The following is a 233,351-nucleotide window of genomic DNA, read 5'->3' as shown; positions in this document are numbered from 1 at the left end:
GACTCGATTTTGTTATTTTTCACCCCAAACACGCTGCCATGCTGGGAGCTGATGTCTCTCTCCGTCTCTCACACGGCGTAGTCCGAGCGGGGCTGAAAGCGTTTTCTAGTCTGAAACTTCGTAAAGGAGGAAGATGCGCACGAGCCCATCGCTGTCGTCAGTCCAATTCACATTTACGTCGCCTCTCCCTGCTGGGTTTTATTAGGGAGCAGGAAGCTTGTTCTTTGCCAAGCCCCAGCAGCCAGCAGTTTACCAAGTAACAGAGAGTTTCAAAGCGTTTGGAGCGTTTCTCTTTCGATTTGCTGAGAGCCTGTTATAACGCAGAAGATGAGTATAGATAAAGCAGAACTAAAGGTTAGACGAACACGACTCTGGCAGGGAGACACAAAGCAAAGGGACACGTGTGTGGGCGAGGTTTACGAGAAATGACACCTGGGGACACGCTTCCCGGAGCTTTGCAGGGCCGGCGCTGCCCGGCCCGAGACGATGGCAAAATCCGCTGCCGCCCGCAGACCCGCTGAGGCTTCGCCCCGAGGCACGACGTCTGGAAAGGCGGGTGAGAACCAAGCGTGATCGGCGCACCGCCAGCCCAGCAGCGAGCGAGCCCAGCCTGACCTACAGACCGGGATTTCTGCCCTCATCCCCTCTGACAGGCTCCGGGCACCCATGGGTGCTGCGCCTCTGGGCTGACACTCCCGGGAGCCGCCTGGCTCCAACAGCACCCTCCAGCAGCCACCGAGCATCCTGCCGGCCGGCCCTCCGCTCTGCTCAGCCCATCCCGTCCCGTCCCACCCCTGGCAGTCGCACAGGTCCTCGTTCCTCTTCTCCCCCCTTTCCCTCCGTGTAGCTCTTCGCCCACATCCTGCACCCTTTCTGCTCGCCAGCTGCACCCAGCAGAGACTTGGTTAATGCGTCTGATAGCAGGTCACTAAATGTTACGTTTTACTACAAGTGCCGTAACAGAACCACTATGAATTAAGCTGAGTGTTGTCGGTACTTTATGACGTTCCTGTAGTACCTTGCCCAACTTTTACTTAATATTTTTGTTTTCATCCTTCACTTGTATGTCTTTAAACTGCTGTTAGTCCGTGTAGCCATGTACGAACAGTCACGATTTCAACCAGAAACCAGGGTCCCCCTTCAGTCGTGTGTCTCACCAAATACACCGGCGAGCCCCCGGCCCTGGATGCCAACCCAAGGGCAGATTACAATCCCGTGGTTCTTTCAGAAATACGCCTTTCCCTGCCCAAACCCCCAGACTCCTCGTGGCCTTGGCATCCTCTACTTGGGTATTAAATAAAAAGAAACTATTTAGCTCTTACCTGCTGCCTTGCTGTGGGCAGGCAAAGCCCCCGGGGAAGGGCTCAGAAGCTTCTCCTCTCCTCCGCCGGGTCCAAGGAGAGGTGTCTCAGGGCAGAACTTGGGATGGGGCTCGGGGCTGTGGGTTTGCCCTCAACTGGGCTGGGCTGTTCATGCTGCATCCCCTCCTGCCGCTGCATCCTGTCCTGCCGCTGCATCCTGTCCTGCCGCTGCATCCCCTCCTGCCGCTGCATCCCGCCCTGCCGCTGCATCCCGCCCTGCCGCGGCGTGCTGGACCAGGGCACAGCAGACTGAGCAGCGCACGGGCCCGTGGTTCAGGTCAAGGTCTAGGAGGAGGCACGAGCCAGCAGACGAGTGTCGGGGAGAGACCCGCGGCCCCTCCAGGTCGGGAGGAGGCGATTGCGGGAGCAGCTGCAGGCACTCGCACTGGCCCGGAGGAATGGAGGGTGCAGCCCCCTTAACTTGTCAGATAAGGAGGAAAAAGGGGTCACACAGAACCCCCCGGGCTCGGGGCAGTGCCCAGGGGGAGCAGACCAAAACCTGCTGTACCCATGGGCCGGAAAGAATTACATGCTTGCTCTGCACGGCCACTGCCTGCACTGAAGTTCTCAAGCAGATTTAAGCAACTTGTTTTCTTTTAAACAAAAGTCTTTTAGGGAATCACAGAATCCCAGACTGGTTTGGGTTGGAAGGGACCTGACAGCCCACCCAGTGCCACCCCTGCCATGGGCAGGGACACCCTCCACCAGCCCAGGTTGCCCAAAGCCCCATCCAACCTGGCCTTGAACACTGCCAGGGATGGGGCTGTGAGTGATTAAGACAAAGCCACTTCTTCCTTTTTATTAATTTGTAGTAGTCGCAGTTAGAGACAGGCGCTGCTAAACCCAGCAAAACCCACCCTGAGCGTTCAGGTGGCCGTGGGGGTCTGTCCCTGCGGCTGCCCTTCACGCCGCTGTCGAGGCATTCACCCACGGGTGGGTCGGGTGTCTCGGGGATGGGGAACAGCAGTGGGACGCCGACGCTGGGAACCGTCCCACTCCAACCCGCTGCACGACCCCGCCAGCTCCCAGAGCAGAGCGGTACCCGCTGGGGACGGGCTGTCCCGGGAGAGGGGCGGGAGGTGCCGGTCATCTCGCCTCACCCCAGGGCTCCTGCCCAGCGGGACGGCCCGGCCCGGCGCTGGTTGTTTTATGGGCTTTCGGTGCAGTGAAAAGGATTATACAGACTTTCACTGAGGGAGCTGTAATCTGCCTCAGGTCTGGATAATTACGCTCTTAAGCACCGACTGCATTGAAACATGCACCCGCGGTCTCGCTTTTCATCTCTTCGCAGCACAGGAGCGATGGTCGTGCTATCCCGTTCCTTGTCCTCGCTGCGACTGGGCGCTGGGGCTCCATCCTGCGCTCCAGGACCCTGCTCCCGAGGGCTCATCGGAGCCTTTTACTGACGGGCACAGGAGCAGCCCCCCGGGCCATCGGTCGCTGCAGGACGCTCCTGGTCACGGGGCTCTCCACAAACCGACAAACTCGCCCCTTCAAGACTTTTTAACGAGGATCCGGAAGGCAGCGCGGCAGCTGCTGCTCTCAGGCAGGCTTACGCCCCCCTTGCCCGTGACGCAGCCATCCAGCGACGCAACCACCGCCTTAAACAGCACAACCACCGCGAGCGAGCGCAGGAAATAAAATGGTTGCGGCACTTCCTCGCCCCCGCTGCTCGCCATCGCCGGGGGGAGGGGGGCTGCGTGGCCGCTTAGCATCCAGCAGATCGCTGAAATCTCATTTTCCTCTGTCCGGAACAGAACGCTGCACTTAACGTGCGAGAGCTGAGAACGAAAAGCGCCCTGGGACGCCTGCGCTGGGCCCTGCTGCGCTGACCCCCCCCCCCCGGCTCCTAAATCTTCTCCGCTGTCAGTAATTACCCACCTGCCCGCCTTTATGGACTCGCTGAAGATTGGATGTAAAAAACGCACTAAAAGTGATTGACTGCGGCAGACATAGATCATCATTAGTCGTTAACGACACAGTTAAACAATTAGCGAGGCCAGGCCCGGTGAGGTTTGGGTTCTCTGCCCTCGGCTGACAGCGCAGCCCGCTGGCGTGGGACGGAGGGCAGCGTGGCCGCACGCCCCCGCCCGAACGGCCGATCCTCCCACTTTAACTCTTGTTCGTCTTGGAGATGGGTAACGAGGCATCGGTCGGATCTAAGCCGAGATGTCCGAAAGCCATCATCATCATTTGTACAGTTTTCACTTTGGAAATAACAAAAGCTTACTTCTCGTAGAGCCCTCTGGCCTTTACAGGTAATGAGCAGCCCCATCGCCCCCCGCACCGTCCGCAGCCGCTGGGCGGGGAGCGTCGGCCTCCCCGCTGGGCACCCCAGGCCCCGGTCTGGGTCACTCACAGGAACCCTCCAGGCAACACCTGGAAAGCCCAACGCCCCGTTCCTGGGTACGTTCCAGGCACGGTGGGCAGCTGCAGCCCCTGCCTCCCCATCCCATCCCCATCCCAATCCCAATGCCCATCCCATCCCCATCCCCATCCCGTCCTGGATGGCAGCAGGCGAGCGCAGAGGGAACTGGCAGCAAAATGCAGGTGGGCAGCAGCAACCCCTTTGCCCGGGGCCGAGCTGTGGTCCAACTGCAGCCCGCAGCGCTCTCACAGGAGGTGCAGGCAACCTGCCTACATGTGGGTAATAATGTTTTTTAATAACTAACTCTTTTAATTAGCGCATTAGAAAGGTCGGTGTAGCACAGTGCGTAACAGCACACTTGCTGGTGTGTAAACTCACTGCACAAGGTGTTCCTCAGGAGCAAGCGCAGGCGATGCCTGGTCATTCCGTAGGATCACCGATGCCAGAGTCAGTTTAGCTCTTCGGAAGAGGATGAAATTAATTTGAAACACATCTCATCTCCTGCAGAAGCTCCTCAGGCCAGGAGGAAGTCAGGCAGCCCCGTGCTTACCCCCGAGGGGTGCAGGTTCACGACAGGCGCTGGGTTCCCCTGTCCCCGCTCAGCCCAGAGCGCCCACCGCCCCAATCCTCCGATGCTGAACTGGGTTTCACCCTGATGGTCCCAGTCAGGGAACCAGGGAGCTCCGGTACCTGTAGGATGTCCCCCCCCCACTACCTCCACCAGCATCTACCACCAGCCCGAGGCTCGGCCTCCTCCCGCCCCAGCGCAGTCTCTGCCCGAGCAGCCGGGTCCCAGCCCCTCCGGGGCGATGGCAGGGCCTAAACGGGCCATGAAGAAAATCCGTGCTCCGGGCCAAGCACACACACGTCATGCGCGCCAAACCTTTTCGCCATAGTTTCTGGAAAAGGTAAATGCAGCACCTTACGTCTGGGGTGATGAGCTCGTTAATTTGCTGTACTTTCACATCCTAGTCACACTTTGGCTGCCCATGGAAAGTTTTGCTGGCAGTTACACTGAGGAAAGGAGCAAAGTCGTTACACTCGCAGAACCTGGCACATCGGTGAAACCTCTGCGCACGTTTATTTTCAGTGATACCGTTTATTCCGTGCCCAAGTTATGCCAGCAAAGCAGCTGCGGGGAAAAAGGGTGATGGACGCCTTGAACCTCCATCAGAACAAGAGGTCGGATAGTATTTCCAGAACCGACAGGCTCTAACACGGGGTGAGCAACATGGCATCAGCACAGGCTGCGAAGGGATCCGCCAGAGTTCAACAGCGGAGCCCCGGCCGGCTGACGGCACCGCCGTGACACCAGCACCGCCGTGACACCAGCACCGCCACTCCGCTCCAGCTGGCTGGGCGGGACACGGCCGTGCCACTGCGTAAACCGCACCGACACCGAGCACGTGGAGCTGGCGGCACAGCATGAGATCAAACCGCTCGGGCCCGTCCTCAGCAGCGCGCGTCAGGTGAACGCTCAGACACACAGCCAGCAGTCAGGGCCCGCCCAGACAAAAAAGCTGCCCCCAAACCAACCGAGGTGTAAATCTGTAACTCCTCACATTACGTGAGCATGACCCGTGATGTGGGGAAACCTCCCGCGTCACAGAATCGTTTGCCCTCAACTGCGACAGGCCGAGATCCAGGCATTGCCTGTCACTTCGTATTTCAACCCTGCAAGCACCCGGCGTTGTTGTTTTCTTCTTTAAACAACGGCCTGTTATTTCTGTCTTACTTGCGCCTTATCACCCACCTTGCATTTAACGTGGACAGCTGGAGAAGGTGCGTAAAATCGGAAGGATTTGATTGTTTGCGTTACTCGACCAGCGCGGTATCCCCGACAGCGGCCGCGGGTAAAGGCTGTGCTTTCCTTCTCCGTCTCCGGGAGGACATCATGCAGTCTGCTAACTCAACCACTTTATTTGGGCATAGGAAAAACTTTTATTTACAACATGTTAATTAAAAAAATATTTGACAAAAAAGGCATACAGTATTTTATACTAAAAGAATAAAGATTTTTATTAAGCACTGTAAGTTGCATTCAATAGCCTTCAAATACACCACACCACAATCCATCTACAACCAATCAAACCCAACAGTAGTTCATTCTTGCACAATCCATGAGTTGGGGCAGAACTCCCTTCAACTTACATTAAGATACCTACTTAGCTCTTGCGGGCAGGGAATGGGGAATTACACCTCATTTCTGATCACTAATGTGTGATGAAGAGCATCAGGAGAATTATATGAAAACGAATATAAAGAAATGATTCTGATTTTGAAGTACATTAAGTTTGGAAACACTAACAAAAACATCAAAATGATACAGGTATATTTGCTTATACTAAATTCTTGATGGGAAAGTTCTCAAGAACAAGCCATTTGTTTCCTGCTACAGAAGGGGGGTACTTTTTTTTTTTTGAAGATCAAAGCTTTTTTTTTTTTTGTTTTTCACAGAATTTCATATTTGCTAATATGAAGGCATAAAACAGCAACAGAGAACAATAATGCATACAGCAATGAGTACACCAGGGTAACGTTGATATTCAAAACGGCTAGATAATTTTTTTTTTTTAAGTTTTAGAATAAATGCAACAGAGGTCAATAATCACAAAATTTTAAGGTTAGAGCAAGATCAGTCAATGACTAAACATAGTTAACATCTTTTATAGGACTATTACTGATTATTAGCTTTTTGTTTTGCAAATGGGCACAGTACTTGTAAGAATGGAAGAAAGAGGACAATAACATGCATAATATTAACTACACACTTTAAAAATTATGAACCATGCAGAAGTTTAGCTCAAATAGTAGTACTAATGGTCTACGTCTGATTCAAAACCACATAGTTCATTGATCACGGATGCATGGTATTAGTCACAAAAAGTTTCAGAACACATTGTGTTTATTTTGAAAGGTCATTTGCATCTTCTATGATTTCAAGTTTATCTCCATTTAACTTGCTTGTAAAGTATGTATGATGTATATTTAAAATCAGCAGAACTGCAATATTACTCTATAATTTTTAGTTTCGATAGTTTGCACATTTTAACACAAAAGAACCACATCAACGGTGATGAAATTTAAGAAAGAAAAAACTGTGGTTGTGCCTTTTTCCCCCCATAATCATGAAATCAAAGCCTTAAAGAAAGCTTTATTGTGACACAGTAATGCAAAATCAAATATAATGGCATACATATGGTGCCAAGTACTAAAAATTATATTTTAAGCTATATATACTTAAAGACTGCCAAAATTTGTTTTCTTTATATTTCAAAAAACAAAACTACAAGCTTTTGTCATAACCAGTTTAAACTTTATGTATACTTCATTTTAAGTGCGGGAGTCAAATGCTCTTCATTCTCTTTCTTTTTTGTTTTATTGTAGCATTTTGACTACAACTGGTTAAAACTAAAAATGTGTTGTTTAAATCTCTGACATCAAAGAGGGATCCGAATTTCCAAAGTCCTCATTTTTCTCTTACGGAAAGGAAAAAATGTACGTAACTGTAGGCTCTCTTTCTTTCCAGATATTCCTAATCCTGACCCTTCCCAACATCCTTCACCCTCTATAAAAAATAAGTTTACTCTTCTTTTTTTAAGACAGTGGCCTCAAGAGCATCATCTTTATGGCAAACACTGTCTGCATTTAGTGCATTTAAGTGAGGATTTGTATTGCACATTTTAGAGTCATTACTCAAGGCACTTTCAGACTGATTGGAAGCCCTGATGTCTCCTGTATTCCCATTCATCTGGGAAGCTGGTTTTTCCTCATTCACAACTCCATTTTCAGCCAGGGATCCATCTGAAGACACAATTGAGGATTTAGATTCCTCTGATTTTGACTTAAGTTCTTTGGCTACTTCTTCTGCTGAAGCAGCATAAGGAGGTTTGCCCTATTTTTTAAAAAAAGAAGAAAATTACTGAAGAACCACTGCGATATATTTACAATCCGTTACAAAGACACTATTAATAGGCAGCATGCAGTGTGCAGAAGTATCACAAGCCAATATTAAGGGCTGCTGGAATAAGAAGCGGCATACAAAATAAACAGCACGGCAGAGAGGAGAAAGGATTTTCAGTATTTCGGAGCGCCTTCTAGCCATGCCTTCCGGTGCTCCTGCGGTAAAATGCCCTTCCTGGCTTTGACGCTTCAGAAAGAAGAGCTACATAAACGTCTGGAAACCCCAAAACTGAGAATCAATATACAGCTTAACTCTGCTTCTTGGTTCATAGACATTAGCATTTAATGATAGGATTACATGTTATTCAAATACAAACCAAAACTTTTTTCAGACAATTTTTAAAGAAGTGCAAGAGTACCATGCAGTATTATCTACGCTAGGCTATATGCTTCTGAGATTAGGAGAGTGACTTCGTACGAAAAGCATATAGTAGAATCTTACAAGACTGAGTATAGCAATAAAAAAAAACAGATTTATGCAGCATTAGAACGTATATTTAGTTTTTAAGTATCTGCAACAATGAATCTTAGTGTTCCAGAAACATAACAGGCTTTTAACAACAAAACAAAATAAGTAGGTTGGGTTGCTAAGAAGCAACGTACTCTGTCACGCTGTTAACAAAGTCAAGTACTAAGAAATGACTTAAGATACGGACATCTCATAAACCTTAAACGGCAGCAAACAGATTCATAGTGTGATAATCTTAATTTTGACATACTAGAAACAGCACGGTTAGTACTCTTCCGAATTGCTGAAAGACTTTGCAGGTGAGTAAGAACTGTTGTTCTCTAGCATCAGGATCACAAACCTCATTTTCCAGAAAATCACAAAAAATTCTGCAGCAACATTGCATAGGTATATGACTGGCGTATGAGGATGATGAATATTTATCACTTGTGTAAATGTACTTCCTCACAGGCTGTACTAAGTGTTAAGGTTTAGATACATGCTTTTGTTTCTTTCCAGATCAAGAGGGGAAAGTCTCATCTTGTGAAAAAAACCAGGCACGTCTCATGTTTGATAAATACAAATCGCTTATTGCAGTCACTCTCCAACCTGTGTTGAGATCCTCTCGTAACGAGTATGATTAAAGCCCCTGCGGGAGGATCTCGCCTGGTCTGAATCTGGCCCGCCATGGGCACTCCTTCCTTAACTGCCCAGGTTTGTAGGGCAGGGACGTACGCTGTGGCCAGTTAATCGTAACTGGGTGTCAAAATCTACTTGTCATGCATTACGTTTCCCAAGTTCTCCCTGCCATGTGCATTTTAATTCTTTTAGACCAAGATCCTTGTGATCACAAGTATCTACCATCCAAATGACATGTAATTAATTAAAATATGAATACCCAAACCTGCTGTCTATCAATGCTATCTACCATTCGCCTACAGGTACTATCTACAGGTAAATTTACTTACTACAGGTAAACCTGTAGTAAGCCCAGAATATTTGGGAGCTCCTTCTCAGGGCTTCCTTTATTTCATAGGTTAAAGTACTTGAAAATTAGATACTATTAATTAACATAGTGGTTTCTCTTCTACTTGAAGATGTAAAGCTTTAAATACATAGGTACATTTGTAGACATATATAATCTGTATAGAGAGAAATTTAATAAGAGAAGTAGTTGAATTTTTACACCTAGAACACAGCAAGATTTACTTGAAGTTAATAGTTGCTTCATTATCCACTGGAGAACATCCCTTCTCCTACTGTCTGCCACCTGCAAACACCCCCTACTCTTATATACTAATGTCTCCACGACAAATAGCAGATCCATATGATGTATTTGTTGTGAAAGTTTTCCACCTATTTACTACCCAGTCATCCACTGCCACCGGGACTTGCATCAACATTCAAAACTGCATAGCAGCAAGAACAATGGAAAAGGGAGGAAAACATAAGTCTGAAGCAATCGGCATCTAATACAAACCAGCGGTTTGCTTCAGCTGTATTTAAAGGATCTATGGAAAAGACAAACCCACGATCCACAGACGCTTCATACATTGTCACCGAAAATGAAACTGTGCTCAGGGGGGCAAAGACTGGGTGGTTACTTCCTAGAAGCTTAGAGTAAGTTCTTGTACTTGGAGCCATGGAACAGCAAAGATCCTTCTACTGCCGCTAATTTTTCTTCATGAGGTTGGACCGTGGTCCCAGAAAAGAAACTGGGAAAGAGTGGCGGTGGGAGCAGAAACGGCTAATTTGTTTCGGCTTTGTATTTCTCCCATGTTCCTAAATTTTCTTCTACTCCCACGGCTGGTTAGAGCTGTGTAGGCACAGCCTTCGTATCAAAACGCATTCTTCCACGTCTGTCTATAACCAAAGTTTGCCTATAACTGAGATGCACCGCTAGCCTGTCATCCATCACGGGCTGTGCAGCTTACAGCTTCAACACGTAGCCAAGCTCGCTGCAAGAGACACTTTTATCTTTTAAAGTTGTGCTTGTCAATATTAGCTGGTCTGGAAGTCCATACCATACTAGCCTGTAAACTAGAGTGGTTTGAAGTCAGGCACATGGCTTTATTACCTGAATTGCTCCCTGGCTTTTATAACCTCTCCCATAGTACCTTCCGCCTCTTCCAAAAGTTCTTATCACTGGAGTGGAAATAACTCCTCTAGGACGCCTGCAAGTTTTCAGGAAAAGGGAGAAAGAAAAATACGTATCAGCTTTGTTTGAAACTACTTTAAATTTTATTTTGCTGGAAGATTTTGTTTCCAGCTTTACTGTCTAGTGACTAACATTTACATTTCTTTAAAGAAGCAATATGAGTAACTAATTCAGAATTACAGGGTTCTACTGCTTGCAAGTGTACGAAACCTAACAAACCTTTTGTTTTTGTACCAATGAAATGACTATTTCTGTATTTCACTTCCAGGGAACAATAAATGAGTACTTTCAAGCTTTGCAGAAACATTTTCAAAGTGTCAAATTATCCTTACAGCGCTTTAAAAAAACAGAGCTCAAAATACTTTCACCTTAAAAAAATACGCAAGCAACTGAACCATTTATGAGGCCACCTCTCCCATTTAGTAACAGTTCCCACATATAAACATGCGAGACAGAAGGAATCCGATAAAAGAAAGGACGGCAAAATACAAAATTGCTTCAGTTTTGATGGGAGAGTAACAAAATTATCTAAGAACCTGAGGGTAAAAAAGAGGCTTCAGACGTATCTGACACGCAGCAATTTATCAAGTTGGGATGCTTTCCAATGGAGGCTTCCAACCAGCACACGGCAGGTTGGTGGCTTTTTGATTTGCTTCAATAAAGATTAGATCAGATCAAAACACACTTTCACTCAGCTAAAACTATTTTAATGCCATCAATTGCAGACGCTCAACTTCCTTATCATTATGTCAAGGACTACTTCTCACCTAAAAATTCTGTTTGTTTTCTGTACTGGAAACACGGGATTGCTCTACTTTTCCTCCCAATCCACTGCCCAGTGCCGGGGGGTCCCAGCACGAAGCCTGACCCCTCTAGAGCCGGCGCCTGCAGCCAGCCCGGTGCCAAGCCGCGGGGGCTGCAATCGCCCCTTTTGCCAGTCTGGCAACACGTTATCAGCTGCAATTCCACTCTATCTCGTCTTCCGCATACCTGACAATTCCCGTACACCAGCAAGGGCCCTGCGAGCTGGACAAACCCCGCCTGAGGAGGAGGTAAGCCCTTCTGTACTGCTCCTACTTCCTCTGCTGCAAAAACTACATTACACTGAACCGACTCGGCGGAGCAACACTGATCTGTGTGCGCCATGCAAGTCTTTCCACACGCACTGCAAATTCCCACACTGAGCAACAAGAAATTAAATACTGGGATTTGAAAACCACAACAAAGAATAAAAAGACAAAAGAGCTGTGTTTTATACTTAATTCTCACTGCATTCTTTCAAAGCTTTTAACAGGGCTTACCTACCCCATTTGCTAACTTTTTTACAAGGTGAAAGCATACCCTTCAGGGAACTGAGTAAGATTTTTCCTACTCAGAAAATCACACTAAATGTATCGATGGATCGAAGCCAATAAAAAGCAGCAGATATAGTTTTACACAATAAGAACATCCAAGTTCTGTGTTACACAGACACATGAGACAATGGCGTAAACAAGCCTCTGCTGAAACAGATAAAAAATGAAGTAGAAGCGTGCAGGACTAGGTGATAAATTGCAGATAATGTACTGTGTGAGTGTTCTTTAGGACAAAACAGCGCTTGCCAACAAGGACCTCAATCTTTAAAATACCTGTCTTTAGAGAGAATGCTAACATTAGAGTGTTTTCCTACTAGGTTTTATTTTTAGTACCAACACAACCAACAGATAAGCTGCCTGTGGTAGTTTTTCCCTCTTTGACTAATTTGAGTAACTCTACACGTAAAGAACTTAACATCAGTTCTGATTTGATGGAGACAGGAAGATCTGGCACTGACAGTCTTCCTGTCTTTTTGAGGTGACAACTTGCACCCAAACCTAACTGCTCAAAGACAGAAAGAAAATGCCAGATATTTTATCTCCTAACTCAAAAGCTACTATTGGAGAATAGCACTTCTCTGTTGTAAAGCAACTTGCAGGAGCACTACCACCCTTCCAGTGATTTGACCGCTTCCCAGGTAAGGAGGGCTCTCAATGCAGGACTTGCCAGTGTTAGTTCCTGGCTACCAAGGTTCTGCATAAATTCATGATTTGCTTCTTCAGAAGATGGAGGCACTGCTATTTGGTGAAGGAAGTCAATAGTACGTACAAAGGTAAGCTGGACCTGAGCCTGAAGGTGTCTCCAGGTCGTCACTCAGGGTGCCTTTGAATATGACACCATAAATTACCCGGAGCTTTTCTACAAATGGAACTGCAGGCAGCGCATTTAACTGAAGAAAAGTAACAAGCTCTGTAGCAAGCCAGATTCTGGTTTTCATGAGGATCCATGAACACAAGAATTTAAAACCACACACTAACCTCATTTAAATGCTGAAAAATGTTATTTTGTCCACTGAAGCTAAGGAGTAAGATTAAAATACCCAAAGGAGCCTAGTGCCTCATCACACACCTTGGCTTATTCCCCTGTCTCCAGCTGTCTCAAGGACCCTGCTGACAGTTGTCTGAAATGTCTAAACCAGCACTAGATGCTTATGTTTTGGCAACTGAGTCTCATTCTAGAGAATTAAAAGTCCTACCTGGATTTGCTCCCCTTAAAGCGTCAGCTCTGCTCTTACACCAATGCTGTTTGCTGCTGCTGAACTTTTCAATCTTTGTTTCTGCTGTTCTTACCCCTCCCTGTCCCCAGACCAGCAGCTCCCGCTTCTCCCCCTGCTCCCATTCTCCCAGGGCTTCCGATCCAACCATCTCCTCACTCGGTCCAACAAGACGGCCGTTCCAACAGCTCTTGCTGACTTTAGCACTGTGCTGTGTAGTGCACATCTGATTTAATTAATGGACAGAGAGGACTTCACACAGGTCAGACTTACTCTTTCAGCCTGCTTCCTGGCTCAAGATGGCATAAATATACCTACTGTACTCCATTCCTTTAATATAGTTAAAGGTGGACATAATAGAGAAATCACATTACTTTGGGATTGTCTCCTGTAACAGATACAATCTTAAACAAAGATCACAGACAGTTCTGTAATGCACAGAACAATTAAGCATATGGGAAAAAAAATATAATCTTAAAAGTGAAGGACTAGGTATTTCTGCAACAAACTGTTTCTTTTTCAGAAATGTTGTGCACCTGCAATTTCAGCTGTAGTGAAACGAAGTGGAAGAGCTGAAGAAATTAATATTCTTTTAAGCACATCTCCCATCATGACTGTAGCAGAGAACTACTAAACCCAGAAATGTCCTTCAGGTGTATTCTGCTTCACAGAAGAATTACATAATGAAGTTATTAAAAATGTTATCATACTTCTTAATAAATGTTCTACCATGACAAAGCAAGTAATTGAGTGCTGTGATAGTTTTGATCAGGTATAATGTATTTACCGATTTCACGTAAGAGAAAGCTCCCAAGTCATTTCCTCAGGCAAAACAATCCAGTGTGTGTCTATGTATGTATCTATCTGTCTACCAGAGTATGAGTTTTATTTGCACATAGAAATGCTTATACTCATCTGAATAACTGATTAAAACTATCTTACAATGAATAATGAATGTAAATGCTTTTCTTGAATAGTCAGTGGGTAAATAGTCATTTACCTAATGCGTCCTAAAATGTGTTGTATGTAATTTCTAATGCCTCCAACTTTTCCCTGCTGTACTTTTTTCCCCAATCACCACATCACATACGAACAGTACGTTCCACAAGATTGCACTTACCCTCTCGCTGGTCCTCCCACGGAAACGACCTGCAGAGGAAATGGCCCTCTACCCCCTCGTCCGCGTCTGCTTCCAGCCCAATGGCCGACTACAGTGCCGGCAATTTCAAGTTTCCCTCCCTGAGAAGGAATAGGTTGGACTCCTGCACATAAAAGCAAAACCAAACCTTGATCTTCACAATCATAACATTAAAGTTACAAATGAGTGGAAAACTGGTTTGCCCAGATTTCATCACATAGACAGTTTCCCCTTTTGATACTGGGAGATCATTTCTCATTTTGCTGTCTTTCAGAAGTATTGTAACTCCAGGAGTCTTTCTCCCCCCCCCCCCTTTTAAAAATAGATATGAATTCTGAAAAGAAAAATCATCTGACATGAGTACTTCAGTTTCAGGAATTCAAAATATACTTTAGATACGTATTAAGAAACTGAAGTGAAATTTTACAAGCTATCTGAAGATTATACGTAAGAGACACAGATTATAACTGCTATAAACAACTTGCTAGGCAGAATTATCTGTACTAAGTTGTTATAAAAATATAGCATTTAAACTGATCTGGGTGTAAAAGGTACATTTATCCTTCCCCTACCAAGAAAGCAGCTAAAATTGCAATTGTCCAAAATACGAATGTATCTCCTATTTGAGTTGCTGACATCTTTATACCTGTGTTTTGCCCTTAAAAATCAACTCTGGGGCTTAACACGTATTTTAAGAAATCTAGGTAAGTGCAACTGAGCCAGATGTTACTGGTAAGACCATCAGCACTGAAAGGGTTACAAAACACAGCATCTATGCAGCCGCGATTAGTCTTCAAACGTTAATACGCTAGGAACTGAATTACCAATTAAGTTCAAAAAGGTTCATACTTCCCTGTACAAGTCTTTCAGCTTCAAATGCACATTGTTTATGGGGGCAAAGTTACTCACAACAGGAAGCATTAGAGGGATGTTTGCTCTTAGGATAAAAGCTCAGAGGCCAGAAAGAAGAGCTAAATATAGGGAAAAATTGTGTCCTAAACGGGGGATTGGAATTAATGGGTTTCCATTGTCCCACCTCGTACAGGAGACGAGCAATGGGCACACAGGTGGGTAAGTAAATCTCACGCCTGTGTTCAGGCCGACATCGATGCCAGCAAAAAATGGGTTAGCAGTAACACTGAAGTCAGTCGTTTCTACGTTGGGTTGTTTTGGCGAAAACTTCGACTGCCCTCGAATTTTAGAAAATAACTGTTAATACATCCAAGCAAAGTTCAGCTGATTACAGATTGCACGCTTGCGTTTTGCAGCGCAGGGGACAGCCTGTCTCGTTAGGCTTTTCAGCTATCCTGTGTGGGGAGGAGGGTCTCTAGGTGTGAGAGGCTGGCGCCGAGGGGCTTGTGGCGGGGACCTGGGGAGAGCAGAGCAGACAGCAGCCTGGGCAGGCTCGAGGGAGGGAGAGCCGAGAGAGTTAGGGAGAAAGGGAGACTGGCAGTCAGTAGGAAAGCCTCAGACCAAACCATAAAGTGAAGGAAGCCGTTGCCAGAAGCTCTAAGAAAAGGGTTTTGGGTATAATTACCGCCCTGAAACTTGCTAGTCCTGTTGCTGTCATTGCCAGAGAAGGCTCCGGAGTGTCCTGCCGCTGCCGCCACCCGGAAGGCCCGGTAAGCGCCTGTGGCTACTGTTTCCCCATAAGGGCCTCCGAAGCCATAGACTCCTGTTAGACCCAGGTAAAGAGAGACAGGGGAAAAGCTGTGAGGGGGCCAGGCATCCGGGAAGGCCCCTAGCAGAGACGCTGCTGCCTCCTTCCACCCTTCCACAGTCAGCAGGAGATGCTGCGCGGGAGCAAGCCACCCCGCCAAGGCAGCCCTGGCCAAAGATGTCCTGCTGCCTCAGCGAGCACCGGGTCTCTCATCCAACCTGGGTTTGGAACGGGCACCCTGACTTCTACCACGTAACGGGCACCAAAAAGTTTGCGACAAACTTTTGGCAATGAGCTCCGGCGGCTACAGTTGTGGCACCCCAAGACCATCTTACTCCCAATGTCCAGGATCAATACGTCTATGGGCCTTGGTACTGGAGAGATTTTGAGAAAGGAAATAATTCTAGAATCAGCCTGGAATGGTTACGTCAGTACTTACACTCAAGGGTGCCAACAGTTAAATGACTGTAGCAAAATACAGAGGGGTGGGGAGGAGGAAAGGTTGTCTTCAACCCTGGCAGTTAAACAGTGTCCATCAATTTAGGCATTCTTAGTATTTATAAATACAAACTGTTTGAAGCAATGTACAGTGCAAATAAGAGCCTTTTCATGTCATCCAGTATTGATCCATTCCTCTTTTTTCTTTTTCATACAATAGCGGTAAAAATATTTTGATCTGGCAGAGTTACCAAAAATCCTGATGGAAATACACAGCAATACAACACATTCCATACTGCTATAGGCCACAGCTAATAAAAGTAACAACAAAATACAGTGATTGCACATGACAACACGTGCCAACCACTCGCTTTTATGCATTTTTTCCTATGGAATTGAACAAGCAAATCAGTTCATAGCTTTGGGAACCCGTATGACAAAGTAAAGCTTCAGGAGCAACATGTTTCACTCTGCTGTCCCATTACTTACCAGCAAAGCCTCTCCCCCTGCCCTGAGGTGGTGGGACTGGCCCAAAGTGTCGAGGATACATAGAAGCTGGATAGAAAGGCATGGCAGGTGGAGGTGGGAAAGGGAGAGGATGGTTCTGCCTGGAGAAATTTAATCCTTCTAGGATGCTCTGACGCATCTTTTCAACCTTGGCTGCCTGCTCAGCCTACGAATAAAGAGAAGGTCACAGAGAGATGTTAAAATTCTGATTTCAGCTGTATAAAGTTACATTTACACAACAAATTCAAAGAAGAAAGCGAAATAATGGAAGAGTAGATAACTATTGCAAACAACTTCCATAAAAAAAATACAATAATCTGCCTTGCATACCTACTACTAGTTCAATGATAATTCAGTTTTCACAAGATCTTTACATACTGGTAGAGAGATAGGAGTCTAAACACTGAGACAGTTTGGAAGTTGGTGACAGAGAAACAGTTTACAAGTTAAAAAAGGTTTTCCAGAAAGGAACAGAGAAACCTCCGTCTATAGTCTCCTGAACACTTACTGCAGCCCTTTACTTTAAACAGAATCATCATCCTAAATCCGGACCGCAAACCAAAGTCTATGCAAACAGGCTAAGGCTACCGAGCTCCAGCTACAGGCTGGAGGTCACCGAGCCTGAGAGGGACCAGAGCCATCATCAATATTTAATCGATGATCTATTCCCTTGAGTCAGAAGTAAGAAGAAGTTGTTTTGTTAAGATTTCATACCTCCCAATAAGTTAAATAATTAAAAAAAAAGTTTTAGTCCTTCAGTAAATGGTTGATTTTTATCAGTTTCCTGTTTTTATAGTTAGATAGTAACTTTGCACGATTTGGATACAACAAAAACCTAATTCTTTGTATTTTAAGATGGTTGTTAGAAACGTGAAAAGATGTTGAGCTCAAGGACCATAAGAACAACCTCACAGTCCCTAAAGTACGTTAGAAATCACACATTTTCTTTCACTGTAAAACCACTGCAGCTTAGTCCTTTGTGACAGCCTTGCTAGCTTGACCCAAACAGACAGTACTCAAACAAATGAGCAGAGATGGTTACATCACAGCTGCATTCAAGTTTCCAAAATGCCATCTCAGTCATCGACAAGAGGTAGGAGAGTAAACAGAGCTGAAAAATACCTATTTGCTATTGACCTCATATTTCCCTTTTAAAAGTAGAGGGATGATACATGAACTACATGATTCACAAAGCAACCACACCTAACGTCTCCAAAAATCTGGCACACTTGAGACTCTGTCATACTTGTGAAACTACACACCTGACCATCACAGAGGTCAATGAGCGGAACTTTCTCCCGGCTTGCTTTGATGAGCTTGGTCTGGAATAATTTTCCATCAAAATACATCCACGGACAGCAGTGCTCCCATGGAATTGGCTGTCCGCAAGCATCGTTTGCAAAAAGCGCCATATCGACACCACTCATAAATAAAGCAGACAGCTGAATTCCTCGGGGATCAAGATTCTCAATCTGTTTTAAAAAAAAAAAAAAAAAAGTAAATTTAGTTAGGTAATAATGAGATGTAATTTAAAGTTATTCCAATAGATACAGTGTTTTCAAAACTCTTGAAAAGAGTAATTTTAAAAGGTCATCCAGACTTTTCACACATAATTGCCAGTTTGAATAGAAGAATGCACCAGAATCTATTGCCTGTATACGCAACATTTGCAATACTCAGGAAGGCTATCTTTCCCATCCATCCACTCCAGAAGTGAGAGAGAAACCCAAAAAACTATTTTCCTCAACAACAAAGCACAGGAAATTACTTGTAATATTTTAACGTTTTAACTCAATTCATTATCAAGAAGTCAGTAAAAAGTTAAGTAAAATACTCGTCTTTAATTTGTGGCATGTAGTGTCATGTATGCACGTGTAAGATGCATACTTCAGCTGCATGAATATCATTGATAAATACGCAGTACAGAGTTTTTCAAAAAATGCTAAAGCATGTTGCAGCAAGGAAAAGCTTTTAAGACACTTATAGGAAATTAGCAGTAGAAAATGTCATTAAAAATTTACTTCAAATAATTTTGTGCTTCTGAGGTATTTTGTAGAAAGTTCCAGGAACGAGCTCAATGTTAGCATTCAATTTTTCTTCCCACGTACCACATCTCCCTTCCAACTCCTTTATAACGGATTTTCTATTAGCTTGATTCAGGTTTTGCTGTTAGAACGTGTCTCTTATTAATGAAGTAATGTTTATGCATACAACAGCTTTAATTTAGGATGCAGGACAGACACACAAAGGTAGAATTAAATAGTGAATACTAGCTGGTGGTGGAAGCAAAAAGGATTTGCTTGCAGCAAGTATATTTTTAGCTCTGGAATAAGAAAATATCACTACTGGTATTCTCTAAAATACTTCTGAAAATATCAGCCCTTTCCTGGGAACATTTTCAAGACCTTGGTATTAAATTTTAAAATTAAACTACATTACCTTCCTTATGCATAAGGAACCTTTAAGATCCAAAAGACTATCCGGATTGTTTTGCAGATATGCAGCTGGGTTCAAACTCAGCTGCTCTTTCTGTCTGACTTCAACAAAAAGAGAAGCAGCTGCTTCATATGAAGACAGTAACAACATCGCATCAAATATTGCATCTTTCAGTTAACCAACATATTTTATGGAAACGATCCATATTACTCCTCATGCACAATTTAAAAATAAAGCTTGGAGAACAATTTCTATTAAACAAATTATTGTGTGCTGTTTATCACTTGCCTTGTCTTGTCTCTGCCTTTGATTTTGTGTTGGAATGGAAAAAAATATTTTCTCTGGGAATTCCTTCCTTAGATCTCTAAGACCAGCAATTTTCACAGTGGGGTTTCCTCTTCTTTGCATCAAATCTTAAGGTAGAGGCAAGACTTTGATAACTGTTATAGATACCTTTGCCAAAATCTCTACCCAAGATGCTATTTGTTTATCGTGTCGTGTTTTGAAAATGGACACTGAAGACGAAGCAGCTGATAGACTGCTGTTCCTTGATGCATCCAGCCTTGCCTACAAAACTGCCACTTGAATTTCCACTGACACCCACAGGAACAGCTACTCAGCTTCAGGAGAGCTTGGGGTAACGTCTTGAACTACGCTCTCGTGGTTCTCACAAGACTTTAAGAGGCTCTTCACTGCTACTCTGCCGAGCCCAATGTCTGTGACCTCAGATGAGCTACGTACATTTGTTCTGAAGATACAGGATAACTCACTGGCAGAGTGAGTTGGCCACATGCTCCACTGAAGACAAAGTACTGCTCCTTGTACAATGCAGACAACTTTGGACCAGAATCTCTGGGCTTCTGAAAGGTGCAGTGAGCACACAGGGCTTCCAGTATGAACAGCTAGCAAACACCTTGAAAAGGAGTTCCAGGAAACACCTGAATGATTCTCCTGATGGACAGCATCTACATTTAGGGTGCTTTTAAGGAATTAGCCACATTAAGGAGCACTCAAAAATGCTGTTCTCAGGAGTCCATAATCCATGTCAGCAGCAATCCAGTCCTGAGCGCTCAAGCAAACAAGCAGCTTTGAATGAACTCATGAGGCATTCGTTATAGCTGTCTTCATCCTGTGCTTCTTTACGTCTTTTTCAGCAATAAGGGAAAGGCCAAATGTCTTCCTGTTGGATTTAATTTATTTATTTATTTGAGCTGTTGGCATTCATTCTTTGGTATATGGGAAGAGGATCTTGTTTTTCTGTTAACTCTGCCATCACAATTGCTAACATGCAAATTCTCTACTTGCTGTGTGACAAGTTCAAATACATGCCAAAGTGGATTTGGTTGTCGTCTTCTCCTTACATTTATTAGTACTTCTATGGCTAACTGCTGGGTTTCCACAAGCAGATTGATTTGGTTTATAGATTGAGGCTGAGAAGTCCTTGCCAGGGCGCTACATGCAGGAATGCAAGCCGGATTCTGCTTGGCACCCACAGAAGAGAAACAGTCACTTGCTGGCTTTGAGAACACTCTTCCAGACTTGATATTAGTGGCAAAATACTCCTTAGGAAAGCCTAATAACTGAAATATGCGTGAGCTTAATTACTGTTTCTTCTGAGAAGAGTGGTGCTAGGATTCCTGCTTTTGTCTGTGCCCCTCTGAATATGAACAAACTCGGGAAAGAAGGACCTTCTCCTTGCTGATTTAACTAAGGACAGCATGTATCCAGGCACTGCCTGGAGCAGAACTGGTCACTAGACTTTCCTGACTTAAGCTCTACAGTACCTGAAAGACTATCTGAAATGACTTCTTCCACATGAGGGTGCATGATGAAGAGGTGATCAGCATTCCACCTCTTTCACTACGTTGAACATCAATGCAGACAGGAGATACGATGGATCACTTCCAGCTGTGCATTCCCTGTACCTCCCAATATAGCTTCCAGTTATCAAATACGCTATTTGGCTTAAGATACATTATGTAGAAATACGCATCTAACATTATTTCCATTCAGAAAAATGTTTGATTTAAAAAAAAAAAAAAAAGACTAAATTCCTAAATTCTACTGTTTTATTCATAGAACTTCATAGGAGGTTCTGAACAAATTTTGAACAGCAAACAAGGTAAAAGCAAAAACCAAATCTTGTCTATTTTAGCTCAAAGTCTAGAAGAGGAAATTTCACTGTGAGCATATGAAGGTTGAACGGAGAAATCCCCAGAGTAAGACGATGTTCCACAGATTGATAGGCATTCTGTATTTACAATAAGGATACCACAACTAAACAACTCTATCAATTAGCTAGCAGTATTTACTTCATATACTACTACTGTATTAGAAAAAAACAGAAACTTTGTGATCCTAACTTTTGAAATCCTCACAATAATTATTTCTACAATTCTGTTAGGATTAATAAACTGGTTTCCCTTCTTGGCTGCTGCATTTTTCCATTCAAGACTATGTAAGTCTCTCTCTGTTTCTACACTTAGCTGCAAAAATCTTTTTGAATTCTGAATCATGAAAAAATACCCAGGTTAGTATTTAAAAACAGCTACACAAGGAAGAAGTCTTTTTTTTTTTTTTTTAAATCTTTTCAATGGAAGCACGTTTGTTTCAAACTTCAAGAGACAATTACTTGAGAAATTGTGAGAAAAGGTTCTGCAGTACAGAATATGTTTAAGATTTTAGTTTAAGATTTTAGTTATCTATCCACCCAGTGAAACAGAACTGATTATCAATCTTTGCAACACTTAGATTCATATTTTGGCGTATAGGTAATTATGCAAGGCTTTTAGTGAGACAGGCACACAAACATCACCCAATACAGTTAACAATATGGATGAAGTGGGAATAAATATCTTAAATTATGAAAGTTACAGTTAAGAATTACCTTGAGTTCCTGAAGCTGGTCAGGTTCATAGAGCTTTGGAGACAACGCTTGAGCAAGAAAAGCATCAAGTTCCTGGCGACGAAGTATACGAACGCCTGGCCACTGTACCATATACCTACAGAGGAAGCCCATAATTATTCAGAAGCTTCCTTTAACAGGTAAATCGAGTGATATTTCATTTGATCAGAAGTCACCAGAATGCAGCAACAAAAAAAATCTTTTTTGTTGTCTAGACTTGAGTAGCTGAAAAGGCCCAAACACTAAATAAGTTTGAAGTTTAAATTTGTTTAAATTCGTATAGAAGAGCTACTGACTGTAAATCACTTGTGCAAATCCTGCTTCCAGTGAAGAAGGGGAGGACAAGCCGCCAAAATAGAATTTAAAACATAAGTGGATTCTGATACATCTCAAAATAAAATAATAGAAAGATTAATGGTCTTTATAAAAAAAGACTAATGGTAAAAGGACTTTGTGAACATAGTTTCCAGATAAAATATTACTCAGAAATTATGTATGTTCATCATGTCTTAATGAACAATTTATATATGCTACATGTCACAGGAGAGAAACACACTGTCCAAATGAAATGAGGAGCTCTGCTCTAAGATAACATTTGGACTATGTTTTTGTATATTTACTACTTTATAAGGAGAAGAAGAAAGGGGGTTTAGTGGTCAAAAGGGAAGACAAAGTACAATAGAACTGAAGACATTTACATTTATCACTCTCAAAAATAGCTTAAAGTTTTTAATGAGTGACATGCTAACCTTGGATTCTGCCAGATTTGTAAGCTAGTTGCATTGAAATAATCACCCCTTTCCAAAAAGGTAAGCCATCTCTCAATTCTTCTGTCAATATTCAATCTGAAAATTGAGCAGGTAAGTATTTTGGACCCTGTGCCTTTCTCTTTGAAAAGCCAAAGTACAGAATTAATACTTCAGCCACTGCTTATCGTTGTCTCGACTAGATGAGCAATTCTAAGACGGAATCTAACATGTGACAGGCAGAGCACCATTCACGTGAACTTTGCATCCTGATAAGCCGCTATGCAGCTGTTCTCTGAAGAACTCTCTCTTTTGCTTTCTAACTTCACCAACACAGCCTCTGAGACCCCAAATGTTATGTTTTAGTAAGCTGAAGCCTAGAGCAGAGTAAGGGTAAACTAATTCCAGTGCTACAGTGGCGCCTCTGCAACACAAGATGTTTTTTCTCCTCCCTTCAGTCCTCTAGAGACTGAGGAGAGACTCACAGCAGCCATGTTCTAAAAACGAAACAAACCCCTTCTCTGAGTGACGTTGCAAATATGAATTAATACTTCTATATTCGGGGTTTAATACAAAGTCAAATGCGTCACAGTACACAGCAAAACCTTTCCTTCATTCTGTTTTGCCTCAAGGTAACACTGACCTTAGTACACAACAGAGCACCATAAGATGAGTGGGCACATTAGTTGGATTGAGCATTGCTGGTGTATCTGATCTCATACAGGCCAAAAATGCCCTCATTCTTCGGTTCTTGTCTTCTACTGCTTTTCCCAGCCACAGCTTCTTCAGATTGGGACAGGTCCACTCCCTGAATGCAAGTGCTTCCACCAGCTCAGGGGTTTGAGGAGATTTTCCTTTGTAAGCAGCCCATTCTTTAATTATCACTGGTGAAACTACAAAATGGCAACAGTTGAAAGAAAAAAAAAAAAAATCAGAGTTAAAAAGCAGCATATATTTAAAACTTTGTATGCAAGAAATTTTGATTCAAAAAGCAGCACTTTGAGACTGTGATAGATACCAACGGTCTGGATTACAATGGCAAATTGGTAATTCAAACTCTGTCTGGACCATCTTTCAATTGTGATCACTTAGAAATTAAGTGCATGCAACCAAGGGTACACTGGGAATGTTACATTAATATTTTCAAATTAATATGCAACATAAAGGAACTGTATGTATTTTCTAAAACAAAGAGCATCATTTGAAAATGTGATTTTCCCCTAAAAGATCTGTGTCATTGATCAAAAACCTACAGTGATAAATAAAAATATTACGTAAATACAAATGTATTCCATATGTGGTCTTTTAAGAACAACTGATCCTAGTGATTCTGTTCAAACCAGGTTTAAAACTTGATATACTTGTCTGTAGTTGTTCAACTACTGCAATGGAATAAGATATCAAATATGGGTGGGTTTGGGGTTCCGCCCCCCCCCTTAAAAATTTTAAAAAACATTACTTTACATATGCCTTTGAATTTACTGCACTGTGTTCTATTATGAGGTTAGTATTTTTGTGTCTGCTAAGCTCCCTTTCATCCACACCAAAACAAAGACCCTTCAACTCTATATTGCTGCTAAATCATCCCCCTTTTCAATGTTTGAAGGCAACCAAATGAGAACACAAGTTAAAAGGAAAAAAATAAAAAAAAGGGGGGGGGAAGACTGCGAAATGATACCATTTGCCTTGGAATGACCCCAGGTTTGACACAGCTCAAAATTTGTTTGCACCCTTCTTAACTCAGAGCCCAGTTATGCAGTGTGGAAAGATTCAAGGAGCTTGTTAGGGAAGCTTCAGGTTACAGCCCAGAGATTCACCGCAGGAGCACAGACCTGCTCTTTCTGCTCAAAATCCTTCTGTTACAGATGGAGAAGAGAGTACTCCTGGTGCCACGATAGCCCTTACAGCTACAAAGTCTCCTTCAGCAATCAGACAAGTAATTTTATAGCTAGGGGCAGGCAAAGGATGGCAGAGGTGATGATTTGGATTAAAAAAGAAGCTCCAGAACATCCCAAAGCACTCTCACGCTGGAATAAAACTACTCTAGCATTACAGCTACATTTCATAGAGCTCAGGGTAAGTTTTACAAAGATAACATGCAGCAATGAAAATAAATATTCTGATATATTTAGTTGGTAGCCTCACTACAAACTCATGTTCTATTTTGGTTGCTACCAGTTTTTATATGGCACCAAGCTTCAGAAGATGGGCTTTAACAGCCAGCAGAGCTACTCCGTTATTGGCGCACAGTTTATCACACCAGCTTTCACTTCTTCTTTCGGCCTGGGACAGTAAACACGAACAAATAAAAGGGTGTATTTTATGAAGGCTTTCAAAGACTTAATTGCTTTAGGTCTCAGTTTTTGGACCAAAACTTCTCAGCTCTCTCAGCAAACAGACAGGAAACACAATGAGGCTACTACGTTCAAAGCTTTTAATCTGGGGATGACAGCGACCGCAACCCTAGGAGATTAAGGCCACAGGAAAAGTACATCAGTTTGCTCTCAAAACACACAGTTTGCAGTACCATGCTACCTGCAGAGGCCACACTGGAGATCCACCACGGCTTCAGAATGTCACAGAAGAACGGTTGTTACGGAAAGGTAACCACTGCAGAACGGTTTAATATGAAGGTCACTGCGGCGGGCTGGCAAACAGTACCCTTGGAATGACGGGGATGAGGAATCACTCTTATCAGCGGACCGGAAACTATAGCACTGCTCACCCAAATGCAGCATTTAGCCTAACAGATGAATCCAGGACTTGTCCATATCCGCTTATTTCTCCAGGGCATTTCTTACACCTTTGCCAGGTCTGTACAAAAACATCTGCTGCCAAAAACACTGTCTTCCTCAAACGCTGAGGATCTCCATCCTCAGAAGAATTTTTGGGTTTCCCTCTCAGGAAAACTCTCCACTTGGAGACAAGCAATGTCTGCCCTGAAGACTGTATTAGCTACAATGAACACTCAGGATCAGAGCGTGTTCAGCCACAATATCACAGTGCTATTTACACTGATTTTCATACCAAACTTCCTCCTGCTGCTGATAAGCAGATCTGAATACTCAAAGTAGCCTAAGCAACTGCACAAAATACCGACCTCTGCTTTGAACGTTGCCCTCACGACACTTTAAGGTCAATCCAAGTAAAAAGGGTTGGCATCAGTCTGCATTAGGGTCACCTGCTTGATAACCACGCAAATGCTGTTACAGGCGTTAGAGCCAGCACCAGCATCCTGCACGCTCCGGCTGCCTGTCAGAGCCCTTGGTGCCAACTGCAGCCCAGGTGGGTTCGCTGCTCTCTTTCCATTTTTTTCCTGAACTGAACCGGAGGTGCGAGGTACCTAATACCCTGAGAAGATGAGCTAGCTAATGCAGATCAATCACGCCTCATTTTTAACCTTATCATCTTTAGTGACAGCACAGCTTGAGCTAAGCATGCTTGATTTTGCAAAAGGGCTACTGCCCAAGATGCAGCTTTCCTTTTGGCAGAAACAGCACCGGCTGAATACATCCTTGATGGAGAACAGCACATCACAGGGCGGCTAGGCTTAAAACAACAAACCTTCAGATCCAACCAGGAGTTAACGACAGCTTGTACAAGTGTGAGTGTGCATTTTTCCAGAGTGGAGAGGGCAGATGGTTTCATCTACGTATCTGTATTTATCAGAACAAGGGAAAGAAGAGCAGGCCAGGCACTCGGTTTCCACCCCCTCAGAAGGAAGGGCAGCGCAGCCTGTGCTGTGCCCCCTGGCAGCAAAAGCACAATCAAGAACCTTGTGATTCAGCTTTTCCTATCCGCTGGGAGCGGACTTGGGGACATGTACAGCAAGGGCATTACTTAGCAGACAAGTACCACTGAAGAACCTCACTCACTACCTCTTCCAACAGATTGGTTGGGTTTTATTGGCCTTTCAACTACATAAAAAGTAATAATGATTTAAAAGACAGGAAGTCATCCATTTTATGAAAGATCCATTACCTTGCTGTCTATATATTCAGTAACAATACTGACGTGTCAGGTTATTATGTATTCTTCATAGCCTCCTATAACCCGCGCATGCAATATACTTGCAAATTATTCACATGCAATTATTATGTTGGCAGTGTTAGGGTTTGTACAACAAAGATTACAGGATTTTAGATAGTGATACATTCATTAACTCTCCACATAAGTCTCAAGGACATGATACATTTCTTTAGAAATTAATTTCTTAATTCTCTTAATTCTTACATTTTCTCTTTAATTGTCTTAATTACTGTGTTTCATAACTTAATCATTTTTGAGAGCAGCAAAAAAAAAAAAATTAAGACACTGAAGGAGAATCAGCATCACTGGTTCATTACAGCCTGGGTCCTCAGAAAAGTTAGCAAGGGCTAACGAGTGTGACTAATTGATATGAGAAATCTGCTCTTCTCGCTTAAGACGCTATTTTCTCTTTCCATCTTGCACAGCCTGCCCAATTCTTGCTACTTTGTAAGGGAGAGGAACAAAATAAATGCGTTCCTGCAACACAGCCCTTTCAAACCGTGGGCCTGCATCTTAGCTCAAATCCATCTTTACTAGCATTGTGAGCTTTGCAGTGAAGCACCCAACTTCTGGGCAGACATTCGATTTTTTTTTTTTTTTTAAAGTGTGGTCAGTCCTAAGAGAGAAGTAGGTCAGTAGCTGCACATGTCCTGCAGCAAGATTTGCCAGAGCTCCTGTAACTAAACCAAGACAGCAGTAGCATTCTTAGCCTCCATTGAGAATAAACCTCTGAAAAGCAGTATAAATGAAGAGAAAATAGAGATTATATAGGTATCCCCAGTAGCCTACAGAGAACATTCTAGGTTTATGAGATAAAAACATTCTGAAAACTGAAGCAGACCTTCAGCACTCAGCTACTTCACCACTACAAATGTTGTAGTACACCTTTTAAGGACAGAAGGCTAATGAGGACAAATGAATACTGCCAATAACTTCACTATTTTAAACCTGAAATAACCTACACCAACTACTATATTGTGTGAGTTTAAAGAATTAAGAAGCTTGTGACTGTATGTGCTGAGATATTATTCAAGCAGGGTCAATATTAATTCCCATAAAATAACTGGCTAAGATAAACAGTTTTTCAAACATTGTTGGAAGATTATTGTCTTCACTATGAATGTACAAAAACATTTCACAACTAAAAATGGAAAGAGAAAAGGAATGAACATAAAGTTTACAACTGATTCGTATTTTTATCTTTTTACAAAGACAGACTGTGCGTGATACTTTCATACAAATATGTGATTCTTAAATTTAGTCTAGTGACAGCAGACTCCTATATATAAATACTTCTGCTGCTGCTACCATCCACGTAATGCTTTAGCATTCCTTTAACCTTTATAAGATGCTACTGTAAAGTTCAATCATTTCCTTGTATGCATTTCATTATAAGAAAAACACTTTAGAATGAGGAGGTTGAATTTTCTGGAATGACAGTAATTCCTGGAAGTAGAAAACTTAAAAGGACAACTTCCAGATTAATATGAACATTCATGCCTCTGAACTAGCAAAAGGATCTTTTGACAAGTCTGCAAAAGTTTAGTCTGTCTTTACCCAGCTCTACCTTTACTTACATCACACCCAACTTCCGCAGATTTTAAACCAAGTTTTTATGTGCCAATACCTGAAAGATATTAAAGACTTGCAAATTTCACTGAAGTACATTTAATTGTACATTTGGGAAGACAGAGTAAGGTAACGTATGCACCTCTCTTTTTTGAAAAAAGTATGCAAATTTGTAGGCATGTGCACAGAATAGAAGTTTTCTATAATTGGTTTCTGCCAAATGCTTTGAGAAATACATCACAAATTGACATTACTTGCTGCAAGCCTGATAGCAGCTTGAACATACATTTAAAACAAACAAATCCCAGAGCTTGCTTAGAAATGGTAACATTTATAGTTCTCAAACTACTACAGGAAACAACATTTCAAATTAACAACTTCTTTTTCTATTACCCATGGATCAAATAAGCCATAAATTCCTCTAACGTTAACTACACCGATGAAATCTTAGTAACTAGTCTCACTCAAATCATGGTACAAATGGATATGGAAACATTGCAAAGGGAAGAGAAATAAAGAATGGATTCTACAATACATACATTCTGGTGGAAGTCTGTTCTTTCTAAAAGCAAGTCTTTCGGTTTTCTTTCTGCTTTCTGCCAAACTAAACAGGACTCCGTAAACATACTGACGAACTGGCCTATAAAGGAGAGCAGCAGGAGGCAGGTCTTTGTTGGCTTCATCTTCTATAGAAACAGCAATTTTGATTTCACCCTTTTGTATGAAAGAAAGAAGAAAAATATGACGTGTTATAGCGAACAGAAAGTATTTAGATATGCACGGTAACTCAATCCAGCTCTACTATAAATCTCATCTAGTCAATAAAAACGTGGTTCAGCACTAATGTGGATCTTATGTACAGGAAGGTAACACCAGAGGAGGATTAGCCTACCTACTTTCTTTGTCTGAACTATCTGCAGGTGAAGATTATCTAAATATTCATCTTCAAATATGGATCCTTTAAACGGTGAACTAGTACACGAAGATATAGTAATGTGCTTATAGACAGTCAAGGCACATTTGAGGCTGATCTACATTTCAGACAGTTCTTTTAAAACATATTCATGCTGTCTAAAAACAGCTGTCTGACTTTTTGGTGCAAGGATTTAAAGCAGTATTGGGGACTCACTGTAAAAAACAACTTTATGAGAAGACCTGGTCAAAAAATCGTAACTGGGAATTACATAAGTAAGGTTGGTTTTGAATGTATATAAATAAAGCTTTAGCATTTTATACTTTGTCAGAAAAAAGCATGAAAGAACCTTCCAACATTCTCTCTCAAAACAGCAGCAATATTCTATCTTTTCTGTGTCTGCACATCTGACCACATTAAGACTTTCTTGGAAAACAACTGACTTCGCTGTATTAGAATACCAGCCTTTATTTCAATGCTGACAGGCAAGTGCTCTGTTCTGCTTTCACTTAAAAAAGGATTTAAACTGTCCCAGTAATGAATACTGTAGGTGACATCATGGAGTGATTACATTAGGATATTGTCAGGTTTAACTTGGACTACACTACTTCAGGTGTAAGGCATGTCTGAAAGGTCTCTATACGTAACAGCAACATAACCTGGAACACCTCTGTGCGCCAATTTCTGAAGAATCCCCTAATTATACAACAAGACATCTGTCAGTGTATCCATGGCATACTTTAGGTTCCCTGGGCGTACTTGTTTGAAAGCATTCCAGATAGCGGGGAAAGAAAAACAGTCTAAAGTAGTACTGATACAGTTTTGATGTAGCCATCTCTAGTTCGACTTTCTTACTCTGTCAGGAGTGGCTTTCTCAAATGCAGGCATCTAATTCGTTTCTTCCCATTGTGAGATATATTAAATATCAAGTCGTATTTAAATGTACTAAGAATATTTGGCTATGCCAAGTATGAAACAGAACTGGCATCAATGGTCTTCATACGCCTTTTGATTCTTCCCCACTTTTCTCTGATAAAGAAGGGAAGTGCAAGAACATGACAGCAATACCAGCTACAGTGCAAAACAAACACAGGGGAAATGGGAAATCCATAGCTCAGCCATGGTGCAGAAACTTCTCTTTTGATGGATTTCAGATCCCACCTATGGCCCTTATTGTCCTGAAGTGGACTTTGAAGATGAATACAAGTTAAGAGGAATGTGGAAGAGGAATTGCTAGATGCTGTACAAATACGTACACTGAACGGGCTTGATGTAGGAGAACCAGCACAAAGCATTTTGAACACTAAAGGGGAAGAAGACTAAAGTTGTCTTGTTCTGGGACTCATCTGTTTGCACTTAGAAGGAACAATGAACTTAAGTCTTCTGAGACTAGATCAAGTGGAATACAGAGTTCGGCAGGAACACCACTGCCTGGCTCCCTCCCGGTTCCACACGGAGCAGACTCCAGCAGCTTCCAGACACACGGAAGCATGGTATCACTGCCCCTATTTCTGTACAAAGCTCTCCCGTTGCTTTCCAAGGTGTCCTCATGTGGCCAGTCAGGCAGATTTTTTTACTGGACACACTGAGCAGACGAAGAGTCCTGGGCTGTGTGAAAATGCTCGCAGCTTACCTGGAATCTGAAGGCTAGCACATAAAATAGCCAAACCAAAAAACAAACAAAGAAAAAACAAACCCCATCAGAAATGTTCAACCAACCTAAACTAAACAAAAATTCAGAATATCATCCAGTTCATCTATAATTACATTTTAGGATTATACAAAAGGGTTTTCTTATAGCTGCTATGTTTCTACTGCAGCTAGCTATCAGGGATGGGAGGGATCAAATTGTGAGGGAAAACAATCTAAGTATTTTTGAACACTGAAAATAAAAAAGACTTGGCTGCAGACACCAAAGCACATACGCAGGAGTTTTTAGATGGAAATGCCCTCTTTTATGTAAAAATACCCACATGTATAGGTACACACATATACACAGACATATACACACATGTGTAGAGATAGAAAAATATCTACATATATTCAGGAAAAATGATTAATTTCGTAAGTAAATGCTTCTAATTGCAGTCATCTCATCTTTATTGGAACAATGTACCAGACCAGATCAGTGGTTAGAAAACAGGGGGGGGGGGATTGTTAGAAGCAGTAAAAATGGACCAAAACTCAAAGCATTAAAAAGGATGTAAACCTATGATATTCTTTAGCCAGAAATGTAAGTGCAATTATCTTTACAGAATCATTACTTCACAGTACGTAATTTTTAAACATCATACCTTGGTTAGGACATGAAAGATGTAGGGATACATTAACCCCTTCTTGTGCCTGTGTTCTGCCACTCTTAATACTTCAGGTGCTACGGGAGGTAATGGAGGGGTAGTAATATCCATGTGGTTTCTGGTGGGCATTGACAACAGGCATGGGATTTGTGGATTACTGGTTTGATTCCCTTTGACATCAGCTGCCTGACTTCCTGAAGAAGCACTAGAGGAACCTTCTGCCTGTAACAGAACACACAAAATAAAGTGCTTTTCAGTGTGTACGGATGCATACCAGGAGATCAGCCAAGAGAAACAGCACATTTTCCTTCTTCACCCACAATAAAAACAGTAAATCTTCACATTGTGTTGGATCAGTATGTGGAATACATTATCTAAAGCCAGCTGAAAGCTGTTCAGAAAATGTAAACTTTCAGCCATTGTTGAAGAAGCAAATTACTGAAAAAATAAATATCATGGTAAACTTTAACTTATTAACAGCACAGTAATTATTATTTTCTTTAATTTTTAATTGCACAATACAGAAGGGGGACTGATGACCTCTCAATAAAATGTGAATGACCTCTTCACTAAGTATTTCCAAGATATTACCAACTAAATGGGTTAATTGACAGTCACAAAGTCTGTAAATTTACCCAGACCTCCACTAACACATGCCTTCTCAGTTTCCGTTTCTAAACGAAGCAGGAAAAACTACATAGTTCAATGTAAAGACATTTAAAATATATACTGTCTGATCTCAAAAGCCTTGTAAATGTTTTGTCAGGTTGTCTTTAAACATAAAATTCTTTTCTCTGAGAAGATGATTGTAAGAGAAAATGGCAACATTTTATGACTGCAAGATTGAAGTGGCATTTTATTCCATTTCTAGAAATGTAGTTCACAAATTCATAGGAAAAACATGACACATAAAAATATACTGTAAACCTCTTGGTGAATAAGCCTTTTGTAAGCATTTATGTTGTATCTCTCATAGATACTACCAGAAAAATTAGAGTTCATTCCTAAAAACCCTTGTCTTCAAAACTGAAAGCTGGTTTTAGCTTAAGAATTCATGCTATATTCGTGCCTATAAACTATTATAGTAATATTAAAAACTTTTGAGACTGAAATTTAGTTTGTTCACTTGGTGATACATGACGCATGAGGATTTTCACAATTTGCGTAGAAAATTTCACATGCTTCGTAAGACCTTAAAAGCAAAGCTGAAACAGAAATGGCCAAAGTCATGAAATCTCACAGAACCAGTAACATAAAAAATAGGCCCAAACAAGCTGAGCTGGTTCACTTCAGGCTCTTATGAAAAATACAAACCCGCATGTAAAACCCAAAAAACTCCCCAACCTCCAAACCCCTTCTACAGGAAGGCATGTGTTAGTAAAAACATGCTCTAGCAAAATATCAAAGGGTCAACATTATTTTCAGACTACATTTTAAGCACACAAAGAGAATGTTACTGAAAGATTGTATTTTAGAGATGGTAATACAGACTTTATTTTATTTATAAAAATGAAAATATGCAGAAGAAATGGTTAAAACCTGTAAACCAGAACACTTCTAACACAATATACTAATACAGAATGGTTTTATAAACACGTGAGCTATCACAGGTCTATTAAATCTGTGTTACAGTATCCCATATATTTCTTTACTGGTTGAAAGATTTTTTGTCCCTGTCTTCTCCTACCCCAATGACTAACAGTCAGCGATACTGGACCCGAGAAGTTTACAGAACTGCCCGTTACTGGGGGCACAGAGGGAAGACAAAACCCCCAAATGATAGCAATGGTTTCCCTGTTTGCACTACCCAGGTTCTTCCTGGACCTGCTCAGCAGTAGTCAAACACCTAAGCTGAGGAACTACCACAGCTAAAATAATTTTTTTTTTTCTTTAGTAATATACATCCACCCAAATGAGATGAGTGTAACTTTGTCATGTATAATCATGCAGCGAGACAACTACATGCAAGGAATTTTGACATTTAAATCAAGTGAAAGAAGTGTCAAGATTGCTGCTACCTGTCTGATCAATGCTAGATTTTTAGCACTTTAAATTACCTCAGAAATTCACATAGCTCATTCAGTTGAGATCTTCAGGAAATATTTCTTTTTTTTAATCATTAATACATATACTTCTCCAGGAAACTGCTTAATCTACAAACAGTACTTATAATCCTCCCTGTCACGTTCAAAAGATGCAACTGTCTTCTGCTGCTACTGAAGGCTGAAGAAGTGGTTTGATATTAAAAAAAAAAAGGCAAGTAAAACTCACAAGCATTTACACACTAAAGTTGCACTGCATGCCTACATCTATTGCAAAGTTTAATGACTGCTTGTAGAGCTCTAATGCTGCGGGTACGAAGATGCAGGCAGACTTGCTGTGCTGCATGTCCCACCCGTCCATCGCCCAGCTCCGGCTGCTGCCCCTCGGCAGGACACGGGGCTGTGCCGCACACGCAGGGCTGTGGCTGGGACGCGCCAGGCTTCATACACTGCCCGTAATACAGAGAAGGAAGGAATGTAATAGGTCAAATTAGCATTTGCCTATGGTGACTAATCTGCAGGCAGATACAGTTATTGTACGGGGTGTAGTCTGCAAGAATAATAACCACTGATGGATGAAATCATCAACTTGATATTTTAAGCACAAAGCCCAAGTTTACTGGAATTTCCATGCCAAAGGTACTGGGAAAATGTTCTGTTTGTCTGCAGTGTAAGTAACTCGTGATTGGTTTTTTGACACAAAATGAACAGTTGGTGTACAGTTCCATCACAAAGACGCAGAGATGTAAGTGCAAATGCTTTGAATGTTCTTTCTAAACACGGTTCAAATCTGGAATACGGACCATCATACTCTTAATTTTACCGTGGTTTTAGATCTTGAAGAAATTTAACAGGATAATGTTAAGTCTTTATCAAGACCTTAGTTATTCCCATCCTTACTTAAGTAGCAACACATTCTAACTGGTCCCACAGAGCTACTTTTATATGTATTATGCAAAATTCATACCAGGTGTTTATAAAGGACTTCTACTCCTGAGCTGAGCTTTATTACACCTACAATGGTCTGTGGCTAACACTGAAATGCGTGTCAGAGCTGTTTGCACTACACTGCAGGTTATCAGACATGGACCCTGAGCCCACAGACACTTACACTGCTACACCGTAGTAAAAATCAAAATAACGCGCTACTGTAAACATGGGTAGCAACATCCAAGGATGAGACTGTTAGCTAAGGAGTAAGCAAGTTTATTGGTTTCTTTCTATTTTATATCCACTATTTTCTAACACTTCTTATTTAATTTTCATTTTTATGCACATGCTACAATATTCCTTGGAAAACGTCCCACCGTACTTTAAAGCTGCTCATGTGTAGAAGTTTACACTAAATGCTGCAGACCAACACTGAAAATTCTACTCAAAAGTTTGCTGTGAAGCTTCAATACAAAATAATAAATGGTGATGTTTGGAACTTCAGGAATTACCTTTGTTTGGTCTCCCAGCTCTCCACGCGTTTGACTTTCTGACTGGGTTCCTGTTTTTTCCCAGCCTATTTTGTTCCCACTGACATGGCTGAAGGACAACATAAAGAAACACATCGTATTAAAGCGCTGTTTGAGATACAACGGAATAAATCCTTGGTGACTGTTACTGGAACTGTGGGCCAGAGACTCTATTTTAAGGGATGCTATGTATTAGGAACGTCAATTTGTAGGAGCCCTGAAGAGACTTTAACACCGGTATTTATTAATTTACACTACATCAACACTTGGACTGTATTTAAAAGCCATATATTACAATGTTCATGCAGGAAAAATTCTTGATTGAACTTTAAATATTTGTCACTATGCCAAGTAATTTCCCTCAATTAGAAGACTGTTTCTACAAACTGTGGTATAAATGACACTGTCTAGATTTCAGTTTCTAAATTTATTCAAAATTTATTGCATAAAATGCATGAGGCAACACTATCAAAAATGTTGAAAAATATTGTTTTTTCTAAACCAGGTATATTTCCAGTCCTACACTGCATGGAAGCCATGCAAACTTACTTGATTTACTAAGCAAAACACATGATAATATTTAAAGTTGACAGACTGCATCAAAAAACCCAAGTCCAAGCCATCGTGTGTAACTGCAGACACATTCAGACTTTAATACCAAGTAGTAACATGCTTACGCTATTACCCACAACCCCAAACTTTTTGAGGCAATCAGAGCCCTGCGAAAACCCCGGGCTTTGATTCTCACACAGTAAGCCACTACACCTAACAAGATAAACACAAACTGCCTCTGTTCAAATTTCCTTTTTGTAGGTCAGCGAGCAGTAATTAAACGAAAGTCTGCACAACTTTACTGCCAAGGACAGACATATGATCTAGTGGAAGTCAGCAATACTTCTGCAGCAAACAAGGCACATGAGCAGAAGAGAGCGAAACCAATTTCACTGCTGCTTTGTTCCACACGGAGCCTGGCAATGAGGGCTCTTAAGTCACTGTCCTAACTGGTGCATTTTGGACACTCACACCAGGTTTCTTTGCAAAGCCACATCATTTCAAGATTTGAGAAGCGTAACCACTACAAATTCAGTGAAATTTCATAGTTTTTAGCTACTGAAATGTTAATGAATTATACTGTGAAGTAGGAATATTTCTTGTATACCAAGTAAGGAACTTGAAGGCTTTATGACATTTACCGAAATCTCACTTTGTCCTTCTTTCAATAAAACATAAGGGCAGAAGTGGAAAAACACCCAACATTATTTGGGTTTAGATTTCTGCTTGTTAAGGAACAGGGAAACTACAGTAAACAATGGCTGTGTTTGCAGTCACAGTGACCTAAAACTATTTTCTGAAGGCCTATCCTATCACTAATATGCAGATTCCTTACTTTCAGGGTACTGGTGAACGATTTGGAAAATAAATTTATTTTAACAGAAGCCAAGTAAGAACACATCCTCATGAAAAACTTACTTCACTGCACCTCCATTGCCTTCATCATTGTCAGAGGACGAAGATGTAGAAGAGGCAGGAAAATAGGTTGAATCCACATGATTAGGGCTCCCACTCTGAGCTGGATTTATTGGAGAAGATCGTTCATACAATGGTGTGTGTTTTCCTTCGTGAGGAATGTTACTGTAGTTGTTCTGCTCAGAAAGACTTTTTCCACCTGTTTCCAAGGTGATGGCTGGCTCAGAGAGACTGTATGGGTATGGACCCTGACCTTGGGCCCCACCCTGATTGGACATCTGCTGGGCCTGAAAGAAAGCGAAGTGAACAAAAAGGCTTTTCTTTTAAAATAGAAGACACTAGCTAATCAAGTGGCATTTTCCAAATGTACACATTAAATCTCAGCTATCTTGGACATCCACAAAAATTGTTCTACCGGAGTCTGTGGCATCACTGTAGTTCCAGCATTAAGCAGCGAACGCCCAAGCTCCAAGAGTTAGATATACCTTTCCCACCTATATTTGAATTTGATGAGGACAGCAGGTTCCTCCCAAGGAGGAGGGCAGAGGGCTATACTTACCACAGGTTTTGCTTGTAGTGAGGTCTGTGGAATGTTAAGCATCTGAGAAGGAACATATGGTGGCACTATCCCAGGCATACCAAACTGATTTGGTCTGGCTGCTGTATTGCAAACGGGGAGGGAGAAAAGACAAGAAAACAAACAAACAAACAAAAAACCAAGAAAAAAATACTCGTGAAAACGCTCACTATTTGACACAACCGTCACCCTTTTCATCCTTTTGCTTCTATGGTTTATCTATTCTTGTTCTGTTAGCATTACTGTTTTCTAGTATGCTTTTAAGTCAGTATTATTAATTTTTGCCTTTTAATAAAAATACTTTGTAGCTTGTGAAGTCTCTTTTACTTGTCCCACCTTCCCTCAGTTCTTTGTATCTCTCATTACGGCACATTTCTAGTCTACCTGGGAATGCAACGAAGCTTAAAAGGAAAAAAGCCCAAGAGATGTCACAATGAAGAAGCCAGCAAAACCAATGTCACACACACACATAACGCTGGCACTTACTATCATTTGAATATTTGACCTAGAGAAGCCTTAATGCCCTTTAACGCAGGTCTTTGGATGTAAATAAAGACACCTCACCCCCCAAAAAAAGAGAGAAGGAAAAAATCTGTGTTAATGTATCAGTATGGCAACTGAAAATCTTTGGAAAATTTCAGCTCAATTTATGTTTTTGTGTTAAGAATGACATGTATGTAGTAAACCCTGTGATTGTACAGTTAATTTGTAACCCTTGAGAATAACCTGCGATGCCACAACAATTTGTGGCTGCAATTTAAGAAGGTATGTTATGACATCTAAAACTCCAAGACTATAAAGAGATTTCTAGAACGTGTCAGGTAAGTCCAGTGAGAAAGAGGAAATGTATTTTACGGAATAGAAATAGAAACTGTCTTCATGATTGGAACTGGTCACCACATTTCAGTTGATTACAGCACCATACTCTCAAGTGCCCTAACGCTAGAACCAATGCAGCAACAGCTAAGAGAAAAATCAGTCCAGGTGGTAGTTCTCTTTTTGGGGAAAGAACACAACCTCTGCACGTATCCTATGAAAATATTCTTTTGCAACCTCGTGTTTAAGGGTCAATGAAAATCGCCAGCGAATGTGAACACTTTTATGAGATCCTGCTAATAACACTATTTCTGATTTAGGGTTATGCCAGGTTTTAGTTAAAAATGAAAAGCCTTATTTCCTTAATTACTTACCTAGGTAATGTGGTGGATGAAATGGCATAGGTTTATTAGTTGCTGAATAATAAGCAACTGCTCTCTTAAATCGAGTGACTTTGTCATCTGTTCTAGACTAAAATAAAAAAAAAGATCTGTCAGGAGCAAATCCAGGCATGTCATCTATAGGTCAGCACCGTACTGCAGAGCAGTTAACGTCTATCATATCCCATACACTAATAACGTCTATGGACTCTTGAGGACTATAGCACTACTCCAGCACAATAAATACGATGTCAACCCACATAAGGATAAAGCCTGAAAATACTATCTTCAGGTACCACTGATTCTCAGTGACACTGCCAGACTACAAAACCCCTCTGGTTATCAAGAATTTAACTTTAAAGCACAGAGAGTAAAGGCATTATTTTCACCTTCGCAAAGTGTGGAAAGTGGAATTAGGGTACCTAAGACACTGCAGATACCAACGAATTCCTATTATCAACTGATGCGAAACACTATTTTTACCGAATGCAATTCTTCGACACAAACATACAGCACAATTGGTTTAAAAAAAAACCCAACCCAAACCGATATTTTGCTTTATACTTTACCTGTGAATGTTGAAAAACATCTTTTGCTATGGCATCCAAATCAGTGGTGTCCTGAATATTACGGACGTAGTCAGCTACGGCTTTGATCACTACGTCACAAGGTGGTAAAACTAACTGGTGAGCACGTACCTAGGCAAACAAACACACATGCCAGTATGAAATAACAGGGCAGCCCAAGACACTTCAGTTACACAGCAGAGAATTAAACTCTCTATTTATTGATAACATACTCAGTAAATTCCATGTTGCCAGATTTAGTATCTAAATATTTTTGGGCCTTCCACCTTGTTTTTAAGACTTCACCTTAAACAATGATTCATATGTTTTCCATCTACAGTATATTTATATATATGTGAAACCTCACCTCTATGTAAATATTTGCTGGTTAAATATCAGCTCCGACAACAAACAAGGTCAACAATGCTAAACTTTTTACTGCTTTCTAGTTGGACATTTCCTCTAGTGCAAAATGCTTTCTCTAATAAGGATACATCCATATGTATGTGTGTGTATCAGAAAACATTTTATTTTGACATCAGTTTATATTCTAAATGTAAAGTGGTATTGGAACTGAAAAACAAATGGAGAAAAGGAGTATCTCAGGGAAACTAATTTTCAAAATTCTACAAAAATTGGTCTAAAAATCATTATTTGAAGATTACATAGTTTAATAATTAGTGTTTTCAAATTTTATGTATTTGATTATCTGCAGTAGAATCCACTCATACAGCTTCACGTTATATATAACATTTCAGGCAACAAATTACTTTTATATTATACATCAACAAAGAATGATGTATGGATTTCTCCTGTTGCTATTACATGAGCGTAGTGACTTTCTCTTTCAAGCATTTCAATATCAACATGGTTATAGTGCTGGTTACTCTTTTTGCAGCCACAGAAGAAATTCTTAAGATAATTCCATCGATAACAAAGTTTCAATATTCCAGCACTAAAATAATTGATGTTTCACCATGCAATGACAGATGTGTCTGACCTCCCATATTCACCAACTATTTTAAATGGATAAGAAACACACTTAAATGCATGCAAAAAATTTCCCTCGAGTTCATGACCTGAGCCCATACAGACCATAGATTTGTCTATAAATCCGAGACCACGGTACGGTCAACTCAAAATGTTAGGGAAATGATGAATTCCCATTGATTCGCTGGTCACTGACTCCGTGAGTTTGGAAAGGTAAGAACCACTTTGGACTCGGTAGCAAAAGTCCTCTCTGTACTAAGAAGAGAGGGCTGGCAGAACTGCGTAGGATGATGTCCAAAGCCCCTACAGACAAAGCTCCCGCAGCTCTGTGACTGGCTGCTGCAGATGGATGTGCTGTACCAGGAACTTCTAGACCCAGTTCTTTGGCCTGATCCCTTCTCACGTTCACATGGAGAAAGGGAGGGGAACTGGATAGTCCTGGAAACCCTGGACTTCCACCTCAACACTCTCAATAGGCTCCTCCTGAAAATAAACTGAGGATTATTCAGCATGTGATTATGGGAATTACTGCTGTTACATGTACTGCACGATCCTGTAGGAACTTCAGGTGAAGCAACTGTTATGGACCATAGTGAAATTCAAAGCAGTGAGCGGCGCTGCTAGCTGGGCCTGAAGAACTACTCAACCGTCGGCAGCTTCTGTTACTTTCCCTCTGTGCTGCACAACACGCGTGCTCGTAGGGGCAGAAAGAGGTCTCTAACTACGTGTCCTGAATTTTAGAGGATGCCTGAGGAATTTCTAAAAATTCTGGCTGGATCTCTGTACAATTCTGGAGCACTCTGTCCCTGCCTATGGGGGGCAGCTAGGTTTTTGCTTTTAACTTTGCAAAATTCAGCTATTCAAGACTTGGGAGATCATTATTAACAGTTCTATTTTTTAAGATAGAAGAAAACGTGAAAAATCTTTATGCTTGCATTCTACACAGAGGTATCACACTTTACTAGAAAATACTGCAATTCAGCCTTGTCAGACATGTTTATGCGAAATCCTGGTTAATACTTCATTAGTTTTATCTTTGCAGCTTTAACATCTGTACCACAACCCCTTTTTACTTCATATGGAGTCTACCATATGCATTTTCTTTCCTGCCCTTATCCGATCCATTTATTATACGATTTCTTAGATTGCCGCCCTTCATCATTAGATCACGGAATTTTTGCCAAAATTCCCATTTTTATTAATTTCCTTCTCTTAATGTCTACTTTTTACAAATGTCAGGATAATCTCTCTATACCTGGTCATTCTCCACCACAGATGAGCTCCGTATTTTATGAGCCTAAATTAAGAACAGTTCTGTTCAGTGTGGTCAGTGGCACGGTAATTATTTCCCTCTCAGACAGTAAATTCTAAATGTTCACTAGGGTGCATTCTGAACATACACAACAGTACTAACTATAGATCACATTCTCTTGTAAGCTTACAGTCACAAATACTGATGATAAAGTTTTGCACCCAATCTGCAAGCAGAAGCAATAGATTTTCTTCTCACTGGTAACCTAAGTCATTTTATGAACACCTACCATCTTATTTGTATGTGTAACAATTACACATCTCTGAAGCGGCTGAATCATAACATGGCTGTGTCATGTCAGATGTGCTCTCTGCAGTCCCTTGGAGAAGCCCTGCATTACTACCAAAGCGGTTCTGCAGTCTCTGCTTGAAAATTCAGTGGATGAAAAGAGTAAGCCATCTATCATTAGTTTTATGCGATGACCAAGATAGTAATATTTAATATACTGTAAGCAGGAAGACATTGCATCACTCTAGCACTAATACTCAGCTCAGACCCTAGAAGTAGGAAGCTCAAGTGAGACAATATATATTAAGGGCTTACTATGCGTATTGCCCCCAGTTTAGCTGCTTTTAAATAATTTAAAACAGCCTAAAGACCTCCCAGGAGCATATTCTTAATTCCTGAAGGGAGACCTTCTGATAGTATGTATTACAGATTTAGAGACATTTCAGATATTTGGATTTTATTTTCTTTTATTCTGTTTCAAAGACGTCCAGTCTAGATGTGAGAACACCCTCAAAACTAAAAATGTCATGACCTACACAGAAGTCAGAAATGAAAAGTGGAGAAATAAGATGTACCTTCCTGATATTATAGACAAAAAGATTTTTAGTCATTTTAAAACTTTTCAGAAATCCAAAATTGTAGATTTTGTACTGAATCATAAATAATGTTTCTAATACCCTGTCCATTAAAATACGGGCTAAACCTTACTACATGTTAGGTATGGGAGAAAATAAGACTTAACAACAAAAGTTATAGAAAACGTTCATAGTTCAAGCTTACTTTTAGTTGCACACAAAGGATTTCAGAGCAAAATCAGCACCTTAATTTACCAATTTCTCATTATAAGAGATTTCTTCCTACAAGCTATTTTTTTGTTATTGTCTACAGAAGAGTTTCAGACAAGCAACATGGAAAAACAACTTTGGGAAGGCAAACATGGAGGATGTGGTGGATCACACACTTGAAGGTGATCAGGTCAGAAAGCATGACATCTGAAACCAGCACCATGTCTTTGCTAGTTGTAAAAGAACTACTTCAATTTCATGACAGATCACTGACAAAAATCATTAATGCACTCTGAAAAGATTAAGTGGGGAAAGGAAATTAATTCTCCGTAGATATTTGTCAAAATGAGAGGCAGACAACAATATTACAAGCCCAGAAGCTACAAGATAAAAATGTCTTGGTTTTGACAAAATAAACTTGCAAAAATGCTCTACTGAAAGAGAACCAACTCACACGTGCATAACTCCACGGGAATATGAGGATACTGTAGAAGGTACCTAAGATACACTTGGGAACAGCTCCCCAATTCTGGGACAACTCCAGTTGCCCACTGTCGACAGGAAGCAAAGCCTTTAAAAGCTAATCAACCCAAGTACCAGCATTTACTGTTGTGCCTGCTGGAAACAGATAATCAGTTTAATTTTATTTTCAAACCATTAAAAAAAGAGACCTCGAATATTCAGTTACTGTGAGGTGACACATAGGGAACATGGTTTTTTTTCCCCACTGGTGAGAGAGAAGGCTGAAGATATGAAAAATACTACAACAAATTGCCTGGGTTTTGCTATTTTTGTCTAGTAATTTCTACTAGGGATTGCATCCAAACTGTTTGGATCTTGTATCAGCCTTTGAATGTTAAAAACATTTAATCTTACGAGCTCATAGTGCACCTGATCTAATGACAAGCTTTCAGAAGAGGCAAGAAGTTCCCTGGATGACTTAAAATCCTCTCAAACCAGCAAAGCTCAGCTTTTCCCTGAAGACTGTGTTACTCCATTAGAAATTCTTTCTCCTCCTCCCTCCACCCTGGTTGGAAACTGACCTCCTCCTACTTTTGCATGTCTTGATGGTAACAAGAATACACACAACACAGAGATCATTTGCTAACAATTTACACGCATAGGACTGAGAAAACCAAATCTATGCAGAGGAACAACAATGATGTCAGAAAGAACAGGGGAAAGCAGAAAGACAAGCCAAAGATGTGATACGGATAGACTTCATATGAGGCAACCTGTGTGACAACCCTGCACAGCACCACGAACTCGAGGGCTGGGCTGCCATCCCCAGATGTCTTTAGCCCTAGACAAGCTAAAGGAATGAGCCAAAAAGAACCTTAAGAAATTCAACAACTACAAAAGCAAAGTCTTGCACCTGGGCAGGAATATCCCCTGGCTACTCTGCAGGCTGGAGATGTGCCAAAAAGGACCTGGGGCTCTTAGAAAACCGCAAGCTGAACATGAGCGAGCTGCACCCTGCAACCGTGTAGCAGAGGCATAGGCAGCAGATTGAGGGATCCTGCTCCTCAGCGCTTGTTAGATCACCTCTAGAGCACTGCATTCGGTTTTGGGCTCTCCAGTACAAGCCAGATGTCAAAAAGTTGAGCTAGTTCTGCAGAAGGCCATCAAGATGATGAAGGAGTTGGAGCACTTGCTCTATGGGAAGAGGCTGAGGAACGGGGCTTATTCAGCCTGGCAAAGACAAGGCTTTGAGATACCCAACAGTAGCCTTCCAACACCTACAAAAAGGTAGGTATCAAGCACATGGAGCCAGGCTCTTCACAGTGGTGCACTGTGGAAGGATGAGAGACAACAGACATAGCCTGAAACAAGATGGGTTCAGTCTGTATGCAAGGCAAAAGATTTTTACCATTGGGACTGTCAAACCGTGGAGCAGGCTGCCCAGACAGGTTCTGCAGTCTCCAACCTTAGGGATTTTCAAGACTAGTCTAGACAAAGCCCTGAGCAACCTGTTCTGACCTCAAGCTGACCATGCCTTCAGCAGCAGGTTGTACTAGATGACTTCCTGAGGTCCCTTCTGACCTTGTATCATCCTACGATGACCCTTGCCATCAAAAAACCAAGAGACAGACACTTACTTTAAGCATATCTTAAGAGTACCACCTTTGTTAACTGAGCAGCAGCAAATTACCTAAGCATCTACTTCACCTATTAGTCTCCTTCTGGCAGACACCCTCTGAAGTCAACAAAGAAAGACAGGAATTTCCTAGAGCAATTCAGAGAAGCAGCCTAACCTGCATATTTTGGATTGCTGTCTGGAAGCATCTCCCTTTGTCTCTCTACCGAGATGAAACAACAAAGGAGATTAGCCAACTAATTTTGCCCAGTAAAAATAGATGTGGAACAATGGATGGTAGGCATATCAAGAGTTTGCCAAAGACAATCCAATGATTTCATCCTTTCAAAACCATCCTAACGGGAAGATGATCCATTGCAAATGAAGAAGGCAATCTCAAAGTTTCCCTGCGTACTCCTTTTTTTCAAAAAAGGAGATTGCATTAAGACTTGTTTCTAAGGTTGCCTTGTGAATAGTCAGCACTTCTTTGGTGGTATGTCCTCCCAAATAGATACTAATTCATTCCAGAGATAAGAAACTGCCTTCCTAGTATCATTCTGGTGGTATTACACATTGATCTTGAAGCTCCATCCTGTAACAAGCTTTCCCAGAATAAGAACCAAATTGTCTTTGTCTTAAAGATAAATCCCAAAGCACACAAATAAGTAGTAGTATAATGCTAGTTTCCAAACAAGGTCTAGGAGTCAAATCATTTCTCAGGAAGTCTACCACCTCCTCTCTTGTTTCGATTTCTGATCTAGGTGGTCATTTCAGTGAACTCTGCTCTCAGTTATGTAGCAGGATGCAAGCACAGGTTTACATATCTCTTGGATGCATTATCTGTTTACAGCGGGACATTTAGACAGACAAGACCCTGACTCAGAACAGTCTGCAGTGTCAGTTTTTGACCCTTTTTCCCTTTTGCAGCAAGACCAATTCAAACCTCTCTAATTTAAATTTGTCCATGGATCTTAAAGAGTTCTGCTGAGCTGATGGTCATTGCTGGTGTCTTCTGAAAGGCATGGCTTTTTATCCAGCATCTGAAGATGCTGTCCTGACTGTTAGGTTAATGTCCTTCTAGATGCGAAATACGGATTCTTCATTCAAGTTTCCATTTCCCTTCCTTTTTCCCATTTCTACTCAGCTGTTCCTAGATGAACACACCACCCTCATGTCCCTCTGTACCCCAGACAGAAGTACAGGTTCCTCAGGTTTGCTTTTTTTCACCTTACTATGTTGACACCTGAGCAGATACACCGATTTTCTCAGCGAAAACTGGTGGTTTCTTTTCCAAGTTACACTTTTTAATTGGTGAACTAGCAAAGCTTCTCTCATAGGAAGAGTTACCATTTTGCTAGATCATAATAAAAGACTGAGAAAGAATGCAGAAAATAAACTGTACATTATTAACTGTCATAGTTCTCACTGAAAAGCAACAAATCAGGCCGTCGGGAACTGAATCTGTTAGCTCTGATGCTCAAGACCATACTGTCTTAGATACAAAACATTAAAATCTTTACACGATGAGAAAAAGTTTTCCAAATCCTGACTTGAATGTGGTGTGGAATTAGAGCTGTTGTTCCTGAGTATGGAGAATACTCAATAGTAACTCTAAATAGACACAACAAAGTTTCTAAGTATGCCCAGGGATGACATCCTGGGCAACCACAGCAACTTCGCCCATTTCCAGTTTTCGTGACAGCTTCCACTTTCTGTAACTGTTCTGAAACTACTTCTTGCTATCAAGCTTGTGGCTAATATAATTGTGTCTTTTAGGTTTTTTTAAGCATTCATAAAATTTACAAGGAATATTGCTTTCTGCACATCTACAATTAACAGAAGAGGTCTCCACAGAGAGAGTTGTAATGACATCACTGATATACTAGTATGTCAAATGAAATTAAATTAATGAGCTACTGAAATAGGTTATAATTTCAAGCCATGAGCACTGTTGATACTGAAGCTAAAAAAACCCTAAGTTTTTCCATGACCAGCAACTAATGAAGGTTGGTTTCCTGTAGACTTGTGTCCTTGCTGCTTTAGCCCTTCTTCTTTCTCTCCCTTTGACATCATTATCAACCAGGAGACAGAAATGCTGTGGTTAGTTTGGGGCTACGTACTTAACAACTGGCCAGCAAGCCGCTGTGAAATTAAACAAATCATGTGTTGTGCTAAGTAAGGGCACTAATTTGGGTCTTTTTCACTGATAACTGTATCGGTTGTCACGGAGCCTGCAACAGCCAAATGGGAACCGCTTTCAAATCTGATTAACATTGGCCAATAGATTAAATAAATGCAGGGAGGACTGCCTAAGACAGCCCAGTTACGTGCTAAAGAAACAAGTTTCATTTCCTTAGGATGACAACTACAAAGCCCGATTGGTGTTTCCACTGAAAATGTAAATCTAGAAGCACAGATGACAAATATCTAATTTTCATTCCAGACAAGTAATTCAGTATATACTTAGAAGGCTTTTCAGAAGGTCGAGGTGTCTGAAGTCATATTCTGAACTGGGTGTAAAACAAGGCTACTCAGCTTATAACACAGGAAAGTATTCTGAACATCAGAAAGTTTACCAACCACTTTGAGAGAAGTCCTACATTTTATCCTTTTGAGTAAATAATGAAAATACAGGCACAATCTTTCATTTTTTTCATCTCAAGTTTTGTAAGGAAGTAGCGAACATGCATGCATATTTTGTTTTGCCACTACAGTGTGATGACACTTACCTTTCTAAACACAGGAGTGGCAGCAAAACAGGGGATGAGCGTAACATCAAATTGTCACAGCTGTTCACTAAGCATTGCATGTACGAGCCTTAAAAACTCTGCTGAAAATCTTGAATCTGTTTTTAAATTCTGCCTTCAGCAAAATAAGTTACAATTTTTCAATACTTAATAAACTTTTGGAACAGAAGGAGGAAAAAAACCACCTATTTTTGTGTAGATATAACAAAACAGTCTTACAGAATTTACAAAAAGCAAACTGATTTGCTGCATGGTACACCTTAGAAGAAAGGAAAAAAAAAGATGTGTCTATTATGGCAGAGAGAAAAAAAGGTCACCATTAGCCCCTTCTTCGATGTGTCCAGTTTCCCTTTTATAGCTGTCTACTTGGCAGATGGACAAAGCAAGTGTGATGAAGCAGCAGAACAGACATACTGTAAACTAAGAGCATCAGACACAAGTTACTTATCTCAAAAAAAAAAAAAAAAAAATCTACTGAAGGCCACATTAGCTTTCTTGTGCAAGGTATTCTCTAGCATATTTACACACTAAGAAGTATAGAAAACTGACAATTACACTCAAACTCAGATCAGTAGAAAATAAAACAATATGGTAGAAAGATATCCAGCTAATTATTTTTGACAGTTGAAGAACATGACTAAACAAAAAATTCTCCTCTTAAAAAAGGGAGAGTATGAAGCTACATTCTCCAAGCAAAACCACACTGAAGCTACTGAGTGCATGGCTCGTGTAGCTGAAGGGCAGTGAGGGGGATCAGAGAGGCTAAGTTTAGCCTTGTAAGGCTAATCGCCCCATGTATCCTCTGCAGTCAACAGAGGAGGGACTGGGACACCAGAGGGTGACTGAGAACAAGAGCCCTGCATAGCTGCTGGGAATTAACCTATGACACTGCTCTGATCAACCGTTATGATTGATCTGAGCTTAATTGCTAGTAGTTATATTAAATTTGTACCTTAAGTGAAGCTAGTGGATGTTCTGGACCAAGTAAACTCCAATGAAAAGAAGCCAAATCTTCATCAGGTAGAATATGATTACCTAGAACATAATGCAGAATTTTATTTAAGTACACCATAAAACATTACATACTGTTTCTACACGCAGCAAAACAAATTTGCAATCAGTCCTCAAATCCTGATCAAGAGGATTACCAAAGAGAGATTAAACTTGCAGGTATCTTTTTGTTACTCCAGAAAAAAACTAATTAGCATGCTGCCGCTGCAGCAAGGTACATTTCCCTCTGTTTGAGGAGCACTCTTCCATGAAACCCAGCTGACTTACAAAAGCAACGGAGCCAGTCACAACACATGGTGTCAACCTCAACCTGGCATGTCCTATTAGGGACAACAGGATCCAGTAATGCAGGTGCAACAGTGCGGGAACACACTACCGCTCTCCGACACAAACTGTAAGCCCTTCCTGCATCATCCACATCGGAGCTACCTCGGGAATCTGCACCCTGTGGGTCAAGCAGCAAGCCACCGGGCAGATTTATCTAACCCTCAGCAATGCTGGCAGCTCCGATGACACGTAGCAGGTTCCCAACTCCTGACCTGACCAGGTCAGACAGGAGCCTGGGCCGGCAGCATCAAAGTAATTGGGCAATTATGTAGTTGTTTCAATGAATAGAGATAGTGGCTATATTTACCAAGCCGTACATACCAAATGGAAGATCACTTAAATTATGTTGGCTTGTGTTTTGGGGTTTTTTTTCTCCAAAGCACATCACGCTCAGGGAAAAAAAATAAATAAAAATTCTTACTAGGAAATATTTCAAACATTTGAATTAAAGACCAGTTCAGCAACCACTGACAGAGTTCATTTTACAAAGAGCTAAACAGAATGTATTACTGCACTTCTGGTAGAAAACTTAAGGGTATTTTCAATATCTGTTTTTTATAGAGCAGCAGCTTAGCAGTGAATGCATAGTTCTCATTGCTGTTAATTTATTAACAGCTTTTGTTTTGGTTTTGAAATTTCACAGTTTGGACAAAATCTTGAACTCTCACCTACTCAAAGAATATGACAGGATTCTCTGAATATGAGAACAATTGTTTACTTTCTTCATATTTTGCTTGTAAAATTATTTAGTTTGCTTTTAATGCTCTTTAACATGTGAAAACCCAGAAAAACATTCATTGCCTGTGACTTGTAGATGCCCTCTTAGAGAGGGAAGTCTTTGTGTCCAATCAATACTTCACCTACTGCTGAGATCTCCAGCAAGGAGACATTATGATCTTTATTCATTAAGAGCTAAACTCTAAACTTACATCAGAAAGATTCAACAAGTTTGTATACAAACAGCCACATTCTTACAAATCTAATCAAGGGAGGATTAGCCAGCCTTTATAATGCAGGTCTGAAAAAAATCAATTACAGCCAGACCACTAGACAGTTTTGTGATAACAGTAACTCCTGCAGATGCTAAGATTACCTTTTCAAATAGTCAGAGCTTCCACCCAAACCTCAATCTTGTTTGCTCTCCATCTGTCATTTCAGTTAATTCCATCTCCTTGAACACACACAGGACAGTCTGACCATTTGATTGCCTCTCACCACATACCAAATCGGAGAATTTAGGGTGTTGAAGTGCAGGCAGTGTCTTCTGTAGTCCAAATAGGAAGTGATGCCTGTACTTACCTTACATAGTTCTAAAATTTTACTGAGAAACAGAAGGAGACTACATAACTAAACACATTACAAAGTACTGTCGCAGTGGGAAAGAGATCAACGTTACATAAGCAACCTCTATTTCTTGACCTGGCTGAACAACCTCAACATATATTGATTTTTCCCATTTTAATGGCTTATTATAGTGTATGCCTTAGGTTTTTTTAAAGCAATTAGATACTAATTGAAGCCACTGCCCTTTCTAAAGAGTTCACTGAATTACAGCCCTATACCTCACACTGTGTTTGTTTTTCTACTGCTGAAGCTTTTTTTTTTTAAAAAAAATCATTGTGAAGTATTTGAGTCAAAATTTACAAGAGAACCCAAATCAACTCCCTGTTTACATCAACAGCAACTAGGACAGAACTTTTTAAGAGCACACTCTCAGAGGACACAGTATCTTGGCCCCATTTTACCCATGACAAGAGGTAGTTATATTACACTCATATTATAAAGCTAGAACTACAAAACCCTTCTGCATGGAAAGCTGTAAGAAGGAAAAAGCTATAAACCAAGCCAACCAACCACAGTGTATACATAACCTTCTCAGAAAGTAATCTTTAAAAATTTGCCTAGTTGGTACAGTTAGAAAAATATTTTGCTGGAATACTTCAATACTTATCCCTGAACATAACTCAATCTCAAATAATTTGCCACTGAGAACGTTTTTTTAATCGACCGGTTTGGTGTCATTCCTCAGGCTCCTCCAACTGCTGAACGTTCGGCTGAATCGTTTGAGACTTTTTCCTCTTTTCAGCATCCCCAAATTAACCCTTGAAGTTAATGACAAGAAGGTATCTGAAAACAAGTTTGAGTTTTCCATACAGAAGGAAAAAGATGTGCAGACCTAAAGCTGCATACTGATACAGCTATTGTGATAGTTTTGGCCTTCTGTAATTGTGAACATTAAACCAGCAGCTTAACTGCAAATACTTCAGTATACATTACTTTATTCCTAAACAAAGTTCTAGCATGGGGAGTTGCACTGAGGTACCCAGAACCAAAGAGCAATGCAACAGATTCATATGCCTTCCCATGTAATCAAGCACTCACTTATCTTTTCCTACTGTGATTTTCTTTATTCTACTTATCAGGTTTGAGAGATACCCAAAGAGGCCACAGGAGCAAGGGCAGAACAACCTGTGATGCCAGACAAGCCCTCAGATATTAAATAAAAATATAAGAATTTAGATCTGAGTGAGCTACCCTGCTTTAAACATATGCCACACTACACACAATTATGTGCCTATATGCATTTAGTATTTCATTAAAAAAATAAGTTACTATATTCCTAAGGTTGCAAAAGCTAAAAAATGTTGCCAGTACTTTAAGTTAAACAGTATCTGTTTGTTGTAAGCTTATATAATCGTTGTTTATATCACCAAATACCTAAGTTTTATAATAGTCACTAATGTTAAAAAAAAAAAAAAAAAAAGCCAACAAAAACAACCACCTCATGACGGGAAGACCTCCAAATTATCTTCTGTTCTAACCCTGACTTCCATAAACTTCACTCTATTCTTCTTACTCATACTGAATACACACACAAAAGAAATGCAAAAGAAATCGCAAAACTAAACTTGTAGCTGAAGTGGGGTTTTTTTAACCTTTGTACCAATTTGGGAAAAAAAAAAGCTTCCAAGTATCTCTCTAGTAATCATGTGAAATGACATCAAGTTTCTTTCTCCTAAGAGCAAGCTGAAAAATATTTTGTTGTGTAAGATATCAAGGGAGAAAAATATTCCAGAGCATAAAATTGCAAAACCTTCAGAAAATTTACCAGAATATTTTTCAACTACAATTTAATATAACATTAAGCAATGCCTTGACCGGCCATGCAGCTGTAAGTCTGCGACAAGTTAAACCACGTTGTTCACATGTACTTCACATTAATTCCATAAAGCATATCTGCAACTGTGAAACTGCTTTTCAAGCAGTAATTCTTACTCACTGAATTGGCATGCAACGACTTATTTATAGACTCCAAAACAAAGCCCAGCAATAGTAGTCCGTCATGCGATTTACACAGAGTTTTGGTTTTAAATTGCAGCTTCGCCAATCGCCTGCCATTCCTCCACACAGCCATGCAGGCAGGTAACCATTCTGGATATGAAAAAACATACACTGACAAAAAGCAACTTCAACTAGGCAAATACTTGTGGCTTTCTGCTGTAAGATGCATTGGTTCTTTCCTTCTTACCATGGAAGGTACCTGCCCGGACTAGAAACAATTTTAATATTAAAGACGACTAAAATATTAGTATTCTAAAGCAACAGTACATAGATTCTCTCATTCACAGCTTTCAAATGAGAAGTTTTATTCTTCTGTTATGTACCCACACGAAAACACACAGTCAGTGAGAAAATAAAAAGAAAATCCAGTTTTCTTCATTTGTTTGCTCAGTATGACAAGATCAAGAACATGGCTGCTCCGTACTTCTTTACCCAAAAAGAAGTTAGAATGCTGTTCTAACTAGATCTTATTCACTGGAGTCAACTCTATTAGTAATTAATTCACTCTTCCACCTGAGAGTATGACAGCTATTTGTCTACCACTGCCGTGGAAATACGGCATGTTAAAATTGTCCCATTTAAGCAGAGACGTGAAACTGAAGACCTTCCCACCTATGCGCCTTAAAGATACTACACCATTTTAGCAGGAGTGCTAAGAAACTACCCAAACAAAACTAATGGAAGGGTAAGATGCTGGTCGCCCATGCTTTCAGAAACAGGGAGTTTCACTCAATCATATAATATAATATACTTCTGGTGCAGCTGACGTGCTCTCGCATTTGACCAATACTAATTTCTGAGGGGGAAAAAAGTCCCTGCAGTCCAAAAATATTCACTCCATATACGTTATTTTTAGGTAGAATACAAAACAGGACATAAGCATGTCTTCCCAGTCTGGAAAGCACGTTACTGAAAGCAGACCTCAGATACCATGAAAGACCAAAACTAGCAGAACCACAACTGTCCCGATCCCCCCCTCCCCCCACACTGAGAACATTTTGGCTAGGCAGAGCTCTCCAGACTTCTTACTTTCTACTCTTGTTTCTAGACAGCCACAATTTGCATCACTCGCAGGTCTCTACAAATTTGGCATGCCTGGCCTCATAAAAACGCATCCGGCCCACCTCAAGTACAGTAGGCATGTCTGAAACAAAGGGATATCTTTCCTGAGGTGCTTTGTCAAATTATATACATGTATTTTAAAACACTTAATAGAAAATTAAATCGTAAGTCTGACTAGTAGCATCAAGTTCTTTTATTACTTCACTTACCTAAAAGAGCAGCAAAAATAGGAAAGCGATTTGGGTTCAGGTCCAGTTGCTTGGCAACTTCATGCATTAGGTATTGGCTTGTTGTGAGACTTTTCCCGTTACGGCTCAGTTTTAGGGCATGGGCACTGAAATAGTAAGGGATGTTGCACAATGCATAATCGGAGTCATATGCAACCAAACCATGGAAACCTTTTTCTCTGCAGAAAGCAATTACTTCTTGATGATGATCCTCAATGCTCTGTGCAACCTATAGTGGAAGACAGAGTAATTAGCTACAGTGTTAAATTGCAGTACTGATTTATCACATGTATTACAATATATTGGGTCTTTCTGAAACTATATACGTGCATTTGAAACGCTTGCAGTATACTTAAAGTAATTAAAAAAAAATCCAATGACACAGCACATATGGACAGGATGGAAGGAGAGCTCAGAAACACAATACAAAGTTCTGGAAGCCTACCCACTGAAGTGGCATTATGTAGTACTGAACTCCTCTGAAGTAACTGTTTATTAACAGAAACGCTCAAACTCCAAACATATTACTATACCGATGTCTGTATTCACTCACGGGAAAAATCCTAAGGCTGTGGATACTTAAACAGTTCAGCAAGCCAAGATGCCCCCTCAAAAGGTAGTCACATGAGCACTTTGGAAGTTTTGCAGCCCTGTTTTAAAAGTAACAAACATAACCCTAGATGAACTGAAGTAACTTTCTTGACCTTTCAAATGTCTACCTTGCTGTGTTAAGCCAATTTTTTTCCTCTTTCCAACTTTCAAACCTCTACAGGCTATTCATTTGTGCACAGCTGTCTCCGACAGTGCAAACTGCTTCAAGTTTACAGCCCAAATTTCACCTCCCCACTGATAGTGACCAGCAAAGCATGTATTTTAGGCCATGGCAATCAGATGCCTAGAACAGACACGTTGTGCAGGGAAGACGTGGGCCAATTCGTAATGTTGGAAATATAAACCAACCCTTTCTTACCAAGAAGATTAAACAAAAACTAAAAAACTCCACGATGACAGGTTAGTACCTATAGTCCTGCATTTCTACACACCGTCGGGAACTGTTCCAACTGCAGTTTGCATACAAGTACACAAAAATAAAGAGAGTTGAGTGCTTTTGATGCCTAATGCTTTTACCACCTCCATACATAATAAACATTTAGCAATTTGGAAAACCTCACCGAAGTTGGCCGTTGGTATAACCTACCCTCACTCAATTTTAATAACGTAGAGAGCAAGCTATCCCAGAAGAGACTAGTATGAAACTATTAGCTTCGGTCTCCACAGTACGCATGAATAACTACAGCGTTAGTGCTGGTGATGCTATTTATTTCCTCCGCAGCTGAAGCTCTGCAGAACATGAGCGAGGGTCCTATACCTCTACAGCCCGCTCCAACAATCCCACAGCCATCTACCTCTCAGCAAAGAGTTTTTGTCCAACAGCAAGTTTACAGCGGCCCTTCCTCTTCTACTTATGCCTTACACCTTCTGAACCTGACATTGAGTTATGGTCTTCCAGTGAGGCACGTAAAATTTTGCTTTTCCCATGTAGCTTCACGAGACATTCCTTTTCACGCAAAATCCTGAGCAGCTGAACAGCCAGCGCCTCACCCTCTGAGCTATTCCTACAATGAATAACCAGCTCACTAAGCTCTCCCTACTCCTAATGCTACCACCTTATAGCCTTAAGAAAATGTTACTTCTTCAGAAACATTCCGGATGGATAGCATCAGAGTAGTTTTGAAATTTAGTTTTCTTTGTGAGGAGAATGAGTGTATTCCTTTTTTTAATAATTATCCTGCCTGCTGTAAACAGAATTGGAAAAGACTGTAAACATCTTTAAAAAAATTTAAAGGTATCAGATTTATAAAGTTACTAACTCAAGGAGGGCAATTTATGCTTCACACCTCACCCCCCCCCCAGTCTTTAAATTAGGAAAATCCCCCAGGTTTTTTTTTTATTAAGGGTAGATAGATATAAATTATGGACATGTATCTAAAAATCAACATCTTTGCATACCAACCACAGATCATCTATAAAAACCAAAGAAAGAACTTTTTCTGCAGCACTAGGTGTGCCGTGGGTGTGCAGACAATACATGAGGAAACTTGGTGTGCAGCCTGCTCTGATCTCCTACAAACTACTTCCTCTCCCTTCACAGCCTCCAGTTCCCTCCCTCCGGATTTTATGGAGCCATCTGACACAGCAAGCCATGAGCACGAAACTGCAGTACGTTTAGGCAATACTAGAATCCATGTTCAAATAATGGAAGTGTCAGAGGGAGAAGAGCTGTATTTACCCAGGTACAGTTAACCCGCAACATAAAACTCTAACGAGATGAGTCAGAGAAATAGCTTACAGCTCTCACAAAAGGAGAGAGTCCAAAGGTGCAACTATACCCAGGCAATGTGCACACTTCAAAATCAATCTGGGGTGGGGGCGCGGAGGAAATCACGCCCAGGAGTTTGGAATCATTTTCAAATCTAAATCTTGTGTAAAAATTAATGATGCTGGATCAGAGAGAATCCTGTCTGAGTAAACAGGCACATGCATGTTTAGATACTGAGAGCAAAACAAAGTCTCACCAAAGTATTATAGATGTTAAGAGCTCCACTGCTTTAATATGCAAATTTTAATAAATCTGCTTTGCATGAAAGTTTTTTTTAAGAATTATTCCCCCCCTCCCCCCAACAGAAAAATACCAGGTCACAATTAATCTAAGAACCCGTAGGATATTTGTTATAACTTGGAGGAACCTGTTATTTTTACATCCTGCTGAAGCCATCTGCAAGTGATTTATAATTGTTCTGGATGGAAGACATTACTCTCTTTCTCCCTTCTAATTACCAAAATAGATTAAATTCATAACCAGTTTCTAGCTCTGCACAGAGGCTGCCTTCTCAAGACTCAAATGCTTCCTGAAAATATGAAAATCAGTTACATATTTAGAGTTAATCCATATTCTCAAACTCAACTTCTCAAAACAAAGCGAGAAAACACTACAATTTGGCAACTGTCTTATGCATATGTAAATTTAAAAACATGCAAATAAAGAAAAATTAAAAAAAATAAAAATAATCACGCCTTCAAGATGCATTTGCTCTTTGCCCACCAGGAGGGTTGCTAGAAAGTGAGCATGAGGGAGAAGGTGAATAAAACTGGAGTAAGGTTTAAGGAAAGAAAGATATATGTAATAAGGCAGATTTAGAAACATAATAAATTGTGTAAGAGAAGAAGAAAACTAGAAAAGGAATGGGATTTAAGTTCAACAGTATCTTTGATGAGTATTACTGCATGTTACCACTATAGCCATGAAAATGAATCCATTAAAACCAGAGTTATCCACAGTTTCTCAGCAGCTGCACAGATGAAGCATCAAGGGGGAACGCTGATACCCCTCCCGTCCCCAGGACAGCTGGCCAGTGCAGAGGACCAGGGCAGTTGGGACATGCACAGCGGTGGCTCAGTGATACCAACGTTCCTACAGCAGCAAACTCCCCACCGCACGCACCAGTATTTGGTAACGAGCGCTTGCCAGCTCCCAGCACTAACCTGAAGCAGACAAATATCCACCCCCCCCAAATCTTCCCCATCAAAATTGGGGGTTGGGGGTGTTTGGTTTTTTTGAATGACAGAAAAGGGACTCAGTTTGATGTGTCCTCTCACTCCTAAAACTGCTTCCAGAGATTAAGAATAAGGCCTATTACTGAGAAACCGTAAAGGAGCTAATGCTGCAGCTAAGCTTGAAAGTAAACAAAGTGCTACAGGTGACACCGTTGTCAAATGTGGCAACCTTCTTTGGATGTACTGTACTTCACCAGAAAGGAACCAGGCCTGAGCCAGAACGCGTGTAAAAGGCTAACAGCTCGTTCGACATGCCACAAGGCTATTACAAACACCAAATTCCTATCAATACCAAACCAGCTGGCTTCCTGTTGTGTACTATTGCATTAAACAAAGTATCCAGTTTAACACACCGAAAGGAAAAATATTTCTTATTTTACCCCATTCATTGCTTTTACTAATGATCTCGAAGTCTCAGTAACAAATTAAGGGAGATTTACAGTGCACCTGCAACCAGATCAAGGTAAATACATTCACTGCATGGTCCCTAAAACTTTTTGCTTAAAGAATAAAAGTATTTCCTAACTACAAAAAAAGTTCAAATGAGAGGATGTTTTTCCTATCATTCAAATTCCCACCATCATTCACATCCAAAACACGTACACGATTTCGCTTCTGTGCCGACCAGGAAAACACATTACTACAGCAGACACGGCCGTAACCTCTTCGTTTTAACCAAGCGCCAAGCCCAAGGCATCACTTCCAGCTTGTTCCACACGCTTTTTGCCCAGGACAGTGTGGGACACATTCCTCCAAGGATGAGTCCAGCTGAGTGAGCAGGACGCTAGGAGGGAGCAACAACTCCTCTCACTCCACTGGCAAAACTAGCAGAAAACTTCACCCAAAGTCACCTTTTGATGAGCTCCTTCGAGAGAGTCATCTTTACCCCGGGACCGCAACCTGGCCAGAATTTTTTTTTATAATCCGTCGAAAGGGCTGTACAAAAGCCAGATAATGTTAAGCTGGTGCTAGCGATCAAGCGTGCAGCTCTAAAGGTTGCATAATATTTTTCTACACACAAAAGTAATTTACGATAATAAAGCTTACAAGTATGCACTTCACTCCCGCTGCTCTTCCCTCCCTAGCGGGAAGGCGAGCAAGCAACCCTTAAAATTGCAGCTTCATCCCGGGGCTTGTTTTTCTGGCGTCTTGTGTTTCAATATACACGACCGCTTGGCTTAACAGAAACCATCGTAAATCATGAACGCTGTACAGAGAGATGCGATGCGTTAATATTCTGTGAGCTTTGAAATCACGGTCTCAGTGTCGGCGCAATATCGCCACGGACCCCAGCTCCTGCCTGAAGCGCTGTGTTATCAGAAAACGGAGGTTCCCTCTTAAAATAAGAAGTTTAAATGAAGAACTGTCAGATCGGTGCTGATCGAACGCAAAGTGGAAGCGTTCACTGTTAAAGAGTAAGGAATGAATTATTCTTCACTTGATCAAAAGCCCATTTGGGCAATGCTGAGCAAAACCCTCACCTCCATAAACACGAAACTTGAACCTCTGTATTTCGCAGCAAGCCATTTCACCTTCAGCGCAAGTTTAAACACCCCGCCTCAGTAGGGAACTTGTTGCAGATCCACCGTGCGTGATAACTAAACAGATTTTTATTTTTTTTTTTCCTCCTTCGTCTTAATAATTAATTAGATTACAACGCTTTCAGCCAGCAACTCTCACCTGCGGTACCAAAGTCCCAACCTCACCGAACGAGGGAGGGAGGAAGGGGAAGGTGGGGGGGGGGGAAAGGCCCTGGGCAAGAAGGGACATTTTGAGTCAACGGAGCGGCGGCCCCGAAAGAACATGGAGGCAAAAACCTCTCTGCTGCTGGGCCTGGCTTCACAACCAGGGGAATCCGAGAGGCCCTGGGCGCTGTCGGTCGCCCCCGCCGCCCCGCGCAGGCCTCTGGCCTGCGCGGGGCGGCGGGGGCGACCGACAGCGCCGTATAAATAGCCAAAAAATTGAGGCCACAGAAACTTAGGCCACCCCCCGCGGGCCTCGACGACATTTTGAGGCGCTGAGGGGAGAGGCAGGGTGCTCCCTCCCCGTCTCCTCCCTCCCCTGCCGGGCTGGGCACTGGCAAGGCCCAGGGCAGCCCCCGCTGCCATCTTAGAGCGGCGGCGCCGTTCGAGGGGAGCGGCGGGGGCGCAAGAGAGCGGCGGGGAGGGGGCGCTGGTGTGTGTGTGTGTGTGTCCCCCTCAGAGGGGGACGTGAGCGGGGGAGGGGGGGGGGGGGGCTGAGGGGCCGCGGGCCGGGCGGGAGGCCCCGTCTCCTCCTCACCTTGATGTGGAAGCGGATGAGGGCCAGGCGGATGCAGTGCGCCATGCAGACGGGCGGTAGGAACCAGACCTTGGGCGGCGGGGTGCCCTTGTTCTGGACGTGGCTGACGATCTGCTGCGCCGTTTGGCGCTCGTTACCCTGGCGCTTCACCCACTCGTGGAGCCGGGCCTTCTCCAGGGCGCCGTTGAAGAAGACGAAGAGCTCGATGTTGCCGTTGAAGCAGGCCTTGGCCAGGGCCGCCAGGTAGCCCAGCATGTGGTTCCACTGCCCGCCGCTCACCCAGTCCGTGTAGAAGCCGCCGTAAAGCCGGTGCAGGCAGTTGTCGGCGTCGATGAGGAGGCGCAGCGGGGTCTGGGGGGGCCGCTGGCGGCCCCCACCCACGAGGCTGCCCCGCGCCAGCTTCTGCAGCTCGACGGGCACCACGGCGCTGGGGCAGTGCTTCTCGATGTAGTCCTGGAAACCCTGCACTCCCATGGTGAGGACCGGGCGGCGGCGGCGGGCGAGCGAGCGGGGGCCCGGCGGCGGCGGCGGCGGCAGCGGCGGCGGGATCGGGGCTCGGGCCGGGCGGCGCGGCGGCGGCTGTAGTTGCGGGTGGGCGGTGGGAGCGGTGGAGCCGGGTGGGAGCGCTGGCTGCTGTCGGTGGCCGTTCAGGGGGGAGTTGTATGGATTAGTGGGGGGCTCATGGCTGCTGCGGCCGCCATGTGCTGCTCTCACAGAGCCATGGCTCGGGGATCCGGGCTGCTGCCGCTGCGGCTCCGACTGCCGGGGGGAGGGGGAGCGGCACAGCGCGCAGGAAGCCAACCCGCCGCCGCCGCCGCCTGCGGCAGGGAGAGCGGAACAGGCGGGACTTGGCGGCGGCCGCCGCTGCCACTCACAGGCAGCGCGGGGCGCGCACACGGCCGCCGTAGGGGGGAGCGCGCCCCGAGCGCCGCCGCGCCGCCGGCCCGGTGCCCGCCGCCCTGACGGCCCCCCGCGCTGCCCGGCCCGGCCCTGCCCTGCGGCACTGGGGCGGCGGGGCCCGCGCAGCCCGCCCGCCGCGGCGGTTGCATAACGCAGGCATGCGCGGGAGCGCGGGCGGAAGCGGGTGGCGGGGAAGGGGAGGGGGCTCGGGGGGAGGCGGGGGAGTGGCGGGGAGGCGAGGACCCGCGCGGGGGGCGGCGGGAGCCCGCTCCGGACAGGGGGGCCCGGCCGTGGCCCTGCGCGGCTGTCGCTGCCCCTGGCCGCTCCTCGCCCTCCAGCCATCCCGGCCCAGCTCTTTCCCTCCGCGGTGGCGGCCCGGGCCGCATGTCCCCGGGCGGCGGCGTTCCCCTGGGCCCCGCTGCCGCCAGCGGGCCGGGCCGGGGCGGCCGCCGCCATGGCGAGCCCGAGCCGTGGAAGCGGCGCCCCGGGGCACCTGTGACCCCGCGGGCTCGGGGGGGGTGGGGAGAAGGGGGAGTCTCCGGCCGCGACGGGGCCCCGGCGAGCAGCCCCCGCGCTGCCGTTTGCGGCCTGGCCCACCGTGCTGCGGGGCACCCGGGCCTCCGGCCACACCGCCCTCGGGCCGTCCCAGCGGCTCCGCTCTCTCAGCGCTCCTTCCCTCGGGCCGGGAGCGGCGGCGGTGGCCGGCACTGAGAGCCGTAATTACGGGTTAGCCTCGCCCGGAGTGACTGTTCCCTGCTGCCGGTGAAACCTGCCGGCGATGGGGATGGCCCGTCCGCCTCGGAGAGATTCCAAACGGCTGCTTGCGCCTCGCGGCCTGCCGTGCCCAGGTTACCCCGCCCTTGCCGCGCCTGCTGAGTGGGCTGCAGTGCGAAGTGCTGGGGAAGAGCCCCGCTCTTTGCCGCACAGGGAGCGAGGGATTACCTTTCTTCCCTTTCAGCCAGGTGAAATTGTTTTTTAAAAGGCCAAGATTAGGACCGTGCCCAAGTGCCCAAGCTTCAGAAGTTGTCACTGAAACAGTAACGTCGCGTCTGAATAATTCTCTGCTGTGCAGGTGTCAAGAAAACGCCAAGCTGCGCATGCTGTATGTTCGCATTAATATTTTATTAATCACGAAAAAATGTGTTGTTAATGAGGTTTCAGTCAGGCTGGATTGGCACCTACAGTAAATATTCCCACCGGGGAATAGCTGTTTCTGAGGGAGTGGGCTGGTTGGCTCGCCGGCGGTGCAGCGCTAACGCAAGGCTGCTCGGTGGATGTGTGTGTATCCAAGACCGTCTGGTACGGCATAAGGATGGTGAAATAAAGAATACTGAAAAAGCTATGGAAATAGTCAATGAAAAATACATGTTTCTTCCAAGAAATCTGTTTTTACAATCATCTGAGAGTGTGGTTTCCGAAGTAAATAGTCTGATCTCCTTCCAAACTACTTTTCTCTTAGACTTCTTAGATTTTCCTTTAAGACTAGGCACATGGTACAGCAAAATAATAAAACACTGTAGAACACTTTGAAAAACACATGAAACATGGTAGTAGACCAACAGTGCTGTTAGAAGGGAGGAAGATAAAGGAGAAGGAACTTTAGAATTCCAAATGTCCCAAAACACACCAAAATTGGGTCAAAAGAAGAAGTACCACCATACATGAAGCGCATAAAAAGCAGGTGAGCAGACATGCCTGTGTGTATTCAGTGCTCTAACCAAACAGTACAAAGTTTGATCCAAACCAGGACAGGCCATTCTCTAGTCTTAAGAAGTTAGCAATAGCTGATTGAAGAAGAATTCAATACTTGAGTCATTAATTGTCTAACAGGATAGTTAGGTTCAGTAATCTTAGGAATGGCAAATCGTGTATAAATAAAATACCGCCTAAGTTTACTTGGGTTTTGTTGTTTGAGAAGGAAAACTAGTCAAAAGCATCTGCCGCCAGAAGCCTGGCTGTAACGTCCTGACGCTTCCGTGGAGTTAGGCACAGCAGAACTGAACGCTGCCGGGCTCACGTGCCCACCCACAAACATGGCCCTCCCTCCCCAAAAGAAAAGAGAAGCAAGAGGACAAACAGAAGGGGAAACAAGGTACTTCGAGACGTTATTTCACACAAATAGCTCTTTTGGCCAGAAAAGAAGGCAACAGAATGGCAATTTATGGAAAGCAAAATTACACTGGAAAACGGGTAGACTGAGGTAGACTTAAAAAGCAATTAACCAAAGGCATGAAGGCAAACAAGGTGTTTTTTCATCAACCAGCGGCAGAAAGCCTGCAGGAGTCATCGGGTTAGCTGCGTGTAAGGGAAAGGCACAACGGAGGAAAAGGCGTTGAAGAGCTGTCTTTCTCAGCCCTGAGACACAACACGTTTCACTGCTACCAGATGTGGTTGTGTAAGGGAAGGGTTAATACAGATTTAATATTAAAGTCAGTGACTCATTACCCAACCTGAACAGAAGAGAATTAGGAGTGGCTCCCTAGAAGGAAGGAACTGTACAGTCATTAGGAAGAATTCCTAACGAATAACCATGTCAGGGCAGGAACATAGAGATGGATGTTATCGTTTTAGTCTTGATTCCTCTGTTAACGAAACTTGGTCCCACTGTGGGATGAATAAGGACGCAGGCTGTGGAATAGGCTATTCACGGTAACGTGCATGGGTACATTTGCCTGCTGAATAATTGATACATATATTATCCATGGGAAACTTACTTTACATGATTTCCCTTAATATTTCTCCTTTCTCACCCTGGCGTATCTCACTGTGGAGCTGCTGCCCCAGAACTTCCCAGTTCTTGCTGCCATAGGAGGAGAGCTGCCAGCCCTCCTCCTTACTGCCGGGTCTGCGAGCGGCCGTGGGCTCATCCCGTGGGCGTGAAACTTTTCTGTGTTGTTACTTCAGTGCTCAAAGTGAATTATGTCTCATATTATTATTTCGGTACTATATTTAAATGCAGATATTTGCAAATAAACATCCAATAAATGCTAACGTTCTGCTGTTAGTTGTGACTGTTACCCGACCTCTTTCCCTTCTCTGTCGCCTGGCACATTTGACTGCAGTAGGGGTAAATGGCACGCAGCAATACAACTGACCCTTGTTTCTCTCATGGTGTATGGCTTGCATACCTACTTATTCAAAATTTTGCTTACAGAAGCTTTCAGAATCTGCTTGTGATTTATATAAAACCAGCGAAGTTATACTGGGACACTTCTGCAGGTTGACTTACTTTCATCCTCAGTCTGTATGTTACCTCAAGTGATTTCCTTCTGTTTGTTGGCTTTCTAAGTTATGCCTGCCACTTAGTCTAAACTAGTTGCAAAAATAGTAGAAATTCAAGAAAAATTACTTAGGTTTTGGGGGACAAAATTTGTTATTCGTTGTAGTCTTGCTCTAATTTTGTATCGTAGTGCTTGCTACCAGGTGAGGCATCCCTTTCTTGTATCTTAGGTTGGTTCAATTACACCGTACTCAACCACACAAAATTTATACTAAAAAACTAAAGAATTTGTGCATATGGGAGACACCTGAGTCATTTACATGCTTATCAGTCTCTCCATCAGCATCAGCTCTTAGAGGAGTTTCAGTCTATTTCTGGAACTTCTTCCTTTTTCAGCATTCTGCGAGACATAAGATTGCAGAAACCCACAGGCGATTGGTCAGCTTAAGTAGGTTTATTGCTAACAGTTAATTTTTTTTCTTAGTCTACAAGAAGGAATATTATTCTTCCAGCAACAATTGGGTAATATCAATTCTCACGGTTTCTTTTGTAAAACTTCTCTTTGCAAAGATGACTTTGCTGAAATCTTTAGTTTTGGCTGATCTGCTCTCACCCATCAAGCATTCCTCCATTTCAACTTACTAAAAACTCAACTTCCACCGTAACTTCAAGTTACGAGAAACTAGTTGCACTGATACCTGGTGAATACGATTTGCACCTTTTCGCTGGTCTCAAGCCTTTTCTCTTGGCTGCGTACGTATCCGCTCTGTCGCTACAGCGTGGGACTTCTGCAGCGGACCGGTGCTAGGCAGTAGCATATGCTTCTGCGCTTTCTCACTGGCCGCCATGAACTTTGGTGGCAGATCGCTTTGCAGCATCTTAATTTGCTTTTCAGTGCTGTTCTTGCGTCGGCCGTGTAGAATTTGTGCCTTTCTCAAGCTCGCTGTCTCTTTTAGCTTAAGCCACTGGTTTCGCTCTGAGGACCGTTAGCAAAGACTGTAAGAGATGCACAAGAAACTGCAGTCCAGTGATTTTTTTGTTCTTTCTTCTCTCTTACAAGCTGGCCTCATAGACCAGTGATGTTTTGTGAGAGTCAACCATAAATCCTACTTCTTCTTTGCCCATCTAAGATCGGGGTGCTGCTCTGGCAGTCAGGAAGTCGGCTCTCCTTGCGCTTGCCTCATGCAAATGTGTGCTGGTGGTGACCGTACAGGAAGGCGTCTAGTCTTTTTTTTTCCCCTCCTACTGGCATTTGCTTTTTTATTTACCTTAACAGAATGTACGTTTATCCAAAGTTTGTTCTTCCTCAAAACGTTTTTTCACTCTTAGTCAAAAGCCATTTTGTGGTAGGCTGCTTGATTTCATGCATCCGCGTGTACTGTCAAGACAAACTGCTGTTGATTCCTGATTGATTCTTCGGAGATTTTCTCACGTTTCTGGCCTTCATTAATTGCAGTAAATTATTTAAGAACTGTCAGTCTTTCCCAAAATTGTGAAATACTCCTGAGTTCTTGCATATTCGGAGTGTTTTCTTTGCCCAGCGAAGACACCAGTGGTGGAACAAACTCTCTTTTTTCTGTGTCTTCATGTTATTTGGGACTGTCACTTGATGATAGCTTACTTTTGCTGCGAGCTTCTTGTAATACTTTCTCCCGTTACGGTTGTTGGCCTGTGTTTTGGTATGTTGTCCGTTATCCAGCAGACAGACAATTACTTTTGTATCATTAACAATTACCTACGCAAACCACTACCAAACGGTTCCCCTGGAGTGCCTGTTCTAAGAATTGTGGCTACGACAAGCCCCGCATCATGTTTTCGAGTACCTGGTCTCTTGTTCCTCTGGGAGAAAATACATATTTCGTGTGTTTGAAAAAAGCAGATTTAGGAAGTGTATTGCATTTGAATGAACTGGGCAACAGTTTACGTTTCTTGTGTAGAATGGCGAATGCAGAGAGAGAGAGAACACTGCAAAACCAGGATCACGAGGAGCTGTGATATCTTCCTGGGCGAGTATTACAAGGCTGCTTGTTGGCAACCACTTTTGAGTTGCACTTTTTTGTATTTTCTTGGGCCAGTTGACCCTTTAATATCCTCTTCGAGTCTGTTATTTTCCTCTTTCCCTCTTTTCCAAAGGCATCTGCTGCTTTCCAAATAATTTCTTTAGGCCATTCAAATACTAGTAAAACACGCCAGGCCAACGCTGAAATCTTTTGTGGACGGGGCATATCTGAAAGCACGTCGTTTGCTACGTGAATGGCAGAGGAAGAGAAAAGAACTTCTCCAAAAGCCTGCTGTGAAGCCCACATTAAGATGAAGCACTACGTAGCCCAAGGACCAGTGCAGAGAAAAGATGATTTAAAAGCCATCCTACTTCAGCAGAGCCACTGCTACGCTCAAATGGGACATTTTTGATTGTATGTAGAGGTCAACCTGTTAGGATCCAGGCCCTGTACAAACATGGGGTAAATGACAATACTGCTCCAGCAAACTTTTCGGGCAGGAAAATGACTGGCAGCGAGTCCTCTGAGTGTATGGGAAAAGCGGCCTCGCAGAGGAGGGGGCAAGTGACGCCGTCTGAAAGAATTCCTCCTTTCAGAGAACAAGCAGCGCTTTCACAGCAGTGGATACTTAGCCATGGCACACAGTATACAGATTACATCAGGTCCATTCGCTGCCTTTAATTATTTTTTTAAAAAACAAAAGCATGAAAATTTTCAGTTGTAAATTTGAATTTTCAAGAGTAAAAGCATAAATAAGAAAGGCATTATGAAGCAGGCGGCAGGAGCTGGTGGAGAGCGATAGCAGTGGTTCTTCGAAAACCTGGAACAGTAGCAGGCTGTTCCCTTGGTATTAATGAATACTTGTGTGAGACGTACAAAAAGCCAGTATTTAAAGTATATTCTACGGTGCTTTTTGCAGGAGCATCAATAGTATTACAGATACTAATACATTGCTATAGCTAGATACTAGAACAAACGCGATGCATTTGCAAGTGGTATCATCGGAAGAGCACATAGGAGCTAAAAATATATACTGTGGCCATTTCAGCAGAGCAGCTATTTACACTTCTAACACTTTAAAAACATGTCACTTTTGTTGGCATTTATGCGATTAACATGAGTATGTAAAGCATGCGAGTGACAGATTTAGCCACCTAAATGTGGGAGATGGATGCCAGGTTTGGGAACACCATCCAAGCCAGACCTTCCCTTTCAGTCTGCTGCAGTAACTGAATTCTTCATCTTACCCAGACACATGCCAGCGTGGTCTACCAGCGCGACGGCCGTAGATGGAGACAGCTCAGGTTTTTTGTCTTGCCACGTACTGCCCTTATTTCATCCCTACGACTCTTGCTGCACAAAGTCAAGTAAAAAAAAAAAAAAAAAAAATTTGAATTGCAAATTGTAAAGTTGCGGGGCCGTGCCTGCTTGAATCTGCATGCAGGCTGAAATGAGCTCTACAAAACCCAGGCTTTTCAGCGCAGCAGGCTGGACACAAGGGATACTTTGTGCCGTTGCCTTTCCAGTGGCAGAATGGCTCTCCACGGCTGTCCTGTGGGCACGGCCGTCGCTCCTGGGATGAGGTGCTCCTCGAGCTGGTGCAGTTAGAGAGGAGGACAAGCAGCCACCATTCTCCTCTTGTCCAGGTCTGGCCCACGAGCCACCAACTGGATTGTTCCAAGCGACAGCACTCAGCGCGAAGGGCTGCTAATTGTATTTTAATGACGATGTAAATGATACTGCTGATCATTTTGGAAACATCCAGACCGCTAATTACCAGTAGCCTATGTGATGCTTTAAGCAGGCAAAGCACTGTAGAAACGTGAAGTAACGTTATTAATGTTCTCGGTGGCCTCCAGCACCTTCCCACGTACCAAAAAGCATGGTCTCTTGCTCCTAGGCCCAAACCTCTGCCCTGGCTGCTCACATGTGGGCTCCAGCTGCAGCAGATGGTTCTGCAGCATCCCGGAAGTAAGTAAAGAGGTGCAGCGATTCAAAATGACTTACCTTCCTCAACCAAAATTCTAAATAAAATACACTAGTAATAAATATTAACTAAAATTCCTACGACATCCCCACTTCAGAATATTTTACCTTAAATACTAGCTCGATCGAACTGACTCTCTGAACAAAGCGTGGTCGGGATGTTTAAAGAACCTCGCCAGAAATGCAAGCACTAACAAGCTGTGTGCCCGTTTGTAGCGGGCGTTACTGCTTTCCTCCTCGTTGCAGCGGTGCGGGAGGAGCGATGGCACGGCGGGGAAGCCGGCCGGTCTGCGGAGCACGCAGTGCCGGAGCTGTGCTCGTGCCGCCCGTCCCAGGGATTTCGGTTTGCAAGGCTGGCAAGTCGGTACCCGCCAGAAGCATTAAATTCCTTTCCGAATGTTTACTTGTATTTTGTACAAGATGCCCATAGTCTGTGAGGAATCCATTCTCCAGAAAAAATATTTAGAGTGCAAGTCACAGTTTTCCCCTTCAGAAATTCAGCCAAAACACACCGAATCTGCTAACTGCTGACAACATAGTGGCGGTCAAGATGTTTATACGTAAAACACTGTATCAGTGAGGGTAAAGCACACATCTTCCCCGTGTAATAGATATCTAGTAATGAAATGGAAAAGCTGGCTAAGCCCTTCGCTAAAATACATGCTTTTAGGAGAATATAGGTTAGCTGTAGTACAGTTGATTTTAAATGCCAAATCTAAGCAATTCGAATTTTGAGGAGACTTTCACTGGTGCAAAAAAAAAAAAAGGAGGCTTGTTTTCTCATTGGAAAATAAAATGCCTGTAAATAAATACTAGCGCTGTGTTTTTTTTGGTGAAGATTTATGTGAGGTTAATCCCTTTACAGTCCTAGAACGTATTAGGTTTCACTAATCTACCCTCAATTTTACGTGAGCTTGCGGGCGTAGGACAGGAGAGAGGAGCTAGCTCTGCTCTGCGACCAGGCGCGCGGCAGAGCGAGCCAGATCATCGATGCACCCTTTACACCTGGAGCCGGGGATTTGGTGCCTGTCGTTGCTCGAGCACCTGTTTGCGTGAGCGAGCCCCTGAAACTGCTTTAAAGGAGCCATTTGTTTATGCAGATAAGGCGGCTGGTCACAAAACAACAAGATTTGCACATGGGAGGAATTTTGCAGGCAATTTTTGAGATGGCTTTTTTGCAGCCTTTTGACCTGGGAGTTTTGCTTTCCACGTAAATGATCTGTCTCGCTCGCCTGGGTACTGCTTTACGCATGTTATTTGTGTTCCTCTCCTTTTCCTTAAGGCTGTGCAGCAACGGTGTCTTTGGAAATGAAGGTCTTGAAAAATCCTTGCACTTTGTTCCTAAGTGCTGGGTTGTTTTTTTTTCTTTTTACAACCTTGATGGTGTTTGAAACTGAGTGGATCCGAGGGCAAATCATTCCTCCCTTTTCTGTTTCAGGAAACGCTTGTCTGAACGGCCAGTGTGCTCTTACAAACCTCACAGCGTGTACAGAAGAGCAGCCCTGAGCTGATGCCAGCTAAAAGTGCTGGTCTGCTAAGAGGTAACCTTTAAACTTAGGTATTCCCAGATTTTTTAATTAAAGGTTATTCACATTTGGGTTTTCATTCTTTTTGCAAAGCTCTGAGATATTGATGTCGTAGGGGTTTTGCCTGATTCACACAGATTACTTTCTCATCTTCATTTATTCTTTTAAAGATGCATCACTTGAAATTTACCCTGTGATTTTCTCACCTTTAATGTAAGTCAGGAAAGCATTTAAACTTTGGAAAATGAAATACTTTTGAATTGTGACAACTCTGTTGCAAGAGATGAAGAGAGTTAAAAAAAAAAAGAGTTAAAAAAGCAGCAAGCTTGATGACAGAAAACCTTACTTTTGAAAGTCGTACAAACATGCAGCCTGGCCTGCGTTCAATGTCTTGACTGCCATAAAACTAGAAATGTTAATTAGCATAAATTCATAGTCTAGTTCTGAAAAAGCCAAAAGAAAAAAAAAAAGGTAAATATTACATAGTTCTCAGTAATGAGAGCATTTTTATTTTCCAGAAGACGTCAGTTTAATTCTCCAGATACTCTCAGTATATAGAGCAACTTTTGATCTCCCCCTACATAATACAGCACGGGCGAGTGTCTCTTTAAATTCATTTATAAAATAATTCAGGACTGTGGGTGTCTTTGATCTGTTCCTCTCTGCTAAAGTACAGAAGAGAAGAACATGTCGCTTAGCAACCCCGTGCCGGAATCGGGGGGGGGGGGGAGGCGGGGAGGGATGGATGGTCCAGAGTCACAAAAGGGGAAGATTAATCCCCGTCAGAAAACTAAACTTCTGACAACGCTTCTCTAAAATGGAGCAACAAATAAACAAACACGGGTGTTTGCAGAATTAGGTAATTTTGCTTTTTTCTTTTCTTTTTTTTTTTTTTTTACCCCACTTCTGGTCTATTAATAGTAATCTTAGAACCAAATCAGAAAATCAGGCACGGGATAGGCAACACAGGCTTAAATAGCTTCAGGACTGGGTTGCAGTCAAAGGGAATTTGAAGTTTTATTTTTAAACCAGTTAAGCATATTTTAAATCGAATTAGTGTTGTCAAGACTAAGCATAATTAATTTCATACCGCAGTGTTTGTGTGAACACTTCTTCAAATACATTTCGTGTGGCGTCTCATCCTGTTTTACAGTTGGACAGCTGAAGTGTCACCAGACCGATTTATTTAGGGTCACTTACCTTGCTGTAAATAAAAATCTAGATTTCTCTAAATGGTTACCAGGCTGTGATTAGCTAGTAACTAGGTAACATCTTAGTAACTCTGAAAAAAAAAAAAATCAATTAGGAAAGTAACTTTGCACTGAAGTAGATGAGCAGCGCTCAGACAACCTCTACCATTTCTGCAGCTGCAAGATGATAACGTCCCGCGGAGCAGCGGCAGGAGTGGGTACCGTCTCAAACCGCTCCTGCTCTTTCTGTTTCTGACCAGGGCCGCCCTAGAGCAGCCCCAGTTTACCGTTTGCTTTTGCACGAGAACTCAAACATCAAACCCCACAGCCCTGCATGGCTGAGTTATGGAAAACTGCCGCAAAACACTGTACAAGGGCAAGAATGACATATCTAGTTTAAACATAGCCCACTTCATCGTGTTTCATGCAGATGAAAAATCTCTCAGAATTAAAGGTAAATTGTTATGCCTCATCTTATATTAATGATCATAAAGATTATTTAAAAATCTTAATTTTTATGCCACTTCCATGTCCTCATCACCTATAACTTATTAATGAATATATCACTGTACAGTTAAGAGAATCCCTAAATACTAATGGTTCACGTTTCTCCCAGAGCTCAGTACAGGCAATTCTGCACTTAACTTTTGTCGTAAAATTGCAGATTATTAGAGCAAATGCCTACACCCGTGCACAGGCTAGGAGTGTCTCTAACCTGGCATCTGTTGCATATTCCAGCAATTACAAACATACTTGAAACTAGACATTATTGAACTCTGAAGTAACGCTTATTTTTATCTAGCAAGGGAAATGGTAAATGGACGTCATTAAGGTCTAAGTTTCTTAGAATAGTGTACCTGAGAACTTAATACAGAAGTAGCGAGATATAAGTTTTTATTACCCATATATAGCAAAGCCCTATGGAGTGGAATCCCATCTCCAATAAGATCAATGGGAATTTTACTAGTTACTGCAGGGCTGCCTGGATTTTGCCCAGGATCTCTGAGACCGTGCTTTTTGTATCGGCAAATGCTTATGTATGTCATGCGATTCTTTGGAGAAGTTTAGTTCAAGAGAAATGTGTAAAGCACTTGGCATTAAGTTTGTTAAGGTACAGTATTTAGAGTGAAGCCCAAACTAGAAGGAAATAATGCTAACTCAACTGTGAGCCTTTCAATAAAAACTACGTTATGAAGAGGCTTGTATAGACTCTCTGCGTTCTTGTTTGTAACAAATACTTTCATTTTTATGATGCAAACAAATTTAGAGGCTCTATCTGCAATGTCACAAGTTGAAGCAAACCCCATTGACTTGACTTTCTCTTTGCTCTCAATTACACCAGGGTCAACAATTCTTTACTGTAACTTAATACTGAATAAGTATTTTTGCTGACTGCTGAAGTCGAGTGGGAGGAGTCGTCCAGCAACAGTAGAACTCTTTTACTTGTGCTTGTGTTTACAGTACCAGTTCATATACTTAGTGGTTTTTATTTTAGGAAACAGAAATATGTAGTATCCATGAGGCTAAGATTATCTTGGTTGGATATTCTTGTTGTTACAAAAAAGCAATGTGATTCCTCTAAGGGAGATGGAACATCTCCGGCTCCTCAAACGAGCGAGCAGACTTTTGAGGCTGATAGTCTTGAGGAATATATTTTGGACTACGCTGACTTAAAAACACGTACAATTAACATAGCTTTCTGGTTATGGCATTCAAGTTACCAGCTCAGGATGATAACATGAAAAAAGCATGCAGATAAGGCATCGTTTGCCCAAACATGTCATCAGAAACTGACTTCCTAAAGGTATGTCTGAAGCTGGAGAATGAAAACACAGATGTGTGATATTTTTCCGTTGCAGAGCAATCATTATAATATCACTATGCTGCAGACTGCCTTCGCGACTCCTTAATCCCAGTACTGACAGAGGGAGAGTAATCTGAATTCCCAGAAGCATCATGTTGGAGAACTCTCAGTTTAGCGCAAAAAATTCTTGAAAATAGACTTGGTGGAGAACTGGGCCCAGCTGACAGTCTTGGGGAAAAGAGGATTTTCTTTGGCGTAGCAGCCTCTGTTCTTAGGGAGGAATCTCTAATCTAAAATGTATCAGACCATTTCTCTTGTAATCTCCTCCTAGATGAAAATAGAATTATTCAGCTTTTTTCACGATGCATTGAAAAGTTTCAAGTTAAAAATAAATCTCAGAGGACAATGGCTGCCTTTTCTCTTTAAGAAAAAAGCACACTGGTCCCGTTGCCCGCTGCAAAACAGTAGGTCATCAGAGAAAGGTTTTTTTGGTATTTGAGGATCGGTTTCCCCAGTGATCAGTCCTGACAGCAAGGAGAAGTGCCACAGTGTCAGAGAAGCTGGACATCTTTACTGCTTGCAGTACCACCACTGCACACAACATGTCTGACTCCAGCACCAGAGAACTGGTGGATAAATGGAATGAAAAAGTCACTGAAATGCTTTGATGTTGGATATATGTGGAATTTGAAAAGAACAGGAGAGTTTATTTTTAAAAGGAAATTAATAAAAGACATTAGAAGGCTATGGAAAATAATGGGTGGTATAAAGGAAGGTCAGGAAATTCTTGTTGTTTTTCTCACCATGTAAGGAACGTGGGCATTCACAGAAGGAGGTATATTATGCAAAAAAAAGCCCAAAAGGACCCATTCCCTGTTCGATTTCACAATGCACCCTTGCTGCCAAGTCTGTCCGCTGACCCAGCCCAGCTGAGCGGGATGGTTGGACAGCCTGCCCCAAGCCAACCCTGCTCGCTGCTGTCTCTCATCACGGTTACCACAAGTAGCATCCGCAAGATGTTGCGGCGCTGAAAATATGTGACTGGAAGTGAAAGGTTTGGCAGGAGTGGAAAAAAAATAATGCAGAGAGGTCCTTGTCCTGGGAAAGCCTGCAGAACGATACCTTTTTCCTTGGAAGAAGTCATATTTACATGGGGAAATTACATGTGTCAGTGACTGTGGCAGAATATTTCTGAGGAAGCCCCTTGTTAATATTTTGGCAGCAGGAGAGTGTTTTTTCCCAATTGCAAATGTTGCTCCATCTGCCACGAAGCCACTGGTTCCAACAGTCTGTCCTTCCCCGTTAAAGGGGCATCGCAGAAACATTATGTTTGCTGTTGGGATCTCAGGAGAGGAAAGTAATACGAACGCCTGCCCCGTTGGTGAAGAGTTTGCCGTGAGAAAACAAGCCAGCTGCGGAGGTATGTCTGCCTTCCTGTATACTGGCGAGTGAACTTTTAATTTAGTTCTAAGATTTTGATAATGCCTCTAGCTTGAATCTGAATTACATCATAGAGATACAGTGTGAAGGGACCCCTAGATCAACCCCCACCTTCCGCTCAAAGCAGGGCTGTCACCAACACTGACCAGGTCTGCTGTGATTTTGCCTTGGGTGTCCCCCCCTAGTAAGCTCTTCCAGTACTGCAGTATCCTCCCAGGGAAGCAGTTCTTCCTAACGTCCCGTCTGAACCTCCAGGCTACAATGTGTGGCATTGCCCTTTACTATACCAGCTGTCACGACCAAAAAGAGCTTGGTCCTGTCTTTCCAACTCCGGTTCAAGCGGTGAGATCACCCCTTAGCCTCCTCTGCACCAGATTGGACAGCCAACGCCTCCTCCATCACCTGAAGCATGTGCTCTATGTCCTTGACCATCCCGGTAGCCCTCTGCTCCCTTCCCTGCCCGTTTCTGCATGCCCCCTTGTCCTGGGGGGACAGGGATAATGAGTTTCTTTGATCTGCTGGCCACCCTTCAGAAGTAGGCCAACGTGCAGTTTGCCCCAGTTGCAGTGAGCATGCCGTTGGCTCACATTTGACCTGACAGCCGCTGTAACCTCCAGGTCCTCTCCAGGAGGGCTGCCACTCAGCCAGACAGTCCCCAGCCTGCCCTGGCACATGGCAGCATTCTGCCCAAGACGTGGGACTTTGCACATCTTGTTAAACTTGATGGGTTTTCTGCTGGCCAGATCCCAAGTTTCTGAAGATCCCTCCACAACAGTTAATATTTGGCACGTCAAGGACTCAACCCTAATTTAGTCTCGTCTTCAGATTTCTTGGTTTGCATTCTATATCATCATCCAGGTCGTCGGTGAAGATGCTAAACAACGTCAGCCCTGGTGTTGACCCTGGAGCACTCTGCTTCCCTCCGGCCACCGAACAGATGTTGAGACATTGATGGCTGTCTTTCAGTCGGGGGTCTCTCTGAGTGAGCTTTCTGACTGTCACACACCAACTGAAGGAAGAGCTGGTTTTGTGTTCGGTACCTAACTGCTAACCTATTCTTAAAGTGTTTTAGCAGATGGTAGTGGGCTACATAGTGTGCAATAGTAGCAAAGGCAAAACAATGTTTAAATTTAGTAGAGTTCTGTAAATAGGCTTCTAAAAATCACATTAAACAAGAAATGGTTCTTACCATGCAGACTTTCTACATTTTTCAATACCTACTCTAGCATTTTGGAGTATACAAAAGTTCTTTTGCAATTAGTAAAAACTCAACACATTTGTCTTTTGTTCTGCATTGGACTCAAACTGACCTCTCACCATTCCCAGGAGCAGGAGGGGGAGTCCTCCATGCCAGGACACCCAGGGGACCTCTGCAGCACACCGGTCACCCGCGTCCCATCCCTGCTTCAGCTCCAGGCCTGGGCTCCTAAACCTCAGGTGCATCACCCACCCGCTGCGTTATTGGCTTACCTGGGACAGGTGGATGGCACTACCTCTCTGCAGTCCCCAACGTCTTCAAAGTTTAATATCATAACAGATCTGTCGCTGCAAAACACTCTGTTTTTAGCAAAAGATCACATCTCCACAAAGATACCTTCCTGATTTGTTTTTTGAAATTTGAATTATAAGGAAAAAAGATATGTGATTCCTTAAATCCAAAAGAGACATCTGACAGAAAAACCCCAAAATTCTAAAATGACTATTTCAGTGATGACTTGTAATCTGTGCAGATAATACCCAGCTTAGTGTTAGATCTAAAAAAAGAATGAAATGAGAAAAATCATTCCTTTGATATGCATTAAATTATTCAGTTAGTAAATTAGTGAATCTTATTCTGAGTGTTATTAGCTATTAGCATGTTACACTTCTTGATGTTGCTCATGAAGAATGCATATGAAAATGAGGAAGAGATTTCCCTTTTGAAGTTGCTACCACTTGAGTTGTTGACATTTCTTTTAATTGGTGGCTGTCCTCTTGAATACAGTATTCTGCTCTCTGTTTTTATGAGAGATTCTTCATTTTTAATTTGTTCTCTCATTGATTAGACTTTTTTTTTTGAATGGGTGACTCTCAAAATAATTAGCCTTTCAAGGGAACCATGTTCTTTTAAATAGTTATTAATGAGTAGCTCCCCCATTCAGTATACTTAGACCTTTTTCATTAGAAGAATTACAAGCTTACATCTGGCTTGGTTGAACCGTACTTGGTACCACTGAAGATAGCAGGATCCCACTGCAGATTTCAGGAAGAACAAGATCAGACCCTAGGAGTGAAGAAAGATGTTTTGCATTGACTTTGTCTTAGGAAGATGTCTATTTTCTAGGAGAACCTACAAATGTTTCTCCAGGCTCCAGGGTAGGATTGAGGAGGGGGGTGAAATGAGTGAAGGAAACCAAGGCAATTCCATCTAAGCAAGGATACCGTCTTCAGAGACACTATCAATCAGCTTCAGCAGCTGGGCTAATGAGCCTCAATGAGACTGCCAGTTTTACAGTACTGGAAACGTACAGCTCCCTTTTATTTAAAGTCAATGTACGTTACATAAAAATAAACCCATTAAAACCAACAATCAGTCTGCATAGGAAGTTATTTTCCCACTAAAGAGCCGAGAATCTTCAATAAGAACGTACTTTGTTTTAGAAATTACTGCCTGTATTACACTCACAATTAAAGGGCCCAGTGGGTAATAAACTATTCCAACACATCATGCATTGCTGCAATGATCTAATCCCCTTCTGGTTCCTGTTTGGCCGCTCTGAGCTGGTTCTTGTCCCTTCCCTTAGTCTTGTCTTTAATCTTAAAATCTACCTTGCGCATTGCCCGCTATTTCCCTGCTGAAATGCAGTCTTACTTTCGCGTGGTACACTCTCTCCCTTCTATTTGCTCTTTCAAACCAGACTGGAACATCACCCTCATCCTCTCTCTGCCTCCCCGTAAGCGCTCCTGCTTCCTCCACACGTGGTCATTAAGGGGCCTCTACCATAAACGTGACTCCTCCTATCATTCCTGGACAGACTTCTCTATCCAAACCAGAACCTCAGCCCTGGCATTTCTTCAGGAAGGTCTAGTTTTCTGTTCACGGTCTGTAACTTAAAACGGGGGTTTAGAGTCTCTTCCAAGCTTGTCCTGTCAAATTATTTCCCAGTTTCCATGAAAAGTATGATCGCATTGGTTTTCTGTCATTCCCATCTGCTGTCTCATCTTCATCCTCTATGGGTCAGCCCGTACAGACTGTATCTAAACTCGATGGTTATTTCTCCATGACAGAAATGGCATTTAAGATACATCCTTTTTCTATCCCAACTGAAAACTAAAGCTTTGAACCAGGCTCTGATGATCTTACAGCTCAGGTACACATTCCTGTTTTCGGGGCTTGACCACCACCGTTAGAAAGATAAAACCATTTTATCTAATTTATGGCTTTGCATCCATACTAGTCTCTTTAGCCTCCCTTTGCGTTCTGCTTCTCTGTCACTTCAAATACGTTACTGTGTTGGGTTTGCGTGGCAAGGTTTTGCTAGCGGGGGGGCTACAGGGGTGGCTTCTGTGAGAAGCTGCTAGAAGCTTCCCCTGTGTCTGATAGAGCCAATGCCAGCCGGCTCCAAGATGGACCCACCGCTGGCCAAGGCCAAGCCAATCAGCGCCTCTGGGATAACATATTTAAGAAAGAAAACAAAACCGTTAGAGCTTTTGCAGCCGGAGAGAGGAGTGAGAAGATGTCATAAACTCTGCAGACCCCAAGGTCAGTGCAGAAGGAGGGGCAGGAGGTGCTCCAGGCGCCGGAGCAGAGATCCCCCTGCAGCCTGTGGTGAAGACCATGGTGAAGCAGGCTGTCCCCCTGCAGCCCATGGAGGGAGGGTGAGGGGGTGTAGACATTCCACCTGCAGCCCGTGGAGGACCCCATGCCAGAGCAGGTGGAGACACCTGAAGGAGGCTGTGACCCCGTGGGAAGCCCACGCTGGAGCAAGCTCCTGGCAGGACCTGTGGACCCGTGGAGAGAGGAGCCCACGCCAGAGCAGGTTTGCTGGCAGGACTTGTGACCCCGTGGGGGACCCACGCTGGAGCAGTTTGCTCCTGAAGGTCTGCACCCTGTGGGAAAGACTCACATTGGAGAAGTTTGTGAAGGACTGTCTCCTGTGAGAGGGACCCCACGCTGGAGCGGGGGAACAATGAGTCGAGTCCTCCCCCTGAGGATGAAGAAGCGGCAGAAACACCGCGTGATGAACTGACCGTAACCCCCACTCCCCGTCCCCCTGTGCCGCTGAGGGGGGCGGAGGTTGAAGCCGGGAGTGAAGTTGAGCCCGGGAAGATGGGAGGGGTGGGGGGAGGTGTTTGAAGACTTGATTTTATTTCTCATTCCTCTACTCTGTTTTGCTTAGTAATAAATTAGATGAATCTCCTCTCTAAGTTCAGTCTGGTTTGCTCGTGACGGTAATTAGTGAGTGATCTCTCCCTGTCCTTATCTCGACCCACAAGCTTTTCGTTGCACTTTTTCTCTCCTGTCTGGTGAAAGAGGGGAGTGATAGAGTGGCTCTGGTGGGCACCTGGCCCCAGCCAGGGTCAACCCACCACAGTTACTGCTTTTCGCTTTCCCAGTACCCGCCTTGACCCACCTCCCCTTTCACTAGGAAGTGACTGATGCATCCCTCCAGCTGGTAATAATGCCAAAATTTCCTCTGTGGCTGAGCACTCATTCCATCCACAAATCTACCTCCTCACCTTCCTGAAAACGCTGTCAGAAGATCCTTGTTCTCCTGTCTCGCGTGCGGACGCGGTGGCAGGGGCCGGGGGCGTTACCCATCAGCACAACCAACACCGCCGTCTCCTTGCTTCCATCTCTCGCTCGTCTGTGTTGGCCTGGCTCGTCCCCAGCGTGTCACCTCCCTGCCCTAGGGTTGCCATGTTCATCCGCATTTATACACGGCCAATTTCAGCCAGTTTTTAGTCCATACTTAAGATTTTGTAAGTAACAGATATTTTAATATTTTAACATTTGCACTTCCTTGCAATAAATGCTGGTCATTTCTTAGAAGAAATAGTTCAACAACTGCAATAGAAAAAAAAAAAGGCTCAGAAACATCAACATCACCTTTCAGATTGAAAATCAATATGAAAATAATGAAAAAAATTTAATATGAAACTCAAGGTGATCCAACATGGATTGTAAAAGTTGGTATAAACAGCTGCCTAAACCATTACGGACTCATAACTTAAAGGGAAGCTTCACTTTGGAGAAGAGCAATGTTTATAGAGAGGCTAATTTTATTTTATTGAATACTATTAAAATACCTATTAAAAGTTATAAGTTGTAGTCTAAAATACTGCAGTGCGGCTCATAGAAGAGCTAGCACGGACTATGAAATGGTCTTACACAGTAATATATTTCTGGCATAACACAAGGTATTTCAGCAATCCATTTACAAGTAAGCTGTCTGGGTAGAGCCCTGCCCTCACCGAAATCAATAGAAGTTTTGCTAGCGACATGCGGTGAAATGAGGTTTTCCTCTCATTTTTAGCCTGTGCAAGATTAAATATTGGGTCAGGAAAACAGTATTAGTTCTATCGCATGCAAGTAGCAGTGATTTTAAACACAGCATTTGCCTAGGCGGATTACTAAATGGAATTTGAAAAGTGATTTATTAATGGAAATGATTTTTTTGTTAATTCGTCCAGATTTCCTTCGTGGTAGAAGTGCCTTGTTATTTTGTGCGGCAGTGTACCTCTGCTGTACCAGTAAGAAATACGCACTTAAGTTATAGGCCTTTGGGCATGAGAATTGGGTTGTTTCGCTTCCCCATTCCAATGGAAAATCAACAAAAGCAAGCATTTAACAGTACAAATTCCATTATTACACAGCTTAGGAGCTTTGCAAGCATCTAAATGCTGCAAGTGCTATGATAATTTTTTCTTCGAACTTGTTAGTAGCAATGCATAATTAACAAGTAAGCTGTAGGAACATGCAATTGCTATGTATTTACATGGTATTTGCCGTGCGGTTGTGGTATAATTACAGCGATTATACCTGCTCTGTAGAATAAGAGTACATGGTGTACGGCGTACTTTATTTTGTGCTATTTCACATCACTTGGTCCAGTGAAGCGGAGCACAGCGCGATGGAGTTTAACAAAGTATTTCCTTCTGCTGTAGGTGGAAGCGAGCCACAGCACGGAGCTGCGCAGGAGGCCGCACAGAGCGCTCTTACTTCAACGATCGTCGTGGGTTTTGGCTATTCAGGGCGGCAGCCTTGCTTTTGGAGCTCAAGTTATTTATATTTTGGACTGCTGCCCTTTCAGTGATGTAAATGGACTTGAATATGCAGATTCAAAATAAGACAGGCTAGAGTTTGGGGGGTTTTTTTAGTATAGCAACTTTTTCCTCTCATGTGTAACATTGTAGGTCTTTATAATAATTACAGGTAAAAGAACGCATGGAAAAAAATCTGTCGTCTTACAAAGTTGTAAAAAACTGCATTCCAGCACCTTTTCTTTGCCCTAAACCCCCATTAGTATCAGAATACCAAATGTGAAGTCGCATAACGCAGGCACTGGGAGAAAAATACCAGCTAATGGTGAAAAGTGCAAAGAAATATGCTGCGTCTCCAAGTTATTCACATTTTACGTGATTCAGTAAAACTAAATTAAAAGATTCTATTACGTTTGAGATACGCGTCTAGCAGGAAGAAGAATACCGTACACATCACTCGATGCAGGAATTGTTCTGCCATTTCTCTAAAATGGTGCTATCAGCCTTTAAACTGATGCATGTAGTATTACCTGCTCCTAGGAGAAAACACAGACCTTTCTTGAGAGTGGATACAACACTGCACCGGTTAAGTAACTTAACAGAAACACGGATTTATTTGCTGTTGCTGAAGATGCAAAATTTAACTTTGGCGTACAAGAAAACAATCTCAGAACTGCCTGTTCTGCTCCGGGTGGAAGAAAAAGTAGGGAGCTCTTCTAAGTGTGAGTTGTTATTGTTCAGCTTCGTAATAATTTTCTTGTCTTGAGGCACTTGATTTACGAGGATAGCGTTAAAAACATTTCTTGCTCAGAAGGGCCAGCAGTGTGACATGACAGGGCACGAATCGTGCTGTATTAATTTCCAGTTACTACGTTGGCTGTGTACAACTACATCACAAAAATGAGATGAAATTAACACGATATAATTACCTCGTTTGACTGTCTCATGGTGATTTTACTCTCCGTTCTACAGCCAGCGCACTCAGGGTTCGTAGCGGCCGCCCTGGATCCACTCGGCTCTCCTGTCCCCGCGGCTGGGCTGGATTCGGCACCCAGGTTGGTAGGCAAGCCCGAACTGGCCGCTTGAAGGTTGGGTTCAGGGAACTTTGATGCTTAGCATCAGCAACTTATTTCTGTAGCAGCCTAAATTATCCCAAGAGTTATTTATGAGCACCAAGAGTTAAAATGTCAGTCCATCTCAAGTGATACAGCTTAAGAAGATTAGTAAGTCTTTTTTTTGCACTGACAGAATTAAAAATAAATTCAGAAGTTGGTTTGAGAGCAAAATATAACTTCCCTTTGCAAAATTCATATTTGAAAAAAAATTAGCTGGTTTATGACTTGCATTCTTCAGTATTTCTATGCAGATTTTTTTAAAAATTGTTTTTCAAGGTTTTCACATTTTCACAGAGTGGACCCTTTGTCAGGGACAAGGGAAGAGATGCTCATACGTGTCCCAGTTACAATCACAGACATCATCACCCATGAATTTCATGACTTTTTCATTTCCATTTCTCCTTCTTAACATCATAAAGTGCCCGGGTGACAGTTGCAGCAACTGTTTACATTATTTAAAATACCAGCAAAGTATTTCCGCTGCATACCAACCAGAGCCAAGGCCTGGATTTTATAAACGTCTTCAAAGCAAACACTTAAGGCCAACTGCAAGACTTGGATTTGAAATTCTCTCTCTGGTGTAAGATGGCACACGGTGTTTGAGTTGACTTGTACCTCCTTTTCAATAGGGCAGAGTCATTCTACCATTTTTTTTTTAAGAGGACACGTGATAAAGTACCCAAATCCCTCTGAACGGTGCAATCGCTTTTTTAAACTTTTATCTGAAAAGATGGTATTTTACAGTCTGAGAAGGGCAGTTTTCTGCATCTAGATAACTGAGAAAGGCAGGCTTTCCCCTGGCTCCAGCAGGGTCGGGATCAGACTCTTCTCCTAGGGTTTTGATACAGTCTTATCTTTCATTAAGACGCAACAACAACCAGGAGAATCCTGTAATTGTTTCTGGGAATTAAGTAATTTTTAAATGGTGAGATTGTGCATCATTTCAGTCGTAATTTGGAACCCAACCACTTTATATGCTGTTGAAAGCCTCATCTCTCACAAGGGATGTTTTGTGAGACAGAAATCTTAATGAATTGGGATGAGACAAAAGCTCTGGCGAGGAGCAGATTCGAGTTGTGAAGTGGGTAAAGTAACGTTCTCTTTAGGGTTGGAAAAGCTATCTTCTAGTTAGCCTGAAAATTACAGATGCATGTAAACTGCAAGCATCTCAGTGAATCCCTAAGTCTTAAGTAATTTTCAATAAAATGTGCTTTCTCTGTGAGTTTTCTAGGTTCAGAAGTGGGATTGTTCTCAGGGAGAATACTCAAAACCGGCTCTTTTGATGTCGCGTTCACAGAAGAAGACACAACGTGATGCAAGTTCGTATAGAACGAACGGAATTAGGACAGACATTTGAAGACTTCTCGCAACAAATTGCTCACAAATGATTTATGGCGAGAATTACTTGCAGAGTGATTATGGCACATGTTTTTGGGAAAAAAATAAATTCAAGAAAATCAATCTGCTTGTGGACAAATAATGAAAAGAGGAAGAGTAAAAATTCTTCCAACAAATATGAAACTGCAAATTATTCACTCAGCTCACTTGGCAACAACCAATTTTTATGGTAGTAGGAACTTGTGGAGTAGGAGGTAACTGTATGAAGAATGATTGATTCAGTATCTTATATTGCAATCCTGGAAGGGGTTCAACATCTTATTTAAAAGCCATTTTCTTCCTTTTACCCAGTAAAGGAAACAAAATGATAGTCAATGTCTGTGAGCTGGTTTGGGCAGATAGAATCTATTTTGTGTCTCTGCAGTCCTGCGGTCACTGACAACAGCTAGCTCATAGGAAAGAGCAGCTATTTATTAGGAAAGATCTTTCTTGCCAGAAAAAAACCCCAAAACCTGCCTGAGGAAGGATATTTCCATCATAATCCTCTTTGCATCTTCCTATTAGAGAGCAAAGGATTTGCCCTTCCAGAAAAGACACGTCATTGGTCTTAAACTCGGTGTATCTTTTCAACCTTGGAGTTGTGGAGTCTTGTGTAAACTGCATCTCCGCCGGCCCGTCTTTCAGTCCACAGTAATAAAATGGTCGATGATTTACTTTCCTCTTGGAAGAATACAAAGCACACGTTGGGCACCTCTCTCCTAAGACCACCTTTTGTCTCTTCTCCCCCATGCCCTGGGAGGAAGCCAGCCGCCTTCTGGGCGAGAGCCTCTGGGATGCCGCACCGGGACGCCGGCAGAGTTGTCTCCTGCTCAGGTCAGAGGGTGACTGTACCGTGTTCTGTTCATGCCTGGGGCCTGGTGGATGCAGGTTCAGCATTCAGATCTCATTAACTCCTTACACGTGTATTCTTGATTCAATCTTTAATTCCTAATTTAATTCCGGAGCAGGCACATGCTATCTTTCAAAGGCATAGCAGATGCGAGGGAGCCCACTTGATCCCTACTGCTTTGCTTCACAAAAAACTTAAAATGCTAATGCCGTAAATAAGCATTACAGCACAACCTTTGGGTGAATGATACCCAACATTGACTAAAATAGTGAGATTTTACAAGCTATTTTGAGCTAATGGAAGAAGAGGTTTCATTTAAAGCAGTGATGTGATTGCCATAATTCTATTGTATGTTCTTGGCTTAGTTATACTGAGCTAAGCGAGCTTGTTATAACTTAACCATTGATTATAAGTTATTTTTACTATTGCTATGTTTTTAGAGAAGAAGTTACCAGGACTAATACACCTCCACGTCCACTGAAGGGAACAATCTAAAAAAGGGGTATTTCTGCAAGAATGTTCTAGGCAACCTTTTCAACAAAGGAAGGACGTGCTGCAGAAGATGATGCTCAGGAACTGTTTCATCAGCCCACTAGGAACAGGGTGAGTATATCTGCATCCAGTTGAGCTGTGCTGAAACCACCTTTAATTCCTGCTCTTCATATCTCTCCTCCCATCCTGGAAACTCATGTCGGCTTCAAGACTGCTTGAAGTGGCTTTGGCCAGCAATGCCAGTCCACCACAGGTGAACGTCCTGCCCACCGTTCCGTGCTTTAGAGCCCTTGCTGTATCCCCCACCTGCACTTGGGACAGGGGCTCGGGGCACACATTGCTCATTGCATGCAAAGTACTTGTCAGAGGGCAGCTAATATGTTGGTGGACCAACTTCAACAATTTCCCTACGAAAGAACTTTAATTCTGACATTAATCTGAATATGGACACATTTCTCGCCTGCTTCAGTCTACTAACTGCAGATACATATGTAGGTTGTTTGATCCAGGTGAAAAAAAACCAAACCCAGAACCCACCACTGCCCTTTGCCTTTACCCACCCCCATATGCAATTTTGGAAAGTTTGCCTAGAAAGGGTAACAAAATGTTCAGCTGCTGCAGCCCCCCCCACCCCCAAGCCTACCAGCTTTCTTGCTTTTGTTTAATTTGCTACATGTGATTAACTCCACTGCATTTCTGCCTGGCAGATTCTGTGACTAAAAATATCCTGTGAGTATACGTAGTATGCTGCAACACTGGCGGAAAGTAAATAAGACCATAGTCTTCATAATCACTGTTTTTCCGAAGAACTACTGCTCCCAGCAGACATGCTATTTTAGGCTGTAAATGGAAATCAGAAAATGAGATTTTTCTTTCCCTGCTAGTTCTTCTCCTGGGAATTTCAGTGCTTTCCTCTGCGCACCTACTCTGGGTGTTGGTGGCAGCATATTGATAATACCGGTCTCTTGGAGGGTCGATCACTGGAGCGCATTCCAAAATACACCAGTGAACATGGGAAATAATTTCCACTAGTACCAGCATTATTTGTTGATATAAAATCAAGTGTTACATCAAAACCAGATCTGGATAGCCTGATTTACTCCATGAGTCAGGTGGTAGTTCACTCAAAATTCAGGCTTGCAAAGTAAGTAAAGGTATTTCCTAGCTACCTGCACTTTCTGTTCTAATACTGGTAACGTATTTGCAGCTCTCAGTTTTGCAGACCACCTTTTACCTCCTGTTTGATGAGCTAAGTCCAGCGCAAATGTAGATGCTCTGGATTTGTAGTCCTGTCAATACCAGCGATGGCTGGCCTTGCCTCCTGTTTATAGCACAGATGCTGTCATCTAAATCATACGTATCATATGGATCTAATGCAAGATCTTTGCACGGTCTTTAAATCTGAGAAGTTCTAATTATCATTCTTAATACTTCATGTATTAGGCATTTTTTTTTCTGGAAAAAGCTTTGTGTTATTAGGAATTCATAAGATTAGGTTTTGCTACAGCAATGTGCAAATCTGAGAACTTGAGAACAAATCATAATCTTTAGCATTAGCTCCACTTTTTAGATGTCCCAGATGGCATTGAGAAGGATTTTCTGTGCTAGGAAATACCCTAATTATTTCATAGCATGGGTATTGCTGTGATAGGACGTCTCTGTCCCCCCCGTTTGACTGAATACTGCTCACAAGCATCCTTCGACCTGCTGAGTAGTCAGTAATTTATTTTAGTCAATTGTAGCACTACTGAGACGCGCTCTCTTTCTGCCTATATTAAAAAAAAAAAATTAACCTTGGAAAAACATTAATCATGCTATTTTCTTCACTGAGGGAGAAGGACTGAGCTTTTTTAGGAGCAAACCTATTGAGTGAAAGATATCTTAGTCAACAAGGGTCAGCTCTGCCACTGAGAGCAAATGAAAGATTTTTCAGAGACTACGTGAAAAAAACAGATGGCTTTAAATAAATGAACAGAAAAACTGCTTTGTGTTGTACCCAGACATCACATGTTATAATCCAGACATTGCAAATTGTTGTCATAATCATGATCTGTTATTCTCACAGTCTTCCACTTTGCTTTGTCATTTACAGCATTCAATGCGCTTGACTTTAAGCAGCCTGATGCTGTTCACTGGTTGCTTGGTTTGATCTTAAAAATATCACTAAAATTTCAAAAACATTTAGAAAGTTGGAAAACCGTTATCCAAGAAAAATTCTTGGAGCGCAGTGAAAGATGTGAAGTGACTGAACTCTTTGACTCTGTCTGAAGGGGTCCTGTCCCCCTCCCTCTCCTGGCACACCACCGGCTGCAGTTGCCCTTGCTAACGCTGCTTCCTCCGTACTTTTTCATGGCGGGCTCTCTTCCCTTGACATGATTTATTCAGGGTCTTTATCCTCAGGCTTTTCTAGTCCTCTTTCTGAAACAGCACGAGACCAGCTACTACCTATTGCCCACCTTCCTGCCTTGTCACCAACTGCAGACCTTCTTTTTTGCCGTTAATCATGGTTGCTTACCTGGGAGTGTTTTACCTCTGCCCTTCACGCCTTTAATCCCAGTTTCCTGTGTAAAGCCCCTCATCCCAGATCTCCCTTCTTCTTGAGCCGCTACGGCTCCTCGAAATTGGAGGAGCAGCAGTGAGCAGATGATGCAGCTTGTTAGAAACACAGCGCACACCATAACGTGGTTAGCCATCACCAGAGCTACTGTTAATTTTGTAGCCTTTTCTCCAGAGACCCCTTCATCTTTTCACGTACTGAGCAGCTGGAAGCAGGGAGTGGTTTTCTTCCCTTTGCTTGACACCTCACACCGCAGAAGACATCACGGTTGTGGTCCCAGGGATTTTAAGGCCCTGTACTTTCGTTTTCCAAGCCCTTATCTCCTGTGCTGCAGACTTACCATCTTTGCCTTCCTCGTTCGTAGCCCTTGAGCTTCCAGTTCCTCGACTTGCCCTGTGCCGTTCCCCAGCAGGAGCCTGGCCGGGAGGGACGGGACTACTCCAACGTTTGCTACTCGATGGCTGTTTCTCGGCCGCATCCCACAGTCCAGTTGTTCTGTTCTCATCTCACCTTGCTGATGAGATACTAAGCAAACAGGCATACCTGCGGGCACCTCAAAGACAGTGCTTTACCTTAATACTCGGAAGGGCAGTAGTTATCCTGGAAATTTAACACATAATTTACATAGGTGGGGTTTTTCCCCCATAAAAGGGGTCATTTAAGTCCTGAAACAAAGAGCTGAAAGCCAAAGCACATGACTCCACAGGTAGATCAAGTTGCTTCTAAAGGAACACAATGTTTTTTCTCCAACTCTGAAAAATCCATCAGAGGAAGGAGGAGGAGTGGGAATAACATCCCTGCTCTTGTCAGTTCTGTTATAATTCCTACTGAAATAAAGGGGTAGCAGAAGAGAGCGACACAAAAGAAATAGGAGAGAATCCCTTTGCTAGAAAAAAATGAACGTTTAATTGATCCAAAAGGCTTATTCTTACTGGTGAAAATTATATGAGAAAAAGAAAAAGCAGAATTTGAGAAAAGCAGATCTATGGGAAGCTACCAAATTCAAGAATGAAGAGTTTCATTTTCATATAAACACCAAATATAAAAGAGCATCTCTGGTGGTAAAGTGCAATCAACAGGTTGCAGCTTTGCAAAATCAAGCAGTGGCATCTTTTATGGTCACTACTATAAGAATAAAAGATAAATATTTCATAAAGGGATTTCCAAGAGGTTTTTAGGTAGAAGAGGTACAGTTTTTACAGATTCACAGAACACATTTGCCTTCAAGTTTACTGTATTCTCAGTCAATATAAAAACACTCTTAAGTAGAGATGTTTTTCTCCAACTAAGCAGACAATGATTTGCAATGATGTGAAGAGGAAATTAAATAGCTTGACAGATTGCCATTCCTTCCTCTATCTGGTCAGTAAATTTAATTTTTAGTTACATGATATAGATGTGAGCAAGGAGTTAGTATTCCATGAAATAAGGGTATACCTTACATGAAAGTGAAGCTCAGCTGAGTACGTTTGAAAGGAGCATGACTTGTAGGAGAACATAGGCTGACACATCAGGCTGAGCACCCTAAAACTCTCTCATCCAAACCCCCGTAGCTGGTTGGGAGCAGTTAGGCTGATTTTTAGTACTTTGGTTGCACGTTCCTGTGGTGCTCCTGACTGCAACATGAGTACAAGCACACGAGCTTTGAGTACCATGCAGCTGTTAGCCAGCAGCACCCTGACATACAATGCGGTCTGCTATTCCCATAACCACTGAAACTTCTCAAAATTATGCCTAAAGAGAGGCAACTGCATGTCCATACCAGTATTTGCAGCATTCTTCAGGTGTTTTATTTCACTGAAGATCCTATGGGCTATTAAGGAGAATGTGTATCAGACTATGTATCAGAAAAACATCTTTTCTCAGAATAGAAATCAAGATCAGTAGGCAGAAAAACCTCACTACTTAAATAGGGCTCAGATACGAATGACAAGTGTGGGCTAATCCATCTGTCAGTCTTCTCCCATAGTTGTTCTGGTTGAACAAGGAATACTGTATTTTTGCTAATGATGCTTACTACATACTGCCCCGTCCAAGGGGGTCCCGTCACGCCGGGCACTGTGCAGGCACAAAGGAATAGGTAATCCTTGTCCCAAACATCCTCACCTCCAGCTTTCTTGGCCTTCAACTAGAGATTATTTTTCACCACTAACCTGTAGGGTAGTAAAAGGGCTCTGAAGAAAGCTGTCTCTTTGCTTTAAATAATTACCTACATTGACTTGGATATTCTGAGAGCCCCCACTAATCTCAGACTTCCCAGCAGTGTGTAAAATAAAAAAAAATAAAATATATATTTATAAGTCTAACTCACCATCATTTTTATGACCGAGCTCCTCTGCCACATTCACCGCTCACCACTGGGGACCAAACCTGCTGCTCTGTCCTGGTAGGTTTGCACTCAAGGCAACAGCAAAATAGCAGTTTATTCCAGCTGAGAGTTTGATGCCAGGCTATTTTGGGACTGAGTGAAACTTGTCCTCCATAATTACTTTATAATCAGTGAAGAGCGCTTTCTAGAGCAGCTTGGTATAATACAAACTCATGCTTTGAATATTCTGGGCTTGTACTGTGATATAACGGACAGAAATATTTTAACCAGGCCTGAAGTTGCTAGCAGGGGACCAAGGAGATCGATAAAGCAAATGGGAGATCTGGACAGTTTATGATGTCTTCTCTCCTCTATAATGCCACATGGACTTTTATTTATTAGGAAAATAAGTGTACTTTAATGAGTGAAATACCAAACTGTGATTTTGTCTTCTGTGTTGCAGAAAGAAGGTGACTACATTATTTGTTGGGATCTTCTAGGTATTTTCCATTTGCCCACGCACCGTGCCCAGTGTGTTCAGTCAGAAGCAGAGGGTGCAGTCCCCTGACAGAGGTGAAGCTGCCGTGCCATGCCAACGAGCGGGACCCAGACTGCACCCCGTGGTGTGCACTGAGGTATCCCACAGTTCAGAAAAACCAGAATTTTACACACCCATAAAGTGATCTGTGCAGACGCTGTGTGTTTGGGTAATGCAAGAACCCAGGGCTGGAAGGGCGACCGGGGTTACAGAGCTGAGGCCCCGCCGTCTGGACGCCACTGGGCGACAGATGTCTTGGGCAAAACAGTATGAAGGACATCTGCTTACATGCCGCAGGCGTGACGGTGCCGTAGCCTGCAGTAGAAGAGCAAGCTCGTGCCTGTGACGTGCACCAAGAAAAGTTCAAAGTCATCAGTAGCATCAATTCCTGATGCAAATTTGTTTAAAGAAAGTTGCTGGTGGTCTTTAGGAAGTGACCCACATCCCCTGCTGCGCAGGACAAGGGTGCCAGCTCTCGGTAGTCTCTGCTGCCTTGACCGAGGGAGGAGTTCCCATCCAAACCTGAACTTGTGAGCAGCCTTACTGTGAGAACACCAGCCAGACCCCCAAGATTTTAATGCTGCTTAGCAAATCTCACCTAGATCCTGTTTCTGGCTGAGACAAGTCTTCAGTGGTTGAGAGGATGGGGGGGGGGGGGGAACAAGCACCCATACCCCCACAAATTACATGATATACCAACAGGAATTCTTTTTATATCCCCACGGATAACCAGCAGAAACCCTAGGACTCGTACACAACAAATCTAGCTGGGGGGAAGCAGCAATCCCTTCTCTTTGCAACTACAGGAGCCCACCAAATCCCTGAGGACTCACAACAAAAAGCTATTGTCTGTCTGCAGGAATTTCTACTTAGTTGCACAATCCTTCCACGAGCTTCTCAGACCACCTCTGCAATCACAGGGCGCTCCAGAATTCTGCTCCTCGCGTTACTGTTAACTGTCTTCTGATTTCCAGTCTGCATTTCTTCATGACTAATTGATACCCATTTGATCCCAGGCTAACATTAACCTTTAACTCAGGGAGTTCTTCCTGCTTTACCCCAAGGGTATTTATAAATAGCTGTCTTCTGTCACGCTTAGTTTAATGGGGCTAAAAATGATAAACTGATGTTTATCAGTCATGGAAATCCTTCCTGCGCAAGAATGAATGTGTCTCTTCGTCTGGTAGATTAGCCCAAAACAGGTCCTAAGTTTGCAAACCCACAGTATTCTCAGTTTCATGTAGAAGTTGCTTATTTTTTGTTTGCAGTTAAAGTTACCAGGTATTGGGGGACAAGTCCTGGTCATTTATTGAGTCAAGATACCACTCTCTGCTGGCCTTTCCAGTTCTGGTCTTGCTTGGCCGTGCTGCTCTCATTGCTGACGGCTCTGCTGGCGATGCTGAGCAAGCCAGAAAGATCTGTGCAGGGACCGTCAGACACCTCTGCTGAGCAGCATGGGCAAAGCAACCCCGTCACCCGCTGCAGCGCTCTTCCTGGCTGGGCTCTCCTGGCCTGCTCAGCACCAGGACCACGGTGACCTTGTGCACCGGGAAGGGAAGATGTTGGGTTCAACAGTGCTGGTATTTGATAAGCCTGGTAACGCTTGGAGTCCAAGTTGTTTTCCTGCACTAAGATCTCTTGGGCTGGTCAGAGATCAACTGGCAGCCTCAAAAATACATAAACCAGCTTTGAAATGATGGGGGATCTCCAGCACAGGAGCAAAGCGTTGCTGACAGCAGCACATTTTTGGAAAGCATCTTGTTCGTGAGGTTGGCTCAGCCTTAGCTGAACGTTAGGCATGCGTTGTGTAAGTGTCCCCTCAGTGGCAAAGAATTATTAATTGTCCTAATTGTAATCTCCCTCTGCAAAACCATCTCTACCTCTTTGCTACAAGATTAGTACTTTTTTTAAAATAAAAAAGCTTATCCTGTCAGAATTCAACTTGCAAAGAGCAGAGCCTTTAGGAGAATTGCCGTCAGTTTTGGTTAATTTGTGGCGTTCGGTGACTGCTGTTTGCGCCCTGCCTTCCCCGCGCAGGCAGTTACCTTCACTCCCTGCCTCGCCGTCCTCCTCCCGGCTTCTTGCTATTCCTTCATTCAGGGACGCCCGGCCGTCTCACGGAGATGTCGCTACGGATCACTTCGTATTCCTGCATGTTTCGAGCTCTGCTGAGCGGGACACAGCCTCCTGTGCCAGGTGGTTCCCTCCTCCAGCCCTCCCTCTCCCCCCGGTCCCAAGTCTCAGGCATGTACCACACCGTACGATGACGGACCTGGGACATCTGGAAAGGCGAGAGCTCCAGCTGACGCGTTGAGCACCCTAACAGTCCCCAGGCAGGGGCTGGAGAACAACATCTCCCACCCATACGTGCTGGGGTTCTATCTGTGTCCTCCATTGTGTTGACACCCCACAAGTATTCTGGCAAGTTTAACAGTAAAAATATTTGCTAAGAAAACAACCAAAGCAATTATTCCTGCGTGTTTGCGGAGCGGCAAAGAGTGACTCCTGCTGTGGGCGCGAAGGCACGGCCCTGGGATCTGCAGCAACGGCCCTTCTGTTGGCCCCGTCCCCGCGACGTCCCCCTGGGAGCTGCCAGAGCAAAACAGTGCTGGGAACGCGCTCGGCAAATAACTTTAAATAATCGTGGACAGGCTGCCTCTGCACCAAAATGCATTTGCTTTGATGTGCAGAACTTCACCGTCCGTAGGAAATGTTTCTACAGAACCTGCCCGATCCGTAACGCCCGCGGCAGAGCGATGCTTTGCTTCCGAGTTCCCCTCCTCCCGTTCTGCGATGCAGTTCAGTGGGCTGGGCTCTGAGAAGTGCCCGGACCTGGTGGTTTGCACCGGTAACAAATTACAGGGTTACAAAAGGTCCTGAGAAGCTGAAGGTCACGTTTTTTAAGTTGATGCCCATCAAGTTACCTTTCTTCTAAACATGCAAAGTTGCAAAATTCAGTGTAAATAGATTCCTCCAGAAGTAGTAAGTACTCCAACTTAAGGAAAACCAAATATTGAACTCTTAAGGAATGGCAACAAAAATATTCAAAAACTCTTGATGCATCTTCAAAGGAAATTCCCTTTCTGTATTACAGAATTGCTTTTTAGATCACCGTGCTGAAACTAGTAGTACTGAAAAATGTTTCTAGCCGTTCCTTAAAGAAAGGAAAAGCAATCCCTTCGCTGTCTCTAAGATTTAGTAAATTTAAAAAGCTCAGTGCTAAACTTTGCAAAACTGACTTTGGGTAGCTGAAGTTAGACTGGATCACGCTGCCTTAATTAAGTTAATGTTCAAAGCAAAAGACAGCATGGAAAATTTCACTCCTTAGAAATAAAATATTTCCTGGTTTTGTTGCTACCAAGAACCGGGAGTCAGCTGGGAGGCTGGAGGTCGTGAACTGCCTTTAGGAGAGCATCTCCCAGCAAGGAGCGTCTGGACGCACGCGGAAGCAATCCCACGTACGCGGCTGATTCACTGTTACGCCTGTGGCCCGGCTCCTGCTGCAAGCGAGGAAATCGATCTCTCTGCTAATAAGAAGGGAAAAGGCGGCGTTTGCAGAATGAGATGGCGCTTTCCGGGTGCAAGGGGAGCTGCAGGCTCTGAAACGCGGCTTTGCTAAATTAAAAAAAAGTGGAAAACATGGTTATTTTTCTTAGCGCTCACCTAATTAAGCCTCTTTTGAACTGCACTTCGTTAAGAGCTGTCAAATGAAGAGCTGTCAGTGCAGCGATTGAGCCGGCCGGCGGTGGCTCGCGGCTCCCCGCCGGCACAGGCAACCACAGCCTGCTCTGGACCGTGCAGCACCGGGCCAGGCCTGACGACGTGTGCGCGGTTACGGGGGTCTGACACCTGCGAATCTGGTTGTGTTGCTCCAGCTGCTGCCCTTGGCCTTCAGGAAAGCTGCCCCGGCACCACGACGCGGACGGCACTACGACGTGGACGGCACCATGACGCGGATGCCCCCAGCTGCGCTGCAGCGCCAGGCATGGCGCTTCCCCGGGAATCCCGCTGCTCCGGCAGCCGATGTCAGCCTGACCAGTGTTCGGCAGCTCCCGGTGTTGGCCACGGCCGCGTCTCAGCCCTGCCGACAGCCACACGCCTCACGTCCCGCTGGCAGCAGGATGGGCCCCCGGTGCCCAGGAGCAGCCGCGTTGCTCACGTTAACAACCGCACCGCACTTCCAGCTGCGGTGTCGGTGACCTGCGGGGTGAGGCCACGTGCACCCGCCTCAGCTGGGGAGGGCACGGAGAAGGGGCAGGGAGCAGGGGATGCCATCGCACAGCCGGACACGGTGGTGGTGGCAGAGGGGCTCCTCCGTCACCCCCCGGTGATGTCCCTGCAGAAGAAACCTCTGCTTCCCAAAGCGATGTGCACGACGCAGGAGAAAGCTATTTTCCTTCTCTACGTCAGCAGACGGCACCGCTCCCTGCACTAACAGGGAAGGAGCCCTCCATTGTCACTGCAAATTATTTCCCTTCAAGTGCCAAGATTCCTTATTTATTTGGCAGACAACCAACCAAACACCCTCTGCGCAGCGCGCTGCTAATGCACGCGGCTCCCGGCCTTGGCACCCGCGGGCAGCCGGGCCCCTCTCCCCCTTCACCTCCCCGGGGTGCTGCAGGGACGGCGCGCTGGGCGCTGAGCTGGAGCTTTAGTGAAAAAAGTTGACTGTGAAGAATAAGAAGTGTCACTGTTGATCCACCACCCCTCCTGGGCTCGTTCTCCTTAGAGGGACCCTTTTTTTTTTCCTCTTCCATATGTGAAGAATAATGAGGGGGAAAAAAAAAAAAAAAGTCCTCCCAGAGTAATAGGTCGCGCAGGTACCGATGTGAAGTGCTGGAAGCCGTAAGCAGGAGCCACGGCACAGCAGGTCGCCTCTGAATCCCCCAGTCCTGGGCGTCCCAGCCGGGGTCCCGCTGCTCTCGCACCCCGGAGGTGGAGGAGAGGGATGAGGGATGGGCCACCCATAGCAGAGAAACTTCTCTGTGGGGCCAGTTTGTACGAGAACCAGGGAGCTTTCAGCTTGCGTTGAAAAAGGGCAGGAGTTAAAGGGTCCCCAGGAGGCCCCTCGGTCCCCCGGTGTCACTGAGGGGCAGCTCCTGAGGAGCCCCGTGCCCACCACCCTCCCGCAGCATCGGAGCCCCTTCAGCTGCCGCCCCTGTCCCCGCCACGCCAGCGAGGGCGAGCGGCCGGACAGCTGACGCAGCGGGGCAGGCAGGGACCCCCGCGCCCTCCCACCGCTCCCCTCTGCGGCGGCGGCACGGCGGAGGCCCGCTGCCGGCCGGGGGATGCTCGCGGCCAACTGCTCCGCGTGGGGCGAGGGGTGGAACTGGAGCTCCCCGTGTACCCTGAGAGGAGCTGATCAGCACCTGCGGCCTCAGCCCAGCTTAACCGGGAGGCAGGGAGCGTCGCCGCGGCCTCGCTCCCCTCGGCGGCAGGAAGGCGAAGAGCTGACCCCGCTCGGCACCGCGCTCCCTGGGACTGGATGCCGGAACAAGCGCATCCTCCTGGGGAGATACCAAGGGAACGCTAAGGCGCAGCTAATTTTAGGAGGAAATAGGTTTTTAATTTGCTTCAATTTCTCCTCAAATTCCCCCTCGTCCATAGCAGAGCAGGACGGCTGCCAAGGGCAGAGCAGCAGCTGATCAGTAAACAGGACACCAATTGGGGACACTAAATCTTCTAAACCCTTCCCCGACAAAGGCAAATGCCAGCGCGACCGCTCCCGTCTCATGCAAAAACAATGGGGTTCCTCTCGTCGCTCGCAAAAACTTAATATAAGCAGAGGATCTATTTAATAAAAAAATGAGCTCGCATGTCATTGTGCAACCGACCTTCTCGCGGCCGAGGAGAACATTTTGTCCACCGGCTGCAGCTGGTACCGCGCTGTTTATGGTTCTCCATCCCTCCTGCGCTCCCGGGCTTCTGCGGCGGGGGGGAGGCGTGCGGAGCTTTGCAGAAATCCTCCCCCATCTTTTTTGCCACCATTTTTTTTTTTTTTTTTTTTTTTTTTAGACAGCAAAGCATGAACTCAGAAACTAAACATTTTGATTGGGTTTCTGCCACGACTAAAGCAGCGATAAGGAATGCAGCTCGGCTGAATCACGCTGGCTCCCAGCTTTATTTTAGCGGCTGAAAAGAGATTTTCCAGAGACCTTTTCAATTTTGCAAGGACGTTTCTGGGCAATTAAACGATTCGTGAACTTTGCCCAGGCTTAAGATACAAAACTCATCCAAGGAGACGAAACAGATTCAGGTTTGATATTTAGGAGGACTGCAGAAATCGAGTCTATCTGATCCCGAGTATTATAAAAACAAGGCCCAGGGAATAGACTGCTGCTTTCAGTTTACTTAATTAGTTTATACACTGAAACTAAGAATAAAAGGGCTGTGCAGTTGCCTTGGCTTTAGTAGTAACCCTGCAACCATGACAACAGTAAAGCATTACGGAATCACCATGACAAAGAACGGGAGAGGAGGGCTGCTGCCACAGGAAAGCCGACTTGGGCCCATCAGAAATTCGGCGTACGCGGAAGAACGCTTCCTGCGGTCCTCACTTTAATGTGCGGGTTTTAGGGAAAATAAGCATTTCAGAATGGGTTTTGGGCCTCTCGCAAGTGTCCGTGTTGTTTCGTTAACTGTTGGTACCAGCAATATCTTGCAAAGCCAGGACGTGATGCGGTTAGTTCTTAAAAAACAGAGAGATCTGAATATTTGCAGGTCGGTGCTGCCCCTGCCTCCCTGCCTGCACCCTGCCTGCACCTGCCTGGCCCCCAGCCTCCTGCCTGGCCCAGCCTCGCCGCGGCTCTCCAGCGTGCGCGCTGAGGGTTTTGTCTTCGATCTGGTTAAAAAGGACACCGAAAAAATTACACGTTTGCTCCTAACCCTTCCCCGTGGCTCACGCCCTCGTAAGAAACAGGCCCTGAAATGAGTTTGCAACCGCGGGATTAAAGTTTGGCACAGCTCCCGGTGTGCTCCCCCCATCCCACGCCAGCCCGTTTTCTTCTCTCGTGCCCGCTCGAAGCAGCGCCCTGGCTCGCGGAGCCCCCGGATGCTCCTCCCGTGCAGAAGACTGCGCGGGGAGAAGGACAAGGGGTGCTTTGCTTTTCCGTCTGGCAACCGCCATCTCAGCCTGCCCCCGCCGCTCCTCACCCCTCGCTGGGTCCCTGCCCAGCGCTGCCCCCTTCACAGCGGCCCGTCGTTCCTGCCGATGCTCGTTTATTATCTTAGCCTGAACTCATCTGATAGTTAGCACAGCAAAAGGTTCACCCAGAAAGGGGAAAGAAAGAAAAAGCAGCGCTGCCTGAAAGATGCGTAATCGGTTCATCTTCCCAATAGAAACAGGGCTGCAAGCCTGCGAGCGCGGCCGCTTGGGTCAAAGGAGGTGACTAAAAAGTGCCCCAGAGCTTATTAAAAAAGTGATGGAGAGCGAAGCTTACCCCCGAGATGGTCCTGCTGCTCACGGGGAGGCGGTGGGACCTCCGAGTTCTCTCTAATTTAGCTGGAGCTGGGCATGGGAAACCTGTTAATAGTGTCAGTTCAAACCAGAACAGGGTGTTCGGGGTTTGCTTTTCCAGCAACCACATTTTCCCATTGAGGAACCACCCAGGCAGGTAATTTTTGAACAATTTTGTCTGCTTTTATAATAATAGACGTTAAAAACCAGCAAAGAATAACGTAAGGAAAGAACACGAATAAAAGTCTCCAAGTGCTTAACTCTACAAGATGTGTGTCTCTTTACTTATCTTTGCCGGTCAGTAAACAGAAATATTTTTCTTTGGGCACTGCTAATTGCCGTCTTTCTCACGCATCATCTCTCAGCGATGAACATTCATCAGAAAAAAATATATGGAAATACATTCCTGGAATCCTGCTGCAAGAGCAAACGCAACGCCGCCAGTAATTTTTAGGTTGGTCGTTACTTCGCACCGGCGAGAGCAAAACCACCGGGATTGTCTGAACGAGGCGGACGTGTCGGGAGAAGTGTGTCGTCCTCCCGGCCGCCTGCCGCCGCCTCCTGTCCCCGCTCCCCCCAGCGTTACGAGACAGTATTGGACACAAAAATCCGGGTTCATTCTGCCACCAATAGGCAGGCACAGCAACGCTGAGCTTCACTGACTCCTATTTGTGGTTGGTTTTTTTTAAACCAATACACACTTTGATTTAAAAAGGACAACAAAACCAGGTTACCTTCTACAGTAACCCCCCAAATGTAAGGTTTAGGGCTGCAAAGCCCCCGTGCACGCCTCTCCCCAAAAGCACTCACCACATCGGCCGCTGCCAGCAGCCGACCGGCAGATCCAGCAGCCTTGGCCGGCCGAGTGCTCACGTGCAATTAGCAAATATTTGAGAATTATTTTGCTCTGTTTGACGTTTTTAACTGACTCCCAATTTCCATGACCATGTTAACAGCCCCCGGCATCCTTGTTAAACATCTAACAGCCTCAAACATCTTCATAAACCTCACCAAATTTATTCCTCCTTTCCAGAAATTCTCCTGCTCAGAGCACTAAAGCACCGAGAAACTGAAGACAGAAAATAAACCATTTAAATACGCTCTTAAGTCTCACAGAAACTGTACAAATCCAGAGGGGATTTGAAACCTTTTCAATTCCCCCCCCCTCCCCAAATCAGTAGCTACTAAAATACTTTGCTGCTTCAAGTCCCTGTTGCAGGAAACTAAGCTCCACCTCTAACATTTGCAATTATTTCCTTTTATTGCCACAAAAATTTTTTTTTGTCAAATTAAAATGTCCGTCTTTCCGAAAAATGCACAGCTGTTCCACTACATCAAGCATTTTTACTCATTGCTTCAATAATAACGAGGAAAAAGCACAATTCTTCCATAAACTGAAATGCTGTTTGTAACAGTCGCTGCCGTGGTTCTTCCCCAGCTCTTACAGCCCCCCTTTCCTAAGCAATGCCCAAGCTCCCCCCCTTGCACGTGGCTTTGGGTTGTGCTGGCAGACCGGACACGGAGGGCTTGGGTGGACAAAAGTAGCCCAAGAGCACAGAAGTTTAAGAACCTTCAGCCTGTTTCCCAAACTCTAGTTTTCGGTCCATTGTAGAAAAGTGCACAAAACACGAGGGCACCACTCAGCACATCCGAGTGGAGACAAGCTACGGTCCAAGTCACTCTATCTCCCCTAAATACTGGGACCGGGGAACATTTTGGTACTCACTCTGCATTTTATGAGAAGATCTCAGCAGCATCTGACAGTTCAACCTCCTCATTCTTCGGGATTCTTCTGTCAGACCATAGAAGCTGGTGTCTGAACGTACCTGGCTTGGTTAGTTTAGGGGAAGCCTCGGTTCCCCAGCCATTCAGCCCCCAAAGCTGGGCTGTCGGGGGGGTTGGAGCCCCCAAAGCTGGCCTGTCAGGGGGGTTGGAGCCCCCAAAGCTGGGCTGTTGGGGGGGGGGGGGGTTGGAGCCATCATTTTGTCCCAGCTAAGAGCTAGGAAAGCATCGCATTCAGCGTCTTTGTAACTGAGGTTGTACAGCAGCGGGGCTGCCCGTTGCTACGCTCACAAAGGCTTTACTAACTAGCTATTCCTCTAGCAGCTGTGGAACCCTGAGGGGTAGCTGTTAACTCAAACTGCCTTTCCTGGAGCACTACACCAGATCACAGAAAATCCTGAAGCTGGGACCCTACCGAAGGATATCCCCAAGGATAGTTTGAATATCTACAGATACCCCATATCAATAACCCAGAAAATCTTCATTGACAATTATCCCAAGACTCCAGTTGCTTTGCACCCACATCTTGGGGATGGAAGAAATCGAGAGAACAACCTCTAGGAGTTGGTCTACAATTTAGCTAAAGACAAGTTGGTTTCTATCTTAGTCTTGTACAACTCTCTCTCAACCTTGTATCTACGCTGTCAATAGCGAGATTGCAATAAACTGGTTATTTTTTCCTTAAACGCTTGGTTTATATGCAAAGTAATTTCAGAATAACAAGCCAGCACCAAGGAGTCCCATTCTTATGGCCAAACCAACCATGCCGGATTGCTTTCACAGCACCTAGCACCCAAACTGGAAGGTTTATTTTTTTTAAAAGAGGTGTTTTTTCAGGAGGTGGCACAGGCCCGTAAGAACTGCAGAGACTCACAGGTAGCACGGGAGAATGTTTTTCAGGAGACATCCCGAGAGGCCGCGGCGTTGGCGGGGACCCTCCTGGGCTTCCTGTGAACTCCAGCCAAGCAGCAAAGGCAATGGCAGCACTACAAGGGGCGAGCTCCGAGGTGAGGTTTTAAGTGACACCATCCAGGAACGCCGCAATAGCTTCAGCACATAGTTAATCATTTTAGGATGGCAAATACATATGAGATGTTCAGAGGAGACGGTGAGGCTGCCGGCGGCTCCGAGCAGGCAAATGGAGCTGGAGACATTACGGATGCCTTGAAATATTCATGGGTGCAACGGAGAGAGGTGCTCCAGGTGCCCCCAGCTCAGCACTGCTGTTCCAGCCAGCTGCAGGCACAAGACGGACACAGCTAGCCCGTCTCACCGCCTCAGTAAAGAAGTCAATGTGCACGTCAAAAAAAGGAGCTGAAAGCAGTTCCTCCCCAACAGCCCAAGGAGCAAACCCAACGGGCTCCATCGCGGAAAGGCCAGGGGCTTGCTGGCGCAGGGCTGCCCACCTATGGGTCCCGTCCCTGGTCCCTGCCGGGCGCTGCCCAACAGCCACGGAGCTCAGGGCAGGTATAACCCGGAACAGGGATGTCCGGCCTCTGTGGGAGAAAATGTGTCAGCACCTCGATGGAAGCAGGGGCTGAGCATTGCCTTTCAGAGCAGTTAAAGCTCAAGTCTTCGTAATCTTCCTTTTCACTCCTACGTGCTGCGTTAAACCTTGTCACGGTCATACTCACCTGCCTGGGCTTTTGATTACGGCCAGCAGAAAATATTTCTGATTAAACTCTAAACCGTAACGTTAGCTCGGCATCGCGTCGAGAGGAGAACATTTGCTATTGCTCTGCAAGGAGAGCGAAACTGGAGACAGCAGGTAGGGAGGAAAAGCACCAAAGCCCAGCTCTTCCTCCACAGAGGATCCCAGTCAGCGGTTCCTACCGGAGGAGCCCAAGGACCCTTAGCACCTCTTCGGGCTTTCATTTCAAACTGCAATGCAAGGAGTAAATACGTGGGCTATACCCCAAAATGCAGCAGCCTTTTGCAGAAGAGGTTATCTACAGCTAGGCGGACTTGGGAGCAACCACCGGACAGGGTTTGCCACAATCTCCACTCCTGATCTTTAATCCTCATACTAATCCTTATATTTAATCTGAATATTAATAGATTATTTTTAAACTACTTATTTGGAGAGAGGCCCATTGGCTTCCTGGGGCCATGGAGGAGCCCAAGGGTCTGCAGGAGGAGAGAAGAGGGTCAGGCATCAGAACAGCTGATGAAGGCTGCCCGTGCTGAAGACGACCCGGACCCCAGGAGACCCAGCAAGGGATCTCCCTGGAGAAAGTAGCCTTTTAAACTTTTAGGGAATAAAAATCTCAGGTGGGGGCAGAGCGTTTTGCTGCCGTGATCACTGGAATAGCGACCTATCCCTGGAGAGGCACGTCAGGGACCCCGTACCCAGCGTGCCGGCAACGCTGGCGGTGTGCGGGACCAGCGGGCGAGGGAGGTGTGTTCGCAGCCAAGGGAAAGACGACAGCAACCAAAATGAAAATGAAAGGTGCAGCACTCGGTTGGACCCCACATCTCCCACCTGGTAAAAGGGAAATGGATCTGGGCCCTCCTCCAAGCAGAAAAGCCCAAGGCGAGCAACAATTTAGCAACAGCCTTTTCCACTTACCTAGCCCCTGCTCTCGCGCAGAGATCAGTCCCGTTTCCCGAGACGGGAATAGGACAGGGGACACGCCAGAGAAGCACAAATTTAACACAAATATACACGTTGGCCCGGGGGCCTCAAAACTCTGAACTGGCAAAGTGTTTGAATGGTTCTTGGCTTCAGGGCTCGAGCTTCAGCAATATCTCTAAATCCACCTGCGCTCTCATCACCCTCGCTGGTGGGCAAGAGAAGCCGAGGTGGAAAGGAAATAGGGAACAACGGCATCAAAATAAGATTTATTATTTAGAACCGAGGTTTGGAAGAGACAGACATGGCAGATAACAACGAAACAATACGCCAGGCTCCAGCTGCGAGAAAGGATGGTACCGAAAGGCTTACGGGCAAATAGAAAATCCTGTTTCTCTGGTGTCAAACGCAAGAGCGGAAGGTCGGAACGTCTGGTCTGGAACTAAGGGGGAGCAACTGAAGTCCCTGGTGCATAGCGCAGCAGCAGAGGGTCAGAAGAGTTCGGGGCCCAAACGTAACAGCGAGAGCAGCACCCTTTCCCACTCCTTAGGAACAGTGCTAAAACCCATCCTCCTAAAAAAAAAATTGAGTAGTCCTTTATAATAAATGATTACTCACGAGATTATTGCTGCAAACTACTTTGTACATCACCTCAACCCAGGAGACAGCTGAAACCCATCGGCAGTGAATCAAGAAAATCTCCCACTACATAATTTTAGCTTGTTGAAGGCACTTTAAAAGTCTTTTAAAAATTGCTCCAATTACTGACTCGTCTGTCGAAGGATTTTAGTCTTACATTTAAAATTAGAAGTGACTCGAGAACTGTATTTAACTCTGGCAAGAAAATGCGGCTGGTCTATAAGAAAGAGGTAAAAAGGGAAGTGACAAGTACAAACTTACTCTCCGGTGAAGTCTCTGTAGGTTTCTTTACTTGATTTAAGCGGATTTTAAAATAGAGTATTATCTTTACAAAAGAACTGTGAGAAATTTAAATGGAATTGGAACTTATCTTCCTTGTACTAGAATCTGAATACGCATGCCTAGCTTATCTTTTGGAAAATTACTTAAATTACAACTACTTGAGCGAAACAAAAAGTATTTGAAGGAGTGCCGCCGCCTCCTCCTTCTTCTCCAGCCGCTGCTCATGGGAACCTGGCTCACAACAGAAGGGAACAATTTGGAACCAAATCCTTTTCCCCCAAAATAATTCTCCTTTATTTTTTTGCATAACATTTTTGTATTTCCAACTATAAATAAAAAAATGATTAGAAAGAAGTTACAAAATTGCGTCGAATGGACCAGAACGGCACAGAATTTCTCACACATGATAAATCACTTCCCATCTTCCTCTTCCTCGTCCTTAGCTGCGGCGGGGCCTCGTGCTTGGCACCGTAGCTGAGGGGGCCACGTGTCAGTCGCTGACGATCTCATTTTCAGAATCTAAAAAAAAAAATATCCATATATGGATTTCACATAGAGGAAAACCCAAACAAAACCCAAAAGGGCCACGTGAGATCGTGGACCCGGAGCGCGCAGAAGATGCTTCTGCCAGAGCGTGCCAGCCGCTGCGCACATTGTGGGTACCGCAGGGAAACAGAAACCAAAATCCTCGGTTAACACGTCACCTGTGTCGTACTGAAAGCTCAGAAGCGTAAACGTGTTTATGTTGGTGGCAGAACCTAAGCTCCTCGCGGGGTCACTCAGCCCGGAGTCCCGATTCCCGTGGGGAAGGGCTAGTCTCCCAGGAGGCAGAACCGGAGAAAGCCAGCAAAGGCGCCCGGCGTTTGTCTCGGCCTGTGGGTCTCTGTCGCCACGTAAGGAGGGGAGAGGGACGCGGCACTGCGTGCCGGTCGGCGGCTGCTGCAGGGGTGGCGGGGCTGCTGCGGCAAGTCGTGGGCACCGGCTCCGCTGCGCCTGCAGGGTCGGCAGCACGGCCCCGGCTCGCCTCCCTCGGCCGACCGAAACGGGGCGAAGCCTAGGGCCCTCCTCCCACCCGGGACGCGGGGATGCCGTACTCTGCGAGGCAGGGCTGGGGCCCATCAGCCTCCACCACCCTGCGCAGACCGCGGGGTGAGATGGCCGGCCGGACACGAGGGCGTACGGAGATGCCGAGGGCTTGAAAGGGCCGCGCCAGAGCAACAGGCGATGCGGGCGCCGAGAGCACAGCACCAGGCTGAAGCCGCAGCAACACAGGGTGCCACCGCACGCCCCGCGGTACGTGCCCCACCGGTATGCATCGGCGGCGCTGGTGACACGCTCACACTGACGTGCACCAAAGCCCTTCACGCTACGGCACGGAAACATGCGCGCTGTTACTGGAAATGCAAGCGTACGCGGGGTTTACATAGCATACAGTTTGCTAGATGCTTTCAGAAAAAAATGCAGCGAGTCTTTTAGAACAGCAGGGAGGGCAAGGGACGTCGGGGAAAAGCGCGCTGCGCAAACAGACGTCAGCTGCGTTTGGCATAGCTCCTGGTGGGTCTCCACGTGTTAGGCTTGGCTTTTATTAAACGCGGTCCCAATTTTCTCACTCCCGTATTTCCTGCTCTGCCTGCTCGTAGGAAGAATTGCTATTAAAGGATGTAAAACCATGTCGTGATCGTAATTCCTCCCCGAGCTTCTGATCAGCATCAGTTCTGCTGATCTACCTGAATCCACCACCATTCTCTACATCCGCTCGCTATCGATACCCAGCATTTGGCACACAAGTTCATCCAGGAAAACAAACTACGACAAAATTAATTATCTCCAGTAACGGGGAAAAGCCTTAAGACAGCAGCGGCCTGCCCCCTGGTCACAGCACAGGTCAGCCATCGAGCCAAAAGCAGAGCACGCTCTCCAGGAGCCGGGCTCCTCATGCACACCCTCGCCCCAAGGACGACCTCCGCACTTCTCCATCTGAAGCCCATCTGAACTTGCCATCTAAGACTGAAAGGGCAACAGCGCCGAAGATGCCGATGGACTCGGTTATACTCAAAAGTTTCTCGGTGCTGGGGAGAACTGTGGGAAAGGGGCAGTGATGGCCCGTCTTCCAGCTGCTGCCTGACGGTGAGAACGGTGTTAGACAGTGTCTATCCAGCCTGATAAACAAAACCTGAGTGCTGAGGAAGTTTGTACCTTATTTGCAAAGTAATTAAAAAAACTACAACACGCAAGTAAATACTTTTTCAGGGTATTTTATGTCAGACCTAAAGAACACCTGCTTGAGAAGGATTGGCAGCTGGTTATTTCTTCTTAAATTTCCTAGGTTTTTACAACATGTCAAAGCCCTGACTATCTCAGAAAAACTATGACAGAGATGAAGAGGTCCCAGAAGAGCGGCTCAGGAGGCTCTCCCCACGCCCGTCCTGTCACGTGGAACTCCTCGAGAGCAACGGGGCTGTACCTGCACTCCGTGGCGCCTCGGTAACGAAAGGCGAAGCATGGGGAGCTGCTCCTCTCCAGGGGAAAGGAAACAAAACACCCTAACTTCTCCTTCTGCCTTGTTAACGTGCGAATACAATAACACACTAAACGTATGCCGTAAATCCATCCGGTGGCACTACATCAAAAGAAATTAATCCAAGCTTCCCTTGCTCACCAGACTTTGAAAAACCAAGAACTCGTCACCAGAATTGCACTGTTTTAACAGATACTTTATCAAAATAGCAGGTCGTCTTCCATGCATAGCTTCTCTACACTTACCAAGCAAAATCTAAAGCTTAATGAGGCTTTCCATGTCAGGCGGAAAGCTTTAATCACGCAGCCTCTAAACTTTTCATGTGGAATTTATGTCAAGGGAGAAGTTTTATAGTCAAATATAGATCCAAGCGTATATAGCGGCAATCTTGATAGTACACTGCAACTATCACTGAAAAAAAAAAAAAAGCAGAGAGCACCACATAGTTTACAAAAGTTGCTGCCTGCTGGTACAAGCTTGACTTTCAGATGAATCAGTTACAAGTAATCTATTTACTGACCCAGCTAACGTCAGCATCGCAGTACATCCAAATCCTTCCGAGCAACAAATTCTTTCATAATACAGAATTTGTAACCTGACAGCTCCTAAAATTTGTTTCATTATGTTGCACTTCTGGAGCTTATCTGCATCAATAAAAGAACCAGCCTGGTCAGGGCTGGACCATCACCTTCCTGCTGCATCTGCAGGGACGGCTCCACAAACAGACCTGCCTGAAAAAGCAAGCAGTCAAAAGTCACCGACGTGTGTACGGCACACCACAATTCCCATCTGATCAACGGCTCATTTCAGGAGCATACAGACAGGAAAACAATTGTATTTAGCAGGTTCCTTCAGAAGAAACACCACGAGGACCAGCACGCCAGCCAGCTTGCCCGAATACTCAACGGAAGCTCAGCCTGCCCAAGCACTGGCCAACCACAGCCCAACACCACAACTCAAAGAAATACACCTCAAGCATTCAAATCAATAAGTAACCATAGCAAGATATTCCACACGATTATGGGTTTGCTGTTTTATGAATTCAATCCCATAGCAAGATACTCATCCATCTGCAACAACGAAGAGCGCACAAACTCCCTGCTCGTGTACTCTGCAGAGACCTTGCCCATTCAGCAACCGCACGCCTCTCCGGCACCGCAATCCTTCTCCACAAACATCACCAGAAATTGGGGACTGAGAAGGGCAGACGAGGAACCGGAGAATGCAAGGGAACCTCACTGAGGTGTTAAACACAGTCATGAATTATTTCATTTGTGGCCTCTGTCTCCAGGCCAACACTTTCAACAGCATCTATTGAAAACTCAGGTGGGGGCTGGTTGGCAGCAAGGCAGAAAACTAGGTAGGTTTTTATAGAATCATAGAATCTTTAAGGGTGGAAAAGACCTCTAAGATCACCAAGTCCAACCGTTTGCCGTATTAGCTAATACCTGAGACATCAGGCTTACAAAAAAAGACTTGAACCCTTTGCTTAATTAGGGTGGGGGGACAGGGAAAGCAATGCTGAGGTCAAATAGTTTCAGAAGGGAGACTTCTGATTATCACTTGCCAAAGCCAACTTCCAAAGAATGTAGAAGGACGGATGTTCTTCCCACTCCAACACGCGCTAACTGAACAATACTGGCATGACCCACCGAGCACTAAGTGCACGGGGCTTGTTTGGAAAAATTCTGAATGTTCTCGGAATTGAAAATAGCGTGCAGTGGGACAAAAAAAAAAAAAAACGCTTGAAGGGAAAGAGCAACTATTGACAAAGCCAAGTTAAACTAACGACTGATTCAAAAGTATTAGGGATTTCCTACCACACATACCAAACGGCAAACCCCGCAATTTGATTAAGTTCATTTTGGAAATACCACCATTTAGCACGAGAGCGCCCTGTTCCCAAACACGAGTATCTCTGTGGGAGCAAAGAAACCGCCACATTCGGCCCATTCAATCCCTCGCCTTGTCTCCGATACCAGCCAATGGCAAATATTTCAGAGAAAAGTAAAATTGTTAAACAACAGACAGCAGAAAAGGAGCACTTTGGAGGTAGGTGTAAAGCAATAGTTAAGCAATATTTCCTCTTTAAAGTTGTGGAATGAAGACCAGAGTTAAACATGCAAAGAAACCGCGAGGGACAATTTTACATCATTCTTTTGAATGAAATCCGTGTCAGGGAGGTTGAATCGGGATTTGCAGAAGAGCCTCAAACCGCTCAGATGTTTCTCCCTGCCACCTCCGCTCCCCACTTTGCATCCCCACGGCAGACGAGCAGCACCGGCTCTCCTCCCCGCCTGGCCCCGCTCCAAGCAAGCCAGGGATGCGGTGGGAAAACAGGATGCCATTACGCTCTTAGATACTCCATCACCATGTACGGCAATCGGAGAGCCAAATTAGCGGCATATGCGCAAACTTAGTTTGGCAATTCCAAACTACTGGGTGGGTGGCTCGGCAGTTTAAAACATTCTTTCAATATTTGTATTAAGTTTCTACAAATTCTAAGAGATTGAAAATTGGGGGATCTGCAAACTCCCCCATCGAAACCTCATATTTAAAACTGAGGATCCGTACTGCCGGCACACGCGTCCTTGCAGAGCAGCGCCGGGAACGTCAGGAGATGGCAGAGCTACGGGACACGGCCGCAGGCCTGCAACTGGCGAGGCGGGGAATTCTGTGCAGCGGGTTTGACCCCCGTTTGCTGCACATCAAAGCAATAGTCAAAGTTGGGAATAAAGTCAGTTTGGTTCTGGGATCTGCAGGGGAATGTCTTTTTGGGTACAGACCCCCCCACCTCTGACAGCGCAGCACGGACCCCTCGGGTCCCTCTCGCTCCTTTGCTCACCTTTTGCTCCAGAAGTTGTCCCATTTTTTTCATCTCACATCATTTGCTTAACTGCCACCGAGGGTCAGGGAACCCTTTGATGCCATCGGTGCCATTGAGGGCAACAACGCAGAGCTTGAGGTTAATAGAAAATTGCAGCCAAGATAGCTATCGGAAAATTAAAATCCTGAATACTGAAATGCCAACATCAGCCTCAGAGCCGCTCTGAGGCCCCGTACCAGCTAAAGAGGCGATAGTTAAGAACACACCCAACTAGACGTTTGGAAGCTGCGTTCAAGCCTCGCTCACGCAGGCTGCCCGTCGCTGGCTCTGCCCGGGCACACAGCGCATGCAACGCAGCCGCCGGCCCAGGGGAGGAAGCCTCCCAGCGAGCTGCAGCACAGGCCACGGACCTTCGAATGCGCGCAGCACATACAGCAAAGCCGCGTGGGTCGAACGCGCAGGAAGACAGAAGCAGGCGCATCAAACCTCTTCCTGCACATCCTTTCCTAATTTCTCCTGCAGCCTACGCCAACGATGGCAACTGCCAAAAGGGCGCTTGCATCGAGGCTGAACATCGTATCTTCGCCTCCTCGCATTTAAATGATGCCAGGATCAAGTTAAAAGGGCTTCCCTAGTGCTTTTCAGTGCAGGAGAGACGCAGTCCACGCGCCTCTTGCACTGCCTACCAAACTCTGCCATCCTCACATGTACCATACTGAAGGCACCACCTGCTTAGAGGAACCCGTTTAATGTTCCACTCCGGTCTGCTTCGCAGCAACGCAACACCAGAAACGCTGCAGCGGGCAGGGGAGTTTCAAGCAACGTAACCTGTGAGGTGGCACTACGCGACTTCCGGGGCACCGTGCGGCTCCTACAGCTGCCAAGAGGTGGGACGCGTCAGTTAGGGGCAGAACCTGAGAGACAGCGGAGGCATCACGTCTGCTCCTTCTACGCAAGTCAAGGGATAAGAGTCTGGAAAACAAATGTAAAGTTACCCGGAACAGCTGGGAACGGACACAAGTCTACGTTTTAGAAAAACACTGGGTTTTTCACACAATTTTCAAGCACAAAATGTTTATTTTTCTTCTTTTTAATCTATACAATTTCTCGGGGTTTTTAGTGCCACTGACTTTGTCAGTATACAAGGGATGGACTATACAACAGGCAATAGCGACATAAACTGTAAGATTCAGTGCAAGCTGAAGGAAAACTGGTGTGAGAACATATTTTCCATGTTTGCTCATGAAGCATACAGACGTGACTCTAAAAAACCCAAACAAATTAAAGATACATGTTACAGAGAACAGAAATCTCTTACTACAGTAAGTATTTTGCCCAGGCAGAAGACTCTGCATATTTCTCTATAAAATTCAATTCTAACTGAATTGATGGAATAATATTTTCAAAGGGTACAAACAAAATAATTTAGACAGATATAATGCTCGAAGTACAATAGAACTATACAATTCACAGCTTGGCAGCACAAGACATCTCTGCCCTCCAGCAGACAGTATAAAACGTCATCGCGGTGGAGATCCCGAGCATCGTGCCTTCGGATGCGACCTGTGATACTCGCCCTTAGCGCTGCCGAGGGAAAGGAGACTTACCATCAGCAAATCAGTTTTAGTGGTTATCTTGTGCCTTTCGAACGAGAGATGCAGGCGGAGACTCTATGCACAGTAAAACGGGCAAAAAGCAACTTTCAAACAGGAGAGGGGTGTCCACGCCACCTAGAGCGCAAACTTAATTAACGCTAAAAAGAAAAAAAGATAAAAAAATAATAATAAAAAAATTTCAGACAAGAGTTGGTGAGGCTCCAAAACTGAAGTATCAGATATGAAAAAGAATAGCTTCACATTTTTATTCCGTTTTAGCGTGGATGCTGCTAGCGCGTCAGTGGTAAAACACCATTCTGAACCGCGGCGGCCGAACCGAAGCCAGACCGCACGCGAGTGCTGTACTTACACGGTTCGTACAGTAACGGAGACGGGTTCTCCTACAATCAAGATTTCGGTTAGATTTCTTCACTTGGGAAACATGCATGAATTTGCAATTTAACTGAATTAGAAAAGCCCAGTATGGGAAAGAAAATGTAATGCAATTTGGTGCTGATCCAGAAGAAAACAGGATTTGCCTGCCGGTTACAGAAATAAGTTGCCGTCTACAACAACTTTTCCCAAAGACTGAGGAAGAGAACAAATTGCACTGCCCAAAGCTATTACCTGTCCTTATATACAACTTCCTTGGATCACTCTGTAAATGCTCCTATTTTAAAATGTGCATTTCACTACTCCTTGTACGCACACAAACAATTTTTTGATCGGCATCTCAAACAAATCTCACCTCACAATTTTTCATTATTTTTTTTTTAAAAAAGCTTCAGAAATGAAAATTCAACCCGTGAATTAAAATAAAAGCATTTACAGCAGAATGAAACTGATGAAGAATGTCGACTGTAAACCTTCGATATCTTTGCAAATAAAAAGAACTTCAACTCGCAACCAGATTGTAAATAAAATACACCTTTCGAATAATTTTACATCTCTTTCCAGCTGGAACTGAAAAGCTGAGATTCAAGGCACTGTACTCCTGCAGGGGTTAGTACAATTTTCCAATCATCAATTCAAGTACATCGACTTTAAGGATCGCAAGTGTAAAACACCAGAACACAACAGAATAAAGTGTCGTCAGCAACGCAACGTAAGCAAATATTGCCATAACAGACGCACTATCTTTTGTGAGACCATTTCACAGTGATTGCTGGATGCGGTGTATGGCTGTGTACGCTAGCGGGCCCGACCCGGACCCCCGCCTCGTCCAACACGTATGGCATCTACAGATCAAACACTCCACGTGACAACGCCGAAATCATCGTTACCTACGGCGAGGCCACCGAGCTACGTCATCCGCAGGTGCGGGCCAGGCGGCTCGGCAGCGGGTCGCTGCAGCGGCACCGGGTACATCTGCAAGCAGGTTTTGCCGAGAGGCGAGAACCGCGCGACGCCGGGCTGCGCGGCCGGCCCCGACCACGGCACTCCGTAAACGGGTGTAGGGAAAACTCCTCCGTAGGGACAGAGAGGCATCACGTAAGGCGTCACCGTGCCAGAGAGGACAGGCCCTGGCACAGGCACTGGCAGGGACGGCGAAGCTCCAGGAGCTAACGCAGCGGGCACGGGGCAAGACGCTGGTACAACGCACTTTTTCCCCAATCCCGTTCTTACCGAATTAACCTACGAAAAGAGAAATACAAAAAGCGTCGCTATTAAGCTCCTCTTTGCACGCCTGCCGCGGGCAGTGCCGGTGTGCTGACACACGCGTGTCCGTGCCGGGACCGTGGCGGTGCTGGTCCCCCAGCGGCATGGCCCCCGGGGCACAGGGGTGCCACAGCGTCCTCGGAGCTCTTTATTTTCCCCTCTTTTTTGCTTTTATTGTTTTCTAAAGGCAAAAAATTTGGAAACTGATAGGAAAGGTTGATACGGGGAGGAGGGGAAAGCTTTGGAATATAAGGTTACTATTTCAGGAAGCATCACTGAATGCCACAAAAAGCCATGGAACTCCTCAAATGTCCAAGGGAACTCAAATATCTTTTATCCTCGGTTTTGTGCATAAAAGTAAATAAATTAAACTAAATGGACAATTAACCCAAATCTCGTATTCTTACAGCCATCCTCAGAAAAGGTTTTAAAAATTCGAGCATGCATTTCTGTAAAAAACTAGGTTTGCCAGGGCGGTTAAATCCCCAGCACTGGTGGCGGTGGAGACCAGGCGCGGTAACCAGCCAGGACACAGCGGGTGCTGCCCCTGCCTCGGGGGCGGCCGGAACCAGTTCTGGCTATTTTTCTAAAATTCTACTAACATCCACTTCGATTATTCAGATTTTGCATGCGAGGGGCAGAGATGGAGCTCTCCTTCCTAGACACGGGGGTGGCGGAGCTCCCCGAGTTTTCCGCTCCATCGTGCCAACGCCACAGAAACAACCGTTACCCACAACGCCGCCCGCTCTCGCTGTGTATGGGGTTTGCAGTGTTGCATTACGATTTTAATTTCACAGAATTTACAACTCCCTGCCGCGGCTCCCACCGAGTCAGCATCTATTCATGGCATAAGAAAAAAAAAAAAAAAAAAAGGGGTATTATGTGACTCCGGGAATCTCCTGTTAATCTGAGATTTCACGTTAAATTGATAAAACTGGTGTGAAGGTGAAATCTCAGCAGAAAAAATGAATATATGTATAAGACTGTATGGAATGCTTCCCATGTTTCTGATTTAGTATCTCTTCTCAGTTAAAAATAAAAATGACAATGTCACTCTGGGACTTACTGCTTTCGGGCATTGACCTGTGTTTCAAAGCAAATTTTAGAAAAATACAGAAATATTTGATATCCTTCTTCACTGTCTCCAGTTCTAATTGGAAACAAATCTGATGGTGAGCATTGAATTAAGAGAAATAGTTGCTTCACTATGAGTTTAACATCATTAACGTATAAAATCCACCCAAATTAACAGTAGAAACCAACGAACAATAAACAGAGGAACCGAGGATGCATTTTTAAGACCTAAACACTTCTTTAACCTATTATTAGTCCCATGTTTTAACATCCTCAAAATGATGATTTCCACCAAACTAGACAAGTGTGAGTGGATGACAACGGATGCCTGTAAATGCACCTAACCAAAGTATATAATTTCTTATACAAGCAATCGGTTCTACGGTAGCACTGAAAATGTCAGGTGACATTTTAGCAAGGTGGTATTTTTAGCAATTTTTTTTTCAGAATTTAAAAATTCTAACTTGAGAAAGCTTATTTTAAGTTATTTTAAAATGCCGAGAAATCTACTTCTACCCGATTTGTGCTTCTTGACTTTCATTCTCAGCTAAATTACTCAGTAAAGCAGCAGCTGTATTTAAGGCCACATATGCGCACCAGGAATAAAATTGCATCATGCTCCAAACCCAACCATTACACATACTCGTTAAAGTCTGTTAATGTGACAAATGCACGTTAATGATTTAAGGTTGCTTCCTCTACCTCCGTCACATGCTTCAAGGGAGCAAAACACACACTTTAAGAGGCAACAAGACATCTAAGGTCTTGCGTCTTCCCCTGGATAGAAGTCTCTTGGTCAAAGCCATTTTTTAACCATCTTTCAACCAGCTATGACTACTCAACACCAACGGAGGCCAAAACGACCCACTTCTTCCTTCACGTAGATGCCAACTGAAATGTCAAAACCAACATGCACCAGAATCGTCCTCAAAGCCCATGAAACTACAAATCACTTTGTTCATAAAATTCAAAGGGAAGCAGATGGACATTCACGCAGTGATGGACAAGGTGTGCACCTACACTGGGGTCAAAGTCACGGCTGCGCACAGAACCAGCTCGCCATTTCAGTCAATCAGGCTGGTATTTTAACGGAGGCACATCAAAGAAAGCCCCCGAGATGCATGGCACGGCCGAGTGCCTTGCCAACGGTAAGGGAATTTCACCCCTGAGTACAACCCTACGCTTTCGGGGGGCGGGCGGAGGGGATGAAGCTCACGAGCGAAGCTGTGAGCCCCTGAGTTCTCCCGTCACGCACGAGCTGGGCGGTTCTGTGCTGAAGGGACACGTTCGTTACCTGCAGCTCCCTCTTTGCCCAGGTGACCTCTCCCCTTAAGCTCTTCACTGCTGCAAGCGTGTTCGAAAGGTGCCAGTTCTGGCACAAGCTGTTGATGCCAACGTGGGCATGAACTCCAGCACGCTACATCCTAGTGGAGACAGCCTGCAGCTTCCAGAACATCTTCTGGGCTTCGGTATTCTACCCACGGCCTGAAGAGCTGGGTGCGAATTGTTTCTTTTATACTGAAGTTGTCTTGGGAATTGAAAACAAGCGGTACAATATCAGACTCCTGTATCCAGCTGGATGTTTAGAGATCACTGAAAACCAAAAGATCTCTGGCCACAGCCTGCAGTCGTATCGGAGGAGAGTTTGGGGTTTATTTACTCTAATCCTGCAGGAGTGTAAAGCAGAAGTGGTCTTCCCTTCCTAATTCAAGTTTAGACGATGTAACGCTAGCAATGAGCAATGCGACCGAGTGTCTGACTTAGCCAACTATATTACATCAATTTTAGTATTACAACATTCATTTTCTATTTATTAATTAGTAATTTTAGTTTGTTCTGCTGCCTGTCTAGAGCCTAGTAACGTCAGCTGGCCTGGCCTTAAGCAGGCTGATAAGGTGGAGAGACTCAAACTTAATGAATTTAACAAACGCACTGCAAAATTCACCTCTGTCATCACCACGTAGAAAAGTCTGTCTGCTGGAGATATTCGATAGGATTTTTTGTGTTTTGTTTTGGGGTGGTTTTGGTGGCTTTTTTTTTTTTTTTTTTTGGAAGGGAGACTGGGTTGACATCCTATATTACATGAGAAGGAAGTGAAATGCCCCCCCCTTCCCCTCTGCGCCTCCATTAGCCTCCTCCATAGAAGCAATACACTTCACAAACACCTATGGCGGCATCTCAGCCTGCTGCCTTCCTCCCTCCGCTCACGCGTCTCCTCTCCTGCGCTTGCCAACCTCCCCCCGCAGGAACACAAGGTGCTTGTACAAGTCCCTGCCGTGTAAGAGCCACCTCTTGCTCCTGCTTCCCTAAATACCTGCCTTTTCCTGCCAGTCTTCCCATTCATTCCTGTTTCCCCAAATAATCACACATACTCACGTAGAAAACAAGAATGATACATACACAAAGAAGAACATACACAAAAACATAGGTGGAAATGACACAAACCCCACTGGACAAAGTTCAGAAAAAAAAAGAATCTGTTCTATGGACTTCTTTTTCTAATTCTCTACCTTGCCAGCATGCTTTGCCAAGCTCTAAGGTGCCACTTCAGCAACATTCATAGCTACAGTACTGTGAAAGTATATAGCTAATAGTTGTGTTTGACTTAAACATCATAAACTTTTATGTTTTGACATTAGAACAGATGAAACCATTATTCTGCGATTCTGCTCTGAAAGCTGACCGTACCTACCGCAACTCATGCTAAAAATGCAGGATTTTGATAATTTTTCTTCCAGCTACATTTTGATGCTACGTTATTAGCATTACCGTTTTATTTCTGTATGGTCCAACTACCACTGAAACAAAATCCTCTGGATCCCAGGGCAGGGTGAGAGCTGGCTGCCAGCACAAGCAGGGCAAGGATGCCAATACATCTTTTTTATCACCCTTTTCCAGTTTGCTGAAAGCCCAAAGTTATTCGGTGCTGCCAAAGATTTGTGTTTGTGCTCTTCCAGGTTCCTGGAAAGCTGTTCTGACATTCAGACCAAGAAGTGAGCATCGAATAGCTTCAGACACAGATTCATCCTATTTTTTATTATTCTTCCGATCCGATGGAGACGGAAGACACAGTAAAAGGTGCTAATAGTCCTCCCGCTCCGTTTTCGCGTCTGTGGCTATCTCCAGAAAGCCTGCTTCCCAGGCAGCCAGCTCATTAAAGGCGAGTGCACTAAATGCACCCAGATGTGCAGCTATCACTGATGGTGGCCAAGCCCACACATCACCGGCTGACACGACCTGCGTGCTTCACAGAAACGACCTTATTACAGACTTGGAACATGGTGACTGCTTTTTTTTGGGTGATAGTTTTTCCATTAAAACCCATGGAGCTACGTAACAGTATGAAGAATAGAAAACATATTTTTGGTAAGCCCTTTATTCCCAGGCATCTTCAAATAACACCTTTAACTACACACTATTCAGTACTCTTTACACAAGGCAGCTCATATTCCTAGGCGTATTCCTTGACCGGTGGTAACCACAATTACCTGCAAAAAAGGATTATTTCATCATGGCTTCGACGTGGATGAGCATGGGAGGAAGAACTCTTATCAGGCAGTTTGACTTCCATTCTTCCTAGTATCTCCTGTTACATTTCAAATTACTGGTGATGAGAACCCATGTGTATTTTCAAATACAATATTTGAAAAGGAACATTTCAGTGCTCCTGTGACACAACTGGATGCCTGAAGGTTCCCCCACAGCCTTCTAATACGTGCCAACCAGGATTTGCAGCCACACCGACAGGTAACCTCCACAGAAACAAAGCAGAATTTAAACTCTTCCTTTGCATCCCAATTATTTTATTGCTTTCTACACTTCTGACGATAAAGAGAAAGAAAATAAAACCACTAACTCCTATTAAACACACCACCAATTTATCTTTTGAGTTGATTTCCACCCTTAAAAAGTAGCCTTCACTTAGTTAAACAAAAAGGTACCAATCATATATTGTATTCACACAGCAAACAATCTGCTGACAGTGGGAGAAGCAGCTCAAGAAAAAAGATAACTCAGGAGTTAGTCCTCTGTTTCCAGGGTGAAAGAGATTTGAAATCAGCCACACAACTACCCTGCACGTTAACAACAGTGGGTGGACAGTAAGAGAAAGTAATACATTAAAAAAACCCAAACCAAACCTCTACCCCTAACTGATAAGGATTTTCCTTTGGTCTAAGAGATTGGGGGGGAAAAAAAAAAAAAAAAAATTACAGAGTAGAAAGGGGCCATTTGGCTTGATGCCTTCTGCGTCGTACCTTGTGTAACAGAAGTCCTAGACTTTCACCCCAGGCCCTCCGTGGCCTCTGTGTCACATACAAGAGCTCTGTGTGGTGCCAACCCCAGGGGACCCATAGCCAACAGAGCACCACGGAGCAACTCACATCACTCCTACTCCTGTTTAAAAACTCTTCAAGGAGACGTCTTTCTGCCCAATAACTTCCAGAGAAAATTCAGAAGTGAAGGTATGAATACTGCCTGCCTCCTGGCCCATCATTTCCAATCGTCGCATGGGACCAACAATTGCATCTCCTAAACCAAAGCACTCAGTTTGAACAGTTTGAAGATAGGAAACAACCTGCCCTAACAGTTTCCTGCTAGTTTGTTCCACAAAAAAAAAAAAAAAAAAAAAAAGAGAGGGTAAGAATCACCACCACTTCCAATTTATCTAGCCTTTATTTCCAACATAAAACATTATTATAACTTTCTCTGATGGGCTGGAAATCTGTTTAGCGCTCCTTATTCTCTCCTTGCAAAGGCATTTCTGTATTTGATCAAAAAGACGATGAAAAGATGGTGTTAACAGATGGACTGAAGAAGTACAGCCTGAGCTTTATATGCTCCCTGTTAGCTATTTTTTCCATCCTTTATGTGATTTCCTGAGTTCTTTTTGTCTTTTCAATACCATTTTAAAAGGTGGACTCAACGGCGATTCAGCGCAGGTATAACATCTCCCCACGTAACTCATCACTCCAAGAACTGATCTTACGGGCCACTTGTCTGGCTGTCCAGACTACGGGTCCTTTCACACACCTTCCCTCCTCTTTTGGCTATTTTTCTCCCATCACCACGAAGCCCTCTCCTCCTCCCTTACCTTCACAATTTCCCCTTCAGGGTAAATTTCAAAAGGTACAATCAGCAGAACGATGCTCAACTCCCAAAACAGCCCTTGTGCTGTTGTAAAAGCCTTTTAAATCACATCCACTGCCCTGTTTGCTGTCATCTCCACGGCCAAAACACCCCAACGATAACCACGCTAGGAAGATTCGCCATCTACCTTCGCATCTCCTCTGCAGCCACACAGGGACTTTACGCACAGAACCACCCGGGACACGCTGGCGCGGGGCTCGCGAGGTCTCCAACTGACCGACACTCTTCCGAGCAACAAGGAATGACGTGAGACGAAGAGCAGGGAATCCCAACCCTTCCCAGCTCTTAGTAAATCATCTCTGAAAGACTTCAGTCAGCCTTGTTAATTCCCTGGAACAACTGCCGTGTTCTAGAAAGAAAGAAACCCTCTAACATCAGCGTATTAAGACAGGGACGTTCCTGTTCCTCCCACAGTGATACTCTGCTGTCCCCACACGCTTTGAAACAGAGACACCAGACTGCAGAAGGTAAAACGAACCCCAAATCGATGTTAGCGGGTGATTTAAATAAGCAAAAGGACCGGTCTCTTTTCCAGAGTTATAAACGGGCAGAACACCCCCATCGGATACTTCAAACTACTGCAGGAGTCTCGGGGAAAAGGCATCAAGCTGCAAAAATCACAGCAAAAGAGAGTAACAAAATCTGTGCCCTCACCATCATGTCCTAGAAATCTTCAATTCCCTTTGACTTATTTTGTGAGAACTAATAGGGTCTTAATTAGATGTCGCTGTTACTCCAGAATGGGTTTATACTGGTTAAGCCATCCCTACGCAGAAGGATTATTTACTCTGGTTTTTGTTCATTTACAGCAACGAAGAATTGACATACAATTGCTTAATGAATTTGCACAAATGCTTTTCCCAGTGAACTCAGCGACCCTACTAGCTCCAAAGCCAGCAGGTACCAAAGCAGAGGCGTTAGCGCGGTTCCTGCTGTGGCACGTCTTGCCTCACCAGTAACTACAGAGCTACCACTGCTGCATACAATCTTTTTTTCCACGCCGAAAAGGCAATGGTTTACTACCCAGAGCCGCTTATCTTGGTGTTAAGGGATTGCAAAGCTGGTTTTGTTTTTGCTATTTGTTTGCTTTTAAAATTAAATTATTTTCCTCTACTTTGGCTCAGTTGCCAGTCTTCCAAACAAACAAATCCAGCAAAAACTATCAGTCAAAGAATCGTCCAACCGTGAGGAGGAGGAAGAGGCCTGGAAACCCAGACCAGGGTGGGACAGAATAGTAAACTGGGATTCTGGCTACATCTGCTTTCGGTTTTGTGCCTGCCTCCATACCATCACTCAGCCGTGAAAACCCTCACTGAACGCAGACACAAACGCACGTCGCGATGGTTTTTTCCTGCCACTGAAAATAAGAAGGGATGAATGGGGGCACTCCCAATTTCCGTTTTGTTGCAGTTTACGTTCACAGCATTTCTGAAGATGGTATTTTCATGAGGCAGAGCACCTCAAAGACGCCCAGTACAAGTACACATCCAGCTGTCCCCTGTCCCAGCGCAGTACTCACTCCGCTTCCACTAAACCCAAGGCTCACTACCACCAAGCCACCAGCCCAGCCACTGTTCTGCCTAAGGAAGATTAATATTAAACGTCAAAAAGAAGAAATCTTTAGGAATAGTTAGAACTTAAGTTGAGCAACATATGGTTAACGGTATGAGTATTGCTGTATATTGCTATTAATAAGCAGTTTGCAAGTTAAAAATATATATATTCTATATATATATATATTGCAGCCCATATATCCCTCAAGATTATTCCAAAAGACAATTTAAAAAAAACCCCCACAATCTGGTTTAGTACTTAATGAAAAGAGATGGACATTTATAGGAAGCATCTATCTGAAGTATTTTTAGTCTATGTCCTCCTCCAAATCTGAGTTCTGCAAAGGCTTTCAGACACATAGCAAAAGGTACGTCCTTCAAGGAGCGCCACTTACTCCACAGGTCTCATTCTGTGTTTGCATGGGATTAGCCTTTGGCTCCATGTCTTGCCTTTTTTGGTTCTGCTTCAGTTGGTTTAAAGAAGGTTTTGTCTGTGCAGCTCCAACAGTTTTGCTTGTCCACTGGTCAACCAGCTTGTGAAGATCGTCTGTGAACGTCCCTTTCTTGTTGTTACTGTTGTTGGCCTGAACCTGTAGGGTCGATTGCGGGAGGGGCTCAGGACACGTTACGAGACTGTTTGTCGAGGATCCTGGAAAATCACACACAAAGAAAGCTGACGATGGCATCTCTGCTTCACCACTTTGCTGCTCAAACAGCTTCTCATCTACTGCAATTCAGATAGCGGCTTTTCAGACCTTTACCCTCCCCCTCCTTTCTACAGAACACCTTTGCTTAAAGAAATGGTCCAACTCCAATGCGTTCGTATTTTCTATCGCATCGCGTTACCTCAGCCACCAGCTGTTGCACCCACAACTTCTCTCTAGGTGAAGTTAATGACCGGGAGAGAAGAAACGAATGCAGTCCCAGCAGCGCCGACACCCTACGGCTTACAGCGTCTCTTCAGAGGAGACTACCACGAGAGAGCGGGAGGTGGGACGTGTGGCTGGCTAAAATGGCACGCATTTAAAAAATGAATTTACCATTTATTTTACTTGCATAAGTTTACTGTCCTCCTGGAAAAACGAAATTGCCACAGAGGTTACAAGTAGGGTTAGCTACTACGCCTCAAAGGCTCCAGGAACCCACAATCTCTCCCAGTGATGTCAGGACCATTTACTCTGCCATCTGCATATTTTTTGGGGGGGAAAAAACCCCCATGAATGTACAGAAGAAAGAGGAGAGAGGAGGACTTAGCGGGTGTGTGAGGTTTTGAGACAAAGATAAAGATACAGAACTTTTGGTATAGCTAAAAGCAGACAGGAGGAGTATCGACAGATTTAATTTTATACGTTTGCTTATTTCTAGAAGAACTAAGGAAAAAAAAAAATCTGTCCTTTTTATGTGTTGGTAACTACAAGTCTGACACAGCAAGATCAGCAGGGAACAGCAACTGGAGGTGCCTGAATTTGAATAATATAAAGTAACTTTTCAGCCACCATATTTGACATAGCAAAAGATTTGAAATAAAGACCATCTCTCCAAGCAAAAAGTTCATAGAACTGTAGTAAAATTACTATATAAGCAAACATGAACATTCAGTCTTCTTTTTGCTGTTAATCAGTTACCAGCCAAGGAAACCGAGAAAACTAATTAGTCCTACAGTAATACAAAATACGTTAATAACCTTTAAATGATCATGCATTCAACCTGCAACAGTAACTTCTAAGTGAATACTGCTCATTTCCTTTTCCTTTGCTTGAGGGAAAGGGACCAGTGAGAAAAATAAGTATTTTGCCAGGAAAGCTCTTCAATTAGCGTTTAATATTTCATGCAGCTCAACAGGAACGAGATGTTTTTTAGCTATCAATTCCTCCAGCAGAGAACTGCAGTCATCTAAAGGTGTGTATTTCAGAGAGACGGACACTGAACCCAGTTTTCTCGCCGCATGCGTGCACGGTCTCACACACACAGAATACCACAAGTGTCTTGCAGCATGCGTGGTTCCCAAGCCATCACAGCACATGCATTGTTATGAAAGAATCACAATTTATACAGTCTAATTTCATATCGGTATAAGTGCATCAGCTCTATTTATTAAACAACTAGCTTTTAGTAAAAAATAATAATTATTTAAAAAAAAAAAAAAAAAGCCAAAAACATCCCATGCCATGAAGGAAATACTGAGAAACAAAAATGGGATAGTTACTACTACTGTGATCTTTGCCTAGACATAGTCGTTTCAAGGTGGACCCTACAAGGTAAAACAATACAAGACACACAGAATTAGGTAAGACCGAACACAACAAATCTGACGGACAAGCTTCTGTACTTTTAAGCAATCAAAAAGTAGTTATTATGCAAGAAAGGACAGACAAAGTCAGCAGTTCAGGTGAGTAAGGGAAGTCTAAATAACTGGACAGCTCAAACCTTTCTTAATGTGCAGCCATTCAGAAGCTTTGAAAAGTACAATCGCATGCCAAAAGCAAGGTCTCGTGACTTAAAGATGCATTTGTTTGGGGTTTTTTGGTTTGGCTCGTTTCTTTTTTGTTTTTATTTTTTTCCGAATTGCCTTGGCTTCCTCCTAAGAGGTTTTGATTCCTACTCTGTTTCTGCAGGAAATGATGTCAATTCAGTTTGTGATAGGAGGCCAAAAATGCTTTCAGGAACAAGTCGAGCTAGTCTGGCTGCAAAGACAAACTGTAAACCAGCCCTAAAAGTCCTGTTTTACAAGTCCAAAAAGATACATTGTTCTGCAGGTCTGAGGCCAATTGTTTCCAAATACTTTATTAGTAGGGTTTGTGTCTACATGTGAGATTCTGAACTTCAATTGAGAGTAACCGTGAATGAGTTGCCCTTATGCCTTGTCCAAGTGCAGAAAAATCATCCAGCAGAGTAGCTGAGTTTTCATTTAACCAAACTACGTGGTTTTTTCATTATTATTATTATTATTGTTGTTGTTATCTTGTTACATCCTTCATCATGATTTTGCATATTCTGTTGGACAGGTCGAGTGCCAGAAGCGTAGCGAGAACCCTACTTGACTGTCAGATCTTGCCAGACATAAGCACCGTTTCTATTTGAGTGCCAAATTTCCTGAAAGGTATTTTGGACTTGGTAAGAAGAGTATCATTATGGTATGGCAGGAGATGAGTATCTGACATGGGGCATGGCAGGTTTATTGTGAAGCAGCACTTGAAAACATGAGCAAAATCAGAGTGTGGGGCAAAAAGCAAGATCCAGGATGGAGGTACTTCTTCTCTACAGCAAACCGGTGTCGATATTTTATGTTACTGTGCCAGAAATGCAGCTTTAAACTCAGAGATTGCGGGTCCGGGCTGAGACAGGCTCAGAATGAGTCTTCGAAGGAGAAAGGAGAGACATCAGTCAGAGACTGAGGAAGAGAAAGTAAAGAAAAGAGGGAGGAAAAAAGGGCAAAGAAATGTTTGTGTTTTGATATGGGTGGCATGAGGAGGAACAGGAGGATCGCTTTGAAAGATTTTCTTATTATTTCATATAGTTTAATGAGGTTTCTATTCCAGGAAAATCAGAAGGACATGACTATAGTAATGTCTTACGCAAGCATGACCAAGTTCGGTTTCTCCTCTCAAAGCCTGGGTAACAAATACAAGTCACATTCACAACTGAACAATCTGCGTTGTATTTTTAATTTTTTTCCCCCTCTTTTCCCTCAGACACACCTTACCTTGCCTATCTCTTAATGTCAGCTAACAACTCCCATTATGGAAGCATCAGTGGCAGTGATACTAAAATGCTGTTTTCTTACCTATCCTGCAGCATTCTGCAAGCAGCAATAGGTAGTATTTGGCACAACACGCATGCCAATGAAAAGCAACCGCCTGCGAAAAATAAAAGCAGGCAGCTGACTACAGTACGTGCTCAAATGCATGTAAAAAAGTTTAATCACCAACCCCTCCGCTTCCTGAAAACAGAGTCACAAGTTTATACGCACCTCGGGTGCCAAATCAAACCTGGGGCCCCCATACGTGTGGGGAAGCGACAGAGAACAGGGATACGGGCAGATCCACAAAATACCCGCCTGAGCGGAGCCAACGTTAAGGGAAATATTACAGGAGAGGCAGTCACCAGAACGAGAGCTATTTCTTCCCAACCGTATCACTCCGGCATGTTGCTTGGGAGATGAGAAACATTATCTAAGTGGTGATAGTGCCTGAGGCAGGGACCGACAAACATCGGCTACAATTGGCTTGAAATTCACATTCAATTAAAAATGCACTTGGTAAACCTAATTCAGCAGATTAATTGTATTACTTCGAAAATCAAGGTGTTTAATAGCTGTAATGTTAGGGTGATGAATCATCATTAAGATTTAATCTAAGACTGCAAAGGTTCAGCAGAGTGTTTTACCTCCAATTCCCGATTTCTTATCTGAGAAATTAAGTAGCTATTATATCATACAGGTCAGCAAAAATCCACTGCCCCATATCTGCACTCTAACGGCTGCCAAAAAACTTGAAAGCTAAAATAAAATTGAAATGGCAATAAATCGTTAGACCATTTCCATAATTGCATATGCACATACAATATATTAGTTACTACAGGCATGACAAAAATCGCTTTACACAAGATTACAAGCCTAAGCCAAATGGAGCTTTTGGAAATTCCCCTCAGAATCAGCGCAAACTTCCCTGAGACGCCCTTGCAATTTAACCCAGGGAAGGAACTCGGGCTAAAATTGCGCTGAAGCCCATCAAAAGGTGTTTTATTCCATGAGAAGTGCAAAGGAAAAGTCAATATTGGACACGGGGAACAGATCAAAAAGCTGTTCTGGGGGAACACTGTGAAAGTGTTTGAGTTGGATGGATCTTGTAACCAGGGCGAGATATTTGGTAAAAGCATCTCCAATGCATCTGAGCATTTCTGCGTAAAAGCGTGCCGTCTCTCTGTAACGCAGTACAGGCTGAACACCCAAGCTCCCCAAAGGGCTGCTTTTCCTTAATCCAAGACACAGAAACCCCAGGGAAAGCTCGGCTTGTGGAACAGGGGCAGGACGGAGCCGCCGGCCCTGCACAGCCACGTCCCGGCCCCGCTCTCCCTGCTCGAGCCAAGACACAAACGCGCTTCGCGCCTGGACCAAACGCCTGGCTCTGCCCATGCGCTGGGCCACCCCGTGTCCCTTCCGGAGGGGAAGGAGCAGGAGCCAGCTGGCGTTCCCATCGCCACCACCACCTAGCACTACTCTTCCCGAGGCCCGCGGTCACGGCTACCCTGGACACCGGCTCGATGGACCACCAGCCACACGTCCCGGCTGCCCTCGGGGAACGACGGGGCCGCACGCAGCCCCGTCCTCACCCCTTCCCTCACGCACCCTACCAACCTGCTGGGCTCGAGCGAAAACAACCTCCTAACCCCCCCAAAACCTACCAGTCCTTCAGCTGTGGAAAAGGGCCTAGAACTCAAGGGACAGGCAGTATTTGCGAGCGGATGGACGTGTCGGGTGAAGTGCCTGGAACTGCGTCCATCTCCTCGTGCGACTCGGAGATGGGGGAGTGCAAACCTCCTCTCCCAGCACCTCACCCAGAAGGAACCGAGAAGAGAGCATATGGGCTGAGAACAGAGAGCAATTAGTCATGCCGAGTTATTTAAGCATCGGGAAACTTCATGATTTGAAGGATTTACATATTCCCTTGGTTTCATTCACAATATCCATGCACCCAAACGTTTTTAATACACTGGGTTTTAATTGTCATCTCCCAGTCTTTTTGCATCCTACTGAATAAGTAATTCTGCAAAAGATTAATGAAACGACTTCTGGGAAATTACATGTGCAGAGGAAAAAACTACCATGTCCGTTAAAACACCAAATGGGAAAATTTGTGAACTCAGAATTCCCCTCCGATTCTCAGAAAAAAAAAATCCCTGAATGCAAAATTGTCTCATGACTTCAATAGTCATTAAAAACTTGCATGATAATAAATTCAGTATGCCCAGCAGTAAACATCAGTTCTCAAGAACCTGAGCGCTTGGACTTGTAGGGACCTCAAACAAAAAAAATCAAGATTATTTTTGAAAATATTTTTTATTTGTAAAATTAGGAGGAGTGTATTTGAGTGGTCTTGTGCCTTTGATCTGTACCACTTGGATAATGATGAGCAATGTAGAACCCCAATGGGAGATCTGATATTAATGCAAATGAACAGTTAGTTAACCAAACATTTTCTCAAGAACATTATTAGCCTTTCTAATGTTATATGTAAGTGGCCTATAGTACCTGTTCAGCACAACATATCTTTATTGTACAAGCAAAATCTGTTTGCCTAAAAAGCAGCATATATGATTGGGTAAAAAGGTCTTAATTTTTTAATTAAATAGCTTGATATCATTTGGTTGAATCGCCAATTACTTTAGAAATCATACAAATAGGGTACAAATAGCAGGTGCACAATTATTTGAAACAAAAAATACTGGATCCTAGCAATCCATTTCAAAGTATCATCTGAAAATCTGATATTGCTTTTTACTTATCTATGCTTTGATGAACTGCTAATTGACTTCATCTCTGAGGTCACATAAGGTCATAAGAAAATAAACTGAGGAAAGTGCTTCAGCCAGATCAGCTTACACAAAAAAAAGTTGATGGTACTCTCCCTCGGAGTAACCAGATCTTCCTGCTGCTTATGAGTATATAAAAAATTGCTCACTTAAAGTAATTAAAGTGAATGCACGGGGAAAAAGCCCACCTAGAAAACAGATTTTGAACGAACTAGCTGGAGCACTATTGTCTCAGCATTTCCACATGCAAAGAGCGGGGGAAAAAAACTTAAAGAAAATAGAGTGGATATAAACAGTACTGTATATCGTGTTAATACAGCCCTTGTATGGAAGTTATACCCTTCAGTGACCTTCTAGTATTGTATCAGCTTGCTACATGCATGTCTTCATAGTCCAAACATGTGTGAAAGAGACCATTCGTCTACAGAAGGATGGATTTCTTTTTGTTGTCGCTGGAACTGGGACAGCAGACATGTATATTTGCCACATTGCAAATAAAATTGCTTCAACATAAATCACATAAAGTACAAAAGCTTTGATAAGTCCAGGGTAAAATTTACCATAAGGCTATATAATAAATGATGAGATCTTCCACACATGCTTTTGGTGCCCAGGCACGAGCCAAAAGCAGTGCAAAAAAAGCTTTCATATGGAAAATTAATATAAATAAGGTGTGTTCATGATGATTACTTAAAAGAAAGATAAAAAGAAAGAAAAGATGGTTCAGAAAAAGGGGCATCCTGCCAAACATATTAGAGATATAAAACATGGAATTGGAAAAAGGGGGTAAAAGAAAGATGGACTGTGATAAAATACAAAAGAACAAATACAAACAGATGGACAAAGACACAGGTCCACTGAGGAATCTGGTACGAGGTTTGCTACTAGATTTATAGGTCACTCTCTCAGACGTTTGGTGGAAAACCGTCCAGCCTGCAAATGAATATAAAGGGAAGAAAACAAAGACACTTATAAAGTACAAGTAGCTGTGATCAGATGTCCTATACCATCAGTCAAATCAGCTTTGTTAGTTAAACATCCACATCTCCATTTTAACTTTGCCAAAGAGGAGTAAGTTAATTGACCATACACAAAGGATGCAATAACAGCAGAAGAGAACAGATAGATATTTTGTAGATTAGTTTGGCAGGATGTGCAATGAGAGGAAGGTATTTTAATCATCGTTATAACTTCCAATATGCATGGCAGCAAGATCAGTCAAAGCCTACGGAGGTGTGCAATACACGGGAGTATCAGAGGTCGGGACGGGGGAACACAGCCAATCTACACTCATTTAGCTGGGACTCCAAAATCATGCACAAAGTTAACCCCTTCGATAAAGGAAACATAACCTGTTCTCTGGTTTTGGTTTTCTTTTTTTTTTTTCTTTCTTTTTTTTCTTTCTTTTTTCTCCCCCCCCTCACACCCAAGAGAGTTTGGTCATTTATAATGAGGAACTCTGGGTCTACCAGTATCAAGGGGCTAAAAAAAAAAAAAAAGCCCAAAATGAACCAAAGGAAACAATCTCCTATCCTTCTATTTCCTGTTTTGTTTTCCTTTCTTTTTTCTCAGAAATCTGTAAGGCAGACTCCAGAAAAGCATAAAGCCACTGCTGGCAAAAATAAAAGATATTTCCTTCCTAGAAACGAGCGTGCCTTCTTGAGCACTGACTCTTAACACTCGGTAAGATACTTTACTTTTGTTCTTCTGACAATACTGCAACGATCTTTTTAAAGATAAGCCAGTAATTTGGATTGCCAAAGGTTCATGTGCCTATATCACTAGAAGTGAAATCCACTCCTAAAAAGTTCAAGCATAAGGGAAGCGAACTAATTTTAGCATGTGCTGGAAGACAAGCCGAACAGCTGGTATGAAAAAAATCACCTTGGCCAGAGCTCGCGTTCACGTCACCTCCTTCGGGGCCTAAGCCGGAGCAGATGTCAGAAGACAAAGAGGCTTTGACGGAGCAGGGCTGCTGTGTCTGAACAGCCTTCCCAAAGGCAGCCGGTGCCGGGGAAGTGACTGCTGCTGCTTCCGGAGAGCCAGGCTGAGTTTTAGTGGTTTCTTTGTGGGGTGAGTCTTTAGAGTCTGAAAGATTACCTGGAAGAGCAAACAAACAAAATACATGCAATGGCCAATACTAGGAAAGCACTGAATAAAAACCCCTGCCTAAAAATAACGCCTTGCCACCAGGAGGAACAGCAGTTTACCATTCTGAAGCACAGACTTTACGGATAGCCTGCACCGGAAAATAATCTACGCGTGCTATCACTGAGCCGCTTTCTCCAAGAAGCTTATGGAGCAGGTTTGATTTTTACAGGAGGGTTTTTTGCATTTTTCAGATAGGCCGGAGTTGGGACCTCGCAAGGAGCGCTGCTGAAACAAAGCGAGAGCTGCGCAAGTGCCTGAGTGGGAGGATGAACGTGCAGAACAACTGAGCAGAACGTGGAGGTTTGCTCTCAAACATGAAAGGTGAAAGCAAGCAAATGGAGAGAAATAAGAAGCTGCTGCAGAGACATGAGGAACTTTTTATTTATAGCTATCTATATGTAGATAGATACATGTCTGTATATATATAAATCTGTATCTATGTATCTGTCCTCATGGATATCTCAGGTAAAGAGGCTTCACCACCAGAACACCTTTGCAATCATTTCTTACATAGATTTATCAGCAAAAGCATCTGACAGTGTAAATGACAATTAAGTCAGTTACCATATTAGAAACCGCCTGCCCTTGATCCCTGAGAGAGGACCTAGGAAGGCCAAAAAATGAGGAATCTACACAGTCAGGGATGAGAAAACTCAGGAGTGAATACAGATTCTCAAAGATAATGGGAACTTTACGCAGTGCCTCAAAAAACTGGAAAAAACCACAGAAGAAATGCACGAAGGAAAGCACCAAAGTAGCAGTCTGAGCAGATTTCTGTTCCCTGAGGGTGACAAGGACAAAAAAAAAAAAAAAAAAGACTTGGGACATTCTATGCAGAAATAAGCTTACATTCTTTGGATTAGGGTAGCACACTGATACGAGCCAAGATGCACGAGTGGAGATGGATGGGGGTTTCGTGAATAGACAGAGGGCAAAATGGCTAGAGAGAACCCCAGAACAAACCGGAAAATGAATGGACCAAGGACGACAGACATGGAGTATCTCATCGCAAGGAAAGGAAGTAAAAACCCTGGGTGTCAGCCAAGGGGGTGTAAAGCATTGAACGTTGCTTCAGTTCCTGGAGGCAAGAATTCTGAGATTCAAGATGGATCGCAGAACATCTTGCCTCTGAATATCTTTACTTTTCCTATCTCAGTTGAAATCCTTAATTAAAAGCAAAAACCTCCAAAACACTCTGTCTATAATTAAGATCAATGCAATGAAATTCGAAGCAGACCTATGATGCAATGACTCTGAAAACAAGAGCTACCAGGCTTGAAACAAAGGGTTAATGCCGGAAGTGCTGCTGCTCCTCTAAATAACGGCATGAACTAATTTGAAGAAAAATTATCCATATTCTATTCTACGTTTTGCTGAAGAAATAGGTGCTGGAGTATATCAACCTTTCCCAGTTGAATTATATCTTCATACTTTTTCAAACAGATAATGACTCAAGACTTGTGGGTGTCAGTCTCTTCTCCCAAGTAACAAGCAATAGGACAAGAGGAAATGGCCTCAAGTTGTGCCAGGGGAGGTTTAGATTGGAGATTATGAAAAATTTCTTCACCAAAAGGGTTATCAACCACTGGAACAGGCTGCCCAGGGAAGTGGTGGAGTCACCACCCCTGGAAGGATTTAAAACACATGTAGACGTGGTGCTTGGGGACACAGTTTGGTGGTGGGCTTGGCAGAGCTAGGTTAATGGTTGGACTCGATGATCTTAAAGGTCTTTTCCAACCGAAACAATTCTATAATTTTATGATTCTAAGACTGCGCTACTGTTTGAAAACTCTCAAACTACTTCAGGAGCAAAGCATCCCTCAGTTTTATAACTGTTTTTACCTCCCATCCTTTGGGGGAGCAAATGCAATCCAATCTTATTTATATGGTGTCTTGTAGGAAAAAATAAACAACAGCAACAAGACACAGCACATAATCAATAGAGGGTAATAGCACCTAAGAAGTGAACACAAACATCAATAAATTGCATTTGGGGAAAGGATGAGAAATGTCACCAGGCTGTATTCCAAATTAAAGTGGAATATTGTTCCTCTGCCAAGCACTGTAACTGATGCAGAGAAGGTATGTACAGTTCAGCACTGGGCAGCTGTAATAACCCTGTCCCAAAGGAAGCTCACTTCAAAAACAGTTTGTAGCATGCAAACTTGACTCATAGCATTAAAAACAATAACAATTCAGTGCCTTTCCCGCAGTCCGAGCAATTACACCGCAGAACCACAACTGACACAAACAACAGGCGTATGGAAAGCAACCTAGTGTACCTACTTGTGCTTGATGTTCCACTCCTGAGCTGCTGGACCAGAGGGTTTAATAGTTTTCCACCTTTCAATTTATTTTTGCTGGTTCTTCGGCGACGGCCGCTTGGTGGGGCTGAGTGAAGGAACCCCAGGTTGGGAGGAAGGGGTTTTCCTAACCGAATATACAGTGCCTCTATCTCATTTTTCTGCTGAGTCTGAAGTTCAGCAATTTCTTTCATATGCCTAAACATAAAAAAATAAAGAACTCTGCTAGCAACGTATTTGATAAAGCACCACATCTTGACAGCATAATTAGTTATAAGAAAAGAAACAAAACAGTCCTCAACTATAAAACAACCAACTGCTCATCCAAAAGTATGTGAAGTTATAACAATCTACCTGGCAAATGTGGTGACTGACTTCTCAAATATCCTAGACAGCTAAAAAGATTTTCAAAATCCTCAGTAAAAAAAACTGATTTTGATATGAAATCTGACGGAAACCCCAAACTATTCCAGAATTTCTCTCTTCAAACCAGTGGCTTCAAAAAAATTGACTTTCAAGGCACGTACATCAGTTTGAAGGAGTTCGACATGAAGAAAACCAAAAGTGCTTCCCATAAAAATGCCATTAGCCCATGAATCATTACCTTATTTATAATGCAGATTTCAAAGTCAGTTTAAAGGGTTTATATTACTGTAGTTCTAAAAAAGTTCTACTCTAGTTTCAAAAAGATGCATCATCTGTATTCAGTAAAACCAGTATGCCTTAAGATAAAGCTTAACATTTTGGTTACACTAGCATCTAATGCTAGTTTTTACCCATCACCTGCCAGGAAAGGCGGCAAACGTTCACATTTAAAGACACGAGCTCTCAGGACCGGCAGCAGGACAGACTCTTGCGAGGCTCACCCAGCCTCCCGCCAAGACTGGACCGATGCCTTGACGGGAGATGCGATGGGAGGCGAAGCGAGGGTCTCACCTGCCTAACAGATACTGGGTTATCTGCTGTAGAAGGGAGTCTGGGAATAGCGAAGGGTCTGTAGACCTGATCATCTAAATCACCCTCGCAGAGAAGGGCACGAAGAGGCACCGCGGCAGCCGTCTACACAGGCATCCAGACTATTTTTATGCTGCCTTAAATAGCGTCCACATGGGAACCTACAATCATGTACATCGCAAGCACTATTGTTTGCTACCGTATCAACATAGCTTTTCAGTGAGGAAATGACATCGCAGCAGAAATGTTTTGGGGTTTAAAGAAATTATTATTGAATTATTCTTCTAAATGGCATTGACAAAGGAAGTGATGTGTAAAAGGGTGCAGTATGGCATTTAGGGGAAGGTCCTAGCTATGCCTAATTTGCCCAGAACCAGTTTACTCGTTACAGCCACGGAAACCACATATTTGCTCATACCTAGGTGCTGCCTAGGTACGTTAACACAAGCTTTCCTAGCATTGTTTGCAAACCTGACGTACTTTTCTCTCAGGTTCTGCAATTCTTTCTTCATATCTGCGTCTTCAAATTCCGAGTCGTTGTCGCTGCTCATGTAGGATGACTGCGAGTGGAAAGACGTTATGTTGATGGTAGGAATTTTAGCTCCTTGCCCGTTAGGTGACTCAAGGCCCAGCGAGCTAGTCTTGCCAGATCTTTGCAGGAAAGCAGCTGCTTTTTTAATTAAGTCAGTGGCTGCGCTACTGCTCGGGGGGGACAGTTGGGCAGCCGCAGCCGACTGCCGATGGAAAGGCTCATCAGCAGAATCGCTCGAACCCTGGTCGCAGAGGACATCGACAGAAGATGCCGTCTGCACCCGTCGGACAGCTGTCTTCAGATCAGGGCTGGAAGGCAGCTCATCCAAATAGACGTCTGGGGGTGCAGAGAACCTTAAGCAGTGTGGTGCTGTTAAAGTTAATTCGTCTTGCGTGCTGATTACTGAAAACCTGCCAATAGTTTTGGCTGGTGTGCCGCTATCATGAGCTTCAGCCTGTTTTCCATAGGAACCAGAGTCTAGAGAGTCATCCCTTTGAAGGTTATTTATCACCCCATCTGCTGTAGATATCTGTGTTACATTATCCGTGTGTGCAGACGAAGTCACAGTCTTTGCCTTCTCGCTCCTTTTAGAAGTTTCCATCTGTTTAGTTATGCTTGGTGATGTAGGTGCAACCTGGAGAAAATAACGGAGATTAATTTTAAAAGTCACTGTAACAATCAAGCCTAAAACTGCTCCTAGTTTCTGGTTACCTGAAGGAGGCCTTTTGTTGTAGCAGCAGGAGCTGAAGTGATGCTTGCAGCTGAACCTGTTTTACAAGTTGGAAAAAAAAAATATATTCATGTCTGGAATGCTGTAGTTAATGAAAGCCAACGTGTTTATTGCGATAAACTGAAGTGTGATAAAGTGTAGCACTGAAGAGTAATTTAAATACCCAATCTTTGTAATACAGGATCTATAATGCAGGAGGCAATATTGATGAGGATATAAAATATCCACAGGTAGGCACTCTCTTCAATCTGTTGATTTGGGGAATTTATTTGGGAAATAATAATAGGAGTGTGGAATTTCATTAGTCAGTTGAAAATTTTTAAGGAGAAAACAGGAAGAAGAATGAAATCTGCATGGTACATTGGGCCTGCATTCCTAAGGTGTTCTTGATGTCTTGAAAAAGTAACTGCCCTCGGCCATGCATGCGTACAAAACGCTGCAGTTGACCGCAGACGGAGTGGTATGTCACGCCTTTCATTTGACACGTACTGACACCAACAATGAAAAGTGCCTGAAATGAAGTTAAACGCACATTGGTGAAAGTGGGAATTCTCACAGGATGGCCACTCGGACCCCAGAAGCAGGCAAGGAGCAAAATACTAGCGGCAGTAATCAAGACGTGATTATTTTGCAACCTGGAGACCTGTTCTGAAGTTAAACCAAAAACTGCAAGCTTTTCAGAAAGCTGCTTTCTTATGGCACATCACAGAGAGCGAACAGAAGGCCAAAATCTGTCACTTCATAGTTCTGACATGGTGAAATACATCACTGCCTGATGGTATCCAAGATACATTAATTTTACTACGCAGTGCTACATTCCACTTGCATACTCTCTTCTTTGTCCGTCGCCAGACAGACGAACGCAGGCTACCCAGAGTTTTCCCCTCATGCTGACCTAAAACCAGCAGACGATCTGCGTCCACCACGACAAGAACGATCTACGTGGTTGCACAAACCTCGCAGCCAGCTTTGCCATGACGATCTCAAAAAAATATATATATTATAAGCCCTCCCAACCCTACCCATGACAGCAGGAGGAGTTTTGGGTTCCTCAGCCCTTAAAACTTCCCTTGACTTGTGTCCTGGTTCTGGCAAGGATAGAGTTAATTTCCCAAGGAGCCAGGACAAATTAACTCTATCCTTGCCAGAACCAGGACAACTTGCAAGACAGGTAAATGGAGCATGATAAACACCTGGTTTGTTACTATGGCTCCTACTACATTATTATAGAAAGTGCCGTTTTATCTACAAGTACCTAAAGAAGAGTATTCTTTATTAGCTCTCTGCGGGACTCCCTTGAAAATCTTACAGGCTTCCCCCCAGAGTGGCCACCCTCAACCATGTTATTTTTACTCACACGTTTTTTTATTTGCCCCAGGAAATCCAAGGGACTTTGTGTTTGGACTTTTTAAGGGCACTGGAAATTTATTATTGGGAACGTAGCCTTCCATGCGAATGCCCTATACCTACGCCACAGACATGTATTACATATTTATGGTTTAAAGTAAATCCGCCTGTGAGGCAGTTTCTTTCTAGGAAGCTTGACAGAAGCGAGATGTTTTCTATTAGTTACGTTACAAAAGCGATGAGAAATGGCCGGTGCTGGGCAGTGCTCTGCAGGTAACCAGAAGGGTGAGCAGCCAGGGGACACCGGAGAAGAGGACCACGTGCTACGGATGCATCACTGCCAGGAACATTACCTTTTCTGCCTGCTGACCCACCTCCTGCTTCCGAGGAATGAGCACTGACACCGGTAACCTCCAACTTCTCGAACTTTGGGGAAAAAGAAAAAGAATTTCAGTCTCATGCACAAAGCAGAAAGGCAATGCGTTCTCCTTCCCTCTCACTATTGCGGAACATTAAACTATTTTATAGCATCTGCGGAGGTGCCTTCTAGCTTTTCCTTCAACTCCTCCATTTTTTTTTTTTCCCTTGGAAGAAAAAATAAAAAAGCAGTGGCAGCGTCACAGAGGGAACTGCAGCCTCAGTTACTAAAAACCAGGCACTGAAAAAAAAAAAAAAATATATATATCAGTTTGGGGTTTTGTTCTGGTTTGCTTTTCCAGCCAGACTATACATTCTTCATCTGTATGTCTGTCTGCAGAGATTCTATGTCTCTCTTTTCTTATTGGTGCAGATTTTAATAGGACAAATTCAAATTACTGGAGAGACATAACATCTTTCATGGAGAGAGAATTTTATCTGCTGCAGAAAGTCATTTATCATTATAAACAATAAGCTCTAAAGAGTTACTCAAGTGCAGCCGTCTTTCCCATCTTTCCAGCAGTTGATACAGTTCATGCAGCTGACTCTACACAGGACAGCCTCATCCTTGCCTGTGCTGATGTAATTATCTCCAGAAATGCTACTTTTCATGTAAGATATACACTGATCTTCTAGCAGAAAGCGCTGCAAATCTGTTGAATTTCATAAACTCAGGATTTGATTGGAAAGAACGCAATGCAGGTGCACAGTCGAGACACTGTGTAAATAATGTCCCAGAGCACCTGCTCCAGCTTTCCTTAGACGCTTCCCAGGGAAGTCTCGCTCTGCCAAGTTCAGGGGAAGACAAAAGAAATCATTACTGGAATCAGAGCAAGCTTCTACCTATGGAGCTTAGCAAAGGCTCCAGAAGTGTTTATTTTATTCAGACTGACTTGGAAGGCGGGCATTATAATCACTGCCATTAATTAAAAAAAAATTCCTATGGAAGCATGACTGTCTTCATCAGAACTTGAATGACTATACCCCTCGTGTGTTTTACATTCTTAAACTACAAAACAATTATCACATTTCTGCCTCCTTTAGAAACAGGATACAAGTGGAGGAGAACAAGTTAAGATATTATACCACTTTTAAACCCAAAGGAAAAATCTGGCTTTGACTAACAAGCATGGATGTAAAATGAGTCAGAATGCACCTGACAAAGTAAGAATTTAAGAGAACTTTCACACTGGAAAGCAGGGAACAGAACCCGGGAGCAAAAATGTAAAACGTTTGAGAAGCAAGAGCTCTATACGTGTCCTGCCACAGGCTTGCTGGGTCTGAGCTCTGCTCTGGTGCCCTCCCTGACAGCTGGATTTGGGGCTATAAGGGGCAGAGCCATTGCTGGACTAACCGGTGCTGGGTAGGGGGACATCTCCGACGGTACGAGTGGCACCGACCGGGCCTCGGCAGCAGCTTTCACCTCCTGCCCGGTGTCTGCAACGTTACGGCCAGGTTCTCTCAAATCCAACGCGGGAACGTAATCTTCGGGAAAAGGCGGCAAGCTCAATTCGCTGTCGCCCTGTTCTAATGGGACAGAGGTGTCTGGAGTCCCTGCCGATGCAGAAGAAGTAGGAACGTATTCCTGGTAAAGCAAATTGCGCAATTTCTCGTCGAGGCTTTTTATTGTGTTGTCAACGAAGTCCACCCTGGGCGGCCCCTCTCCGTCGGACTCGGCAGTGCCAGACGGCTGCTGTTGCAGCAGGCCGATCCCCATGCCGGCACAGGCTAGGGGCTGCGCCTGGGACAGCACGGCGTGCTGCTGCGGTGCGGCCGCTGGCACCTGAGTAGGGCTTTGCAGCTGAGACCCTGCCAGACCAAGAGGATCAGAGGCAGCGGTTGCGGGGAACGCCTGGCTCACGAAGGAGTGCGGCACCACGCCGGGCTGGCTGGCCTCCGGCAGATGAGGGACCTGCGCCGCAGGCTGCCGCTCCAAAACGACAGCGTCCGGGAGCACGGGGAGCGGGCAGAGCTCTGCCGCCTTCGCAGGAGCTGCCGGGACTGACTTGTGCGGCCCGACGCTGCAGCACGCTATCTCCACGTCAGGGATGCACGTGCCCTCGTCGGCCTGCGGCTGCAGGTGCTGAGGAGCAAGGACAGCATCGGAAGGCTCCTCCAGCAAGGCGGCACGGGGGGCAGGAGTGCCCGGCTGAGTGGGTATCGCTGCCTTCAGCGGAGAATACTCCAGCTGACCTCCGTTAGCAGCCGCCTGCTCTAGGATATTTGGAGCGGATCCTGGGAGCGTCGGAGCTGAGAACTCTGCCTGGCTCAGCAAGCCGGCAGACGATGCTGTGGCAGGAACTTGCGCCAGGGACGGAGAGGCTCCCATGGGACTGTCACATACACCTGCTTGCAGGGGAAGCTGCTGACCAGGTAATACACCGGGCAGATCCGTCACCGCCGAGCTCACTTGCTGATCATCCGACTGCTCCAGGTCTAGAAAGCACGCAAACATCAGGTTAACTTCTGCATGAGCCGCACAGAACGAAAGTCACTGCAAAGCTTCCTGGTTAGCTGCAGCGATAACCACATCTAGCTGTAACCCATTAGTGCCTCCCGTCAGAAAATAACTGTTACACAACTCAAATTAGAACCTAAAATTACACATCATGCAAAAACATTTCACTGAAAAGACACTATTTATGAAAAGAGCAGTGACTAGAGCTTCAGCTACCTTACAGCTTAAGGCAAAGTTAAAATACTGAGACGGTCCTGACACTCAAATAAACATTCCCAATTTGGTTCAATATCAGCAACACACTTAAAATGCACGACTTAAGAAAATTCATCATTTTCATCCTCCAACTAAATGAAATGAAGCAACCACAACTAAGTCAGGTGAGAACAGAAGAGATACGACGCAGCAGCTTCAGAGAAGATGACGTGGTAAGTTTGTAAATACCTGGCCCTTCAGCCTGCTGTGTACTCTGAGGGACCGGCGGAGAAAACTCTGGTGCATCAGTAGCAGGGTTTTCCACAACGGGACATATAATAAACCACCTTTTTCCAGTATGCAAAACTAGAGATGAAAAGGAAATATAAAGTAAACACAGTAGTTTCCGTTCATTCCAGATCATCTGTCAAAACCTAGTCTTAATTTCCATATTTAGAAAGAAAATCAGATCCTCTGCAGTATTAGCCAAGATTAAATCAATGGCTCCTAATTTGATTTTCATCCCTCCTGGAAGGGAGACAATGATGCCTCCCGATTCTGCCACATATTTTAAAAATTTATTTCAAAATTTATTTTCAAGTGTTCATACTTTTAGAAGGGTAATAGTTACATACATGAAAATTCTATTAAACAGCACTGTGGACAGTTTTCCCACAATAAAAAAATTTGTTAGTTTTGTAGAGTTTATCCAGTTTAACTTCTCCATGTTGGAAGTTTTCTAGTTAGTATTTCCTTCCACATCTTATCTCAAAGCCTGGCATATATAAATGGCAAACCAGAACTATGCACACTTTGTAACATTTCTATTTCTACTAAAGAAAGTTATGTTAAAAAATGTGTCCTGAGAAAATTCTATGATATTTACAGGCAAAAAATAAACCAGATCTTTTGAGCAGAAAGTCCAGTTTGGAGCATTCCCAGTTTCTGCACTTTAACATCCAGGTCAGCCCTGCAATCTTCCCGGTTGCTAACAGCAGGGACCAGGCTTATATCCATATTTCTAGCTATATTTCCAGCCACCAGTTACTGGAGATTTCTGCCTGAATCTAGCAAACTTCTGCATAAACTCAGGACTGCCTTAAAGCTTGAGATTAAGTTTGTATTCAGAGGCACATTTACCATTCTGTTGATACACGGGTGTCTTCATTTGAGACTGCCGCTTCTCCTGTTAAAAAAAGAAAAAGAAAATAATAGAAGAACTAGCTGTCTCGCATCAATGAAGAGAAGCATTGCTCCAAGGAGGACTCATATTGTAAACCTTAATGGAGTAAAAGCATTATTTTTCCAGCTAAAAACCTACTTTTTTTCTTTTTTTAACACAGGATGTAAAACTAATTTACAGTAAGTGGCTGTTAAAAAAAAAGGAATCAAACTAGAAATCTTTATTTAACATTTCTTACCTCATTCATTTCCAGTCTATCGGTATCTTGTTGGGGACTCGTTCCCTGATCAGAACTTCGCTCTCCTTCTGTATCTTCACTGAGCATATCTTCTGCTTTATCAATAATATCTTTCATTTGTTCAATAAACGTCTCTTTTTCACTCTGCAGTATGAATTCATTCTCTACCTATAAGGCCACATCAAAATAAAGAGGAAAACAGTACCATTTTGGTTAATGCCCCGTTCCACAGCTACCAGACAGCTCGGTCAACAAGCACACAGGAGAATAAGTTGGCTGAAGCCACTTGGTGCATTAAGAGTCTGCAGGCAACCACATCACCACGTCTTACCATGTAAGTAGCGATTTCCTCTGGTGCGTCACCATCCAAATCAAACTTAAAAGTCACCATTTTGTGATTGTGTGTTTCCAGCTGGCACTCCACCATCTTATCGCCCGTGTTACAAACCTGCAGGCAAAGATTAACGCCTGTTATTTCTGGCAAAGCCAAAGGAATCCTGAAGTTACCCTCAAAGAGGTTGTACTTGCATTTAATATGGTCAGTTTGGGTCTGCTGGACTTCTCCTGGCGCGAACGAGCGCGTGTAGATTTCTTATGTTTCTTTGAAGACTTTCCTTCTTGTTTTCCACTTCCTATTGCTCCTTCAAAGCTGTCACTCATCTCTTTACCCGAAGCAACATCTGGACTCATGTAGCTTCATAAGAGGAAAAAAAGAAAAAACAAAGTAAAAACCAAAATAAAACCACTGCCACACACGATGGAGTTATGCATAGCTAAGATACACAACAACAGAGACTGCAAAAAAAAAAGAAAATAAAGTCCAGATCTGCACTCTGCCAATACCACAGGGAAATATATCACTTAATATACCACCACATCGCCCCAGCCCCTTCACTTGAGGGACCCTTACAGTTCATCTCTGCACTGCACAAGTTCCTGTCTTTCCAAGGGCCAGCTCTCCCCGCTCCTGCCCCTCTGCACTCACAGCAGAAGGTCTGAACGGGCAGATCACGCTTGTCGGAGATGAAGGAAGAGAGTGAGGAGTCGGTACAGCATCCCCGAACAGACTGCCTGCCTCTCCTCTCTCTGTAGTTCTCAAGGGTCAGAAAGAAGGTTTTATCCCACAATATCCCAGATGACCAGCTAGCAACAGTATATTATTTTTAGCAGCCAAAACAGTAGCTGCTAACAACCTTATTGTAATAGTGCATGTACGGAAAATGTCAACATGCAAGTAATTTGCAGGAAATTTTCAGAGGTTCATAAAAACCATGTCAGGAAGGAACCTTGTAAGGCCATCTGGCCTGTTTATTACCCCAAGGTATGATCAGCTCCATCTAAACCAGTCCTCACAGAGGTTTGTGTAAATTGGTCTTACAAACCTCCGTGAGATTTCATAACCTTCCTGGACAATTTATCCCTGTGTTCGTTTAGCCATACAGGCATTAAAAAAAAAAAAAATAAGTCTAACGTACGGATGCCTTTCTTAAATTTAAGGCTTTTACTTCTTGATCTGCACTAGTTGGACAGAACAGCTGATTTCAACTCCCTTTGCAGCTACCTTGTACGTGTGACTCATACCTTAGGAAAGCAAAGAGATTTTGCGCATAGGATAGACTGTAGATCGTATCCTTGTGGCAACTGCCAGCCATTTAATTCACGTGCCATTACCCTCCACTCTACAGAAACACAACCCAGCTCCAGCGCTAAGTTACCTATAGACCTGGAAAAGAGAGACCTCCCTCCACGACTGCGAGACGCGTGCTGACACAGCCCCCGTGCTGCTGCAGCCACAACACTCAGCTTGTCAAACAATTCTGGAACGGCAAATTAGAATTCAAAAGATGACTAAAAATTTGATGTGCCTTTTGACAATAAACCAACTTATTTATAGCCAGAACTAACCTATAGTCATGAAAAATTCGATTTCACTTTCCATGCAGTATTTAAAAGCAGCAAATTCTTGGGGAAAAAAGGTTCCATTTTAAGATTGCAGGGTTGCATTGACTTGTGTCAGGCTAGCTTTTTTGGTGGGGTAGAATAAAAAGGGTAAGAGAGAGGTGTCTTCAAAGTTCATAAACTTAACTCAACTTGTCTATTCAGGAAAATAGAAAAGGCTCACTAAAATCCTACCCCCAAAGCTTTATAGTCAATAAGGACAAAGTTGGTGCTGGCTCCTGCAGTCGGCAAGGTGCTCAGCTGGTCGCGAACTCACACTGCTCGTATCTACCTTATCCATATCCAAACACTGAAAAATCTGCCTTGCTGCTGGTGCCGAAGCAGGAGCTGTCGCAGGAGAGCAGCAGGTCCCTGGGGAGGGGGGTCCTGCCGCCCCCACAGCAGCCACTGCCTCCATTGGGGCCCTCTCCAGTCCAGCAGCGAGCCTTCCTCCCCCGGGCTCGTCCTCACTGCTTCCTCCAGACCTTCCCACTTCCCCTTCTGAGTACAGAGACGGGCAGATGAGGGCTGGCAGAAATCGAACCATGCTACGACTGTGATTCTACGAAGTTTGCTTTTGTTTCTGGGGAGTGCTGAGCTGGCTCTGGGGGTTATTTACCATTACTTCTATCATTAGCATTGCTAGGCTCGAGCGTGACCTCGCGTACTGCAAAACCACAGAACGGGCTTTGGCTGCCTGTTCTAACATTGCTCTAACGGTGCCTTTGAGTGGCTCAGCACACAACTCTCACCGATACACCGTTCCCCATAACGTACCTGGGGAAAGATCATTACAGAGGTGACACAGGCATACCCAGTTTGTTCCCAAAGAGGGAATAAACTGCATCCCAATTACACCAGCCCAGCACATTTTTATGCAGATTCAACAGCATCAAAACCAGGGGCTGTACCACTTCAGTTATCTTCACAAAAAGAGAAATGAAAGCTAGGATGCAGCACCCAAACTAAAGAATTAAAAGAGCTGGAGGAGCCCAAACGGGCCCACCGCACGCAGAACGTGGGCAGCTTTCTCCCTCCCATCTCCTCCTGGCCAGCTCCTGCTGCTCCTCTCGCGGCCGAGGCAAAGACCAGGCGTTCGGTCCGGCCGTGTAAAGGGAAAGAGGAAAACCAGCCTCCAGAAAGAAAACATTTCTTACGGCAAAGAGATGATAATGATACCTTTCACAGCTCTGTGACAGAGTTTGAAGTTTGTCCTGTATTGCCTGCTCCTAAAATGCAAGAAAAAGTCATTTAAGTAAATGCATTGTATTGGCAGATGAAAAACACCTTTAAGAAAGGTTTTGCTGTTGAGACACCAGCAATCCTAAACCATTCTGTTTAACCAATTCTAGGAACTTGGAAAAAAATAAACGTCCCACTTTACCCTCCCAACTTTACTTCTGTCCAAAGCATCAGCATCTGTGCATGACCACCTTTGAAGGCAGAGCTCTGATCTGCTGTTGCCCTTCTGCTGCCCCTAAAGCAGAAGAGGTGGTGATAGAAACAAAACAGTTCTCACCACAACAGAAAAACTCGATTGCAGATCAAATCCACATCAGCACCTAATTTTATTTTTGCATGGATATAAAGCATAAGCTCATTTGCTTCATTGCTTTGTACGGTTTCCTGAAATACGTGAAGTATTTTCATTGTATTTGGCTTATTGTGAATATTTCCGGGGAACTTACAAATGAAAGATGAGAACTCATAATTTACACCACATCACCTCGCTCTCTACACAACAGAAATTTTCCCTGAAGGCTTCCCTCAAGGCTGCAACGCTAGGACAGACATCGACAGCGTGACTTTCGCATCGGTAGACCTGTTTTCACCAAATTCGTGATGACGATGCTACTCGCCCTACTGCAACACACTTACCATGTACGTACAGAGACACACACACACCAGTGCACGTATATAACTGTATATGTATACACACGCACCCCAAATATATTTTCATAAATATATATAATTGTGTATATATATTTATACATATTTACAAACAGATGTCTATAAAATCCTTCTATAGACACGCAGCTAGAAACAAGCCCCTTGAGTGTCATCGCTACACCTTAATACCAAAGCAGCTGGTAGACTGGAGTTGAAAGCTTAGCGGTTAACCAGTCGACCCCAGGCGTTGCTGGTAACACCCCACGTATGCCATGCCAAGCTGGACCGCGGTTTCTGTAAAACCGCAAAATTAATGAACAGTGAGAACACAGACATAATGTATCTAAATTTTGGTGAAGTGCCTTAGAAAATCTCATTTGCCTGATCAGTCCAGATCGGTTTGGATGTGAGCGCTGCCACACGTTTAAAGAAAGGTAAGAGAAAAAAGTGCGACGGCAGAGTAGCAACAAAGCACAGCATTTCAAATATATACAGACATGAAACTCCTCTGACACCCACGAAAACCTTAGCAATATATGTCATAACATCAGCATGGGGAGCACGTTGATCAATTTGACCGTTCTATGATACGGGCTTGGTTTCTTACCGATGAGAAGTGAGAATGAAGTGAGCAAAACAGTGGTGAAATGTTCCTAGGGACATGATGCAGCGACAGGACAGACAAGTGCCTCAGGAGCACAGATTTCTCAGGTAACCTAGGACAACTTGTATCCCCCAAATCACACTGCACAACAACAACGTGGGGGGGTTCACATGTCCAGAGTCTCTAACGGGACGGACTCTGATGGAAGGCTGCAGCTTCAGCATCAAACCCGACGCGAGCTGCACGTACAGAGAAAAGGCAGCAGGAGGAGAAACGCCCTGAGCGAGGGGTACGCAGGACTCAGCCTGCCACGAGAAGGACAGGCAAAACGGGGAACTAGAATCTAGTTCAGCGTTAGCAGCATCCTTGCTGAACGTCTTCCGGGGCGAAGCTGTACCTCTCCGGAAATTCATAGGCTGCATTGTGTGGGCAAGGCATGTGACGAGTGCATGAAAGCATGGGTTAAAACAAGAGATTTAGTTTGAAAAAATGGAAACTGTTACTTTGGGACGAAAGGTAGCTCAGAACAGAGAGCCTCCAGAGGAAGAATTCTGAAAGCAGAATTGCTGAGGGACATTTCCATTCAGAAGCGGAGAACAAATTAGACCTACCGAATGCCAAAACCTTTGTTTTGCTTTGCTTATGGAGATCTATTGAAGAGTTGAAGGGAAGGAAATGTTCTGTGACATTCTGTCAAGACTGAAGGTTAAACAGTTACAGGAGTGGAAAGAAAAGTCAAAATAGCAGAGAGGAGGAGCTGACAGTTTTATAAAGAACAACAATACAATGTATCTTGCTTATATGACCACTGAGAATTAGGAACGCCTACGGATATCTGAAGAAACAAAAATCCCGGGGCTAGACTAGAATTCAGGCAATACAGGAGGATACAACGCCGAATGAAATGAGAATAAGGCTCAAGCTGAGGTGCATGAAGAGCTTTTACATCGTGAAGAGTCAGATTATGAAATAGTTTCTGAAGACAAATGATGGTTGGTTGCACAAGTGCTTGAGACATTTAAAACAAGACTGGACAAAACATGGATGAAACTCTACAGAACAGCTTCTTACTGACCCACAGCACTTAAAGTCAGTTCTAGCTCTGTGCGTGCCCAGCTATGGCCAGAGGTACTTAGTGCCGCTGCCTCGCTACTTCAGGGAGACATTTCGTAAGGTACAACATGCAGTTTCCAGCTTCATTTGAAACAGCCAATTTTTTGCTGACCCAGAGTTGCTAGCATCTCAGATGAGCGGCTCTGTACGGTGAGCGGGGATAATCTCCCTTGGGAAATAAGCCCATTATTTCACAGAGGAGTAAGAAAGAAGGTTAAGGGTGAAGCTGGTGAGTTACTTCAGAGGAAACGGCTCTACCTCTTGAGATGTCTCCGCGACTGCCTGGCGAGCTGAGCAGGGAGCTGGGAGCTGCTGACCCAGCGGCTGGGGGAGCTCGGGCTGAAGCTGCAGCAGACCAGAAGGCTGGAGAGGCAGACAGTGATCTATGGGGACAGGCGGACTCGCCGTAGCAAGGCTGCCATGAATCTGGGAAATGCCTTCTGGAGCGACGCGGGGAGGCAACAGTTCAGGCTGCAACTGCAAAGGCGGTGACATGACTATCGAAGGTTGCACCGGCAGCACGGGCACCTGGGCTCCAGCTTCCAAAGCGTACTGCATGTGTCCAGTCATCTGCTGTAATGCAACAGACAGCTATTAAAACAAAGCTCTGCTCAGAGCGCAGGGTACTAAAGCCACCGGAGTTCTCAGAGAAAGGATGGTAATTCTGCAGTGAGACTGTACTTGTGTGGTCTCTGCTTGGAAAGGTAACTCCTGAAGAGTTTAAACGTGCTTTGAAATGACCAAATAGAAATCTAAGGACCCTTCCTATGCAATGATGATAACATATTGCTCTATTTAATTTGTAGGCGCTATTTAATTTGTAGAAACAAAGTCATATTTTGCTAAGAAATCAAAATCTTAGATTATTAATTCATTGTCCTGAATAGTTTGCTCTGCTTTCCATGAGCCTACCACAATGTCCATGCAGAGAGAAAATATACTCTACCCATAATCTAAATAATAATCTAAAAATCTGCTACATAGATGTAGAACCAGCAGCTGGTACAGACCACACAATAACTCTTTTTTACTGAATATATACCAGGGTCTTACGGAATACATTGTTTTCCATTTGGGTTAAACATTTAAGACACAACGTAACTCTGGACAGGCTGAGCACCAAGGCCCCAGTCCTGCCAAGGCTTCCTTGTGCCACGCGTGCCAAAGGAGTTTCATTTATCTCAGTGGATTTCTTCAGCGCATTAAAATAACTCGCGTGTGTAAGCATGTTGTGGGAACTGGACGGATGCGATTAGCCGCCAACTACCTTAGAGACTATGCTGTTATTCTGTGTAACAGTTCTGTTGAGTTGTACATTTAGGAACAGAACATTCTCCTTTTAGGTACATCGTGTATTTTTCCAAGGGGACTGAGCTTGTGGGAAGAGGAAAAAGGAAAGAAAGGAAAATATGGAAGAAAAAAGGCTTTTTTGTACTAGGCGAAACTCTGCCTAATTTTTACTTTTTTGAAGTATCATCACATAGAGATTTAGACTATTTGGAGAATATATTTTTTTAAAAAATATCAAGACTCAGATGAGAACTAGGCCACATGATTTCATTACTGCATGCTCTCTGCAGATTCTGGATAGGAGCCAAAATTATTATTCTAGGTTTTAACATGGATGAAAATAAAGACGTGATCTGCTTCGCAACACACAACAGTTACGCGACTGCCTAAGTGGAGGTTGTTAGAATAGCAACTGTGGTGTACATTGCAGAAGAACAGTGACTTTTTTTTTTTTAAGTCTTGCATAACTAGAATAATTCACAAAATGTTTGAATGTATAATTTACCTGGGCAAAACTCAGAGGTGCTAAACATCAACTGCCAAAACAGCGCTGCATTGGAAAGCCTTTATTTACAGAAATACCTCCCCATTAAAAGTACTTTAAAACACAGAACAATGTATTTTTGAATATTCCTCTGGACTTGTCCATTTTGTTTCTAATAGTTATTTTTTATCCTAAAAAAACTACTGTGCAATTCTGCCATGCATATTCCATAGATAATGTCTGTGTCGGGGCGGTCTGGGAGTATCAGTTCCCAGTTTTGGTGCGTGCTACGCTTGCTGTGCGTAAGGGCCCTGATTCAATTCCCTCTAAAGCCATTGGAAACACTACGGCTAACGAGCTCAGCGGCAACTGTCTCAGGCTCTGTGTTGTTGTGTTGGTCACAAACAGTATTTCCGTACCAAATATACGGCTGAAGAGAGAAACTTAAAAATGATGTACTACTACTTTGAAGATGCCACGATATGGCAGGTTGAAATGGGATGTTATGAATTTTAATCAATATGTTATGGCAAAGCGATGTAGTAGAACACAGATTTTCAAGAATGCTATTATTAACAGATTTAGTGCTCCCTCCTGCTTGGGTCAGACTGCATTTCATGTTGTCATATCACAGATGTGGCAATAGAAATATTTACAGACTCTGTCAACAAGTCCTGATCCAGTTCCCTTGTAAACGGTGCCAACAGCGGAAGCTCCAATTTACACTTCGTTCCTTTTAAGGGGGAAAGGGGTCGTCACTCTTGCGTGACAGACCTCTTCCATGCGGTTTTCTGGAGTTGTTATCGAATGGCCGTTTTCCCCTTTACTGTTTTAAAGCAGTTCTACATCAAAACAACTCTCTCACTCCTGCCAGCTCGCCCGTGTTTTGCCAGGAGCATGCACCAGCCTATGCATCGTGCAAAGGTGGCCGTGGGGCTGCGCAGCTGCTGGCACGGCTCTGACTGTTCTCCTGCCACAGGGGAATGACAGCTCACACGTTTCGTGTTTGGGGCGGGAGAAGGAAGAGGCAATTCAAAGGTGTTCTTGTCTGCTCATTTTCCAAAGCCCGTTTGAGTATTTCTTACGCCTTCATAGTCCCCTCTCCCTGGACTGAGACCTCACCTGCTTCACCAGCAACCACCTCCAGGATTGAGGTCAAGAAGCTAACAAAACACCTTAAGAGCAAGGAAAAAGACCTCCCTGGCACGTGTTTGCACCGGAGCGAGCCCCCGGGATCGTCTGCATTCAGTAACCACCCTACGGTCCAGCATCGACACTGCCCACGCCCGGCGGATTACCTGGTGACCAGCCCCGGGCGCAGGCAAAGTCTGGTCTGAAGGATGGATTACGCTCGGCTGAAGCGCCTGAGGAGGTGGCGGTTGCTGCGGCTGGGACACTGCTGGCGTGCTCTGCGCGTGATGGGGAGAGGGCGCTTCGCTCTGAATGATCTGCTGGAAGGCGGTCTGGTACATCTGCTGCTGGGGCAGCTGGGGCACCCCGGGATGCGGTGGCAGCGCCGGCACTCCCGGCGGAGCCACAGCAAGCAACGGTATCGTCGCGGCTGACATATTTGGCACTATTGTTTGGCAGGGTAAGACCAAAGAAGCCACGGTCGTATGAGGAAGGTTGACTGCCTGCATGGGGAGGGCGGGGGAGTTCGGTGCCATAGGCAGAGCGGGGTTCATGGGGAGGCTGGGTAAAATCACGGCTGGAGCAAAATACTGAGAAGGAGCAGGTATGGGGGGCACGTTTGCAGCAGGTATATCAGAGAGGTTTGGAGGAAGGCTGTCAAGTCCTGCCAGAGGAGTAATTGCAGGAATGACAGGAAACTGAGGAATCTGAAAAAAATATAATATCACATAAATTGCAAGTGCTTTCACTGACGGTACAAAGCAGTTTCATTTGCCATACAAGTACGTAAAAATCACCCGTGCCATGATGATAATTATGTCTGTTTGTTAATCACTTCCATTCATTTCCTGAGGTTTATAAACAGTAATAAAAACTGATTTATGCTTAAATCATTAAAAAAAAATAATCCATTTCGGGGGACATGTTTTTATACCTTAGAAGCTTAAAACTCTTTCTAACACTAGCTTGAAGCCTTCAAGAAACATACTAATCAAAAGCTGCTTTCATTTTATCAGCAATGAAAAGGAATCAGACCAGGCAAAATGCAAAAACTCTTTCATGCAAAATTCAGTAAGACAATTTAAAACCCTTGTCTTTAAACAGGTTGGCTGCAACCCAGGCAGCACGGAAGATCCCGAAAAAGGGTTTTTACAATCAAAACTTCCCCGTGACGTAGCAGACCGTAACTACCCTGTCATCGTGGAAGCTGCTTGCTGCTTCTCTTTGGCGCAAGCCGCTTCACATCACGGTGGCGGTCACTAGCAAATGCACTAAGAGCACGAGCAAACCCTGCCAGGCCAAGGCAAGGGTCTGTCCCTGCTGCCAAAACCAGAGACAGGGCTGAGGGCTAGGGAGGGGGGCGGGCGATGGGGAACATGGTGATGTGGGGAGCTCAGAAAGAGAAAAAAAAAAAAGGGCAACTTCTCATGCTCTTAAGCCTGGGATGGGGAAGAGAGTGTGCCAGAGGGGAAGGTGCAAAAAAAACCAAACAACAAACAAACAAAAAAAGCAGTTATTGCAATTTTGTAACTGCCATTAATTGGATTCTCTAGGCATGACACAGGATTGTTCACAAAGATGATTTTTGCTTCATCAGACAAAAACAAATAGTAAAGAAAAATACAGGAATTAGGAAAAAGCTATATTCTTATTGACCAATTAAATTGTCATGCAGTCAAAATAGCCACATCAAAACTGAAAACCGTGTTAATTATTAGCTGGAAAGCTTTACTCAAAGGGATGTATTCAGGGGTAGTTTTCAAAGCTGTTACCTGGGAAGGGGCCACCGGGGGAAGCTGTGGCACGGTAGAAATCTGAAGGGGTTTCAGCGGTGTGCTGCTGGCTGCCACCGGGGAGCTCTGCGGCTGGTACGGGGGCAAGAGATGGGGCGCGGGCTGGATCGGGCAGACCGGCTGGCTGGCAAGCACCTGCTGCAGAGAAGCTTGCTGTGACATGGGTGGCTGCTAGGAAAGAAAAGAGTAACAATAAAAAAGGTTACGTAGCCTGTATATTACGAAAGAAGCGGTTCACTGGACACAGTCATCCGTGTCTCTCGCAAGTTCAAGCTGTGCAAGCGGAACAGAACTGCCGCTCGGAGCAGGGGTGGTTTATAGAAGAGAAGGGCGATCCTCATTTAAACACTGTACGGGAGCCTGTGTTTAAAGCACACTTAAATGCAAGATACATTACCTGAAAAGACAAGTTCTAACTGTCTTGGAAAGGTTATCTGTAATGACTCAGACTCTTTAAATCCCAGAGATTGTTCTAGTTGGCCCTATAAAATCCCCACCTACTAACTGCAAAGATTCCTACTATGCAGATTATACACAGCTAATCTTGGCATTCAAAAGCAGACTACATAATGTAGCAGGCATTGAAAAACATAGCGCTTATTATCTGAGACATGAATAAAGCACAATAATTACAGTAAAACCTGGATCCCAGTTATTTCTGAGGTGCCGTAGTAACAACGTGGCAGCCAAAAAAGCAGTTTTACCCTTCCAGGGAAAATGGTGCTCCACTGGCTTGCCAGATTTCATACAGAACAGAAATAAAAAGCTGCACTGAAGCTGAAAATAAGCAGTAAAACTTCCACATTTTCCACACTACCAGTATCTCCTTCTTCAGCTCCCCTAATTAATGTTGAAAGTACTTAGAAAAGTCTTCTGTGCAGGGCAGCGAGGCACCGAGTTGGCACTGGACTGACCTACTCTGGACCACAGGATGATCGCTTCACACGGGCTCTGCAGCGCACAGAGCCCAACACCATGTAACTGTAAAATGGGCAGCCAAGCGTTATAACCTTTCTCCTTTGCCGCTTCCACCATAAATCAGTATCGTCATGTTTTGCTCTGCACTTTTGTAGTAGCAGAATTCTTCAACCTGAGTTTTTAGGTATTAATACAATAAAACTGTAGAAGATGTATCAAGGAAGCAAGATGCCATCCACCCTTAAAGAGCTAAAACGCAACAACGACTGGTAAGCCTCCAATACAAGGATCAGTGAACGAAAGAGCATTTGGTGACTGGTATCGTGCGTGGGGCTGGACGCACCCAACGCTGCAGGCAGCGCGGGACGTGCTGGAGGCGGCACTGAACAACTCTGCACAGCACCGGCTCACCCCCTGCAGTGTTTATTAGTCCTGAGTATTCAGCTTGCCACATTAAAGAAAAAAAAACCCTATGAGGTGGCTCTGTATGGCAGTTTCTGCCATTCCAGGTTTTGGGAGAGCAGGGGTGTTTATGCACTCAAAATCCCAAACTCGAGGGAATGGCGGTGCTGACGGGAGGCTCGGCAGGAGCTGGCCCTGGTGAGGAGACAGAGCAAAGCAGCCGAGACAGAGCCCACGTCAGCGTCTGGGGACCCTGCTCACCCCACAGAACGAGCTCTGCAACACGGGAAACTCTGGCCAGACCCGACCCGAGGAGCAGAACAAGCACGTGCGCACGGTGCCAGGCTGGAGCGAAGTGCCTTGCCAGCACCCGGAGCCAGTGCAGGTACCGCAGCATCCCTGGCTGGGTTCATCTGCAGCTCAGGCAGGCTGCCCACAGGTAATGGGGGATTGAGCACGCTGACACATGCTGTCCAACCCACCTTCACCTCGAGACGGTGGGGTTTTCTGCATTAAAAGCAGAAAAATTGAGCTCATGGAACCATGTAGCTTCCTGAAGTCCCCATTTCAAATTCAACTTGTGTTTTACAAAATGCTTCTGAATTGGATGAGGGACAGGGAGGGGAAAATATCCAAATGAATTACGCTAACTTTGCCTCATTACAACCGTAACTTTATAAATGCACAGATACCCACATTGGGAAAAAAGAAAAAAAAACAGAAAGGAAAAAAAACAGAGAGAGGAGATGCAACATTGATCCCATGTGTCTGAGCCATCAGTGTATATTCATACAAGATCAATACATTTCATTCTGTTAGGCAGATGAATTTCCTCACCCTTCTGTTGACCTGCCCTACCGTTCATCTCCAAAAGACTGCAGATCTCCGTGCTCACAGCATCGGGCCTGGAGATGCTGGGAACACCAGACCTGCTTCTGCCTCTGAGGCACACAGGTGCTCTGGGAAGTTCTGCACAGAAAACTTCATCACTTTACCTATTTCTGTCATCATAATACTGTAAAAAGTCAGTCTTTTATTGGGCTTCCTGGCAAGATTAGGAAAAAAAAAAAAAGACACGCTAGTTATTAAATCCTTTTACTATCAGGGATCGAATTATTTCAAGAGACAGCAGTGCTGTGAGGAAAGGGCATGCAAAAGAATTGAGCAAATTGGGCAAATATCCTATTGCAAACCAGCGTTTACTCATGGGGGGAAAATAAACAACAGATTTTGAACTGTCAGCATAAAGCTCCAGAGGCCCCTGGAGAGATCTGCGTAACTGGTGAGGTCCTGAATTTGCAGAAGTGTAAAATTTTTGGCTGAGAAAACTGTGAGAATATCACTGCCCATTAGAAAAAATCCTGATATATGACGAAACTTCACATAAGCATGTTTTTTGAGGAGACCAAGTGACATTGTTCCTATGCTGATGCTTTCAGAAGAATAGGGCACGTTAAAAAAAAAAAGCAACCTGTGAGATAAATGTTGATAACTAAAAAGGTCTGGAGAGGTATGGCACATGCCAGTCAAAGTATAGAGACACTCCTCAGCCCCGTCAACAGTTTCTACTGAAGGAAGCCAAGCTTTTGGTGGACCACAAAAACGAGCCAGGAATTACCACGTATGACTGCATCCCTCAGCCTGCCGCCACCTCTGCACCAGGAGCTGCCCGAGAGGTGTTTTGTAAATACCTCGGAGTAATTGGGGGGGGAATTTGGTAATTCAAAATTCACAAAGAATTATTATGTGGAGACAATTTGGAGGACAGACTCTTCTCTTGGAAGATAAAGCTACTGGCTGGATGCCTATACTGAGCTATATTTAACACGCATGCACAACTCAAAAATCAGCATCACTGAGGAGTCAAAGACAATTGACACCAGGCAACGGAGTCTCTTTCTAACCTTTCAGAAAGGAGGTGCCAAATAATAACAATGCAAAATGAATCAAAAACTATTCAGTTTTTAAGGACCAAGACAGTACACTGAAATCAGTGCAAGGTTTCAAGGTGACGCTGCTCAGCCACAACAGAAGAGCAATCTTAACCTACATCGAGACGTTCCAAGGTATCATGCGATGACTGTCCCCAAGCACTGTCCCCAAGCCCGTTACTCTCCTCACCCTTAAAGCTGATGCCCTTTGCCCCATCCCTCAGCCTCTCCAGCAGGTACGGGCTGGAGCAGAGCACGGGTAAGGAACGGGAGGAGAAAAGCCAAGCTCTCACCTGCTGACCAGCCAGCCCCGGCTGCGGCTGCCCCAGCGGTAGCGAGGCGACGGTGGTGGGCTGGACGACGGGGAACGGCATCGCTGGCTCCTGGTAGTGCTGGGGCCGCTGGGACACCACCGCGGGCGCAGCCTGAACCGCGGGGAGGCCAGGCTGCAGGAGGGAGAGCACTGCTTTAGAGAAGAGCAACCCTCACGGGAAGAGTCACTACAACTGTTCATCAGGAACGCAACTGCAAGTGAACAGTCTGCTTGGTTCAAAACAGAGGGGGGAAAAAGCATGAAAAGTTATCTGCAAGGAATGGAAATTATTTCATCTAAAAACATCGGCAGATTCCAAATAAGACAACCAAACTGCATTGCATTGCTCTCTGGAAGCAAGCATGCAGACCAGTAAAACCAGCGAAAGCACACACACAGAGTGACTGAGGATCTACCAACAGCAAACCCTTAACTGGGTGAAACAGAAATTCATCTTCAGAAAGATTTTTGTGATTTCATAAACAAACTTTATCTTCCAAAAAAGCAGGTAATTTACTTGAAATGGATGACAAGAAAATGAATAGAGAAATGACAAACAAATCAAAACCACAGTGGAAGTGAAAACAACAAAAAAAAAGAAAATAAATTCAGATAAGGTTTGCAACAGCAGCAGTTCTCCAGAACTTCAGCTCAAAGCAGATAAATTAAAAACAAACAGTATGTCAGACAGGCTCATAAACCTAAAAAAACCATCTACTACAGCTCCAGTTATGTGCTTGTTATCTTGGTAAATAATCTCCCAGATAAATACAATGATTTTATATTTTTTTCCTGGAAAATGGAAGGTTTTGACTCAGACTTTTATTTCCTGTGTTTGCTGAGATTTTCAATGCTTGGAACTTTCCACATAAGTTGTTGCAGGCAGAAAAAAAATATGGAAACCCCATCCAAAAATAAAAAGCTATGAGAAATATTTTACTCATGAATAAAGGTTATTATCTTTTCAAGCCCTCAATCATGAAAAAAGTAATGCACTTAGGGTAAAATTACTGAAACCTATCAATGGAAAGAATGAGTCTGCTCTAAAAGACTATGCTGCACAGCTCAATTTAATAATAAAAAAAATCTGCGCCAAGATGTGCCTTTGGAGTGTTATATTTAGAGCCGGGAAGGCAGTGCTTCAGGTGAACCAAGAGGAAGGACGCATCCCAGCAGCCGTGCACACGTAGGAAAGGTGGTTTCCACAGCGGAGGGACCTGGCTACGGATGCCAAGGCTGAATTATTTTCCTTCACATAATCAGAGTCAGGTTTCAAAACATTCACAAAATACAGTTCATAACTTCTTGCAGGCATTCTGGAAAATGTAAGGTAAAACCAGGGAAAATGATGCACTTCCCATGTATGTAGGGTAAATCTGGATCAAGCAGGAAAACACCATTGGTCCTGGATTTTATTTTTCCTTCTCTTAAGTCAAATAGGACGAAACAAAAAAAATTAACCTACCACATCATTACTGTCATTTTTACTAGGCAGGTTGCTTCCACTGCTTGGGGCAGCTGCAGCCACTGATGTGCTCTGCGCCAGCGGTGTTTTGCCAGCACAAACCTTCCAACAGGGCTGGGGCTGTCCAGGCACACCGGCTTCTCCGCCGGAGGAGGATGCAGAAGGTTTCCTGCAACTCTTGCAGATCTCACAGGAGAAGAACCGGTCTTTTGGCTAATTTCATATTGTAAAGATTCACATAACAGGGGCAGGTCTAAACTTCTGCCACATGGCCCGCTGATCTGGGGACGTGGTTGAGACACCAAGTTCTCTGGGAGTTGGCTACCTGGAAAGCGAGCTCTTTCAACAGGCATCGAGACTTCTGACACGGTTTGATCTTGGCCAGACTGAAAAGAACAGGGTAGGCATGTCTGAGGAGGCTGCCGAGAAGCTATCAGCTCCATAGCGTGCACAGAGGTCCCTGGTGCCACCAGAGGCGATGCGCCTGCTTCCTCTTCGCTGGTCTGCAGATACAAGTTCTCCTCTCCCGGTCCTTGGGTTGCATCTAGAGTCAAAGCCACGATGGGGTCGCTGTGGCAGCGAAAAGTGGTGCGAGCACTGCCTGCCGTGTGTAACAGGCACAGGCTGGAACTGGAGCACGGTGCTGCCACAGCTTCTGAAGGACACGACGTGCTTGTGGTGTGCCTCGCCCTGGAAGCGCCTGAAGATTTATGTTCACTCGCATGTGTTTGTTCTTGCACCACTAGTTCCATTAATTGCTTTTGGTCAAGGTCATAACGGCATGAAAATGGGAGCAAGCGTGAACGTCTGACTGGGCTACCAGCACCTGGTTTTGGAGCCTCAGTAATGGCTGTACGTCACCGTCTCTGTGCAAGATCAAATCCGAACCCAGAAAGGCAGTGACTGGATGTTTGACCTTTGTCACAACTGGAAGAAACATCAGACCCAAGAGGCTCTTGAACAAATGAAGGAACAATAACGTGTGGCTATGCTGACAGTGAGCAAAACCCAACAAAGCAGTTCGCAAATATGTGCATGAGTTTAAAATTAATCATTGCAAAGCTACTAATGTAGTTCACAGCAACAATGGATTGGTGATAAGCTTTTTTATGGAAACTATGACAGCTGCCAGCGAAGCATTTCTTCAGAATGGCAAATCTAGCTAGACATACAGCATCTACTAGGCGCACATTTCAGATCAACTGGAAGGTATTACACTAAGCAAGTCACCATCAGCAGGGCTGAGTGAGGAATATATAAAGCAAGCCCTGGAATCTGCGCCTCCTGAAAACAAGAGTATAAACGAGCCATTAAGCATGATCTAGGATACAAAACTATTTCAAAAAGGTTTGGACTTACTCCGGAGGGCTGCTGGTAGTGCCCCAGCTGCTGAAGGCTATGGGGCACAGCCTGGCTCTCGCTCAGAGGGGGGCTGTACACCCGTTGGATAGCCGGAGGTGCCGGGTCTGGCAGAGACGAGTAGATGACGCTTTGCTGGCTGCTTTGGGAGTCTGAATAAACAGTGGACCCCTGGCCACTGTCAAATGTGCTGTCAGCTGAAAGAACAGTATTTTTTATTAAAAGCTCAACAATTCCAAACATTCAAGTAATGATTTTTAGAGCAAGGTCAACACTAGTTTACGTAATTAGCATTTTTACTACCCTAGCCCTTTCCGTTATATAAATAAATTATACAACACAAATGTTATTTTCTACTAAAGGCACATACTGCTTCTCTTAAGCCAAAAACCATCCCCGTGGATTTCTGTGCACGATGATATTTTAGGCACATTGATATTTCCTTTAAAGGGCATAAGGTTGACATTAAGAACTGCAGACGTTTATAGATTTTGCAGGATGAAAGGAAAGGAAACCCCAACTGTAATATTCGTAGCAGATCATGGGCTCTTTTGGAGTTAGATCTCCCTGGGATGCACTGGCTTTAACACCTTTTTTTATTAGTAGCACTGAAAATTACAAAATTCTTTCTACTGTACGCTTTACTAGTTCAGCAAATCATACCCTACTTGAGTATATAGCCATACCTCAAGACAAAGAACAGATAACAAAATAATTTGCAGGTTTGCAGTGATTTAGGAGTACAATTCAGAGCTCTGTCAGAGTTTCTCATGCAGAGTGTTTGCCCAGCTAACCTGCAGAACTACACGGTTATGGGTACTGGGCAAGCATCGTATCTTTTGTCCAACGGAAATAAATCTTTTAACCATACCATTGAGTATTACTGATTTTATAATGTCATTTCATCATTTTTGAAGCCTGTAAAGTACAGGTGCCCAGTTCCTCTTTAGCATAAGCTACTGTTTTCTTTGTTTGAGAAATGTAATGAAACAATCAAGACCACAGCTACAAGTATCCAAAAGACAAATAGCTTGTAACAGAGATTTAAAACTCAAAACTAAAAGAAAACTAACACAGTTACAAAAAATGGCTTGAATTACAGCTAAGTTTAAACGCTATTTCTTTTTCTGACACTTCCTATGTTCTCTGTTCTTCCATATTATAAATAAGGTTTTACTTATTTAGCTTTTAAATGAAAAAATATTTTTCAATAGCAGAGATGACATTTTTCCTCAGTATTCACAAACTATTCTCCCAACTGTTTGTTGGTGGGGTTTTTTGGTTTTTTTTTTTGTGGGTTCCCCCCCCAAAAAAATTAAACTCCCCTCTATTTATTCAACTCATTTCTAAAAAGATTCAACATGGCCCTACTCTAAGGCAGCAGGGATTTCTGCCGCATACACACTTCCATTTTATTACAAACAATTATTCAAGACCTCAAAGGAAAAAAAAAGTGTATGATGGTAGAGTGCTGAAGTAAAAGCTGTGAGTCAGTGTCAGATTTTTATAGAACAATTTGCATTTGCACACATGAAGTTATTAATTTACATTTTTACATTTGACCTCAGATTATTATATGAATTGGTAGAATATAGAGGTCTTAGGCCTCACATCATCAAGAAAACGTTCAAAGACATCTGACTGAATTGTTGAGGAGGAGTAGGAAATAAACTGGGGGGGTTTATATTTAGTACAAGATTCTGCCAACTCATGTCCAACAGAACCATGGGAGGCACAAGTAGCCTCATTGTACCATTGGAAACAAAAAGAGTCGTAATTATGGTGTTTCTCAAAGGAATTAGATAGCATGAAATAAGTGCATGATGCAAAAAAATGAAATGAGATCAATTTAGCTTCAGAAAAAAAGCTTTGTGAATCCTGCAATATTCTGAGAGTTATGCAAATATAGTCATTTCTCATATCTTGTTAAAGGTTTGTTTTCTTGTAGAGGGATGCTTGGTTATTTTCGTATTCAAAGCAGACCTCTGTATAGCAATTTATACAATACCTGAATTAAAGCAGCAGCTGTCTCTTTGCTAAAGATAATGCATCTTTAATTTAAATATGGTTACATAAAAGTCCAGAACAATAAAACAAACATTATGATAATAGTTTAGTAGCAAAATACGTACATCAGATTTTACCAGAAAAACTGGATAGAAAATAACTCTCATAAAATTTCAATTCTTCCAAGCTAAAAATATGTGGCAACGTTTCCTTCAAGATGTTTAAAAGTATATATAAATTAAGATTTCAATACCAGAGCTTGACTTGGTAGAAGAGGTTGATTTTAGGGGACAGAGACAGGAACAAGTTACTTTAGGTAAATAAAACCACTACTTCCTCATGCCGTGCTGTTTGCTGGAGCTACATCTGATGCTCAGAAATAAAAGAAAGAAACAAAAAGCTCCGCAAGCAAAGCCAGATAGTTCCTTATTCAGAGATAGACCAAAGACAGTGCTTGGAATTAAAACGGGAGCTGTAAATCCACCTGTCTTGAAATAGCCCAGTGATCACCCTTGAGCCAGCCCCCAGCTGAATGTGGAGAGTTGGCAGATCATCAGCTTGGATGAATGAGAGCAACTACCTACTCTGACCTGCCATAACAAGATCAAACCATCCCCTTGCTTCATGCCCACAAGCTCAGGACAAAACAGAGAGCCTTGAGGAACAGGGAGAGCCCTCGCATCATGATTAAGGACCTGGATAATAATTACAGCATCAACCCATCAGGTCTGGTGCTCCCAGCTTGCATGACCAAAACACAGCTGATACTTCCGACAAAACAGGGAAATCTTTAATTACATTGTGTAACCTTCAGAGATTATTTTTTTTTTCTGCTGTAGACCTTAGCACAAGTTCACAACAAACTTCACACAAGCCATCAAGAGTAACTCAGAAAACACAAGAAACTGCAGAGCTCTGGTTTGAGCAAGGTATGCTTGTGGATAAACATCTCCACATTGCCAACACCATTTGAAAAAGCCACCAAGTCACTCTGACCAGTTTGGTGCCAATTCAACTTCTGCAGGCTCTGAAATTGTGTTTCACACAAACTTGGTGTTGATCCCACCACTTGACCCAGAAAATATGTATTTCTTGTGTCTAGCAGCAGGTCTCCTTGCTTTCCTACTGACAAATATGTTTTCTGCATTTATGGCTACGGAACAAGGAGCCATCTCTACATAATAGAGTTTTTCTTGCAACTTTTTTTCTTTCAAAACTGTTACGCATCTGTCTGAGATGCTCGTGTTCTTTGAGCTACTGTGCAAAACCACGCAGAGCAGCTCATCTCCCCCCCGAGCTCAGATCATTGTTGATTTTTACCCGAGGACGTTCATTACCACATGCGTACAAAGCCAAGGCGAGACTTACACGCAACAGACGTGACGCTGGTGGGCAGGTTTTGCTGAAAGGGATGCTGGTCTGCCTCTGGCTCCTCCGACTCCGACAGGACATGGTGACCAGTGTGAGAAAGGTAGGTGACCTGGACCTGCTGTGCATGCGGCGTCTTCAACTTCTCCAGACATTCGGAGTCCCGCCGTTCCTCTGACTGCATCCTAGGCCAAATTCTCTCTCTTCTCCATAGTATTAATGCTACTCTGTCACGTATTGACTTCGCAACTATCTTGAGATCATTTTCATGAAAAAATCCAGAGTCAATCTACAGAGGAGGCACAAACTTAGCAAGATTATGTGTGTACGGATGTGTATGCACACACGCGTACTACTCGAATCTCTTCCTAACAGAGAAAACATCAGTTTGATGTAACATGAATTACATATTTATTCCTCACAAGAACAGGAACTCAAAATTTGGATGGGTTTGGGTTTTTTTTTGAATAAAACTTCTATCCCAAACACAATTTAAAACAACAATATGCAATTTCTAAGATCTGAATATATATTGGGTCACTTTATTCACCAGTTAACATCCATTGAGAAGAGAGCAAGTTTAACTGCAGATAGATTTTTTTTGTTGTTTGGTTGGGTCTTTTTCGTTGTTTGGTTGGGTCTTTTTCCCCTTTGGGAAGACTAACAAAATAGTCAAAAGATGCAAAACCCACCTTTGAAAAATGCTCTTTGAACAACGCAACTGGAATAAACTGTACTATCCCTAAATCAGAATTTATTGCCTTAACCTTTCCAGTATACCCAAATTGCTGTGCTTGATATCACAGCAATTCATGAAGGAAAAGATGTTAACAGAATTTTGTCTCAAATGAACTCCTCTGAAATGGTGAAGTCAGTTCGTGCTGATTGACTTTTATAAAGAAAAAGCCTATCATTGAGTCAAATGCAGGCTGTTCACATTTGACTGAAAAGGGGACCAGGCTTTCTCAGAATTCAACTGCTCAACAGAAAATGGAAATTCATTTTTGTGCCATTTGTTTGCATAATCTCCTACAGCATAGGATATGAAATTTAGTTTAATAATGACCTACCAGAGATTTCTCTGCTCTCCCTACATTCCTAACGTGCATATTCTACAGATTTGGAAGCACTTATATGCATGGAAGAAATCTAAAGCTTTTCCTTCTTCGCTCTTGCCCAAACACAAGAGAGGTTTTACAGCTTAGATTTTTGCTGTTTAAAATGAATAGGTGCAAAGCAGCTTAAAACACAGCTGCAGATGGGTATGGGTATTTTCCACTGCCTATGCCCTCGGACCTTACTGACGTTCCTGAACCGATGATCCAGCAAACGGCAACAACAGAAGGGAGAACCACCACACAGGTCCAGAGAACCTTGTATGGTACTAACACGCTCAGCAAATTCTTCGTGACGAAGCTTAATGGGAAGGCACTGAAAACCTGCCACATTAACAGTTTTTCTAAACAATTCTTATTCCTACGTCTCTATATGGAGACCGGTTAAAGTTTAATGAAGACATGCTATTTTACAGCACCCACTGGTTGTGCAAGGTAACTTCAGGCTGCAAACCCACCAGAACGTTTCAAGTTCCTTTGCCCACACCATTTGGACAGGCTGGGACGCCTGACTACTGAAACCCCATCCATAACCATCAATAACTCCCTGTACGCAAAAGGTCTCCTGCATTCTTCTCTTCCACAACACATAAAGCAACACAAATTGATGAAAGCACACGGCTTTGGTGTTCACAATTCACAATAAAGGCTAGAAAAAGACATTTAGGAATAAATGTCTCCCTTTGCCCCCAAAAGCCTCAAGTTCAAAAGCGTTTCATATGCAGTCACTCACATAACTGTTAACGTAATAGTAAAAGATAGGTTTTAAAATTATTCAGGAAAGAGTATAGTATCACAGTAGTTTGGGAGTGATCCTTTTAAATATACTTTTACGAGAATTATTTCCTCTTCAAAACAAAAAATCACAACTATGGGCCAAGTAACCTACAGAACTATCAAAATTCCAAATATTGCCATAAATATTCAAATGCAAAATATAACAAGAAGTAACTGTACCAGAGCAACTTTTAAATTAAATGAGTTCTGTAACAACACATTCCTCAAAAAAACATTGGATCTGCTGCAAACTAACGACAAGACGGAGAAGCCTGAATTTCTCCCACAAAATTTGGTGAAGAGTCCAAGCGTAGTAAGGCAATGTTATCAAAATGAGTGCCTCCTAAGTGGAACAGGAGTGGTGACGACAATGCCATTAAATGGGATCCCTTGGGATTTAGATTACAACAGGAACATTTCTGCAAGCACAAGAAAATTCAGACCCTTGACTCGGTGCTTGCTGATTCTATGTCTCCCTGACACAGAAAACCTAAACAACTGCAGTAAAGACATCATTAAATACGAGTTCAAGGACTGTACAGTGAAACTGGAACACAAACCAGTTCTTCTAACAAAACCCCGTAAGTTATGAAGAAACAGAGATTCACCAAGTTAAATCTAGCTGTTAAAAAATCCAAAGCTTATTCCTAACTCCGTGCAGTGGCCTTGAAACTAGTTTCCTATTTATGTTTGCTGACAGAGGGGATGACCACAGACTTTCCTCATCTAGGTTCCTCCTAAGTACCACTGACAGAAAAGATGGAAAGAAGTGTTTTGAAGAATTCAGTGCGGAATATTTTGTGATTGAACTTTGGAACTCTCCTAATTTATTTCAAGCGGCTGTCTGAAACTAAACAGATTCCAAACAAATTTAAGACATTCAACAGCTAACAGAAACTGGCAAAAGAGTTTTCAAAATATACAAGTAGAAGAGACCTCGATGGTCCCTAAGCTATTTGAAGTGCCATTTCATGCATCTGGTTTCACACTTGGTAAACAATATTTTTCAGTTATTAGTTCTTCCCTGTTTACCCCTGTCTTGCAGCATTCATTCTAAAATCCATGCAAATTGCTTAAACTAGACACCTGCAATGGGTTAAGTCAAAGTTACTTTACCAGACTCGTTCCTGCTGTCCTTTGAGATTTATGCACTACTTTATGTATATATACATTTTTGTCAGGAGAAGTTTATTTTACCATTTCTTGTGCAACATCATCAGGAGTTTCCTTCTCCAGATCAAAAGTAAACTCAATGGCTCCATTATCTTTGGGTTTTCCTTTCAGTTTCTTAGGATCTTCTACCCAGAGTCTTAAGGCAATAGAGGATTTCCTACCATGGTCTTCTTCTGCAAGTTCCACTCTTACCCCAGTATCTTCAGCAAAAAAGGCATGGCTTAATAAATCTTTAATTTCATATCTGCAATGGATATAAAGAATATTCAAATATTGCAAGTCTTAAGCAATTTCAAAGAGGTTTGTGACAAGAAACTGCTGTTAAAGGCAAAAACATTTACAGTATGTTTGGTGATCCTTCGTAACAAATTTGTGTTCTTAGCAAAAAGACATAGGACATCCCGTGTCACTAAGGACTGCTGAAAAAATGACGTTTCCTATTTCACAAAGCTTCAGCAACATTCACGCATGATAAGCACATACAGAAATGCAGCTTACAGCTTTTTTCAACTCTTCTTGAGTATCTGAGCTTAGAGAACTAAAAAAGAGGTTCCCTCTGGGTCATCAGTTGAGGTCACTAAAAACAATATTTGTGAAAGTTGGGAAATACTGAATGGCAGACACACTCATCTAGGAAAGGCTAGTGTAAGATTAGGTTTCAAAGCCAAAGCTGGAAAGAAGGCACAATTTGTCTCCATATCCAGAGGCTAACGTCAAGGGAATCTGCTATAACAGCTTGTGGTGGGTGAAGCTACCATGTCACATTCGTGGTCAACCTCCACCACACTCGCTGCTCCACGTAGAACCTCCTGAACGAGGTTTTACGTCAGCTCTGCCGGAACGTGCTAGAAAACTCCAGCTCACATGTCCACAACAATGCTTTCCGACCTTATTCTTTGAAGCTGAGAGGTTGAGAGACACAACAACAGCATTTATTCAATTATCTGGACGTTGTATGGCAGGAAAGCAGGCAATCATTTATATTTGTATTTCCATTCTGCATTTTCTTCTGCACAGGGGAGACCAAGAGGCCAGAACAAAAATCCCCAGACAGCTTTGAAATCCCTGCACACACATTATTTAATACAAAACTGGGTTACTTGAAACAAACCTTTCTTCTTTATTTTTGCAAATGCACTCCCCAATTATCTCCTTAATTTCAGGATCAGTAACTTTCTCAAAGCTTGCTGGCTTTATACCCTGAAAGGACAGAGAAAAACAATTCAGTTTGAAAGAGAATTACATTGTATCTCTCAATTAAGGACATTTTTCCTATATTTTACATTCAATTCAGCCCTTGGAGTAGCTCATACTTCAAAGTTGTCAGTCTTAACACAAAATTGAATTGCAGATTTAGGGCTACCGTACTTCTAAGTTCCATTGCACTTCAAAATAAGCACACTAGTTTGTACGTGAACTCAGCCGTACACAAGGCAAATGTCCCTTTTTCTTTACTAACCTTTGCAAACCATTTTATCCTGTGGACTCTGAAGTCAACAGTCAAGAAGGAGCCAAATTTAAATTTTCAAAATAACTCTTTTCTGAAATTATTCCTTTTATGTTTTTTGCCTTAACTCTCAAAACACTAAGTGAATAAAGACAAATTACCGTGGTTTTCTTCAGATAGCCAGTTTCAAGAATGAGTCAAAAATACCTTGGAATATTCCATATTCCTGTTTCCCAAAAATCTTTTGCTTTTCTGTGTCCCCATTCTCCAACACCTCCACCACTGCCAAAAAAAACCCCAATACCAAGCAAGGGAGCAGAGGAATATGCCCAACAGCTCAGTGATGTTCTTGCACATTGTTAGAATCTCATTGGGAATGAGTGACAGAGCAGGTGTAACCTATAAATCAACCAGTAAATCAAGTTGAATCTCTGTCAAACATTAACATTTTTGCTGGGAATAGTGTTCAGTCCTAGATTTGGAACAGCTAACCTTGAACACGGCCTTTCACGGAGAAAACCCAACTGTTCATTGCAGAAGAAAACTCAGAGAAGCGGAATCCACTTCTCCACGTAGGGAGCTCTGGCTCAGTGGAGGGGCGATGGGAAGAGATTGCATTTCTTTCAGGTTAGGTGGGGTTGGTTTAAGAAGATGGAGAGGATTTCAAAGAAACACACACACACTTCTAGGGCAGTCCTAGGTCATCTCTCCCTACTTTCTAATATTTCAGGGCCAAGATCTTAACTCAGCATGATCCTCCTTAAGATATATAGCCTCTTAATTAAAATAACATATATCTTACCGACATAAAGAGGGAGTGAGAAGTAGAATGAATTCTCAGGCTAAATAGCAGTTTATATATTATGTCACCTTTCTGCACACATAATTAAAATATCCAAGAAAAAAAATAAATCAGCAGGAACACCTGGGCAGTGAGCATGCACTGCCGCCGTGCATTTCCAAAGCCCAGGCTGATGATGCCTTCTGATGCCAGGCTGCAGGCGGGGAGGAAGGGATGTTCCGTTCGGAACAGCCGTCATTTCCAGTGAGGCCGCCCCACCGCTCTCCTTGTCAAACAACGATGGAGCAACTCACAGATCCCCAAGCCCTGTAACACTGGTAACTCGTTCCATTCAGTTCAACAGAAGATTTCCCGTGAAATGCTAGAAGTTATCCTTTTTATTTGTGATGTTCAGCTTAAATCACAAAAAACCTGATTCCGTTTAAAAAACACGTAACATCTCTACCTCCTAAAACAAGATGCATATGGATGAAAATTTGACAAAGTTAATCTGGGAACAGGTTCTGCAGTTAGACCCTATTACTTAAGGACACAAGCATTGCCAATGAAGTCAGTAAGCAGAATAAAAAGGAAACATGATTTTCTTTATCTAAAAAACCCAGAATCTGATTAAGCACATGACTGAATGGGAGTTGGACATTTAACTCCATTCAAATCCTTTTAAAGTTTCACCCTGAAAGAACAGTAAATAATGGATCATACAGTGGCAGATAAGGAGGCCTGAAGTCCTGAAGAGTGGAATTTTGGCTCACCTGATGCTGCCTTGGATAAAAAAAAGAAAATATGTATTTCAGAAAGTGTCTGCAAGTACTTCACTGAATTTAGTCTTGAATAAATTTTATGGGTGAATTTCAGCGAGGCCTGGCACCTCTGAGAACTTCTGAATGTTCCAGCATCAGATTATACTTTTATCTTTTTATTAACATTCTGTTGTCATTCAAGCCTCAGATTCAACTTTAAATGTGGATTTATTTATTTATTTCAGGTCAACCACTTCCTTTTTGGCTTAAAATTTGAGAGTGAAACATAATTCATAAATTTTGGGGAAAGAACCATAAAATGACAGACTAGTCATAGGAATACTCAGCTTCCCAGTTTTGCCTGGGCAGAGAGCTGCCGAGATCCAAAAAAACCATTCTTGTGGGAAACAAAACAAAATAATCCGTACGTGTGGCTGGCTGGCTGTGACCCACTAAAAAGAATTATTTGCTTAAGCAAACCTAAAACTTACTTATGAGATGCGGGTTCAATTTTGTATATTAGAAAAATGTGTCAAAATGATAGGGAGCGCCCAGCCTACTAAAGCCCAGGTTTGCTCAAAATAAGCAAAAGCACACCAGTGTGTCAAGAGTCTTTCTTAAGAGAGCTCTGATCCCTGAATTAGAAATGAAAGAAAGCAAAGAAGTACCAAAAGACATTTTTAGCCTGAATCCTCTCTACCCTAATACACCCTAAAGTTACAGGAGCCTGTCGTGTTCTCGGATGGGGAGAAGTTTGAAGAAATCTTTGGTAATGCACAGGAGAAAACAACGGGACAAATCTCTACGATTTCAAACACTCCAGTTTGCTAAAGGAAACCATTGATTTCCATCCTAGTGACACTTATCAGGAGGAATGGGTAACAAAGACCATCATCTGCTATAGCCTAATGTCTACTGAAAAATATTCCACAAATGTGCACTGGAGTCGATTTAACTGGAAAAAAAACCCCAACCCCCCAAAAAACCCCAACAAAGGAGCAGAGGCAACTTTCACCATACTACCTGAAGAGCTTTCAGCTACCTAGAGCAATATACTGCTCACGTACGTACACACTCAAGGGAACCTGCTGATAGCTTTTTATATTGCAGAGCAATGGATATCTTAACACAGACTGAACATACAAGAACACAAATAGCACAGGGCATACCACAGCATCTCTCGATTTAATTTCCTTTTCCAGAATTCGCAAACAATCTTCATTTACGTGGTTTGACTGGAACTCTGGCATGGTTGGGGTGGAGCAGGGCAGGGCTTATTGGGCATCTAAAAACTAGGTTTGTCCGAAAATGGTCCTTTTGACAGATCCCTAGTGACTGATCCCTATTTTTGACGTTATAAATTGCTTACACGCACACACACACACAAAAAAAGCAACTCCTCCAAACACCATTTTGCTTTCAACATCTTTTGAAGGAACAGTGACTCCTCTCCAAACATCTATTGTATTAATCTACTGAACAGCTAAGCTATGAAGAGATGACTAAAACAAACAAGGACAAAATATGTGCAGTGAAGTACTGAACAGAGCTGTTTGCCAAAGTGTTTTCTCAATGCCCATATGCCATAGTACGCTTTTGCTTCTTACTCCTCATTAGATCCTCCAAGGCCATCTCACCACAATGCTGCAAACCCTCCCTCCAGCACTGTGCCCCGGTGCTCATGGGCCTCCTGACAATGAAGGGGGTTTATGCGACACACAGGTTTCTGTTGGCAATCGAAGGACTCGTCTCATTCATTTATACAAAAGCCATCTGTCTTTCCTGAGCATTCCCAAGGAAACACGGCACCAAACCTCAACATATCTTAGCTAAGGAACCATCCATGGCAGTTTGAAAGCAGTACAGCCATCTTGTAAACAAAGGTAAATTCAACAGCACTGCATCTGAAATGCAGGGCTAACTGGTTGCCATAAGGTGCATAGGGATATTTATATTTATATAATCCAAGAGCAAAACGAGAGAAGATCAAATTATCTCCCTTTTGAAAATTTCTCTGTCTCAAACCTGATGAGATACTTTGAATCCCTCACCACCACTTAGTCTCCTCACCTTCTTACTGAAGTGATTAGATTTGAAATACAATGCACTCCAGTATACGATATTTGAGTCAACAGATAGACACATATAGAACATTAAAATTTTAACCTTTATGTTGGGGGCAAAAACATGAAGTTTGTTTTTCAGAGGTCTAAAAGTAGCTGCTTGTCATTCTTCCATCAGCAGAGTACACTTTTGAAAGAGTAAGCCACAATGCTTTGGAAGATGCACGGCGTACGCCAGACAATTCAACGTTAAGCCTGGCCCATGTCAGCCAGTCAATTTTCTAAAGGCTTTCCTTTCACCTCGGAGGTGCCCCCCTAGTCTAGACGCTACCTACTTTGGACTAAAACTCCACCTTCTGCCTGGAGGCGGTCTCTAGACTCATGTAGTTCCATGTAGAAAAGGAAACAATTTCTTATTCCAAAAAAAGCTGAAACCATGTTTCCAACTGAAATTCCACCCTACCCCACACTCTCTGAAGTCAATAAAGCGGAGGAGAAGTTCTCAATTTTGTCAGGATTTCGTTCCACGACACTCAGCAGCCAGATTGCTCTATGCAATTATAAACTCATCTCTATTTCACCCCAAAATGGCACTCAATCCTAATGCTAATCTAAGAAGCTTATCTGCAGCTATAAGAAGATATCTGAAACACACAAAATGTCAATGCAATGACATCCATAGCATTATTCGTCTGTTCTGGCTGCTACAGCTCTCAAACTTATTCTATCTGTATGAGCAATATCGAATACAGCCTGCGAATGCTGAGCAAACTGTCAATACAGTTATAAAAAAGAAACAATATGAAAACTTAAAATGCAAAACCAAACACTATAAACATGTGGGTGGTTTTAAAGCACAGGTTTGTGCTGCTAAACCTGACGGGGTCACCACGAAGCCCTGGCAGATGCAGCTGGTCTGCTGTGCATTCCGCAGCGCACCAGTGAGAAAACATTGGACTGGAGCTGCATGGGAAGGTCACGGACCCCGATGTTTCATCACTAAATATGCCTATTGTCTACATCAAAATCATTTGGCAGAATGATTAAACACAAAAAAATCTGACTAAGAAAAACCATCAAGTTATGCATGAAAAATGAGATTATGGCATCAGAATGAAGGTCACTGCAAATATGCTGACCAGGAAATCACTTCAAAGTTAACCGCAATAAATGTGGCTTGGACCTGTTGCTTGAAAAATATGTAATTTTTATTTATGTTACATGCCCACTTTTTCTATGTTTACACTCCATAATTCAGGCTGAAAGGGGGGAGAGAGAGAGAGAGAGGTGAGAAGTCATCACAAGATGCCTCGTCAGGCAGAGAAATGAGCCCCCCCGTACATCTGGGAAATGACTGCCCTGGACTATTATATACATACAGTTAACACATACGTAAAAACAAGAGTGGAAAACTACGGCAGCAATTAAGCCATGAGGATATGGTCAGGCACAATAAAAGGCCACAGAAATAAAGACATATAATAATCTTACACTTCAGACATGCATAATGTAATATCTTAAAACAAAAATAGTACTGTCTCAGAAAGGTAATGTTTTTATTTTCTATACCAGCAAGGACTACCAATGCACATGACTTGAACAGCGACAACTTCAAATGTATCTTATGTCCTATTAGCAAGCAAGAGTTTGATAGCTTGTTAGGACACAGAGCAGAAACAACTGGAAAAGGTATTAGGGGAACGTGCAGCCCCACGTAATCCAAAGCAGGGTTAGAGGCAGCCTAAAGAATAAGGTGGTTATCGTACCTTCACTGGCAAGCAATCGCTTGCTTGATGCAACCACCAGCAAGTCATTCCAAGCCCTTTAGATGCAACTCCACCGGTTGCCACCACGATGCTGAGCCCGAGGCAGGAAAAATTATTTTGTACTTTTAAAATGAAAGCATCAGGAAACCAGACACAGCAATCACATTTTTACATTCCGCTGACCCTCAATTTAAAACCCTAAAAATAGTGTTTACATTTCTGGTGCAAAAAACCCCAGTTTCATCAAAAATTAAGCAAATTTCTCACTGACAAGCTGAAATACGTGACAGCGTTCAGAAGCGCTGCACCAGTGATCCCCTCCACCTGAGGAGGTCAGGGCCACGTCCTGCTCCAGCGAGAGCCCCAGTCCTCACCTACCACTGGGACGAACACAGCGTAATTCAGCCTCTTACGTTTAGTCCACGCTCTGTTTCTATGTTACATTTCAGTCTAGTAAAACCCAATGGTAGCAACAGCGGCTGCATGACCAACCCTAGCTCTTTGTGAAAAGTGATTTTAAAACTTTTTCACCTGCAAGTGGTCACCACCCCAACTAACAGGGCAGGCCCCACCGTTGGGTGGCGGCTCGGGGCGCAGTGGAGGGACCCCAGCCCCTCAACACCCAAACCCCCACAGCACCAGCGCCTTCCCCAGCCCGCGCAGTGTGGCTGAGCGACTCACGGGGACGGGAGCGGGGTCCCTCGCTGCCGCCAGCGCTTCCGTGGGTGCAGCTCCTCCAGGGAAGCTGTGGGGCTGCCAGCCAGGCTCCTTCTGGGAGCGGGGATCCCCCTCAGGGCGGGCCCACTCCTCTGCACCCTCACCCAGAGGTCCTCCCCCTGCTCCTCCTCCGGCCTGACAGTTCACATGGCGCTGACCGGGCTCCTTCCCTCTCCACAGGGAGCTGGTTAACCCTTTCCTTGGAACGACAGCAACACCAATTTTTCCACCTAAGGAACCCCTGCTCCCACCGCCGTGGCCCGCCGTTGAGCTGAAAACAGCAGTAAGCACACGCTCCATGTCTGTACCTGCTGCTTTCTGCCTCAGCTTTCCCTGCTAGACAGCTCTGGTTCAAAAAAAAATACCCCTTACAACTAATAAAGCGACCTTTCAACAGCTTCTCCGCCATTACTTGTTCTTCACAATAAGCATTATTTTCCATCTCTCTAAAGCTGCTAGTATAAGACCAGTTTTACAAAGTTATAGTCATTTACTATATAATCCTCAGCTACGTAAAGGTTGTTGCCACAGAAAATTAGTTGGCTCAGGCTTTCATCCAGTGTTTAAAAAAATGTCTACTTAAGTCTGCAAATTGAAATATAACATCTAATTAGGAATCCTCTGATTAATCATTATTCTTTGCCATCTTGGATATTGCTTTGATAAATGAGGCTTAGGAGTCTTACGAAGTCTTAATTACCAATATTCCAGATGGCTAAGAGTTGTATACAGAGTGTCTCTGGGTGCGTGGAGCAACGGAAGACATATTATTTATTTGTGGCTCTAAATGCATACTCAGGTCACCTCAACCACGATGGCAGCTGTGCAAAGGAACGAGGTGGCATGTAACGCACCCCGCACTTCTCATGAAAGCCATTCGGTATCGAGGGTTACCAGACCGCTATTATGCTCAGGAGATGAGGTGCCAGAGCCTAAAATTAGAGGAGACTGCTGTTGTCACCACGGCAAGCTGTAGAGCCCGGTGAGACGCCCCCTGAGCTACGCTCAAAGGCGGCATTTTGAGCACACCCGAAGCACCACGTACCTAGAGGAAGCCCACAAGCCCTTGTGCCAAACAAAATAAACTTTCCCTTGCAGGGAGGAGTGAGCGGAATAACAATGTGATAAAGCACCGTGGAATATCAATGTGGAACAAGCGGCTGTCCTCACAAGGATTCAGGTGACCAAGCCTGCCTCACGTCTGTGAGCAGATGTGGCACACACCTCCCGCCAGCCGTGGTGCGGAGCACAGCAGCCTGCAGTCCCTAAACCAGCAGACCCATCTCCCTGCCCTGCAGCGCCATGGGGAGCTGCTCCTGCCACAGCGATGAAGCTAACTGTGCTGCCGAGCAGCTTCTGATGCTTTTTTAAAATTATTAATTAATTATTTCTGAGACATCCTCCCGTGTCTTTTGATACTGACTTCAACTTTTAAACACCAACTACCAAATCGTTTGCATCCCCCCTCTCCCGCCCAGGTTAGCATCCCCACAGCTGGTGAGCACAGCAATCCGCAACAAGGGCACCAACTGCCCGGCATCCCGGTCTTCAGCAGTGGGAAAAGACAGGTATCGAACAATACGAACTATACCCATAAAAATTAAACTGCACATAAACCCATCACCTGACAGATGCAAGTGTTTGGGTACCTGATGAAACCATCTCTGTATGCGGTGTGAGAGACAAGCATAGAGCAAATCAGAAAATGCGATTTTGACCTCGAGCAGCATTTGTCGACTGCAGGATTTCACAGAACCGTACTTCTACTAGTCTGACTCACCAAACCTCTTGGAGAAGGCAAATGGTCTCAAGTACCTTTCAAAATCAGCCAGTTATTACTAAGTTTCATTTGGGAAGACTTTTGCTCATAACAAGCAGTTGGATGAGAGGAATACAATCTAATTTGGGGACCATATTTTTGCAGACAGAGATGGATCTGCTCAATATATCTCCTGTGTAAGCCTAATTACTCTTTCTACCTTATAGGTCAAAGAAATAAAAGCAACCTTATCTGTAGCTAATCTGTGTAAATTTTAGTGCAGCTTTCTTCTGAGGATTGCCCTCTTCACACCCCGCGCGCACAGACTGCATCTTTCGGTGATGCACGAGAGCCAATCCACACAGCTCACTACTGTCTTTTGTAGCAACCAGATGGGAAGGAGCACCTGGGAAAATCTTTCCCAAATCAGTCTGTTTAACATAATCTATCCTGGAAAGAAAACCTCCTGTAACTCTGAATTTCACTTAACCAAGTAGAGCAGAATATAACCGCAGCTGCCAAAGCCTTTGGCAAGGCTCGTTTCTCTGCAGTCAGTGATTTGCAATCTGATAGCATCTTACAGACTCAGGAGTTTTTTCAGGCATTTGCAGTACAGCTCATGTAGACAAATACATTTATCATCTGGGGGTGAGAATGTTGGAGAGGGTATTTTACTCAATGTAGAGATTATTTCAGATTGACTTCTCCTAACCTCACCTGAAAATGCAGCAAACCCATTTCCATGGTTCCTGTCTGGGGATTACCAGACCTTACAGAGTTCCAAAATGCAGATAATAAAGCTCCTCCGGCTGACTCTAAACATTGCTATCTTTTCCCTTTTACGTCTTCAGATAACTTGTTACACGGACAGAGAGAATCTGTGCTGGAAATCCGAATCAAACATCCTTCACCACGTAAAATAAGTATTTAGGCTGTCACCTAAAAGTTACTCCTTTTAGCTTTGTGGGAAACTCAATCAAGTCTGACAAGTCTCCATGTAGGAGGCAAGACCAGAGTGAAGATTTTTCCCAAGTTTTATGTATTTTTGGCTGATGGAGACAAAAAATCAGCAACAAAGGTTACGAAAAATATTTTATGCAGCTGCAGTAGAGTCCAACACAATCCAGCCGTGGAATTGCAAGCTTACAAATAAACCTGCAACAGGTTTGCGTAACCCAGAGCTCAGATACCTTAAATTCAACAATGCATTACACATTCACCAGGGCTGACACCTCATCAAAATTCAGTTTTAAACCTTCAAATTACAAAATCCCAATGCAAATTAAGGAGGTTTACTCACACAGGTTACTTTCCGGTAAATTTGAGCAGCATTCTGGCATTCTGAGTAAGGGTATTCTGAGGTAGCCATTTCCAACATGCACATTCCAAAAGCATAGACATCCACAGATTCATCGTAGTGTTCCTCATACATTTCCGGGGCCATAAATTCTGGTGTACCTACACAGACATGCACAAAACCAATATAAATTTTCAGTGAAGTCTAAACGGCTTTAACCACAATCTTTTTCACCTATAAGTAGTGTGCCCATTACAGCTGTGTAAGGACGCACGCAAGATTATTTCAAAAGAGGGAAGTAACTAGAATAAGCTCAAGCATCCTCCGGAGAAGAAGCCCAAAGTCAGCACACACGCTTACATACCCATGGGTCACCGGTAATAACAACATGGGGGGGACAGCAAAAAAAGTATCAAAATTCCAAAAACAAAGAAGAGAATGAGATATGGCACATTGCCTGACCGTACTGGAAGTCACAAAATGGTTTCTTTTTTGGGGTGGATAGAGGGATGCGTACAGGCTTGTGGAGGTGAAAAGGAAAGAAGAAACGAGAACCTTCACTCTCGTTTTTATCAATGCAAATTTGCATTTCTTTTCCTCCAGAGATACATAGCAACCACCCGGCAGACAGACAGCACTTTGAAAGCAAGCAGTATCACAAATCACCTACAAAGTCACGCACAAAACATTAAACATAATTCTGTCACTGGTTTAGTGGGACAAATCATTGAGGCTACTCACAGAATAAGGTCCTACTCAATGGGGATTAGGGTGTCAGAAATCTGACGCAATCAGATAAATATTAAGTGAAGCACTGTACTTACTGCTTCACAACGAGAAGTTGCAGCTTTATGACAAGCAGCGACTTACAACGCCTGCAACGTTTGCACAGCAAGCTACTCTGAAACGTGTGGTCTTATAAAGCAAAAGGGAAAAAAATTAACACTTAGGTAATTTATTCCAGGAACTGTATCTCGTAATGTAATTTATGCTTAGGAGTCAAGATTAATTTATTTCCTTTTTACATTTAGAAAAGATGAAAAAAGAGAGATCGATGCAGTCATGCGTTGCGAGAGAGGACCAGCGAGCTGCGAGTACCGGGATGCCAAAAGGAGGGTGAGAGCTCTCAGACCACACGAAGGAGCCGGACAAACTCTGCCCGTCAGCCGGGCAGCAGCCGCCTTGGCGCCCAAACTGCGCCCAGAGCCGCGCAGCAACCTGGCAGGTCCCTGGGCTCTGTGTGATGGCATCTTGACATCAGCAGCAAAAGCACAAATGTAACTAAAGTAACAAATACTGGGAAAAAATAGTTCTCGCATATCTTTAGGGATTTGAGGTAAGCTTTTCTTTTTTTTTTTTTAAGGGCAACATAAACAGCATCTCTCAAAATTCAGTAAAAACTCTGCTTTATTCTCCGGTCAATAAAAACTCTGCTTTTGGGTTTTTTCCGAAGTAGACTTGGCCTAACTCACAAAACAAGCTTCAGCACAAGCATTTATTTTGCAAAATGAATTTTGCAAAATTCGGGATCGATCTCTCCCCTTGTGTCCCTTCTGCCTCAAAGACACTCAATTCCTTCAGGCTTTGCACATCAGCCAGACCCATGTCATGAAAGCTGAGCTTAACTTAGCGCCTGCTCTTAGCGTTTTGCTCCCAGCTGTCGCACAGGCCGCAATGGTTAACAACTGCCAGATAGGGAACGGTTTTTGGAGCTGCTACCTTGTCTTAGAAGGAACAAGACTCAGGCTGGAGCGAATCTCATAAATTATGGAGCATTTAAAGCAAATCTGAAAAAGTGATAGCTATAGTCTAAGAAGCAAATGAAATTCTTGACACCATTCCAAAATAGCATGAAAATGACATTTCCCCCCATCCCTTGGGGGTGGGAAGGAATACATGCAAGCATTCTTTAACAAAACAGACCACCTAGACGTAAAGCTGCTCAGCATCTATTCAACTCCTCTTGGCAGAAGGCGTTTTGCCCTGGCTCAACTCCCTGCAGAGATACACCGCAAGGTCAGATGAGCATCAGCGACGGCACGATCACAGCAAGGGAAAAACTGGACCTCAGCCATGCTGACTTCATTCCGTTCAGACCGATGTAAAATTGCAGCTCCTAATATTCCTTTAAAGCTAATACATCTGCGGAGGGGGCAGAATTACTCATCTCACCAGCGTTTCCAAGCCCTCCTAATTCCTTCCTTGGAGCAGCACTACTCATGAAAACGATAAGCTCGGTTATATCGCCAAAATGAATGCGGACACCTTGCCAGCAACCTGCAGCCCTTTTCAGTACTGAATTTCTTTTAGACACAAGCATGCTTTGACGGAGTTGTGGTAACAACTGATTTTACAAAAATTTGTATTGCTACTACTGATATTATTCCCAGTATTGGTATTACTGATATTATTCCATTATGTCCCACGGACAACTGTTATACTGCCAAAAAAAAAAAAAGGTGTAGAAATACTGACCCTCACTGGAAAAAGCCCCACTAATTACTAGAAGTTAAAAACTAAACTTAACAGATAGAAACCAACATGATTTCTCTAAAATCAACAAGGTTAAGCAGACCCACAGTAGCCAAGCACACGTCCAAAATTTCTGTCATTTAGACTTCAACAATACGGGGCTCCCTAAGCATTAAGGTTAATATTTTTCTACAAATAATTGTAAAGAATTACAGTCTCTGAAAATTTGAGATGCTAAAATAACTATTTAGGCAACTACTGTCTGGAAGATAGGATGCTATTTTCATATATAGTAAGGGAACAGTGGTTGTCACTATCAGCTTGCTAACTCTAATTACCGAAAATCTGATTTCTATTTATATTGTGAGCTGAAATACGACTACGTACATGGTAACTTCCCCCGATTTCAGCACAATTTCTCAGGAATTTGCAGCTTCCTAGACCCATCACCTACAGAGCTGAATGAGGGAGATTTGCTATGGAAGCTTGTGTAAAAAAAAACCACAAAACGTTGGAGAATTCAGAAAAACATTACATTTATGCAGAAAACATTACACACAACTTTTGCAAGGAAACGATGTCTTTCGACAGCTGTTCCGAAAACATCCTCCCAGTTCAAGCAAACCCAAGTTCTCGCACTCCTCCTGCAGGCACCCCCTAAGGGCATCAGCTATTGCGTTTCCTAGCGCAAATTTCTTTTATTTGGTACCTCCTGATTTTTAATTGCAGATGTCATTTCAGCAGGACTCTGCCAGGATGGCGTGGAGGCAGGGACGAGCTCTGCAGTCGTCTGCAGAAGCAGCCTGTTTTGCTGATGCCCCAGTAAACGGGGAGAAGCTGTTCCAGCCAGACCAGCTCCACTACGACCTCTCCGCAAAGGAGAAGCCCAGCTCCACGGGGCACTACTGCCTCTCCCTTTGGCAAAAGCAACCGTCCCTATCCCGGCATCTCTGGAAGCAGAAGACTTCCCAGGGGCTTTCCCAGGCTTCTGCAGCACTCCCTCGTTAGGGAGAGAGCAGGGCATCCTTTTTTGGCCCTCTTCCCCCTCTTCTCTGCCCGGCAGCAGCACCAAGCCTGTTCTTAGGAGGACGATGCACACAAGCTGCTGAGAACCCTTGCTGCTGTTTTTGAAGGAGAGAGGAGAAGGATTTGTGGATACCCAGTAACAGTTCAATTAAAAAACAAGCAAAAAAAAGTGTTTTACCATTGTGATACAGAAGGAAGGAGAAGAGGAAGTCATGATACCATTTCCCACTGATGGAGATTTTTATGATGATATAAAGGGAACAGTCACAAACCCACTTTAATCTCTACTACCAATCTAAAAGTGAAAAAACCACTACGGCAAAATGTGAAGGAAAGATACTAAAAAGACAAGCAGCATACCAACAGAAGGAAGGCAAGGAGAACAGGAGGATTACCTATTACACTTTTGGCAAACGAAGCTCTCTTGAGGGTTGCCAGACCCAAGTCTCCTATTTTCACAGATCCAGTTGGTCCAGTAATAAAAATATTGTCACATTTCAAGTCTCTGTGAATTATTGGCGGAGTTCTTGTGTGCAAGAAAAGAAGACCCTTCAGGATTTGCCGGCACCAACTACGCAGGACTTTTGGTTTCATCACTTTAAATCTCTTCAGATACCTACAGCACAAACACACACAGAAGTGCACATAAAGAAAACAAAGTGTTATTAGAGATTCTAGGGGCTTTAACAGCTGAAATTCCATTCTGGATAAAAGCCCCTTATTAGATGCCATAATAGTAGCTCAGAAATATCACAGAATTGAAAGAAATAGATCTTTTCAAAGGAGGAATTAGAACATTCATTTTTTAGGGACGAAGATAATAAGCATTTTTGGTGCAAATACAACCAAATATTTGCAAGTCTAATACTACAGCAATTCACTTCATGCAGAGAACAGCTTTACAATATGTTTCGTATATTCAAATCGGAAGAATACTGAAGTTTAATTTTAACCACAAGACTCTGACCACCTGCATTTTTTCCATTTACCTAAAACACTGACTGGGAGGGTACATTTTGGAAAAATGTAAAACCTGCATATGCACTGGCAGAGTAGCACACTGGATATATGCAGTGATGAGCACTGCTCCCATTGGGGCTGAAAAATCTGTTCCAGAATTCATGCCAACTGTTTTATATCAATCTTAACAAGATTGTCAGTACCAAAAGCTATTAATTAATATTGTTTAGCAGATAACCTAGAGCACCTTCTGCTTCAAAAAGAGATTCCACCATTCAAGTGCTATTCTATCCAAATTTTATACCAAAACATGCAAATACAAGCACAAAAGCAATCAAAAAAACCACGCCTTGACAAATTAAAACATCGCAGGCGGGAGATGAAGCACGCCAGAGCGCTGCTTCTAGTTGTGTAACTGAAACAGGAAAGCAGGGAAAGAGAGATGGAGGCCAAAATTCTTCCTGTCAAATCAATGCACTTCAGACGTGGGGACAGACACCAGAGAACAGCTCCATTTTTTTCTTTTATCTGGAGGTGCCTTTTTTCAGAATACGAAAGTAGGATTTTTCTAAAAATTTCCATCGCTATTCTTAGCCTCCTCACCAGGAGCGCAGTACTTACGTCTTCAGCGTTCCAGAGGTCATCAATTCAGTAACCAGCACGATGCATCTTTTGCCTTTTACACAGGATTCCCAGAAGTCGTAAAATCTCACAATGTTTGGATGCTGTAGACCTTTCAACATTTCTGCTTCCTCTTTAAATCTCTGCCTCTCTACTTTAGTGAGTTTTCTGTCCTATAATCCAAAAGGAGACATTATTAGTAGTGAACAGACAAAAATAAATAAAGGCACTGCATGGCTTGGGTATGCAGAATTTTAGATATATTTCATGCTTGTATCAAAAGCAATTATAAAATCTTTTATGTAAGAGATGAGCAGCGTGTACAAACTAGGGCACTCGCCTTAAATCCAGTGCCAAGACAACAAAGACTCGCGGCCGAACAGAGATGCCTGTGCTACGCTGGGCTACATGACAGCATTCATATTTCAGGGAACAAACACACCCGTGGCTTGATGGATCAACACGCAGCTATTTACTTCTTGCTTTGGTTTTGTGAGGCTCGTTATCAGAGAGATGAGCACACACAGGATTTCATTTCCAGGTAGCAATGTCCTCACAGCTAAGGCGCTGCCAGCTTCGCTCACCACCCTCGGTGACTTACGGCAGTGACCGCCAGGAACCAGGCTGGGCTGTTCAGCCCATCTCTAGGGACAAGTTAAAACCATACCCCCCTCCAAAAAAAAAAAAAAAAACCCAAAAAACCAAGCCACAAAAAACCAACAACCCAAACCTCCTTAAATCTCCCCCCCCCCGGCAAAACTCTCTAAATTTTTCTATTTGCTCTTCTGCCTAATTTTACAGACTTTTGTTAACAAAGGAAGGATTTGAAGCTGTCCTTCAGCCTCTTCTGTAGGCTGCATATTGACCGCATGGAAATACTTATTCTTTCAGATTAGAAATGTGAGGAATGTCATCTTCTACTGCTCTGTTTTTCCTAGAGAAATGTAGGAGCGTTTACGAGAAGCTCCAGGCTGTGCAGTGACCCTGCGCGGAGCCGTGCAGCCCATCTCCTCCGGCCCTGGGTCAGCGGAAAGCTGCTGGGTGTCTGCACCCGCTAACAACACGGAGATGGACCCTGACAACTCGCAGCTCAAATGCACGCTCTAGCCTCCCTAGACCATGTGAAAGAGCAAAACGGGAGTTTTGCCAAAGACCACAGCATCGCCATCGGGTTTGTGTCCCCTGGCCGGTTGGTCGGGCTGGGAGCACTTTGCTGCCCTAGAAACGAAGCTTTTTCATTCTTTAAAAGGCACAATTGTGTAACTGTTCTTACAGAAGCAAAGGCTCACAAATCGCTAAGATTAATTAGTTCATATTTTAACCTCAGACATTTTCCTTTTCTTGGCATGTTTATAAGACCATATACATAGTGAATTGAATCGGCACCCAGCGTATTTGTAACCGCGATGCAGAGGGATCAGGCGCTGCCATTTTGATAGCCTGCCCTTCTCTGCGATCGCAAAGACCTCGATACACGAACAAGAACTGCCGTGGCTACAAACAAGTCAGCTTTACACAGTGGCTTCACTGGAGGAAAACCCGGGTTGAAACAACGATGCTTTGGCTCTGCTTGGAAGACAGAAAACCTTCTTCCCCAGCAGCGTGTGTGCGTGCGTGGGGGGAGCATTTCCATTTTACACCGTGGCTGCCGAGGAGGTTCTCAGTTTTCTTTACGTTTTATGGCCGACATCAGAGCTAACGTTGCCGCGAGCAGCAGCAGCCATCGGCTGGCACAGTGGGGTGCCCGGCGGGACGGATGCCTGGGTCCCAGGGGAGCAGGGAGCACCCCATGCCCAGCGGTGCTGCGGGGACAGGAGGGCAGCAGCATGCTGAATGCCGGCAGCCGACAGCAAGGCAGGACTTCTGCTGCTCTGTAGCAACTGTGGTTTTGTAAGTTTAAAAAAAAAAAAAGGCAAGAAAAAAAAAAAAGCAGGCTGTCTAATGAGCCAGGACAGAAGAGCCTGAGAATTGCTTTCAAATCCATCACTTCTTCCCCTACTGCTGAGTTTCCTCTTAATTTAAACCCTGTAGAATAAATCAGACACACTGCTATTAAGGAGGAAAAGGAGCAAGTCCTTGTGTGAGACAGGAAGAGCAGAGTGTGGGCTAGCAGAGAAAGGAAAAGGCGGCAACGCAGATCCAGCAGTTTTTAAAAACCTTCTAATTAAAAGAAGTAATACCATAGCCCTTGACTCTCATTGCCAGACTTCTGAGCACCGTGAGAAATTTTCCACTGCTACTTTAAGGGTAATTTTTTTAAAATATCCATCAGACACTGCAGACAATCATATTCTGTATATCCCACATACTATGAGGGCCAGATCATTTGGACTGCTGTCTGAATTCTAAGTGCTACAATGGCAAGCTGGGCAGCAAACTGATTTTGGAAGACAAATACGTGTTTTATCTAACTACAGCGGAAAGAATCTGGATTTTTTTTTTTTTTTTCCATCAGAATGATAGCTGAGCATCTTTCTGAGGAGAAAGCCTGGTGCAGTACCAACACTTGCGAGGCGAGGGCAGGGAAGATGCTGTAAGGGCTCACACAACCTTCTCTAAATCCCCCCAGATAACCTAACACGTGAGTTGTTGGCCAAAGCATAAACTGTTTCTGAAAGGGCTTAACAGTTGAACTGTTTTCTACTCTGAAGCAGCAAAACCACTCACTTAACTGCGTGACTCACTCAGGGTTTATCCAAACCCACAAAACCTTTACTGGGGTCACTTATTCCCCATCATGGAATCCACACAAGGTGAAATGACCTTATGCTGAAGGGTGTAAGGCTGAAACAACCTTAGGACATCAACTTTTAAGATGGGGAACAGGATCCTTTGGAAAGGTCACGCCAAAGAAAGCTAAGCCACTTAACTGGATTTAAGGCATCACTTTGCATAACCCAAATTTATCAAAATTTGGGGGAACAAAGCGAGTTTCCAGATTCACCCAAGGAGTCATGAGCCACCACGCTATCTGCAGCAGCAGATGGTCACCACATCGTACGGCTGAACGAGGAAGCTCAGGGATGCCGAGTTATGCGCTGGCCCTGCTCCTCCATAGCTTCACAAGCGCAGCAGCAGCATCACGCTGAGTCAACAAACAAGCTCCTTGCTCAGTCTGCTCCACTGCATTTATGGCCCTATGGCTATTCTGAGCTGCCTCAAGATTTGAAACGTGGAAAACGTTCTTCTCAATGTGATCCGAGAGATATCAGAATTAGTCTGCAGTTATCTACACGCTTCATCTCCTTTTAAGGCATTCACACTTCTTGGCTCTTTCCTCGCTAGGACACAAAGTCTTGGCTCAGGAGGCGACATTGTAATTCCATTTCAAATAATTGAAAGGTTCTCAAGCCTACTACTTAGCACCGAGGTTTCTAAAATAAACTTCAACCTTCAAAAGTCCACAGCAATTGTGCTGAGCTGGTTCAACTTTTCCAGAGTAACTGAAGTTAAACAGAACCAAGCAAGAAGCGAGACAGCTGCTCAGATTGTGTTACTGCTAAGAAAGAATCTACAAATTTAACTTGTTTCATCGTCTTAATAAACCTCGAAGAATAGACAGCTCAAAAGGCTTCAGTACAGACTTTGTCAGCGGCACCGCCGGAATATGAGCACCCGAGGGAGCGGACACAACAGCAACGAGCTTTCTCAGAGCTTTAGATGTGGCAGCTTTGCAAATGCACACACAACGCAAACTCATCCATTGCCTGGTACTTTACTGCAATGCCACGACTAGAATCACGCCCAGCAGCATCGAAAGCACAAAGTCATACAAACACGAGGGCAGACAGGAGACTGCATCTCCTGCCACGCAGCCCGGTTTAAAAAGGCATTCCCCAGGGCAGCCACGCTGCTCTGTGGTCGGCTGCCTTAACTCTGTGACCAGAATTTGCTATTTTATTATTACAGCTACTCCAGGCCCCTGCGGTGAGGTGTTTACGGAGTGCTTCTGCAGGAATAAGCCCCACGAGCACGCGTTGGTGTGCACCTCAGGCACAAGTCTCACTCACACGGGCTCCACGGTCTCACCTTGCATATAGATAAATAAGCATTAACTGGGTTGGGGTTATACAACGTGTCCTTCACTATGAAAGGCAATCTGACAGATAGATAGTAAGCAAGTGGTAAGAAGAGGTTATAAATTGTAAGCTACCTTTTCTTCATTAATTTTCCTAGCTTTCCTGCTGGAAATCAGATAACTGCATGGTTGGTTTTAAGCATCAAACCACTGAAAGCTATTCGCATCTTTTTGGAAGGAAGAAAATAATTCCCAATTAGTACTTTATATCCTCGCTAGTGGTAAATTACACACCCATTCAGAGAGACTGGAGTAAAACAACATTTGCAGCAGGAAGCTACATTAAAGTGAATCCTCTATCGTTAATCGTATTTCTGCTAATCTAACATGCACGTATGCTCGCTGCTTCTCCTTACTCGTTGCAGGCAGGACATATACCCCTCTTTGTTAATATAAAATCTATCCCTTTGTTAAGTTCCTTAGCGGGGAATAACAGCAAAGATTGGAATCAGTAAGTAAATGTGTGAACAAAAAGCTTACGAGTTAAATTTCTGGAACGACACCCAAATTAGCAGCAGGAACATGTTCCGTTAGTCATCTCCAAGCATCATTTCCTCCAGGTTGTAACATATGGGCTCTGACTAAGTCTCTGAAATTTCTACAAGCAAAAGACTGGCTTTCACCTGAGTCTAAGAAAGATTAATAACTGAGGTCAAGTTTCTTGCCTACTTACTTACTCCTTGGCCTAAGGACTTCTACTGCTGTGTCCAGCTAGTCTATAAATATTGGGTGGGTTTTGGTGGGTTTCTTTAAACACTTTAAGTAACATAGCTGTATTTACTGATGGCTATTGAATTTTGCCTAACGGGACAAAGTCCTCATTGAGGAACAGAGTAAGATCTGTCTGGGTAAGATGGCAAGCAGGAGCAGCAGGTCAGCAAGCGAGGGAAGGGCTCACCTCTGTCATGCAGAAGCTGTGACATCTCTCACCCATATCAGTGGTGAAGAAAAGGAAACTGGAGAGGCACTTCTGACATGGGAACAGAAATCAAGTATCTAAATCAGCAGAATGAACATCTGTTCATACCATCGCTTCTTCACATCTGTGTGCCAAATCTGTACATTTGCTCACGCACCACAACTACTCTTCTAATCAGAGATCACCCTGAGATATGACGGGGATCCATTGGCAGCTTTCTCCTGTGTAGCTGTCTGTTGGTTTATTGTGGATTTACGAACAGACGTGCCATTCTGGTCTGCCCTACAGTCACGAGTTCGATAGTGAGATACCCAACTTGGTGGGAACAGGCAGCAGCCTTCCCGGACATCCTGGGGCGTAAGCCAGGAGCTTGCTTTGATCCGACACTGAACTCGGGACACATTAGCTGGTACCTGCATATGACAATTCATTAAATTCTGTATTGTCAGTACTGCCTCTTCAGGGAAACGTCACAATTTTGCAAAAGTTTTCAAATTTTAAAAATTCAAAGGCCTTTAGAGATAAAGGTGACAAATAATGTATTTTAGGGAAAAAAAAACCCAGAATTTTTGTATTTCAAATGAAAACTTTACTCATTTAGAATCAGGGAGTCATGAAATCCCAGACTGGTTTGGGTGGGAAGGGACCTTAAAGCCCACCCAGTGCCACCCCTGCCATGGGCAGGGACACCCTCCACCAGCCCAGGTTGCCCAAAGCCCCATCCAACCTGGCCTTGAACACTGCCAGGGAGCCAGGGGCAGCCACAGCTTCTCTGGGCACCCTGTGCCAGGGCCTCAGCACCCTCACAGGGAAGAATTTCTGCCTCACATCCCATCTCCATCTGCCCTCCTGCAGCTTCAGGCCAATCCCCTTGTCCTGTCACTCCCTGCCCTTGTCACCAGCCCCTCTCCAGCATTCAAGTGCCATTTAGTGCAATCACTTTTTGCATTTCACATTAAGACTTGTCTAATCCACTATCAGAGGCATCTAGGATTTCTCCCAGATGTAACTGGGAGCAAAACCAGGCTCAGACACACTGCAGTTTGGACTGTGAAGAGCTCGAGATATTACTGAAGTAGCAGCTCTCGTGTACATAGTACTGAAGTAGCAGCTCTATGCCTTTATTATTACATACATTTTTAATAGCATTCAGGACCTTTTATTCCCACAGTCTGTACATTCAATTATAAGCACGTATCATTTAAAACAATCCTAAAGCAGAAAATCCCCTTTCTGTGAACAAACAGCAGATGCCATTAGACAACTTGCAAATCAGGAAAAAAATTTCACAGCTTCATTACAGATCAGCATTCAGCCAACCTTTTTCTTCACTAAGTCACCCTCGGTGAAGTTACAGCCTGCTACTTGTTAGCTGCATTAGTGAAGCACAGGGCGGTTTCCCAGTGGTAACTCATTTTCCAAATGCCTACGAAGCAGCCCTTGCCCCAAGGATGCTCATGACTCAAACAGGAGCTACAAAGGGAGATTTACTTATTGGCCTGAGTCACTGCTAGAAATCCACAGAAAATCAGGAACCGAATTCGATCTTTATGGCTAAATCTGGCACTGCGGAAAGGCTGAGCTTGCTTTTTTGCTGGACACAAGTACAGCTTGCTACTGTTTAAATTGCTTAAGGGACACGTCAAAGTCTTATGGCAGAGCAACAATAAGAGTCACGTCTTCTACTGAACCAAGGGGAATCAACACCTCAAATCACAAATCTCAACGCAAAAGCCATGAAAACACCCAAGAAACCCAACATCGTGGGCAGAGACCGTGTTTTACAGATGAAAACCTCCCAACACAACTGCACTGTGATAGCTTATGGTTAAACAAAAAAGTTCTTGTCACAAGCAATTGAATTAATTGCAGGTAGCACCCCATTAACTCTGTTAATTACCAGTGCTTCACAGGTTCCACATAAGCTTGTAATCGTAGATGAAATACCAGAAACAGTTCAGGCTTTGCCTCACAAAATGACTTTTTCAAAGGTAACTGTGAAATCAGTGTGTGAAAAGCTGGACAAAACCCACGTCATCAAATCACCTCTGCTCACACAGAAAGGAAAAAAAAAACCCAACAAACAAAACAAACACCACCAAAATCCATGTTAGACATGTCATGAGAATTTGTTTTTTTGGTATTTTCTGGAATTCACTTCTGAACCCAGCGGTCATTGAAGTCTGTGCAACAGTGTGTGCTGTTTTTAAAAAGCATTTTGCTCCACATCCTTCATGCCATCCATAAACACAGCACCTGGGCGTGTAAAAGTCTAACACTACGAGACGTAATGCCTCAGACAGATGAAACCAAGTTCCGTTGTCCCAGATCCTGGCCCTGTGTCCCCCCCGCAGCGGGCTCCTTCCGACATCTGCCTTCATTTCTAAGGGGTTTGGAAGGACACGAGTTGCAGACCGGAAGGCTCAGAAAGAAGGTACAAACACCTCAAGGCACAGCGGCCGAGGCCTTTGTCGTTTTAGTAACTGCAGATATGAGTCACCCTTGTTTCGGTGAGAGACTCGTACAAACCTCGTGGCTCGGTCCTGCTGCCCGGGGTGGCCGCAGCAGGGGTGGGAAGAGGTGTCAGTGCTGCTGCCCCTCAAAGTCATCTTCAGAGAGATGGAAAGCAAGGAGACACCGCTGCCCTCGGAGGGCTGGTGTTTCCCACTGTACCGTGGGTGTAACGACAGGCAAAACCCGTCTCCAGACCGGTACAGCGGCAGGGCGCTTGCATGCAGAGAGAAGCCATCCCATTTTTTTTCTTCTTTCAGCTTCTCTCCTTACTCTAAGGCAATTTTCAAATTAACTTATTTTAACAGGTATTGAAATCCCCCTTGAGGTTCTCTTTGCTGTGTGCTTGCTAGGCAGAAGTGTTGCCTTTCCCAAAAAAGAGGGGCTGCCATTCCTCGCCTGCCAGAGGAGCACCACCACCTTCCTCAGCCTTCCAAAATGAACTGAAAACACTGCTATTTACCCTGCGCTATCGATCTGCCTGTAAACGTTAATGCTCATTTGGCCAGTAAGCTTTGCCAGCCAAAATTAACTCGGCACGAAGAATTAGCAGAACAAGGCAAGTTTTATTTAGCTTTGCCCTGGCAAATTTAATCTACATGTGGCTCGTGTAGCATTCAATCCTGCCTTTCTAGCAGGCCAATTTCATTTTCATCCCATTTTTGCTACCATTTCCCATCCTGCTATAATCAGTACTTTGGTTTGTAAAACACACTTAAAGTGAAATATTCTTATCAGTGAATTAATTATAATCCACCAGTAACCTTAATTAGAGGGGAGGATGCTCAGAGCCACAGACATTCAGACAGAATAAAAGAGTTTTGCTGTGACCTGAGTGCAGCTGTGTAACATGCACCTTCCAGTATCGCAGGTGTTCTGGATGCTAAAATCTGTCAAAATGGTAAATCTGCTAAAGCCCAACAGAAACATTTGCGTGGCTTTACAGTTTCAGTAAAATGCTCTGCAAATGACTAAAATTTTCTTCGCAGCAGTAACAAAGCTGAGCACTAGCTAAACCAGATTCATTTCTATCTGCTGACACCTTATAAATGGAAGAACATAAAAGTGACAGTTATATGATGACTTTTAAATGCTTCGTATTAGTTTTTATCATTTGTGAAATACACTCATTTAGAAAAGTCACTTAAAACAAACTGTTCCCTTTGGAACTTTTGTTTACCCAGAAATGCAGTAACAGAAAATATATTATCACGTTTGCAATGGAGATCATTCAAGTCAGAACATATATTTTCTCTTCCAAAATGAAGCCCTTGAACTGTCTTGGATTTGCTCATCAACCACAGGTTAGGCAGCCTTATCAACCCTAGCAGATACCCACCAAACAGGCCTCTAATTACAGACTAAGTACATTTAATTTAGGAAACTACCTGAAAAATTTTCAAATTAGTAAAAAAGCCAAACCCAAACCCACAGAACACCCCAAAACTGCCCCCCAAACCAGGCAGCTGCACCAACAAGCACTCAACAGCCCTGCCTGCCGCTGAGGAAAGACATCTGCAGAGCTCTTCAAACCGCGGTGCCCACACAGCACTGAGCACGCCTCTCCTGTGGGCGCTTTCCCACAAAAGCCACCTCGTGCCAGGCGACCGCAGAGGAAGAGACGTTTCTCCTGGCCGGCCGGCGCGGCGCCTGAAGGCCCTACAGGCCGTCAGCAGAGCTCAGCCCAGGACAGCACCAGCGGTCCCCACGGCCTCCGTGCCAGGGAACAACCGGCACCTTCTGTCTCCTTTGTCACCCCAACGGCTGCAGCCTTTATCTACCCAGGCACATCCTGTTTTCCTCCCGGAGAACAGCCGTCCCGGTGCACAGGCCCAGCGGGCCAGGAGAACTTACCCATGCAGCCTTCAAGGTGTTTGGCATCTTGAACTTTTCACGTCTTTGCTTTCACAAAACAAGTAAGACTGAAAAAGCACACGTGTGCCTATGTCCATACATGCTGAACTTTAATTATATTGAGGGAAAGGAATACGAAATAGCCAGACAACAGAAAAGTGACAGGTCTTTGCAATGGTGGCTTAATGGATCCTGGAGAGAAACCTTTTCAGTTCTTCACTCATGTTGTGGCCTGCTGAGCCACCTACACCTCGTCATTTCGTTCTGTGCCTCCATTTCACACCTCTACGACACACAAAACCACTAAGGAGTTCCTCGGTACAGCCTGGAGAAGTAGCACCGTAACCAGCAGTATCATGAACTCCTCCTCCTCCCAACTTGCTTCTGTTTTCTGCTAGGGACCTTTTGGGGGAGTTCATTGGAAATACAGGAAAACAGTCCTTTAATATGACTTGCAGTTTCTGTTTTGGGGGGAAAAAAAAGAAAGAAAAAAGCAGCCTTGCAGAGGGCCATATTATTGCAAATACCCAACTTTAACTCTTGCACCTGGACAGTCAGGGTCTGAGCAGCCTCGGAGCTGCCCCAGGAACATGCCATCCTCGATCCAGCCCTGCTCCACAGCACGCAACACCAGAGAAAGGACCAACTGCTGCTGGAAATAAGATTCAAAAGAAAAGATACGTGGGCAAGATACAGTGCAAAGACGAAGGGAAAAGCCAACAGGCCATCTTTTCCGCTGTAATAATTCAGAGACTGGAAACCAGCGTTCCCTGCGGCGTCCTTGCAAAACTCTTGCAAAGTAGGGACAGGGATCTTTCACCGCTACAAAGACACTGTGCAGACTGGGGTATCCCTGCTCCTGAACACTTATGTAGTATTTATCTGGAGTTTGGGAGTGCCTTACTTGGGACCCTTTTTAAATGCTGAGAAGTGTTGTCACTGTTGGTGCATTCCTGGCACCACCTGACAACCTGTTAGAAAACACTCCAAGGCGCTCCTGGCAAGGATACAGTAATCAACGGCTGCCATAAGGGTTAAGAATTAAGCTGAAAGCATCACATTTGTAACAAAATATTTCCTTTTTCTTTTTATTTCCTTTCCCTCCTGCAAAGCTTGACATTCTATAGCTCTGCCCAAAAGAATAACACTAGCATGTCAACTAAAACATACTAACAGCTAACAATTTAACTTCCTATCCCTTGAAGAGCAAAGCATGAAAGGGTAACATCAACACGGGTTTATGAGAAGCAGACCTTGGCCACTTTCCAACAAGATTATATGTTTGGATTGATAAAGATAATAGAATTGACATAATAAACTCAGATTTCTGCAATGCATTTGCTTCACATTAAGAAATAAGAATGAAACAGAAAATACCCATTTACATAAATTGATTAAAAATTGGGTAAGTGATCAGTCACAAAACAGAAGTTTCACATATAAAACACACATCCTTGATGATTTTCATAAAAATTTGTATTTTTATGAAGAACTGTAATAAAAGCCTATTGTTACTAGTAGACTTTACACTTTGAAAAGAATTAGGAGAGCATTGAAGCATAAAGACAACAGGTCACAAATGGAGACCGAGATGCTTGCGTAAGCAGTGCAAGCAGTCCGACACGCCTGGCCAGGAGGTCGGCAGCCTGGAGCAGGGGCAGATCAGGCGGCGGGGGCTGGAGAGCCAGCCTTGCTAAGTGGCAGTCCTGAGCTGGACCTAGGCAGGCCAGCGCAGCCGAGCACAGCCTGTCGGGCAGCAGCAACACCGGGCTGGACCGGGAAGCTGAAGCAAGAAGAGTTTCTGCTGTTTTCTCCTGCTGCAAAAAGCATCTCCCAGTGCAGAGCACACTGTTCAACGTGCCCCCCAGCAAGGCCCACGGTTTTAGGATGGGATCCCTGGCCGTGACTCAGGAGTTTGGTCTGCACAACTTAGCTGAGAGAGGGTAAGGGATTATCACAGCTTCACCCAAGAAACTCTTATGAACTGAGGTGCACAGAGATACTTTCTGACTTGAAGTCTGCGATGTAGTTATGTTATAGCCACACTTATGTTATAAACAACGTGCTCTTGCCAAAGGTCCTTGGACACTAATTCGAATGCTAGTTATCAAATGCAAACAAGATAGTTCCAATCTTGGCTAGACAGGACCTATGAAAACACCAAGTCAGCAGCACCAAATCTAAACAAATGGGAGCGATGCTCAGCGACAGAGTTCCTGCAGCCTGTTGTGACAAGAGCTTGAAAATTGGATGAGAAAACAAAAAAAAAAAAAACAAAAAAAACCCCCAGCCAAACCAAAAAGCATTCCTTTAACTGCATCTTGCGCTGGCAGATTCCCAACTGGTGGGCACAGATGGATTCTTTGCAGGTCAGCGTGTTCAGACCCCTTGGCAGCAGCCGTTTAATAAGCTAAAATCTCTGGCCTACAGAAGTATGGATTTTATAATGTGATGCAAGGAATGTTTCATATACCGTATTTAACAAACATCATCAGACATTCAGAGACTCTACAGAAAGCAATATTAATCAGAAAACTATGGGGACTATAGAGAATTTTATGAAAGATTTCAAGAACAGAATACTTAAAAAGACTTTCGAAGGGGAAAATTAGGTTATGGAAGAGAACAGCCTGGTAGTTTGGGCTTCAAACTCAGATTTCACTGAGTGGGGCAAAGAGAAGATACTGTCGACACAGAGACATTATTTGCCAGAAAAGACTTGCTGTGTGTTTAATCCCATTATTTCCTACATTCGTAAAACCCAACACTAGTTAGAAAAACACAAAGAAACCCACGCACTCTGTTCTCCGTCCCTCCCCCAAAACGCAGGTGTATAAAGACGACGCCATCCGTGGCTATCTTGCACGCTCGGTAACGGCGCGTACCTACGCAAAGCAAATAAAAGCTCTTTTCAAGTTGGCGAGTGTTTGGCTTCAAGTGCACTAACAAGTTTGCCCTCCTCTATTAATTTCAGTAAACAGACTAACATCTCTTTGAAACAACTAGAGAAAAAACCCAATATTGCACACAAATATCACACTGAGTCACACCACCTGATCCGAGTGCTTGGATGGTGGTGTTTTGCAAAAACAAACTGCGCTGCCTGCAAAACTTTGGGTTGCAGATCCATTTGGTTCAACGCACACTAAACAAAACGGTTCTGTATTCAACAGATGAGTAATATTACTGCTGAACACCTTCATTAAGGAGTTATAATGAATAAATAAAACTTTACTAGAAGTTAGGGAAAATGGCCTGGGAACTCTGCCTAGTTTTCATATGATTTGAAAACGCTTTATAATTATTCTTTAAACTTTACAAAATTCAGGTATTTCATCTCTCCTTAGAGATTTTGCTATTAATAAAGACCAATCAATATGCCCTTTTAAGACTGCAAATGCTGGTCTCTCTGAAGTCCCTGTGGCTCGCACAGCACGAAAGCTTTTTCCTGGTATGAAACAACAGCTTAATTACTCGTGATGGAGAACCAGCAATTCGAGTTAAGACTTTTTTTTTTTTTAATCGCCAGCAGTAACAGACGCTCCCTGTAAGGACCGTAAACCCTGTGTTTCCCACAGTCCCCAGGATAAGTGACAGGTGAGTACACAGAAGGGCTTCATCGGTCAACAAGTTATTGTTCAGTCGTGGGGAAAATGGTACTCATACCGTTTCAAATGAAAGCACAGATGTCTGCAGAGCAGACTGGTAAAAAAAAAAAAGGAATGCAGGACTTAACACGTATCACAGGACATTACTAGTAATTGCCCTACCCTGGGACAAAGACATGTTGCAGGATATATCCTTGCAGGAAAACGCCCAAGACCATTACGGAAATTAAAAGCAAAACAGACACCCCCAAATGATTCTATGTACCTCTCTCAATAAAACCACTGTTTGTGGGACACTCGCTCAGCTTTGCCTTTCCCCACCGCCCAGCCCGAGGCGGGCTGGCACCAGGCAGCCCCAGCACAGCATCACCCCTTGGACCACGGGAGCTGCCCCGCTCACGTGGCCACAAACGGTTACGGACGCGGTAAAATGAGGTTTAGTTTGAGAACGGCAAATTGTCACCAAGAATCATTTTAAAAGTTTCCTGGGGAAATCAAAGAAAGCGGCAAGGTGTGTGTTTTAACATCAAATGCTTTTGCTCAGAATTCTGAAGGGATACAGTCTCCCCTGTGAAACAGCACTAAGAAGAGATTTCAGAGTCTCTGCCTGTGCATTCACGGGTCTCAATTCTAATATTTTCATCCCTTTAAATGAAGTATTAAAAATCCCGCTTTATGTTTGAATTCATTCTTTTACAGTTTATTTCTTTACGCATTTTCTATAAGGATTTCAGCAAAACCTGGATTAATGCAACATACAACAGAGGATGAATGAATTTAAGTCTACGAATCTAATTAAATTCATCTGTAAAGTGATGAGAAATGTCATCAATTCTTGCCCAATAACTTGCCCAATTCCTCCCAAACCCTCCCTACACATCCTTTACGTACAACTGCGTTGCAAATTCTGGAAAGACACCATGATAAATGGCACAAATAAGGCATGAAAATACCTTAAAAGCTTACATAAGAGGGCAGGGCTGTCTTTAAAACCCATCGGCACGTTAAAATCCAAGGCCATGCACTCATTTCCAATCGACTGTACACAAGTTCAAAGCATACGCGGCAGTTCCAGTCCACTCAACTGAAGTCAGAAACAGCAGTTTGCACTTTTTAGTTTCAGCTTGTGCTGATGCGTATGCTAAGGTGAGAGGCATAAAAAAGTTCAGAAAACACATTATAAAAATAATAAAAATCTAAAAATCACTGTGCAACTTGGCAGCTGTTTATCCTGGTGCACGCACAGCTCTATCGCGTGAAGCTGCGAGGGATTTCTGAGCCTTCATGCTGGTTTCCAGATGAAAGCTTGGTTATAAACAACATGCAGCACATTAGTGTTCATTCCTCGGCCACGCAAGGACCACAACGTGTTTTACAGATGCTAATTTTGCCAGGTGACAAGTTTGCAGGATGACAGATCCAGGGCAGAAATCACAGCCAGCCTGAACTCCTGTGGGCTGTCCTTTCCGGCGAGCTTTCCACACCGGGCTATCCCCGCACGTGTGGCACAGCTGGCCAGAGCCCAGCCCGCAAGCCCGGCCGTCCAGAACGCGTTCGTACAGCCTGACCCACTCGAGAGCTCGTCTGAACGCAGACCGGCCACTTCCCTCAGGTCCATCGTGCAGTCAAACCCTCTGGTTTCTAGACAAAAATTTACAGACTCAGAAAGGGGAGACAGCCAGGGAAGCGGGGGCACTCCACAGCTCTACTCGTCTTGCAGGAAAGCCCACAGGAGCTCTATTTTCCTCCTCCTGGTGGTAACCATACCTCCAAGCTCTCCGTCCTATAAATCATTACGCTGTTAGTACACCAGGCAGCGCCAGATTGGACACATGACGCTTATCTGACTTGTTTAACACCATCTGCCTTCACATGCAAAAGAACGGTTCAAGGCACATAGACGCTGCATCACTCTGCAGAAGAGCATCAGTGGAAGTGATTCATGCCGTTATTAAATAACACCGTCCATGTTCTGCTAACAGAAGCACAAGGACCCATTTTTGGTTAAGAAAACCCTGTCAAGGTCCATTGGTTTAATTTTACCCTGAAACGGGAGCATATGGAAAATCATCCCGTAGGGATCGGTGGCATTCTCCTCAACAGATGTTCTTGCCATAGGAAACATTTAGAAGGAAAGCAGGTGTGATTGATGAAACTGCTCACAAGCGTAAACCTCTGCCACAACAGGAACACCATTTCCATTCGATTCTTGTCTTACACCCAGGCTTTAGAAGGAAGAAAAGCAATCATATACGTTTCACAGAAAGGCAGGAAGGGAAAAGGGGAAACGCATGCTCGTTTTGTGTCCTTATAGAAAGAATACTGTGTGTTAAAATAACACCTGGTAAAAACAACAACAATCTTTATTGGAAAGTGTTATTATTTCACAAAAAAACCCCCTTCAACATAAAGATACTACAGTGACCAATTTAGAGCCGATTTACCACTATAACAAATCAGATTAGTTTCTCTGTTGTTATTACTACTGTCCCTCTTAACCAACCTTAAGTTAATAACCAATGATTTCTTCTGGTCTATTTACTTGGTTGCTCCACTAAACATGCGCCCAGCCAGTAGCAGGAGACCTGCTCTCAAGAGATGAGGCTTTGTGGAAAACCAAGCATTAACCTCAGTGTTTTAGCCTCAGCCAAAAATTACACACTAATGCTTCATTGCTTTTGAGATTTAAGCATTGCGTTTTTCCTCTGCTACGACCAAAACCTACCACGTATGTTCCAACGGTATAGACAGCAGCTCTAAATTTTCAGATTATGCTGAGCAGCATCTAGCAAGACACTTGATCCACCGTGCTCAGGAAGATTGTGTCCTTACAAACAGCGACCTTGGCCAATGCTCACAAATGCAGCATTTCTAGAAAGTCTAAAGAAAAGGCTCCTTCGTTCTGCAGGCTTGTCGTATGACGTCCACTTACACTTTCAAATTAAGTCATAGAAACACTGGCTGAAAACCTTTTTCCAACCGTGTCATTTAAAAAAAAAAAAATAGGAGAAAGAATCAACATAAGTAGGCTATTTAAAATCTGAAAGACAGCAGGAAACGTCGACATGTACAGGGAACACTCTACCACCACTTCCACTGCCATAAAAACGTAGCTTGGTAAAGTACGGATGACCAAATCAGTTCCTGTATGACCTCACCACTTCGGGCTGGAAGGTAAGCCCCAGGGGAACGGCGAGACACAAAGAGCCAGGGCCACGCAGCAATGCTGCCCACTCCTCTGCTCTGAGGCTTCGGTGCCTCAGCTGCTGAAGCACCATCTTCATCTCTGCATGCTGAGAAAGTCCGACAGTTTACCTGCATGGAACAACGTTTTGCTTAAAAACAGGTTCTGTGTTCTGTGCTGGAAAAGCAACCACCAGATTACACTGATACTTGCCCTCGAGCTCAAGGCTCCACTGCCGTCAGACGCTTGGGTTAGTTTTCCGACCCTGAGCCTCCAGCCATTGCCAATAGCTCCAACAAAAATCAAATTTATAAACAAAAGTGTAAATGCATAGCCCAAGAGGCATCGTGGCTCCTGAACAGAATCAGAGCCTTTCCTCCTGGTTTTTTAAATAGGAAGCAGGTGTTGTTTTTTTTTTATGTTCCTCTCTCTGAAGTTTCCACTTTGTGACAGTAGGTCACAGGTGTTGGATGAAACTGAAAAATTTGACAAGGCGGCTCCTGACTTTTGGAAAACAAGACAAGCTATAGCTCAAGCTCTTGGCAGGAAGAGTTTCTTCTGGAAGCCTCCTACATAAGAATTTCTGAGGTCAACTGCAGGACATGCCAGATAATCCTGTTCATAACACTGACACACAGACACACAGCCTCCTGAGCCAACTTCATCCTTCAGCCTTCACAGCTCTCTTCCTTCTCGTGAGCCTTCCCTCCCTTTGCCTTTCCGCAGAGCTATCACATCCCCTAACCGAGCTAAAGTCTAGCCTTACTTGATGAGGAAGGTTCTCCACTCTGGTGGCCCCACATGACATGTTCTTCCTTCTTGAAGACAGCAACCACAACCGTAAGGGTAGTCTCTGCACCCAGACAAGTCAGTGCTTCTCCTGGGCGCTTCAGTCCTCTGTTGGTGAAATGGGGATGATTTTTGTTGGCCGGGCTATTATTTGAAGTTGCACCGTAACCCTCGCACTATTTGAAACCAGTTCAACGCGCTCTTAATGAAATAAATGCAAATATAATTTGCCGACAGCACAATTTAAAGATGACTTATGACTGTTCAGTTTAGGTTGGCTCCTTACCAAACCAAACTTACATAAACCATGTGCTGATTGAAATAACAGCGCTCACAGGACTCACCAAATCAATATAAATGCAAACCTGAATACGTGACCAATGCCATGGCACAGAATAAGAGAATCGCAGCAAGCAGGTCTGGAAGTCACTGGGAAATCTCACTAGTCTACTCCCTTGCTCCAAGACAGGAGCAATGATTTCTAAATTATTCCTGACAGACCTGTACTCCAGCTCCAGTGAGCCTCCCTAGGGAATATTTGTCAATGCTTAAGTGCTCTTAGTTGGAAAGTCCAACCCACATCTCCCTAATTTCAATTTAAGTCCATTAATTATTTGCCTCTACATAGTGGGCATGAAGAATCATTTATTCAACTCCTCCTTTACATAAGCTTTTGTTGTTTTTTTTCCAGATACTATTCTTCAAATATCTTCATCTGCACTATCCTTATCTCAGTCACCTCCTCCCCAGACTGGACAAGCCATTTCTCAGTACCAGCCACGCACAGGAGATCTCTGCCTCCTGTTGTAAGCACACGCTGGATTCGGGCCAACTAGGTCCACGTCTTCCTTCAAGTGAGATGCATGAAGTGGTGGGCACTGGACAGCACGCTGTTAGTAATGCAAGGGAATTGTCCAACCTTTTGTGTATTAAGATTGGGAGATCGGGGAACGTATCCCCACTCTTGGGAAGAGCAAGAGACTCGGTAGGCGTTTCACAAATTCGTAATTGATGTTAAATCTGAAAAACAGATTGCGTTTCAATGACCAGCAGCCAGTTGAGGTTAGCATGACTGTTCAAACTCGGAGCTGTTGATTTACTTTATCTGTGGGATCTGGAACACAATACTGCTCTAACCCATTTTCTGGAAAACCTTTCAGGTAACTCGGTGCACTCGCCCTGCCTTACAACCGTGGGACAAGGCACCTCATTAGAGGAAAAATCCAGAAAAGCCTATAGGCACTGCAGTATTTGGGATATTAATCTTCAAACAGAAAGAGTTTTTCAGAAAGGTTCGAAGAGGCTCGTACATCCCAGTTAGATGCCCTCCTACACCAACACTTCCGAGGGGATTGTCCTGCTCATTCTCATCCGGGCACCCTCTTTCCCAGCAGCTGTGTTCACAACCACACAGTCTGGGCAAGCTCACTCGTTTGCGTTTTCCCCCGTCACCGCTGCTTTGTACGCCAGATGCCCGCTCGGAGCTCACCGCGACACGAGATGGTGAGAGTCAGAGAGAAGATGAGCTGAAGAGCAGCACAGACCCCGGCCACACCAGCCAGGCAGAGAGGAGGACTCAGAGCTTTTCCACGATTCACTGCAACTGTAACGCACAGGCAAGGAGAACGAGCAATTGGGGAGAAACATCACGCAGAGAGAAGAAACCCTCCAAGCCCCAGCTCACGTTAAAGAATCAAGCCCGCTGCAGCTCAGGTGAAGGAGCAAGGCCAGGGGTTCAGCCAGCCCCAGGAGAGGGGACGGGAGGCTACCCTGCTCCGACTGCACACTGCCCACGGTTCCTGGCCCCTGGGCTTCTCCCTCTCCGCAGCAGCCCATCCACATTGATCCCAAGCCCTTACTCCTCCCCTCCATGCCCTGCTGAGTCACCCCTCTTCCCAGCACCCATTCATACAGTTTATCTATCCCCTTGGAAAACACTCGGAACACCTCCTCAATTTTCTGTCGCACCGACATTACGTTATTCCCCCCCATAACTCCTGGGAAAATACAAAACCAAACCCCAAATTTCCAGCAGTGGCCAAATTCCACCTGACACCGGCTGGGTGTGCATCAGGTTCCAGGCTACTGTATATTGCACAGCGATAACCTGCCCATGGGCGAAGCAGCAGGGCAGAAAGCCCTGGCTGCGCCCAAGGCAGACGGGGCAGTGCCACTGGCACGGCTCGCTCATCTAAAGGCCTTAATTAACTCTTCCCTGAATTGCATTTTCCCTCTGCTGTGCCTAAAGAGTGAGAGCAGTGAATGTCAGGCAAACGTGGGGATCAAAGAAAGTCTGAAATAGTCACGTTCCCCTTGCTCCGTGTGTCGGTGTTAAACGTCAAGCCTGCCTTTCCCAACCGGTCACGTTGTAGTCGCCTACGACTCGCTGCGGACAACAGCGCTTGCTGTCCTTTGCATCTGCGTGATGTAACTGTACCTCTGCCTCTGGACAGATCACGCCACTATCAGCTTTAACCACGTTTTCCCATGTACTTCCACAGCAATTTTGAGAGGAAGGAACATTAGGAACTCGCTCTTGTGAATCATCACCTTGCCTTAACGCCACCAGGCTATCAAAGCCTGCCCACCAAGAGAAACAACCTCTGCAGAAACCACCCGTGGAGGGGGAAGAAAACGTCCTAACGGCAGTCCAACCTGAAGCTGCGTTTCCAGAGGCTCTGTTACACTTCCAAATAATTCGCCCGTGTGCCTGTGCCAGCAGAACGGCAACGGAGAGCAGTGCCCGCAGGGCTACCAGAGCCTCCTGGCCACCACCAGCCAGCGCTGGCCCAACCACCCGCCGCTGATGCCATCGCAGCTTGTTTCCTGCCCCCGAAACACCTGCACAGGCGTTTCTAAACCAGCAGATTTCATAGCAGGTAACCCAGCTAACTCCTGCTTTCTTGCACGGCTCCATGCTTTGCCAGGCTCCCTCTCCCCCATACTTTTAACTTCATACAGAAGATTTTTCGTTAACTGCAGAGCATTATACCACACAGCCAAGTACTATTATGTGCTTTACCTTCTTTGTAGTGAAAGTTTCATTTGAGACAATAATTCAAATAAATTATTATGTAAAGTGAGGAAAGGATTCCTTCACCTGACTACATTTCAGGAATGTTTCAATCTAAAAAGAAGTGAAAAACAGATGCAGAGAATACATATGATCTCTTAAAAAAAAAAGGTGCGCACTTAAATGCAGAACAAAAACCATCTCTTTATTTGAATAACTCAGAGCTTAACTAGCTTGAAACAGGACTTGGAAGAAATTCTAGGAATAGGTCTTTTCAGAATTCAGGTAATGCAAATATTTTCTGTGACATTAGTGAATTGGGATCTCTTTACCCACTCTCCCTCTTCAGAGGGACACCCATCTGAAGGATAACTAGCTGGAAATAAACGGATGAAGCACAGCTAGTTATCCTGGGTAAGCCAGGACAGCCTCTCATTATTTACTAGAAATCTAAAAAAAAAAAGGCAAAAAAAAAGCCACATTTCAAGGAAGCCACCACAGGCCCGCACGTATTAATTTAGAGGACCTTCAGTTAGACTGAGAAGAGGATGTAACTAATAATTTTCTTATTATGGCTTTTATATGTTGGCTGCTGTTCCAAGGAAAGATGGATTAAACACCACGTCTGGTTGGTTGGACTTCAAATTAAAAGCTCCGTGATGACCTTTCATTCCCAATAGGGTGTTTTGGTTTTGGTTGTTGGGTTCTTTTAAAGTCTATTAACTACATTAGGTCCTCCAGAACATTACCCTGAATAAAAACGGTTTCAAATGTAAGAGACAAAAATAGGATAGGAAATAAATATGTCAACAGAGGTTTGCCCTACAAATTCGATCCCCAACCCTCCCAGGCTCCCACCCCACAGACGATGCCTGGTCATGCCGGGATGACCCGCAGCCCCGCTCCGGTCCAGAGCCGCGCGGCACAGCCCGGCACGGCCAGCGCTGCCGGGAGCGTTCGGCACCAGCAGGTAAGACAGTAAGTAGACAACAAGTAACAAACACTAAGTCCGCGCACCGTAATATTAAGACATTTCACACGGAGATAAGATTTTGCAACTCATTAAACACACACAACCGAAGTTTTCTTAAACCTTGCAGGCTCAGCCTGTAGGAGGATTTCATATTTCCGACTTTCAACCAAGGAAGCTGCCATGGGAAAAGACTACACTAACCTGCAGCTTCTGAAAGGAACCAGGAAATACAGGCGTAGCAAATGAAACACCCTTACCTATTGAACTTTAAAAGGAAAAAAACCAAAACACAACTCTAGGGTAATTTCTTATTGTGTTTAAATTCATATAGCTTTTTCTAGAGTGGGAGAAATTCAAGTGAAAGAGTCTGGGAATTTTTTTCCCTGAAAACCAAGACAAGGCTGGCTAAAGAAATGTTTCTCATCACATCCCTTTCTCCCAAGACATTTCCATGGGAAAGAAACATTAATTCCCACTCTAATAACGGATACGCAACATGTATGTTATTAAAAGAGCGTTTCAGGTGCCAGCTCCCAGCGTGCGTGCCAGGCTGCCCGCACATCCTCCTTGGGAACGCTGCACATCAAGCTCATGCCAGACCCCCTTCCCACCCTGTCCCCCCACTATGACATTAAATCCAGAAAATTTCTCCTTAGCCCTTTCCGCACTTCCAGTTAACCTGATTATAGAAATAATCCGCAGCATTTCTCTGCTGCAGCGCAAAGAAAGAGAACGGTGGGCAGCCTCCCTGGGAATTAATAATTACTATCAGCACGCTATGCGGAGCCTTTTATTTTGACAAAAGCTTGGTTTTCATCAAGCTCTAGATGAGGGAGTTTTCAAAAAAAAAAAAAAACAACCACTCATTTTATATTAGCACTCTTGAAACAAATATAATTTGATTTCTCATTCAACTTACTGCAAATATCCTTCTTTTTCTAAAAGATGTATTTTTAGTCTACAAGACTAAAAACGTACAAGTTGGAGCTCCGAGAGGTTCCAAGTAGCTGCAGTTAAATCCCGGGTATCTCAGAAAAGCGTGCTCAGAAGTATTCAGCAAAGGACTTCTTGCAGGAGGCGGCTGGATGAGTCTTGCCAGCAGATTCAGCCAATTTCCAAAGAACTCAATGGTTTGAGTATAATAAAATAAAAGTAATACTAATAAACCATCAAAACCTAGATATGGATTATCATCCCATAGAAAACCACCAGAGCATTTTTAAGATCAAAGAAAAACCTCTTATGAGTCAAAGTGATTTACTTAAAATATTTTCAAACTCAGTTTTCAGAAAGTTTCAAAATTAGAAATTCTAAGAACAATTTATTGACAGCAATGAAACAAAAGTTTTAACACAGCCTTCCTTGGAGCTGCAACGTCATTTTAAAGATCAAATCTGTCAACCGTATGGTAGGACATGATCAGCACCATCTTATACACAGCAGTCAAGGGAAAGTTGATAAATCAGTCGCGGTGTAAAGAAACAGTTAAAATATTCGGAAAAGCAAGGCTTGGGGAGAACTCTGCCGAACAAGTTCACAATCCACCTAAACCGCTCCAGGTACTTTTTAAAGAAAGTACTTGAGAATTCACAAACTAAAGAAGATTTTTATTTTTTTTTTAAATCGTCCAGGCACGCTTTGCCTACCAGAAGCATATTATATATTCTGCACCACTACAATTAAGAATGCCACATAGCGCAATTAATTTTAAACCCCCACGTGCTTTAAAGGGTCTTTTAACAAAGACTAATACTCATTGAAATGATCTTATTTAATAGTTGCTAAATTTAGGAGGACATTGACAATTTTAGAATCTTGTATTTATCTCACCTGTACAAACATTTTATCCTTATTACACTTACTATTGCACATTTGTGCGGGGTTTTTTTTTTTTTTTTAAGTGACTCTCACATCCAACGCCTGGATATGCCACAAGCAAAGACCAAGCAAACAAACAGCAAACACTTGCCATGAATATCAAAGTAAAGAGCAACCCAACGGGTGAGAGCAAAGCAATCTAAATCAAATCACAACGCAGCCATTACTTAACGAGTTCCCCGCCCCACTTGCCGTATCATTACCAGATATATCACACAGGCCTAACGCTACGAAATGAACCCAGCTAGCAGGTATAATGTTCCTTAAAATGGTTTCGTTAAGAAAGGTGGAATTACTGGATTTTTCTCTGAAAAGCAAGGGAAGCATTTGAGCATATATTTCCACCTCCACATCTAGGGTTAAGGAGAAGTCAAATCAACGGAGCCGCTGACTCTCCAGCTATGCTGTAAAACCACATTTATTCACAAATATCCTGATTTTGCATTGTGCTTTCCTTTGTGGAGATTACAGCTCTGGTACGGGCTTACATACTGCGCTGCTGGATACTGCGTATAGCTATATAGTCGCTTTCGTTATCTCACTTCAATTAAAAAAATATTTGTTCGCTTTAATCTTGCAAGGCAAATAACACTCAGACCTGCTATCATCACACTGCTATCGGTGCGAGGAATTATTTTAAAACCAGGTAAATTTGCATGCTAATTTTGGGCAGACCTAAGAATAAAAGCTGCTGCTCTGGGAACGTTATTACATTGCAAAATATATAGCATGCCTAAACCACAGACTGACTACAATGCTTATTGAAAGAAACGCATAAACCCGGGCTCAGGGATTTTAAAACTTTGGTACACGAGCACCTGAGAAGTAGCATGCAGCTTTTTTTTCTTTTTTAACCGAGCTCATTAAAACAGGTGAATAGGCTTTCATGAGCAATTATTCATCTGTCTTAGACCTCTAAGAGTAATTAACATTTCAGCAGGTTTAAGATCTTCTAGTTAAACCAGTCCTTCCATTTTCCCATTCACGCAATTCAACGCTCTGCTTTGTCACAGATTATAGCTCATTCTGACCCTTAAATATGTATCCTCTGAGAAAAATGCATGCAGAACTGTACTAAGGTGATGGAAAAACCACACACATGTTGTTCAGAACTGATGCAACGATGATAAACAAGGAGTGGGTTTTACTTCATTCATCCAGGCTGGGAAATTACTTTAAAACAGACTTGAAGCACTTCCACTGCGTCCTCCACATAGATGCACAGCCACCCATGCGTTACTATACCGTACGTGCTTTGCAGCAGTATATAAGCCCTGTAAATAATGCAGATATCGGCACCTATTTTGCCAGGCTGTCAGTGCGACGCAGAGCAACTCCGGCAGCAGCAGGACACGGAGCGGGACCTGGAGTTTCCTCTGGCCCAGCTGCCGCCCTCCGTCTCCGTGGGAGCACTCCGGAGGTGGAGAGCAGCATCTCTGCAGGATGCGGCACAGGCTGCAGCTTTCGGTACAGCGCTCACCCCCAGTTACTGGGAGTTTGGCATCTTCACAGACCTAATAAAGTTACGAAGAGCAAGATAGGACTAAGAAAACTCATCCCCTTCTAGTTGTTTCTAGCGGTTGTCAAAAGAAAATATTCAAAGGCTGGTTTTCAGCCTTTGTTTCTTCAGGAAATAAGACCGCACGATGCTGCGTGTGTGCACGTCTCCTCTGTTGTACAAAGCAACTTTCAATTTCCAGGAAAACTGACATAAAAGGGAAGGAAAAATTCTCTTGTTGCCCCCACTGAAGGAAAAACTGCAGGAAAAGCATGACCGTAGTAGCTGTAAAATCCACAGAAAAGCACATTCAGAAATAACCAAACTGTGAGAAGCAGCTTCACGGGGAGTTCACATCTTACTAGGCACCGAGGACTCCAACTGCAAGGTGATTTCATTAGTTACCCTGCTGACAGAAATCCATTTTGAAATGTACGCTATGTATCTTTTAAGGTACAAAGGTCACAGTTCATTAGAAATTACAGAGTTCTCTCTCTCTGCACACAAAAATCAGCTTAGTGGAAATGTTTTAATGACTTCTTTTCCTTTCTCTAACAGAGAATTCATAAATTACAATTTCAGCTCTAAAAATCAGCGGTAACGGCACTAGGATAGAGGATACTTCATCACGCATAAAATACACAATATATAATTTTTATCAAAGTTTTTTTTTAAAAAAGCATTTATAGCACGCGTACTGTTAAATCATTAACTGCAACATCAGGCTCAGGGTAGCCAAGCATCGAGGTGGCAGTCAGAAAGACCGCAAGTACCAGCCATTGCTGAGAATCAGAAACTAACAATTACTCCACAAGAGGTTATAAAATGCCTTTTCATCTCTTCTCACTAGATGTTACCTCATCTTCCTTTATCTCTCTGCAAATTCTCATTTTCCTCCTCAGGATTTCCAGAAAGATCAGCAGGTACCACAAAGCAGCTGCCCAAGACACCACCTTGCACAAGTGGAAGACTGTTAGGTGAAATACTTAATCTTACGAGATTAATCAAAGATGGTAACGCCACGTGATTGTGAAGATGACCCTCTAAAGAAAAGAGAGGGACATGAAAAAAGAACAAGCGTATTTGCATACACCCCACGGCAGCGCAGAAGGTGTTAAAGAGCAGGACCCCATCCTTGTAACTTTAGGGGTGGTGGGGGACAGGCAAGAGGAGGAATGTGAAGGGGACGACATTAAACTGCTTTTTAAAAGCCTACTGGAAAGTTTTTATGAAGTAGCATCCATTTTTAATAAAGCCTCCCTAAAAATGCACAAAGGAATGTGGGAACAGGTTGATGAACCACCCTGTGATCCTTCCCTGATCTCTAACAAAACCAGATCAGCATCAGTCACGCCTCCCACACTGAGAATTTGGATTCAGCAGGACACCGCTTGCATTTTTAGGCCCCAGGTTAGCAAGCCGTGTCTTTGCTGTCATGCCCTCTCCGGGCAAAGCTAACCTCCCAGCCCCAGCCCCTCCGGTTCCGGTGGCTCTCCATCACCACCTTCATGCTCAGAGATGCCCCGACACGGCGGACACTGCCAGCAACACTCGCTATGAACTGAGCTGCTGCTCGGAAGCAGCACACACACACACACACACAAAAAAAAAAAAAAAAGAAAAACAGAGAGCTGTTAGTGCAGCAAAAGTCAATAAACATCCACAGTCCCATTTGTTTGGAACAGTTGCTTTTGAATACACAGACTCCATCATCTCACGTATCTCCTTTCTCACAGGAGTCTGCAGCCCAAACCCAGAAGTATTTAGAGGAAAAGCTTTCCCTGAAGCCCACACATGAGTGAGCACTAGCCTGTTCCCTCCCTCAAACCACCTGAGATAACACTAAAAAAAAATATACACATACTGTAATAAACAAATCTTTGTATTTAATGCTTCTGTGTTACTTAGAAGAAGATTTGCCATTTCTAATAGTTTTATAGCTTTACAAGTTTAAAAACTTGTAATGCCAGCTTCATCCAAGTACACAGCTACACACCTCCGATCACACACTATTTAACTCATTAATTAACTATTTCTCATGGGATGGGACATCCAAGCTATCAGCTGGGCTCACCACTCCCAGAGATTTTCTCCCCTTGAACAACCACCCTTCCCTATCAACGGCCCGGGGGTCAGCGCAACGTACATCGTGGTGGGGGCATGGGCTTTGGGGATAGACAAGGAACAGCAATTCCGGTGGCCCCAAAAATCCCACAAGACATCTAGCATTTATTCCAGAGAGTTAAGAAGAGGTTTTACTTCATTTCCTCCTCCCAACCACAGATATTTGCTACAAGTTTTTCTTCTATACTTTGAAAAGACAGCTTAATCCTCTTCCACGTAACAAGGATTCAGAGCTGTCTATAGCCTAGAGGAAACCACAGGGTGCCTCTGTAGGAGTATCTTGTATCACATGGGAGTCTATCCAGTTGGCTTAATTTAACATGAGACTATAAAAAAAGGCACAGAATTGACCTGGGTCCAAAAGCACTCTTCTGAAGGCACTTGTGGCTCTGACTCCCAGTCCTCCAGCTGCCAGCATACCGAAGCACCATGCCTTCTCCTAAGAGGTGCCTGCAGAAACCAAGGTCTCTTCCATACCCCCATATGGCCCCAACCTTAACCTAGGACAGTGCCCACCTGGTACATAAACACAGCTGGGACCAGAGATGAACTGTGCATCCATTCTTCAAACACCTGGAGCCCAGAGAGAGTTGCAGAGCACACCTACCACCCTGCGAGAGAGCTGGGTGACAGCACCTATTTTCCTCTTAGGTGACACCCAGCAGAGGTATTGCCCACCTCCTCTCCCTTGACAGCAATACCAAAGGACATGCATGAACAGGGGAGATTCATTCCAAATTTCCATCCCCATCAGCAGTAGTCACTGGAGCCTTTACCAAAGCCTCCAAATGACTACTCGCAGCTAAGGGAAGGGTGAGGAGCACATCTCCTGTGACTTCATGCCTCCAAGACAGGAGATTCTTCCATTCTCAGAGTAAGTGAATCCCAAAGGAAAGGTCAGAGCTTGCTGGACAGGACACCCCCACCCCGGCAGAGCGAGGAGCCACAGCTCTCAACCCCTTCCCAGGCAGTTCATGTGTCTGAAGGTGTTGGGTGGAGCCTTCCCCGTCCCCATGCTGCTCTTGGCTCCCAGCTCTGCGCTATGGCTGCTGACTACCCGCACTGCCGGTGGCATGCCCAACAACAGGTAACCGGTTGTACTTCCCATCTGTAGGGAACCGCCCCCACACATCAGTGTTTGCCACCCATTGTGGGTCTGAAGCCAGCTTCAGCAGACGGTCCTGAAGGCCTGACATGAAGGCTCCAACATGAGTTTTCTATTTAAAGACCCAGTGATCGCTGCTACTTGACACTGATGGGGCTCAGCAGCTCAGAAGAATTTAGAGCTCAAATTTGCTTCAGATAACTTTAATCCAGTTCAAGAGCCTGCCACACATCTCAGGACCAGCAGACAGGAAGCTTTCCTCACTTTTAGAGAGGAGTTACAGAAAAATCCCCATTTGTTTCCTGGGACAGCGCTACAAGAGCTTCAAACTAACAAGGCCCAAATCTCCCTTGATGTTCTCCCACATCTGCCTGTGCTGGAAGTTCCTGGAGATTACAGGCTTCACAATCCCTTCTGGGATAACCAACGAACAATGCGACACCACGCAATGGAGAACGTAACCTGGAGAGGCAGGGTCCCAGAGGGGCTGTAAGGAACCATCCCAGCGTGCTCCTACCGATTCACCCACTCCGGATCCTCTGGCTCCATACAAGCGGTTCTGCATTCTCTGCTTCTCCTATTAGTTTTACATGCGCACAGACATTAAGCGCATGCAAAGCCACCCATGTTAAGTCGTGATCGTGCCGTTTGCCAAAGGACAAGATATTTTCATCCTCCATTAGTAACCAGAGGCAATAAGTCTTACTGTGTTTGAGAGAAAACAAGTCTGTTTTATTAGTGCAACACTTGCTTTATTATCTACAACAACTCTAAAACCAAACACTAATGTGACAGAGAAACAAAACAAGTTCAAATGCACATAATCACGGCAATTTTCCTTAATCAGTAAAGCCTGGAACAAACCAAACCTATTTGGAAGCAGTTTTGCAAGATCTAGATTTTACCAAATGTTTCAGCAGAGCCGCATGGGCCTGCAGCAATGAGATACATCCGCTAGAAATGTTGTGATTTTCCCCCCTTCTACACTGTTCTATTTTAATAGACAAAATTGATTCTGCTCAGTCAACCGCCACAGCTGTATCAGCTCCAGCCACTACAATGGGTCACCCAAAATCTTGCTGGAACTGAAAAAAATCCAGACGGCATCAGGAAAAGCAATGTTAAAAAGCTGCTTATTGTACAAAAATGTGGAATAAACACCATCATTTTAATCCTTCAAGCACACGCCAGCGAGAGAAAGGAACATTCATTTCCAAAGCAGGCGTAGGCAATGCCCATTTTATACTGCCTTTGCAAAATAAATACTCAGCTCTCCAAATATCAAGTGACCAACTGTCATTTGTTCTTTTTAATAAAACCTTATTGTATAGAATATAAACAATTTTTGATTATTTAGCTGAAGAAAAACCCCTTCCTCCATCTGTTCAGTCTTACTGGGGTTTAGACAGTTTTAAGCACTCAAACCACGCTGACAACAGCGTTTAGACAAGCCCTGCCAATACAGCGACTCACGGAACAACGCTCCATGCTGAACCACAGCTTATCCCGGCCCGTACGTTGCTGAACAGTTAATGGAAAAAGTAAAATAGTTCCCCAGAAATATAAACTTAGCTAGAAAAAAAAATCAGCCATCATCCATACAGACGTACATTCAAGTTCTCCGGGTTAAGATGAAACAAAAAACCTTTTCAGTAGTTTTCAGGAGAGCTGGACTTCAGCAGGACTTTCAGAATGTGAGAAAGGCAAATTGGTGGCTTCAATAACCAACTATAGCACAGCTTTCCCCAAAACAAAGCACTGCAAAAAAACAACTAGCACGTAACAAAAATGCCTGTTTCCTTTTGGGTTTTCATTTTCTTAGAAAGAGCTAGGAGTCAAAGCAGTTAAGTTTACTTACCTAACCAAAAAAATCACATTAAAATTCAAATTAACTTTACCAAAGTGCTGCAGAGATTCATAATAGGCTCAAATACTACTGAAAGCACATTTAATTTTCTTTTAATAAGTCAGGAATGAAGATCAGATTGAGTTCACAAAAAATAGCCAAAGAAGAAAAACCACCACAAGTGTTATTTGAGCCTGCATTCTCCTATCTGTTTTCCCTCAGAGTTCATGAATAAGTGTTTTGTATCCCTCTGTAGCAAACAACTGAGGAACAGATGGTATTAGGTCTTAAGTTACTCCTGCCTTGATAGTTTAAGCAGCACATATTCCCATCGTATGGCATTTCATTTTACCCATCACTCCCACTGCATATTTAACCACCGTATTATACGGCCATTACGCTGCATTAACACAATATAGCAACATTCTTTTCTAGTAAATCACTTCAGAACAATCCGATTGTGTACAGACACCTGATAGGAATTAAAATGCATGTGCACGCGTATGGAAGATTCCAGAGAAGGAGGGAAGAAACCCCACCGGGCCCAGGAATTTGCTTATGTGGGGTAACGCCAGAGCTGCACTGGGGTTAGACAGGCCATGGCGTGTTTAGCGGGGTAATATGGGTTTAAAAAGCACTACTGGGATGATGGTGAACGGAAACCCCAGGTATGTAAGGCCATTCAAGCCTCAAATGGAGCATCTTCCAAAAATAAACTTCAAGATGAGTACAGTTGTATGAGTTTATGTATTTTTTCTTTCTGGGACTGAGTGGAAGGGATATCACCACACACCATGGACGACTGCCTCGGAGTAAGCCAAGTCACTGCTAACCAACAAAACAATTGTTCTAGAAAGTTTTGGTACACATTTCTTGCCAGCTGATTTAAAACTCAATCTAAATTCATCAATCCCTACGGACAACTGGCTGGCAACCAGGATGCTGCCTAAGGCTTAGAAGTGTTCAGCGACTCCGTGTCCGCAGCACAGGTGACCCCAGGAGACACAGGACCTGTGACCCTCTCCTTGCACCAGAGTCTCAGTGTCCGTTACACGGAAAGGATCATCTGCCAGAGAACGCCAGAAGAACCGCTCAGAAGCCATGCAACACCCAAGCTAATTCGTAATGGACAAAATTCCCAACAAGCCAAGCTGCTTTGGATAAACTTCATGCCAAAAGGAGCTATGGACTTGATTTCTTTGGAGGACAGTGAGATTTTATCCCGGGACATGGGAAGCTGCTCATGGTTTGAGGATTAGCCCATTCCAGAGCAAGGGCCAATCTAATACATAAAACAGGCTCTATTCTGCGGTTTATGTGGAGACTGGATTCAGAAAGATCTAAAAGTGCTCTTTGGGTAGAAAAAAAGAGTTGTGGAGAATGAGGGTGCACGCATTGCTTTTTCATACCAAACAGCTCACACCAACTGATCACAGCCTCTTAGTTGCTCTGCAGACGTGGAGGCAGAGAGGAGCTAAGACTCCTCTCTCTAAATGTGAAGAAAAATCATCACACCATACTTTCAAATCTGCTGTGTCTCTATCACCTTGTGGTCTTAACAACTGGTCCAAACGCCACCGCAGAAGAGGCTGCAGCCATTTGTTGTTTAAGATGTTGCAGGGAATGTAAGAGTGGCCCCTGGCAGAAGGGCAGGCTTCTCATCGCAGAGCGGGCAGAAGGGCAGCAGCAAGGCAGCGAGTTGGTTCCTGCATTTCAGAGCTACATAGCAATAGCAGGATAGTGGATGAAGGTCGTTTCTTGCCGACTTCTCAACTCCATGGAAAAACTCAACAAACAACTTTCCCCTTCCTTGCCAAGCGTGGTGTCAGGCACACCAAACTCACCATCAGGATAACACCTGTGTTTTCCAACATGCCAGTATCATTCCAGGAAATAACACATTTCTAGATGTAACTTCTATTTCACATGAACAAACTTAACCGAGAGGCAAACCAGTTCTGCTTCTGCGTAACTATCTCAGACATTCTCCAAACATGAGTTGCGTGAGCCCCTCCTGTTTCAGAGCAATGAAGATGTCAGAGGTGCCAAGTGTCATACATCTCGCATGACACGCCTTTGGCTGCCCTTTTCTCACGCCTACAGGCTGGCCGGGTATCATGCATCAGCACTTACCTTCTATCTACGTTTTCTGGCCAGTCAGACCTAGCACAGCACCTCCTGAACACGGAGGTAAGCATCCGCTGCTGGCAATCGACAGCCACGTCATGGCAAGGCTAAAAACCAAACTCCCTGCTCATCGGACAGCTGTGGCAAGCTCTTCTCAGCACTCAAACCCACCACTTCAGGGGGGCTCCTGAAGCATGGGAGATCTATCACTACCCTTTCTCCTCAACAACCCCGTCACACCTGAGCCTTGCAGCAGGGCCTCACCCTCCAGCAACCCACCCAAAAAACCACTTTTCCCAACCTCTGCAGCATCTCCGACCTCTTGGAGCATGCAAACATCCCAGTAGCTCCAGTAACCACCAGCTGAATTGCTATTGCCGCCCTTCGAGCACATCGTTACCAGTGCCACTGAGCTTTCTTCAGAGCTCTGTTCCACCCTAACCACAACACAAGGCAGCCATCACACCAGACCTCTGCACGCCACACGCACCAGTCAGACTGCCCATCAAGTGCAAACATTACTGTGATGACAGCTTGCAACATCAACTCTTTTCCCCGTCAGCTGCGGACAGGAGATGACCCAAGAGACCAGAAATATCCTTCACACCAAGTTCTGGGTTTCTTTTCAGTCATTTCCTCTTACTGCAAGCCCACACATTTAGCATGAAGAGTTCAGCCAGGATTAGGAGAACATACGACCGACCTTTAGCCAAAAATGCACTCAAAAGCGAACGGATGGAGTCTTACTCGAGTCAGAGGTGGAATGTGAAGTCTGACCCAGCTCCATTTCATTTACTGAATTTGAGAAGCAGTCTATTAATAGTTCGCTACCGTATCCCTACCCTGCTCCTCCGTGTCGGGGCGACAGCTATCCTAACGCACCCCGACACAGGCACGTGTCAGTATGAGTGCACTGTAAAGCGGTGCTAAACCAACTGTTTAACGTTAAAGAGAAGTCACTGCCTCAAGAACTAACTCAAAACAGACAAAATTAGTCTCAGAGTTAATTTGATATGAGCACACAGCAGTAGCAGATTCAAGCCTTCAGATGCAGTCTCCCTCCCTTCTTCTCCCAGTTTCTGAATTATTCTGTTAATTTACACTACAAAGTTTATCCGGCCAATAAATTAACAGCAGAGGTAGTAACCAGCTACCATTTCAACATCAGATGAATGCTGTCAGCAAACAAGGAAGCTACAGAAGCCAAACTACCACACCAGTGAAAATCCTGAAGATGTTACCTTTTCCAGAAAGAAATCCCCTGGATTCTTGATACAGAGGCATATGACATCCTCCCCCTCCCACAGTTTCTCTCTACATAATTTGATTTTGCCGGAAGTGACTTGCCAGCTAAAGCAAAGCCAACTTGCCTTAACACTGTCCATTTTACCAGCTCCCACTTTTAACCTGCCAATGTACCTGCTTACACAAAACCATCCAAACCATAGACCTTTGGTATGGCTTTGAACAACTACCATAGACCTAAGTGGACATAAGATGGAAAATAACACTTAAAAAAAAAGTTGCATAGCCTACTCTTACACATAAGGTAACACGCTTAGAAATAAGCTGCATGCTTTTGCTCCCGTCATCCACTCAAACCACTAATTTTGCTGCGAGGAGAGATTATCAGCCTTAGAAACAAAAATTAGCCAGTTGACATAGGTCTAGCATTAATGATTTTAAATGCCCTTTTTATTCACCTTGCCTTAAAACAAAGTCTAATCTCATCTTGTACTTCTAGAATATTCATGCCATATTGAAATTAGCCAGTTATCAGCCAATCTGGATGAGCTTCTCATTTAAAGAATAAAAACTGAGATCAAAAAAATACATTATCTGTTCCCATATTAATACTGCACATGAATCAAATGACCGAAGTGTTCATCCACATTTAGAACTTAATTTTCAGTTGAGATCCATGCCCTCAAAATCTGAAACTGCTGAGTGTCTGAGTGGCTTCGACATACAATGTACTTTCATGGTTTTTCTTTGGTCCGGGCAGTTTGAAAAGACTGGCAATGGCACAAAAAAAAGGAAAAAGCGCTATAAAACTATGAAGCAAACTACTTATCTTGTAAAGATAATTAAGTTCTGGCAGAAGAGCTGCAGGTGTGAGGGACAAGAAATTGCCACACTAGAGCAGCAGGTCTGTCTGTGGCTGTTTTACCACCACGGCCCCCTTGGCTGGGTGGCCATTTGGAAAACGTGGACAGAGCTACTCTAACGCCCTTGATTTGAGACTTCAGCTACATGGGCAGGGCAGAAGAATCACCCTCAGCCCATCCTTCACTCTTACACAGCTCCCCAAATACCTCCAACACCCCATCCCTCAACCCAGCTCCGTCCCAGGGAGCATCGGGGACTGCCGTGCGTCCTCGTGCCGAGCCCCTGGAGCAACCGGCCTCCAGTGAGCACCGGTACGCACCGCGGAGATCAACAATCCCGGGCAGCCAGCAGGAAAAGCCTGGCTTCCCGCGGTGTTCACCAACGGGCACCTCCCCACCACGGGTACCGCCACAGCAGGGTGAGACAGTCCGGCCCTTCCATGCTCTCAGTGTAAATTAGAATTCAATGCAATCAAACACAAGCTCAGTATTCAGAGCCCAAGCGAGAACCATAGAGCACAGTGAGGTTTGAGACAGTACCAGGTTTGACTCCTCTGTGGCTTCCCTACATCTTCCCAAAGGGAAACTGGACAGGGATTTTTAAACCCTTCATCTAACTAAAAAGATTATTTGGCTTGTGAGCAGTAGATTGGCAAGAGCCTATATTCCTAACTCATGACCTAACATCTCACTCAGGAGCGCAACACTGAAATACCGCTCTGCCAAAGCCTCGCCACACAGCAATTGTACGCCGCCAATTAAAATTAATTATAGCTGTTGAAAACCTTAGAACGCAAACCCTTCCAAAGTGCAAGGGCACGCTAATCCTGCTCCAATACTTCAGTTTCAGGAAGGAACAATAAACTCATTTTCTAGGTAGAATTTGACTACAGCTTTCATGTCTTCTCAGACAGGTCTAAACCCCAGAGCTCGTTTGGTTAGCATTTGGATCCGACCCTAATCCAAGCCATGATTTGGGTTCTGAACCCTAAAGCCACCTTTTCAACGAAATAAAACCACTGAATGAGAACGGCTCGCGAGGTCTTTGTACAGACGGACAAAAAAAAGAGACCGAGACACAGGGGCAACAGCACAACTGGGCTGACAAAGTGCTGAGCAAGGACAGAGGATTAACGCCTGATGGAACCTCAGCGCCGTCAGCTTTCACCCCCGGGCTCCAGCAGACGGACCGAGCACGGTTCGTGGCAGTTGCTCTGCAGAAAGGCTCTGGGGTGGGTTTCGACGGCGCAAGGCTGCAGAGGAAGGTGTTTTGTCTTCGGCAGCATGGAGATGATGGCTCCCACCCAGCCTTCTGCCGCGTGTACCTGAACTTAGAATTTCCAGAGAGGAGGAGACAAATGAGGGCACAAGCAAGGGCACATCCAACCGGCACAGTTTACATCAAAATTTCCGAAATGCCGCGAATAAAGCGATGACTTGACGGCACCCTCTGCACGTTTTTTCCCAGCGAGACTCCCCAGCTGAATTCAAAGAGTACTCTGCAAGTCAAAAAGCCCCAGACAACACACAGCTATTCACATCTTCTGATCGTTTCCTCCACGCAAACTCAGCCTAGAAGCACAGGCTTTAATCCCACTGTGATTAAAGACTTTTGTCATTCAATTAGACTTTCTCAATCCAGACCAAAGTACTGGTTTGCAAAATTCACATACCGCCGGATGCATCGCCTCCGAATCCGCAGGGCCAGCAGACAGCGGTGTTTAAGGAGAACCAGCAGCCCTCGCCTACTTCTATGGCTTCACACCAATTTCTCTAAAGCAGTCGAATAATAACGAGACTTTTCTTAATTAGAGGCCTAAACCAAATTCTGTATTAAACTGAAACTGTCTAGCAGTAAAATCCAAGCTAAGCTGAAGCACACATAATGGAAACTAGTGGGAATTAGGGAATTATTACAGATGATTTCATCGCATGCAGTCAGTCTGACAATTCCTAAACAAGCTGAACGAGGAATAAGCCAGCCAGCCACCAGGTAAGCTGCACACTGCAATGTTCCCTTCCCAACCTCTTCAAGTGTAAATGACCCAAACGCTGGAATTTCACCACACTCTGCTCGCCAATACATTTGGCAGTCTTTTGAAGTTAAGCTATTCTGCTACAGCACGTATGATGAAAATACATCTATTTCAATTCCCCTGCTAGAGCACACTGAGAAAATTTGGCACCGAGATGAATTCCCGACCCGTGCGATGGCTCTGCAGTGACGGCGCCGGCCAGACCGACAGCTGAACATCGGCCTCTTCCTACGGCCAGACCTTCCCCCGACAGCATCCCAATCACCGTCCCGAAGGAATCTCGGGCTGCCAAAGCAAACACCTTATGCGCCCGGGATCCTGCGCACGCCGCAGGCAGGCAAAGACCCAGTCGCAAGGCTCTCATCCCTGCCCACAGCGCCCACCTCCCCGCGCCCCTCAGCAATCCCGCAGCACGGCCCCTTCCCCAGGAGCCCTCTGGGCTGGGCGACAAGGGGTTAAACCCCTTCCCAATGCTGTGGCCCCACATTCTGCATCCCTGGCTAATAAAAGCCAGGGGAACGCAGATTACAAAGACTGCAAAGTGCTCCCCTGTACTTTTTATTAAGGAAGCAGTGCTGCAGTGAATTATGATTATATTGTGTAATGAAATCATTAGGGAATAAAGATGATGTGGCTGTGCATCCATCCCCACCGATCCCAGGAAGCCAGGAGTGATTTACAAACAGATTGAGCCAACATTAAAGAGATAAACAAACGGTCAGGAGCTCAAGCTTATTATATCATATTATTTACATGCTATTCTCAAATACTCTCGTAGGTCATAAAGCTCAGTCGGCCAGTGGAAGCTTAAGGATCCCAAATTATAATCAAGAGTTAAATTTTCTAGTTCCCACCAAAATTACAGAGTGACTCAGACTAAGTAATAGCTCAAGGAAAAAAAATAAAAATCTATCTTAGCTTTTTCTCTTAAGTAGGTCTCATTCAAATGGATGCTAAAAGAAATGAGGTAAGTAACAGACACTAAAAGCCTCACAAAAAAAATTAAGCATATACTAGTGCCGTTTTTACAGAAGTGAGAATATAAAAAAAAAATCACTAAGAAAAAGGTAACAGCCATGCCCCAAACCAGCCAAAGACAGCATCTAAACCTTCACTCTCTTCAGCTATTACTGGAAGGCTTCACTGTAAAGATCTAGAGCCCAAATCAGATCTTTTATTTAATATCTTCCTTTTAAAAGGTATTTGGATAGACAGGTCTTTGACCTGAAGCACTAATTCATGACACCTAAAAAAAAAAAGAAAGCCCTTGGGTGCTTTCGGAGGTTTGATCATCAAGAAGGTGGCGACAGCCACAATGTCAGAGCAGGGGAAAGGGCAGCTGAGGGGGCAGCAAGACCTTCAACCCTTATAAAAGCATAATGCGTTTCTATTTGTAGGAAAAGCAAAGTTCACCCCCGCAAAGGCACTCCAAGTTCATTTATGTTCGGTGTCTTTTTAATCCGGGACCTGCTGCTCCGCTCCTGCTAAACCAGGCCGCTGCTCTGGGAAGCGGCTGGGGGAGAGGAGCTCGGTTCAGCCCCTCCTGACGCGCCGTGCGCGCTGGCAGAGAGCGGCTCGTGGCCCTTCTCCGCGCTGTGACAGGTCCTGTGCCAACAGCCGCGGTGCGGGCAGTCAGATCCCAGGGCTGAGAGGGTTAAGCCTGGGAGGAGTGTACATAAGGTGGTAGATCTGGAGCCAATGAGAATATTGCGCTATAGTTAGACACTGGATACTAAGCGAGGGTGACTATAAAGGCTGCTCAAAGCTGAGCTTCTCTAGATGACACCGGCACGTTGCCCTCAGCTCCTAGGCTTACAAAGCCGAAAAAACACAGGAGGATCAGCTCGGCTTACCTGAAGTTCACACCACGCAACTTCCACCCACGTCTCCGTGTCCAGACCCTTATAGACCGTTTTGAAGGATCCCCTCCCGAGTTCAATATCAAACTTTAGGAACCTGCCATCCAGCGAGGTGGCAACCGCTTTCATGTCAGCCTCCTCCTCGGGCTCCTCTTTCTTAGCCTTGCTCTGATCTCTGGCAGCATCCGACGCCTCTTTCCTCTCCACATCCTTGCCAGGTTCCTTCGGCTCTTCAGCCCCCGCGCCGCTGCCAGGGGCCGGCGCTGCCTTCGGCTGCCCCGGGGGCTGGGGGCCCAGGCACACCTCCTCCACCCCCCCGTGCCCCGCCTTGGCCCTCTCCGCGATTATCCGCCTGGTTTTCGGGAGCAGGATGATCTTCCTCTGGTGCTCTGACTCGGGCAGGTCGAAAGCAGGTTCCTCCTGGTCCGAGTCCACCACGCTCCTCCGCAGGAACCGCTGATGGACCATTTTGGGGTCCCTGGAGCAGGGGGCGCGGAGCGGCGGGGCAGGGGCTCCCGGCATCGCGGCGGCGGCCGCCCCGCTCCTCCCGCCACCGACGGGCCCATCAATATTCATGCTCGTCTCCGCAGCCGGGGGAGCGCCGGGCTCGGCAGTCCCTGGAAACCCGCAACGGCCGCCGCCGCCTCCTCCTCCTCTGCCTCCCCGCCGAGGTGCCGATCTGGCATCGCCCCCAGTTTCCATTAGGTCTGAGGTTTCAGCGCCCGCCGCCGCCCCCGGGCTGGGGAAGTCACCGCGGTCCATGCCCGCGCCGAGCCGCCCCACCGCCACCTGCGAGGGACAAGGCAGAGCGCAGCGCCCTGACGCACCGGCGGCCGCGGCTCGGGCTCAGCCCCGGCCGCCGGACACCGCTCCCCCACTCCGCCCCCCCCCCGGCACCCCCGGGGCTCGGCCCAGCGCCGCGCTACCCCCCGCACCGCCCCCCCCCCCCCGGCCAGAGCCGCACCGCGACTTCGAAACGGCAGGGCCACGGCGAGCCTGGCTCCCCGGGCCGAGCCGCAGCCACCGCGGCCGCCCTGCCCGCCCCCCCCCCCCCCCTCCGGGCAGCCGCGCAGCCCAGCGGCCGCGGGGCCGGGAGCGCCGGGCAGCCCCGCGGGGTGCCCCGGGCTCAGGTGCGCGACGGGGCCGCCTCACCTGCGGCGGGGGGCGGGCAGGGCCGCGCACAAAGGCGCGGCGGAGCCGCTTACTTACGTGCGGAGCGGGGGGCTGCCGTGCTCAGCGCCATGGACGGGGATGAGAAGGGCGGCGGGGAGAAGGGGCGGGTACCGCCGTGTGTGCGCCTGTCTGGGTGTGCGCGCCGCGGAGAGGGGCGCCGAGCGAGCCGGCTGCCGGCAGCGGGGCTCCGCGGCCCGCCCCTGCGCGCTGCAGCACGCCCCTGCCCGCAGTGCCGGCCTCCCCGCTCCGCTCCCGGCGCCTCAGGGCGCGGGGTGCGCCCCTGCCCGCGGCGAGCCCTGCGGCAGCCTCCGCCGCGCCCCCGTGGGCGATGGCCGCCCCCCGCCCGCCCCGGCCCGGCCCCGCTCCTCCGCCCCCACCGCGGCGCTTTTGTCAATGGGAAGCGCTCCCCCGCCAGCGCCCCATTTAAGGCACCGGCGCTCGCCGGCCGCCAATGAGGCTGCGGAGGGCGGCCCCCCCACCCCCCCCGGCCCGGCCCGGCCCGGCCCCCCGCCGCCGCCAGAGACAATGGGAGGGTCCCCGGGCCCCGCCGCCGCCTCGCCCTGCGCCGGGTAGGGGGGGTCTGGCAGCGGCGGGAGGGGGCCCGGGGCAGCGCCCGCCTCCCGCGGGCAGGGCGGCCCCCCCCGGCGGGCAGGGCGGCCCAGGTGCCCCACACGGCCCCCACCGCGCCCGGGCGGCGCTTCCCGCCCGCTCCCCTGAGGAGCATCGTCCTGCGGGGTGCGGGGTGCGGGTCCCGGCCACAGCCCGCGGCCCCATCTGCGCGCCCGGAGCAGGTGACTGCAGCAACCAGCCAGGGATTCCTGGGGGTCACGGACACTCAGGAGATCACTCAGGAGAAACCAAATATTCTCCCTACTCGTCATTTTTCAGAATCCTTCAAACGTAAAACGTGGGTAGGGACCACGGCAGGCATGGCGCGTGGTCACACAGCACAGCACCCTGAGTCTCTGCTGCGGGGCTGAACACGCTGTCTGCCACATCTAGCTGCGTTTTTCTTTGTTTGTGGTTTTTTTCCTTCATTCCCAGCGGTTTGTGAATCATTCTACGAATGTTGACCTCCTGGTCCGTTATGACTGACGCTTGGCGTTAGACTAGGCTGAGGGAAACCGGGATCCGAAGACCAAGCTGCGCTTCCCCTTCGGTCGGGCCCGCGGGACACTCGCTGTGCTAAAGCTGCGCCCATCCGCTGCTGTGACAGCTCTGCTCTGTAAATTCATGAAAGGGCTCTGGGCCCTGCTGCTGCCAAGCTTGCCTTCTAAAGTATTAGGTTCATACAAACATACCATATGTTTTAGTAATTAAAATGCAACTAAATTATAAAAAAAAAAAAAAAAAAATGTTTACCAAGTAATTATTCCCCGAGATTTCTGAAGGAAAGGAAGTTGACTGCCAGGCAACCATAATTAGTTTTTCTTTTAATTAATTCATTTTTAGTTAAGGATGATTTAAAAAAACCTTTTAAAATAAGAAAACAGGTGGTTATTTTACATAGAATCTCTGGTGTTTGCATTTTAAAAACCACGGTTGATGACTAATGACTCAGGGTTATGGATGCATTTGATCTTTCCGTGGTTTGTTTTTCAAAGTGTTCAAATATATATGATATTTCCTAGGACTTGGAATTGTGGCATAAAACACGGGTTTGCGTGATGTACAGAAATACAGAATTGCCTACCGTTAGTTCTGTATGCTGGGCTCTTCTTACTCCACAGACCGAGTTTAATGAACAGAAAGCAGTATGAAGTTACCGAGAGAAAAGCAGGGAAGGTTGAGAGCTCTGACACCTTCTCCTAGTTATTATATAAACTTGACCTAGAACTCTCCTCCCAGCTAGAGAAATTCCCACCACCATGTAGAAAAAAGGACAAGATTCAGGCTAATGAGAGGACTAAAAGTAGCAGGCAGCACTCGGCAGGTGGACAGAAGGAAACGGGGAATATTCTAGAGCCGGCCAAATACCAAAACCCACAGCCAAGAAAAATACTGGGCGGGGGGAGGAAAGGGACGGGATTCCCCCGTTTGCCTTTCACTGCCAGGCCTTCTTGGAGGAAGGCAAATGCCCGCACGTTTGCGGGGGAGCCCAGCCCCGGGAGGACGCGCGGGCTCCGCTGAGCTGAGCAGCGGCTCCTGGCCGCTCCTCCGTGCCGTGCGAGCGAGGCGAGGCCCGACCTCACAACGGACGGCTCCCTCGCGGCTCTGAGGTGTTCACTGTGCTGACCCACGTCGAGATGGTGCCGAGCGCTCGTCTGGTGTCCGCTTGGCTGCTGAAAAATTAACGTAATTTGCATGTCATAAGCTTAATTGTGATCCACTATCGAGTCTGGATCTGTTTATGTGGATGATTTTCAATAGTACTTAAACAGAAAGAAAAAGCTTCTTCACACTCAGACCGTGTGACGTTTCCCATGCTGCTATACATTCACTCAACGTACTCGAGTGTGTGACCTCGGGCAGCAGCGTCTGGAGGGTGAGGGGTACGGCACTCTGGGTGCACTGCACAGGGCAGCCCTGGAAGCGCTGCTCAGGCCGATCCAGTTCTCTGCGCAGCCGAGGGCGGCCTTTCCCAGCAGAATGGTGCTCCCTGGAGACAGAGAATGGCTCTTCAGCCCTCAGGAGCTGCCTGGCCAGGCCTTCCCAGGGGTCAGTGCCCGCAACGGACACGGCAGCTGGAGAGACAGTCAGCGCTCGGCGCTCTGATGGTCTCTGTCTGAGCCGTCCCGTCCTGCCGTGTACATCCCTGCTTGGCAAGGAGGGCCTGCGCAGAGTGCACTTTAAGGAAACCTAAAGGTAAAGACTGACACACTCTTCACTTCTACCATCTGGCCAAAGCCTGATGCGAGCAGAGGCCCACGAGCTACCTTTCCATAATCTGTTTTGTTGAGTTTCCTCTATGTGCCTCAATTTTCCCAGAACAAAAACACGTTACTGATTCTTCCACCGTCCCGATTTCAGCTCTGTGCAAGCCAGTAGACAGACAGTATGCTGTATTACCAAATATGCTATTATTGCCGTTAGATGTTACCAAATATAGCATACTGTATTAGTATGCTTCATTGCCAAAGGCCATAGAGAAAGGTAAATGGTTACGGTTTCCCTGACTGTTAGAGCATCACTGGAGCAAGCCTGAAGTAGATTGACCACCGAGAGCACGCTGCTGTGCAGGTGGCATTGTACAACAAAAAGGTGGTGAAGGTGCTGCCTCAGACGTAGTGACCTTAGGCAAGCCTTTGACTTGGAGAACTGCTCTTGGTACGTCTGTGTGGTGGGTTGACCCTGGCTGGGGGCCAGGTGCCCACCAGAGCCACTCTATCAGTCCCCTCGTTCACTAGACAGGGGAGAAAAAGTGCAACGAAAAGCTTGTGGGTCGAGATAAGGACAGGGAGAGATCACTCACTAATTACCGTCACGAGCAAACCAGACTGAACTTAGAGAGGAGATTCATCTAATTTATTACTAAGCAAAACAGAGTAGAGGAATGAGAAATAAAATCAAGTCTTCAAACACCTCCCCCCACCCCTCCCATCTTCCTGGGCTCAACTTCACTCCCGGCTTCAACCTCTGCCCCCCCCAGCAGCACAGGGGGACGGGGAGTGGGGGTTACGGTCAGTTCATCACATGGTGTTTCTGCTGCTTCTTCATCCTCAGGGGGAGGACTCCTCTCATCGTTCCCCTGCTCCAGCGTGGGTCTCTCCCACAGGGTGCAGACCTTCAGGAGCAAACTGCTCCAGCGTGGGTCCCCCACAGGGTCACAAGTCCTGTCAGCAAACCTGCTCTGGCGTGGGCTCCTCTCTCCACGGGGCCACAGGTCCTGCCAGGAGCTTGCTCCAGCGTGGGCTTCCCACAGGCCACAGCCTCCTTTGGGTGTCTCCACCTGCTCCGGCGTGGGGTCCTCCATGGGCTGCAGGTGGAATCTCTACACCCCCTCATCCTCCCTCCATGGGCTGCAGGGGGACAGCCTGCTTCACCATGGTCTTCACCATGGGCTGCAGGGGGATCTCTGCTCCGGTGTCTGGAGCACCTCCTGCCCCTCCTTCTGCACTGACCTTGGTGTCTGCAGATGTTCTTACATCTTCTCACTCCTCTCGCCAGCTGCAAAAGCTCTCTCTGACTGTTTTTCTCTTAAATATGTTATCACAGAGGCGCTGATTGCCTTGGCCTTGGCCAGCGGCGGGTCCGTCTTGGAGCCGGCTGGCATTGGCTCTGTCAGACACAGGGGAAGCTTCTAGCAGCTTCTCACAGAAGCCACCCCTGTAGCCCCCCCGATACCAAAACCTTGCCACGCAAAACCATCACAGTCTGAAAGCCAAACCGCTCATCCCCGTGGGTGAAATTCTCTCTCCATGCAAGAAGCTGAATGAGCCACGCGTCGCCCCTGAGCGCTGACGGGCATGTCCGCTTGAGGAGCAGATTAATGCCGACTCCCCTCACCGCTCCGCTGAGTGATGGCCTGAACAGTCAGCCACTAACCAACACAGAGCGGGACAGCTCATCCGAGTTAATAGCTAGTGTTATTTTTTAAAGGGAGAGAAATAACCTTTTTCTCCTAATATCAGCCATGATTTTCTTTCCATCTTTGTTAGTTCTGAGTGAGGAAGTGAAGTCCCGTTCGTGTTAGCAGCTTGACTTTCAGGTTCTCGGATACTGAGCAATTTTTTATTTGTTTAAAATAAATGTTTGCAGGGGATTGTGGAAACATTTATATTGGCCTCCAGTTTTCTATTAGTTTGTTTTTTATATAATTTATAACTGGATTAAAACCAGGTCAAATACCTACTGAGAGCTGCTTTCAGCTGTGCCCGGGGCGCGCTCTTACGCTGCACGTGTGCTACTGGCCCTAATACAGAGTTACCCGATGATTGTGTTTTCTTTAAAAGAATAATAATAATCATAATAATTTAAAAACCCAGTTTCACAATATCTTCTCAATTAGGTCATCTGTATTCTGTTCTAACTATTTGTTTATAGATACAATAGTTCAAGTCATCGAGTTAATACAAACCTATCGCCAATGCTTAAAAAAAGACTCTCCGCGTGTCAAAATGACGGATGCTGTTGGCGAGCTCCCCAGGCAGGTACAGCGAGCCAGGCAGCACGTGGTGGGCAAGATCTGGATAAACTCCATTTATCTCGGTTTGCCCTCAAGGATGACACCGGTACAGCGTATCGTTCTGACATGCATGACAATCTTAAACTCGAAAAATGTTCTGTGTTTTTCATTCCTACAGATTTTGATAGTAGCTTATCCAGCCCGTAACAATACGCCACGGCATTACCTCTCAGGTTCCTCAGAATAAACAAACGTAATGGTGCTGCAAAGAAGTTAATGGCCAGTATCTTCATTGCTTTATGGATTTATTGAGGTGTGTTCCCTGCGCCCCTGCCCAAGGAACAGCTCTGCCCCGGGGAGCCGAGTCAGCAAAGTGACGGCGCAGAGTTATTTTGCATTTCTGTATAATCTACAGGGAGCATCATCTCTCCACGCCAATTCATGAAGGGGAGGTTAATTTTTTAGACAGGCAGGCTATCACCTTTCCCACCCCAAATCTGACCGATGATTAATAGTTGTTTTAGAATTACTGTGTAATTCAAAAGTTTGTATTCAATTATTTATCTGCTTTTATTTGCCAGGAAATGATGGCTTTGAGCCTGCAATAAACTCAAATGAACTACACAATTCATTTCCCAGTGCTTCTGTGTGGCCACGAGGACTGCGAGAGTTCAAACAGCACGTTGGTATTTTTGAAACCCTCTCTCCCTCTTCTTGTGCCATTTTCTGCTACGATCCCTGCAGTACCCTCATAATGAAAATAAAATAGATGGCTAGAGCAAAGTAAGGATTAGAGCAAAACAAGGAACAGAGCAAAACAGACCAAATCACTAAGTCAAATGTGGCACTTCATAGCAGAGTTAGGACTTTCCAAAATGTTTATGTTGAGCAAGTGAATAACTTTTACTTTTTCTTTTTTTTTTTTTTTAGCATGAAGCTATATTTTGTCAAAGAGCCCATCTAACACGTTGTGTTGCAAAATAGGCAGATTTAAGACATAACAACAATGCCGTTACTCCTTCTAACATAAAAGATGAGGCTTCTTCTAAGTTTGATAAGAACATCTGCTGGTCTCGTCCCCACACACTGCTGCTTGTTGTACTCAGCTCTTTGATCCCTTTTTTTTTCTTAGGAGCTGAAGAAGTGATGAGAGCATATAACCTTAGCACAACAACCTCCCTTCCTGCGGCGAGCACTCACGGGGGTAGGTCCATTTTACAAACAAGGACAAGAACCGGCGGTGGGATATGAGGAACGCGTCCGTTCGTCTGACTGGTTCCAGTGACTCGGAGCACACCGCTGTGATCGACAGCCAAAAGTCAGAAGGGCGTCTACGATGGCTTTAACTTGAACTTAAAACAATGTGCGCAAAGGTAAAGCCCATAAGTAAGTAATATAGAGACTGTGTCACACACGGATGAAAACAAACCACCTGAAGAGTCAACACCTGTGCTCCGAACAGCCTCCATCCTCCCCCCTCTTCGGCAGAAGTCTCCTATTTAGCACACTGGCACCTTGTTTTTATGTACGTTGAGGTAAGTAGCATACACCATTGACTTCCCAAGCGGTGTCACCACACGGACACACGGAGCCCCAAAGCCTTTTAAGGAGTCACAAGAAGGACAAGGAGCTTTCCAGGTGCCCGAGGTGCCTGAGGTACACAACGCCTGGCCTTCCAGTCCTGACTGGTCTGCTGGAATGTTGGGGGATCATTAGGAAATATGCGACACGATCTGGGTAAGAGAGGTCCATCGATGGAAACAGCGCATGGGCAAGGAGTGTGGACTATGCGAGAGAGGAGCCATGGCCACGATGAGTGTCGTCACGTACAGTCACAGGTGGCTGTGCTCTTGCTCTCCTCTCTGCTAGATCTCCTGTAAACATCTGAAATAGTCAACGTAAGCTGCATCGGCCTCCTGGGCAGAATTACTTGCCCTGCTTTTTTTCTTGTAGTAAGTACTACTGGGCAGACACCGAAGAGTAGCCGCTGGTACAGGTGTGTTACAGGGAGCTACGGCCAGCTCTGGATTGCCTTTAGAGCTCCTGCCAGAATTTTGCTCTTACTCTCATCCCTTGTAAAATGCCAGAGCAGAAGAACATTGGTACACTCCCAGCTTTCAGTATTTGATAAATACGTATGGTACACTGCTATGTCAAAAATGTCCTTCTCATCTGTCAGTCCAACACAACAAAAAGGAATTTGGGCAGTACCACGTGAAAAGAAGCTGTGCAGTTGCTGCTTCGGCTTCCAGTTCCTAAGAGGAAGCCAGAAAACCCATTGCTGCTTTTCTTTCCTTTCCCTGATGACAGCAAAGAGACGGCGTATGAAACCCTTATTTCTCACGGCTCTGCTCAGACAGTAGGCATCCTGCGTTGGAAAGGATTTAGGAAGAATCATCAAGACCCGTTAGTGACAACGCACCTGCAAAGATAAAAGCAACAGATCTCGCTGTGGGTACCGAACTCCAAGGTCTGAAGTTCAGATTCAGATGTCAAAATTCAGCCCCCAAACCACCAGATAGATTCCTCTGGCAATATTATTTGTTTCATAATTTAGAATAAACTATTAGGTAAATATTAAAAGTTAGGACTCAGTAAGATTTGCAGAGCGACTGATTTGTATTTAACAACAGATAGTGTAGACGGTAACAGAGTCAAATTGGTGTAACATCCTGGATTTCCAGGTAGGCTCTGAGCCCAAGTGTTTTGGCTGAGCACATAATTAGCCAAGGTCCCAATTCTGGTTCTATTGAGCTGATTAGCTATTGATTTAAATGAAGGCAGGACTGGTGTGTGCTATAATCATTTCCCTGTTTAACTGTCGATCTGCTCACTGTTCGCATGCTTGTTGAGGAAAAGCATACATTCAAACAAACGTGAGGTCCCTCACTCAGGTACATGTACACAGTCCCCAAATTCTGCAAGGGAAGATAAAATGTAAAATTTAAACCATTATTTTAAATCTGAAAAATAAACCAAACGTGACATAATTCTACCCATCTCTCATCCTGTATATCATGAATACCAGGATCCTAAGCCCGTATTCTAACTTTTTTTTAAAAAAATTAAACCACCATAGATTTTATTGCTTTCAAGAGGAGAAGGGATGATTACCAATTACCTTAGCAGTTAGGAATCAGCATCTTGTCCATTAGAACCTACGGTACCCTTTTGGTTTTGCTTCCTTAGCAGGGATTTGGTCCGTTTTCAAGATACACTGACGACTGATTGTGTAATCAAACGGTAAGTTTGCAAAACGCTGTATGTGATAGCCAAAATCACTAAGCTCCACCAAGTGGCATAAGAGAGAAGGTGTTACCATAACGTCCAGGCGTTGGAACGGTTTCAAAGGCGATTGCAATCTCCCTTTAGCCTGCCATAATTAAGTGTGCAGCTACTTTTGTTCCCTGACTGCTGCATGGCAGACGAGCAGGCCGCTGGGGGAAAGATGCCCTGCAGTAGAATTATTGCCCATAGAATATTCAGCTCGTGATCCTGCAGTGCAAGTTTACTCATCCATCCCACCGGTTCTGGGGTTAATCGCGCAAGTGTGACACTCCTGCGTAACCATTTGCAGAACTGCTGCCTCTGTGAACGTGCACATCTGGGACACAAACATCTGGTGCTACCGCTTCTGTTCTGGCAACGCAGCAGGCAGGACACGGATGGTGTAACCAGCACAGAAAACAAAGGCGGCTCCTGCCCTGAAAGGTTTCCAGCCACTGAATTAAGCTGTACCCCTTTACGAAAACGCTGGGGAAGGTAGATGGCATGCGAGAGAAGCCAACAAAGACACGGGCTCAGCACAAGCGCTGACCGACAGTCTTGGCCCTCAAGGGAGGAACACCTTCTGAAGCCCTACTCGGTCCCGCAGGTCCAGATCGCCTTTTCCACTCTGGATTTACTACACAGGTCTTACGTTACGATTAGGTTGAGTCCAGAAGCTTGTCTGCTTTTCCTGGCTGTATCAGCTGATGTGATAAAGGCTATCATCTTCCCCCAGGGAAAAAACCCTTCATTGCACAGAACTCCAAGGACATTACCTTTAGGTTCATTTAACGACATGTTTAATGTCGATCCTAACACGGTGCTTTCCCCTCGCAGGGAATCGTTCAGAATTGCCGTGCTGCCCCGGAGCAGGATTTCCTGCGGTCTGGAGGCGCCAGGCAGATCTCTCTGTTCTCAGGGCCACATGTGAAGAGATTGAGGCTGAAATACTGCGGGAAAGCTCCCAATACCCTGGGACATGCCGCATAGTGATATTAATAATAAAAATTTGTTAAAACTACTCATAATACTCTTCTCAGTAGCGCTTTTTTTTTTCCTTTTTTTTTTTTTTTAAGGGGACCATTACGTGTCATATAACATGTTTTAAATTCTGAATTTACTGTGGCAGACAAGTCAGATAGACCTGCAGCGTGCCCAGGGAGAGCACGCACTGCGGGGACAAAACCAGTAACTTTGGTTTACCGCGCGATTCCCCAGGCGATGGAATCGGCGTGTCGGACAGCGGGGCAGAGGTAAGAGGGAGGTGCTGAAGCTGCCACCGCAACCGTCTCAGGGTGCTGGCTGGTAATCACAGCAGCCAGGGACTGTTGGGATGGCAGCTATGCCCAAGCCAGGCAGGGAAGGCAGGAAAAACTGAGGGGGGGAAAAAAAAAAAAAAAGAAAAAAAGAGTGAGCAAAATGCAGGATAAAGCACATGAGAAAAATAGGCAATAGCATCTTAAAGTATCAGGGTTAGAGACTACTAGAACCAGATTTGGGTGTCTCATTTGAGCAGAGAATGCCATAAATAGCTCCACTCTTTTCTAAAGGTTTCTCTGCTCAGGAAGCACGTCTTTAACATCAGCAAAAATATTAGAAACCTATTAGAAACTGGCCTCAAGAGATTTGATGCTTGGGGATTTTTAAAGGTGTTTACAGGAGCTATCGAGACTTGTATACAGAACTTGCATAAAATGAGCAAAGCGAGAGCCAGAAAGCCCGCGGATGAGAACGCGATAGCCTGAAGGCATCTGATCAACTGTCCTCCTCCTCCTCCTCTCGGGACGGCAGCCTGCTGAATCTGCCCATAAGCCAAAGTTGTCTTCTGGGCTGGGCAAACTAAACCTTCGCCCAGACACAGTTCAATTCTTACTCCGTATAACGTCGTATCAAACAGCACAGTCATCTTTGTTTATCAGTCTCTTATTAGTCAGACCAGAATGACTAAAGCTCAGTTAAACCCTGCAACTATCTAAAAATAATGTTAGATTTTAATCTTTGCCTGAGACAATTCAAGGTATTTTTCTCCCTCTTGCATCTCACTTGTCCAAGTAACGTCAGGACTGACATTAAAAGAACTTCCCCAGCGCGGAGGGAAGCTATTAGTCCGTTCCCAAGGTTTAAAGATGAATGCCTGCTAATATAAAAGTTTCCTAGCAACATGTGTTCTTAGCCTAGGATGCATTCCAGAACGGGTGAGGCTTTCAGCACTGTATCTATCCCTCTGTTTAAACTAGTCGCTATGCTCGTTGTCATCCCTGCCTTCGCAACCCATAGTATCACACGACAGTAGTCGTCTTTGCTGAGGTTCAGCTTCTCACCGTCTCCCACTTTGATCTTGCACATGAAAATATCTACCCACCCTTGTCTAGTAATGTGTGTTTTCTGTCTTTTTCCATCATTCCGTGGCAGCATCTCCTTTTTTTCTCACTGAACATCAGTCTCCTGAATATTTCTGGATCTCACGTTACTTAGACTCTTCAAACTAGGGTGTTATTTTACCCATGTTTGTAAAGCTGCGGACAGCTTAAGGATGCTCCTGGACCAGCATTGTCACTCGTCCCCACCCTGTGACAGAGCAAACATATGTCACACCATCTCGTCTTGTTGTGTGACACCATGTCGTCGCACCTTATTCGGTAGCTCCTTTGAAAGGGAAGCATGATTGAAAGGGTTGTGCCAGGTCACTGGGTCTTGAGGAACATCTTTTGATGCGTGGGTGTGGAGACACAGGTCCGTGACAAACGGCTCTTCTCCTTCCCAGGAGCAGCCCCGCTCCGGGCCACCACACTCTCCATCCCAGGCCATCCCCCATCACGAGCACGGCTTTCTAAATGCTGAGAGAAACGGCAGGGGAGGGCACGGGTAGGGAGATGTGATTCCGGGCAATTGGTTAAGCTTGAGAGACAAATAAACCCACCCCTGACTGTTTCTTGGAGGAATCGGGCCCAAACGCCTGGATGGTAAAGTGCAGACAGACGACTGTCTCCTTGGCAACCTGAAAAAACACTAGAAAGAAAAGAAGCGTGTGCCGATCCTCCTCTGCGACCAGGGCATACCGGCAGAGGGATGCTGCGGCACCGGATGGAGAAACGACGCAGCCCGAGAAAGAGGGGACTGCGCCTCACCTACATCTAGACACGGCTGGTCCTCAGCAACTGGAGGGTGGACGTCCGGAGCTTAAAATGGAAGTCCGGTCTTCACTGGCTTGCACGGCTCCCAGGAACACTCGAGGGTGTGGGTCATCGGGAATCGCACAACGTGCGAAGGCCAAATGACCCAGATCCCGGAGGGAAGGTAGCTTGCTGTAAGCACTCTCAGCACTTGCGTGGTCTCAGGAGCAGGAGGCCAGTGGGATTTGGGACAGCTCCCTGCCGAACCAGTCTTTTCCAGCAGTTTCTTACCAAAAAATTGTCCGATTTTGCTCTTTGCTTGGGTTTAATCCCGTTTAATAGCTACAAGGAACCTCTAACTGCGAGGCGAAACCAGGAGGCAGGCTGCTAGCAAACACCCTACAGAGCAGCACACAGGGGTAATATCTGAGCAATTTTAGGATCCCTTTCTCACTTATTTACTGTAAAAACATACTAGTGGAGTGAAAACACAAGGTTACGCAAAAGCAGCTGAGATGTTACACTGTCAGTGTTTTTGTAATACAGCATTTGCTTTGATAGATGCCTCATCAGAAGGGCACAAGGCTCTTAGAGATGCTTTAAAGAACATCAGTCTCAATTTCCTGAATTACTTCCTGCATTGATAAAGTAACCTGTAATGTCACAGAATACCTCTCAATTTCTTCATTTTAACAGAACTGCGGTAGCCCATCCCATTAAACGAAGGTGCCCGACGTTAACAGTGCCAGCCGCGTTTGCTCCAGAGAAAAGTGCTCGGTGCTGCAGAGAATGCAAAGTTGGAAGTGAACCTCTCGGCACGCAGACCCCCGCCGGAGGCTGAACAGGCGTTGGGGTGGCCGTAGGACGGGTAGGAAACCTTCTCTGGCTTTGCCTACTAATCAAATGGTCCCAATGTCACAGGAGCTATAAAACAGATGAAGTATACTCTATGCCTTAACCTGCTTTCGTTAGCAACCACGGCAATCATCCGCATTGGTGTGTTATGGTATCTCATTGCGGAGGAGTCAAAAACGCACAGAAAAATCCCAACGCAGAAACTGTGAGAAGATATGTGAACCCACTGCAACTGTTCTGAGAGTTCATGCACCCACGTGAGAAAGGGGATTTCTTCCACTAGCTAATAAAGACAAGTTCTTTTTCTTTGATTAGGACAAATTTGAGGCACAAATAACTTTAGAGAAAGGGTCCTCTGGTGGAGGAGAGGCAAGCTGTGCATTTCCCTTTGACCCCTGAAACCAGCCCCTGGTCACCATCACGGCGGAGCCGGGGGCTTTCTGAACCCAAATTCCTCGGTGCTGAACATTAACCGATCCCAAGGGACAGCTCCGGAGCTGGCAAAGAGCAGGCATAGCTGGGGTTCCTCTGCCGAGTGCCAGGGGTGTCTCACCCTCTCCCTTTCTCTCCCAGGGGACTGGGCTGCAAAAGGACTCCTGGAGACTCTGTACTCTTCTTGCTGCTGTTAATTCTGGGGTAAAAGGGATATTTGGGGTTCTTGCTATGGGAGGAAAACATTCAGATAACTTTTACAGTGATAACTGCAGTACACGCAATGAAAGCTTAAGCCATATGTTTTCATTGGGCTCACAGAGCACACTTTTCACGCTATCCTCTCTCCTTATCGGCTTCTCCATCTGATGTACTTTATTTATAGGTCTCTGCTTTCCTCACGCAGTAGCTCTGCACTGCTGTCTTTCACTTATCGCTCCTACCTTTCACCTACCTGCCATCGCTCCTCTCTTTCCAGTGATCCTCAAAGACAACCCCAAAACGACTGCTACTCAATGCGTTTAGTTTTGCCTCGAAACTAAAGACTAATCGGAGAGGTACGTAGTCTAAACGTTGTGGCTGGGGCTCCCCTCCAGCTGTGCAAGGAAGGGGTCTCAATGACTGTTCTCGTTGTTGTTTGCAATACTGGGGGACGTGGTGTTAAATAACTTGGGTAAAGGAAATCTAAAAGACATTCTTTCTAAATTAAAAAATCTCTGCAACAAGGCACTTTCAGTTAGGTGCAGATTTTAAAGCAGCTTTTCCAGAAAGCCAAGAGATGTGGCAGAAATGGCTGGAACAAGTTATTGCCAACTGTCTCCATAAATTCCGGACAAATGCAAAAATGCCCTTGGAGAACAGTGGTTGCAGGTATTTTATGCTTCCCATTTGTGAGATGAAGATAGTAAGAAACGGTTATCAAATATATATCCATGAGATACTGAAATTGTCACAATTAGTTGATTAGCTACACCTCGCCGTGGCCATCTCTGAAACCTAACTGGCTCTGTCTGGCTTTCTGCAGTCCAACGAGTCCGGACGTTTAGAATCATGTTGCTCACAGAATCCCAAGGAAGAAGAAGTCTTTCTTTTTCTGAAATAAACCCCTGCCATTTTCATCCTGGACTCAAGTGCTTTGATATTAAGATGACAAGCATCTTATCTAAATTCTATTTCCACATGCAATTTTCACCCAGCAAGAAGCCTTCAGGCTTTAGATTAGATCAGACAACAATACGATTAGAAATAGAGAAGGATATAAGCCATGCCATTTCTGATTACACATTTCCCAGGACAAGCTTAGAGCCCTCTTTGGGCACTACTCCCCTTACTCATTATGTACATGATTACAAAGTCAATCAAAAGCCTGTGTCTCTCCTCTTTCATCTTCGTGCTGTGTCACACCCACTAATAATTTCCTTCACGACAGACAACATATCAAAAAATGTAAGGGTTGGGAGACCACATTTGTGGTCCCAAGCTGTGATTTTACAGGGTTACTCCTGCGGGATACCACACTACCTTTACCAGGCTTTACAAAGCCTGCAACTGAGCAAACCCAACCTTCTAGCCAAACACATCCCTAACAAAGTACAGTATGCAAGCACACGTATGGGAAAACTAGAGGGTAAGTACGGTGCAGATAGCTCATGGCACAAGGTCACCTTCTCCCTTAGTTGAAGCACACTTTTTCTCCTTCGCACAAGTTAAGTACGAGGGTTACAGCCTCTATCCTGTGCCACGTGCAAAACAAGCAAATGAAAACTCCCCCCCAGCTCAGGAGTGCTGCCCTGCGCATCTTACCAAAGCCGCTGTAAAGCAACAGCTGGAAAAAATGGGATCCTACTGTACTCTAAGCTCATAGTCCTTTGCTGCTTCTTTAAGTGTGCAAGTAGCTGCACTATTTCATTCGGACAGGTGTAAAAGAATTCCTTCATAAACTTTAACTTCATAAATTCATAATTGCCTGTTATCCACATACTATTAATTTTCTGCTCTAAATCCATCACCTGGATTTCACCTGTGTGCACAACACTACCAATAGCGTATCTTCAAAATTCTGCTAACATTTGGTTCTTCCAAAATAAACTATTCAAAATAGGACAGAACTCCCAGCTCCCCAAGCCAGCCCCCAGGAGTGGAGCGAGGGGTCTCCTGGCACTTTGCAAATCTTCCAGCAGCACCAAGCCCTCGTAGCTGTTCATGGCCACCATTTCTGCCCAGGGGCAGATCCATCCTCGGCAGCTTCTGGGCTGCTTCAGCTCTAGACAGCTGTATTGGGTTTGCATGGCCAGATTTTGGGGGGGCTACAGAGGTGGCTTCTGTGAGAAGCTGCTAGAAGCTTCCTCTATGCCCAATAGAGCCAATGCCAGCCGGCTCAAGATGGACCTGCTGCTGGCCAAGGCAAAGCCCATCAGCCACGGTGGTAGCACCTCTGGGATACATATTTAAGAAGGAAAAAAAACAAACTAGCGTGAGAAGATGTGAGAGGAACAATTCTGCAGACCCCAAGGTCAGTGCAGAAGGAGGGGGAGGAGGTGCTCCAGGCACCGGAGCAAGATTCCCCTGCAGCCCGTGGTGAAGACCATGGTGAAGCAGGCTGTCCCCCTGCAGCCCATGGAGGGAGGGTGAGGGGGTGTAGAGATTCCACCTGCAGCCCGTGGAGGACCCCACGCCGGAGCAGGTGGAGACACCTGAAGGAGGCTGTGACCCCGTGGGAAGCCCACGCTGGAGCAAGCTCCTGGCAGGACCTGTGGACCCGTGGAGAGAGGAGCCCACGCCAGAGCAGGTTTGCTGACAGGACTTGTGACCCCGTGGGGGACCCACGCTGGTGCAGTTGGTGAAGAACTGCACCCCATGGGAAGGACTCACGTTGGAGAAGCTGGTGGAGGACTGTCTCCTGTGGGAGGGACCCCACGCTGGAGCAGGGGCAGAGTGTGAGGAGTCCTGCCCTGAGGAGGAAGGAGCGGCTGAGACACCATGTGATGAACTGACCACAACTCCCATTCCCCGTCCCCCTGTGCCGCTGGGGGGGAGGGAGAGGAATTGGGGGGTGAAGTTGGGTCTGGGGGGAAGGGAGGGGTGGGGGGAGGAGTTTAAGATTTGGTTTTGTTTCTCATTGCTCTGTTTTTCTTGGTAATAAAATGGATTAATATTTTTTTTCTAAGTTGAGTCTGTTTTGCCCATGATGGTAATTGCTGACCTATCTCTCCCCGTCCTCATCTCAACCCACCAGCCTCTCGTTATATTTGCTCTCCCCTGCCCCGCTGAGCAGGGGGGTGACAGAGGGCTTGGGGGGACCTCCCTCCAGCCGGGGTCAGCCCACCACGCCAGCCTACAGTCATCTTCATGCGATCATGGGCCAGGCACTGAGGCTGAGGGAGGCCAACAGGTCTCGGCCAGTTTTCCTTCCTGTTTGATACTGCTCTCACATGATAAAAAAATGTATCTTTCTTATCTCAATTTCGCTGACCTGGCACATAAACTTAATCTCAGCTTCCTGATCCTGGGTTTTTTTGCAGAGATTCGTAGGTTCGCATCTTAAGACTTCATTTCTTGTTACTTGTACTCTGTGTTGCTCTAAAAAACCCTATGATGAACTTGAGGAGGAAAAACCCAGTAATGCCTGTATTCATAATTTCTCATTTTCTTTACAATTTTACATGATGTTGTTGGAAATTTTGTTGGAACGGGTCTTTAGTGCTGCTTCTGCTCCCTGCAAATCAATGAGACAATGGCAAAACACTCAGAAACTTCAGCGGGAATAGCGCTGAGGACCACTGGTGCAACAAGGCTGCTGTTCTTCCCGAGCTTCGTGAATATACTGTGCTGCAGCAGTTGGAGAAACCTTTTTGCTACATTTTCATTAACAGTCCGTGCGGTTGTTCCTTCCCCATGAGGCTGTAAAACTGTAAATAGCAAAAAGAATAAGAATAGGCAGTCGGTCAAATGACAGAATATTAAAAAGGTCATAAGTAGTACACAACACCAAAATAACTGAATGGTTGTATTAGAGAGTGGAATGCCAATAACAGCCTCCCAACCCCAAGATAACATCAACATGAAAAACCAGCACAGAAAATTTAATTCAAGTCACAATGAATCTGGAAATTAGAACAGTTTAAAAGACAGGTTTTTTCCCAACACCCTACATTCTTCTCCAGATGGAAGCTAAATTCTGTGAGCATTATCATCCTTTCACCGGAGGTCCTAACGATGTTCCCTTATATGAGAATGAAGTAGAATTAAGAAAAGCCTCAGTTGTTCGCTTCGACCCTCCACATCCATTTCTCGTGAACCATGCTTTCCTTCAAAGGCTAACATCCAAGCTCTGCGAAACTCCGTAAATCATGTGCATCCCCCTTGAGTATGAAAACACACGCGTCTCCACATTGGTACAGAATCAATGCGTGCTAAGCATGGGTGCCACCCCGGGGAAAGAGTGGAAGAGGGAGACACGTAATTGCATATTGGATGGTAGATTGATGGCTCGTGAGCCCGTCACCCCGGAGAGGCAAACCAAGCTGCTGAGCCATTGATTATTTCAAACGCTGCACATAGTATTTTCTGTCCCTGAATGCAAGAATGGCTTTAGGCGTTTAAGACAAACTCAATGATTTCTTCCATCACCCTCCTGAAAAGGATGCCAGGTCTTCAAAGACTTCAAAGTCTGTGCTATTTCAATAACCACAAGAATTGTTATACTTCTAGGATTTTCACCTAAAAACTATATATAACCTTTCAGGGCTTCTGTCAGAACACCATTAAATGGGGAGAAATCTGTGTTGCTACTGGAGACCAAAGTGAGGAAGGGATAATGTTTTCTGACAGTACCAGCTGACAATGCACCGTAAACGCAGTCCTCAGCTACAACAATGGACATCCCCTGAAAAATCACCTTTTTAACTGGGCAAAGCATATTTGTATTAGGGAAATCTGAATTAGGGAAAAGAAGTAGCACATAGCTCTCACAATTAAATGCCCAAGCAGCAAGTTTTCAAGGTTCAGGAAATTGTGAGTGTGTCACTGGAAATTAATGAGAGGCCAGTGTATTTCGGTGCATACTGAAAAAGTTAATCTACAGTTTTCATGACATTGATATGTAATAAACTGTAAACAGGGTGATAATGTCTAGAAGGTGACTGTGCGGTCCTGCGGCATTCCGGGAGCTGAAGGTGGTTCAGCACTTCACCGGGCAGGGGCACCTAAGTCTAGTGTTCACCAAGCTGATCCTACTCATTCCTACTGGCAAAGTCACTTCTTGGCCAACCGGTTAAATCAGGTCACAACGTTCAGTGAAATTTAGAATATATAGCCTAAACTGGCAAAAAGCACTGTAGAATCATAGAATCTTTAAGGCTGGAAAAGACCTCTAAGATCATCAAGTCCAACTGTCAAGCCAACACCATCATGTCTACTAAACCATGTCCTGAAGTGCCACATTTACACGTTTTTTGAACACCTCCATGGACGGTCACTCCTGTTCCAATGCCTGACCATTCTTTTGGTGAAGAAATTTTCCCTAATCTCCAATCTAAATCTCCCCTGGCACAACTTGAGGCTGTTTCCTCTTGTCCTATCGCTTGTTACTTGGGAGAAGAGACCAACATCCCCCTGGCTACACCCTTCTTTCAAGTAGTTGTAGAGAGCGATCAGGTCTCCCCTCAGCCTCCTCTTCTCCAGACTAAACAACCCCAGTTCCCTCAGCCGCTCCTCATCAGACTTGTGCTCCAGACCCTGCACCACTTGGTTGCCCGTCTCTGGACACGCTCCAGCACCTCAATGTCCTTCTTGGAGCGAGGGGCCCAAAGCTGAACGCAGCACTCGAGGTGCGGCCTCACCAGTGCCGAGTACAGGGGGATGGTCACTGCCCTGGTCCTGCTGGCCACACCATTCCTGATACAAGCCAGGATGCTGCTGGCCTTCTTGGCCACCTGGGCACACTGCTGGCTCACGTTCAGCCGGCTGTTGACCAACACCCCCAGGTCCTTTTCCTCCAGGCAGCTTTCCAGCCACTCTGCCCCAAGCCTGTGGTGTTGCCTGGGGTTGGTGTGACCCAGGTGCAGGACCCAGCACTGAGCCGTGTTGAACCTCACGCAGTTGCCTCGGCCCATCGATCCAGCCTGTCCAGACCCCTCTGCAGAGCCTTCCTGCCCTCCAGCAGATCAACACTCCCACACAACTTGGTGTCATCTGCAAACTTACTGAGAGTGCACTCGATCCCCTCGTCCAGATCATTGATAAAGATACTAAGCAAGACCGGCCCCAAGACTGAGCCCTGGGGAACACTGCTTGTGACCGGCCACCAACTGGATTTAAGGCCATTCACTAATTTCTAGAGGAGATATAATTAAAGCCGAATGGTGGGAAACAATTGTGGATTTGAACGAAGATGCCCAGTTTTCATCTGGCCTTCCGTTCCTTCTTTAACAGGTGCTTTAGGAGGCTTTATAGCTTGACGTTGGTAGTAAGCAGAATAATTAATGCTTCTGCTATTCCTATTTGTGAACAGTTTTTCAATAACTTACTTGCACTTTATAAACGATCCTCTTAATTTTCAAATAGTGTTATTTAATATTATTGGTTTTTTTTCAAATACTGCTGTAAACAAGGTTGTAATGCAAAAAACCCCAAAGACCTTCTTATAAGCTGGAAAAGTACTTAAAACATGGGGCCTTCAGGTCAGGCAT

At 44.6% G+C, this 233,351-nt stretch overlaps 2 protein-coding genes and 1 long non-coding RNA gene across 19 annotated transcripts; 1 reads left to right on the top strand and 2 right to left on the bottom strand.

The window, feature by feature from the left end:
- Positions 1-5,722: 5,722 nt before the first annotated feature.
- Positions 5,723-59,614, bottom strand: FAM120A (family with sequence similarity 120 member A). 5 transcript variants are annotated; one of them, XM_075762644.1, is made up of 18 exons: positions 58,817-59,599; positions 52,904-53,150; positions 47,905-47,987; positions 38,817-38,945; positions 38,242-38,338; positions 37,034-37,134; positions 36,478-36,761; positions 34,990-35,077; positions 31,503-31,727; positions 28,835-29,009; positions 23,341-23,590; positions 21,934-22,048; positions 17,873-18,082; positions 16,593-16,776; positions 15,543-15,680; positions 13,988-14,129; positions 10,218-10,314; positions 5,723-7,624 (listed from the first exon to the last, which is right to left on the bottom strand). In XM_075762644.1, exons 1-18 carry the CDS (start codon positions 59,288-59,290, stop codon positions 7,313-7,315), a joined length of 3,351 nt encoding a protein of 1,116 aa, XP_075618759.1. In that variant the 5' UTR covers positions 59,291-59,599; the 3' UTR covers positions 5,723-7,312. The 5 variants fall into 5 exon arrangements, with proteins under 5 accessions (XP_075618759.1, XP_075618760.1, XP_075618761.1 ...); XM_075762645.1 differs by having other exon boundaries at positions 37,034-37,131; positions 58,817-59,437; XM_075762646.1 differs by lacking the exon at positions 15,543-15,680 and having other exon boundaries at positions 58,817-59,614.
- Positions 59,615-77,461: 17,847 nt separating this feature from the next.
- LOC142603232 (uncharacterized) lies at positions 77,462-93,133 on the top strand. Of its 6 annotated transcripts, none has more exons than XR_012837120.1 (4): positions 77,462-80,180; positions 81,472-82,451; positions 82,908-83,070; positions 88,325-93,133. It is a non-coding gene; the product is annotated as an uncharacterized LOC142603232 (long non-coding RNA). The 6 variants fall into 6 exon arrangements; XR_012837121.1 differs by having other exon boundaries at positions 88,288-93,133; XR_012837119.1 differs by lacking the exon at positions 88,325-93,133 and having other exon boundaries at positions 77,462-79,847; positions 80,098-80,180; positions 82,908-84,943.
- Positions 93,134-101,355: 8,222 nt separating this feature from the next.
- WNK2 (WNK lysine deficient protein kinase 2) lies at positions 101,356-214,204 on the bottom strand. 8 transcript variants are annotated; one of them, XM_075762641.1, is made up of 29 exons: positions 213,967-214,204; positions 212,752-213,546; positions 175,248-175,420; positions 174,062-174,282; positions 170,172-170,329; positions 160,689-160,777; positions 159,602-159,821; positions 156,513-156,801; positions 153,138-153,334; positions 150,294-150,446; positions 146,729-146,920; positions 145,124-145,663; positions 142,310-142,624; positions 139,624-139,673; positions 137,035-137,200; positions 136,838-136,954; positions 136,507-136,674; positions 136,226-136,271; positions 135,335-135,451; positions 133,787-134,868; positions 132,369-132,441; positions 130,650-130,705; positions 129,887-130,572; positions 128,436-128,650; positions 125,883-126,098; positions 124,833-124,931; positions 119,674-119,718; positions 117,863-118,116; positions 101,356-101,612 (listed from the first exon to the last, which is right to left on the bottom strand). In XM_075762641.1, exons 2-29 carry the CDS (start codon positions 213,517-213,519, stop codon positions 101,505-101,507), a joined length of 6,813 nt encoding a protein of 2,270 aa, XP_075618756.1. In that variant the 5' UTR covers positions 213,520-213,546; positions 213,967-214,204; the 3' UTR covers positions 101,356-101,504. The 8 variants fall into 8 exon arrangements, with proteins under 8 accessions (XP_075618756.1, XP_075618750.1, XP_075618752.1 ...); XM_075762635.1 differs by lacking the exon at positions 101,356-101,612 and adding an exon at positions 107,546-109,668; XM_075762637.1 differs by lacking the exon at positions 101,356-101,612 and adding an exon at positions 107,546-109,668 and having other exon boundaries at positions 132,390-132,441.
- Between the last annotated feature and the right edge of the window lie 19,147 nt (positions 214,205-233,351).

Source organism: Balearica regulorum, chromosome 10 (genome assembly GCF_011004875.1).
Source record: "Balearica regulorum gibbericeps isolate bBalReg1 chromosome 10, bBalReg1.pri, whole genome shotgun sequence".
NCBI classification, from domain to species: domain Eukaryota; kingdom Metazoa; phylum Chordata; class Aves; order Gruiformes; family Gruidae; genus Balearica; species Balearica regulorum.
The sequence above is the reverse complement of the archived record's forward strand: the minus strand, read 5'-3'. Positions and strand labels throughout refer to the sequence as shown.

Excerpts from the sequence above, each read along its gene's own strand:
- FAM120A (XM_075762644.1), bottom strand. The coding sequence starts at position 59,290 with ATGGGAGTGCAGGGTTTCCAGGACTACATCGAGAAGCACTGCCCCAGC. Across the intron at positions 47,988-52,903 it reads TATTTTTGCTGCTCTTTTAG|GTAATCATATTCTACCTGAT; the intron begins GTAAGTGAAGTA and ends ATTATGTTCTAG. Across the intron at positions 38,339-38,816 it reads ATGTTTTTCAACATTCACAG|TCTAGAACAGATGACAAAGT; the intron begins GTAAAGTATAAA and ends TTTTTATTTTAG.
- WNK2 (XM_075762635.1), bottom strand. The coding sequence starts at position 213,519 with ATGGACCGCGGTGACTTCCCCAGCCCGGGGGCGGCGGCGGGCGCTGAA. Across the intron at positions 128,651-129,886 it reads TTGCAGAACCTGAGAGAAAA|GCATATGAAAGAAATTGCTG; the intron begins GTACGTCAGGTT and ends TTTTATGTTTAG. Across the intron at positions 124,932-125,882 it reads GAACGCGAGCTCTGGCCAAG|GCTGGACGGTTTTCCACCAA; the intron begins GTGATTTTTTTC and ends ATTCATTTGCAG.